Genomic DNA, 288,358 nt, shown 5'->3' with positions numbered 1-288,358 from the left:
AAGTACCCTGTGAGTAAACTCATTTCCAGAACGATTTTTTAAATTATCTTTTCACCACTAAAACGCATGAGACTTGTAGTCTTCAAAAATGTTTTCATTTTTGATGAGACGTGGAATAAAAGAAGTTTAATCGCCGGCAAACGAAAACCCGCGATTTCCCGTAAATCCCGGTCTCCGCCCGTATAGTCAAAAGTATACAAAGAAAGTACCCTGCGAGTAAACTCATTTCCAGAACGATTTTTTAAATTATCTTTTCACCACTAAAACGCACGAGACTTGTAGTTTTCAAAAATGTTTTCATTTTTGATGAGACGCTGAATAAAAGAAGTTTAATCGCCGGCAAACGAAAACCCGCGATTTCCCGTAAATCCCGGACTCGGCCCGTATAGTCAAAAGTATACAAAGAAAGTACCCTGCGAGTAAACTAATTTCAAGAACGATTTTTTAAATTATCTTTTCACCACTAAAACGCACGAGACTTGTAGTTTTCAAAAATGTTTTCATTTTTGATGAGACGCTGAATAAAAGAAGTTTAATGCCGGCAAACGAAAACCCGCGAATTCCCGTAAATCCCGCACTCGGCCCGTATAGTCAAAAGTATACAAAGAAGATACCCAGGGAGTAAACTCATTTCCAGAACGATTTTTTAAATTATCTTTTCACCACTAAAACGCATGAGACTTGTAGTTTTCAAAAATGTTTTCATTTTTGATAAGACGCTGAATAAAAGATGTTTAATCGCCGGCAAACGAAAACCCGCGATTTCCCGTAAATCCTGGACTCGGCCCGTATAGTCAAAAGTATACAAAGAAAGTACCCAGGGAGTAAACTCATTTCCCGAACGATTTTTTAAATTATTTTTTCACCACTAAAACGCATGAGACTTGTAGTTTTCAAAAATGTTTTCATTTTTGATAAGACGCAGAATAAAAGATGTTAATCGCCGGCAAACGAAAACCCGCGATTTCCCGTAAATCCCGGGCTTGGCCCGTATAGTCGAATGTATGCAAAGAAAGTACCCTGTGAGTAAACTCATTTCCCGAACGATTTTTTAAATTATTTTTTCACCACTAAAACGCATGAGACTTGTAGTTTTCAAAAATGTTTTCATTTTTGATGAGACGCTGAATGAAAGAAGTTTAATCGCCGGCAAACGAAAACCCGCGACTTCCCGTAAATCCCGTGCTTGGCCCGTATAGTCAAAAGTATACAAAGAAAGTACCCTGCGAGTAAACTCATTTCAAGAACTATTTTTTAAATTATCTTTTCACCACTAAAACGCACGAGACTTGTAGTTTTCAAAAATGTTTTCATTTTTGATGAAACGCTGAATAAAAGATGTTTAATCGCCGGCAAACGAAAACCCGCGATTTCCCGTAAATCCCGGGCTTGGCCCGTATAGTCGGATATAAACAAAGAAATTACCCTGTGAGTAAACTCATTTCCAGAACGATTTTTTAAATTATCTTTCCACCACTAAAACGCATGAGACTTGTAGTTTTCAAAAATGTTTTCATTTTTGATGAGACGCTGAATAAAAGAAGTTTAATCGCCGGCAAACGAAAACCCGCGATTTCCCGTAAATCCCGGACTCGGCCCGTATAGTCAAAAGTATACAAAGAAAGTACCCTGCGAGTAAACTAATTTCAAGAACGATTTTTTAAATTATCTTTTCACCACTAAAACGCACGAGACTTGTAGTTTTCAAAAATGTTTTCATTTTTGATGAGACGCTGAATAAAAGAAGTTTAATGCCGGCAAACGAAAACCCGCGAATTCCCGTAAATCCCGCACTCGGCCCGTATAGTCAAAAGTATACAAAGAAGATACCCAGGGAGTAAACTCATTTCCAGAACGATTTTTTAAATTATCTTTTCACCACTAAAACGCATGAGACTTGTAGTTTTCAAAAATGTTTTCATTTTTGATAAGACGCTGAATAAAAGATGTTTAATCGCCGGCAAACGAAAACCCGCGATTTCCCGTAAATCCTGGACTCGGCCCGTATAGTCAAAAGTATACAAAGAAAGTACCCAGGGAGTAAACTCATTTCCCGAACGATTTTTTAAATTATTTTTTCACCACTAAAACGCATGAGACTTGTAGTTTTCAAAAATGTTTTCATTTTTGATAAGACGCAGAATAAAAGATGTTAATCGCCGGCAAACGAAAACCCGCGATTTCCCGTAAATCCCGGGCTTGGCCCGTATAGTCGAATGTATGCAAAGAAAGTACCCTGTGAGTAAACTCATTTCCCGAACGATTTTTTAAATTATTTTTTCACCACTAAAACGCATGAGACTTGTAGTTTTCAAAAATGTTTTCATTTTTGATGAGACGCTGAATGAAAGAAGTTTAATCGCCGGCAAACGAAAACCCGCGACTTCCCGTAAATCCCGTGCTTGGCCCGTATAGTCAAAAGTATACAAAGAAAGTACCCTGCGAGTAAACTCATTTCAAGAACTATTTTTTAAATTATCTTTTCACCACTAAAACGCACGAGACTTGTAGTTTTCAAAAATGTTTTCATTTTTGATGAAACGCTGAATAAAAGATGTTTAATCGCCGGCAAACGAAAACCCGCGATTTCCCGTAAATCCCGGGCTTGGCCCGTATAGTCGGATATAAACAAAGAAATTACCCTGTGAGTAAACTCATTTCCAGAACGATTTTTTAAATTATCTCTCCACCACTAAAACGCATGAGACTTGTAGTTTTCAAAAATGTTTTCATTTTTGATGAGACGCAAAATAAAAGAAGTTTAATCGCCGGCAAACGAAAACCTGCGATTTCCCGTAAATCCCGGGCTTGGCCCGTATAGTCGAATGTATACAAAGAAAGTACCCTGTGAGTAAACTCATTTCCCGAACGATTTTTTAAATTATTTTTTCACCACTAAAACGCATGAGACTTGTAGTTTTCAAAAATGTTTTCATTTTTGATGAGACGCTGAATGAAAGAAGTTTAATCGCCGGCAAACGAAAACCCGCGATTTCCCGTAAATCCCGTGCTTGGCCGTATAGTCGAGTATATACAAAGAAAGTACCCTGTGAGTAAACTCATTTCCAGAACGATTTTTTAAATTATCTTTTCACCACTAAAACGCATGAGACTTGTAGCCTTTAAAAATGTTTTCATTTTTGATGAGACGCGGAATAGAAGAAGTTTAATCGCCGGCAAACAAAAACCCGCGATTTCCCGTAAATCCCGGTCTCCGCCCGTATAGTCAAAAGTATACAAAGAAAGTACCCTGCGAGTAAACTCATTTCCAGAACGATTTTTTAAATTATCTTTTCACCACTAAAACGCACGAGACTTGTAGTTTTCAAAAATGTTTTCATTCTTGATGAGACGCTGAATAAAAGAAGTTTAATCGCCGGCAAACAAAAACCCGCGATTTCCCGTAAATCCCGGACTCGGCCCGTATAGTCAAAAGTATACAAAGAAAGTACCCTGCGAGTAAACTAATTTCAAGAACGATTTTTTAAATTATCTTTTCACCACTAAAACGCACGAGACTTGTAGTTTTCAAAAATGTTTTCATTTTTGATGAGACGCTGAATAAAAGAAGTTTAATGCCGGCAAACGAAAACCCGCGAATTCCCGTAAATCCCGCACTCGGCCCGTATAGTCAAAAGTATACAAAGAAGATACCCAGGGAGTAAACTCATTTCCAGAACGATTTTTTAAATTATCTTTTCACCACTAAAACGCATGAGACTTGTAGTTTTCAAAAATGTTTTCATTTTTGATAAGACGCTGAATAAAAGATGTTTAATCGCCGGCAAACCAAAACCCGCGATTTCCCGTAAATCCTGGACTCGGCCCGTATAGTCAAAAGTATACAAAGAAAGTACCCAGGGAGTAAACTCATTTCCCGAACGATTTTTTAAATTATTTTTTCACCACTAAAACGCATGAGACTTGTAGTTTTCAAAAATGTTTTCATTTTTGATAAGACGCAGAATAAAAGATGTTAATCGCCGGCAAACGAAAACCCGCGATTTCCCGTAAATCCCGGGCTTGGCCCGTATAGTCGAATGTATGCAAAGAAAGTACCCTGTGAGTAAACTCATTTCCCAAACGATTTTTTAAATTATTTTTTCACCACTAAAACGCATGAGACTTGTAGTTTTCAAAAATGTTTTCATTTTTGATGAGACGCTGAATGAAAGAAGTTTAATCGCCGGCAAACGAAAACCCGCGATTTCCCGTAAATCCCGTGCTTGGCCCGTATAATCGAGTATATACAAAGAAAGTACCCTGTGAGTACACTCATTTCCAGAACGATTTTTTAAATTATCTTTTCACCACTAAAACGCATGAGACTTGTAGTCTTCAAAAATGTTTTCATTTTTGATTAGACGTGGAATAAAAGAAGTTTAATCGCCGGCAAACGAAAACCCGCGACTTCCCGTAAATCCCGGACTCGGCCCGTATAGTCAAAAGTATACAAAGAAGATACCCAGGGAGTAAACTCATTTCCCGAACGATTTTTTAAATTATTTTTTCACCACTAAAACGCATGAGACTTGTAGTTTTCAAAAATGTTTTCATTTTTGATGAGACGCTGAATAAAAGAAGTTTAATTGCCGGCAAACGAAAACCCGCGATTTCCCGTAAATCCCGGACTCGGCCCGTATAGTCAAAAGTATACAAAGAAAGTACCCTGCGAGTAAACTCATTTTCAGAACGATTTTTTAAATTGTCTTTTCACCACTAAAACGCACGAGACTTGTAGTTTTCAAAAATGTTTTCATTCTTGATGAGACGCTGAATAAAAGAAGTTTAATCGCCGGTAAACGAAAACCCGCGATTTGCTGTAAATCCCGGACTCGGCCCGTATAGTCAAAAGTATACAAAGAAAGTACCCAGGGAGTAAACTCATTTCCCGAACGATTTTTTAAATTTTTTTTTCACCACTAAAACACATGAGACTTGTAGTTTTCAGGAATGTTTTCATTTTTGATGAGACGCGTAATGAAAGAAGTTTATTCGCCGGCAAACGAAAACCCGCGATTTTCCGTAAATCCCGGGCTTGGCCCGTATATTCGTATGTATACAAAGAAAGTACCCTGTGAGTAAACTCATTTCCCGAACGATTTTTTAAATTATTTTTTCACCACTAAAACGCATGAGACTTGTAGTTTTCAAAAATGTTTTCATTTTTGATGAGACGCTGAATAAAAGAAGTTTAATGCCGGCAAACGAAAACCCGCGAATTCCCGTAAATCCCGCACTCGGCCCGTATAGTCAAAAGTATACAAAGAAGATACCCAGGGAGTAAACTCATTTCCAGAACGATTTTTTAAATTATCTTTTCACCACTAAAACGCATGAGACTTGTAGTTTTCAAAAATGTTTTCATTTTTGATAAGACGCTGAATAAAAGATGTTTAATCGCCGGCAAACCAAAACCCGCGATTTCCCGTAAATCCTGGACTCGGCCCGTATAGTCAAAAGTATACAAAGAAAGTACCCAGGGAGTAAACTCATTTCCCGAACGATTTTTTAAATTATTTTTTCACCACTAAAACGCATGAGACTTGTAGTTTTCAAAAATGTTTTCATTTTTGATAAGACGCAGAATAAAAGATGTTAATCGCCGGCAAACGAAAACCCGCGATTTCCCGTAAATCCCGGGCTTGGCCCGTATAGTCGAATGTATGCAAAGAAAGTACCCTGTGAGTAAACTCATTTCCCAAACGATTTTTTAAATTATTTTTTCACCACTAAAACGCATGAGACTTGTAGTTTTCAAAAATGTTTTCATTTTTGATGAGACGCTGAATGAAAGAAGTTTAATCGCCGGCAAACGAAAACCCGCGATTTCCCGTAAATCCCGTGCTTGGCCCGTATAGTCGAGTATATACAAAGAAAGTACCCTGTGAGTACACTCATTTCCAGAACGATTTTTTAAATTATCTTTTCACCACTAAAACGCATGAGACTTGTAGTCTTCAAAAATGTTTTCATTTTTGATTAGACGTGGAATAAAAGAAGTTTAATCGCCGGCAAACGAAAACCCGCGACTTCCCGTAAATCCCGGACTCGGCCCGTATAGTCAAAAGTATACAAAGAAAGTACCCTGCGAGTAAACTCATTTTCAGAACGATTTTTTAAATTGTCTTTTCACCACTAAAACGCACGAGACTTGTAGTTTTCAAAAATGTTTTCATTCTTGATGAGACGCTGAATAAAAGAAGTTTAATCGCCGGTAAACGAAAACCCGCGATTTCCCGTAAATCCCGGACTCGGCCCGTATAGTCAAAAGTATACAAAGAAAGTACCCAGGGAGTAAACTCATTTCCCGAACGATTTTTTAAATTTTTTTTTCACCACTAAAACACATGAGACTTGTAGTTTTCAGGAATGTTTTCATTTTTGATGAGACGCGTAATGAAAGAAGTTTATTCGCCGGCAAACGAAAACCCGCGATTTTCCGTAAATCCCGGGCTTGGCCCGTATATTCGTATGTATACAAAGAAAGTACCCTGTGAGTAAACTCATTTCCCGAACGATTTTTTAAATTATTTTTTCACCACTAAAACGCATGAGACTTGTAGTTTTCAAAAAGGTTTTCATTTTTGATGAGACGCTGAATAAAAGAATTTTAATCGCCGGCAAACGAAAACCCGCAATTTCCCGTAAATTCCGTGCTTGGCTCGTATAGTCGAGTATATACAAAGAAAGTACCCTGTCAGTAAACTCCTTTCCAGAACGATTTTTTATATTATCTTTTCACCACTAAAAACGCATGAGACTTGTAGTTTTCAAAAATGTCTTCATTTTTGATGAGACGCCGAATAAAGGAAGTTTAATCGCCGGCAAACGAAAACCCGCGATTTCCCGTAAACCCCGGACTCGGCCCGTATAGTCAAAAGTATACAAAGAAAGTACCCTGCGAGTAAACCCATTTCCAGAACGATTTTTTAAATTATCTTTTCACCACTAAAACGCACGAGACTTGTAGTTTTCAAAAATGTTTTCATTTTTAATGGGACGCTGAATAAAAGAAGTTTAATCGCCGGCAAACGAAAACCCGCGAATTCCCGTAAATCTCGAACTCGGCCCGTATAGTCAAAAGTATACAAAGAAAATACCCAGGGAGTAAACTCATTTCCAGAACGATTTTTTAAATTTTCTTTTCACCACTAAAACGCATGAGACTTGTAGTTTTCAAAAATGTTTTCATTTTTGATAAGACGCTGAATAAAAGATGTTTAATCGCCGGCAAACGAAAACCCGCGATTTCCCGTAAATCCTGGACTCGGCCCGTATAGTCAAAAGTATACAAAGAAAGTACCCAGGGAGTAAACGCATTGCCCGAACGATTTTTTAAATTATTTTTTCACCACTAAAACGCATGAGACTTGTAGTTTTCAAAAATGTTTTCATTTTTGATAAGACGCAGAATAAAAGATGTTAATCGCCGGCAAACGAAAACCCGCGATTTTCCGTAAATCCCGGGCTTGGCCCGTATAGTCGAGTATATACAAAGAAAGTACCCTGTGAGTACACTCATTTCCAGAACGATTTTTTAAATTATCTTTTCACCACTAAAACGCATGAGACTTGTAGTCTTCAAAAATGTTTTCATTTTTGATGAGACGCGGAATAAAAGAAGTTTAATCGCCGGCAAACGAAAACCCGCGATTTCCCGTAAATCCCGGACTCGGCCCGTATAGTCAAAAGTATACAAAGAAGATACCCAGGGAGTAAACTCATTTCCAGAACGATTTTTTAAATTATCTTTTCACCACTAAAACGCATGAAAATGTTTTCTTTTTTGATAAGACGTTGGATAAAAGATGTTTAATCGCCGGAAAACGAAAACCCGCGATTTCCCGTAAATCCTGGAGTTGGCCCGTATAGTCAAAAGTATACAAAGAAAGTACCCAGGGAGTAAACTCATTTCCCGAACGATTTTTTAAATTATTTTTTTACCACTAAAACGCATGAGACTTGTAGTTTTCAAAAATGTTTTCATTTTTGATGAGACGCGAAATAAAAGAAGTTTAATCGCCGGCAAACGAAAACCTGCGATTTCCCGTAAATCCCGGGCTTGGCCCGTATAGTCGAATGTATACAAAAAAAGTACCCTGTGAGTAAACTCATTTCCCGAACGATTTTTTAAATTATTTTTTCACCACTAAAACGCATGAGACTTGTAGTTTTCAAAAATGTTTTCATTTTTGATGAGACGGTGAATGAAAGAAGTTTAATCGCCGGCAAACGAAAACCCGCGATTTCCCGTAAATCCCGTGCTTGGCCGTATAGTCGAGTATATACAAAGAAAGTACCCTGTGAGTAAACTCATTTCCAGAACGATTTTTTAAATTATCTTTTCACCACTAAAACGCATGAGACTTGTAGTCTTCAAAAATGTTTTCATTTTTGATGAGACGCGGAATAAAAGAAGTTTAATCGCCGGCAAACTAAAACCCGCGATTTCCCGTAAATCCCGGTCTCCGCCCGTATAGTCAAAAGTATACAAAGAAAGTACCCTGCGAATAAACTCATTTCCAGAACGATTTTTTAAATTATCTTTTCACCACTAAAACGCACGAGACTTGTAGTTTTCAAAAATGTTTTCATTTTTGATGAGACGCTGAATAAAAGAAGTTTAATCGCCGGCAAACGAAAACCCGCGATTTCCCGTAAATCCCGGACTCGGCCCGTATAGTCAAAAGTATACAAAGAAAGTACCCTGCGAGTAAACTAATTTCAAGAACGATTTTTTAAATTATCTTTTCACCACTAAAACGCACGAGACTTGTAGTTTTCAAAAATGTTTTCATTTTTGATGAGACGCTGAATAAAAGAAGTTTAATGCCGGCAAACGAAAACCCGCGAATTCCCGTAAATCCCGCACTCGGCCCGTATAGTCAAAAGTATACAAAGAAAATACCCAGGGAGTAAACTCATTTCCAGAACGATTTTTTAAATTATCTTTTCACCACTAAAACGCATGACACTTGTAGTTTTCAAAAATGTTTTCATTTTTGATGAGGCGCTGAATAAAAGATGTTTAATCGCCGGCAAACGAAAACCCGCGATTTCCCGTAAATCCCGGACTCGGCCCGTATAGTCAAAAGTATACAAAGAAAGTACCCAGGGAGTAAACTCATTTCCCGAACGATTTTTTAAATTATTTTTTCACCACTAAAACGCAAGAGACTTGTAGTTTTCAAAAATGTTTTCATTTTTGATGAGACGCTGAATAAAAGAAGTTTAATCGCCGGCAAACGAAAACCCGCAATTTCCTGTAAATCCCGGGCTTGGCCCGTATAGTCAAAAGTATACAAAGAAAATACCCAGGTAGTAAACTCATTTAAAGAACGATTTTTTAAATTATTTTTACACCACTAAAACGCATGAGACTTGTAGTTTTCAAAAATGTTTTCATTTTTGATGAGACGCTGAATAAAAGAAGTTTAATCGCCGGCAAACGAATACCCGCGATTTCCCGTAAATCCCGGTCTCGGCCCGTATAGTCAAAAGTATACAAAGAAAATACCCAGGGAGTAAACTCATTTCCCGAACGATTTTTTAAATTATTTTTTCACCACTAAAACGCAAGAGACTTGTAGTTTTTAAAAATGTTTTCATTTTTGATGAGACGCTGAATAAAAGAAGTTTAATCGCCGGCAAACGAAAACCCGCACTTTCCTATAAATCCCGGTCTCGGCCGTATAGTCAAAGTATACAAAGAAAATACCCAGGGAGTAAACTCATTTCCCGAACGATTTTTTAAATTATTTTTTCACCACTAAAACGCAAGAGACTTGTAGTTTTTAAAAATGTTTTCATTTTTGATGAGACGCTGAATAAAAGAAGTTTAATCGCCGGCAAACGAAAACCCGCGATTTCCTGTAAATCCCGGGCTTGGCCCGTATAGTCAAAAGTATACAAAGAAAATACCCAGGTAGTAAACTCATTTCCAGAACGATTTTTTAAATTATTTTTACACCACTAAAACGCATGAGACTTGTAGTTTTCAAAAATGTTTTCATTTTTGATGAGACGCTGAATAAAAGAAGTTTAATCGCCGGCAAACGAAAACCCGCGATTTCCCGTAAATCCCGGTCTCGGCCCGTATAGTCAAAAGTATACAAAGCAAATACCCAGGAAGTAAACTCATTTCCCGAACGATTTTTTATATTATTTTTCACCACTAAAACGTATGAGACTCGTAGTTTTCAAAAATGTTTTCATTTTTGATGAGACGCTGAATAAAAGAAGTTTAATCGCCGGCAAACGAAAACCCGCAATTTCCCGTAAATCCCGGACTCGGCCCGTATAGTCAAAAGTATACAAAGAAAGTACCCTGCGAGTAAACTCATTTCAAGAACGATTTTTTAAATTATCTTTTCACCACTAAAACGCATGAGACTTGTAGTTTTCAAAAATGTTTTCATTTTTGATGAGACGCTGAATAAAAGAAGTTTAATCGCCGGCAAACGAAAACCCGCGAATTCCCGTAAATCCCGGACTCGGCCCGTATAGTCAAAAGTATACAAAGAAAATACCCAGGGAGTAAACTCATTTCCCGAACGATATTTTAAATTATTTTTTCACCACTAAAACGCATGAGACTTGTAGTTTTCAAAAATGTTTTCATTTTTGATGAGACGCGGAATAAAAGAAGTTTAATCGCCGGCAAACGAAAACCCGCGTTTTCCCGTAAATCCCGGACTCGGCCCGTATAGTCAAAAGTATACAAAGAAAATACCCAGGGAGTAAACTCATTTCCCGAACGATTTTTTAAATTATTTTTTCACCACTAAAACGCATGAGACTTGTAGTTTTCAAAAATGTTTTCATTTTTGATGAGACGCTGATTAAAAGAAGTTTAATCGCCGGCAAACGAAAACCCGCGATTTCCCGTAAATCCCGTGCTTGGCCCGTATAGTCGAGTATATACAAAAAAAGTACCCTGTGAGTAAACGCATTTCCAGAACGATTTTTTAAATTATCTTTTCACCACTAAAACGCATGGGACTTGTAGTTTTCAAAAATGTTTTCATTTTTGATGAGACGCTGAATAGAAGAAGTTTAATCGCCGGCAAACGAAAACCCGCCATTTCCCGTAAATCCCGTGCTTCGCCCGTATAGTCGAGTATATACAAAGAAAGTACCCTGTCAGTAAACTCATTTCCAGAACGATTTTTTAAATTATCTTTTCACCACTAAAACGCATGAGACTTGTAGTTTTCAAAAATGTTTTCATTTTTGATGAGACGCGGAATAAAAGAAGTTTAATCGCCGGCAAACGAAAACCCGCGATTTCCCGTAAATCCCGGACTCGGCCCATATAGTCAAAAGTATACAAAGAAAGTACCCAGGGAGTAAACTCATTTCCCGAACGATTTTTTAAATTATTTTTTCACCACTAAAACGCAAGAGACTTGTAGTTTTCAAAAATGTTTTCATTTTTGATGAGACGCTGAATAAAAGAAGTTTAATCGCCGGCAAACGAAAACCCGCGATTTCCTGTAAATCCCGGGTTTGGCCCGTATAGTCAAAAGTATACAAAGAAAATACCCAGGTAGTAAACTCATTTCCCGAACGATTTTTTAAATTATTTTTTCACCACTAAAACGCATGAGACTTGTAGTTTTCAAAAATGTTTTCATTTTTGATGAGACGGTGAATGAAAGAAGTTTAATCGCCGGCAAACGAAAACCCGCGATTTCCCGTAAATCCCGTGCTTGGCCGTATAGTCGAGTATATACAAAGAAAGTACCCTGTGAGTAAACTCATTTCCAGAACGATTTTTTAAATTATCTTTTCACCACTAAAACGCATGAGACTTGTAGTCTTCAAAAATGTTTTCATTTTTGATGAGACGCGGAATAAAAGAAGTTTAATCGCCGGCAAACTAAAACCCGCGATTTCCCGTAAATCCCGGTCTCCGCCCGTATAGTCAAAAGTATACAAAGAAAGTACCCTGCGAATAAACTCATTTCCAGAACGATTTTTTAAATTATCTTTTCACCACTAAAACGCACGAGACTTGTAGTTTTCAAAAATGTTTTCATTTTTGATGAGACGCTGAATAAAAGAAGTTTAATCGCCGGCAAACGAAAACCCGCGATTTCCCGTAAATCCCGGACTCGGCCCGTATAGTCAAAAGTATACAAAGAAAGTACCCTGCGAGTAAACTAATTTCAAGAACGATTTTTTAAATTATCTTTTCACCACTAAAACGCACGAGACTTGTAGTTTTCAAAAATGTTTTCATTTTTGATGAGACGCTGAATAAAAGAAGTTTAATGCCGGCAAACGAAAACCCGCGAATTCCCGTAAATCCCGCACTCGGCCCGTATAGTCAAAAGTATACAAAGAAAATACCCAGGGAGTAAACTCATTTCCAGAACGATTTTTTAAATTATCTTTTCACCACTAAAACGCATGACACTTGTAGTTTTCAAAAATGTTTTCATTTTTGATGAGGCGCTGAATAAAAGATGTTTAATCGCCGGCAAACGAAAACCCGCGATTTCCCGTAAATCCCGGACTCGGCCCGTATAGTCAAAAGTATACAAAGAAAGTACCCAGGGAGTAAACTCATTTCCCGAACGATTTTTTAAATTATTTTTTCACCACTAAAACGCAAGAGACTTGTAGTTTTCAAAAATGTTTTCATTTTTGATGAGACGCTGAATAAAAGAAGTTTAATCGCCGGCAAACGAAAACCCGCAATTTCCTGTAAATCCCGGGCTTGGCCCGTATAGTCAAAAGTATACAAAGAAAATACCCAGGTAGTAAACTCATTTAAAGAACGATTTTTTAAATTATTTTTACACCACTAAAACGCATGAGACTTGTAGTTTTCCAAAATGTTTTCATTTTTGATGAGACGCTGAATAAAAGAAGTTTAATCGCCGGCAAACGAATACCCGCGATTTCCCGTAAATCCCGGTCTCGGCCCGTATAGTCAAAATTATACAAAGAAAATACCCAGGGAGTAAACTCATTTCCCGAACGATTTTTTAAATTATTTTTTCACCACTAAAACGCAAGAGACTTGTAGTTTTTAAAAATGTTTTCATTTTTGATGAGACGCTGAATAAAAGAAGTTTAATCGCCGGCAAACGAAAACCCGCACTTTCCTATAAATCCCGGTCTCGGCCGTATAGTCAAAGTATACAAAGAAAATACCCAGGGAGTAAACTCATTTCCCGAACGATTTTTTAAATTATTTTTTCACCACTAAAACGCAAGAGACTTGTAGTTTTTAAAAATGTTTTCATTTTTGATGAGACGCTGAATAAAAGAAGTTTAATCGCCGGCAAACGAAAACCCGCGATTTCCTGTAAATCCCGGGCTTGGCCCGTATAGTCAAAAGTATACAAAGAAAATACCCAGGTAGTAAACTCATTTCCAGAACGATTTTTTAAATTATTTTTACACCACTAAAACGCATGAGACTTGTAGTTTTCAAAAATGTTTTCATTTTTGATGAGACGCTGAATAAAAGAAGTTTAATCGCCGGCAAACGAAAACCCGCGATTTCCCGTAAATCCCGGTCTCGGCCCGTATAGTCAAAAGTATACAAAGCAAATACCCAGGAAGTAAACTCATTTCCCGAACGATTTTTTATATTATTTTTCACCACTAAAACGTATGAGACTCGTAGTTTTCAAAAATGTTTTCATTTTTGATGAGACGCTGAATAAAAGAAGTTTAATCGCCGGCAAACGAAAACCCGCAATTTCCCGTAAATCCCGGACTCGGCCCGTATAGTCAAAAGTATACAAAGAAAGTACCCTGCGAGTAAACTCATTTCAAGAACGATTTTTTAAATTATCTTTTCACCACTAAAACGCATGAGACTTGTAGTTTTCAAAAATGTTTTCATTTTTGATGAGACGCTGAATAAAAGAAGTTTAATCGCCGGCAAACGAAAACCCGCGAATTCCCGTAAATCCCGGACTCGGCCCGTATAGTCAAAAGTATACAAAGAAAATACCCAGGGAGTAAACTCATTTCCCGAACGATATTTTAAATTATTTTTTCACCACTAAAACGCATGAGACTTGTAGTTTTCAAAAATGTTTTCATTTTTGATGAGACGCGGAATAAAAGAAGTTTAATCGCCGGCAAACGAAAACCCGCGTTTTCCCGTAAATCCCGGACTCGGCCCGTATAGTCAAAAGTATACAAAGAAAATACCCAGGGAGTAAACTCATTTCCCGAACGATTTTTTAAATTATTTTTTCACCACTAAAACGCATGAGACTTGTAGTTTTCAAAAATGTTTTCATTTTTGATGAGACGCTGATTAAAAGAAGTTTAATCGCCGGCAAACGAAAACCCGCGATTTCCCGTAAATCCCGTGCTTGGCCCGTATAGTCGAGTATATACAAAAAAAGTACCCTGTGAGTAAACGCATTTCCAGAACGATTTTTTAAGTTATTTTTTCACCACTAAAACGCATGAGGCTTGTAGTTTTCAAAAATGTTTTCATTTTTGATAAGACGCTGAATAAAAAAAGTTTAATCGCCGGCAAACGAAAACCCGCAATTTCCCGTAAATCCCGTGCTTGGCCCGTATAGTCGAGTATATACAAAGAAAGTATCCTGTGAGTAAACTCATTTCCAGAACGATTTTTTAAATTATCTTTTCACCACTAAAACGCATGGGACTTGTAGTTTTCAAAAATGTTTTCATTTTTGATGAGACGCTGAATAGAAGAAGTTTAATCGCCGGCAAACGAAAACCCGCCATTTCCCGTAAATCCCGTGCTTCGCCCGTATAGTCGAGTATATACAAAGAAAGTACCCTGTCAGTAAACTCATTTCCAGAACGATTTTTTAAATTATCTTTTCACCACTAAAACGCATGAGACTTGTAGTTTTCAAAAATGTTTTCATTTTTGATGAGACGCGGAATAAAAGAAGTTTAATCGCCGGCAAACGAAAACCCGCGATTTCCCGTAAATCCCGGACTCGGCCCATATAGTCAAAAGTATACAAAGAAAGTACCCAGGGAGTAAACTCATTTCCCGAACGATTTTTTAAATTATTTTTTCACCACTAAAACGCAAGAGACTTGTAGTTTTCAAAAATGTTTTCGTTTTTGATGAGACGCTGAATAAAAGAAGTTTAATCGCCGGCAAACGAAAACCCGCGATTTCCTGTAAATCCCGGGTTTGGCCCGTATAGTCAAAAGTATACAAAGAAAATACCCAGGTAGTAAACTCATTTCCAGAACGATTTTTTAAATTATTTTTACACCACTAAAACGCATGAGACTTGTAGTTTTCAAAAATGTTTTCATTTTTGATGAGACGCTGAATAAAAGAAGTTTAATCGCCGGCAAAAGAAAACCCGCAATTTCCCGTAAATCCCGTTCTTGGCTCGTATAGTCGAGTATATACAAAGAAGGTACCCTGTGAGTAAAGACCTTTCCAGAACGATTTTTTATATTATCTTTTCAGCACTAAAACGCATGAGACTTGTAGTTTTCAAAAATGTTTTCATTTTTGATGAGACGCGAAATAAAAGAAGTTTAATCGCCGGCAAACGAAAACCTGCGATTTCCCGTAAATCCCGGGCTTGGCCCGTATAGTCGAGTATATACAAAGAAAGTACCCTGTGAGTAAACTCATTTCCAGAACGATTTTTTAAATTATCTTTTCACCACTAAAACGCATGAGACTTGTAGTCTTTAAAAATGTTTTCATTTTTGATGAGACGCGGAATAAAAGAAGTTTAATCGCCGGCAAACGAAAACCCGCGATTTCCCGTAAATCCCGGTCTCGGCCCGTATAGTCAAAAGTATACAAAGAAAATACCCAGGGAGTAAACTCATTTCCCGAACGATTTTTTAAATTATTTTTTCACCATTAAAACGTATGAGACTCGTAGTTTTCAAAAATGTTTTCATTTTTGATGAGACGCTGAATGAAAGAAGTTTAATCGCCGGCAAACTAAAACCCGCGATTTCCCGTAAATCCCGGATTCGGCCCGTATAGTCAAAAGTATACAAAGAAAGTACCCTGCGAGTAAACTCATTTCAAGAACGATTTTTTAAATTATCTTTTCACCACTAAAACGCACGAGACTTGTAGTTTTCAAAAATGTTTTCATTTTTGATGAGACGCTGAATAAAAGAAGTTTAATCGCCGGCAAACGAAAACCCGCGAATTCCCGTAAATCCCGGACTCGGCCCGTATAGTCAAAAGTATACAAAGAAAATACCCAGGGAGTAAACTCATTTCCAGAACGATTTTTTAAATTATCTTTTCACCACTAAAACGCATGACACTTGTAGTTTTCAGGAATGTTTTCATTTTTAATGAGACGCTTAATGAAAGAAGTTTAATCGCCGGCAAACGAAAACCCGCGATTTCCCATAAATCCCGGGCTTGGCCCGTATAGTCGAATGTATACAAAGAAAGTACCCTGTGAGTAAACTCATTTCTCGAACGATTTTTTGAATTATTTTTTCACCACTAAAACGCATGAGACTTGTAGTTTTCAAATATGTTTTCATTTTTGATGAGACGCGAAATAAAAGAAGTTTAATCGCCGGCAAACGAAAACCCGCGATTTCCCGTAAATCCCGGACTCGGCCCGTATAGTCAAAAGTAGACAAAGAAAGTACCCTGCAAGTAAACTCATTTCCAGAACGGTTTTTTAAATTATCTTTTCACCACTAAAACGCACGAGACTTGTAGTTTTTAAAAATGTTTTCATTTTTGATGAGACGCTGAATAAAAGAAGTTTAATCGCCGGCAAACGAAAACCCGCGAATTCCCGTAAATCCCGGACTCGGCCCGTATAGTCAAATGTATACAAAGAAAATACCCAGGGAGTAAACTCATTTCCAGAACGATTTTTTAAATTATCTTTTCACCACTAAAACGCATGAGACTTGTAGTTTTCAAAAATGTTTTCATTTTTGATGAGACGCCGAATAAAAGATGTTTAATTGCCGGCAAACGAAAACCCGCGATTTCCCGTAAATCCTGGACTCGGCCCGTATAGTCAAAAGTATACAAATAAAGTACCCAGGGAGTAAACTCAATTCCCGAACGATTTTTTAAATTATTTTTTCACCACTAAAACGCATCAGACTTGTAGTTTTCAGGAATGTTTTCATTTTTGATGAGACGTTTAATGAAAGAAGTTTAATCGCCGTCAAACGAAAAACCGCGATTTCCCGTAAATCCCGGGCTTGGCCCGTATAGTCGAATGTATACAAAGAAAATACCCAGGGAGTAAACTCATTTCCAGAACGATTTTTTAAATTATCTTTTCACCACTAAAACGCATGACACTTGTAGTTTTCAAAAATGTTTTCATTTTTGATGAGACGCTGAATAAAAGATGTTTAATCGCCGGCAAACGAAAACCCGCGATTTCCCGTAAATCCCGGACTCGGCCCGTATAGTCAAAAGTATACTAAGAAAGTACCCAGGGAGTAAACTCATTTCCCGAACGATTTTTTAAATTATTTTTTCACCACTAAAACGCAAGAGACTTGTAGTTTTCAAAAATGTTTTTATTTTTGATGAGACGCTGAATAAAAGCAGTTTAATCGCCGGCAAACGAAAACCCGCAATTTCCTGTAAATCCCGGGTTTGGCCCGTATAGTCAAAAGTATACAAAGAAAATACCCAGGTAGTAAACTCATTTCCAGAACGATTTTTTAAATTATTTTTTTACCACTAAAACGCATGAGACTTGTAGTTTTCAAAAATGTTTTCATTTTTGATGAGACGCTGAATAAAAGAAGTTTAATCGCCGGCAAACGAAAACCCGCAATTTCCCGTAAATCCCGTGCTTGGCTCGTATAGTCGAGTATATACAAAGAAGGTACCCTGTGAGTAAAATCCTTACCAGAACAATTTTTTATATTATCTTTTCACCACTAAAACGCATGACACTTGTAGTTTTCAAAAATGTTTTCATTTTTGATGAGACGCTGAATAAAAGATGTTTAATCGCCGGCAAACGAAAACCCGCGATTTCCCGTAAATCCCGGACTCGGCCCGTATAGTCAAAAGTATACTAAGAAAGTACCCAGGGAGTAAACTCATTTCCCGAACGATTTTTTAAATTATTTTTTCACCACTAAAACGCAAGAGACTTGTAGTTTTCAAAAATGTTTTTATTTTTGATGAGACGCTGAATAAAAGAAGTTTAATCGCCGGCAAACGAAAACCCGCGATTTCCTGTAAATCCCGGGTTTGGCCCGTATAGTCAAAAGTATACAAAGAAAATACCCAGGTAGTAAACTCATTTCCAGAACGATTTTTTAAATTATTTTTACACCACTAAAACGCATGAGACTTGTAGTTTTCAAAAATGTTTTCATTTTTGATGAGACGCTGAATAAAAGAAGTTTAATCGCCGGCAAACGAAAACCCGCAATTTCCCGTAAATCCCGTGCTAGGCTCGTATATTCGAGTATATACAAAGAAGGTACCCTGTGAGTAAAGTCCTTTCCAGAACGATTTTTTATATTATCTTTTCAGCACTAAAACGCATGAGACTTGTAGTTTTCAAAAATGTTTTCATTTTTGATGAGACGCGAAATAAAAGAAGTTTAATCGCCGGCAAACGAAAACCTGCGATTTCCCGTAAATCCCGGGATTGGCCCGTATAGTCAAATGTATACAAAGAAAGTACCCTGTGAGTAAACTCATTTCCCGAACGATTTTTTAAATTATTTTTTCACCACTAAAACGCATGAGACTTGTAATTTTCAAAAATGTTTTCATTTTTGATAAGACGCTGAATAAAAAAAGTTTAATCGCCGGCAAACGAAAACCCGCAATTTCCCGTAAATCCCGTGCTTGGCCCGTATAGTCGAGTATATACAAAGAAAGTATCCTGTGAGTAAACTCATTTCCAGAACGATTTTTTAAATTATCTTTTCACCACTAAAACGCATGGGACTTGTAGTTTTCAAAAATGTTTTCATTTTTGATGAGACGCTGAATAGAAGAAGTTTAATCGCTGGCAAACGAAAACCCGCCATTTCCCGTAAATCCCGTGCTTGGATCGTATAGTCGAGTATATACAAAGAAAGTACCCTGTCAGTAAACTCATTTCCAGAACGATTTTTTAAATTATCTTTTCACCACTAAAACGCATGAGACTTGTAGTTTTCAAAAATGTTTTCATTTTTGATGAGACGCGGAATAAAAGAAGTTTAATCGCCGGCAAACGAAAAACCGCGATTTCCCGTAAATCCCGGACTCGGCCCATATAGTCAAAAGTATACAAAGAAAGTACCCAGGGAGTAAACTCATTTCCCGAACGATTTTTTAAATTATCTTTTCACCACTAAAACGCATGACACTTGTAGTTTTCAAAAATGTTTTCATTTTTGATGAGACGCTGAATAAAAGATGTTTAATCGCCGGCAAACGAAAACCCGCGATTTCCCGTAAATCCCGGACTCGGCCCGTATAGTCAAAAGTATACTAAGAAAGTACCCAGGGAGTAAACTCATTTCCCGAACGATTTTTTAAATTATTTTTTCACCACTAAAACGCAAGAGACTTGTAGTTTTCAAAAATGTTTTTATTTTTGATGAGACGCTGAATAAAAGCAGTTTAATCGCCGGCAAACGAAAACCCGCAATTTCCTGTAAATCCCGGGTTTGGCCCGTATAGTCAAAAGTATACAAAGAAAATACCCAGGTAGTAAACTCATTTCCAGAACGATTTTTTAAATTATTTTTACACCACTAAAACGCATGAGACTTGTAGTTTTCAAAAATGTTTTCATTTTTGATGAGACGCTGAATAAAAGAAGTTTAATCGCCGGGAAACGAAAACCCGCAATTTCCCGTAAATCCCGTGCTTGGCTCGTATAGTCGAGTATATACAAAGAAGGTACCCTGTGAGTAAAATCCTTACCAGAACAATTTTTTATATTATCTTTTCACCACTAAAACGCATGACACTTGTAGTTTTCAAAAATGTTTTCATTTTTGATGAGACGCTGAATAAAAGATGTTTAATCGCCGGCAAACGAAAACCCGCGATTTCCCGTAAATCCCGGACTCGGCCCGTATAGTCAAAAGTATACTAAGAAAGTACCCAGGGAGTAAACTCATTTCCCGAACGATTTTTTAAATTATTTTTTCACCACTAAAACGCAAGAGACTTGTAGTTTTCAAAAATGTTTTTATTTTTGATGAGACGCTGAATAAAAGAAGTTTAATCGCCGGCAAACGAAAACCCGCGATTTCCTGTAAATCCCGGGTTTGGCCCGTATAGTCAAAAGTATACAAAGAAAATACCCAGGTAGTAAACTCATTTCCAGAACGATTTTTTAAATTATTTTTACACCACTAAAACGCATGAGACTTGTAGTTTTCAAAAATGTTTTCATTTTTGATGAGACGCTGAATAAAAGAAGTTTAATCGCCGGCAAACGAAAACCCGCAATTTCCCGGAAATCCCGTGCTTGGCTCGTATAGTCGAGTATATACAAAGAAGGTACCCTGTGAGTAAAGTCCTTTCCAGAACGATTTTTTATATTATCTTTTCAGCACTAAAACGCATGAGACTTGCAGTTTTCAAAAATGTTTTCATTTTTGATGAGACGCGAAATAAAAGAAGTTTAATCGCCGGCAAACGAAAACCTGCGATTTCCCGTAAATCCCGGGATTGGCCCGTATAGTCAAATGTATACAAAGAAAGTACCCTGTGAGTAAACTCATTTCCCGAACGATTTTTTAAATTATTTTTTCACCACTAAAACGCATGAGACTTGTAATTTTCAAAAATGTTTTCATTTTTGATAAGACGCTGAATAAAAAAAGTTTAATCGCCGGCAAACGAAAACCCGCAATTTCCCGTAAATCCCGTGCTTGGCCCGTATAGTCGAGTATATACAAAGAAAGTATCCTGTGAGTAAACTCATTTCCAGAACGATTTTTTAAATTATCTTTTCACCACTAAAACGCATGGGACTTGTAGTTTTCAAAAATGTTTTCATTTTTGATGAGACGCTGAATAGAAGAAGTTTAATCGCCGGCAAACGAAAACCCGCCATTTCCCGTAAATCCCGTGCTTGGATCGTATAGTCGAGTATATACAAAGAAAGTACCCTGTCAGTAAACTCATTTCCAGAACGATTTTTTAAATTATCTTTTCACCACTAAAACGCATGAGACTTGTAGTTTTCAAAAATGTTTTCATTTTTGATGAGACGCGGAATAAAAGAAGTTTAATCGCCGGCAAACGAAAAACCGCGATTTCCCGTAAATCCCGGACTCGGCCCATATAGTCAAAAGTATACAAAGAAAGTACCCAGGGAGTAAACTCATTTCCCGAACGATTTTTTAAATTATCTTTTCACCACTAAAACGCATGACACTTGTAGTTTTCAAAAATGTTTTCATTTTTGATGAGACGCTGAATAAAAGATGTTTAATCGCCGGCAAACGAAAACCCGCGATTTCCCGTAAATCCCGGACTCGGCCCGTATAGTCAAAAGTATACTAAGAAAGTACCCAGGGAGTAAACTCATTTCCCGAACGATTTTTTAAATTATTTTTTCACCACTAAAACGCAAGAGACTTGTAGTTTTCAAAAATGTTTTTATTTTTGATGAGACGCTGAATAAAAGCAGTTTAATCGCCGGCAAACGAAAACCCGCAATTTCCTGTAAATCCCGGGTTTGGCCCGTATAGTCAAAAGTATACAAAGAAAATACCCAGGTAGTAAACTCATTTCCAGAACGATTTTTTAAATTATTTTTACACCACTAAAACGCATGAGACTTGTAGTTTTCAAAAATGTTTTCATTTTTGATGAGACGCTGAATAAAAGAAGTTTAATCGCCGGGAAACGAAAACCCGCAATTTCCCGTAAATCCCGTGCTTGGCTCGTATAGTCGAGTATATACAAAGAAGGTACCCTGTGAGTAAAATCCTTACCAGAACAATTTTTTATATTATCTTTTCACCACTAAAACGCATGACACTTGTAGTTTTCAAAAATGTTTTCATTTTTGATGAGACGCTGAATAAAAGATGTTTAATCGCCGGCAAACGAAAACCCGCGATTTCCCGTAAATCCCGGACTCGGCCCGTATAGTCAAAAGTATACTAAGAAAGTACCCAGGGAGTAAACTCATTTCCCGAACGATTTTTTAAATTATTTTTTCACCACTAAAACGCAAGAGACTTGTAGTTTTCAAAAATGTTTTTATTTTTGATGAGACGCTGAATAAAAGAAGTTTAATCGCCGGCAAACGAAAACCCGCGATTTCCTGTAAATCCCGGGTTTGGCCCGTATAGTCAAAAGTATACAAAGAAAATACCCAGGTAGTAAACTCATTTCCAGAACGATTTTTTAAATTATTTTTACACCACTAAAACGCATGAGACTTGTAGTTTTCAAAAATGTTTTCATTTTTGATGAGACGCTGAATAAAAGAAGTTTAATCGCCGGCAAACGAAAACCCGCAATTTCCCGGAAATCCCGTGCTTGGCTCGTATAGTCGAGTATATACAAAGAAGGTACCCTGTGAGTAAAGTCCTTTCCAGAACGATTTTTTATATTATCTTTTCAGCACTAAAACGCATGAGACTTGCAGTTTTCAAAAATGTTTTCATTTTTGATGAGACGCGAAATAAAAGAAGTTTAATCGCCGGCAAACGAAAACCTGCGATTTCCCGTAAATCCCGGGATTGGCCCGTATAGTCAAATGTATACAAAGAAAGTACCCTGTGAGTAAACTCATTTCCCGAACGATTTTTTAAATTATTTTTTCACCACTAAAACGCATGAGACTTGTAGTTTTCAAAAATGTTTTCATTTTTGATAAGACGCTGAATAAAAAAAGTTTAATCGCCGGCAAACGAAAACCCGCAATTTCCCGTAAATCCCGTGCTTGGCCCGTATAGTCGAGTATATACAAAGAAAGTATCCTGTGAGTAAACTCATTTCCAGAACGATTTTTTAAATTATCTTTTCACCACTAAAACGCATGGGACTTGTAGTTTTCAAAAATGTTTTCATTTTTGATGAGACGCTGAATAGAAGAAGTTTAATCGCCGGCAAACGAAAACCCGCCATTTCCCGTAAATCCCGTGCTTGGCCCGTATAGTCGAGTATATACAAAGAAAGTACCCTGTCAGTAAACTCATTTCCAGAACGATTTTTTAAATTATCTTTTCACCACTAAAACGCATGAGACTTGTAGTTTTCAAAAATGTTTTCATTTTTGATGAGACGCGGAATAAAAGAAGTTTAATCGCCGGCAAACGAAAAACCGCGATTTCCCGTAAATCCCGGACTCGGCCCATATAGTCAAAAGTATACAAAGAAAGTACCCAGGGAGTAAACTCATTTCCCGAACGATTTTTTAAATTATTTTTTCACCACTAAAACGCAAGAGACTTGTAGTTTTCAAAAATGTTTTCATTTTTGATGAGACGCTGAATAAAAGAAGTTTAATCGCCGGCAAACGAAAACCAGCGATTTCCTGTAAATCCCGGGTTTGGCCCGTATAGTCAAAAGTATACAAAGAAAATACCCAGGTAGTAAACTCATTTCCAGAACGATTTTTTAAATTATTTTTACACCACTAAAACGCATGAGACTTGTAGTTTTCAAAAATGTTTTCATTTTTGATGAGACGCTGAATAAAAGAAGTTTAATCGCCGGCAAACGAAAAACCGCAACTTCCCGTAAATCCCGTGCTTGGCTCGTATAGTCGAGTATATACAAAGAAGGTACCCTGTGAGTAAAGTCCTTTCCAGAACGATTTTTTATATTATCTTTTCAGCACTAAAACGCATGAGACTTGTAGTTTTCAAAAATGTTTTCATTTTTGATGAGACGCGAAATAAAAGAAGTTTAATCGCCGGCAAACGAAAACCTGCGATTTCCCGTAAATCCCGAGCTTGGCCCGTATAGTCAAATGTATACAAAGAAAGTACCCTGTGAGTAAACTCATTTCCCGAACGATTTTTTAAATTATTTTTTCACCACTAAAACGCATGAGACTTGTAGTTTTCAAAAATGTTTTCATTTTTGATGAGACGCTGAATGAAAGAAGTTTAATCGCCGGCAAACGAAAACCCGCGATTTCCCGTAAATCCCGTGCTTGGCCCGTATAGTCGAGTATATACAAAGAAAGTACCCTGTGAGTAAACTCATTTCCAGAACGATTTTTTAAATTATCTTTTCACCACTAAAACGCATGAGACTTGTAGTCTTCAAAAAAGTTTTCATTTTTGATGAGACGCGGAATAAAAGAAGTTTAATCGCCGGCAAACGAAAACCCGCGATTTCCCGTAAATCCCGGTCTCGGCCCGTATAGTCAAAAGTATACAAAGAAAATACCCAGGGAGTAAACTCATTTCCCGAACGATTTTTTAAATTATTTTTTCACCATTAAAACGTATGAGACCCGTAGTTTTCAAAAATGTTTTCATTTTTGATGAGACGCTGAATGAAAGAAGTTTAATCGCCGGCAAACGAAAACCCGCGATTTCCCGTAAATCCCGGATTCGGCCCGTATAGTCAAAAGTATACAAAGAAAGTACCCTGCGAGTAAACTCATTTCAAGAACGATTTTTTAAATTATCTCTTCACCACTAAAACGCACGAGACTTGTAGTTTTCAAAAATGTTTACATTTTTGATGAGACGCTGAATAAAAGAAGTTTAATCGCCGGCAAACGAAAACCCGCGAATTCCCGTAAATCCCGGACTCGGCCCGTATAGTCAAAAGTATACAAAGAAAATACCCAGGGAGTAAACTCATTTCCAGAACGATTTTTTAAATTATCTTTTCACCACTAAAACGCATGACACTTGTAGTTTTCAGGAATGTTTTCATTTTTAATGAGACGCTTAATGAAAGAAGTTTAATCACCGGCAAACGAAAACCCGCGATTTCCCATAAATCCCGGGCTTGGCCCGTATAGTCGAATGTATACAAAGAAAGTACCCTGTGAGTAAACTCATTTCTCGAACGATTTTTTGAATTATTTTTTCACCACTAAAACGCATGAGACTTGTAGTTTTCAAATATGTTTTCATTTTTGATGAGACGCGAAATAAAAGAAGTTTAATCGCCGGCAAACGAAAACCCGCGATTTCCCGTAAATCCCGGACTCGGCCCGTATAGTCAAAAGTAGACAAAGAAAGTACCCTGCGAGTAAACTCATTTCCAGAACGGTTTTTTAAATTATCTTTTCACCACTAAAACGCACGAGACATGTAGTTTTTAAAAATGTTTTCATTTTTGATGAGACGCTGAATAAAAGAAGTTTAATCGCCGGCAAACGAAAACCCGCGAATTCCCGTAAATCCCGGACTCGGCCCGTATAGTCAAATGTATACAAAGAAAATACCCAGGGAGTAAACTCATTTCCAGAACGATTTTTTAAATTATCTTTTCACCACTAAAACGCATGAGACTTGTAGTTTTCAAAAATGTTTTCATTTTTGATGAGACGCCGAATAAAAGATGTTTAATTGCCGGCAAACGAAAACCCGCGATTTCCCGTAAATCCCGGACTCGGCCCGTATAGTCAAAAGTATACAAATAAAGTACCCAGGGAGTAAACTCATTTCCCGAACGATTTTTTAAATTATTTTTTCACCACTAAAACGCATCAGACTTGTAGTTTTCAGGAATGTTTTCATTTTTGATGAGACGTTTAATGAAAGAAGTTTAATCGCCGTCAAACGAAAAACCGCGATTTCCCGTAAATCCCGGGCTTGGCCCGTATAGTCGAATGTATACAAAGAAAGTACCCTGTGAGTAAACTCATTTCCCGAACGATTTTTTAAATTATTTTTTCACCACTAAAACGCGCGAGACTTGTAGTTTTTAAAAATGTTTTCATTTTTGATGAGACGTTGAATAAAAGAAGTTTAATCGCCGGCAAACGAAAACCCGCGATTTCCCGTAAATCCCGGACTCGGCCCGTATAGTCAAAAGTATACAAAGAAAATACCCAGGGAGTAAACTCATTTCCAGAACGATTTTTTAAATTATCTTTTTACCACTAAAACGCATGACACTTGTAGTTTTCAAAAATGCTTTCATTTTTGATGAGACGCTGAATAAAAGATGTTTAATCGCCGGCAAACGAAAACCCGCGATTTCCCGTAAATCGCGGACTCGGCCCGTATAGTCAAAAGTATACTAAGAAAGCACCCAGGGAGTAAACTCATTTCCCGAACGATTTTTTAAATTATTTTTTCACCACTAAAACGCAAGAGACTTGTAGTTTTCAAAAATGTTTTTATTTTTGATGAGACGCTGAATAAAAGAAGTTTAATCGCCGGCAAACGAAAACCCGCAATTTCCTGTAAATCCCGGGTTTGGCCCGTATAGTCAAAAGTATACAAAGAAAATACCCAGGTAGTAAACTCATTTCCAGAACGATTTTTTAAATTATTTTTACACCACTAAAACGCATGAGACTTGTAGTTTTCAAAAATGTTTTCATTTTTGATGAGACGCTGAATAAAAGAAGTTTAATCGCCGGCAAACGAAAACCCGCAATTTCCCGTAAATCCCGTGCTTGGCTCGTATAGTCGAGTATATACAAAGAAGGTACCCTGTGAGTAAAGTCCTTTCCAGAACGATTTTTTATATTATCTTTTCACCACTAAAACGCATGACACTTGTAGTTTTCAAAAATGTTTTCATTTTTGATGAGACGCTGAATAAAAGATGTTTAATCGCCGGCAAACGAAAACCCGAGATTTCCCGTAAATCCCGGACTCGGCCCGTATAGTCAAAAGTATACTAAGAAAGTACCCAGGGAGTAAACTCATTTCCCGAACGATTTTTTAAATTATTTTTTCACCACTAAAACGCAAGAGACTTGTAGTTTTCAAAAATGTTTTTATTTTTGATGAGACGCTGAATAAAAGAAGTTTAATCGCCGGCAAACGAAAAGCCGCGATTTCCTGTAAATCCTGGGTTTGGCCCGTATAGTCAAAAGTATACAAAGAAAATACCCAGGTAGTAAACTCATTTCCAGAACGATTTTTTAAATTATTTTTACACCACTAAAACGCATGACACTTGTAGTTTTCAAAAATGCTTTCATTTTTGATGAGACGCTGAATAAAAGATGTTTAATCGCCGGCAAACGAAAACCCGCGATTTCCCGTAAATCCCGGACTCGGCCCGTATAGTCAAAAGTATACTAAGAAAGTACCCAGGGAGTAAACTCATTTCCCGAACGATTTTTTAAATTATTTTTTCACCACTAAAACGCAAGAGACTTGTAGTTTTCAAAAATGTTTTTATTTTTGATGAGACGCTGAATAAAAGAAGTTTAATCGCCGGCAAACGAAAACCCGCAATTTCCTGTAAATCCCGGGTTTGGCCCGTATAGTCAAAAGTATACAAAGAAAATACCCAGTCCGTAAATCCCGGACTCGGCCCGTATAGTCAAAAGTAGACAAAGAAAGTACCCTGCGAGTAAACTCATTTCCAGAACGGTTTTTTAAATTATCTTTTCACCACTAAAACGCACGAGACATGTAGTTTTTAAAAATGTTTTCATTTTTGATGAGACGCTGAATAAAAGAAGTTTAATCGCCGGCAAACGAAAACCCGCGAATTCCCGTAAATCCCGGACTCGGCCCGTATAGTCAAATGTATACAAAGAAAATACCCAGGGAGTAAACTCATTTCCAGAACGATTTTTTAAATTATCTTTTCACCACTAAAACGCATGAGACTTGTAGTTTTCAAAAATGTTTTCATTTTTGATGAGACGCCGAATAAAAGATGTTTAATTGCCGGCAAACGAAAACCCGCGATTTCCCGTAAATCCCGGACTCGGCCCGTATAGTCAAAAGTATACAAATAAAGTACCCAGGGAGTAAACTCATTTCCCGAACGATTTTTTAAATTATTTTTTCACCACTAAAACGCATCAGACTTGTAGTTTTCAGGAATGTTTTCATTTTTGATGAGACGTTTAATGAAAGAAGTTTAATCGCCGTCAAACGAAAAACCGCGATTTCCCGTAAATCCCGGGCTTGGCCCGTATAGTCGAATGTATACAAAGAAAGTACCCTGTGAGTAAACTCATTTCCCGAACGATTTTTTAAATTATTTTTTCACCACTAAAACGCGCGAGACTTGTAGTTTTTAAAAATGTTTTCATTTTTGATGAGACGTTGAATAAAAGAAGTTTAATCGCCGGCAAACGAAAACCCGCGATTTCCCGTAAATCCCGGACTCGGCCCGTATAGTCAAAAGTATACAAAGAAAATACCCAGGGAGTAAACTCATTTCCAGAACGATTTTTTAAATTATCTTTTTACCACTAAAACGCATGACACTTGTAGTTTTCAAAAATGCTTTCATTTTTGATGAGACGCTGAATAAAAGATGTTTAATCGCCGGCAAACGAAAACCCGCGATTTCCCGTAAATCGCGGACTCGGCCCGTATAGTCAAAAGTATACTAAGAAAGTACCCAGGGAGTAAACTCATTTCCCGAACGATTTTTTAAATTATTTTTTCACCACTAAAACGCAAGAGACTTGTAGTTTTCAAAAATGTTTTTATTTTTGATGAGACGCTGAATAAAAGAAGTTTAATCGCCGGCAAACGAAAACCCGCAATTTCCTGTAAATCCCGGGTTTGGCCCGTATAGTCAAAAGTATACAAAGAAAATACCCAGGTAGTAAACTCATTTCCAGAACGATTTTTTAAATTATTTTTACACCACTAAAACGCATGAGACTTGTAGTTTTCAAAAATGTTTTCATTTTTGATGAGACGCTGAATAAAAGAAGTTTAATCGCCGGCAAACGAAAACCCGCAATTTCCCGTAAATCCCGTGCTTGGCTCGTATAGTCGAGTATATACAAAGAAGGTACCCTGTGAGTAAAGTCCTTTCCAGAACGATTTTTTATATTATCTTTTCACCACTAAAACGCATGACACTTGTAGTTTTCAAAAATGTTTTCATTTTTGATGAGACGCTGAATAAAAGATGTTTAATCGCCGGCAAACGAAAACCCGAGATTTCCCGTAAATCCCGGACTCGGCCCGTATAGTCAAAAGTATACTAAGAAAGTACCCAGGGAGTAAACTCATTTCCCGAACGATTTTTTAAATTATTTTTTCACCACTAAAACGCAAGAGACTTGTAGTTTTCAAAAATGTTTTTATTTTTGATGAGACGCTGAATAAAAGAAGTTTAATCGCCGGCAAACGAAAAGCCGCGATTTCCTGTAAATCCTGGGTTTGGCCCGTATAGTCAAAAGTATACAAAGAAAATACCCAGGTAGTAAACTCATTTCCAGAACGATTTTTTAAATTATTTTTACACCACTAAAACGCATGACACTTGTAGTTTTCAAAAATGCTTTCATTTTTGATGAGACGCTGAATAAAAGATGTTTAATCGCCGGCAAACGAAAACCCGCGATTTCCCGTAAATCCCGGACTCGGCCCGTATAGTCAAAAGTATACTAAGAAAGTACCCAGGGAGTAAACTCATTTCCCGAACGATTTTTTAAATTATTTTTTCACCACTAAAACGCAAGAGACTTGTAGTTTTCAAAAATGTTTTTATTTTTGATGAGACGCTGAATAAAAGAAGTTTAATCGCCGGCAAACGAAAACCCGCAATTTCCTGTAAATCCCGGGTTTGGCCCGTATAGTCAAAAGTATACAAAGAAAATACCCAGGTAGTAAACTCATTTCCAGAACGATTTTTTAAATTATTTTTACACCACTAAAACGCATGAGACTTGTAGTTTTCAAAAATGTTTTCATTTTTGATGAGACGCTGAATAAAAGAAGTTTAATCGCCGGCAAACGAAAACCCGCAATTTCCCGTAAATCCCGTGCTTGGCTCGTATAGTCGAGTATATACAAAGAAGGTACCCTGTGAGTAAAGTCCTTTCCAGAACGATTTTTTATATTATCTTTTCACCACTAAAACGCATGACACTTGTAGTTTTCAAAAATGTTTTCATTTTTGATGAGACGCTGAATAAAAGATGTTTAATCGCCGGCAAACGAAAACCCGAGATTTCCCGTAAATCCCGGACTCGGCCCGTATAGTCAAAAGTATACTAAGAAAGTACCCAGGGAGTAAACTCATTTCCCGAACGATTTTTTAAATTATTTTTTCACCACTAAAACGCAAGAGACTTGTAGTTTTCAAAAATGTTTTTATTTTTGATGAGACGCTGAATAAAAGAAGTTTAATCGCCGGCAAACGAAAAGCCGCGATTTCCTGTAAATCCTGGGTTTGGCCCGTATAGTCAAAAGTATACAAAGAAAATACCCAGGTAGTAAACTCATTTCCAGAACGATTTTTTAAATTATTTTTACACCACTAAAACGCATGAGACTTGTAGTTTTCAAAAATGTTTTCATTTTTGATGAGACGCTGAATAAAAGAAGTTTAATCGCCGGCAAACGAAAACCCGCAATTTCCCGTAAATCCCGTGCTTGGCTCGTATAGTCGAGTATATACAAAGAAGGTACCCTGTGAGTAAAGTCCTTTCCAGAACGATTTTTTATATTATCTTTTCAGCACTAAAACGCATGAGACTTGTAGTTTTCAAAAATGTTTTCATTTTTGATGAGACGCGAAATAAAAGAAGTTTAATCGCCGGCAAACGAAAACCTGCGATTTCCCGTAAATCACGGGCTTGGCCCGTATAGTCAAATGAATACAAAGAAAGTACCCTGTGAGTAAACTCATTTCCCGAACGATTTTTTAAATTATTTTTTCACCACTAAAACGCATGAGACTTGTAGTTTTCAAAAATGTTTTCATTTTTGATGAGACGCTGAATGAAAGAAGTTTAATCGCCGGCAAACGAAAACCCACGATTTCCCGTAAATCCCGTGCTTGGCCCGTATAGTCGAGTATATACAAAGAAAGTACCCTGTGAGTAAACTCATTTCCAGAACGATTTTTTAAATTATCTTTTCACCACTAAAACGCATGAGACTTGTAGTCTTCAAAAATGTTTTCATTTTTGATGAGACGCGGAATAAAAGAAGTTTAATCGCCGGCAAACGAAAACCCGCGATTTCCCGTAAATCCCGGTCTCGGCCCGTATAGTCAAAAGTATACAAAGAAAATACCCAGGGAGTAAACTCATTTCAAGAACGATTTTTTAAATTATCTTTTCACCACTAAAACGCACGAGACTTGTAGTTTTCAAAAATGTTTTCATTTTTGATGAGACGCTAAATAAAAGAAGTTTAATCGCCGGCAAACGAAAACCCGCGAATTCCCGTAAATCCCGGACTCGGCCCGTATAGTCAAAAGTATACAAAGAAAATACCCAGGGAGTAAACTCATTTCCAGAACGATTTTTTAAATTATCTTTTCACCACTAAAACGCATCACACTTGTAGTTTTCAAAAATGTTTTCATTTTTGATGAGACGCTGTATAAAAGATGTTTAAACGCCGGCAAACGAAAACCCGCGATTTCCTGTAAATCCCGGACTCGGCCCGTATAGTCAAAAGTATACAAAGAAAGTACCCAGGAAGTAAACTCATTTCCCGAACGATTTTTTATATTATTTTTTCACCACTAAAACGCACGAGACTTGTAGTTTTCAGGAATGTTTTCATTTTTAATAAGACGCTTAATGAAAGAAGTTTAATCGCCGGCAAACGAAAACCCGCGATTTCCCATAAATCCCGGGCTTGGCCCGTATAGTCGAATGTATACAAAGAAAGTACCCTGTAAGTAAACTCATTTCTCGAACGATTTTTTAAATTATTTTTTCACCACTAAAACGCATGAGACTTGTAGTTTTCAAATATGTTTTCATTTTTGATGAGACGCGAAATAAAAGAAGTTTAATCGCCGGCAAACGAAAACCCGCGATTTCCCGTAAATCCCGGACTCGGCCCGTATAGTCAAAAGTAGACAAAGAAAGTACCCTGCGAGTAAACTCATTTCCAGAACGGTTTTTTAAATTATCTTTTCACCACTAAAACGCACGAGACTTGTAGTTTTCAAAAATGTTTTCATTTTTGATGAGACGCTGAATAAAAAAAGTTTAAGCGCCGGCAAACGAAAACCCGCGAATTCCCGTAAATCCCGGACTCGGCCCGTATAGTCAAATGTATACAAAGAAAATACCCAGGGAGTAAACTCATTTCCCGAACGATTTTTTAAATTATTTTTTCACCCCTAAAACGCATAAGACTTGTAGTCTTCAAAAATGTTTTCATTTTTGATGAGACGCCGAATAAAAGATGTTTAATTGCCGGCAAACGAAAACCCGCGATTTCCCGTAAATCCCGGACTCGGCCCGTATAGTCAAAAGTATACAAATAAAGTACCCAGGGAGTAAACTCATTTCCCGAACGATTTTTTAAATTATTTTTTCACCACTAAAACGCATAAGACTTGTAGTTTTTAAAAATGTTTTCATTTTTGATGAGACGCTGAATGAAAGAAGTTTAATCGCCGGCAAACGCAAACCCGCGATTTCCTGTAAATCCCGGGTTTGGCCCGTATAGTCAAAAGCATACAAAGAAAATACCCAGGTAGTAAACTCATTTCCAGAACGATTTTTTAAATTATTTTTACACCACTAAAACGCATGAGACTTGTAGTTTTTAAAAATGTTTTCATTTTTGATGAGACGCTTAATGAAAGAAGTTTAATCGCCGGCAAACGAAAACCCGCGATTTCCCATAAATCCCGGGCTTGGCCCGTATAGTCGAATGTATACAAAGAAAGTACCCTGTAAGTAAACTCATTTCTCGAACGATTTTTTAAATTATTTTTTCACCACTAAAACGCATGAGACTTGTAGTTTTCAAATATGTTTTCATTTTTGATGAGACGCGAAATAAAAGAAGTTTAATCGCCGGCAAACGAAAACCCGCGATTTCCCGTAAATCCCGGACTCGGCCCGTATAGTCAAAAGTAGACAAAGAAAGTACCCTGCGAGTAAACTCATTTCCAGAACGGTTTTTTAAATTATCTTTTCACCACTAAAACGCACGAGACTTGTAGTTTTCAAAAATGTTTTCATTTTTGATGAGACGCTGAATAAAAAAAGTTTAAGCGCCGGCAAACGAAAACCCGCGAATTCCCGTAAATCCCGGACTCGGCCCGTATAGTCAAATGTATACAAAGAAAATACCCAGGGAGTAAACTCATTTCCCGAACGATTTTTTAAATTATTTTTTCACCCCTAAAACGCATAAGACTTGTAGTCTTCAAAAATGTTTTCATTTTTGATGAGACGCCGAATAAAAGATGTTTAATTGCCGGCAAACGAAAACCCGCGATTTCCCGTAAATCCCGGACTCGGCCCGTATAGTCAAAAGTATACAAATAAAGTACCCAGGGAGTAAACTCATTTCCCGAACGATTTTTTAAATTATTTTTTCACCACTAAAACGCATAAGACTTGTAGTTTTTAAAAATGTTTTCATTTTTGATGAGACGCTGAATGAAAGAAGTTTAATCGCCGGCAAACGCAAACCCGCGATTTCCTGTAAATCCCGGGTTTGGCCCGTATAGTCAAAAGCATACAAAGAAAATACCCAGGTAGTAAACTCATTTCCAGAACGATTTTTTAAATTATTTTTACACCACTAAAACGCATGAGACTTGTAGTTTTCAAAAATGTTTTCATTTTTGATGAGACGCTGAATAAAAGAAGTTTAATCGCCGGCAAACGAAAACCCGCAATTTCCCGTAAATCCCGTGCTTGGCTTGTATAGTCGAGTATATACAAAGAAGGTACCCTGTGAGTAAAGTCCTTTCCAGAACGATTTTTTATATTATCTTTTCAGCACTAAAACGCATGAGACTTGTAGTTTTCAAAAATGTTTTCATTTTTGATGAGACGCGAAATAAAAGAAGTTTAATCGCCGGCAAACGAAAACCTGCGATTTCCCGTAAATCCCGGGCTTGGCCCGTATAGTCAAATGTATACAAAGAAAGTACCCTGTGAGTAAACTCATTTCCCGAACGATTTTTTAAATTATTTTTTCACCACTAAAACGCATGAGACTTGTAGTTTTCAAAAATGTTTTCATTTTTGATGAGACGGTGAATGAAAGAAGTTTAATCGCCGGCAAACGAAAACCCGCGATTTCCCGTAAATCCCGGATTCGGCCCGTATAGTCAAAAGTATACAAAGAAAGTACCCTGCGAGTAAACTCATTTCAAGAACGATTTTTTAAATTATCTTTTCACCACTAAAACGCACGAGACTTGTAGTTTTCAAAAATGTTTTCATTTTTGATGAGACGCTGAATAAAAGAAGTTTAATCGCCGGCAAACGAAAACCCGCGAATTCCCGTAAATCCCGGACTCGGCCCGTATAGTGAAAAGTATACAAAGAAAATACCCAGGGAGTAAACTCATTTCCAGAACGATTTTTTAAATTATCTTTTCACCACTAAAACGCATCACACTTGTAGTTTTCAAAAATGTTTTCATTTTTGATGAGACGCTGTATAAAAGATGTTTAATCGCCGGCAAACGAAAACCCGCGATTTCCTGTAAATCCCGGACTCGGCCAGTATAGTCAAAAGTATACAAAGAAAGTACCAAGGGAGTAAACTCATTTCCCGAACGATTTTATAAATTATTTTTTCACCACTAAAACGCAAGAGACTTGTAGTTTTCAAAAATGTTTTCATTTTTGATGAGACGCTGAATAGAAGAAGTTTAATCGCCGGCAAACGAAAACCCGCGAATTCCCGTAAATCCCGGACTCGGCCCGTATAGTCAAAAGTATACAAAGAAAATACACAGGGAGTAAACTCATTTCCCGAACGAATTTTTAAATTATTTTTTCACCACTAAAACGCATGAGACTTGTAGTTTTCAGGAATGTTTTCATTTTTAATAAGACGCTTAATGAAAGAAGTTTAATCGCCGGCAAACGAAAACCCGCGAGTTCCCATAAATCCCGGGCTTGGCCCGTATAGTCGAATGTATACAAAGAAAGTACCCTGTGAGTAAACTCATTTCTCGAACGATTTTTTAAATTATTTTTTCACCACTAAAACGCATGAGACTTGTAGTTTTCAAATATGTTTTCATTTTTGATGAGACGCGAAATAAAAGAAGTTTAATCGCCGGCAAACGAAAACCCGCGAATTCCCGTAAATCCCGGACTCGGCCCGTATAGTCAAAAGTATACAAAGAAAATACACAGGGAGTAAACTCATTTCCCGAAATCCCGTGCTTGGCTTGTATAGTCGAGTATATACAAAGAAGGTACCCTGTGAGTAAAGTCCTTTCCAGAACGATTTTTTATATTATCTTTTCAGCACTAAAACGCATGAGTCTTGTAGTTTTCAAAAATGTTTTCATTTTTGATGAGACGCTGAATAAAAGAAGTTTAATCGCCGGCAAACGAAAACCCGGGAATTCCCGTAAATCCCGGACTCGGCCCGTATAGTCAAAAGTATACAAAGAAAATACCCAGGGAGTAAACTAATTTCCAGAACGATTTTTTAAATTATCTTTTCACCACTAAAACGCATCACACTTGTAGTTTTCAAAAATGTTTTCATTTTTGATGAGACGCTGTATAAAAGATGTTTAATCGCCGGCAAACGAAAACCCGCGATTTCCTGTAAATCCCGGACTCGGCCAGTATAGTCAAAAGTATACAAAGAAAGTACCAAGGGAGTAAACTCATTTCCCGAACGATTTTATAAATTATTTTTTCACCACTAAAACGCAAGAGACTTGTAGTTTTCAAAAATGTTTTCATTTTTGATGAGACGCTGAATAGAAGAAGTTTAATCGGCGGCAAACGAGAACCCGCGAATTCCCGTAAATCCCGGACTCGGCCCGTATAGTCAAAAGTATACAAAGAAAATACACAGGGAGTAAACTCATTTCCCGAACGAATTTTTAAATTATTTTTTCACCACTAAAACGCATGAGACTTGTAGTTTTCAGGAATGTTTTCATTTTTAATAAGACGCTTAATGAAAGAAGTTTAATCGCCGGCAAACGAAAACCCGCGATTTCCCATAAATCCCGGGCTTGGCCCGTATAGTCGAATGTATACAAAGAAAGTACCCTGTGAGTAAACTCATTTCTCGAACGATTTTTTAAATTATTTTTTCACCACTAAAACGCATGAGACTTGTAGTTTTCAAATATGTTTTCATTTTTGATGAGACGCGAAATAAAAGAAGTTTAATCGCCGGCAAACGAAAACCCGCGAATTCCCGTAAATCCCGGACTCGGCCCGTATAGTCAAAAGTATACAAAGAAAATACACAGGGAGTAAACTCATTTCCCGAACGATTTTTTTAAATTATTTTTTCATCACTAAAACGCATGAGACTTGTAGTTTTCAGGAATGTTTTCATTTTTAATAAGACGCTTAATGAAAGAAGTTTAATCGCCGGCAAACGAAAACCCGCGATTTCCCATAAATCCCGGGCTTGGCCCGTATAGTCAAATGTATACAAAGAAAGTACCCTGTGAGTAAACTCATTTCTCGAACGATTTTTTAAATTATTTTTTCACCACTAAAACGCATGAGACTTGTAGTTTTCAAATATGTTTTCATTTTTGATGAGACGCGAAATAAAAGAAGTTTAATCGCCGGCAAACGAAAACCCGCGATTTCCCGTAAATCCCGGACTCGGCCCGTATAGTCAAAAGTAGACAAAGAAAGTACCCTGCGAGTAAACTCATTTCCAGAACGGTTTTTTAAATTATCTTTTCACCACTAAAACGCACGAGACTTGTAGTTTTCAAAAATGTTTTCATTTTTGATGAGACGCTGAATAGAAGAAGTTTAATCGCCGGCAAACGAAAACCCGCGAATTCCCGTAAATCCCGGACTCGGCCCGTATAGTCAAAAGTATACAAAGAAAATACACAGGGAGTAAACTCATTTCCCGAACGAATTTTTAAATTATTTTTTCACCACTAAAACGCATGAGACTTGTAGTTTTCAGGAATGTTTTCATTTTTAATAAGACGCTTAATGAAAGAAGTTTAATCGCCGGCAAACGAAAACCCGCGATTTCCCATAAATCCCGGGCTTGGCCCGTATAGTCGAATGTATACAAAGAAAGTACCCTGTGAGTAAACTCATTTCTCGAACGATTTTTTAAATTATTTTTTCACCACTAAAACGCATGAGACTTGTAGTTTTCAAATATGTTTTCATTTTTGATGAGACGCGAAATAAAAGAAGTTTAATCGCCGGCAAACGAAAACCCGCGAATTCCCCTAAATCCCGGACTCGGCCCGTATAGTCAAAAGTATACAAAGAAAATACACAGGGAGTAAACTCATTTCCCGAACGATTTTTTTAAATTATTTTTTCATCACTAAAACGCATGAGACTTGTAGTTTTCAGGAATGTTTTCATTTTTAATAAGACGCTTAATGAAAGAAGTTTAATCGCCGGCAAACGAAAACCCGCGATTTCCCATAAATCCCGGGCTTGGCCCGTATAGTCAAATGTATACAAAGAAAGTACCCTGTGAGTAAACTCATTTCTCGAACGATTTTTTAAATTATTTTTTCACCACTAAAACGCATGAGACTTGTAGTTTTCAAATATGTTTTCATTTTTGATGAGACGCGAAATAAAAGAAGTTTAATCGCCGGCAAACGAAAACCCGCCATTTCCCGTAAATCCCGGACTCGGCCCGTATAGTCAAAAGTAGACAAAGAAAGTAGCCTGCGAGTAAACTCATTTCCAGAACGGTTTTTTAAATTATCTTTTCACCACTAAAACGCACGAGACTTGTAGTTTTCAAAAATGTTTTCATTTTTGATGAGACGCTGAATAAAAGAAGTTTGATCGCCGGCAAACGAAAACCTGCGAATTCCCGTAAATCCCGGACTCGGCCCGTATAGTCAAATGTATACAAAGAAAATACCCAGGGAGTAAACTCATTTCCAGAACGATTTTTTAAATTATCTTTTCACCACTGAAACGCATGAGACTTGTAGTTTTCAAAAATGTTTTCATTTTTGATGAGACGCCGAATAAAAGATGTTTAATTGCCGGCAAACGAAAACCCGCGATTTCCCGTAAATCCCGGACTCGGCCCGTATATTCAAAAGTATACAAATAAAGTACCCTGTGAGTAAACTCATTTCCAGAACCATTTTTTAAGTTATCTTTTCACCACTAAAACGCATGAGACTTGTAGTTTTCAAAAATGTTTTCATTTTTGATGACACCCTGAATAGAAGAAGTTTAATCGCCGGCAAACGAAAACCCGCGAATTCCCGTAAATCCCGGACTCGGCCCGTATAGTCAAAAGTATAAAAAGAAAATACCCAGGGAGTAAACTCATTTCCAGAACGATTTTTTAAATTATCTTTTCACCACTAAAACGCATGACACTTGTAGTTTTCAAAAATGTTTTTATTTTTGATGAGACGCTGAAAAAAAGATGTTTAATCGCCGGCAAACGAAAACCCGCGATTTCCCGTAAATCCCGGACTCGGCCCGTATAGTCAAAAGTATACAAACAAAGTACCCAGGGAGTAAACTCATTTCCCGAACGATTTTTTAAATTATCTTTTCACCACTAAAACGCAAGAGACTTGTAGTTTTCAAAAATGTTTTTATTTTTGATGAGACGCTGAATAAAAGAAGTTTAATCGCCGGCAAACGAAAACCAGCGATTTCCTGTAAATCCCGGGCTTGGCCCGTATAGTCGAATGTATACAAAGAAAGTACCCTGTGAGTAAACTCATTTCCCGAACGATTTTTTAAATTATTTTTTCACCACTAAAACGCAAGAGACTTGTAGTTTTCAAAAATGTTTTCATTTTTGATGAGACGCTGAATAAAAGAAGTTTAATCGCCGGCAAACGAAAACCCGGGATTTCCCGTAAATCCCGGACTCGGCCCGTATAGTCAAAAGTATACAAAGAAAATACCCAGGTAGTAAACTCATTTCCAGAACGATTTTTTAAATTATTTTTTCACCACTAAAACGCATGAGACTTGTAGTTTTCAAAAATGTTTTCATTTTTGATGAGACGCTGAATAAAAGAAGTTTAATCGCCTGCAAACGAAAACCCGCAATTTCCCGTAAATCCCGTGCTTGGCTCGTATAGTCGAGTATATACAAAGAAAGTACCCTGTGAGTAAAGTCCTTTCCAGAACGATTTTTTATATTATCTTTTTACCACTAAAACGCATGAGACTTGTAGTTTTCAAAAATGTTTTCACTTTTGATGAGACGCTGAATAAAAGATGTTTAATCGCCGGCAAACGAAAATCCGCGATTTCCCGTAAATCTCGGACTCGGCCCGTATAGTCAAAAGTATACAAACAAAGTACCCAGGGAGTAAACTCATTTCCCGAACGATTTTTTAAATTATCTTTTCACCACTAAAACGCAAGAGACTTGTAGTTTTCAAAAATGTTTTCATTTTTGATGAGACGCTAAATAAAAGAAGTTTAATCGCCGGCAAACGAAAACCCGCGATTTCCTGTAAATCCCGGGCTTAGCCCGTATAGTCGAATGTATACAAAGAAAGTACCCTGTGAGTAAACTCATTTCCCGAACGATTTTTTAAATTATTTTTTCACCACTAAAACGCAAGAGACTTGTAGTTTTCAAATATGTTTTCATTTTTGATGAGACGCGAAATAAAAGAAGTTTAATCGCCGGCAAACGAAAACCCGCGATTTCCCGTAAATCCCGGACTCGGCCCGTATAGTCAAAAGTAGACAAAGAAAGTACCCTGCGAGTAAACTCATTTCCAGAACGGTTTTTTAAATTATCTTTTCACCACTAAAACGCACGAGACTTGTAGTTTTCAAAAATGTTTTCATTTTTGATGAGACGCTGAATAAAAGAAGTTTGATCGCCGGCAAACGAAAACCTGCGAATTCCCGTAAATCCCGGACTCGGCCCGTATAGTCAAATGTATACAAAGAAAATACCCAGGGAGTAAACTCATTTCCAGAACGATTTTTTAAATTATCTTTTCACCACTGAAACGCATGAGACTTGTAGTTTTCAAAAATGTTTTCATTTTTGATGAGACGCCGAATAAAAGATGTTTAATTGCCGGCAAACGAAAACCCGCGATTTCCCGTAAATCCCGGACTCGGCCCGTATATTCAAAAGTATACAAATAAAGTACCCTGTGAGTAAACTCATTTCCAGAACCATTTTTTAAGTTATCTTTTCACCACTAAAACGCATGAGACTTGTAGTTTTCAAAAATGTTTTCATTTTTGATGACACCCTGAATAGAAGAAGTTTAATCGCCGGCAAACGAAAACCCGCGAATTCCCGTAAATCCCGGACTCGGCCCGTATAGTCAAAAGTATAAAAAGAAAATACCCAGGGAGTAAACTCATTTCCAGAACGATTTTTTAAATTATCTTTTCACCACTAAAACGCATGACACTTGTAGTTTTCAAAAATGTTTTCATTTTTGATGAGACGCTGAAAAAAAGATGTTTAATCGCCGGCAAACGAAAACCCGCGATTTCCCGTAAATCCCGGACTCGGCCCGTATAGTCAAAAGTATACAAACAAAGTACCCAGGGAGTAAACTCATTTCCCGAACGATTTTTTAAATTATCTTTTCACCACTAAAACGCAAGAGACTTGTAGTTTTCAAAAATGTTTTTATTTTTGATGAGACGCTGAATAAAAGAAGTTTAATCGCCGGCAAACGAAAACCAGCGATTTCCTGTAAATCCCGGGCTTGGCCCGTATAGTCGAATGTATACAAAGAAAGTACCCTGTGAGTAAACTCATTTCCCGAACGATTTTTTAAATTATTTTTTCACCACTAAAACGCAAGAGACTTGTAGTTTTCAAAAATGTTTTCATTTTTGATGAGACGCTGAATAAAAGAAGTTTAATCGCCGGCAAACGAAAACCCGGGATTTCCCGTAAATCCCGGACTCGGCCCGTATAGTCAAAAGTATACAAAGAAAATACCCAGGTAGTAAACTCATTTCCAGAACGATTTTTTAAATTATTTTTTCACCACTAAAACGCATGAGACTTGTAGTTTTCAAAAATGTTTTCATTTTTGATGAGACGCTGAATAAAAGAAGTTTAATCGCCTGCAAACGAAAACCCGCAATTTCCCGTAAATCCCGTGCTTGGCTCGTATAGTCGAGTATATACAAAGAAAGTACCCTGTGAGTAAAGTCCTTTCCAGAACGATTTTTTATATTATCTTTTTACCACTAAAACGCATGAGACTTGTAGTTTTCAAAAATGTTTTCACTTTTGATGAGACGCTGAATAAAAGATGTTTAATCGCCGGCAAACGAAAACCCGCGATTTCCCGTAAATCTCGGACTCGGCCCGTATAGTCAAAAGTATACAAACAAAGTACCCAGGGAGTAAACTCATTTCCCGAACGATTTTTTAAATTATCTTTTCACCACTAAAACGCAAGAGACTTGTAGTTTTCAAAAATGTTTTCATTTTTGATGAGACGCTAAATAAAAGAAGTTTAATCGCCGGCAAACGAAAACCCGCGATTTCCTGTAAATCCCGGGCTTAGCCCGTATAGTCGAATGTATACAAAGAAAGTACCCTGTGAGTAAACTCATTTCCCGAACGATTTTTTAAATTATTTTTTCACCACTAAAACGCAAGAGACTTGTAGTTTTCAAAAATGTTTTCATTTTTGATGAGACGCTGAATAAAAGAAGTTTAATCGCCGGCAAACGAAAAACCGGGATTTCCCGTAAATCCCGGACTCGGCCCGTATAGTCAAAAGTATACCAAGAAAACACCCAGGTAGTAAACTCATTTCCAGAACGATTTTTTAAATTATTTTTTCACCACTAAAACGCATGAGACTTGTAGTTTTCAAAAATGTTTTCATTTTTGATGAGACGCTGAATAAAAGAAGTTTAATCGCCGGCAAACGAAAACCCGCAATTTCCCGTAAATCCCGTGCTTGGCTCGTATAGTCGAGTATATACAAAGAAAGTACCCTGTGAGTAAAGTCCTTTCCAGAACGATTTTTTACATTATCTTTTAACCACTAAAACGCATGAGACTTGTAGTTTTCAAAAATGTTTTCATTTTTGATGAGACGCGAAATAAAAGAAGTTTAATCGCCGGCAAACGAAAACCCGCGATTTCCCGTAAATCCCGGGCTTTGCCCGTATAGTCAAATGTATACAAAGAAAGTACCCTGTGAGTAAACTCTTTTCCCGAACGATTTTTTGAATTATTTTTTCACCACTAAAACGCATGAGACTTGTAGTTTTCAAAAATGTTTTCATTTTTGATGAGACGCTGAATGAAAGAAGTTTAATCGCCGGCAAACGAAAACCCGCGATTTCCCGTAAATCCCGTGCTTGGCCCGTATAGTCGAGTATATACAAAAAAGTACCCTGTGAGTAAACTCATTTCCAGAACGATTTTTTAAATTATCTTTTCACCACTAAAACGCATGAGACTTGTAGTCTTCAAAAATGTTTTCATTTTTGATGAGACGCGGAATAAAAGAAGTTTAATCGCCGGCAAACGAAAACCTGCGATTTCCCGTAAATCCCGGTCTCGGCCCGTATAGTCAAAAGTATACAAAGAAAATACCCAGGGAGTAAACTCATTTCCCGAACGATTTTTTAAATTATTTTTTCACCACTAAAACGTATGAGACTCGTAGTTTTCAAAAAAGTTTTCATTTTTGATGAGACGCTGAATAAAAGAAGTTTAATCGCCGGCAAACGAAAACCTGCGATTTCCCGTAAATCCCGGTCTCGGCCCGTATAGTCAAAAGTATACAAAGAAAATACCCAGGGAGTAAACTCATTTCCCGAACGATTTTTTAAATTATTTTTTCACCACTAAAACGTATGAGACTCGTAGTTTTCAAAAAAGTTTTCATTTTTGATGAGACGCTGAATAAAAGAAGTTTAATCGCCGGCAAACGAAAACCCGCGATTTCCCGTAAATCCCGGACTCGGCCCGTATAGTCAAAAGTATACAAAGAAAGTACCCTGCGAGTAAACTCATTTCAAGAACGATTTTTTAAATTATCTTTTCACCACTAAAACGCACGAGACTTGTAGTTTTCAAAAATGTTTTCATTTTTGATGAGACGCTGAATAAAAGAAGTTTAATCGCCGGCAAACGAAAACCCGCGATTTCCCGTAAATCCCGGACTCGGCCCGTATAGTCAAAAGTATACAAAGAAAGTACCCAGGGAATAAACTCATTTCCCGAACGATTTTTTAAATTATTTTTTTACCACTAAAACGCAAGAGACTTGTAGTTTTCAAAAATATTTTCATTTTTGATGAGACGCTGAATAAAAGAAGTTTAATCGCCGGCAAACGAAAACCCGCGATTTCCCGTAAATCCCGTGCTTGGCCCGTATAGTCGAGTATATACAAAGAAAGTACCCTGTGAGTAAACTCATTTCCAGAACGATTTTTTAAATTATTTTTTCACCACTAAAACGCATGAGGCTTGTAGTTTTCAGGAATGTTTTCATTTTTAATGAGACGCTTAATGAAAGAAGTTTAATCGCCGGCAAACGAAAACCCGCGATTTCCCGTAATTCCCGGGCTTGGCCCGTATAGTCGAATGTATACAAAGAAAGTACCCTGTGAGTAAACTCATTTCTCGAACTATTTTTTAAATTATCTTTTCACCACTAAAACGCATGAGACTTGTAGTTTTCAAATATGTTTTCATTTTTGATGAGACGCGAAATAAAAGAAGTTTAATCGCCGGCAAACGAAAACCCGCAAATTCCTGTAAATCCCGGACTCGGCCCGTATAGTCGAGTATATACAAAGAAAGTACCCTGCGAGTAAACTCATTTCCAGAACCATTTTTTAAGTTATCTTTTCACCACTAAAAGGCATGAGACTTGTAGTTTTCAAAAATGTTTTCATTTTTGATGAGACGCGGAATAAAAGAAGTTTAATCGCCGGCAAACGAAAACCCGCGAATTCCCGTAAATCCCGGACTCGAACCGTATAGTCAAATGTATACAACGAAAATACCCAGGGAGTAAACTCATTTCCAGAACGATTTTTTAAATTATCTTTTCACCACAAAAACGCATGAGACTTGTAGTTTTCAAAAATGTTTTCATTTTTGATGAGACGCCGAATAAAAGATGTTTAATTGCCGGCAAACGAAAACCCGCGATTTCCCGTAAATCCCGGATTCGGCCCGTATAGTCGAGTATATACAAAGAAAGTACCCTGTGAGTAAACTCATTTCCAGAACGATTTCTTAAATTATCTTTTCACCACTAAAACGCATGAGACTTGTACTTTTCAAAAATGTTTTCATTTTTGATGACACACTGAATAGAAGAAGTTTAATCGCCGGCAAACGAAAACCCGCGATTTCCCGTAAATCCCGTGCTTGGCCCGTATAGTCGAAGGTATACAAAGAAAGTACCCTGTGAGTAAACTCATTTTCCGAACGATTTTTTAAATTATTTTTTCACCACTAAAACACATAAGACTTGTAGTTTTCAAAAATGTTTTCATTTTTGATGAGACGCTGAATAAAAGAAGTTTAATCTCCGGCAAACGAAAACCCGCGATTTCCCGTAAATCCCGTGCTTGGCCCGTATAGTCGAGTATATACAAAGAAAGTACCCTGTGAGTAAACTCATTTCCAGAACGATTTCTTAAATTATCTTTTCACCACTAAAACGCATGAGACTTGTAGTTTTCAAAAATGTTTTCATTTTTGATGAGACGCGGAATAAAAGAAGTTTAACCGCCGGCAAACGAAAACCTGCAATTTTCCGTAAATCCCGTGCTTTGCCCGTATAGTCGAGTATATACAAAGAAAGTATCCTGTGAGTAAACTCATTTCCAGAACGATTTTTTAAATTATCTTTTCACCACTAAAACGCATGAGACTTGCAGTTTTCAAAAATGTTTTCATTTTTGATGAGACGCTAAATAAAAGAAGTTTAATCGCCGGCAAACGAAAACCCGCGATTTCCCGTAAATCCCGTGCTTGGCCCGTATAGTCGAGTATATACAAAGAAAGTACCCTGTGAGTAAACTCATTTCCAGAACGATTTTTTAAATTATCTTTTCACCACTAAAACGCATGAGACTTGTAGTTTTCAAAAATGCTTTCATTTTTGATGAGACGCTGAATAAAAGAAGTTTAATCGCCGGCAAACAAAAACCCGCGAATTCCCGTAAATCCCGGACTCGGCCCGTATAGTCAAAAGTATACAAAGAAATAACACAGGGAGTAAACTCATTTCCCGAACGATTTTTTAAATTATTTTTTCACCACTAAAACGCATGAGACTTGTAGTTTTCAGGAATGTTTTCATTTTTAATGAGACGCTTAATGAAAGAAGTTTAATCGCCGGCAAACGAAAACCCGCGATTTCCCGTAATTCCCGGGCTTGGCCCGTATAGTCGAATGTATACAAAGAAAGTACCCTGTGAGTAAACTAATTTCTCGAACGATTTTTTAAATTATCTTTTCACCACTAAAACGCATGAGACTTGTAGTTTTTAAATATGTTTTCATTTTTGATGAGACGCGAAATAAAAGAAGTTTAATCGCCGGCAAACGAAAACCCGCGATTTCCCGTAAATCCCGGACTCGGCCCGTATAGTCGAGTATATACAAAGAAAGTACCCTGCGAGTAAACTCATTTCCAGAACCATTTTTTAAGTTATCTTTTCACCACTAAAACGCATGAGACTTGTAGTTTTCAAAAATGTTTTCATTTTTGATGAGACGCGATATAAAAGAAGTTTAATCGCCGGCAAACGAAAACCCGCGAATTCCCGTAAATCCCGGACTCGGCCAGTATAGTCAAATGTATACAACGAAAATACCCAGGGAGTAAACTCATTTCCAGAACGATTTTTTAAATTATCTTTTCACCACTAAAACGCATAAGACTTGTAGTTTTCAAAAATGTTTTCATTTTTGATGAGACGCTGAATAAAAGAAGTTTAATCTCCGGCAAACGAAAACCCGCGATTTCCCGTAAATCCCGTGCTTGACCCGTACAGTCGAGTATATACAAAGAAAGTACCCTGTGAGTAAACTCATTTCCAGAACGATTTCTTAAATTATCTTTTCACCACTAAAACGCATGAGACTTGTAGTTTTCAAAAATGTTTTCATTTTTGATGAGACGCGGAATAAAAGAAGTTTAACCGCCGGCAAACGAAAACCTGCGATTTCCCGTAAATCCCGTGCTTGGCCCGTATAGTTGAGTATATACAAAGAAAGTATCCTGTGAGTAAACTCATTTCCAGAACGATTTTTTAAATTATCTTTTCACCACTAAAACGCATGAGACTTGCAGTTTTCAAAAATGTTTTCATTTTTGATGAGACGCTAAATAAAAGAAGTTTAATCGCCGGCAAACGAAAACCCGCGATTTCCCGTAAATCCCGTGCTTGGCCCGTATAGTCGAGTATATACAAAGAAAGTACCCTGTGAGTAAACTCATTTCCAGAACGATTTTTTAAATTATCTTTTCACCACTTAAACGCATGAGACTTGTAGTTTTCAAAAATGCTTTCATTTTTGATGAGACGCTGAATAAAAGAAGTTTAATCGCCGGCAAACAAAAACCCGCGAATTCCCGTAAATCCCGGACTCGGCCCGTATAGTCAAAAGTATACAAAGAAATAACACAGGGAGTAAACTCATTTCCCGAACGATTTTTTAAATTATTTTTTCGCCACTAAAACGCATGAGACTTGTAGTTTTCAGGAATGTTTTCATTTTTAATGAGACGCTTAATGAAAGAAGTTTAATCGCCGGCAAACGAAAACCCGCGATTTCCCGTAATTCCCGGGCTTGGCCCGTATAGTCGAATGTATACAAAGAAAGTACCCTGTGAGTAAACTAATTTCTCGAACGATTTTTTAAATTATCTTTTCACCACTAAAACGCATGAGACTTGTAGTTTTCAAATATGTTTTCATTTTTGATGAGACGCGAAATAAAAGAAGTTTAATCGCCGGCAAACGAAAACCCGCGATTTCCCGTAAATCCCGGACTCGGCCCGTATAGTCGAGTATATACAAAGAAAGTACCCTGCGAGTAAACTCATTTCCAGAACCATTTTTTAAGTTATCTTTTCACCACTAAAACGCATGAGACTTGTAGTTTTCAAAAATGTTTTCATTTTTGATGAGACGCGGAATAAAAAAAGTTTAATCGCCGGCAAACGAAAACCCGCGAATTCCCGTAAATCCCGGACTCGGCCAGTATAGTCAAATGTATACAACGAAAATACCCAGGGAGTAAACTCATTTCCAGAACGATTTTTTAAATTATCTTTTCACCACTAAAACGCATGAGACTTGTAGTTTTCAAAAATGTTTTCATTTTTGATGAGACGCCGAATAAAAGATGTTTAATTGCCGGCAAACAAAAACCCGCGATTTCCCGTAAATCCCGGATTCGGCCCGTATAGTCAAAAGTATACAAATAAAGTACCCAGGGAGTAAACTCATTTCCCGAATGATTTTTTAAATTATCTTTTCACCACTAAAACGCATGGGACTTGTAGTTTTCAAAAATGTTTTCATTTTTGATGACACGCTGAATAGAAGAAGTTTAATCGCCGGCAAATGAAAACCCGCGATTTCCCGTAAATCCCGTGCTTGGCCCGTATAGTCGAAGGTATACAAAGAAAGTACCCTGTGAGTAAACTCATTTCCCGAACGATTTATTAAATTATTTTTTCACCACTATAACGCATAAGACTTGTAGTTTTCAAAAATGTTTTCATTTTTGATGAGACGCTGAATAAAAGAAGTTTAATCTCCGGCAAACGAAAACTCGCGATTTCCCGTAAATCCCGTGCTTGGCCCGTATAGTCGAGTATATACAAAGAAAGTACCCTGTGAGTAAACTCATTTCCAGAACGATTTCTTAAATTATCTTTTCACCACTAAAACGCATGAGACTTGTAGTTTTCAAAAATGTTTTCATTTTTGATGAGACGCGGAATAAAAGAAGTTTAATCGCCGGCAAACGAAAACCTGCGATTTTCCGTAAATCCCGTGCTTGGCCCGTATAGTCGAGTATATACAAAGAAAGTATCCTGTGAGTAAACTCATTTCCAGAACGATTTTTTAAATTATCTTTTTACCACTAAAACGCATGAGACTTGCAGTTTTCAAAAATGTTTTCATTTTTGATGAGACGCTAAATAAAAGAAGTTTAAACGCCGGCAAACGAAAACCCGCGATTTCCCGTAAATCCCGTGCTTGGCCCGTATAGTCAAAAGTATACAAAGAAAATACCCAGGGAGTAAACTCATTTCCAGAACGATTTTTTAAATTATCTTTTCACCACTTAAACGCATGAGACTTGTAGTTTTCAAAAATGCTTTCATTTTTGATGAGACGCTGAATAAAAGAAGTTTAATCGCCGGCAAACAAAAACCCGCGAATTCCCGTAAATCCCGGACTCGGCCCGTATAGTCAAAAGTATACAAAGAAATAACACAGGGAGTAAACTCATTTCCCGAACGATTTTTTAAATTATTTTTTCGCCACTAAAACGCATGAGACTTGTAGTTTTCAGGAATGTTTTCATTTTTAATGAGACGCTTAATGAAAGAAGTTTAATCGCCGGCAAACGAAAACCCGCGATTTCCCGTAATTCCCGGGCTTGGCCCGTATAGTCGAATGTATACAAAGAAAGTACCCTGTGAGTAAACTAATTTCTCGAACGATTTTTTAAATTATCTTTTCACCACTAAAACGCATGAGACTTGTAGTTTTCAAATATGTTTTCATTTTTGATGAGACGCGAAATAAAAGAAGTTTAATCGCCGGCAAACGAAAACCCGCGATTTCCCGTAAATCCCGGACTCGGCCCGTATAGTCGAGTATATACAAAGAAAGTACCCTGCGAGTAAACTCATTTCCAGAACCATTTTTTAAGTTATCTTTTCACCACTAAAACGCATGAGACTTGTAGTTTTCAAAAATGTTTTCATTTTTGATGAGACGCGGAATAAAAAAAGTTTAATCGCCGGCAAACGAAAACCCGCGAATTCCCGTAAATCCCGGACTCGGCCAGTATAGTCAAATGTATACAACGAAAATACCCAGGGAGTAAACTCATTTCCAGAACGATTTTTTAAATTATCTTTTCACCACTAAAACGCATGAGACTTGTAGTTTTCAAAAATGTTTTCATTTTTGATGAGACGCCGAATAAAAGATGTTTAATTGCCGGCAAACAAAAACCCGCGATTTCCCGTAAATCCCGGATTCGGCCCGTATAGTCAAAAGTATACAAATAAAGTACCCAGGGAGTAAACTCATTTCCCGAATGATTTTTTAAATTATCTTTTCACCACTAAAACGCATGGGACTTGTAGTTTTCAAAAATGTTTTCATTTTTGATGACACGCTGAATAGAAGAAGTTTAATCGCCGGCAAACGAAAACCCGCGATTTCCCGTAAATCCCGTGCTTGGCCCGTATAGTCGAAGGTATACAAAGAAAGTACCCTGTGAGTAAACTCATTTCCCGAACGATTTATTAAATTATTTTTTCACCACTATAACGCATAAGACTTGTAGTTTTCAAAAATGTTTTCATTTTTGATGAGACGCTGAATAAAAGAAGTTTAATCTCCGGCAAACGAAAACTCGCGATTTCCCGTAAATCCCGTGCTTGGCCCGTATAGTCGAGTATATACAAAGAAAGTACCCTGTGAGTAAACTCATTTCCAGAACGATTTCTTAAAATATCTTTTCACCACTAAAACGCATGAGACTTGTAGTTTTCAAAAATGTTTTCATTTTTGATGAGACGCGGAATAAAAGAAGTTTAATCGCCGGCAAACGAAAACCTGCGATTTTCCGTAAATCCCGTGCTTGGCCCGTATAGTCGAGTATATACAAAGAAAGTATCCTGTGAGTAAACTCATTTCCAGAACGATTTTTTAAATTATCTTTTTACCACTAAAACGCATGAGACTTGCAGTTTTCAAAAATGTTTTCATTTTTGATGAGACGCTAAATAAAAGAAGTTTAAACGCCGGCAAACGAAAACCCGCGATTTCCCGTAAATCCCGTGCTTGGCCCGTATAGTCAAAAGTATACAAAGAAAATACCCAGGGAGTAAACTCATTTCCCCAACGATATTTTAAATTATCTTTTCACCACTAAAACGCATGAGACTTGTTGGTTTCAAAAATGCTTTCATTTTTGATGAGACGCTGAATAAAAGAAGTTTAATCGCCGGCAAACGAAAACCCGCGAATTCCCGTAAATCCCGGACTCGGCCCGTATAGTCAAAAGTATACAAAGAAAATACACAGGGAGTAAACTCATTTCCCGAACGATTTTTTAAATTATTTTTTCACCACTAAAACGCATTAGACTTGTAGTTTTCAAAAATGTTTTCATTTTTGATGAGACGCGGAATAAAAGAAGTTTAATCTCCGGCAAACGAAAACCCGCGATTTCCCGTAAATCCTGTGCTTGGCCCGTATAGTCGAGTATATACAAAGAAAGTACCCTGTGAGTAAACTCATTTCCAGAACGATTTTTTAAATTATCTTTTCACCACTAAAACGCATGAGACTTGTAGGTTTCAAAAATGCTTTCATTTTTGATGAGACGCTGAATAAAAGAAGTTTAATCGCCGGCTAACGAAAACCCGCGAATTCCCGTAAATCCCGGACTCGGCCCGTATAGTCAAAAGTATACAAAGAAAATACACAGGGAGTAAACTCATTTCCCGAACGATTTTTTAAATTATTTTTTCACCACTAAAACGCATTAGACTTGTAGTTTTCAAAAATGTTTTCATTTTTGATGAGACGCGGAATAAAAGAAGTTTAATCGCCGGCAAACGAAAACCTGCGATTTCCCGTAAATCCCGTGCCTGGCCCGTATAGTAGAGTATATACAAAGAAAGTATCCTGTGAGTAAACTCATTTCCAGAACGATTTTTTAAATTATCTTTTCACCACTAAAACGCATGAGACTTGCAGTTTTCAAAAATGTTTTCATTTTTGATGAAACGCTGAATAAAAGAAGTTTAATCGCCGGCAAACGAAAACCCGCGGTTTCCCGTAAATCCCGTGCTTGGCCCGTATAATCGAGTATATACAAAGAAAGTATCCTGTGAGTAAACTCATTTCCAGAACGATTTTTTAAATTATCTTTTCACCACTAAAACGCATGAGACTTGTAGTTTTCAAAAATGTTTTCATTTTTGATGAGACGCGGAATAAAAGAAGTTTATTCGTCGGCAAACGAAAACCCGCGAATTCCCGTGAATCCCGGACTCGGCCCGTATAGTCAAAAGTATACAAAGAAAATACCCAGGGAGTAAACTCATTTCCCGAACGATATTTTAAATTATTTTTGCACCACTAAAACACACAAGACTTGTAGTTTTCAAAAATGTTTCCATTTTTGATGAGACGCTGAATAAAAGAAGTTTAATCGCCGGCAAACGAAAACCCGCGATTTCCCGTAAATCCCGTGCTTGGCCCGTATAGTCAAGTATATACAAAGAAAGTACCCTGTGAGTAAACTCATTTCCAGAACCATTTTTTAAGTTATCTTTTCACCACTAAAACGCATGAGACTTGTAGTTTTCAAAAATGTTTTCATTTTTGATGAGACGCTGAATAAAAGAAGTTTAATCTCCGGCAAACGAAAACTCGCGATTTCCCGTAAATCCCGTGCTTGGCCCGTATAGTCGAGTATATACAAAGAAAGTACCCTGTGAGTAAACTCATTTCCAGAACGATTTCTTAAATTATCTTTTCACCACTAAAACGCATGAGACTTGCAGTTTTCAAAAATGTTTTCATTTTTGATGAGACGCTAAATAAAAGAAGTTTAAACGCCGGCAAACGAAAACCCGCGATTTCCCGTAAATCCCGTGCTTGGCCCGTATAGTCAAAAGTATACAAAGAAAATACCCAGGGAGTAAACTCATTTCCCGAACGATATTTTAAATTACTTTTTCACCACTAAAACGCAAGAGACTTGTAGTTTTCAAAAATATTTTCATTTTTGATGAGACGCCGAATAAAAGATGTTTAATTGCCGGCAAACAAAAACCCGCGATTTCCCGTAAATCCCGGATTCGGCCCGTATAGTCAAAAGTATACAAATAAAGTACCCAGGGAGTAAACTCATTTCCCGAATGATTTTTTAAATTATCTTTTCACCACTAAAACGCATGGGACTTGTAGTTTTCAAAAATGTTTTCATTTTTGATGACACGCTGAATAGAAGAAGTTTAATCGCCGGCAAACGAAAACCCGCGATTTCCCGTAAATCCCGTGCTTGGCCCGTATAGTCGAAGGTATACAAAGAAAGTACCCTGTGAGTAAACTCATTTCCCGAACGATTTATTAAATTATTTTTTCACCACTATAACGCATAAGACTTGTAGTTTTCAAAAATGTTTTCATTTTTGATGAGACGCTGAATAAAAGAAGTTTAATCTCCGGCAAACGAAAACTCGCGATTTCCCGTAAATCCCGTGCTTGGCCCGTATAGTCGAGTATATACAAAGAAAGTACCCTGTGAGTAAACTCATTTCCAGAACGATTTCTTAAATTATCTTTTCACCACTAAAACGCATGAGACTTGTAGTTTTCAAAAATGTTTTCATTTTTGATGAGACGCGGAATAAAAGAAGTTTAATCGCCGGCAAACGAAAACCCGCGATTTCCCGTAAATCCCGTGCTTGGCCCGTATAGTCAAAAGTATACAAAGAAAATACCCAGGGAGTAAACTCATTTCCCGAACGATATTTTAAATTACTTTTTCACCACTAAAACGCAAGAGACTTGTAGTTTTCAAAAATATTTTCATTTTTGATGAGACGCTGAATAAAAGAAGTTTAATCGCGGGCAAACGAAAACCCGCGATTTCCCGTAAATCCCGTGCTTGGCCCGTATAGTCGAGTATATACAAAGAAAGTACCCTGTGAGTAAACTCATTTCCAGAACGATTTTTTAAATTATCTTTTCACCACTAAAACGCATGAGACTTGTTGGTTTCAAAAATGCTTTCATTTTTGATGAGACGCTGAATAAAAGAAGTTTAATCGCCGGCAAACGAAAACCCGCGAATTCCCGTAAATCCCGGACTCGGCCCGTATAGTCAAAAGTATACAAAGAAAATACACAGGGAGTAAACTCATTTCCCGAACGATTTTTTAAATTATTTTTTCACCACTAAAACGCATTAGACTTGTAGTTTTCAAAAATGTTTTCATTTTTGATGAGACGCGGAATAAAAGAAGTTTAATCTCCGGCAAACGAAAACCCGCGATTTCCCGTAAATCCTGTGCTTGGCCCGTATAGTCGAGTATATACAAAGAAAGTACCCTGTGAGTAAACTCATTTCCAGAACGATTTTTTAAATTATCTTTTCACCACTAAAACGCATGAGACTTGTAGGTTTCAAAAATGCTTTCATTTTTGATGAGACGCTGAATAAAAGAAGTTTAATCGCCGGCTAACGAAAACCCGCGAATTCCCGTAAATCCCGGACTCGGCCCGTATAGTCAAAAGTATACAAAGAAAATACACAGGGAGTAAACTCATTTCCCGAACGATTTTTTAAATTATTTTTTCACCACTAAAACGCATTAGACTTGTAGTTTTCAAAAATGTTTTCATTTTTGATGAGACGCGGAATAAAAGAAGTTTAATCGCCGGCAAACGAAAACCTGCGATTTCCCGTAAATCCCGTGCCTGGCCCGTATAGTAGAGTATATACAAAGAAAGTATCCTGTGAGTAAACTCATTTCCAGAACGATTTTTTAAATTATCTTTTCACCACTAAAACGCATGAGACTTGCAGTTTTCAAAAATGTTTTCATTTTTGATGAAACGCTGAATAAAAGAAGTTTAATCGCTGGCAAACGAAAACCCGCGGTTTCCCGTAAATCCCGTGCTTGGCCCGTATAATCGAGTATATACAAAGAAAGTATCCTGTGAGTAAACTCATTTCCAGAACGATTTTTTAAATTATCTTTTCACCACTAAAACGCATGAGACTTGTAGTTTTCAAAAATGTTTTCATTTTTGATGAGACGCGGAATAAAAGAAGTTTATTCGTCGGCAAACGAAAACCCGCGAATTCCCGTGAATCCCGGACTCGGCCCGTATAGTCAAAAGTATACAAAGAAAATACCCAGGGAGTAAACTCATTTCCCGAACGATATTTTAAATTATTTTTGCACCACTAAAACACACGAGACTTGTAGTTTTCAAAAATGTTTCCATTTTTGATGAGACGCTGAATAAAAGAAGTTTAATCGCCGGCAAACGAAAACCCGCGATTTCCCGTAAATCCCGTGCTTGGCCCGTATAGTCAAGTATATACAAAGAAAGTACCCTGTGAGTAAACTCATTTCCAGAACCATTTTTTAAGTTATCTTTTCACCACTAAAACGCATGAGACTTGTAGTTTTCAAAAATGTTTTCATTTTTGATGAGACGCTGAATAAAAGAAGTTTAATCTCCGGCAAACGAAAACTCGCGATTTCCCGTAAATCCCGTGCTTGGCCCGTATAGTCGAGTATATACAAAGAAAGTACCCTGTGAGTAAACTCATTTCCAGAACGATTTCTTAAATTATCTTTTCACCACTAAAACGCATGAGACTTGTAGTTTTCAAAAATGTTTTCATTTTTGATGAGACGCGGAATAAAAGAAGTTTAATCGCCGGCAAACGAAAACCTGCGATTTTCCGTAAATCCCGTGCTTGGCCCGTATAGTCGAGTATATACAAAGAAAGTATCCTGTGAGTAAACTCATTTCCAGAACGATTTTTTAAATTATCTTTTTACCACTAAAACGCATGAGACTTGCAGTTTTCAAAAATGTTTTCATTTTTGATGAGACGCTAAATAAAAGAAGTTTAAACGCCGGCAAACGAAAACCCGCGATTTCCCGTAAATCCCGTGCTTGGCCCGTATAGTCAAAAGTATACAAAGAAAATACCCAGGGAGTAAACTCATTTCCCGAACGATATTTTAAATTACTTTTTCACCACTAAAACGCAAGAGACTTGTAGTTTTCAAAAATATTTTCATTTTTGATGAGACGCTGAATAAAAGAAGTTTAATCGCGGGCAAACGAAAACCCGCGATTTCCCGTAAATCCCGTGCTTGGCCCGTATAGTCGAGTATATACAAAGAAAGTACCCTGTGAGTAAACTCATTTCCAGAACGATTTTTTAAATTATCTTTTCACCACTAAAACGCATGAGACTTGTTGGTTTCAAAAATGCTTTCATTTTTGATCAGACGCTGAATAAAAGAAGTTTAATCGCCGGCAAACGAAAACCCGCGAATTCCCGTAAATCCCGGACTCGGCCCGTATAGTCAAAAGTATACAAAGAAAATACACAGGGAGTAAACTCATTTCCCGAACGATTTTTTAAATTATTTTTTCACCACTAAAACGCATTAGACTTGTAGTTTTCAAAAATGTTTTCATTTTTGATGAGACGCGGAATAAAAGAAGTTTAATCTCCGGCAAACGAAAACCCGCGATTTCCCGTAAATCCTGTGCTTGGCCCGTATAGTCGAGTATATACAAAGAAAGTACCCTGTGAGTAAACTCATTTCCAGAACGATTTTTTAAATTATCTTTTCACCACTAAAACGCATGAGACTTGTAGGTTTCAAAAATGCTTTCATTTTTGATGAGACGCTGAATAAAAGAAGTTTAATCGCCGGCTAACGAAAACCCGCGAATTCCCGTAAATCCCGGACTCGGCCCGTATAGTCAAAAGTATACAAAGAAAATACACAGGGAGTAAACTCATTTCCCGAACGATTTTTTAAATTATTTTTTCACCACTAAAACGCATTAGACTTGTAGTTTTCAAAAATGTTTTCATTTTTGATGAGACGCGGAATAAAAGAAGTTTAATCGCCGGCAAACGAAAACCTGCGATTTCCCGTAAATCCCGTGCCTGGCCCGTATAGTAGAGTATATACAAAGAAAGTATCCTGTGAGTAAACTCATTTCCAGAACGATTTTTTAAATTATCTTTTCACCACTAAAACGCATGAGACTTGCAGTTTTCAAAAATGTTTTCATTTTTGATGAAACGCTGAATAAAAGAAGTTTAATCGCCGGCAAACGAAAACCCGCGGTTTCCCGTAAATCCCGTGCTTGGCCCGTATAATCGAGTATATACAAAGAAAGTATCCTGTGAGTAAACTCATTTCCAGAACGATTTTTTAAATTATCTTTTCACCACTAAAACGCATGAGACTTGTAGTTTTCAAAAATGTTTTCATTTTTGATGAGACGCGGAATAAAAGAAGTTTAATCGTCGGCAAACGAAAACCCGCGAATTCCCGTGAATCCCGGACTCGGCCCGTATAGTCAAAAGTATACAAAGAAAATACCCAGGGAGTAAACTCATTTCCCGAACGATATTTTAAATTATTTTTGCACCACTAAAACACACGAGACTTGTAGTTTTCAAAAATGTTTCCATTTTTGACGAGACGCTGAATAAAAGAAGTTTAATCGCCGGCAAACGAAAACCCGCGATTTCCCGTAAATCCCGTGCTTGGCCCGTATAGTCAAGTATATACAAAGAAAGTACCCTGTGAGTAAACTCATTTCCAGAACCATTTTTTAAGTTATCTTTTCACCACTAAAACGCATGAGACTTGTAGTTTTCAAAAATGTTTTCATTTTTGATGAGACGCCGAATAAAAGATGTTTAATTGCCGGCAAACGAAAACCCGCGATTTCCCGTAAATCCCGGATTCGGCCCGTATAGTCGAATGTATACAAAGAAAGTACCCTGTGAGTAAACTCATTTCCCGAACGATATTTTAAATTACTTTTTCACCACTAAAACGCAAGAGACTTGTAGTTTTCAAAAATATTTTCATTTTTGATGAGACGCTGAATAAAAGAAGTTTAATCGCCGGCAAACGAAAACCCGCGATTTCCCGTAAATCCCGTGCTTGGCCCGTATAGTCGAGTATATACAAAGAAAGTACCCTGTGAGTAAACTCATTTCCAGAACGATTTTTTAAATTATCTTTTCACCACTAAAACGCATGAGACTTGTAGGTTTCAAAAATGCTTTCATTTTTGATGAGACGCTGAATAAAAGAAGTTTAATCGCCGGCAAACGAAAACCCGCGAATTCCCGTAAATCCAGGACTCGGCCCGTATAGTCAAAAGTATACAAAGAAAATACACAGGGAGTAAACTCATTTCCCGAACGATTTTTTAAATTATTTTTTTACCACTAAAACGCATTAGACTTGTAGTTTTCAAAAATGTTTACATTTTTGATGAGACGCGGAATAAAAGAAGTTTAATCGCCGGCAAACGAAAACCCGCGATTTCCCGTAAATCCCGTGCTTGGCCCGTATAGTCGAGTATATACAAAGAAAGTACCCTGTGAGTAAACTCATTTCCAGAACGATTTTTTAAATTATCTTTTCACCACTAAAACGCATGAGACTTGTAGGTTTCAAAAATGCTTTCATTTTTGATGAGACGCTGAATAAAAGAAGTTTAATCGCCGGCAAACGAAAACCCGCAAAATCCTGTAAATCCCGGACTCGGCCCGTATAGTCAAAAGTATACAAAGAAAATACACAGGGAGTAAACTCATTTCCCGAACCATTTTTTAAATTATTTTTTCACCACTAAAACGTATTAGACTTGTAGTTTTCAAAAATGTTTTCATTTTTGATGAGACGCGGAATAAAAGAAGTTTAATCGCCGGCAAACGAAAACCTGCGATTTCCCGTAAATCCCGTGCCTGGTCCGTATAGTAGAGTATATACAAAGAAAGTATCCTGTGATTAAACTCATTTCCAGAACGATTTTTTAAATTATCTTTTCACCACTAAAACGCATGAGACTTGCAGTTTTCAAAAATGTTTTCATTTTTGATGAAACGCTGAATAAAAGAAGTTTAATCGCCGGCAAACGAAAACCCGCGGTTTCCCGTAAATCCCGTGCTTGGCCCGTATAATCGAGTATATACAAAGAAAGTATCCTGTGAGTAAACTCATTTCCAGAACGATTTTTTAAATTATCTTTTCACCACTAAAACGCATGAGACTTGTAGTTTTCAAAAATGTTTTCATTTTTGATGAGACGCTAAATAAAAGAAGTTTAATCGCCGGCAAACGAAAACCTGCGATTTCCCGTAAATCCCGTGCTTGGCCTGTATAGTCAAAAGTATACAAAGAAAATACCCAGGGAGTAAACTCATTTGCCGAACGATATTTTAAATTATTTTTTCACCACTAAAACGCACGAGACTTGTAGTTTTCAAAAATGTTTCCATTTTTGATGAGACGCTGAATAAAAGAAGTTTAATCGCCGGCAAACGAAAACCCGCGATTTCCCGTAAATCCCGTGCTTGGCCCGTATTGTCAAGTATATACAAAGAAAGTACCCTGTGAGTAAACTCATTTCCAGAACCATTTTTTAAGTTATCTTTTCACCACTAAAACGCATGAGACTTGTAGTTTTCAAAAATGTTTTCATTTTTGATGAGACGCGGAATAAAAGAAGTTTAATCGCCGGCCAACGAAAACCTGCGATTTCCCGTAAATCCTGTGCTTGGCCCGTATAGTCGAGTATATACAAAGAAAGTATCCTGTGAGTAAACTCATTTCCAGAACGATTTTTTAAATTATCTTTTCACCACTAAAACGCATGAGACTTGCAGTTTTCAAAAATGTTTTCATTTTTGATGAGGCGCTGAATAAAAGAAGTTTAATCGCCGGCAAACGAAATCCCGCGGTTTCCCGTAAATTCCGTGCTTGGCCCGTATAATCGAGTATATACAAAGAAAGTATCCTGTGAGTAAACTCATTTTCAGAACGATTTTTTAAATTATCTTTTCACCACTAAAACGCATGAGACTTGTAGTTTTCAAAAATGTTTTCATTTTTGATGAGACGCGGAATAAAAGAAATTTAATCGTCGGCAAACGAAAACCCGCGAATTCCCGTGAATCCCAAAATCGGCCCGTATAGTCAAATATATACAAAGAAAAAACCCAGGGAGTAAACTCATTTCCAGAACGATTTTTTAAATTATCTTTTCACCACTAAAACGCATGAGACTTGTAGTTTTCAAAAATGTTTTCATTTTTGATGAGACGCCGTATAAAAGATGTTTAATTGCCGGCAAACGAAAACCCGCGATTTCCCGTAAATCCCGGATTCGGCTCGTATAGTCGAATGTATACAAAGAAAGTACCCTGTGAGTAAACTCATTTACCGAACGCTTTTTTAAATTACATTTTCACCACTAAAACGCATAAGACTTGTAGTTTTTAAAAATGTTTTCATTTTTGATGAGACGCTGAATAAAAGAAGTTTAATCTCCGGCAAACGAAAACCCGCGATTTCCCGTAAATCCCGTGCTTGGCCAGTATAGTCGAGTATATACAAAGAAAGTACCCTGTGAGTAAACTCATTTCCAGAACGATTTTTTAAATTATCTTTTCACCACTAAAACGCATGAGACTTGTAGTTTTCAAAAATGTTTTCATTTTTGATGAGACGCGGAATAAAAGAAGTTTAATCGCCGGCAAACGAAAACCTGCGATTTCCCGTAAATCCTGTGCTTGGCCCGTATAGTCGAGTATATACAAAGAAAGTATCCTGTGAGTAAACTCATTTCCAGAACGATTTTTTAAATTATCTCTTCACCACTAAAACGCATGAGACTTGCAGTTTTCAAAAATGTTTTCATTTTTGATGAGACGCTGAATAAAAGAAGTTTAATCGCCGGCAAACGAAATCCCGCGGTTTCCCGTAAATTCCGTGCTTGGCCCGTATAATCGAGTATATACAAAGAAAGTATCCTGTGAGTAAACTCATTTTCAGAACGATTTTTTAAATTATCTTTTCACCACTAAAACGCATGAGACTTGTAGTTTTCAAAAATGTTTTCATTTTTGATGAGACGCGGAATAAAAGAAATTTAATCGTCCGCAAACGAAAACCCGCGAATTCACATGAATCCCGAAATCGGCCCGTATAGTCAAATGTATACAAAGAAAAAACCCAGGGAGTAAACTCATTTCCAGAACGATTTTTTAAATTATTTTTTCACCACTAAAACGCATGAGACTTGTAGTTTTCAAAAATGTTTTCATTTTTGATGAGACGCCGTATAAAAGATGTTTAATTGCCGGCAAACGAAAACCTGCGATTTCCCGTAAATCCTGTGCTTGGCCCGTATAGTCGAGTATATACAAAGAAAGTATCCTGTGAGTAAACACATTTCCAGAACGATTTTTTAAATTATCTTTTCACCACTAAAACGCATGAGACTTGCAGTTTTCAAAAATGTTTTCATTTTTGATGAGACGCTGAATAAAAGAAGTTTAATCGCCGGCAAACGAAAACCCGCGGTTTCCCGTAAATCCCGTGCTTGGCCCGTATAATCGAGTATATACAAAGAAAGTATCCTGTGAGTAAACTCATTTTCAGAACGATTTTTTAAATTATCTTTTCACCACTAAAACGCATGAGACTTGCAGTTTTTAAAAGTGTTTCCATTTTTGATGAGACGCTGAATAAAAGAAGTTTAATATCCGGCAAACGAAAACCCGCGATTTCCCGTAAATCCCGGACTCGGCCCGTATAGTCAAAAGTATAAAAAGAAAATACCCAGGGAGTAAACTCATTTCCAGAACGATTTTTTAAATTATTTTTTCACCACTAAAACGCATGAGACTTGCAGTTTTTAAAAGTGTTTCCATTTTTGATGAGACGCTGAATAAAAGAAGTTTAATATCCGGCAACCCTAACGAAAACCCGCGATTTCCCGTAAATCCCGGACTCGGCCCGTATAGTCAAAAGTATAAAAAGAAAATACCCAGGGAGTAAACTCATTTTCAGAACGATTTTTTAAATTATCTTTTCACCACTAAAACGCATGAGACTTGTAGTTTTCAAAAATGTTTTCATTTTTGATGAGACGCGGAATAAAAGAAATTTAATCGTCGGCAAACGAAAACCCGCGAATTCCCGTGAATCCCAAAATCGGCCCGTATAGTCAAATATATACAAAGAAAAAACCCAGGGAGTAAACTCATTTCCAGAACGATTTTTTAAATTATCTTTTCACCACTAAAACGCATGAGACTTGTAGTTTTCAAAAATGTTTTCATTTTTGATGAGACGCCGTATAAAAGATGTTTAATTGCCGGCAAACGAAAACCCGCGATTTCCCGTAAATCCCGGATTCGGCTCGTATAGTCGAATGTATACAAAGAAAGTACCCTGTGAGTAAACTCATTTACCGAACGCTTTTTTAAATTACATTTTCACCACTAAAACGCATAAGACTTGTAGTTTTTAAAAATGTTTTCATTTTTGATGAGACGCTGAATAAAAGAAGTTTAATCTCCGGCAAACGAAAACCCGCGATTTCCCGTAAATCCCGTGCTTGGCCAGTATAGTCGAGTATATACAAAGAAAGTACCCTGTGAGTAAACTCATTTCCAGAACGATTTTTTAAATTATCTTTTCACCACTAAAACGCATGAGACTTGTAGTTTTCAAAAATGTTTTCATTTTTGATGAGACGCGGAATAAAAGAAGTTTAATCGCCGGCAAACGAAAACCTGCGATTTCCCGTAAATCCTGTGCTTGGCCCGTATAGTCGAGTATATACAAAGAAAGTATCCTGTGAGTAAACTCATTTCCAGAACGATTTTTTAAATTATCTCTTCACCACTAAAACGCATGAGACTTGCAGTTTTCAAAAATGTTTTCATTTTTGATGAGACGCTGAATAAAAGAAGTTTAATCGCCGGCAAACGAAATCCCGCGGTTTCCCGTAAATTCCGTGCTTGGCCCGTATAATCGAGTATATACAAAGAAAGTATCCTGTGAGTAAACTCATTTTCAGAACGATTTTTTAAATTATCTTTTCACCACTAAAACGCATGAGACTTGTAGTTTTCAAAAATGTTTTCATTTTTGATGAGACGCGGAATAAAAGAAATTTAATCGTCCGCAAACGAAAACCCGCGAATTCCCGTGAATCCCGAAATCGGCCCGTATAGTCAAATGTATACAAAGAAAAAACCCAGGGAGTAAACTCATTTCCAGAACGATTTTTTAAATTATTTTTTCACCACTAAAACGCATGAGACTTGTAGTTTTCAAAAATGTTTTCATTTTTGATGAGACGCCGTATAAAAGATGTTTAATTGCCGGCAAACGAAAACCTGCGATTTCCCGTAAATCCTGTGCTTGGCCCGTATAGTCGAGTATATACAAAGAAAGTATCCTGTGAGTAAACACATTTCCAGAACGATTTTTTAAATTATCTTTTCACCACTAAAACGCATGAGACTTGCAAATTTCAAAAATGTTTTCATTTTTGATGAGACGCTGAATAAAAGAAGTTTAATCGCCGGCAAACGAAAACCCGCGGTTTCCCGTAAATCCCGTGCTTGGCCCGTATAATCGAGTATATACAAAGAAAGTATCCTGTGAGTAAACTCATTTTCAGAACGATTTTTTAAATTATCTTTTCACCACTAAAACGCATGAGACTTGCAGTTTTTAAAAGTGTTTCCATTTTTGATGAGACGCTGAATAAAAGAAGTTTAATATCCGGCAAACGAAAACCCGCGATTTCCCGTAAATCCCGGACTCGGCCCGTATAGTCAAAAGTATAAAAAGAAAATACCCAGGGAGTAAACTCATTTCCAGAACGATTTTTTAAATTATTTTTTCACCACTAAAACGCATGAGACTTGCAGTTTTTAAAAGTGTTTCCATTTTTGATGAGACGCTGAATAAAAGAAGTTTAATATCCGGCAAACGAAAACCCGCGATTTCCCGTAAATCCCGGACTCGGCCCGTATAGTCAAAAGTATAAAAAGAAAATACCCAGGGAGTAAACTCATTTCCAGAACGATTTTTTAAATTATTTTTTCACCACTAAAACGCATAAGACTTGTAGTTTTTAAAAGTGTTTTCATTTTTGATGAGACGCTGAATAAAAGAAGTTTAATATCCGGCAAACGAAAACCCGCGATTTCCCGTAAATCCCGTGCTTGGCCCGTATAGTCGAGTATATACAAAGAAAGTACCCTGTGAGTAAACTCATTTCCAGAACGATTTTTTAAATTATCTTTTCACCACTAAAACGCATGAGACTTGTAGTTTTCAAAAATGTTTTCATTTTTGATGAGACGCGGAATAAAAGAAGTTTAATCGCCGGCAAACGAAAACCTGCGATTTCCCGTAAATCCTGTGCTTGGCCCGTATAGTCGAGTATATACAAAGAAAGTATCCTGTGAGTAAACTCATTTCCAGAACGATTTTTTAAATTATCTTTTCACCACTAAAACGCATGAGACTTGCAGTTTTCAAAAATGTTTTCATTTTTGATGAGACGCAGAATAAAAGAAGTTTAATCGCCGGCAAACGAAAACCTGCGACTTCCCGTAAATCCTGTGCTTGGCCCGTATAGTCGAGTATATACAAAGAAAGTATCCTGTGAGTAAACTCATTTCTAGAACGATTTTTTATATTATCTTTTCACCACTAAAACGCATGAGACTTGCAGTTTTCAAAAATGTTTTCATTTTTGATGAGACACTAAATAAAAGAAGTTTAATCGCCGGCAAACGAAAACCCGCGATTTCCCGTAAATCCCGTGCTTGGCCCGTATAGTCAAAAGTATACAAAGAAAATGCCCAGGGAGTAAACTCATTTCCCGAACGATATTTTAAATTATTTTTCACCACTAAAACGCACGAGACTTGTAGTTTTCAAAAATGTTTTCATTTTTGATGAGACGCTGAATAAAAGAAGTTTAATCGCCGGCAAACGAAAACCCGCGATTTCCCGTAAATCCCGTGCTTGGCCCGTATAGTCGAGTATATATAAAGAAAGTATCCTGTGAGTAAACTCATTTCCAAAACGATTTTTTAAATTATCTTTTCACCACTAAAACGCATGGGACTTGTAGTTTTCAAAAATGTTTTTATTTTTGATGACACGCTGAATAGAAGAAGTTTAATCGCCGGCAAACGAAAACCCGCGAATTCCCGTAAATCCCAGACTCGGCCCGTATAGTCAAAAGTATAAAAAGAAAATACCCAGGGAGTAAACTCATTTCCAGAACGATTTTTTAAATTATCTTTTCACCACTGAAACGCATGACACTTGTAGTTTTCAAAAATGTTTTCATTTTTGATGAGACGCTGAATAAAAGATGTTTAATCGCCGGCAAACGAAAACCCGCGATTTCCCGTAAATCCCGGACTCGGCCCGTATAGTCAAAAGTATACAAAGAAAGTACCCAGGGAGTAAACTCATTTCCCGAACGATTTTTTAAATTATTTTCTCACCACTAAAACGCAAGAGACTTGTAGTTTTCAAAAATGTTTTCATTTTTGATGAGACGCTGAATAAAAGAAGTTTAATCGCCGGCAAACGAAAACCCGCGATTTCCTGTAAATTCCGGGCTTGGCCCGTATAGTCGAATGTATACAAAGAAAGTACCCTGTGAGTAAACTCATTTCCCGAACGATTTTTTAAATTATTTTTTCACCACTAAAACGCAAGAGACTTGTAGTTTTTAAAAATGTTTTCATTTTTGATGTGACGCTGAATAAAAGAAGTTTAATCGCCGGCAAACGAAAACCCGGGATTTCCCGTAAATCCCGGACTCGGCCCGTATAGTCAAAAGTATACAAAGAAAATACCCACGTAGTAAACTCATTTCCAGAACGATTTTTTAAATTATTTTCTCACCACTAAAACGCATGAGACTTGTAGTTTTCAAAAATGTTTTCATTTTTGATGAGCCGCTGAATAAAAGAAGTTTAATCGCCGGCAAACGAAAACCCGCAATTTCCCGTAAATCCCGTGCTTGGCTCGTATAGTCGAGTATATACAAAGAAAGTACCCTGTGAGTAAAGTCCTTTCCAGAACGATTTTTTATATTATCTTTTCACCACTAAAACGCATGAGACTTGTAGTTTTCAAAAATGTTTTCATTTTTGATGAGACGCGAAATAAAAGAAGTTTAATCGCCGGCAAACGAAAACCTGCAATTTCCCGTAAATCCCGTGCTTGGCCCGTATAGTCAAAAGTATACAAAGAAAATGCCCAGGGAGTAAACTCATTTCCCGAACGATATTTTAAATTATTTTTCACCACTAAAACGCACGAGACTTGTAGTTTTCAAAAATGTTTTCATTTTTGATGAGACGCTGAATAAAAGAAGTTTAATCGCCGAATGTATACAAAAAAGTACCCTGTGAGTAAACTCATTTCCCGAACGATTTTTTAAATTATTTTTTCACCACTAAAACGCATGAGACTTGTAGTTTTCAAAAATGTTTTCATTTTTGATGAGACGCTGAATGAAAGAAGTTTAATCGCCGGCAAACGAAAACCCGCCATTTCCCGTAAATCCCGTGCTTGGCTCGTATAGTCGAGTATATACAAAGAAAGTACCCTGTGAGTAAAGTCCTTTCCAGAACGATTTTTTATATTATCTTTTCACCACTAAAACGCATGAGACTTGTAGTTTTCAAAAATGTTTTCATTTTTGATGAGACGCGAAATAAAAGAAGTTTAATCGCCGGCAAACGAAAACCCGCGATTTCCCGTAAATCCAGGGCTTGGCCCGTATAGTCGAATGTATACAAAGAAAATACCCAGGTAGTAAACTCATTTCCAGAACGATTTTTTAAATTATTTTCTCACCACTAAAACGCATGAGACTTGTAGTTTTCAAAAATGATTTCATTTTTGATGAGCCGCTGAATAAAAGAAGTTTAATCGCCGGCAAACGAAAACCCGCAATTTCCCGTAAATCCCGTGCTTGGCTCGTATAGTCGAGTATATACAAAGAAAGTACCCTGTGAGTAAAGTCCTTTCCAGAACGATTTTTTATATTATCTTTTCACCACTAAAACGCATGAGACTTGTAGTTTTTAAAAATGTTTTCACTTTTGATGAGACGCGAAATAAAAGAAGTTTAATCGCCGGCAAACGAAAACCCGCGATTTCCCGTAAATCCAGGGCTTGGCCCGTATAGTCGAATGTATACAAAGAAAGTACCCTGTGAGTAAATTCATTTCCCGAACGATTTTTTAAATTATTTTTTCACCACTAAAACGCATGAGACTTGTAGTTTTCAAAAATGTTTTCATTTTGGATGAGACGCTGAATAAAAGAAGTTTAATCGCCGGCAAACGAAAACCCGCGATTTCCTGTAAATTCGGGCTTGGCCCGTATAGTCGAATGAATACAAAGAAAGTACCCTGTGAGTAAACTCATTTCCCGAACGATTTTTTAAATTATTTTTTCACCACTAAAACGCAAGAGACTTGTAGTTTTCAAAAATGTTTTCATTTTTGATGAGACGCTGAATAAGAGAAGTTTAATCGCCGGCAAACGAAAACCCGGGATTTCCCGTAAATCCCGGACTCGGCCCGTATAGTCAAAAGTATACAAAGAAAATACCCAGGTAGTAAACTCATTTCCAGAACGATTTTTTAAATTATTTTCTCACCCCTAAAACGCATGAGACTTGTAGTTTTCAAAAATGTTTTCATTTTTGATGAGACGCTGAATAAAAGAAGTTTAATCGCCGGCAAACGAAAACCCGCAATTTCCCGTAAATCCCGTGCTTGGCTCGTATAGTCGAGTATATACAAAGAAAGTACCCTGTGAGTAAAGTCCTTTCCAGAACGATTTTTTATATTGTCTTTTCACCACTAAAACGCATGAGACTTGTAGTTTTCAAAAATGTTTTCATTTTTGATGAGACGCGAAATAAAAGAAGTTTAATCGCCGGCAAACGAAAACCCGCGATTTCCCGTAAATCCCGGGCTTGGCCCGTATATTCGAATGTATACAAAAAAAGTACCCTGTGAGTAAACTCATTTCCCGAACGATTTTTTAAATTATTTTTTCACCACTAAAACGCATGAGACTAGTAGTTTTCAAAAATGTTTTCATTTTTGATGAGACGCTGAATGAAAGAAGTTTAATCGCCGGCAAACGAAAACCCGCCATTTCCCGTAAATCCCGTGCTTGGCTCGTATAGTCGAGTATATACAAAGAAAGTACCCTGTGAGTAAAGTCCTTTCCAGAACGATTTTTTATATTATCTTTTCACCACTAAAACGCATGAGACTTGTAGTTTTCAAAAATGTTTTCATTTTTGATGAGACGCGAAATAAAAGAAGTTTAATCGCCGGCAAACGAAAACCCGCGATTTCCCGTAAATCCAGGGCTTGGCCCGTATAGTCGAATGTATACAAAGAAAGTACCCTGTGAGTAAATTCATTTCCCGAACGATTTTTTAAATTATTTTTTCACCACTAAAACGCATGAGACTTGTAGTTTTCAAAAATGTTTTCATTTTTGATGAGACGCTGAATGAAAGAAGTTTAATCGCCGGCAAACGAAAACCCGCCATTTCCCGTAAATCCCGTGCTTGGCCCGTATAGTCGAGTATATACAAAGAAAGTACCCTGTGAGTAAACTCATTTCCAGAACGATTTTTTAAATTATCTTTTCACCACTAAAACGCATGAGACTTGTAGTCTTCAAAAATGTTTTCATTTTTGATGAGACGCGGAATAAAAGAAGTTTAATCGCCGGCAAACGAAAACCCGCGATTTCCCGTAAATCCCGGTCTCGGCCCGTATAGTCAAAAGTATACAAAGAAAATACCCAGGGAGTAAACTCATTTCCCGAACGATTTTTTAAATTATTTTTTCACCACTAAAACGCATGAGACTCGTAGTTTTCAAAAATGTTTTCATTTTTGATGAGACGCTGAATAAATGATGTTTAATTGCCGGCAAACGAAAACCCGCGATTTCCCGTAAATCCCGGATTCGGCCCGTATAGTCGAATGTATACAAAGAAAGTACCCTGTGAGTAAACTCATTTCCCGAACGCTTTTTTAAATTACTTTTTCACCACTAAAATGCATAAGACTTGTAGTTTTTCAAAAATGTTTTCATTTTTGATGAGACGCTGAATAAAAGAAGTTTAATCTCCGGCAAACGAAAACCCGCGATTTCCCGTAAATCCCGTGCTTGGCCAGTATAGTCGAGTATATACAAAGAAAGTACCCTGTGAGTAAACTCATTTCCAGAACGATTTTTTAAATTATCTTTTCACCACTAAAACGCATGAGACTTGTAGTTTTCAAAAATGTTTTCATTTTTGATGAGACGCTGAATAAAAGAAGTTTAATCGCCGGCAAACGAAAACCCGCGGTTTCCCGTAAATCCCGTGCTTGGCCTGTATAATCGAGTATATACAAAGAAAGTATCCTGTGAGTAAACTCATTTTCAGAACGATTTTTTAAATTATCTTTTCACCACTAAAACGCATGAGACTTGCAGTTTTTAAAAGTGTTTCCATTTTTGATGAGACGCTGAATAAAAGAAGTTTAATATCCGGCAAACGAAAACCCGCGATTTCCCGTAAATCCCGGACTCGGCCCGTATAGTCAAAAGTATAAAAAGAAAATACCCAGGGAGTAAACTCATTTCCAGAACGATTTTTTAAATTATTTTTTCACCACTAAAACGCATAAGACTTGTAGTTTTTAAAAGTGTTTTCATTTTTGATGAGACGCTGAATAAAAGAAGTTTAATATCCGGCAAACGAAAACCTACGATTTCCCGTAAATCCCGCGCTCTGCCCGTATAGTCGAGTATATACAAAGAAAGTACCCTGTGAGTAAACTCATTTCCAGAACGATTTTTTAAATTATCTTTTCACCACTAAAACGCATGAGACTTGTAGTTTTCAAAAATGTTTTCATTTTTGATGAGACGCGGAATAAAAGAAGTTTAATCGCCGGCAAACGAAAACCTGCGATTTCCCGTAAATCCTGTGCTTGGCCCGTATAGTCGAGTATATACAAAGAAAGTATCCTGTGAGTAAACTCATTTCCAGAACGATTTTTAAAATTATCTTTTCACCACTAAAACGCATGAGACTTGCAGTTTTCAAAAATGTTTTCATTTTTGATGAGACGCAGAATAAAAGAAGTTTAATCGCCGGCAAACGAAAACCTGCGATTTCCCGTAAATCCTGTGCTTGGCCCGTATAGTCGAGTATATACAAAGAAAGTATCCTGTGAGTAAACTCATTTCCAGAACGATTTTTTATATTATCTTTTCACCACTAAAACGCACGAGACTTGCAGTTTTCAAAAATGTTTTCATTTTTGATGAGACGCTGAATAAAAGAAGTTTAATCGCCGGCAAACGAAAACCCGCGATTTCCCGTAAATCCCGTGCTTGGCCCGTATAATCGAGTATATACAAAGAAAGTATCCTGTGAGTAAACTCATTTCCAGAACGATTTTTCAAATTATCTTTTCACCACTAAAACGGATGAGACTTGCAGTTTTCAAAAATGTTTTCATTTTTGGTGAGACACTAAATAAAAGAAGTTTAATCGCCGGCAAACGAAAACCCGCGATTTCCCGTAAATCCCGTGCTTGGCCCGTATAGTCAAAAGTATACAAAGAAAATGCCCAGGGAGTAAACTCATTTCCGAACGATATTTTAAATTATATTTCACCACTAAAACGCACGAGACTTGCAGTTTTCAAAAATGTTTTCATTTTTGATGAGACGCTGAATAAAAGAAGTTTAATTGCCGGCAAACGAAAACCCGCGATTTCCCGTAAATCCCGTGCTTGGCCCGTATAGTCGAGTATATACAAAGAAAGTATCCTGTGAGTAAACTCATTTCCAAAACGATTTTTTAAATTATCTTTTCACCACTAAAACGCATGGGACTTGTAGTTTTCAAAAATGTTTTTATTTTTGATGACACGCTGAATAGAAGAAGTTTAATCGCCGGCAAACGAAAACCCGCGAATTCCCGTAAATCCCGGACTCGGCCCGTATAGTCAAAAGTATAAAAAGAAAATACCCAGGGAGTAAACTCATTTCCAGAACGATTTTTTAAATTATCTTTTCACCACTAAAACGCATGACACTTGTAGTTTTCAAAAATGTTTTCATTTTTGATGAGACGCTGAATAAAAGATGTTTAATCGCCGGCAAACGAAAACCCGCGATCTCCCGTAAATCCCGGACTCGGCCCGTATAGTCAAAAGTATACAAAGAAAGTACCCAGGGAGTAAACTCATTTCCCGAACGATTTTTTAAATTATTTTCTCACCACTAAAACGCAAGAGACTTGTAGTTTTTAAAAATGTTTTCATTTTTGATGAGACGCTGAATAAAAGAAGTTTAATCGCCGGCAAACGAAAACCCGCGATTTCCTGTAAATTCCGGGCTTGGCCCGTATAGTCGAATGTATACAAAGAAAGTACCCAGTGAGTAAACTCATTTCCCGAACGATTTTTTAAATTATTTTTTCACCACTAAAACGCAAGAGACTTGTAGTTTTCAAAAATGTTTTCATTTTTGATGAGACGTTGAATAAAAGAAGTTTAATCGCCGGCAAACGAAAACCCGGGATTTCCCGTAAATTCCGGGCTTGGCCCGTATAGTCGAGTATATACAAAGAAAGTACCCTGTGAGTAAAGTGCTTTCCAGAACGATTTTTTATATTGTCTTTTCACCACTAAAACGCATGAGACTTGTAGTTTTCAAAAATGTTTTCATTTTTGATGAGACGCGAAATAAAAGAAGTTTCATCGCCGGCAAACGAAAACCTGCGATTTCCCGTAAATCCTGTGCTTGGCCCGTATAGTCGAGTATATACAAAGAAAGTATCCTGTGAGTAAACTCATTTCCAGAACGATTTTTTAAATTATCTTTTCACCACTAAAACGCATGAGACTTGCAGTTTTCAAAAATGTTTTCATTTTTGATGAGACGCTGAATAAAAGAAGTTTAATCGCCGGCAAACGAAAACCCGGGAATTCCCGTAAATCCCGGACTCGGCCCGTATAGTCAAAAGTATACAAAGAAAATACCCAGGTAGTAAACTCATTTCCCGAACGATTTTTTAAATTATTTTCTCACCACTAAAACGCAAGAGACTTGTAGTTTTCAAAAATGTTTTCATTTTTGATGAGACGCTGAATAAAAGAAGTTTAATCGCCGGCAAACGAAAACCCGCAATTTCCCGTAAATCCCGTGCTTGGCTCGTATAGTCGAGTATATACAAAGAAAGTACCCTGTGAGTAAAGTCCTTTCCAGAACGATTTTTTATATTATCTTTTCACCACTAAAACGCATGAGACTTGTAGTTTTCAAAAATGTTTTCATTTTTGATGAGACGCGAAATAAAAGAAGTTTAATCGCCGGCAAACGAAAACCCGCGATTTCCCGTAAATCCAGGGCTTGGCCCGTATAGTCGAATGTATACAAAGAAAGTACCCTGTGAGTAAATTCATTTCCCGAACGATTTTTTAAATTATTTTTTCACCACTAAAACGCATGAGACTTGTAGTTTTCAAAAATGTTTTCATTTTGGTTGACACGCTGAATAAAAGAAGTTTAATCGCCGGCAAACGAAAACCCGCGATTTCCTGTAAATTCCGGGCTTGGCCCGTATAGTCGAATGAATACAAAGAAAGTACCCTGTGAGTAAACTCATTTCCCGAACGATTTTTTAAATTATTTTTTCACCACTAAAACGCAAGAGACTTGTAGTTTTCAAAAATGTTTTTATTTTTGATGAGACGCTGAATAAAAGAAGTTTAATCGCCGGCAAACGAAAACCCGGGATTTCCCGTAAATCCCGGACTCGGCCCGTATAGTCAAAAGTATACAAAGAAAATACCCAGGTAGTAAACTCATTTCCAGAACGATTTTTAAATTATTTTCTCACCACTACAAACGCATGAGACTTGTAGTTTTCAAAAATGTTTTCATTTTTGATGAGACGCTGAATAAAAGAAGTTTAATCTCCGGCAAACGAAAACCCGCAATTTCCCGTAAATCCCGTGCTTGGCTCGTATAGTCGAGTATATACAAAGAAAGTACCCTGTGAGTAAAGTCCTTTCCAGAACGATTTTTTATATTGTCTTTTCACCACTAAAACGCATGAGACTTGTAGTTTTCAAAAATGTTTTCATTTTTGATGAGACGCGAAATAAAAGAAGTTTCATCGCCGGCAAACGAAAACCTGCGATTTCCCGTAAATCTTGTGCTTGGCCCGTATAGTCGAGTATATACAAAGAAAGTATCCTGTGAGTAAACTCATTTCCAGAACGATTTTTTAAATTATCTTTTCACCACTAAAACGCATGAGACTTGCAGTTTTCAAAAATGTTTTCATTTTTGATGAGATGCAGAATAAAAGAAGTTTAATCGCCGGCAAACGAAAACCTGCGATTTCCCGTAAATCCTGTGCTTGGCCCGTATAGTCGAGTATATACAAAGAAAGTATCCTGTGAGTAAACTCATTTCCAGAACGATTTTTTATATTATCTTTTCACCACTAAAACGCACGATACTTGTAGTTTTCAAAAATGTTTTCATTTTTGATGAGACGCTGAATAAAAATGTTTAATCGCCGGCAAACGAAAACCCGCGATTTCCCGTAAATCCCGTGCTTGGCCCGTATAATCGAGTATATACAAAGAAAGTATCCTGTGAGTAAACTCATTTCCAGAACGATTTTTCAAATTATCTTTTCACCACTAAAACGGATGAGACTTGCAGTTTTCAAAAATGTTTTCATTTTTGGTGAGACACTAAATAAAAGAAGTTTAATCGCCGGCAAACGAAAACCCGCGATTTCCCGTAAATCCCGTGCTTGGCCCGTATAGTCAAAAGTATACAAAGAAAATGCCCAGGGAGTAAACTCATTTCCGAACGATATTTTAAATTATATTTCACCACTAAAACGCACGAGACTTGCAGTTTTCAAAAATGTTTTCATTTTTGATGAGACGCTGAATAAAAGAAGTTTAATTGCCGGCAAACGAAAACCCGCGATTTCCCGTAAATCCCGTGCTTGGCCCGTATAGTCGAGTATATACAAAGAAAGTATCCTGTGAGTAAACTCATTTCCAAAACGATTTTTTAAATTATCTTTTCACCACTAAAACGCATGGGACTTGTAGTTTTCAAAAATGTTTTTATTTTTGATGACACGCTGAATAGAAGAAGTTTAATCGCCGGCAAACGAAAACCCGCGAATTCCCGTAAATCCCGGACTCGGCCCGTATAGTCAAAAGTATAAAAAGAAAATACCCAGGGAGTAAACTCATTTCCAGAACGATTTTTTAAATTATCTTTTCACCACTAAAACGCATGACACTTGTAGTTTTCAAAAATGTTTTCATTTTTGATGAGACGCTGAATAAAAGATGTTTAATCGCCGGCAAACGAAAACCCGCGATCTCCCGTAAATCCCGGACTCGGCCCGTATAGTCAAAAGTATACAAAGAAAGTACCCAGGGAGTAAACTCATTTCCCGAACGATTTTTTAAATTATTTTCTCACCACTAAAACGCAAGAGACTTGTAGTTTTTAAAAATGTTTTCATTTTTGATGAGACGCTGAATAAAAGAAGTTTAATCGCCGGCAAACGAAAACCCGCGATTTCCTGTAAATTCCGGGCTTGGCCCGTATAGTCGAATGTATACAAAGAAAGTACCCAGTGAGTAAACTCATTTCCCGAACGATTTTTTAAATTATTTTTTCACCACTAAAACGCAAGAGACTTGTAGTTTTCAAAAATGTTTTCATTTTTGATGAGACGTTGAATAAAAGAAGTTTAATCGCCGGCAAACGAAAACCCGGGATTTCCCGTAAATTCCGGGCTTGGCCCGTATAGTCGAGTATATACAAAGAAAGTACCCTGTGAGTAAAGTGCTTTCCAGAACGATTTTTTATATTGTCTTTTCACCACTAAAACGCATGAGACTTGTAGTTTTCAAAAATGTTTTCATTTTTGATGAGACGCGAAATAAAAGAAGTTTCATCGCCGGCAAACGAAAACCTGCGATTTCCCGTAAATCCTGTGCTTGGCCCGTATAGTCGAGTATATACAAAGAAAGTATCCTGTGAGTAAACTCATTTCCAGAACGATTTTTTAAATTATCTTTTCACCACTAAAACGCATGAGACTTGCAGTTTTCAAAAATGTTTTCATTTTTGATGAGACGCTGAATAAAAGAAGTTTAATCGCCGGCAAACGAAAACCCGGGAATTCCCGTAAATCCCGGACTCGGCCCGTATAGTCAAAAGTATACAAAGAAAATACCCAGGTAGTAAACTCATTTCCCGAACGATTTTTTAAATTATTTTCTCACCACTAAAACGCAAGAGACTTGTAGTTTTCAAAAATGTTTTCATTTTTGATGAGACGCTGAATAAAAGAAGTTTAATCGCCGGCAAACGAAAACCCGCAATTTCCCGTAAATCCCGTGCTTGGCTCGTATAGTCGAGTATATACAAAGAAAGTACCCTGTGAGTAAAGTCCTTTCCAGAACGATTTTTTATATTATCTTTTCACCACTAAAACGCATGAGACTTGTAGTTTTCAAAAATGTTTTCATTTTTGATGAGACGCGAAATAAAAGAAGTTTAATCGCCGGCAAACGAAAACCCGCGATTTCCCGTAAATCCAGGGCTTGGCCCGTATAGTCGAATGTATACAAAGAAAGTACCCTGTGAGTAAATTCATTTCCCGAACGATTTTTTAAATTATTTTTTCACCACTAAAACGCATGAGACTTGTAGTTTTCAAAAATGTTTTCATTTTGGTTGACACGCTGAATAAAAGAAGTTTAATCGCCGGCAAACGAAAACCCGCGATTTCCTGTAAATTCCGGGCTTGGCCCGTATAGTCGAATGAATACAAAGAAAGTACCCTGTGAGTAAACTCATTTCCCGAACGATTTTTTAAATTATTTTTTCACCACTAAAACGCAAGAGACTTGTAGTTTTCAAAAATGTTTTTATTTTTGATGAGACGCTGAATAAAAGAAGTTTAATCGCCGGCAAACGAAAACCCGGGATTTCCCGTAAATCCCGGACTCGGCCCGTATAGTCAAAAGTATACAAAGAAAATACCCAGGTAGTAAACTCATTTCCAGAACGATTTTTAAATTATTTTCTCACCACTACAAACGCATGAGACTTGTAGTTTTCAAAAATGTTTTCATTTTTGATGAGACGCTGAATAAAAGAAGTTTAATCTCCGGCAAACGAAAACCCGCAATTTCCCGTAAATCCCGTGCTTGGCTCGTATAGTCGAGTATATACAAAGAAAGTACCCTGTGAGTAAAGTCCTTTCCAGAACGATTTTTTATATTGTCTTTTCACCACTAAAACGCATGAGACTTGTAGTTTTCAAAAATGTTTTCATTTTTGATGAGACGCGAAATAAAAGAAGTTTCATCGCCGGCAAACGAAAACCTGCGATTTCCCGTAAATCTTGTGCTTGGCCCGTATAGTCGAGTATATACAAAGAAAGTATCCTGTGAGTAAACTCATTTCCAGAACGATTTTTTAAATTATCTTTTCACCACTAAAACGCATGAGACTTGCAGTTTTCAAAAATGTTTTCATTTTTGATGAGATGCAGAATAAAAGAAGTTTAATCGCCGGCAAACGAAAACCTGCGATTTCCCGTAAATCCTGTGCTTGGCCCGTATAGTCGAGTATATACAAAGAAAGTATCCTGTGAGTAAACTCATTTCCAGAACGATTTTTTATATTATCTTTTCACCACTAAAACGCACGATACTTGTAGTTTTCAAAAATGTTTTCATTTTTGATGAGACGCTGAATAAAAATGTTTAATCGCCGGCAAACGAAAACCCGCGATTTCCCGTAAATCCCGGACTCGGCCCGTATAGTCAAAAGTATACAAAGAAAGTACCCAGGGAGTAAACTCATTTCCCGAACGATTTTTTAAATTATTTTCTCACCACTAAAACGCAAGAGACTTGTAGTTTTCAAAAATGTTTTCATTTTTGATGAGACGCTGAATAAAAGAAGTTTAATCGCCGGCAAACGAAAACCCGCGATTTCCTGTAAATTCCGTGCTTGGCCCGTATAGTCGAATGTATACAAAGAAAGTACCCTGTGAGTAAACTCATTTCCCGAACAATTTTTTAAATTATTTTTTCACCACTAAAACGCAAGAGACATGTAGTTTTCAAAAATGTTTTCATTTTTGATGAGACGCTGAATAAAAGAAGTTTAATCGCCGGCAAACAAAAACCCGGGATTTCCCGTAAATCCCGGACTCGGCCCGTATAGTCAAAAGTATACAAAGAAAATACCCAGGTAGTAAACTCATTTCCAAAACGATTTTTTAAATTATTTTCTCACCACTAAAACGCATGAGACTTGTAGTTTTCAAAAATGTTTTCATTTTTGATGAGCCGCTGAATAAAAGAAGTTTAATCGCCGGCAAACGAAAACCCGCAATTTCCCGTAAATCCCGTGCTTGGCTCGTATAGTCGATAATATACAAAGAAAGTATCCTGTGAGTAAACTCATTTCCAAAACGATTTTTTAAATTATCTTTTCACCACTAAAACGCATGGGACTTGTAGTTTTCAAAAATGTTTTTATTTTTGATGACACGCTGAATAGAAGAAGTTTAATCGCCGGCAAACGAAAACCCGCGAATTCCCGTAAATCCCGGACTCGGCCCGTATAGTCAAAAGTATAAAAAGAAAATACCCAGGGAGTAAACTCATTTCCAGAACGATTTTTTAAATTATCTTTTCACCACTAAAACGCATGACACTTGTAGTTTTCAAAAATGTTTTCATTTTTGATGAGACGCTGAATAAAAGATGTTTAATCGCCGGCAAACGAAAACCCGCGATTTCCCGTAAATCCCGGACTCGGCCCGTATAGTCAAAAGTATACAAAGAAAGTACCCAGGGAGTAAACTCATTTCCCGAACGATTTTTTAAATTATTTTCTCACCACGAAAACGCAAGAGACTTGTAGTTTTCAAAAATGTTTTCATTTTTGATGAGACGCTGAATAAAAGAAGTTTAATCGCCGGCAAACGAAAACCCGCGATTTCCTGTAAATTCCAGGCTTGGCCCGTATAGTCGAATGTATACAAAGAAAGTACCCTGTGAGTAAACTCATTTCCCGAACGATTTTTTAAATTATTTTTTCACCACTAAAACGCAAGAGACTTGTAGTTTTCAAAAATGCTTTCATTTTTGATGAGACGCTGAATAAAAGAAGTTTAATCGCCGGCAAACGAAAACCCGGGATTTCCCGTAAATCCCGGACTCGGCCCGTATAGTCAAAAGTATACAAAGAAAATACCCAGGTAGTAAACTCATTTCCAGAACGATTTTTTAAATTATTTTCTCACCACTAAAACGCATGAGACTTGTAGTTTTCAAAAATGTTTTCATTTTTGATGAGACGCTGAATAAAAGAAGTTTAATCGCCGGCAAACGAAAACCCGCAATTTCCCGTAAATCCCGTGCTTGGCTCGTATAGTCGAGTATATACAAAGAAAGTACCCTGTGAGTAAAGTCCTTTCCAGAACGATTTTTTATATTGTCTTTTCACCACTAAAACGCATGAGACTTGTAGTTTTCAAAAATGTTTTCATTTTTGATGAGACGCGAAATAAAAGAAGTTTAATCGCCGGCAAACGAAAACCCGCGATTTCCCGTAAATCCCGGGCTTGGCCCGTATATTCGAATGTATACAAAAAAAGTACCCTGTGAGTAAACTCATTTCCCGAACGATTTTTTAAATTATTTTTTCACCACTAAAACGCATGAGACTTGTAGTTTTCAAAAATGTTTTCATTTTTGATGAGACGCTAAATGAAAGAAGTTTAATCGCCGGCAAACGAAAACCCGCGATTTCCCGTAAATCCCGTGCTTGGCCCGTATAGTCGAGTATATACAAAGAAAGTATCCTGTGAGTAAACTCATTTCCAGAACGATTTTTTAAATTATCTTTTCACCACTAAAACGCATGAGACTTGCAGTTTTCAAAAATGTTTTCATTTTTGATGAGATGCAGAATAAAAGAAGTTTAATCGCCGGCAAACGAAAACCTGCGATTTCCCGTAAATCCTGTGCTTGGCCCGTATAGTCGAGTATATACAAAGAAAGTATCCTGTGAGTAAACTCATTTCCAGAACGATTTTTTATATTATCTTTTCACCACTAAAACGCACGATACTTGTAGTTTTCAAAAATGTTTTCATTTTTGATGAGACGCTGAATAAAAATGTTTAATCGCCGGCAAACGAAAACCCGCGATTTCCCGTAAATCCCGGACTCGGCCCGTATAGTCAAAAGTATACAAAGAAAGTACCCAGGGAGTAAACTCATTTCCCGAACGATTTTTTAAATTATTTTCTCACCACTAAAACGCAAGAGACTTGTAGTTTTCAAAAATGTTTTCATTTTTGATGAGACGCTGAATAAAAGAAGTTTAATCGCCGGCAAACGAAAACCCGCGATTTCCTGTAAATTCCGGGCTTGGCCCGTATAGTCGAATGTATACAAAGAAAGTACCCTGTGAGTAAACTCATTTCCCGAACAATTTTTTAAATTATTTTTTCACCACTAAAACGCAAGAGACATGTAGTTTTCAAAAATGTTTTCATTTTTGATGAGACGCTGAATAAAAGAAGTTTAATCGCCGGCAAACAAAAACCCGGGATTTCCCGTAAATCCCGGACTCGGCCCGTATAGTCAAAAGTATACAAAGAAAATACCCAGGTAGTAAACTCATTTCCAAAACGATTTTTTAAATTATTTTCTCACCACTAAAACGCATGAGACTTGTAGTTTTCAAAAATGTTTTCATTTTTGATGAGCCGCTGAATAAAAGAAGTTTAATCGCCGGCAAACGAAAACCCGCAATTTCCCGTAAATCCCGTGCTTGGCTCGTATAGTCGATAATATACAAAGAAAGTATCCTGTGAGTAAACTCATTTCCAAAACGATTTTTTAAATTATCTTTTCACCACTAAAACGCATGGGACTTGTAGTTTTCAAAAATGTTTTTATTTTTGATGACACGCTGAATAGAAGAAGTTTAATCGCCGGCAAACGAAAACCCGCGAATTCCCGTAAATCCCGGACTCGGCCCGTATAGTCAAAAGTATAAAAAGAAAATACCCAGGGAGTAAACTCATTTCCAGAACGATTTTTTAAATTATCTTTTCACCACTAAAACGCATGACACTTGTAGTTTTCAAAAATGTTTTCATTTTTGATGAGACGCTGAATAAAAGATGTTTAATCGCCGGCAAACGAAAACCCGCGATTTCCCGTAAATCCCGGACTCGGCCCGTATAGTCAAAAGTATACAAAGAAAGTACCCAGGGAGTAAACTCATTTCCCGAACGATTTTTTAAATTATTTTCTCACCACGAAAACGCAAGAGACTTGTAGTTTTCAAAAATGTTTTCATTTTTGATGAGACGCTGAATAAAAGAAGTTTAATCGCCGGCAAACGAAAACCCGCGATTTCCTGTAAATTCCGGGCTTGGCCCGTATAGTCGAATGTATACAAAGAAAGTACCCTGTGAGTAAACTCATTTCCCGAACGATTTTTTAAATTATTTTTTCACCACTAAAACGCAAGAGACTTGTAGTTTTCAAAAATGCTTTCATTTTTGATGAGACGCTGAATAAAAGAAGTTTAATCGCCGGCAAACGAAAACCCGGGATTTCCCGTAAATCCCGGACTCGGCCCGTATAGTCAAAAGTATACAAAGAAAATACCCAGGTAGTAAACTCATTTCCAGAACGATTTTTTAAATTATTTTCTCACCACTAAAACGCATGAGACTTGTAGTTTTCAAAAATGTTTTCATTTTTGATGAGACGCTGAATAAAAGAAGTTTAATCGCCGGCAAACGAAAACCTGCAATTTCCCGTAAATCCCGTGCTTGGCTCGTATAGTCGAGTATATACAAAGAAAGTACCCTGTGAGTAAAGTCCTTTCCAGAACGATTTTTTATATTGTCTTTTCACCACTAAAACGCATGAGACTTGTAGTTTTCAAAAATGTTTTCATTTTTGATGAGACGCGAAATAAAAGAAGTTTAATCGCCGGCAAACGAAAACCCGCGATTTCCCGTAAATCCCGGGCTTGGCCCGTATATTCGAATGTATATAAAAAAAGTACCCTGTGAGTAAACTCATTTCCCGAACGATTTTTTAAATTATTTTTTCACCACTAAAACGCATGAGACTTGTAGTTTTCAAAAATGTTTTCATTTTTGATGAGACGCTAAATGAAAGAAGTTTAATCGCCGGCAAACGAAAACCCGCGATTTCCCGTAAATCCCGTGCTTGGCCCGTATAGTCGAGTATATACAAAGAAAGTACCCTGTGAGTAAACTCATTTCCAGAACGATTTTTTAAATTATCTTTTCACCACTAAAACGCATGAGACTTGTAGTCTTCAAAAATGTTTTCATTTTTGATGAGACGCGGAATAAAAGAAGTTTAATCGCCGGCAAACGAAAACCCGCGATTTCCCGTAAATCCCGGTCTCGGCCCGTATAGTCAAAAGTATACAAAGAAAATACCCAGGGAGTAAACTCATTTCCCGAACGATTTTTTAAATTATTTTTTCACCACTAAAACGTATGAGACTCGTAGTTTTCAAAAATGTTTTCATTTTTGATGAGACGCTGAATAAAAGAAGTTTAATCGCCGGCAAACGAAAACCCCCGATTTCCCATAAATCCCGGACTCGGCCCGTATAGTCAAAAGTATACAAAGAAAGTACCCTGCGAGTAAACTCATTTCCAGAACGATTTTTTAAATTATTTTTTCACCACTAAAACGCAAGAGACTTGTAGTTTTCAAAAATGTTTTCATTTTTGATGAGACGCTGAATAAAAGAAGTTTAATCGCCGGCAAACGAAAACCCGGGATTTCCCGTAAATCCCGGACTCGGCCCGTATAGTCAAAAGTATACAAAGAAAATACCCAGGTAGTAAACTCATTTCCAGAACGATTTTTTAAATTATTTTCTCACCACTAAAACGCATGAGACTTGTAGTTTTCAAAAATGTTTTCATTTTTGATGAGACGCTGAATAAAAGAAGTTTAATCGCCGGCAAACGAAAACCCGCAATTTCCCGTAAATCCCGTGCTTGGCTCGTATAGTCGAGTATATACAAAGAAAGTACCCTGTGAGTAAAGTCCTTTCCAGAACGATTTTTTATATTGTCTTTTCACCACTAAAACGCATGAGACTTGTAGTTTTCAAAAATGTTTTCATTTTTGATGAGACGCGAAATAAAAGAAGTTTAATCGCCGGCAAACGAAAACCCGCGATTTCCCGTAAATCCCGGGCTTGGTCCGTATATTCGAATGTATACAAAAAAAGTACCCTGTGAGTAAACTCATTTCCCGAACGATTTTTTAAATTATTTTTTCACCACTAAAACGCATGAGACTTGTAGTTTTCAAAAATGTTTTTATTTTTGATGAGACGCTGAATGAAAGAAGTTTAATCGCCGGCAAACGAAAACCCGCGATTTCCCGTAAATCCCGTGCTTGGCCTGTATAGTCGAGTATATATAAAGAAAGTACCCTGTGAGTAAACTCATTTCCAGAACGATTTTTTAAATTATCTTTTCACCACTAAAACGCATGAGACTTGTAGTCTTCAAAAATGTTTTCATTTTTGATGAGACGCGGAATAAAAGAAGTTTAATCGCCGGCAAACGAAAACCCGCGATTTCCCGTAAATCACGGTCTCGGCCCGTATAGTCAAAAGTATACAAAGAAAATACCCAGGGAGTAAACTCATTTCCCGAACGATTTTTTAAATTATTTTTTCACCACTAAAACGTATGAGACTCGTAGTTTTCAAAAATGTTTTCATTTTTGATGAGACGCTGAATAAAAGAAGTTTAATCGCCGGCAAACGAAAACCCCCGATTTCCCGTAAATCCCGGACTCGGCCCGTATAGTCAAAAGTATACAAAGAAAGTACCCTGCGAGTAAACTCATTTCAAGAACGATTTTTTAAATTATCTTTTCACCACTAAAACGCACGAGACTTGTAGTTTTCAAAAATGTTTTCATTTTTGATGAGACGCTGAATAAAAGAAGTTTAATCGCCGGCAAACGAAAACCCGCGAATTCCCGTAAATCCCGGACTCGGCCCGTATAGTGAAAAGTATACAAAGAAAATACCCAGGGAGTAAACTCATTTCCAGAATGATTTTTTAAATTATCTTTTCACCACTAAAACGCATGAGACTTGTAGTTTTCAAAAATGTTTTCACTTTTGATGAGACGCAGAATAAAAGATGTTTAATCGCCGGCAAACGAAAACCCGCGATTTCCCGTAAATCCCGGACTCGGCCCGTATAGTCAAAAGTATACAAAGAAAGTACCCAGGGAATAAACTCATTTCCCGAACGATTTTTTAAATTATTTTTTTACCACTAAAACGCAAGAGACTTGTAGTTTTCAAAAATGTTTTCACTTTTGATGAGACGCTGAATAAAAGAAGTTTAATCGCCAGCAAACGAAAACCCGCGATTTCCTGTAAATCCCGGGCTTGGCCCGTATAGTCGAATGTATACAAAGAAAGTACCCTGAGAGTAAACTCATTTCCCGAACGATTTTTAAATTATCTTTTCACCACTAAAACGCATGAGACTTGTAGTTTTCAAAAATGCTTTCATTTTTGATGAGACGCTGAATAAAAGAAGTTTAATCGCCGGCAAACGAAAACCCGCGAATTCCCGTAAATCCCGGACTCGGCCCGTATAGTCAAAAGTATACAAAGAAAATACACAGGGAGTAAACTCATTTCCCGAACGATTTTTTAAATTATTTTTTCACCACTAAAACGCATGAGACTTGTAGTTTTCAAAAATGTTTTCATTTTTAATGAGACGCTTAATAAAAGAAGTTTAATCGCCGGCAAACAAAAACCCGCGATTTCCCGTAAATCCCGGGCTTGGCCCGTATAGTCGAATGTATACAAAGAAAGTACCCTGTGAGTAAACTCATTTCTCGAACGATTTTTTAAATTATTTTTTCACCACTAAAACGCATGAGACTTGTAGTTTTCAAATATGTTTTCATTTTTGATGAGACGCGAAATAAAAGAAGTTTAATCGCCGGCAAACGAAAACCCGCGATTTCCCGTAAATCCCGGACTCGGCCCGTATAGTCAAAAGTATACAAATAAAGTACCCATGGAGTAAACTCATTTCCCGAACGATTTTTTAAATTATCTTTTCACCACTAAAACGCATGGGACTTGTAGTCTTCAAAAATGTTTTCATTTTTGATGACACGCTGAATAGAAGAAGTTTAATCGCCGGCAAACGAAAACCCGCGATTTCCCGTAAATCCCGTGCTTGGCCCGTATAGTCGAAGGTATACAAAGAAAGTACCCTGTGAGTAAACTCATTTCCCGAACGATTTTTTAAATTATTTTTTCACCACTAAAACGCATGAGACTTGTAGTTTTCAAAAATGTTTTCATTTTTGATGAGACGCGGAATAAAAGAAGTTTAATCGCCGGCAAACGAAAACCTGCTATTTTCCGTAAATCCCGTGCTTGGCCCGTATAGTCAAAAGTATACAAAGAAAATACCCAGGGAGTAAACTCATTTCCCGAACGATTTTTTAAATTATTTTTTCACCACTAAAACGTATGAGACTCGTAGTTTTCAAAAATGTTTTCATTTTTGATGAGACGCTGAATAAAAGAAGTTTAATCGCCGGCAAACGAAAACCCCCGATTTCCCGTAAATCCCGGACTCGGCCCGTATAGTCAAAAGTATACAAAGAAAGTACCCTGCGAGTAAACTCATTTCAAGAACGATTTTTTAAATTATCTTTTCACCACTAAAACGCACGAGACTTGTAGTTTTCAAAAATGTTTTCATTTTTGATGAGACGCTGAATAAAAGAAGTTTAATCGCCGGCAAACGAAAACCCGCGAATTCCCGTAAATCCCGGACTCGGCCCGTATAGTGAAAAGTATACAAAGAAAATACCCAGGGAGTAAACTCATTTCCAGAATGATTTTTTAAATTATCTTTTCACCACTAAAACGCATGAGACTTGTAGTTTTCAAAAATGTTTTCACTTTTGATGAGACGCAGAATAAAAGATGTTTAATCGCCGGCAAACGAAAACCCGCGATTTCCCGTAAATCCCGGACTCGGCCCGTATAGTCAAAAGTATACAAAGAAAGTACCCAGGGAATAAACTCATTTCCCGAACGATTTTTTAAATTATTTTTTTACCACTAAAACGCAAGAGACTTGTAGTTTTCAAAAATGTTTTCACTTTTGATGAGACGCTGAATAAAAGAAGTTTAATCGCCAGCAAACGAAAACCCGCGATTTCCTGTAAATCCCGGGCTTGGCCCGTATAGTCGAATGTATACAAAGAAAGTACCCTGAGAGTAAACTCATTTCCCGAACGATTTTTAAATTATCTTTTCACCACTAAAACGCATTAGACTTGTAGTTTTCAAAAATGCTTTCATTTTTGATGAGACGCTGAATAAAAGAAGTTTAATCGCCGGCAAACGAAAACCCGCGAATTCCCGTAAATCCCGGACTCGGCCCGTATAGTCAAAAGTATACAAAGAAAATACACAGGGAGTAAACTCATTTCCCGAACGATTTTTTAAATTATTTTTTCACCACTAAAACGCATGAGACTTGTAGTTTTCAAAAATGTTTTCATTTTTAATGAGACGCTTAATAAAAGAAGTTTAATCGCCGGCAAACAAAAACCCGCGATTTCCCGTAAATCCCGGGCTTGGCCCGTATAGTCGAATGTATACAAAGAAAGTACCCTGTGAGTAAACTCATTTCTCGAACGATTTTTTAAATTTTTTTTTCACCACTAAAACGCATGAGACTTGTAGTTTTCAAATATGTTTTCATTTTTGATGAGACGCGAAATAAAAGAAGTTTAATCGCCGGCAAACGAAAACCCGCGATTTCCCGTAAATCCCGGACTCGGCCCGTATAGTCGAGTATATACAAAGAAAGTACCCTGCGAGTAAACTCATTTACAGAACGATTTTTTAAATTATCTTTTCACCACTAAAACGCATGAGACTTGTAGTTTTCAAAAATGTTTTCATTTTTGATGAGACGCGGAATAAAAGAAGTTTAATCGCCGGCAAACGAAAACCCGCGAAATCCCGTAAATCCCGGACTCGGCCCGTATAGTCAAATGTATACAAAGAAAATACCCAGGGAGTAAACTCATTTACAGAACGATTTTTTAAATTATCTTTTCACCACTAAAACGCATGAGACTTGTAGTTTTCAAAAATGTTTTCATTTTTGATGAGACGCCGAATAAAAGATGTTTAATTGCCGGCAAACGAAAACCCGCGATTTCCCGGAAATCCCGGATTCGGCCCGTATAGTCAAAAGTATACAAATAAAGTACCCAGGGAGTAAACTCATTTCCCGAACGATTTTTTAAATTATCTTTTCACCACTAAAACGCATGGGACTTGTAGTCTTCAAAAATGTTTTCATTTTTGATGACACGCTGAATAGAAGAAGTTTAATCGCCGGCAAACGAAAACCCGCGATTTCCCGTAAATCCCGTGCTTGGCCCGTATAGTCGAAGGTATACAAAGAAAGTACCCTGTGAGTAAACTCATTTCCCGAACGATTTTTTAAATTATTTTTTCACCACTAAAACGCATGAGACTTGTAGTTTTCAAAAATGTTTTCATTTTTGATGAGACGCGGAATAAAAGAAGTTTAATCGCCGGCAAACGAAAACCTGCTATTTTCCGTAAATCCCGTGCTTGGCCCGTATAGTCGAGTATATACAAAGAAAGTATCCTGTGAGTAAACTCATTTCCAGAACGATTTTTTAAATTATCTTTTCACCACTAAAACGCATGAGACTTGCAATTTTCAAAAATTTTTTCATTTTTGATGAAACGCTGAATAAAAGAAGTTTAATCGCCGGCAAACGAAAACCCGCGATTTCCCGTAAATCCCGTGCTTGGCCCGTATAATCGAGTATATACAAAGAAAGTATTCTGTGAGTAAACTCATTTCCAGAACGATTTTTTAAATTATCTTTTCACCACTAAAACGCATGAGACTTGCAGTTTTCAAAAATGTTTTCATTTTTGATGAGACGCTGAATAAAAGATGTTTAATCGCCGGCAAACGAAAACCTGCTATTTTCCGTAAATCCCGTGCTTGGCCCGTATAGTCGAGTATATACAAAGAAAGTATCCTGTGAGTAAACTCATTTCCAGAACGATTTTTTAAATTATCTTTTCACCACTAAAACGCATGAGACTTGTAGTCTTCAAAAATGTTTTCATTTTTGATGAGACGCGGAATAAAAGAAGTTTAATCGCCGGCAAACGAAAACCCGCGATTTCCCGTAAATCACGGTCTCGGCCCGTATAGTCAAAAGTATACAAAGAAAATACCCAGGGAGTAAACTCATTTCCCGAACGATTTTTTAAATTATTTTTTCACCACTAAAACGTATGAGACTCGTAGTTTTCAAAAATGTTTTCATTTTTGATGAGACGCTGAATAAAAGAAGTTTAATCGCCGGCAAACGAAAACCTGCTATTTTCCGTAAATCCCGTGCTTGGCCCGTATAGTCGAGTATATACAAAGAAAGTATCCTGTGAGTAAACTCATTTCCAGAACGATTTTTTAAATTATCTTTTCACCACTAAAACGCATGAGACTTGCAATTTTCAAAAATTTTTTCATTTTTGATGAAACGCTGAATAAAAGAAGTTTAATCGCCGGCAAACGAAAACCCGCGATTTCCCGTAAATCCCGTGCTTGGCCCGTATAATCGAGTATATACAAAGAAAGTATTCTGTGAGTAAACTCATTTCCAGAACGATTTTTTAAATTATCTTTTCACCACTAAAACGCATGAGACTTGCAGTTTTCAAAAATGTTTTCATTTTTGATGAGACGCTGAATAAAAGATGTTTAATCGCCGGCAAACGAAAACCTGCTATTTTCCGTAAATCCCGTGCTTGGCCCGTATAGTCGAGTATATACAAAGAAAGTATCCTGTGAGTAAACTCATTTCCAGAACGATTTTTTAAATTATCTTTTCACCACTAAAACGCATGAGACTTGTAGTCTTCAAAAATGTTTTCATTTTTGATGAGACGCGGAATAAAAGAAGTTTAATCGCCGGCAAACGAAAACCCGCGATTTCCCGTAAATCACGGTCTCGGCCCGTATAGTCAAAAGTATACAAAGAAAATACCCAGGGAGTAAACTCATTTCCCGAACGATTTTTTAAATTATTTTTTCACCACTAAAACGTATGAGACTCGTAGTTTTCAAAAATGTTTTCATTTTTGATGAGACGCTGAATAAAAGAAGTTTAATCGCCGGCAAACGAAAACCCCCGATTTCCCGTAAATCCCGGACTCGGCCCGTATAGTCAAAAGTATACAAAGAAAGTACCCTGCGAGTAAACTCATTTCAAGAACGATTTTTTAAATTATCTTTTCACCACTAAAACGCACGAGACTTGTAGTTTTTAAAAATGTTTTCATTTTTGATGAGACGCTGAATAAAAGAAGTTTAATCGCCGGCAAACGAAAACCCGCGAATTCCCGTAAATCCCGGACTCGGCCCGTATAGTGAAAAGTATACAAAGAAAATACCCAGGGAGTAAACTCATTTCCAGAATGATTTTTTAAATTATCTTTTCACCACTAAAACGCATGAGACTTGTAGTTTTCAAAAATGTTTTCACTTTTGATGAGACGCAGAATAAAAGATGTTTAATCGCCGGCAAACGAAAACCCGCGATTTCCCGTAAATCCCGGACTCGGCCCGTATAGTCAAAAGTATACAAAGAAAGTACCCAGGGAATAAACTCATTTCCCGAACGATTTTTTAAATTATTTTTTTACCACTAAAACGCAAGAGACTTGTAGTTTTCAAAAATGTTTTCACTTTTGATGAGACGCTGAATAAAAGAAGTTTAATCGCCAGCAAACGAAAACCCGCGATTTCCTGTAAATCCCGGGCTTGGCCCGTATAGTCGAATGTATACAAAGAAAGTACCCTGAGAGTAAACTCATTTCCCGAACGATTTTTAAATTATCTTTTCACCACTAAAACGCATGAGACTTGTAGTTTTCAAAAATGCTTTCATTTTTGATGAGACGCTGAATAAAAGAAGTTTAATCGCCGGCAAACGAAAACCCGCGAATTCCCGTAAATCCCGGACTCGGCCCGTATAGTCAAAAGTATACAAAGAAAATACACAGGGAGTAAACTCATTTCCCGAACGATTTTTTAAATTATTTTTTCACCACTAAAACGCATGAGACTTGTAGTTTTCAAAAATGTTTTCATTTTTAATGAGACGCTTAATAAAAGAAGTTTAATCGCCGGCAAACAAAAACCCGCGATTTCCCGTAAATCCCGGGCTTGGCCCGTATAGTCGAATGTATACAAAGAAAGTACCCTGTGAGTAAACTCATTTCTCGAACGATTTTTTAAATTATTTTTTCACCACTAAAACGCATGAGACTTGTAGTTTTCAAATATGTTTTCATTTTTGATGAGACGCAAAATAAAAGAAGTTTAATCGCCGGCAAACGAAAACCCGCGATTTCCCGTAAATCCCGGACTCGGCCCGTATAGTCGAGTATATACAAAGAAAGTACCCTGCGAGTAAACTCATTTCCAGAACCATTTTTTAAGTTATCTTTTCACCACTAAAACGCATGAGACTTGTAGTTTTCAAAAATGTTTTCAATTTTGATGAGACGCGGAATAAAAGAAGTTTAATCGCCGGCAAACGAAAACCCGCGAAATCCCGTAAATCCCGGACTCGGCCCGTATAGTCAAATGTATACAAAGAAAATACCCAGGGAGTAAACTCATTTCCAGAACCATTTTTTAAGTTATCTTTTCACCACTAAAACGCATGAGACTTGTAGTTTTCAAAAATGTTTTCATTTTTGATGAGACGCGGAATAAAAGAAGTTTAATCGCCGGCAAACGAAAACCCGCGAAATCCCGTAAATCCCGGACTCGGCCCGTATAGTCAAATGTATACAAAGAAAATACCCAGGGAGTAAACTCATTTCCAGAACGATTTTTTAAATTATCTTTTCACCACTAAAACGCATGGGACTTGTAGTCTTCAAAAATGTTTTCATTTTTGATGAGACGCGGAATAAAAGAAGTTTAATCGCCGGCAAACGAAAACCTGCTATTTTCCGTAAATCCCGTGCTTGGCCCGTATAGTCGAGTATATACAAAGAAAGTATCCTGTGAGTAAACTCATTTCCAGAACGATTTTTTAGATTATCTTTTCACCACTAAAACGCATGAGACTTGCAATTTTCAAAAATTTTTTCATTTTTGATGAAACGCTGAATAAAAGAAGTTTAATCGCCGGCAAACGAAAACCCGCGATTTCCCGTAAATCCCGTGCTTGGCCCGTATAATCGAGTATATACAAAGAAAGTATTCTGTGAGTAAACTCATTTCCAGAACGATTTTTTAAATTATCTTTTCACCACTAAAACGCATGAGACTTGCAGTTTTCAAAAATGTTTTCATTTTTGATGAGACGCTGAATAAAAGATGTTTAATCGCCGGCAAACGAAAACCTGCTATTTTCCGTAAATCCCGTGCTTGGCCCGTATAGTCGAGTATATACAAAGAAAGTATCCTGTGAGTAAACTCATTTCCAGAACGATTTTTTAAATTATCTTTTCACCACTAAAACGCATGAGACTTGCAATTTTCAAAATTTTTTTCATTTTTGATGAAACGCTGAATAAAAGAAGTTTAATCGCCGGCAAACGAAAACCCGCGATTTCCCGTAAATCCCGTGCTTGGCCCGTATAGTCAAAAGTATACAAAGAAAGTACCCAGGGAATAAACTCATTTCCCGAACGATTTTTTAAATTATTTTTTTACCACTAAAACGCAAGAGACTTGTAGTTTTCAAAAATGTTTTCATTTTTGATGAGACGCTGAATAAAAGATGTTTAATCGCCGGCAAACGAAAACCCGCGATTTCCCGTAAATCCCGGACTCGGCCCGTATAGTCAAAAGTATACAAAGAAAGTACCCAGGGAGTAAACTCATTTCCCGAACGATTTTTTAAATTATTTTCTCACCACGAAAACGCAAGAGACTTGTAGTTTTCAAAAATGTTTTCATTTTTGATGAGACGCTGAATAAAAGAAGTTTAAGCGCCGGCAAACGAAAACCCGCGATTTCCTGTAAATTCCGGGCTTGGCCCGTATAGTCGAATGTATACAAAGAAAGTACCCTGTGAGTAAACTCATTTCCCGAACGATTTTTTAAATTATTTTTTCACCACTAAAACGCAAGAGACTTGTAGTTTTCAAAAATGCTTTCATTTTTGATGAGACGCTGAATAAAAGAAGTTTAATCGCCGGCAAACGAAAACCCGGGATTTCCCGTAAATCCCGGACTCGGCCCGTATAGTCAAAAGTATACAAAGAAAATACCCAGGTAGTAAACTCATTTCCAGAACGATTTTTTAAATTATTTTCTCACCACTAAAACGCATGAGACTTGTAGTTTTCAAAAATGTTTTCATTTTTGATGAGACGCTGAATAAAAGAAGTTTAATCGCCGGCAAACGAAAACCCGCAATTTCCCGTAAATCCCGTGCTTGGCTCGTATAGTCGAGTATATACAAAGAAAGTACCCTGTGAGTAAAGTCCTTTCCAGAACGATTTTTTATATTGTCTTTTCACCACTAAAACGCATGAGACTTGTAGTTTTCAAAAATGTTTTCATTTTTGATGAGACGCGAAATAAAAGAAGTTTAATCGCCGGCAAACGAAAACCCGCGATTTCCCGTAAATCCCGGGCTTGGCCCGTATATTCGAATGTATACAAAAAAAGTACCCTGTGAGTAAACTCATTTCCCGAACGATTTTTTAAATTATTTTTTCACCACTAAAACGCATGAGACTTGTAGTTTTCAAAAATGTTTTCATTTTTGATGAGACGCTAAATGAAAGAAGTTTAATCGCCGGCAAACGAAAACCCGCGATTTCCCGTAAATCCCGTGCTTGGCCCGTATAGTCGAGTATATACAAAGAAAGTACCCTGTGAGTAAACTCATTTCCAGAACGATTTTTTAAATTATCTTTTCACCACTAAAACGCATGAGACTTGTAGTCTTCAAAAATGTTTTCATTTTTGATGAGACGCGGAATAAAAGAAGTTTAATCGCCGGCAAACGAAAACCTGCGATTTCCCGTAAATCCCGGTCTCGGCCCGTATAGTCAAAAGTATACAAAGAAAATACCCAGGGAGTAAACTCATTTCCCGAACGATTTTTTAAATTATTTTTTCACCACTAAAACGTATGAGACTCGTAGTTTTCAAAAATGTTTTCATTTTTGATGAGACGCTGAATAAAAGAAGTTTAATCGCCGGCAAACGAAAACCCCCGATTTCCCGTAAATCCCGGACTCGGCCCGTATAGTCAAAAGTATACAAAGAAAGTACCCTGCGAGTAAACTCATTTCCAGAACGATTTTTTAAATTATTTTTTCACCACTAAAACGCAAGAGACTTGTAGTTTTCAAAAATGTTTTCATTTTTGATGAGACGCTGAATAAAAGAAGTTTAATCGCCGGCAAACGAAAACCCGCGATTTCCCGTAAATCCCGGGCTTGGTCCGTATATTCGAATGTATACAAAAAAAGTACCCTGTGAGTAAACTCATTTCCCGAACGATTTTTTAAATTATTTTTTCACCACTAAAACGCATGAGACTTGTAGTTTTCAAAAATGTTTTTATTTTTGATGAGACGCTGAATGAAAGAAGTTTAATCGCCGGCAAACGAAAACCCGCGATTTCCCGTAAATCCCGTGCTTGGCCTGTATAGTCGAGTATATACAAAGAAAGTACCCTGTGAGTAAACTCATTTCCAGAACGATTTTTTAAATTATCTTTTCACCACTAAAACGCACGAGACTTGTAGTTTTCAAAAATGTTTTCATTTTTGATGAGACGCTGAATAAAAGAAGTTTAATCGCCGGCAAACGAAAACCCGCGAATTCCCGTAAATCCCGGACTCGGCCCGTATAGTGAAAAGTATACAAAGAAAATACCCAGGGAGTAAACTCATTTCCAGAATGATTTTTTAAATTATCTTTTCACCACTAAAACGCATGAGACTTGTAGTTTTCAAAAATGTTTTCACTTTTGATGAGACGCAGAATAAAAGATGTTTAATCGCCGGCAAACGAAAACCCGCGATTTCCCGTAAATCCCGGACTCGGCCCGTATAGTCAAAAGTATACAAAGAAAGTACCCAGGGAATAAACTCATTTCCCGACCGATTTTTTAAATTATTTTTTTACCACTAAAACGCAAGAGACTTGTAGTTTTTAAAAATGTTTTCACTTTTGATGAGACGCTGAATAAAAGAAGTTTAATCGCCAGCAAACGAAAACCCGCGATTTCCTGTAAATCCCGGGCTTGGCCCGTATAGTCGAATGTATACAAAGAAAGTACCCTGAGAGTAAACTCATTTCCCGAACGATTTTTAAATTATCTTTTCACCACTAAAACGCATGAGACTTGTAGTTTTCAAAAATGCTTTCATTTTTGATGAGACGCTGAATAAAAGAAGTTTAATCGCCGGCAAACGAAAACCCGCGAATTCCCGTAAATCCCGGACTCGGCCCGTATAGTCAAAAGTATACAAAGAAAATACACAGGGAGTAAACTCATTTCCCGAAAGATTTTTTAAATTATTTTTTCACCACTAAAACGCATGAGACTTGTAGTTTTCAAAAATGTTTTCATTTTTAATGAGACGCTTAATAAAAGAAGTTTAATCGCCGGCAAACAAAAACCCGCGATTTCCCGTAAATCCCGGGCTTGGCCCGTATAGTCGAATGTATACAAAGAAAGTACCCTGTGAGTAAACTCATTTCTCGAACGATTTTTTAAATTATTTTTTCACCACTAAAACGCATGAGACTTGTAGTTTTCAAATATGTTTTCATTTTTGATGAGACGCGAAATAAAAGAAGTTTAATCGCCGGCAAACGAAAACCCGCGATTTCCCGTAAATCCCGGACTCGGCCCGTATAGTCGAGTATATACAAAGAAAGTACCCTGCGAGTAAACTCATTTCCAGAACCATTTTTTAAGTTATCTTTTCACCACTAAAACGCATGAGACTTGTAGTTTTCAAAAATGTTTTCATTTTTGATGAGACGCGGAATAAAAGAAGTTTAATCGCCGGCAAACGAAAACCCGCGAAATCCCGTAAATCCCGGACTCGGCCCGTATAGTCAAATGTATACAAAGAAAATACCCAGGGAGTAAACTCATTTCCAGAACGATTTTTTAAATTATCTTTTCACCACTAAAACGCATGAGACTTGTAGTTTTCAAAAATGTTTTCATTTTTGATGAGACGCCGAATAAAAGATGTTTAATTGCCGGCAAACGAAAACCCGCGATTTCCCGGAAATCCCGGATTCGGCCCGTATAGTCAAAAGTATACAAATAAAGTACCCATGGAGTAAACTCATTTCCCGAACGATTTTTTAAATTATCTTTTCACCACTAAAACGCATGAGACTTGTAGTTTTCAAAAATGTTTTCATTTTTAATGAGACGCTTAATAAAAGAAGTTTAATCGCCGGCAAACAAAAACCCGCGATTTCCCGTAAATCCCGGGCTTGGCCCGTATAGTCGAATGTATACAAAGAAAGTACCCTGTGAGTAAACTCATTTCTCGAACGATTTTTTAAATTATTTTTTCACCACTAAAACGCATGAGACTTGTAGTTTTCAAATATGTTTTCATTTTTGATGAGACGCGAAATAAAAGAAGTTTAATCGCCGGCAAACGAAAACCCGCGAATTCCCGTAAATCCCGGACTCGGCCCGTATAGTGAAAAGTATACAAAGAAAATACCCAGGGAGTAAACTCATTTCCAGAATGATTTTTTAAATTATCTTTTCACCACTAAAACGCATGAGACTTGTAGTTTTCAAAAATGTTTTCACTTTTGATGAGACGCAGAATAAAAGATGTTTAATCGCCGGCAAACGAAAACCCGCGATTTCCCGTAAATCCCGGACTCGGCCCGTATAGTCAAAAGTATACAAAGAAAGTACCCAGGGAATAAACTCATTTCCCGACCGATTTTTTAAATTATTTTTTTACCACTAAAACGCAAGAGACTTGTAGTTTTTAAAAATGTTTTCACTTTTGATGAGACGCTGAATAAAAGAAGTTTAATCGCCAGCAAACGAAAACCCGCGATTTCCTGTAAATCCCGGGCTTGGCCCGTATAGTCGAATGTATACAAAGAAAGTACCCTGAGAGTAAACTCATTTCCCGAACGATTTTTAAATTATCTTTTCACCACTAAAACGCATGAGACTTGTAGTTTTCAAAAATGCTTTCATTTTTGATGAGACGCTGAATAAAAGAAGTTTAATCGCCGGCAAACGAAAACCCGCGAATTCCCGTAAATCCCGGACTCGGCCCGTATAGTCAAAAGTATACAAAGAAAATACACAGGGAGTAAACTCATTTCCCGAAAGATTTTTTAAATTATTTTTTCACCACTAAAACGCATGAGACTTGTAGTTTTCAAAAATGTTTTCATTTTTAATGAGACGCTTAATAAAAGAAGTTTAATCGCCGGCAAACAAAAACCCGCGATTTCCCGTAAATCCCGGGCTTGGCCCGTATAGTCGAATGTATACAAAGAAAGTACCCTGTGAGTAAACTCATTTCTCGAACGATTTTTTAAATTATTTTTTCACCACTAAAACGCATGAGACTTGTAGTTTTCAAATATGTTTTCATTTTTGATGAGACGCGAAATAAAAGAAGTTTAATCGCCGGCAAACGAAAACCCGCGATTTCCCGTAAATCCCGGACTCGGCCCGTATAGTCGAGTATATACAAAGAAAGTACCCTGCGAGTAAACTCATTTCCAGAACCATTTTTTAAGTTATCTTTTCACCACTAAAACGCATGAGACTTGTAGTTTTCAAAAATGTTTTCATTTTTGATGAGACGCGGAATAAAAGAAGTTTAATCGCCGGCAAACGAAAACCCGCGAAATCCCGTAAATCCCGGACTCGGCCCGTATAGTCAAATGTATACAAAGAAAATACCCAGGGAGTAAACTCATTTCCAGAACGATTTTTTAAATTATCTTTTCACCACTAAAACGCATGAGACTTGTAGTTTTCAAAAATGTTTTCATTTTTGATGAGACGCCGAATAAAAGATGTTTAATTGCCGGCAAACGAAAACCCGCGATTTCCCGGAAATCCCGGATTCGGCCCGTATAGTCAAAAGTATACAAATAAAGTACCCATGGAGTAAACTCATTTCCCGAACGATTTTTTAAATTATCTTTTCACCACTAAAACGCATGGGACTTGTAGTCTTCAAAAATGTTTTCATTTTTGATGACACGCTGAATAGAAGAAGTTTAATCGCCGGCAAACGAAAACCCGCGATTTCCCGTAAATCCCGTGCTTGGCCCGTATAGTCGAAGGTATACAAAGAAAGTACCCTGTGAGTAAACTCATTTCCCGAACGATTTTTTAAATTATTTTTTCACCACTAAAACGCATGAGACTTGTAGTTTTCAAAAATGTTTTCATTTTTGATGAGACGCGGAATAAAAGAAGTTTAATCGCCGGCAAACGAAAACCTGCTATTTTCCGTAAATCCCGTGCTTGGCCCGTATAGTCGAGTATATACAAAGAAAGTATCCTGTGAGTAAACTCATTTCCAGAACGATTTTTTAAATTATCTTTTCACCACTAAAACGCATGAGACTTGCAATTTTCAAAAATTTTTTCATTTTTGATGAAACGCTGAATAAAAGAAGTTTAATCGCCGGCAAACGAAAACCCGCGATTTCCCGTAAATGCCGTGCTTGGCCCGTATAATCGAGTATATACAAAGAAAGTATTCTGTGAGTAAACTCATTTCCAGAACGATTTTTTAAATTATCTTTTCACCACTAAAACGCATGAGACTTGCAGTTTTCAAAAATGTTTTCATTTTTGATGAGACGCTAAATAAAAGAAGTTTAATCGCCGGCAAACGAAAACCCGCGATTTCCCGTAAATCCCGTGCTTGGCCCGTATAGTCGAAGGTATACAAAGAAAGTACCCTGTGAGTAAACTCATTTCCCAAACGATTTTTTAAATTATTTTTTCACCACTAAAACGCATGAGACTTGTAGTTTTCAAAAATGTTTTCATTTTTGATGAGACGCGGAATAAAAGAAGTTTAATCGCCGGCAAACGAAAACCTGCGATTTCCCGTAAATCCCGGTCTCGGCCCGTATAGTCAAAAGTATACAAAGAAAATACCCAGGGAGTAAACTCATTTCCCGAACGATTTTTTAAATTATTTTTTCACCACTAAAACGTATGAGACTCGTAGTTTTCAAAAATGTTTTCATTTTTGATGAGACGCTGAATAAAAGAAGTTTAATCGCCGGCAAACGAAAACCCCCGATTTCCCGTAAATCCCGGACTCGGCCCGTATAGTCAAAAGTATACAAAGAAAGTACCCTGCGAGTAAACTCATTTCCAGAACGATTTTTTAAATTATTTTTTCACCACTAAAACGCAAGAGACTTGTAGTTTTCAAAAATGTTTTCATTTTTGATGAGACGCTGAATAAAAGAAGTTTAATCGCCGGCAAACAAAAACCCGGGATTTCCCGTAAATCCCGGACTCGGCCCGTATAGTCAAAAGTATACAAAGAAAATACCCAGGTAGTAAACTCATTTCCAGAACGATTTTTTAAATTATTTTCTCACCACTAAAACGCATGAGACTTGTAGTTTTCAAAAATGTTTTCATTTTTGATGAGACGCTGAATAAAAGAAGTTTAATCGCCGGCAAACGAAAACCCGCAATTTCCCGTAAATCCCGTGCTTGGCTCGTATAGTCGAGTATATACAAAGAAAGTACCCTGTGAGTAAAGTCCTTTCCAGAACGATTTTTTATATTGTCTTTTCACCACTAAAACGCATGAGACTTGTAGTTTTCAAAAATGTTTTCATTTTTGATGAGACGCGAAATAAAAGAAGTTTAATCGCCGGCAAACGAAAACCCGCGATTTCCCGTAAATCCCGGGCTTGGTCCGTATATTCGAATGTATACAAAAAAAGTACCCTGTGAGTAAACTCATTCCCCGAACGATTTTTTAAATTATTTTTTCACCACTAAAACGCAAGAGACTTGTAGTTTTCAAAAATGTTTTTATTTTTGATGAGACGCTGAATGAAAGAAGTTTAATCGCCGGCAAACGAAAACCCGCGATTTCCCGTAAATCCCGTGCTTGGCCTGTATAGTCGAGTATATACAAAGAAAGTACCCTGTGAGTAAACTCATTTCCAGAACGATTTTTTAAATTATCTTTTCACCACTAAAACGCACGAGACTTGTAGTTTTCAAAAATGTTTTCATTTTTGATGAGACGCTGAATAAAAGAAGTTTAATCGCCGGCAAACGAAAACCCGCGAATTCCCGTAAATCCCGGACTCGGCCCGTATAGTGAAAAGTATACAAAGAAAATACCCAGGGAGTAAACTCATTTCCAGAATGATTTTTTAAATTATCTTTTCACCACTAAAACGCATGAGACTTGTAGTTTTCAAAAATGTTTTCACTTTTGATGAGACGCAGAATAAAAGATGTTTAATCGCCGGCAAACGAAAACCCGCGATTTCCCGTAAATCCCGGACTCGGCCCGTATAGTCAAAAGTATACAAAGAAAGTACCCAGGGAATAAACTCATTTCCCGAACGATTTTTTAAATTATTTTTTTACCACTAAAACGCAAGAGACTTGTAGTTTTCAAAAATGTTTTCACTTTTGATGAGACGCTGAATAAAAGAAGTTTAATCGCCAGCAAACGAAAACCCGCGATTTCCTGTAAATCCCGGGCTTGGCCCGTATAGTCGAATGTATACAAAGAAAGTACCCTGAGAGTAAACTCATTTCCCGAACGATTTTTAAATTATCTTTTCACCACTAAAACGCATGAGACTTGTAGTTTTCAAAAATGCTTTCATTTTTGATGAGACGCTGAATAAAAGAAGTTTAATCGCCGGCAAACGAAAACCCGCGAATTCCCGTAAATCCCGGACTCGGCCCGTATAGTCAAAAGTATACAAAGAAAATACACAGGGAGTAAACTCATTTCCCGAACGATTTTTTAAATTATTTTTTCACCACTAAAACGCATGAGACTTGTAGTTTTCAAAAATGTTTTCATTTTTAATGAGACGCTTAATAAAAGAAGTTTAATCGCCGGCAAACAAAAACCCGCGATTTCCCGTAAATCCCGGGCTTGGCCCGTATAGTCGAATGTATACAAAGAAAGTACCCTGTGAGTAAACTCATTTCTCGAACGATTTTTTAAATTATTTTTTCACCACTAAAACGCATGAGACTTGTAGTTTTCAAATATGTTTTCATTTTTGATGAGACGCGAAATAAAAGAAGTTTAATCGCCGGCAAACGAAAACCCGCGATTTCCCGTAAATCCCGGACTCGGCCCGTATAGTCGAGTATATACAAAGAAAGTACCCTGCGAGTAAACTCATTTCCCGAACGATTTTTTAAATTATTTTTTCACCACTAAAACGTATGAGACTCGTAGTTTTCAAAAATGTTTTCATTTTTGATGAGACGCTGAATAAAAGAAGTTTAATCGCCGGCAAACGAAAACCCCCGATTTCCCGTAAATCCCGGACTCGGCCCGTATAGTCAAAAGTATACAAAGAAAGTACCCTGCGAGTAAACTCATTTCCAGAACGATTTTTTAAATTATTTTTTCACCACTAAAACGCAAGAGACTTGTAGTTTTCAAAAATGTTTTCATTTTTGATGAGACGCTGAATAAAAGAAGTTTAATCGCCGGCAAACAAAAACCCGAGATTTCCCGTAAATCCCGGACTCGGCCCGTATAGTCAAAAGTATACAAAGAAAATACCCAGGTAGTAAACTCATTTCCAGAACGATTTTTTAAATTATTTTCTCACCACTAAAACGCATGAGACTTGTAGTTTTCAAAAATGTTTTCATTTTTGATGAGACGCTGAATAAAAGAAGTTTAATCGCCGGCAAACGAAAACCCGCAATTTCCCGTAAATCCCGTGCTTGGCTTGTATAGTCGAGTATATACAAAGAAAGTACCCTGTGAGTAAAGTCCTTTCCAGAACGATTTTTTATATTGTCTTTTCACCACTAAAACGCATGAGACTTGTAGTTTTCAAAAATGTTTTCATTTTTGATGAGACGCGAAATAAAAGAAGTTTAATCGCCGGCAAACGAAAACCCGCGATTTCCCGTAAATCCCGGGCTTGGTCCGTATATTCGAATGTATACAAAAAAAGTACCCTGTGAGTAAACTCATTTCCCGAACGATTTTTTAAATTATTTTTTCACCACTAAAACGCATGAGACTTGTAGTTTTCAAAAATGTTTTTATTTTTGATGAGACGCTGAATGAAAGAAGTTTAATCGCCGGCAAACGAAAACCCGCGATTTCCCGTAAATCCCGTGCTTGGCCTGTATAGTCGAGTATATACAAAGAAAGTACCCTGTGAGTAAACTCATTTCCAGAACGATTTTTTAAATTATCTTTTCACCACTAAAACGCACGAGACTTGTAGTTTTCAAAAATGTTTTCATTTTTGATGAGACGCTGAATAAAAGAAGTTTAATCGCCGGCAAACGAAAACCCGCGAATTCCCGTAAATCCCGGACTCGGCCCGTATAGTGAAAAGTATACAAAGAAAATACCCAGGGAGTAAACTCATTTCCAGAATGATTTTTTAAATTATCTTTTCACCACTAAAACGCATGAGACTTGTAGTTTTCAAAAATGTTTTCACTTTTGATGAGACGCAGAATAAAAGATGTTTAATCGCCGGCAAACGAAAACCCGCGATTTCCCGTAAATCCCGGACTCGGCCCGTATAGTCAAAAGTATACAAAGAAAGTACCCAGGGAATAAACTCATTTCCCGAACGATTTTTTAAATTATTTTTTTACCACTAAAACGCAAGAGACTTGTAGTTTTCAAAAATGTTTTCACTTTTGATGAGACGCTGAATAAAAGAAGTTTAATCGCCAGCAAACGAAAACCCGCGATTTCCTGTAAATCCCGGGCTTGGCCCGTATAGTCGAATGTATACAAAGAAAGTACCCTGAGAGTAAACTCATTTCCCGAACGATTTTTAAATTATCTTTTCACCACTAAAACGCATGAGACTTGTAGTTTTCAAAAATGCTTTCATTTTTGATGAGACGCTGAATAAAAGAAGTTTAATCGCCGGCAAACGAAAACCCGCGAATTCCCGTAAATCCCGGACTCGGCCCGTATAGTCAAAAGTATACAAAGAAAATACACAGGGAGTAAACTCATTTCCCGAACGATTTTTTAAATTATTTTTTCACCACTAAAACGCATGAGACTTGTAGTTTTCAAAAATGTTTTCATTTTTAATGAGACGCTTAATAAAAGAAGTTTAATCGCCGGCAAACAAAAACCCGCGATTTCCCGTAAATCCCGGGCTTGGCCCGTATAGTCGAATGTATACAAAGAAAGTACCCTGTGAGTAAACTCATTTCTCGAACGATTTTTTAAATTATTTTTTCACCACTAAAACGCATGAGACTTGTAGTTTTCAAATATGTTTTCATTTTTGATGAGACGCGAAATAAAAGAAGTTTAATCGCCGGCAAACGAAAACCCGCGATTTCCCGTAAATCCCGGACTCGGCCCGTATAGTCGAGTATATACAAAGAAAGTACCCTGCGAGTAAACTCATTTCCAGAACCATTTTTTAAGTTATCTTTTCACCACTAAAACGCATGAGACTTGTAGTTTTCAAAAATGTTTTCATTTTTGATGAGACGCGGAATAAAAGAAGTTTAATCGCCGGCAAACGAAAACCCGCGAAATCCCGTAAATCCCGGACTCGGCCCGTATAGTCAAATGTATACAAAGAAAATACCCAGGGAGTAAACTCATTTCCAGAACGATTTTTTAAATTATCTTTTCACCACTAAAACGCATGAGACTTGTAGTTTTCAAAAATGTTTTCATTTTTGATGAGACGCCGAATAAAAGATGTTTAATTGCCGGCAAACGAAAACCCGCGATTTCCCGGAAATCCCGGATTCGGCCCGTATAGTCAAAAGTATACAAATAAAGTACCCATGGAGTAAACTCATTTCCCGAACGATTTTTTAAATTATCTTTTCACCACTAAAACGCATGGGACTTGTAGTCTTCAAAAATGTTTTCATTTTTGATGACACGCTGAATAGAAGAAGTTTAATCGCCGGCAAACGAAAACCCGCGATTTCCCGTAAATCCCGTGCTTGGCCCGTATAGTCGAAGGTATACAAAGAAAGTACCCTGTGAGTAAACTCATTTCCCGAACGATTTTTTAAATTATTTTTTCACCACTAAAACGCATGAGACTTGTAGTTTTCAAAAATGTTTTCATTTTTGATGAGACGCGGAATAAAAGAAGTTTAATCGCCGGCAAACGAAAACCTGCTATTTTCCGTAAATCCCGTGCTTGGCCCGTATAGTCGAGTATATACAAAGAAAGTATCCTGTGAGTAAACTCATTTCCAGAACGATTTTTTAAATTATCTTTTCACCACTAAAACGCATGAGACTTGCAATTTTCAAAAATTTTTTCATTTTTGATGAAACGCTGAATAAAAGAAGTTTAATCGCCGGCAAACGAAAACCCGCGATTTCCCGTAAATCCCGTGCTTGGCCCGTATAATCGAGTATATACAAAGAAAGTATTCTGTGAGTAAACTCATTTCCAGAACGATTTTTTAAATTATCTTTTCACCACTAAAACGTATGAGACTTGCAGTTTTCAAAAATGTTTTCATTTTTGATGAGACGCTAAATAAAAGAAGTTTAATCGCCGGCAAACGAAAACCCGCGATTTCCCGTAAATCCCGTGCTTGGCCCGTATAGTCGAAGGTATACAAAGAAAGTACCCTGTGAGTAAACTCATTTCCCAAACGATTTTTTAAATTATTTTTTCACCACTAAAACGCATGAGACTTGTAGTTTTCAAAAATGTTTTCATTTTTGATGAGACGCGGAATAAAAGAAGTTTAATCGCCGGCAAACGAAAACCTGCGATTTCCCGTAAATCCCGGTCTCGGCCCGTATAGTCAAAAGTATACAAAGAAAATACCCAGGGAGTAAACTCATTTCCCGAACGATTTTTTAAATTATTTTTTCACCACTAAAACGTATGAGACTCGTAGTTTTCAAAAATGTTTTCATTTTTGATGAGACGCTGAATAAAAGAAGTTTAATCGCCGGCAAACGAAAACCCCCGATTTCCCGTAAATCCCGGACTCGGCCCGTATAGTCAAAAGTATACAAAGAAAGTACCCTGCGAGTAAACTCATTTCCAGAACGATTTTTTAAATTATTTTTTCACCACTAAAACGCAAGAGACTTGTAGTTTTCAAAAATGTTTTCATTTTTGATGAGACGCTGAATAAAAGAAGTTTAATCGCCGGCAAACAAAAACCCGGGATTTCCCGTAAATCCCGGACTCGGCCCGTATAGTCAAAAGTATACAAAGAAAATACCCAGGTAGTAAACTCATTTCCAGAACGATTTTTTAAATTATTTTCTCACCACTAAAACGCATGAGACTTGTAGTTTTCAAAAATGTTTTCATTTTTGATGAGACGCTGAATAAAAGAAGTTTAATCGCCGGCAAACGAAAACCCGCAATTTCCCGTAAATCCCGTGCTTGGCTCGTATAGTCGAGTATATACAAAGAAAGTACCCTGTGAGTAAAGTCCTTTCCAGAACGATTTTTTATATTGTCTTTTCACCACTAAAACGCATGAGACTTGTAGTTTTCAAAAATGTTTTCATTTTTGATGAGACGCGAAATAAAAGAAGTTTAATCGCCGGCAAACGAAAACCCGCGATTTCCCGTAAATCCCGGGCTTGGTCCGTATATTCGAATGTATACAAAAAAAGTACCCTGTGAGTAAACTCATTTCCCGAACGATTTTTTAAATTATTTTTTCACCACTAAAACGCATGAGACTTGTAGTTTTCAAAAATGTTTTTATTTTTGATGAGACGCTGAATGAAAGAAGTTTAATCGCCGGCAAACGAAAACCCGCGAATTCCCGTAAATCCCGGACTCGGCCCGTATAGTGAAAAGTATACAAAGAAAATACCCAGGGAGTAAACTCATTTCCCGAACGATTTTTTAAATTATCTTTTCACCACTAAAACGCATGAGACTTGCAGTTTTCAAAAATGTTTTCATTTTTGATGAGACGCTAAATAAAAGAAGTTTAATCGCCGGCAAACGAAAACCCGCGATTTCCCGTAAATCCCGTGCTTGGCCCGTATAGTCGAAGGTATACAAAGAAAGTACCCTGTGAGTAAACTCATTTCCCAAACGATTTTTTAAATTATTTTTTCACCACTAAAACGCATGAGACTTGTAGTTTTCAAAAATGTTTTCATTTTTGATGAGACGCGGAATAAAAGAAGTTTAATCGCCGGCAAACGAAAACCTGCGATTTCCCGTAAATCCCGGTCTCGGCCCGTATAGTCAAAAGTATACAAAGAAAATACCCAGGGAGTAAACTCATTTCCCGAACGATTTTTTAAATTATTTTTTCACCACTAAAACGTATGAGACTCGTAGTTTTCAAAAATGTTTTCATTTTTGATGAGACGCTGAATAAAAGAAGTTTAATCGCCGGCAAACGAAAACCCCCGATTTCCCGTAAATCCCGGACTCGGCCCGTATAGTCAAAAGTATACAAAGAAAGTACCCTGCGAGTAAACTCATTTCCAGAACGATTTTTTAAATTATTTTTTCACCACTAAAACGCAAGAGACTTGTAGTTTTCAAAAATGTTTTCATTTTTGATGAGACGCTGAATAAAAGAAGTTTAATCGCCGGCAAACAAAAACCCGGGATTTCCCGTAAATCCCGGACTCGGCCCGTATAGTCAAAAGTATACAAAGAAAATACCCAGGTAGTAAACTCATTTCCAGAACGATTTTTTAAATTATTTTCTCACCACTAAAACGCATGAGACTTGTAGTTTTCAAAAATGTTTTCATTTTTGATGAGACGCTGAATAAAAGAAGTTTAATCGCCGGCAAACGAAAACCCGCAATTTCCCGTAAATCCCGTGCTTGGCTCGTATAGTCGAGTATATACAAAGAAAGTACCCTGTGAGTAAAGTCCTTTCCAGAACGATTTTTTATATTGTCTTTTCACCACTAAAACGCATGAGACTTGTAGTTTTCAAAAATGTTTTCATTTTTGATGAGACGCGAAATAAAAGAAGTTTAATCGCCGGCAAACGAAAACCCGCGATTTCCCGTAAATCCCGGGCTTGGTCCGTATATTCGAATGTATACAAAAAAAGTACCCTGTGAGTAAACTCATTTCCCGAACGATTTTTTAAATTATTTTTTCACCACTAAAACGCATGAGACTTGTAGTTTTCAAAAATGTTTTTATTTTTGATGAGACGCTGAATGAAAGAAGTTTAATCGCCGGCAAACGAAAACCCGCGAATTCCCGTAAATCCCGGACTCGGCCCGTATAGTGAAAAGTATACAAAGAAAATACCCAGGGAGTAAACTCATTTCCAGAATGATTTTTTAAATTATCTTTTCACCACTAAAACGCATGAGACTTGTAGTTTTCAAAAATGTTTTCACTTTTGATGAGACGCAGAATAAAAGATGTTTAATCGCCGGCAAACGAAAACCCGCGATTTCCCGTAAATCCCGGACTCGGCCCGTATAGTGAAAAGTATACAAAGAAAATACCCAGGGAGTAAACTCATTTCCAGAATGATTTTTTAAATTATCTTTTCACCACTAAAACGCATGAGACTTGTAGTTTTCAAAAATGTTTTCATTTTTGATGAGACGCGGAATAAAAGAAGTTTAATCGCCGGCAAACGAAAACCCGCGAAATCCCGTAAATCCCGGACTCGGCCCGTATAGTCAAATGTATACAAAGAAAATACCCAGGGAGTAAACTCATTTCCAGAACGATTTTTTAAATTATCTTTTCACCACTAAAACGCATGAGACTTGTAGTTTTCAAAAATGTTTCCATTTTTGATGAGACGCCGAATAAAAGATGTTTAATTGCCGGCAAACGAAAACCCGCGATTTCCCGGAAATCCCGGATTCGGCCCGTATAGTCAAAAGTATACAAATAAAGTACCCATGGAGTAAACTCATTTCCCGAACGATTTTTTAAATTATCTTTTCACCACTAAAACGCATGGGACTTGTAGTCTTCAAAAATGTTTTCATTTTTGATGACACGCTGAATAGAAGAAGTTTAATCGCCGGCAAACGAAAACCCGCGATTTCCCGTAAATCCCGTGCTTGGCCCGTATAGTCGAAGGTATACAAAGAAAGTACCCTGTGAGTAAACTCATTTCCCGAACGATTTTTTAAATTATTTTTTCACCACTAAAACGCATGAGACTTGTAGTTTTCAAAAATGTTTTCATTTTTGATGAGACGCGGAATAAAAGAAGTTTAATCGCCGGCAAACGAAAACCTGCTATTTTCCGTAAATCCCGTGCTTGGCCCGTATAGTCGAGTATATACAAAGAAAGTATCCTGTGAGTAAACTCATTTCCAGAACGATTTTTTAAATTATCTTTTCACCACTAAAACGCATGAGACTTGCAATTTTCAAAAATTTTTTCATTTTTGATGAAACGCTGAATAAAAGAAGTTTAATCGCCGGCAAACGAAAACCCGCGATTTCCCGTAAATCCCGTGCTTGGCCCGTATAATCGAGTATATACAAAGAAAGTATTCTGTGAGTAAACTCATTTCCAGAACGATTTTTTAAATTATCTTTTCACCACTAAAACGCATGAGACTTGCAGTTTTCAAAAATGTTTTCATTTTTGATGAGACGCTAAATAAAATAAGTTTAATCGCCGGCAAACGAAAACCCGCGATTTCCAGTAAATCCCGTGCTTGGCCCGTATAGTCGAAGGTATACAAAGAAAGTACCCTGTGAGTAAACTCATTTCCCAAACGATTTTTTAAATTATTTTTTCACCACTAAAACGCATGAGACTTGTAGTTTTCAAAAATGTTTTCATTTTTGATGAGACGCGGAATAAAAGAAGTTTAATCGCCGGCAAACGAAAACCTGCTATTTTCCGTAAATCCCGTGCTTGGCCCGTATAGTCGAGTATATACAAAGAAAGTATCCTGTGAGTAAACTCATTTCCAGAACGATTTTTTAAATTATCTTTTCACCACTAAAACGCATGAGACTTGCAATTTTCAAAAATTTTTTCATTTTTGATGAAACGCTGAATAAAAGAAGTTTAATCGCCGGCAAACGAAAACCCGCGATTTCCCGTAAATCCCGTGCTTGGCCCGTATAATCGAGTATATACAAAGAAAGTATTCTGTGAGTAAACTCATTTCCAGAACGATTTTTTAAATTATCTTTTCACCACTAAAACGCATGAGACTTGCAGTTTTCAAAAATGTTTTCATTTTTGATGAGACGCTAAATAAAAGAAGTTTAATCGCCGGCAAACGAAAACCCGCGATTTCCCGTAAATCCCGTACTTGGCCCGTATAATCGAGTATATACAAAGAAAGTATCCTCTGAGTAAACTCATTTCCAGAACGATTTTTTAAATTATCTTTTCACCACTAAAACGCATGAGACTTGTAGTTTTCAAAAATGTTTTCACTTTTGATGAGACGCAGAATAAAAGATGTTTAATCGCCGGCAAACGAAAACCCGCGATTTCCCGTAAATCCCGGACTTGGCCCGTATAGTCAAAAGTATACAAAGAAAATACCCAGGGAGTAAACTCATTTCAAGAACGATTTTTTAAATTATCTTTTCACCACTAAAACGCACGAGACTTGTAGTTTTCAAAAATGTTTTCATTTTTGATGAGACGCTGAATAAAAGAAGTTTAATCGCCGACAAACGAAAACCCGCGAATTCCCGTAAATCCCGGACTCGGCCCGTATAGTGAAAAGTATACAAAGAAAATACCCAGGGAGTAAACTCATTTCCAGAACGATTTTTTAAATTATCTTTTCACCACTAAAACGCATGAGACTTGCAGTTTTCAAAAATGTTTTCATTTTTGATGAGACGCTAAATAAAAGAAGTTTAATCGCCGGCAAACGAAAACCCGCGATTTCCCGTAAATCCCGTGCTTGGCCCGTATAGTCGAAGGTATACAAAGAAAGTACCCTGTGAGTAAACTCATTTCCCGAACGATTTTTTAAATTATTTTTTCACCACTAAAACGCATGAGACTTGTAGTTTTCAAAAATGTTTTCATTTTTGATGAGACGCGGAATAAAAGAAGTTTAATCGCCGGCAAACGAAAACCTGCTATTTTCCGTAAATCCCGTGCTTGGCCCGTATAGTCGAGTATATACAAAGAAAGTATCCTGTGAGTAAACTCATTTCCAGAACGATTTTTTAAATTATCTTTTCACCACTAAAACGCATGAGACTTGCAATTTTCAAAAATTTTTTCATTTTTGATGAAACGCTGAATAAAAGAAGTTTAATCGCCGGCAAACGAAAACCCGCGATTTCCCGTAAATCCCGTGCTTGGCCCGTATAATCGAGTATATACAAAGAAAGTACCCAGGGAATAAACTCATTTCCCAAACGATTTTTTAAATTATTTTTTTACCACTAAAACGCAAGAGACTTGTAGTTTTCAAAAATGTTTTCACTTTTGATGAGACGCTAAATAAAAGAAGTTTAATCGCCGGCAAACGAAAACCCGCGATTTCCCGTAAATCCCGTACTTGGCCCGTATAATCGAGTATATACAAAGAAAGTATCCTCTGAGTAAACTCATTTCCAGAACGATTTTTTAAATTATCTTTTCACCACTAAAACGCATGAGACTTGTAGTTTTCAAAAATGTTTTCACTTTTGATGAGACGCAGAATAAAAGATGTTTAATCGCCGGCAAACGAAAACCCGCGATTTCCCGTAAATCCCGGACTCGGCCCGTATAGTCAAAAGTATACAAAGAAAATACCCAGGGAGTAAACTCATTTCAAGAACGATTTTTTAAATTATCTTTTCACTACTAAAACGCACGAGACTTGTAGTTTTCAAAAATGTTTTCATTTTTGATGAGACGCTGAATAAAAGAAGTTTAATCGCCGACAAACGAAAACCCGCGAATTCCCGTAAATCCCGGACTCGGCCCGTATAGTGAAAAGTATACAAAGAAAATACCCAGGGAGTAAACTCATTTCCAGAACGATTTTTTAAATTATCTTTTCACCACTAAAACGCATGAGACTTGTAGTTTTCAAAAATGTTTTCACTTTTGATGAGACGCAGAATAAAAGATGTTTAATCGCCGGCAAACGAAAACCCGCGATTTCCCGTAAATCCCGGACTCGGCCCGTATAGTCAAAAGTATACAAAGAAAGTACCCAGGGAATAAACTCATTTCCCAAACGATTTTTTAAATTATTTTTTTACCACTAAAACGCAAGAGACTTGTAGTTTTCAAAAATGTTTTCACTTTTGATGAGACGCTGAATAAAAGAAGTTTAATCGCCAGCAAACGAAAACCCGCGATTTCCTGTAAATCCCGGGCTTGGCCCGTATAGTCGAATGTATACAAAGAAAGTACCCTGAGAGTAAACTCATTTCCCGAACGATTTTTAAATTATCTTTTCACCACTAAAACGCATGAGACTTGTAGTTTTCAAAAATGCTTTCATTTTTGATGAGACGCTGAATAAAAGAAGTTTAATCGCCGGCAAACGAAAACCCGCGAATTCCCGTAAATCCCGGACTCGGCCCGTATAGTCAAAAGTATACAAAGAAAATACACAGGGAGTAAACTCATTTCCCGAACGATTTTTTAAATTATTTTTTCACCACTAAAACGCATGAGACTTGTAGTTTTCAGGAATGTTTTCATTTTTAATGAGACGCTTAATAAAAGACGTTTAATCGCCGGCAAACGAAAACCCGCGATTTCCCGTAAATCCCGGGCTTGGCCCGTATAGTCGAATGTATACAAAGAAAGTACCCTGTGAGTAAACTCATTTCTCGAACGATTTTTTAAATTATTTTTTCACCACTAAAACGCATGAGACTTGTAGTTTTTAAATATGTTTTCATTTTTGATGAGACGCTAAATAAAATAAGTTTAATCGCCGGCAAACGAAAACCCGCGATTTCCAGTAAATCCCGTGCTTGGCCCGTATAGTCGAAGGTATACAAAGAAAGTACCCTGTGAGTAAACTCATTTCCCAAACGATTTTTTAAATTATTTTTTCACCACTAAAACGCATGAGACTTGTAGTTTTCAAAAATGTTTTCATTTTTGATGAGACGCGGAATAAAAGAAGTTTAATCGCCGGCAAACGAAAACCTGCTATTTTCCGTAAATCCCGTGCTTGGCCCGTATAGTCGAGTATATACAAAGAAAGTATCCTGTGAGTAAACTCATTTCCAGAACGATTTTTTAAATTATCTTTTCACCACTAAAACGCATGAGACTTGCAATTTTCAAAAATTTTTTCATTTTTGATGAAACGCTGAATAAAAGAAGTTTAATCGCCGGCAAACGAAAACCCGCGATTTCCCGTAAATCCCGTGCTTGGCCCGTATAATCGAGTATATACAAAGAAAGTATTCTGTGAGTAAACTCATTTCCAGAACGATTTTTTAAATTATCTTTTCACCACTAAAACGCATGAGACTTGCAGTTTTCAAAAATGTTTTCATTTTTGATGAGACGCTAAATAAAAGAAGTTTAATCGCCGGCAAACGAAAACCCGCGATTTCCCGTAAATCCCGTACTTGGCCCGTATAATCGAGTATATACAAAGAAAGTATCCTCTGAGTAAACTCATTTCCAGAACGATTTTTTAAATTATCTTTTCACCACTAAAACGCATGAGACTTGTAGTTTTCAAAAATGTTTTCACTTTTGATGAGACGCAGAATAAAAGATGTTTAATCGCCGGCAAACGAAAACCCGCGATTTCCCGTAAATCCCGGACTTGGCCCGTATAGTCAAAAGTATACAAAGAAAATACCCAGGGAGTAAACTCATTTCAAGAACGATTTTTTAAATTATCTTTTCACCACTAAAACGCACGAGACTTGTAGTTTTCAAAAATGTTTTCATTTTTGATGAGACGCTGAATAAAAGAAGTTTAATCGCCGACAAACGAAAACCCGCGAATTCCCGTAAATCCCGGACTCGGCCCGTATAGTGAAAAGTATACAAAGAAAATACCCAGGGAGTAAACTCATTTCCAGAACGATTTTTTAAATTATCTTTTCACCACTAAAACGCATGAGACTTGCAGTTTTCAAAAATGTTTTCATTTTTGATGAGACGCTAAATAAAAGAAGTTTAATCGCCGGCAAACGAAAACCCGCGATTTCCCGTAAATCCCGTGCTTGGCCCGTATAGTCGAAGGTATACAAAGAAAGTACCCTGTGAGTAAACTCATTTCCCGAACGATTTTTTAAATTATTTTTTCACCACTAAAACGCATGAGACTTGTAGTTTTCAAAAATGTTTTCATTTTTGATGAGACGCGGAATAAAAGAAGTTTAATCGCCGGCAAACGAAAACCTGCTATTTTCCGTAAATCCCGTGCTTGGCCCGTATAGTCGAGTATATACAAAGAAAGTATCCTGTGAGTAAACTCATTTCCAGAACGATTTTTTAAATTATCTTTTCACCACTAAAACGCATGAGACTTGCAATTTTCAAAAATTTTTTCATTTTTGATGAAACGCTGAATAAAAGAAGTTTAATCGCCGGCAAACGAAAACCCGCGATTTCCCGTAAATCCCGTGCTTGGCCCGTATAATCGAGTATATACAAAGAAAGTACCCAGGGAATAAACTCATTTCCCAAACGATTTTTTAAATTATTTTTTTACCACTAAAACGCAAGAGACTTGTAGTTTTCAAAAATGTTTTCACTTTTGATGAGACGCTAAATAAAAGAAGTTTAATCGCCGGCAAACGAAAACCCGCGATTTCCCGTAAATCCCGTACTTGGCCCGTATAATCGAGTATATACAAAGAAAGTATCCTCTGAGTAAACTCATTTCCAGAACGATTTTTTAAATTATCTTTTCACCACTAAAACGCATGAGACTTGTAGTTTTCAAAAATGTTTTCACTTTTGATGAGACGCAGAATAAAAGATGTTTAATCGCCGGCAAACGAAAACCCGCGATTTCCCGTAAATCCCGGACTCGGCCCGTATAGTCAAAAGTATACAAAGAAAATACCCAGGGAGTAAACTCATTTCAAGAACGATTTTTTAAATTATCTTTTCACTACTAAAACGCACGAGACTTGTAGTTTTCAAAAATGTTTTCATTTTTGATGAGACGCTGAATAAAAGAAGTTTAATCGCCGACAAACGAAAACCCGCGAATTCCCGTAAATCCCGGACTCGGCCCGTATAGTGAAAAGTATACAAAGAAAATACCCAGGGAGTAAACTCATTTCCAGAACGATTTTTTAAATTATCTTTTCACCACTAAAACGCATGAGACTTGTAGTTTTCAAAAATGTTTTCACTTTTGATGAGACGCAGAATAAAAGATGTTTAATCGCCGGCAAACGAAAACCCGCGATTTCCCGTAAATCCCGGACTCGGCCCGTATAGTCAAAAGTATACAAAGAAAGTACCCAGGGAATAAACTCATTTCCCAAACGATTTTTTAAATTATTTTTTTACCACTAAAACGCAAGAGACTTGTAGTTTTCAAAAATGTTTTCACTTTTGATGAGACGCTGAATAAAAGAAGTTTAATCGCCAGCAAACGAAAACCCGCGATTTCCTGTAAATCCCGGGCTTGGCCCGTATAGTCGAATGTATACAAAGAAAGTACCCTGAGAGTAAACTCATTTCCCGAACGATTTTTAAATTATCTTTTCACCACTAAAACGCATGAGACTTGTAGTTTTCAAAAATGCTTTCATTTTTGATGAGACGCTGAATAAAAGAAGTTTAATCGCCGGCAAACGAAAACCCGCGAATTCCCGTAAATCCCGGACTCGGCCCGTATAGTCAAAAGTATACAAAGAAAATACACAGGGAGTAAACTCATTTCCCGAACGATTTTTTAAATTATTTTTTCACCACTAAAACGCATGAGACTTGTAGTTTTCAGGAATGTTTTCATTTTTAATGAGACGCTTAATAAAAGACGTTTAATCGCCGGCAAACGAAAACCCGCGATTTCCCGTAAATCCCGGGCTTGGCCCGTATAGTCGAATGTATACAAAGAAAGTACCCTGTGAGTAAACTCATTTCTCGAACGATTTTTTAAATTATTTTTTCACCACTAAAACGCATGAGACTTGTAGTTTTTAAATATGTTTTCATTTTTGATGAGACGCGAAATAAAAGAAGTTTAATCGCCAGCAAACGAAAACCCGCGATTTCCTGTAAATCCCGGGCTTGGCCCGTATAGTCGAATGTATACAAAGAAAGTACCCTGAGAGTAAACTCATTTCCCGAACGATTTTTAAATTATCTTTTCACCACTAAAACGCATGAGACTTGTAGTTTTCAAAAATGCTTTCATTTTTGATGAGACGCTGAATAAAAAAGTTTAATCGCCGGCAAACGAAAACCCGCGAATTCCCGTAAATCCCGGACTCGGCCCGTATAGTCAAAAGTATACAAAGAAAATACACAGGGAGTAAACTCATTTCCCGAACGATTTTTTAAATTATTTTTTCACCACTAAAACGCATGAGACTTGTAGTTTTCAGGAATGTTTTCATTTTTAATGAGACGCTTAATAAAAGAAGTTTAATCGCCGGCAAACGAAAACCCGCGATTTCCCGTAAATCCCGGGCTTGGCCCGTATAGTCGAATGTATACAAAGAAAGTACCCTGTGAGTAAACTCATTTCTCGAACGATTTTTTATATTATTTTTTCACCACTAAAACGCATGAGACTTGTAGTTTTTAAATATGTTTTCATTTTTGATGAGACGCGAAATAAAAGAAGTTTAATCGCCGGCAAACGAAAACCCGCGATTTCCCGTAAATCCCGGACTCGGCCCGTATAGTCGAGTATATACAAAGAAAGTACCCTGCGAGTAAACTCATTTCCAGAACCATTTTTTAAGTTATCTTTTCACCACTAAAACGCATGAGACTTGTAGTTTTCAAAAATGTTTTCATTTTTGATGAGACGCGTAATAAAAGAAGTTTAATCGCCGGCAAACGAAAACCCGCGAAATCCCGTAAATCCCGGACTCGGCCCGTATAGTCAAATGTATACAAAGAAAATACCCAGGGAGTAAACTCATTTCCAGAACGATTTTTTAAATTATCTTTTTACCACTAAAACGCATGAGACTTGTAGTTTTCAAAAATGTTTTCATTTATGATGAGACGCCGCATAAAAGATGTTTAATTGCCGGCAAACGAAAACCCGCGATTTCCCTGAAATCCCGGATTCGGCCCTTATAGTCAAAAGTATACAAATAAAGTACCCATGGAGTAAACTCATTTCCTGAACGATTTGTTAAATTATCTTTTCACCACTAAAACGCATGGGACTTGTAGTCTTCAAAAATGTTTTCATTTTTGATGACACGCTGAATAGAAGAAGTTTAATCGCCGGCAAACGAAAACCCGCGATTTCCCGTAAATCCCGTGCTTGGCTCGTATAGTCGAAGGTATACAAAGAAAGTACCCTGTGAGTAAACTCATTTCCCGAACGATTTTTTAAATTATTTTTTCACCACTAAAACGCATAAGACTTGTAGTTTTCAAAAATGTTTTCATTTTTGATGAGACGCTGAATAAAAGAAGTTTAATCTCCGGCAAACGAAAACCCGCGATTTCCCGTAAATCCCGTGCTTGGCCCGTATAATCGAGTATATACAAAAAAAGTACCCTGTGAGTAAACTCATTTCCAGAACGATTTTTTAAATTATCTTTTCACCACTAAAACGCATGGGACTTGTAGTTTTCAAAAATGTTTTCATTTTTGATGAAACGCGAAATAAAAGAAGTTTAATCGCCGGCAAACGAAAACCTGCTATTTTCCGTAAATCCCGTGCTTGGCCCGTATAGTCGAGTATATACAAAGAAAGTATCCTGTGAGTAAACTCATTTCCAGAACGATTTTTTAAATTATCTTTTCACCACTAAAACGCATGAGACTTGCAGTTTTCAAAAAATTTTTCATTCTTGATGAAACGCTGAATAAAAGAAGTTTAATCGCCGGCAAACGAAAACCCGCGATTTCCCGTTAATCCCGTGCTTGGCCCGTATAATCGAGTATATACAAAGAAAGTATTCTGTGAGTAAACTCATTTCCAGAACGATTTTTTAAATTATCTTTTCACCACTAAAACGCATGAGACTTGCAGTTTTCAAAAATGTTTTCATTTTTGATGAGACGCTAAATAAAAGAAGTTTAATCGCCGGCAAACGAAAACCCGCGATTTCCCGTAAATCCCGTACTTGGCCCGTATAATCGAGTATATACAAAGAAAGTATCCTCTGAGTAAACTCATTTCCAGAACGATTTTTTAAATTATCTTTTCACCACTAAAACGCATGAGACTTGCAGTTTTCAAAAATGTTTTCATTTTTGATGAGACGCTAAATAAAAGAAGTTTAATCGCCGGCAAACGAAAAACCGCGATTTCCCGTAAATCCCGTGCTTGGCCCGTATAGTCAAAAGTATACAAAGAAAATACCCAGGGAGTAAACTCATTTCCCGAACGATATTTTAAATTATTTTTTCACCACTAAAACGCAAGAGACTTGTAGTTTTCAAAAATATTTTCATTTTTGATGAGACGCTGAATAAAAGAAGTTTAATCGCCGGCAAACGAAAACCCGCGATTTCCCGTAAATCCCGTGCTTGGCCCGTATAGTCGAGTATATACAAAGAAAGTACCCTGTGAGTAAACTCATTTCCAGAACGATTTTTTAAATTATCTTTTTACCACTAAAACGCATGAGACATGTAGTTTTCAAAAATGCTTTCATTTTTGATGAGACGCTGAATAAAAGAAGTTTAATCGCCGGCAAACAAAAACCCGCGAATTCCCGTAAATCCCGGACTCGGCCCGTATAGTCAAAAGTATACAAAGAAAATAAACAGGGAGTAAACTCATTTCCCGAACGATTTTTTAAATTATTTTTTCACTACTAAAACGCATGAGACTTGTAGTTTTCAGGAATGTTTTCAGTTTTAATGAGACGCTTAATGAAAGAAGTTTAATCGCCGGCAAACGACAACCCGCGATTTCCCGTACATCCCGGGCTTGGCCCTTATAGTCGAATGTATACAAAGAAAGTACCCTGTGAGTAAACTCATTTCTCGAACGATTTTTTAAATTATTTTTTCACCACTAAAACGCATGAGACTTGAAGTTTTCAAAAATGTTTTCATTTTTGATGAGACGCTAAATAAAAGAAGTTTAATCGCCGGCAAACGAAAACCCGCGATTTCCCGTAAATCCTGTGCTTGGCCCGTATAGTCAAAAGTATACAAAGAAAATACCCAGGGAGTAAACTCATTTCCCGAACGATATTTTAAATTATTTTTTCACCACTAAAACGCATGAGACTTGCAGTTTTCAAAAATGTTTTCATTTTTGATGAGACGCTAAATAAAAGAAGTTTAATCGCCGGCAAACGAAAACCCGCGATTTCCCGTAAATCCCGTGCTTGGCCCGTATAGTCAAAAGTATACAAAGAAAATACCCAGGGAGTAAACTCATTTCCCGAACGATATTTTAAATTATTTTTTCACCACTAAAACGCAAGAGACTTGTAGTTTTCAAAAATATTTTCATTTTTGATGAGACGCTGAATAAAAGAAGTTTAATCGCCGGCAAACGAAAACCCGCGATTTCCCGTAAATCCCGTGCTTGGCCCGTATAGTCGAGTATATACAAAGAAAGTACCCTGTGAGTAAACTCATTTCCAGAACGATTTTTTAAATTATCTTTTCACCACTAAAACGCATGAGACATGTAGTTTTCAAAAATGCTTTCATTTTTGATGAGACGCTGAAGAAAAGAAGTTTAAACGCCGGCAAACGAAAACCCGCGAATTCCCGTAAATCCCGGACTCGGCCCGTATAGTCAAAAGTATACAAAGAAAATACACAGGGAGTAAACTCATTTCCCGAACGATTTTTTAAATTATTTTTTCACTACTAAAACGCATGAGACTTGTAGTTTTCAGGAATGTTTTCAGTTTTAATGAGACGCTTAATGAAAGAAGTTTAATCGCCGGCAAACGAAAACCCGCGATTTCCCGTAAATCCCGGGCTTGGCCCTTATAGTCGAATGTATACAAAGAAAGTACCCTGTGAGTAAACTCATTTCTCGAACGATTTTTTAAATTATTTTTTCACTACTAAAACGATTGAGACTTGCAGTTTTCAAAAATGTTTTCATTTTTGATGAGACGCTAAATAAAAGAAGTTTAATCGCCGGCAAACGAAAACCCGCGATTTCCCGTAAATCCCGTGCTTGGCCCGTATAGTCAAAAGTATACAAAGAAAATACCCAGGGAGTAAACTCATTTCCCGAACGATATTTTAAATTATTTTTTCACCACTAAAACGCAAGAGACTTGTAGTTTTCAAAAATATTTTCATTTTTGATGAGACGCTGAATAAAAGAAGTTTAATCGCCGGCAAACGAAAACCCGCGATTTTCCGTAAATCCCGTGCTTGGCCCGTATAGTCGAGTATATACAAAGAAAGTACCCTGTGAGTAAACTCATTTCCAGAACGATTTTTTAAATTATCTTTTCACCACTAAAACGCATGAGACATGTAGTTTTCAAAAATGCTTTCATTTTTGATGAGACGCTGAATAAAAGAAGTTTAATCGCCGGCAAACGAAAACCCGCGAATTCCCGTAAATCCCGGACTCGGCCCGTATAGTCAAAAGTATACAAAGAAAATACACAGGGAGTAAACTCATTTCCCGAACGATTTTTTAAATTATTTTTTCACTACTAAAACGCATGAGACTTGTAGTTTTCAGGAATGTTTTCAGTTTTAATGAGACGCTTAATGAAAGAAGTTTAATCGCCGGCAAACGAAAACCCGCGATTTCCCGTAAATCCCGGGCTTGGCCCTTATAGTCGAATGTATACAAAGAAAGTACCCTGTGAGTAAACTCATTTCTCGAACGATTTTTTAAATTATTTTTTCACCACTAAAACGCATGAGACTTGCAGTTTTCAAAAATGTTTTCATTTTTGATGAGACGCTAAATAAAAGAAGTTTAATCGCCGGCAAACGAAAACCCGCGATTTCCCGTAAATCCCGTGCTTGGCCCGTATATTCAAAAGTATACAAAGAAAATACCCAGGGAGTAAACTCATTTCCCGAACGATATTTTAAATTATTTTTTCACCACTAAAACGCAAGAGACTTGTAGTTTTCAAAAATATTTTCATTTTTGATGAGACGCTGAATAAAAGAAGTTTAATCGCCGGCAAACGAAAACCCGCGATTTCCCGTAAATCCCGTGCTTGGCCCGTATAGTCGAGTATATACAAAGAAAGTACCCTGTGAGTAAACTCATTTCCAGAACGATTTTTTAAATTATCTTTTCACCACTAAAACGCATGAGACATGTAGTTTTCAAAAATGCTTTCATTTTTGATGAGACGCTGAATAAAAGAAGTTTAATCGCCGGCAAACGAAAACCCGCGAATTCCCGTAAATCCCGGGCTTGACCCTTATAGTCGAATGTATACAAAGAAAGTACCCTGTGAGTAAACTCATTTCTCGAACGATTTTTTAAATTATTTTTTCACCACTAAAACGCATGAGACTTGTAGTTTTCAAAAATGTTTTCATTTTTGATGAGACGCTGAATAAAAGAAGTTTAATCTCCGGCAAACGAAAACCCGCGATTTCCCGTAAATCCCGTGCTTGGCCCGTATAATCGAGTATATACAAAGAAAGTACCCTGTGAGTAAACTCATTTCCAGAACGATTTTTTAAATTATCTTTTCACCACTAAAACGCATGAGACTTGTAGTTTTCAAAAATGTTTTCATTTTTGATGAGACGCGGAATAAAAGAAGTTTAATCGCCGGCAAACGAAAACCTGCGATTTTCCGTAAATCCCGTGCTTGGCCCGTATAGTCGAGTATATACAAAGAAAGTATCCTGTGAGTAAACTCATTTCCAGAACGATTTTTTAAATTATCTTTTCACCACTAAAACGCATGAGACTTGCAGTTTTCAAAAATGTTTTCATTTTTGATGAGACGCTGAATAAAAGAAGTTTAATCGCCGGCAAACGAAAACCCGCGATTTCCCGTAAATCCCGTGCTTGGCCCGTATAATCGAGTATATACAAAGAAAGTATCCTGTGAGTAAACTCATTTCCAGAACGATTTTTTAAATTATCTTTTCACCACTAAAACGCATGAGACTTGCAGTTTTCAAAAATGTTTTCATTTTTGATGAGACGCTAAATAAAAGAAGTTTAATCGCCGGCAAACGAAAACCCGCGATTTCCCGTAAATCCCGTGCTTGGCCCGTATAGTCAAAAGTATACAAAGAAAATACCCAGGGAGTAAACTCATTTCCCGAACGATATTTTAAATTATTTTTTCACCACTAAAACGCAAGAGACTTGCAGTTTGCAAAAATATTTTCATTTTTGATGAGACGCTGAATAAAAGAAGTTTAATCGCCGGCAAACGAAAACCCGCGATTTCCCGTAAATCCCGTGCTTGGCCCGTATAGTCAAAAGTATACAAAGAAAATACACAGGGAGTGAACTCATTTCCCGAACGATTTTTTAAATGATTTTTTCACCACTAAAACGCAAGAGACTTGTAGTTTTCAGGAATGTTTTCAGTTTTAATGAGATGCTTAATGAAAGAAGTTTAATCGCCGGCAAACGAAAACCCGCGATTTCCCGTAAATCCCCGGCTTGGCCCTTATAGTCGAATGTATACAAAGAAAGTACCCTGTGAGTAAACTCATTTCTCGAACGATTTCTTAAATTATTTTTTCACCACTAAAACGCATGAGACTTGTAGTTTTCAAATATGTTTTCATTTTTGATGAGACGCGAAATAAAAGAAGTTTAATCGCCGGCAAACGAAAACCCGCGATTTCCCGTAAATCCCGGATTCGGCCCGTATAGTCAAAAGTATACAAATAAAGTACCCAGGGAGTAAACTCATTTCCCGAACGATTTTTTAAATTATCTTTTCACCACTAAAACGCATGGGACTTTTAGTTTTTAAAAATGTTTTCATTTTTGATGACACGCTGAATAGAAGAAGTTTAATGGCCGGCAAACGAAAACCTGCGATTTCCCGTAAATCCCGTGCTTGGCCCGTATAGTCGAATGTATACAAAGAAAGTACCCTGTGAGTAAACTCATTTCTTGAACGATTTTTTAAATTATTTTTTCACCACTAAAACGCATAAGACTTGTAGTTTTCAAAAATGTTTTCATTTTTGTTGAGACGCTGAATAAAAGAAGTTTAATCTCCGGCAAACGAAAACCCGCGATTTCCCGTAAATCCCGTGCTTGGCCCGTATAGTCGAGTATATACAAAGAAAGTACCCTGTGAGTAAACTCATTTCCAGAACGATTTTTTAAATTATCTTTTCACCACTAAAACGCATGAGACTTGCAGTTTTCAAAAATGTTTTCATTTTTGATGAGACGCTGAATAAAAGAAGTTTAATCGCCGGTAAATGAAAACCTGCAATTTCCCGTAAATCCCGCGATTGGCCCGTATAGTCGAGTATATACAAAGAAAGTAACCTGTGAGTAAACTCCTTTCCAGAACGATTTTTTATATTATCTTTTCACCACTAAAACGCATGAGACTTGTAGTTTTCAAAAATGTTTTCATTTTTGATGAGACGCTGAATAAAAGAAGTTTAATCGCCGGTAAATGAAAACCTGCGATTTCCCGTAAATCCCGCGATTGGCCCGTATTGTCGAGTATATACAAAGAAAGTACCCTGTGAGTAAACTCCTTTCCAGAACGATTTTTTATATTATCTTTTCACCACTAAAACGCATGAGACTTGTAGTTTTCAAAAATGTTTTCATTTTTGATGAGATGCGGAATAAAAGAAGTTTAATCGCCGGCAAACGAACACCTGCGATTTCCCGTAAATCCCGGACTCGGCCCGTATAGTCAAAAGTATACAAAGAAAATACCCAGGGGGGAAACTCATTTCCCGAACGATTTTTTAAATTATTTTTTCACCACTAAAACGTATGAGACTTGTAGTTTTCAAAAATGTTTTCATTTTTGATGAGACGCTGAATAAAAGAAGTTTAATCGCCGGCAAACGAAAACCCGCGATTTTCCGTAAATCCCGGGCTCGGCCCGTATAGTCAAAAGTATACAAAGAAAGTACCCTGCGAGTAAACTCATTTCCAGAACGATTTTTTAAATTATCTTTTCACCACTAAAACGCACGAGACTTGTAGTTTTCAAAAATGTTTCCATTTTTGATAAGACGCTGAATAAAGGAAGTTTAATCGCCGGCAAGCGAAAACCCGCGATTTCCCGTAAATCCCGGACTCGGCCCGTATAGTCAAAAGTATACAAAGAAAGTACCCTGCGAATAAACTCATTTCCAGAACGATTTTTTAAATTATCTTTTTACCACTAAAACGCATGAGACTTGTAGTTTTCAAAAATGTTTTCATTTTTGATGAGACGCTGAATAAAAGATGTTTAATCGCCGGCAAACGAAAACCCGCAATTTCCCGTAAATCCCGGACTCGGCCCGTATAGTCAAAAGTATACAAAGAAAGTACCCAGCGAGTAAACTCATTTCCAGAACGATTTTTTAAATTATCTTTTCACCACTAAAACGCACGAGACTTGTAGTTTTCAAAAATGTTTTCATTTTTGATGAGACGCTGAATAAAAGAAGTTTAATCGCCGGCAAACGAAAACCCGCGAATTCCCTTAATTCCCGGACTCGGCCCGTATAGTCAAATGTATACAAAGAAAATACCCAGGGAGTAAACTCATTTCCAGAACGATTTTTTAAATTATCTTTTCACCACTAAAACGCATGAGACTTGTAGTTTTAAAAAATGTTTTCATTTTTGATGAGACGCTGAATAAAAGATGTTTAATCGCCAGCAAACGAAAACCCGCGATTTCCCGTAAATCCCGGGCTTGGCCCGTATAGTCGAATATATACGAAGAAATTACCCTGTGAGTAAACTCATTTCCAGAACGATTTTTTAAATTATCTTTTCACCACTAAAACGCATGAGACTTGTAGTTTTCAAAAATGTTTTCATTTTTGATGAGACGCTGAATAAAAGAAGTTTAATCGCCGGCAAACGAAAACCCGCGAATTCCCGTAATTCCCGGACTCGGCCCGTATAGTCAAAAGTATACAAAGAAAATACCCAGGGAGTAAACTCATTTCCAGAACGATTTTTTAAATTATCTTTTGACCACTAAAACGCATGAGACTTGTAGTTTTTAAAAATGTTTTCATTTTTGATGAGACGCTGAATAAAAGATGTTTAATCGCCGGCAAACGAAAACCCGCGATTTCCCGTAAATCCCGGACTCGGCCCGTATAGTCAAAAGTATACAAAGAAAGTACCCTGCGAGTAAACTCATTTCCAGAACGATTTTTTAAATTATCTTTTCACCACTAAAACGCACGAGACTTGTAGTTTTCAAAAATGTTTTCATTTTTGATGAGACGCTGAATAAAAGAAGTTTAATCGCCGGCAAACGAAAACCCGCGAATTCCCGTAATTCCCGGACTCGGCCCGTATAGTCAAAAGTATACAAAGAAAATACCCAGGGAGTAAACTCATTTCCAAAACGATTTTTTAAATTATCTTTTCACCACTAAAACGCATGAGACTTGTAGTTTTCAAAAATGTTTTCATTTTTGATGAGACGCTGAATAAAAGATGTTTAATCGCCAGCAAACGAAAACCCGCGATTTCCCGTAAATCCCGGGCTTGGCCCGTATAGTCGAATATATACGAAGAAATTACCCTGTGAGTAAACTCATTTCCAGAACGATTTTTTAAATTATCTTTTCACCACTAAAACGCATGAGACTTGTAGTTTTCAAAAATGTTTTCATTTTTGATGAGACGCTGAATAAAAGAAGTTTAATCGCCGGCAAACGAAAACCCGCGAATTCCCGTAATTCCCGGACTCGGCCCGTATAGTCAAAAGTATACAAAGAAAATACCCAGGGAGTAAACTCATTTCCAGAACGATTTTTTAAATTATCTTTTGACCACTAAAACGCATGAGACTTGTAGTTTTCAAAAATGTTTTCATTTTTGATGAGACGCTGAATAAAAGATGTTTAATCGCCGGCAAACGAAAACCCGCGATTTCCCGTAAATCCCGGACTCGGCCCGTATAGTCAAAAGTATACAAAGAAAGTACCCTGCGAGTAAACTCATTTCCAGAACGATTTTTTAAATTATCTTTTCACCACTAAAACGCACGAGACTTGTAGTTTTCAAAAATGTTTTCATTTTTGATGAGACGCTGAATAATAGAAGTTTAATCGCCGGCAAACGAAAACCCGCGAATTCCCGTAATTCCCGGACTCGGCCCGTATAGTCAAAAGTATACAAAGAAAATACCCAGGGAGTAAACTCATTTCCAGAACGATTTTTTAAATTATCTTTTCACCACTAAAACGCATGAGACTTGTAGTTTTCAAAAATGTTTTCATTTTTGATGAGACGCTGAATAAAAGAAGTTTAATCGCCGGCAAACGAAAATCCGAGATTTCCCGTAAATCCTAGACTCGGCCCGTATAGTCGAAAGTATACAGAGAAAGTACCCAGGGAGTAAACTCATTTCCCGAACGATTTTTTAAATTATTTTTTCGCCACTACAACGCATGAGACTTGTAGTTTTCAAAAATGTTTTCATTTTTGATGAGACGCTGAATAAAAGAAGTTTAATCGCCGGCAAACGAAAACCCGCGATTTCCCGTAAATCCCGGGCTCGGCCCGTATAGTCAAAAGTATACAAAGAAAGTACCCTGCGAGTAAACTCATTTCCAGAACGATTTTTTAAATTATCTTTTCACCACTAAAACGCAGGAGACTTGTACTTTTCAAAAATGTTTTCATTTTTGATGAGACGCTGAATAAAGGAAGTTTAATCGCCGGCAAACGAAAACCCGCGAAATCCCGTAAATCTCGGACTCCGCCCGTATATTCAAAAGTATACAAAGAAAATACCCAGGGAGTAAACTCATTTCCAGAACGATTTTTTAAATTATCTTTTCACCACTAAAACGCATGAGACTTGTAGTTTTCAAAAATGTTTTCATTTTTGATGAGACGCTGAATAAAAGAAGTTTAATCGCCGGCAAACGAAAACCCGCGATTTTCCGTAAATCCCGTGCTTGGCCCGTATAGTCGAGTATATACAAAGAAAGTACCCTGTGAGTAAACTCCTTTCCAGAACGATTTTTTATATTATCTTTTCACCACTAAAACGCATGAGACTTGTAGTTTTCAAAAATGTTTTCATTTTTGATGAGATGCGGAATAAAAGAAGTTTAATCGCCGGCAAACGAACACCCGCGATTTCCCGTAAATCCCGGACTCGGCCCGTATAGTCAAAAGTATACAAAGAAAATACCCAGGGGGGAAACTCATTTCCCGAACGATTTTTTAAATTATTTTTTCACCACTAAAACGTATGAGACTTGTAGTTTTCTAAAATGTTTTCATTTTTGATGAGACGCTGAATAAAAGAAGTTTAATCGCCGGCAAACGAAAACCCGCGATTTCCCGTAAATCCCGGGCTCGGCCCGTATAGTCAAAAGTATACAAAGAAAGTACCCTGCGAGTAAACTCATTTCCAGAACGATTTTTTAAATTATCTTTTCACCACTAAAACGCAGGAGACTTGTAGTTTTCAAAAATGTTTTCATTTTTGATGAGACGCTGAATAAAGGAAGTTTAATCGCCGGCAAACGAAAACCCGGGAATTCCCGTAAATCCCGGACTCCGCCCGTATAGTCAAAAGTATATAAAGAAAATACCAAGGGAGTAAACTCATTTCCAGAACGATTTTTTAAATTATCTTTTCACCACTAAAACGCATGAGACTTGTAGTTTTCAAAAATGTTTTCATTTTTGATGAGACGCTGAATAAAAAAAGGTTAATCGCCGGCAAGCGAAAACCCGCGATTTCCTGTAAATCCCGGACTCGGCCCGTATAGTCAAAAGCATACAAAGAAAGTACCCTGCGAGTAAACTCATTTCCATAACGATTTTTTAAATTATCTTTTCACCACTAAAACGCATGAGACTTGTAGTTTTCAAAAATGTTTTCATTTTTGATGAGACGCTGAATAAAAGATGTTTAATCGCTGGCAAAGGAAAACCCGCGATTTCCCGTAAATCCCGGACTCGGCCCGTATAGTCAAAAGTATACAAAGAAAGTACCCAGCGAGTAAACTCATTTCCAGAACGATTTTTTAAATTATCTTTTCACCACTAAAACGCACGAGACTTGTAGTTTTCAAAAATGTTTTCATTTTTGATGAGACGCTGAATAAAAGAAGTTTAATCGCCGGCAAACGAAAACCCGCGAATTCCCGTAAATCCCGTGCTTGGCCCGTATAGTCGAGTATATACAAAGAAAGTACCCTGTGAGTAAACTCCTTTCCAGAACGATTTTTTATATTATCTTTTCACCACTAAAACGCATGAGACTTGTAGTTTTCAAAAATGTTTTTATTTTTGATGAGATGCGGAATAAAAGAAGTTTAATGGCCGGCAAACGAACACCCGCGATTTCCCGTAAATCCCGGACTCGGCCCGTATAGTCAAAAGTATACAAAGAAAATACCCAGGGGGGAAACTCATTTCCCGAACGATTTTTTAAATTATTTTTTCACCACTAAAACGTATGAGACTTGTAGTTTTCAAAAATGTTTTCATTTTTGATGAGACGCTGAATAAAAGAAGTTTAATCGCCGGCAAACGAAAACCCGCGATTTCCCGTAAATCCCGGGCTCGGCCCGTATAGTCAAAAGTATACAAAGAAAGTACCCTGCGAGTAAACTCATTTCCAGAACGATTTTTTAAATTATCTTTTCACCACTAAAACGCAGGAGACTTGTAGTTTTCAAAAATGTTTTCATTTTTGATGAGACGCTGAATAAAGGAAGTTTAATCGCCGGCAAACGAAAACCCGGGAATTCCCGTAAATCCCGGACTCCGCCCGTATAGTCAAAAGTATACAAAGAAAATACCAAGGGAGTAAACTCATTTCCAGAACGATTTTTTAAATTATCTTTTAACCACTAAAACGCATGAGACTTGTAGTTTTCAAAAATGTTTTCATTTTTGATGAGACGCTGAATAAAAAAAGGTTAATCGCCGGCAAGCGAAAACCCGCGATTTCCCGTAAATCCCGGACTCGGCCCGTATAGTCAAAAGTATACAAAGAAAGTACCCTGCGAGTAAACTCATTTCCATAACGATTTTTTAAATTATCTTTTCACCACTAAAACGCATGAGACTTGTAGTTTTCAAAAATGTTTTCATTTTTGATGAGACGCTGAATAAAAGATGTTTAATCGCTGGCAAAGGAAAACCCGCGATTTCCCGTAAATCCCGGACTCGGCCCGTATAGTCAAAAGTATACAAAGAAAGTACCCTGCGAGTAAACTCATTTCCAGAACGATTTTTTAAATTATCTTTTCACCACTAAAACGCAGGAGACTTGTAGTTTTCAAAAATGTTTTCATTTTTGATGAGACGCTGAATAAAGGAAGTTTAATCGCCGGCAAACGAAAACCCGGGAATTCCCGTAAATCCCGGACTCCGCCCGTATAGTCAAAAGTATACAAAGAAAATACCAAGGGAGTAAACTCATTTCCAGAACGATTTTTTAAATTATCTTTTAACCACTAAAACGCATGAGACTTGTAGTTTTCAAAAATGTTTTCATTTTTGATGAGACGCTGAATAAAAAAAGGTTAATCGCCGGCAAGCGAAAACCCGCGATTTCCCGTAAATCCCGGACTCGGCCCGTATAGTCAAAAGTATACAAAGAAAGTACCCTGCGAGTAAACTCATTTCCATAACGATTTTTTAAATTATCTTTTCACCACTAAAACGCATGAGACTTGTAGTTTTCAAAAATGTTTTCATTTTTGATGAGACGCTGAATAAAAGATGTTTAATCGCTGGCAAAGGAAAACCCGCGATTTCCCGTAAATCCCGGACTCGGCCCGTATAGTCAAAAGTATACAAAGAAAGTACCCAGCGAGTAAACTCATTTCCAGAACGATTTTTTAAATTATCTTTTCACCACTAAAACGCACGAGACTTGTAGTTTTCAAAAATGTTTTCATTTTTGATGAGACGCTGAATAAAAGAAGTTTAATCGCCGGCAAACGAAAACCCGCGAATTCCCGTAATTCCCGGACTCGGCCCGTATAGTCAAAAGTATACAAAGAAAATACCCGGGGAGTAAATTCATTTCCAGAACGATTTTTTAAATTATCTTTTCACCACTAAAACGCATGAGACTTGTAGTTTTCAAAAATGTTTTCATTTTTGATGAGACGCTGAATAAAAGATGTTTAATCGCCAGCAAACGAAAACCCGCGATTTCCCGTAAATCCCGGGCTTGGCCCGTATAGTCGAATATATACGAAGAAATTACCCTGTGAGTAAACTCATTTCCAGAACGATTTTTTAAATTATCTTTTCACCACTAAAACGCATGAGACTTGTAGTTTTCAAAAATGTTTTCATTTTTGATGAGACGCTGAATAAAAGAAGTTTAATCGCCGGCAAACGAAAACCCGCGAATTCCCGTAATTCCCGGACTCGGCCCGTATAGTCAAAAGTATACAAAGAAAATACCCAGGGAGTAAACTCATTTCCAGAACGATTTTTTAAATTATCTTTTCACCACTAAAACGCATGAGACTTGTAGTTTTCAAAAATGTTTTCATTTTTGATGAGACGCTGAATAAAAGATGTTTAATCGCCGGCAAACGAAAACCTGCGATTTCCCGTAAATCCCGGACTCGGCCCGTATAGTCAAAAGTATACAAAGAAAGTACCCTGCGAGTAAACTCATTTCCAGAACGATTTTTTAAATTATCTTTTCACCACTAAAACGCACGAGACTTGTAGTTTTCAAAAATGTTTTCATTTTTGATGAGACGCTGAATAAAAGAAGTTTAATCGCCGGCAAACGAAAACCCGCGAATTCCCGTAATTCCCGGACTCGGCCCGTATAGTCAAAAGTATACAAAGAAAATACCCAGGGAGTAAACTCATTTCCAGAACGATTTTTTAAATTATCTTTTCACCACTAAAACGCATGAGACTTGTAGTTTTTAAAAATATTTTCATTTTTGATGAGACGCTGAATAAAAGAAGTTTAATCGCCGGCAAACGAAAATCCGAGATTTCCCGTAAATCCTAGACTCGGCCCGTATAGTCGAAAGTATACAGAGAAAGTACCCAGGGAGTAAACTCATTTCCCGAACGATTTTTTAAATTATTTTTTCGCCACTACAACGCATGAGACTTGTAGTTTTCAAAAATGTTTTCATTTTTGATGAGACGCTGAATAAAAGAAGTTTAATCGCCGGCAAACGAAAACCCGCGATTTCCCGTAAATCCCGGGCTCGGCCCGTATAGTCAAAAGTATACAAAGAAAGTACCCTGCGAGTAAACTCATTTCCAGAATGATTTTTTAAATTATCTTTTCACCACTAAAACGCAGGAGACTTGTAGTTTTCAAAAATGTTTTCATTTTTGATGAGACGCTGAATAAAGGAAGTTTAATCGCCGGCAAACGAAAACCCGCGAAATCCCGTAAATCCCGGACTCCGCCCGTATAGTCAAAAGTATACAAAGAAAATACCCAGGGAGTAAACTCATTTCCAGAACGATTTTTTAAATTATCTTTTCACCACTAAAACGCATGAGACTTGTAGTTTTCAAAAATGTTTTCATTTTTGATGAGACGCTGAATAAAAGAAGTTTAATCGCCGGCAAACGAAAATCCGAGATTTCCCGTAAATCTTAAACTCGGCCCGTATAGTCAAAAGTATACAAAGAAAATACCCAGGGAGTAAACTCATTTCCAGAACGATTTTTTAAATTATCTTTTCACCACTAAAACGCATGAGACTTGTAGTTTTCAAAAATGTTTTCATTTTTGATGAGACGCTGAATAAAAGATGTTTAATCGCCGGCAAACGAAAACCTGCGATTTCCCGTAAATCCCGGACTCGGCCCGTATAGTCAAAAGTATACAAAGAAAGCACCCTGCGAGTAAACTCATTTCCAGAACGATTTTTTAAATTATCTTTTCACCACTAAAACGCACGAGACTTGTAGTTTTCAAAAATGTTTTCATTTTTGATGAGACGCTGAATAAAAGAAGTTTAATCGTTGGCAAACGAAAACCCGCGAATTCCCGTAATTCCCGGACTCGGCCCGTATAGTCAAAAGTATACAAAGAAAATACCCAGGGAGTAAACTCATTTCCAGAACGATTTTTTAAATTATCTTTTCACCACTAAAACGCATGAGACTTGTAGTTTTTAAAAATATTTTCATTTTTGATGAGACGCTGAATAAAAGAAGTTTATTCGCCGGCAAACGAAAATCCGAGATTTCCCGTAAATCCTAGACTCGGCCCGTATAGTCGAAAGTATACAGAGAAAATACCCGGGGAGTAAACTCATTTCCAGAACGATTTTTTAAATTATCTTTTCACCACTAAAACGCATGAGACTTGTAGTTTTCAAAAATGTTTTCATTTTTGATGAGACGCTGAATAAAAGATGTTTAATCGCCGGCAAACGAAAACCCGCGATTTCCCGTAAATCCCGGGCTTGGCCCGTATAGTCGAATATATACGAAGAAATTACCCTGTGAGTAAACTCATTTCCAGAACGATTTTTTAAATTATCTTTTCACCACTAAAACGCATGAGACTTGTAGTTTTCAAAAATGTTTTCATTTTTGATGAGACGCTGAATAAAAGAAGTTTAATCGCCGGCAAACGAAAACCCGCGAATTCCCGTAATTCCCGGACTCGGCCCGTATAGTCAAAAGTATACAAAGAAAATACCCAGGGAGTAAACTCATTTCCAGAACGATTTTTTAAATTATCTTTTCACCACTAAAACGCATGAGACTTGTAGTTTTCAAAAATGTTTTCATTTTTGATGAGACGCTGAATAAAAGATGTTTAATCGCCGGCAAACGAAAACCCGCGATTTCCCGTAAATCCCGGACTCGGCCCGTATAGTCAAAAGTATACAAAGAAAGTACCCTGCGAGTAAACTCATTTCCAGAACGATTTTTTAAATTATCTTTTCACCACTAAAACGCACGAGACTTGTAGTTTTCAAAAATGTTTTCATTTTTGATGAGACGCTGAATAAAAGAAGTTTAATCGCCGGCAAACGAAAACCCGCGAATTCCCGTAATTCCCGGACTCGGCCCGTATAGTCAAAAGTATACAAAGAAAATACCCAGGGAGTAAACTCATTTCCAGAACGATTTTTTAAATTATCTTTTCACCACTAAAACGCATGAGACTTGTAGTTTTCAAAAATGTTTTCATTTTTGATGAGACGCTGAATAAAAGATGTTTAATCGCCGGCAAACGAAAACCCGCGATTTCCCGTAAATCCCGGACTCGGCCCGTATAGTCAAAAGTATACAAAGAAAGTACCCTGCGAGTAAACTCATTTCCAGAACGATTTTTTAAATTATCTTTTCACCACTAAAACGCACGAGACTTGTAGTTTTCAAAAATGTTTTCATTTTTGATGAGACGCTGAATAAAAGAAGTTTAATCGCCGGCAAACGAAAACCCGCGAATTCCCGTAATTCCCGGACTCGGCCCGTATAGTCAAAAGTATACAAAGAAAATACCCAGGGAGTAAACTCATTTCCAGAACGATTTTTTAAATTATCTTTTCACCACTAAAACGTATGAGACTTGTAGTTTTTAAAAATATTTTCATTTTTGATGAGACGCTGAATAAAAGAAGTTTAATCGCCGGCAAACGAAAATCCGAGATTTCCCGTAAATCCTAGACTCGGCCCGTATAGTCGAAAGTATACAGAGAAAGTACCCAGGGAGTAAACTCATTTCCCGAACGATTTTTTAAATTATTTTTTCGCCACTACAACGCATGAGACTTGTAGTTTTCAAAAATGTTTTCATTTTTGATGAGACGCTGAATAAAAGAAGTTTAATCGCCGGCAAACGAAAACCCGCGATTTCCCGTAAATCCCGGGCTCGGCCCGTATAGTCGAATATATACGAAGAAATTACCCTGTGAGTAAACTCATTTCCAGAACGATTTTTTAAATTATCTTTTCACCACTAAAACGCATGAGACTTGTAGTTTTCAAAAATGTTTTCATTTTTGATGAGACGCTGAATAAAAGAAGTTTAATCGCCGGCAAACGAAAACCCGCGAATTCCCGTAATTCCCGGACTCGGCCCGTATAGTCAAAAGTATACAAAGAAAATACCCAGGGAGTAAACTCATTTCCAGAACGATTTTTTAAATTATCTTTTCACCACTAAAACACATGAGACTTGTAGTTTTCAAAAATGTTTTCATTTTTGATGAGACGCGATTTCCCGCGATTTCCCGTAAATCCCGGGCTTGGCCCGTATAGTCGAATATATACGAAGAAATTACCCTGTGAGTAAACTCATTTCCAGAACGATTTTTTAAATTATCTTTTCACCACTAAAACGCATGAGACTTGTAGTTTTCAAAAATGTTTTCATTTTTGATGAGACGCTGAATAAAAGAAGTTTAATCGCCGGCAAACGAAAACCCGCGAATTCCCGTAATTCCCGGACTCGGCCCGTATAGTCAAAAGTATACAAAGAAAATACCCAGGGAGTAAACTCATTTCCAGAACGATTTTTTAAATTATCTTTTCACCACTAAAACGCATGAGACTTGTAGTTTTCAAAAATGTTTTCATTTTTGATGAGACGCTGAATAAAAGATGTTTAATCGCCGGCAAACGAAAACCCGCGATTTCCCGTAAATCCCGGACTCGGCCCGTATAGTCAAAAGTATACAAAGAAAGTACCCTGCGAGTAAACTCATTTCCAGAACGATTTTTTAAATTATCTTTTCACCACTAAAACGCACGAGACTTGTAGTTTTCAAAAATGTTTTCATTTTTGATGAGACGCTGAATAAAAGAAGTTTAATCGCCGGCAAACGAAAACCCGCGAATTCCCGTAATTCCCGGACTCGGCCCGTATAGTCAAAAGTATACAAAGAAAATACCCAGGGAGTAAACTCATTTCCAGAACGATTTTTTAAATTATCTTTTCACCACTAAAACGCATGAGACTTGTAGTTTTCAAAAATGTTTTCATTTTTGATGAGACGCTGAATAAAAGATGTTTAATCGCCGGCAAACGAAAACCCGCGATTTCCCGTAAATCCCGGACTCGGCCCGTATAGTCAAAAGTATACAAAGAAAGTACCCTGCGAGTAAACTCATTTCCAGAACGATTTTTTAAATTATCTTTTCACCACTAAAACGCACGAGACTTGTAGTTTTCAAAAATGTTTTCATTTTTGATGAGACGCTGAATAAAAGAAGTTTAATCGCCGGCAAACGAAAACCCGCGAATTCCCGTAATTCCCGGACTCGGCCCGTATAGTCAAAAGTATACAAAGAAAATACCCAGGGAGTAAACTCATTTCCAGAACGATTTTTTAAATTATCTTTTCACCACTAAAACGTATGAGACTTGTAGTTTTTAAAAATATTTTCATTTTTGATGAGACGCTGAATAAAAGAAGTTTAATCGCCGGCAAACGAAAATCCGAGATTTCCCGTAAATCCTAGACTCGGCCCGTATAGTCGAAAGTATACAGAGAAAGTACCCAGGGAGTAAACTCATTTCCCGAACGATTTTTTAAATTATTTTTTCGCCACTACAACGCATGAGACTTGTAGTTTTCAAAAATGTTTTCATTTTTGATGAGACGCTGAATAAAAGAAGTTTAATCGCCGGCAAACGAAAACCCGCGATTTCCCGTAAATCCCGGGCTCGGCCCGTATAGTCGAATATATACGAAGAAATTACCCTGTGAGTAAACTCATTTCCAGAACGATTTTTTAAATTATCTTTTCACCACTAAAACGCATGAGACTTGTAGTTTTCAAAAATGTTTTCATTTTTGATGAGACGCTGAATAAAAGAAGTTTAATCGCCGGCAAACGAAAACCCGCGAATTCCCGTAATTCCCGGACTCGGCCCGTATAGTCAAAAGTATACAAAGAAAATACCCAGGGAGTAAACTCATTTCCAGAACGATTTTTTAAATTATCTTTTCACCACTAAAACACATGAGACTTGTAGTTTTCAAAAATGTTTTCATTTTTGATGAGACGCTGAATAAAAGATGTTTAATCGCCGGCAAACGAAAACCTGCGATTTCCCGTAAATCCCGGACTCGGCCCGTATAGTCAAAAGTATACAAAGAAAGTACCCTGCGAGTAAACTCATTTCCAGAACGATTTTTTAAATTATCTTTTCACCACTAAAACGCACGAGACTTGTAGTTTTCAAAAATGTTTTCATTTTTGATGAGACGCTGAATAAAAGAAGTTTAATCGCCGGCAAACGAAAACCCGCGAATTCCCGTAATTCCCGGACTCGGCCCGTATAGTCAAAAGTATACAAAGAAAATACCCAGGGAGTAAACTCATTTCCAGAACGATTTTTTAAATTATCTTTTCACCACTAAAACGCATGAGACTTGTAGTTTTTAAAAATATTTTCATTTTTGATGAGACGCTGAATAAAAGAAGTTTAATCGCCGGCAAACGAAAATCCGAGATTTCCCGTAAATCCTAGACTCGGCCCGTATAGTCGAAAGTATACAGAGAAAGTACCCAGGGAGTAAACTCATTTCCCGAACGATTTTTTAAATTATTTTTTCGCCACTACAACGCATGAGACTTGTAGTTTTCAAAAATGTTTTCATTTTTGATGAGACGCTGAATAAAAGAAGTTTAATCGCCGGCAAACGAAAAACCGCGATTTCCCGTAAATCCCGGGCTCGGCCCGTATAGTCAAAAGTATACAAAGAAAGTACCCTGCGAGTAAACTCATTTCCAGAATGATTTTTTAAATTATCTTTTCACCACTAAAACGCAGGAGACTTGTAGTTTTCAAAAATGTTTTCATTTTTGATGAGACGCTGAATAAAGGAAGTTTAATCGCCGGCAAACGAAAACCCGCGAAATCCCGTAAATCCCGGACTCCGCCCGTATAGTCAAAAGTATACAAAGAAAATACCCAGGGAGTAAACTCATTTCCAGAACGATTTTTTAAATTATCTTTTCACCACTAAAACGCATGAGACTTGTAGTTTTCAAAAATGTTTTCATTTTTGATGAGACGCTGAATAAAAGAAGTTTAATCGCCGGCAAACGAAAATCCGAGATTTCCCGTAAATCTTAAACTCGGCCCGTATAGTCAAAAGTATACAAAGAAAATACCCAGGGAGTAAACTCATTTCCAGAACGATTTTTTAAATTATCTTTTCACCACTAAAACGCATGAGACTTGTAGTTTTCAAAAATGTTTTCATTTTTGATGAGACGCTGAATAAAAGATGTTTAATCGCCGGCAAACGAAAACCTGCGATTTCCCGTAAATCCCGGACTCGGCCCGTATAGTCAAAAGTATACAAAGAAAGCACCCTGCGAGTAAACTCATTTCCAGAACGATTTTTTAAATTATCTTTTCACCACTAAAACGCACGAGACTTGTAGTTTTCAAAAATGTTTTCATTTTTGATGAGACGCTGAATAAAAGAAGTTTAATCGTTGGCAAACGAAAACCCGCGAATTCCCGTAATTCCCGGACTCGGCCCGTATAGTCAAAAGTATACAAAGAAAATACCCAGGGAGTAAACTCATTTCCAGAACGATTTTTTAAATTATCTTTTCACCACTAAAACGCATGAGACTTGTAGTTTTTAAAAATATTTTCATTTTTGATGAGACGCTGAATAAAAGAAGTTTATTCGCCGGCAAACGAAAATCCGAGATTTCCCGTAAATCCTAGACTCGGCCCGTATAGTCGAAAGTATACAGAGAAAATACCCGGGGAGTAAACTCATTTCCAGAACGATTTTTTAAATTATCTTTTCACCACTAAAACGCATGAGACTTGTAGTTTTCAAAAATGTTTTCATTTTTGATGAGACGCTGAATAAAAGATGTTTAATCGCCGGCAAACGAAAACCCGCGATTTCCCGTAAATCCCGGGCTTGGCCCGTATAGTCGAATATATACGAAGAAATTACCCTGTGAGTAAACTCATTTCCAGAACGATTTTTTAAATTATCTTTTCACCACTAAAACGCATGAGACTTGTAGTTTTCAAAAATGTTTTCATTTTTGATGAGACGCTGAATAAAAGAAGTTTAATCGCCGGCAAACGAAAACCCGCGAATTCCCGTAATTCCCGGACTCGGCCCGTATAGTCAAAAGTATACAAAGAAAATACCCAGGGAGTAAACTCATTTCCAGAACGATTTTTTAAATTATCTTTTCACCACTAAAACGCATGAGACTTGTAGTTTTCAAAAATGTTTTCATTTTTGATGAGACGCTGAATAAAAGATGTTTAATCGCCGGCAAACGAAAACCCGCGATTTCCCGTAAATCCCGGACTCGGCCCGTATAGTCAAAAGTATACAAAGAAAGTACCCTGCGAGTAAACTCATTTCCAGAACGATTTTTTAAATTATCTTTTCACCACTAAAACGCACGAGACTTGTAGTTTTCAAAAATGTTTTCATTTTTGATGAGACGCTGAATAAAAGAAGTTTAATCGCCGGCAAACGAAAACCCGCGAATTCCCGTAATTCCCGGACTCGGCCCGTATAGTCAAAAGTATACAAAGAAAATACCCAGGGAGTAAACTCATTTCCAGAACGATTTTTTAAATTATCTTTTCACCACTAAAACGTATGAGACTTGTAGTTTTTAAAAATATTTTCATTTTTGATGAGACGCTGAATAAAAGAAGTTTAATCGCCGGCAAACGAAAATCCGAGATTTCCCGTAAATCCTAGACTCGGCCCGTATAGTCGAAAGTATACAGAGAAAGTACCCAGGGAGTAAACTCATTTCCCGAACGATTTTTTAAATTATTTTTTCGCCACTACAACGCATGAGACTTGTAGTTTTCAAAAATGTTTTCATTTTTGATGAGACGCTGAATAAAAGAAGTTTAATCGCCGGCAAACGAAAACCCGCGATTTCCCGTAAATCCCGGGCTCGGCCCGTATAGTCAAAAGTATACAAAGAAAGTACCCTGCGAGTAAACTCATTTCCAGAACGATTTTTTAAATTATCTTTTCACCACTAAAACGCACGAGACTTGTAGTTTTCAAAAATGTTTTCATTTTTGATGAGACGCTGAATAAAAGAAGTTTAATCGCCGGCAAACGAAAACCCGCGAATTCCCGTAATTCCCGGACTCGGCCCGTATAGTCAAAAGTATACAAAGAAAATACCCAGGGAGTAAACTCATTTCCAGAACGATTTTTTAAATTATCTTTTCACCACTAAAACGCATGAGACTTGTAGTTTTCAAAAATGTTTTCATTTTTGATGAGACGCTGAATAAAAGATGTTTAATCGCCGGCAAACGAAAACCCGCGATTTCCCGTAAATCCCGGACTCGGCCCGTATAGTCAAAAGTATACAAAGAAAGTACCCTGCGAGTAAACTCATTTCCAGAACGATTTTTTAAATTATCTTTTCACCACTAAAACGCACGAGACTTGTAGTTTTCAAAAATGTTTTCATTTTTGATGAGACGCTGAATAAAAGAAGTTTAATCGCCGGCAAACGAAAACCCGCGAATTCCCGTAATTCCCGGACTCGGCCCGTATAGTCAAAAGTATACAAAGAAAATACCCAGGGAGTAAACTCATTTCCAGAACGATTTTTTAAATTATCTTTTCACCACTAAAACGTATGAGACTTGTAGTTTTTAAAAATATTTTCATTTTTGATGAGACGCTGAATAAAAGAAGTTTAATCGCCGGCAAACGAAAATCCGAGATTTCCCGTAAATCCTAGACTCGGCCCGTATAGTCGAAAGTATACAGAGAAAGTACCCAGGGAGTAAACTCATTTCCCGAACGATTTTTTAAATTATTTTTTCGCCACTACAACGCATGAGACTTGTAGTTTTCAAAAATGTTTTCATTTTTGATGAGACGCTGAATAAAAGAAGTTTAATCGCCGGCAAACGAAAACCCGCGATTTCCCGTAAATCCCGGGCTCGGCCCGTATAGTCGAATATATACGAAGAAATTACCCTGTGAGTAAACTCATTTCCAGAACGATTTTTTAAATTATCTTTTCACCACTAAAACGCATGAGACTTGTAGTTTTCAAAAATGTTTTCATTTTTGATGAGACGCTGAATAAAAGAAGTTTAATCGCCGGCAAACGAAAACCCGCGAATTCCCGTAATTCCCGGACTCGGCCCGTATAGTCAAAAGTATACAAAGAAAATACCCAGGGAGTAAACTCATTTCCAGAACGATTTTTTAAATTATCTTTTCACCACTAAAACACATGAGACTTGTAGTTTTCAAAAATGTTTTCATTTTTGATGAGACGCTGAATAAAAGATGTTTAATCGCCGGCAAACGAAAACCTGCGATTTCCCGTAAATCCCGGACTCGGCCCGTATAGTCAAAAGTATACAAAGAAAGTACCCTGCGAGTAAACTCATTTCCAGAACGATTTTTTAAATTATCTTTTCACCACTAAAACGCACGAGACTTGTAGTTTTCAAAAATGTTTTCATTTTTGATGAGACGCTGAATAAAAGAAGTTTAATCGCCGGCAAACGAAAACCCGCGAATTCCCGTAATTCCCGGACTCGGCCCGTATAGTCAAAAGTATACAAAGAAAATACCCAGGGAGTAAACTCATTTCCAGAACGATTTTTTAAATTATCTTTTCACCACTAAAACGCATGAGACTTGTAGTTTTTAAAAATATTTTCATTTTTGATGAGACGCTGAATAAAAGAAGTTTAATCGCCGGCAAACGAAAATCCGAGATTTCCCGTAAATCCTAGACTCGGCCCGTATAGTCGAAAGTATACAGAGAAAGTACCCAGGGAGTAAACTCATTTCCCGAACGATTTTTTAAATTATTTTTTCGCCACTACAACGCATGAGACTTGTAGTTTTCAAAAATGTTTTCATTTTTGATGAGACGCTGAATAAAAGAAGTTTAATCGCCGGCAAACGAAAAACCGCGATTTCCCGTAAATCCCGGGCTCGGCCCGTATAGTCAAAAGTATACAAAGAAAGTACCCTGCGAGTAAACTCATTTCCAGAATGATTTTTTAAATTATCTTTTCACCACTAAAACGCAGGAGACTTGTAGTTTTCAAAAATGTTTTCATTTTTGATGAGACGCTGAATAAAGGAAGTTTAATCGCCGGCAAACGAAAACCCGCGAAATCCCGTAAATCCCGGACTCCGCCCGTATAGTCAAAAGTATACAAAGAAAATACCCAGGGAGTAAACTCATTTCCAGAACGATTTTTTAAATTATCTTTTCACCACTAAAACGCATGAGACTTGTAGTTTTCAAAAATGTTTTCATTTTTGATGAAACGCTGAATAAAAGAAGTTTAATCGCCGGCAAACGAAAATCCGAGATTTCCCGTAAATCTTAAACTCGGCCCGTATAGTCAAAAGTATACAAAGAAAATACCCAGGGAGTAAACTCATTTCCAGAACGATTTTTTAAATTATCTTTTCACCACTAAAACGCATGAGACTTGTAGTTTTCAAAAATGTTTTCATTTTTGATGAGACGCTGAATAAAAGATGTTTAATCGCCGGCAAACGAAAACCTGCGATTTCCCGTAAATCCCGGACTCGGCCCGTATAGTCAAAAGTATACAAAGAAAGCACCCTGCGAGTAAACTCATTTCCAGAACGATTTTTTAAATTATCTTTTCACCACTAAAACGCACGAGACTTGTAGTTTTCAAAAATGTTTTCATTTTTGATGAGACGCTGAATAAAAGAAGTTTAATCGTTGGCAAACGAAAACCCGCGAATTCCCGTAATTCCCGGACTCGGCCCGTATAGTCAAAAGTATACAAAGAAAATACCCAGGGAGTAAACTCATTTCCAGAACGATTTTTTAAATTATCTTTTCACCACTAAAACGCATGAGACTTGTAGTTTTTAAAAATATTTTCATTTTTGATGAGACGCTGAATAAAAGAAGTTTATTCGCCGGCAAACGAAAATCCGAGATTTCCCGTAAATCCTAGACTCGGCCCGTATAGTCGAAAGTATACAGAGAAAATACCCGGGGAGTAAACTCATTTCCAGAACGATTTTTTAAATTATCTTTTCACCACTAAAACGCATGAGACTTGTAGTTTTCAAAAATGTTTTCATTTTTGATGAGACGCTGAATAAAAGATGTTTAATCGCCGGCAAACGAAAACCCGCGATTTCCCGTAAATCCCGGGCTTGGCCCGTATAGTCGAATATATACGAAGAAATTACCCTGTGAGTAAACTCATTTCCAGAACGATTTTTTAAATTATCTTTTCACCACTAAAACGCATGAGACTTGTAGTTTTCAAAAATGTTTTCATTTTTGATGAGACGCTGAATAAAAGAAGTTTAATCGCCGGCAAACGAAAACCCGCGAATTCCCGTAATTCCCGGACTCGGCCCGTATAGTCAAAAGTATACAAAGAAAATACCCAGGGAGTAAACTCATTTCCAGAACGATTTTTTAAATTATCTTTTCACCACTAAAACGCATGAGACTTGTAGTTTTCAAAAATGTTTTCATTTTTGATGAGACGCTGAATAAAAGATGTTTAATCGCCGGCAAACGAAAACCCGCGATTTCCCGTAAATCCCGGACTCGGCCCGTATAGTCAAAAGTATACAAAGAAAGTACCCTGCGAGTAAACTCATTTCCAGAACGATTTTTTAAATTATCTTTTCACCACTAAAACGCACGAGACTTGTAGTTTTCAAAAATGTTTTCATTTTTGATGAGACGCTGAATAAAAGAAGTTTAATCGCCGGCAAACGAAAACCCGCGAATTCCCGTAATTCCCGGACTCTGCCCGTATAGTCAAAAGTATACAAAGAAAATACCCAGGGAGTAAACTCATTTCCAGAACGATTTTTTAAATTATCTTTTCACCACTAAAACGTATGAGACTTGTAGTTTTTAAAAATATTTTCATTTTTGATGAGACGCTGAATAAAAGAAGTTTAATCGCCGGCAAACGAAAATCCGAGATTTCCCGTAAATCCTAGACTCGGCCCGTATAGTCGAAAGTATACAGAGAAAGTACCCAGGGAGTAAACTCATTTCCCGAACGATTTTTTAAATTATTTTTTCGCCACTACAACGCATGAGACTTGTAGTTTTCAAAAATGTTTTCATTTTTGATGAGACGCTGAATAAAAGAAGTTTAATCGCCGGCAAACGAAAACCCGCGATTTCCCGTAAATCCCGGGCTCGGCCCGTATAGTCAAAAGTATACAAAGAAAGTACCCTGCGAGTAAACTCATTTCCAGAACGATTTTTTAAATTATCTTTTCACCACTAAAACGCAGGAGACTTGTAGTTTTCAAAAATGTTTTCATTTTTGATGAGACGCTGAATAAAGGAAGTTTAATCGCCGGCAAACGAAAACCCGCGAAATCCCGTAAATCCCGGACTCCGCCCGTATAGTCAAAAGTATACAAAGAAAATACCCAGGGAGTAAACTCATTTCCAGAACGATTTTTTAAATTATCTTTTCACCACTAAAACGCATGAGACTTGTAGTTTTCAAAAATGTTTTCATTTTTGATGAGACGCTGAATAAAAGAAGTTTAATCGCCGGCAAACGAAAATCCGAGATTTCCCGTAAATCCTAAACTCGGCCCGTATAGTCAAAAGTATACAAAGAAAATACCCAGGGAGTAAACTCATTTCCAGAACGATTTTTTAAATTATCTTTTCACCACTAAAACGCATGAGACTTGTAGTTTTCAAAAATGTTTTCATTTTTGATGAGACGCTGAATAAAAGATGTTTAATCGCCGGCAAACGAAAACCTGCGATTTTCCGTAAATCCCGGACTCGGCCCGTATAGTCAAAAGTATACAAAGAAAGTACCCTGCGAGTAAACTCATTTCCAGAACGATTTTTTAAATTATCTTTTCACCACTAAAACGCATGAGACTTGTAGTTTTCAAAAATGTTTTCATTTTTGATGAGACGCTGAATAAAAGATGTTTAATCGCCGGCAAACGAAAACCTGCAATTTCCCGTAAATCCCGGACTCGGCCCGTATAGTCAAAAGTATACAAAGAAAATACCCAGGGAGTAAACTCATTTCCAGAACGATTTTTTAAATTATCTTTTCACCACTAAAACGCATGAGACTTGTAGTTTTTAAAAATATTTTCATTTTTGATGAGACGCTGAATAAAAGAAGTTTAATCGCCGGCAAACGAAAATCCGAGATTTCCCGTAAATCCTGGACTTGGCCCGTATAGTCGAAAGTATACAGAGAATATACCCAGGGAGTAAACTCATTTCCCGAACGATTTTTTAAATTATTTTTTCGCCACTACAACGCATGAGACTTGTAGTTTTCAAAAATGTTTTCATTTTTGATGAGACGCTGAATAAAAGAAGTTTAATCGCCGGCAAACGAAAACCCGCGATTTCCCGTAAATCCCGGGCTCGGCCCGTATAGTCAAAAGTATACAAAGAAAGTACCCTGCGAGTAAACTCATTTCCAGAACGATTTTTTAAATTATCTTTTCACCACTAAAACGCAGGAGACTTGTAGTTTTCAAAAATGTTTTCATTTTTGATGAGACGCTGAATAAAGGAAGTTTAATCGCCGGCAAACGAAAACCCGCGAAATCCCGTAAATCCCGGACTCCGCCCGTATAGTCAAAAGTATACAAAGAAAATACCCAGGTAGTAAACTCATTTCCAGAACGATTTTTTAAATTATCTTTTCACCACTAAAACGCATGAGACTTGTAGTTTTCAAAAATGTTTTCATTTTTGATGAGACGCTGAATAAAAGAAGTTTAATCGCCGGCAAACGAAAATCCGAGATTTCCCGTAAATCCTAAACTCGGCCCGTATAGTCAAAAGTATACAAAGAAAATACCCAGGGAGTAAACTCATTTCCAGAACGATTTTTTAAATTATCTTTTCACCACTAAAACGCATGAGACTTGTAGTTTTCAAAAATGTTTTCATTTTTGATGAGACGCTGAATAAAAGATGTTTAATCGCCGGCAAACGAAAGCCTGCGATTTCCCGTAAATCCCGGACTCGGCCCGTATAGCCAAAAGTATACAAAGAAAATACCCAGGGAGTAAACTCATTTCCAGAACGATTTTTTAAATTATCTTTTCACCACTAAAACGCATGAGACTTGTAGTTTTTAAAAATATTTTCATTTTTGATGAGACGCTGAATAAAAGAAGTTTAATCGCCGGCAAACGAAAATCCGAGATTTCCCGTAAATCCTAGACTAGGCCCGTATAGTCGAAAGTATACAGAGAAAGTACCCAGGGAGTAAACTCATTTCCCGAACGATTTTTTAAATTATTTTTTCGCCACTACAACGCATGAGACTTGTAGTTTTCAAAAATGTTTTCATTTTTGATGAGACGCTGAATAAAAGAAGTTTAATCGCCGGCAAACGAAAATCCGAGATTTCCCGTAAATCCTAAACTCGGCCCGTATAGTCAAAAGTATACAAAGAAAATACCCAGGGAGTAAACTCATTTCCAGAACGATTTTTTAAATTATCTTTTCACCACTAAAACGCATGAGACTTGTAGTTTTCAAAAATGTTTTCATTTTTGATGAGACGCTGAATAAAAGATGTTTAATCGCCGGCAAACGAAAGCCTGCGATTTCCCGTAAATCCCGGACTCGGCCCGTATAGTCAAAAGTATACAAAGAAAATACCCAGGGAGTAAACTCATTTCCAGAACGATTTTTTAAATTATCTTTTCACCACTAAAACGCATGAGACTTGTAGTTTTTAAAAATATTTTCATTTTTGATGAGACGCTGAATAAAAGAAGTTTAATCGCCGGCAAACGAAAATCCGAGATTTCCCGTAAATCCTAGACTAGGCCCGTATAGTCGAAAGTATACAGAGAAAGTACCCAGGGAGTAAACTCATTTCCCGAACGATTTTTTAAATTATTTTTTCGCCACTACAACGCATGAGACTTGTAGTTTTCAAAAATGTTTTCATTTTTGATGAGACGCTGAATAAAAGAAGTTTAATCGCCGGCAAACGAAAACCCGCGATTTCCCGTAAATCCCGGGCTCGGCCCGTATAGTCAAAAGTATACAAAGAAAGTACCCTGCGAGTAAACTCATTTCCAGAACGATTTTTTAAATTATCTTTTCACCACTAAAACGCAGGAGACTTGTAGTTTTCAAAAATGTTTTCATTTTTGATTAGACGCTGAATAAAGGAAGTTTAATCGCCGGCAAACGAAAACCCGCGAAATCCCGTAAATCCCGGACTCCGCCCGTATAGTCAAAAGTATACAAAGAAAATACCCAGGGAGTAAACTCATTTCCAGAACGATTTTTTAAATTATCTTTTCACCACTAAAACGCATGAGACTTGTAGTTTTCAAAAATGTTTTCATTTTTGATGAGACGCTGAATAAAAGAAGTTTAATCGCCGGCAAACGAAAATCCGAGATTTCCCGTAAATCCTAGACTCGGCCCGTATAGTCGAAAGTATACAGAGAAAGTACCCAGGGAGTAAACTCATTTCCCAAACGATTTTTTAAATTATTTTTTCGCCACTAAAACGCATGAGACTTGTAGTTTTCAAAATTGTTTTCATTTTTGATGAGACGCTGAATAAAAGAAGTTTAATCGCCGGCAAACGAAAACCCGCGATTTCCCGTAAATCCCGGGCTCGGCCCGTATAGTCAAAAGTATACAAAGAAAGTACCCTGCGAGTAAACTCATTTCCAGAACGATTTTTTAAATTATCTTTTCACCACTAAAACGCAGGAGACTTGTAGTTTTCAAAAATGTTTTCATTTTTGATGAGACGCTGAATAAAGGAAGTTTAATCGCCGGCAAACGAAAACCCGCGAAATCCCGTAAATCCCGGACTCCGCCCGTATAGTCAAAAGTATACAAAGAAAATACCCAGGGAGTAAACTCATTTCCAGAACGATTTTTTAAATTATCTTTTCACCACTAAAACGCTTTCAAAAATGTTTTCATTTTTGATGAGACGCTGAATAAAAGATGTTTAATCGCCGGCAAACGAAAACCTGCGATTTCCCGTAAATCCCGGACTCGGCCCGTATAGTCAAAAGTATACAAAGAAAGTACCCTGCGAGTAAACTCATTTCCAGAACGATTTTTTAAATTATCTTTTCACCACTAAAACGCATGAGACTTGTAGTTTTTAAAAATGTTTTCATTTTTGATGAGACGCTGAATAAAAGATGTTTAATCGCCGGCAAACGAAAACCTGCGATTTCCCGTAAATCCCGGACTCGGCCCGTATAGTCAAAAGTATACAAAGAAAATACCCAGGGAGTAAACTCATTTCCAGAACAATTTTTTAAATTATCTTTTCACCACTAAAACGCATGAGACTTGTAGTTTTTAAAAATATTTTCATTTTTGATGAGACGCTGAATAAAAGAAGTTTAATCGCCGGCAAACGAAAATCCGAGATTTCCCGTAAATCCTAGACTTGGCCCGTATAGTCGAAAGTATACAGAGAAAGTACCCAGGGAGTAAACTCATTTCCCGAACGATTTTTTAAATTATTTTTTCGCCACTACAACGCATGAGACTTGTAGTTTTCAAAAATGTTTTCATTTTTGATGAGACGCTGAATAAAAGAAGTTTAATCGCCGGCAAACGAAAACCCGCGATTTCCCGTAAATCCCGGGCTCGGCCCGTATAGTCAAAAGTATACAAAGAAAGTACCCTGCGAGTAAACTCATTTCCAGAACGATTTTTTAAATTATCTTTTCACCACTAAAACGCAGGAGACTTGTAGTTTTCAAAAATGTTTTCATTTTTGATGAGACGCTGAATAAAGGAAGTTTAATCGCCGGCAAGTGAAAACCCGCGAAATCCCGTAAATCCCGGACTCCGCCCGTATAGTCAAAAGTATACAAAGAAAATACCCAGGTAGTAAACTCATTTCCAGAACGATTTTTTAAATTATCTTTTCACCACTAAAACGCATGAGACTTGTAGTTTTCAAAAATGTTTTCATTTTTGATGAGACGCTGAATAAAAGAAGTTTAATCGCCGGCAAACGAAAATCCGAGATTTCCCGTAAATCTTAAACTCGGCCCGTATAGTCAAAAGTATACAAAGAAAATACCCAGGGAGTAAACTCATTTCCAGAACGATTTTTTAAATTATCTTTTCACCACTAAAACGCATGAGACTTGTAGTTTTCAAAAATGTTTTCATTTTTGATGAGACGCTGAATAAAAGATGTTTAATCGCCGGCAAACGAAAACCTGCGATTTCCCGTAAATCCCGGACTCGGCCCGTATAGTCAAAAGTATACAAAGAAAATACCCAGGGAGTAAACTCATTTCCAGAACGATTTTTTAAATTATCTTTTCACCACTAAAACGCATGAGACTTGTAGTTTTTAAAAATATTTTCATTTTTGATGAGACGCTGAATAAAAGAAGTTTAATCGCCGGCAAACGAAAATCCGAGATTTCCCGTAAATCCTAGACTAGGCCCGTATAGTCGAAAGTATACAGAGAAAGTACCCAGGGAGTAAACTCATTTCCCGAACGATTTTTTAAATTATTTTTTCGCCACTACAACGCATGAGACTTGTAGTTTTCAAAAATGTTTTCATTTTTGATGAGACGCTGAATAAAAGAAGTTTAATCGCCGGCAAACGAAAACCCGCGATTTCCCGTAAATCCCGGGCTCGGCCCGTATAGTCAAAAGTATACAAAGAAAGTACCCTGCGAGTAAACTCATTTCCAGAACGATTTTTTAAATTATCTTTTCACCACTAAAACGCAGGAGACTTGTAGTTTTCAAAAATGTTTTCATTTTTGATTAGACGCTGAATAAAGGAAGTTTAATCGCCGGCAAACGAAAACCCGCGAAATCCCGTAAATCCCGGACTCCGCCCGTATAGTCAAAAGTATACAAAGAAAATACCCAGGGAGTAAACTCATTTCCAGAACGATTTTTTAAATTATCTTTTCACCACTAAAACGCATGAGACTTGTAGTTTTCAAAAATGTTTTCATTTTTGATGAGACGCTGAATAAAAGAAGTTTAATCGCCGGCAAACGAAAATCCGAGATTTCCCGTAAATCCTAGACTCGGCCCGTATAGTCGAAAGTATACAGACAAAGTACCCAGGGAGTAAACTCATTTCCCAAACGATTTTTTAAATTATTTTTTCGCCACTAAAACGCATGAGACTTGTAGTTTTCAAAATTGTTTTCATTTTTGATGAGACGCTGAATAAAAGAAGTTTAATCGCCGGCAAACGAAAACCCGCGATTTCCCGTAAATCCCGGGCTCGGCCCGTATAGTCAAAAGTATACAAAGAAAGTACCCTGCGAGTAAACTCATTTCCAGAACGATTTTTTAAATTATCTTTTCACCACTAAAACGCAGGAGACTTGTAGTTTTCAAAAATGTTTTCATTTTTGATGAGACGCTGAATAAAGGAAGTTTAATCGCCGGCAAACGAAAACCCGCGAAATCCCGTAAATCCCGGACTCCGCCCGTATAGTCAAAAGTATACAAAGAAAATACCCAGGGAGTAAACTCATTTCCAGAACGATTTTTTAAATTATCTTTTCACCACTAAAACGCATGAGACTTGTAGTTTTCAAAAATGTTTTCATTTTTGATGAGACGCTGAATAAAAGAAGTTTAATCGCCGGCAAACGAAAATCCGAGATTTCCCGTAAATCCTAGACTCGGCCCGTATAGTCGAAAGTATACAGACAAAGTACCCAGGGAGTAAACTCATTTCCCAAACGATTTTTTAAATTATTTTTTCGCCACTAAAACGCATGAGACTTGTAGTTTTCAAAATTGTTTTCATTTTTGATGAGACGCTGAATAAAAGAAGTTTAATCGCCGGCAAACGAAAACCCGCGATTTCCCGTAAATCCCGGGCTCGGCCCGTATAGTCAAAAGTATACAAAGAAAGTACCCTGCGAGTAAACTCATTTCCAGAACGATTTTTTAAATTATCTTTTCACCACTAAAACGCAGGAGACTTGTAGTTTTCAAAAATGTTTTCATTTTTGATGAGACGCTGAATAAAGGAAGTTTAATCGCCGGCAAACGAAAACCCGCGAAATCCCGTAAATCCCGGACTCCGCCCGTATAGTCAAAAGTATACAAAGAAAATACCCAGGGAGTAAACTCATTTCCAGAACGATTTTTTAAATTATCTTTTCACCACTAAAACGCATGAGACTTGTAGTTTTCAAAAATGTTTTCATTTTTGATGAGACGCTGAATAAAAGAAGTTTAATCGCCGGCAAACGAAAACCCGCGAATTCCCGTAATTCCCGGACTCGGCCCGTATAGTCAAAAGTATACAAAGAAAATACCCAGGGAGTAAACTCATTTCCAGAACGATTTTTTAAATTATCTTTTCACCACTAAAACGCATGAGACTTGTAGTTTTTAATAAGGTTTTCATTTTTGATGAGACGCTGAATAAAAGATGTTTAATCGCCGGCAAAGGAAAACCCGCGATTTCCCGTAAATCCCGGACTCGGCCCGTATAGTCAAAAGTATACAAAGAAAGTACCTTGCGTGTAAACTCATTTCCAGAACGATTTTTTAAATTATCTTTTCACCACTAAAGCGCACGAGACTTGTAGTTTTCAAAAATGTTTTTATTTTTGATGAGACGCTGAATAAAGGAAGTTTAATCGCCGGCAAACGAAAACCCGCGAAATCCCGTAAATCCCGGACTCGGCCCGTATAGTCAAAAGTATACAAAGAAAATACCCCAGAAGTAAACTCATTTCCAGAACGATTTTTTAAATTAGCTTTTCACCACTAAAACGCATGAGACTTGTAGTTTTCAAAAATGTTTTCATTTTTGATGAGACGCTGAATAAAAGAAGTTTAATCGCCGGCAAACGAAAACCCGCGAATTCCCGTAATTCCCGGACTCGGCCCGTATAGTCAAAAGTATACAAAGAAAATACCCAGGGAGTAAACTCATTTCCAGAACGATTTTTTAAATTATCTTTTCACCACTAAAACGCATGAGACTTGTAGTTTTTAAAAATGTTTTCATTTTTGATGAGACGCTGAATAAAAGATGTTTAAGCGCCGGCAAAGGAAAACCCGCGATTTCCCGTAAATCCCGGACTCGGCCCGTATAGTCAAAAGTATACAAAGAAAGTACCTTGCGAGTAAACTCATTTCCAGAACGATTTTTTAAATTATCTTTTCACCACTAAAACGCACGAGACTTGTAGTTTTCAAAAATGTTTTCATTTTTGATGAGACGCTGAATAAAAGAAGTTTAATCGCCGACAAACGAAAACCCGCGAATTCCCGTAATTCCCGGACTCGGCCCGTATAGTCAAAAGTATACAAAGAAAATACCCAGGGAGTAAACTCATTTCCAGAACGATTTTTTAAATTATCTTTTCACCACTAAAACGCATGAGACTTGTAGTTTTCAAAAATGTTTTCATTTTTGATGAGACGCTGAATAAAAGAAGTTTAATCGCCGGCAAACGAAAATCCGCGAATTCCCGTAAATCCCGGACACTGCCCGTATAGTCAATTATATACGAAGAAATTACCCTGTGAGTAAACTCATTTCCAGAACGATTTTTTAAATTATCTTTTCACCACTAAAACGCACGAGACTTGTAGTTTTCAAAAATGTTTTCATTTTTGATGAGACGCTGAATAAAAGAAGTTTAATTGCCGGCAATCGAAAATCCGAGATTTCCCGTAAATCCCGGACTCGGCCCGTATAGTCAAAAGTATACAAAGAAAGTACCCAGGGAGTAAACTCATTTCCCGAACGATTTTTTAAATTATTTTTTCGCCACTAAAACGCATGAGACTTGTACTTTTCAAAAATGTTTTCATTTTTGATGAGACGCTTAATGAGAGAGGTTTAATCTCCGGCAAACGAAAACCCGCGATTTCACGTAAATCCCGGGCTTGGCCCGTATAGTCGAATGTATACAAAGAAAGTACCCAGGGAGTAAACTCATTTCCCGAACGATTTTTTAAATTATTTTTTCACCACTAAGACGCATGAGACTTGTAGTTTTCAGGAATGTTTTTATTTTTGATGAGACGCTTAATGAAAGAAGTTTAATCGCCGGCAAACGAAAACTTGCGTTTTCCCGTAAATCCCGGGCTTGGCCCGTATAGTCGAGTATATACAAAGAAAGTACCCTGTCTGTAAACTCATTTCCAGAACGTTTTTTTAAATTATCTTTTCACCACTAAAACGCATGAGACTTGTAGTTTTCAAAAATGTTTTCATTTTTGATAAGACGCTGAATAAAAGATGTTTAATCGCCGGAAAACGAAAATCCGCGATTTCCCGTAAATCCCGGACTTGGCCCGTATAGTCAAAAGTATACAAAGAAAACACCCAGGGAGTAAACTCATTTCCAGAACGATTTTTTAAATTATCTTTTCACCACTAAAACGCATGAGACTTGTAGTTTTCAAAAATGTTTTCATTTTTGATGAGACGCTGAATAAAAGATGTTTAATCGCCGGCAAACGAAAACCCGCGACTTCCCGTAAATCCCGGGCTTGGCCCGTATAGTCGAATATATACGAAGAAATTACCCTGTGAGTAAACTCATTTCCAGAACGATTTTTTAAATTATCATTTCACCACTAAAACGCATGAGACTTGTAGTTTTCAAAAATGTTTTCATTTTTGATGAGACGCTGAATAAAAGAAGTTTAATCGCCGGCAAACGAAAACCCGCGAATTCCCGTAATTCCCAGACTCGGCCAGTATAGTCAAAAGTATACAAAGAAAATACCCAGGGAGTAAACTCATTTCCAGAACGATTTTTTAAATTACCTTTTCACCACTAAAACGCATGAGACTTTTAGTTTTCAAAAATGTTTTCATTTTTGATGAGACGCTGAATAAAAGAAGTTTAATCGCCGGCAAACGAAAATCCGAGATTTCCCGTAAATCCCGGACTCGGCCCGTATAGTCAAAAGTATACAAAGAAAGTACCCAGGGAGTAAACTCATTTCCCGAACGATTTTTTAAATTATATTTTCGCCACTAAAACGCATGAGACTTGTAGTTTTCAAAAATGTTTTCATTTTTGATGAGACGCTGAATAAAAGAAGTTTAATCGCCGGCAAACGAAAACCCGCGAATTCCCGTAATTCCCAGACTCGGCCCGTATAGTCAAAAGTATACAAAGAAAATACCCAGGGAGTAAACTCATTTCCAGAACGATTTTTTAAATTACCTTTTCACCACTAAAACGCATGAGACTTTTAGTTTTCAAAAATGTTTTCATTTTTGATGAGACGCTGAATAAAAGAAGTTTAATCGCCGGCAAACGAAAATCCGAGATTTCCCGTAAATCCCGGACTCGGCCCGTATAGTCAAAAGTATACAAAGAAAGTACCCAGGGAGTAAACTCATTTCCCTAACGGTTTTTTAAATTATATTTTCGCCACTAAAACGCATGAGACTTGTAGTTTTCAAAAATGTTTTAATTTTTGATGAGACGCTTAATGAGAGAGGTTTAATCTCCGGCAAACGAAAACCCGCGATTTCACGTAAATCCCGGGCTTGGCCCGTATAGTCGAATGTATACAAAGAAAGTACCCAGGGAGTAAACGCATTTCCCGAACGATTTTTTAAGTTATTGTTTCACCACTAAAACGCATGAGACTTGTAGTTTTCAAAAATGTTTTCATTTTTGATGAGACGCTGAATAAAAGAAGTTTAATCGCCGGCAAACGAAAATCCGCGAATTCCCGTAAATCCCGGACACTGCCCGTATAGCCAGAAGTATACAAAGAAAGTACCGAGGAAGTAAACTCATTTCCCGAACGATTTTTTAAATTATCTTTTCACCACTAAAACGCACGAGACTTGTAGTTTTCAAAATTGTTTTCATTTTTGATGAGACGCTGAATAAAAGAAGTTTAATCGCCGGCAAACGAAAACCCGCGAATTCCCGTAATTCCCAGACTCGGCCCGTATAGTCAAAAGTATACAAAGAAAATACCCAGGGAGTAAACTCATTTCCAAAACGATTTTTTAAATTATCTTTTCACCACTAAAACGCATGAGACTTTTAGTTTTCAAAAATGTTTTCATTTTTGATGAGACGCTGAATAAAAGAAGTTTAATCGCCGGCAAACAAAAATCCGAGATTTCCCGTACATCCCGGACTCGGCCCGTATAGTCAAAAGTATACAAAGAAAGTACCCTGCGAGTAAACTCATTTCTAGAACGATTTTTTAAATTATCTTTTCACCACTAAAACGCACGAGACTTGTAGTTTTCAAAAATGTTTTCATTTTTGATGAGACGCTGAATAAAAGAAGTTTAATCGCCGGCAAACGAAAACCCGCGAATTCCCGTAATTCCCAGACTCGGCCCGTATAGTCAAAAGTATACAAAGAAAATACCCAGGGAGTAAACTCATTTCCAGAACGATTTTTTAAATTACCTTTTCACCACTAAAACGCATGAGACTTTTAGTTTTCAAAAATGTTTTCATTTTTGATGAGACGCTGAATAAAAGAAGTTTAATCGCCGGCAAACGAAAATCCGAGATTTCCCGTAAATCCCAGACTCGGCCCGTATAGTCAAAAGTATACAAAGAAAATACCCAGGGAGTAAACTCATTTCCAGAACGATTTTTTAAATTACCTTTTCACCACTAAAACGCATGAGACTTTTAGTTTTCAAAAATGTTTTCATTTTTGATGAGACGCTGAATAAAAGAAGTTTAATCGCCGGCAAACGAAAATCCGAGATTTCCCGTAAATCCCGGACTCGGCCCGTATAGTCAAAAGTATACAAAAAAGTACCCAGGGAGTAAACTCATTTCCCCAACGATTTTTTAAATTATATTTTCGCCACTAAAACGCATGAGACTTGTAGTTTTCAAAAATGTTTTAATTTTTGATGAGAAGCTTAATGAGAGAGGTTCAATCTCCGGCAAACGAAAACCCGCGATTTCACGTAAATCCCGGGCTTGGCCCGTATAGTCGAATGTATACAAAGAAAGTACCCAGGGAGTAAACGCATTTCCCGAACGATTTTTTAAGTTATTGTTTCACCACTAAAACGCATGAGACTTGTAGTTTTCAAAAATGTTTTCATTTTTGATGAGACGCTTAATGAAAGAGGTTTAATCGCCGGCAAACGAAAACCCGCGATTTCCCGTAAATCCCGGACTTGGCCCGTATAGTCAAAAGTATACAAAGAAAGTACCCAGAGAGTAAACTCATTTCCCGAACGATTTTTTAAATTATTTTTTCACCACTAAGACGCATGAGACTTGTAGTTTTCAGGAATGTTTTTATTTTTGATGAGACGCTTAATGAAAGAAGTTTAATCGCCGGCAAACGAAAACCCGCGTTTTCCCGTAAATCCCGGGCTTGGCCCGTATAGTCGAGTATATACAAAGAAAGTACCCTGTCTGTAAACTCATTTCCAGAACGATTTTTTAAATTATCTTTTCACCACTAAAACGCATGATACTTTTAGTTTTCAAAAATGTTTTCATTTTTGATGAGACGCTGAATAAAAGAAGTTTAATCGCCTGCAAACAAAAATCCGAGATTTCCCGTACATCCCGGACTCGGCCCGTATAGTCAAAAGTATACAAAGAAAGTACCTTTCGAGTAAACTCATTTCTAGAACGATTTTTTAAATTATCTTTTCACCACTAAAACGCACGAGACTTGTAGTTTTCAAAAATGTTTTCATTTTTGATGAGACGCTGAATAAAAGAAGTTTAATCGCCGGCAAACGAAAACCCGCGAATTCCCGTAATTCCCAGACTCGGCCCGTATAGTCAAAAGTATACAAAGAAAATACCCAGGGAGTAAACTCATTTCCAGAACGATTTTTTAAATTACCTTTTCACCACTAAAACGCATGAGACTTTTAGTTTTCAAAAATGTTTTCATTTTTGATGAGACGCTGAATAAAAGAAGTTTAATCGCCGGCAAACGAAAATCCGAGATTTCCCGTAAATCCCGGACTCGGCCCGTATAGTCAAAAGTATACAAAGAAAGTACCCAGGGAGTAAACTCATTTCCCGAACGATTTTTTAATATATATTTTCGCCACTAAAACGCATGTGACTTGTAGTTTTCAAAAATGTTTTAATTTTTGATGAGACGCTTAATGAAAGAGGTTTAATCTCCGGCAAACGAAAACCCGCGATTTCACGTAAATCCCGGGCTTGGCCCGTATAGTCGAATGTATACAAAGAAAGTACCCAGGGAGTAAACGCATTTCCCGAACGATTTTTTAAGTTATTGTTTCACCACTAAAACGCATGAGACTTGTAGTTTTCAAAAATGTTTTCATTTTTGATGAGACGCTTAATGAAAGAGGTTTAATCGCCGGCAAACGAAAACCCGCGATTTCCCGTAAATCCCGGACTTGGCCCGTATAGTCAAAAGTATACAAAGAAAGTACCCAGAGAGTAAACTCATTTCCCGAACGATTTTTTAAATTATTTTTTCACCACTAAAACGTATGAGACTTGTAGTTTTCGAAAATGTTTTCATTTTTGATGAGACGCTGAATAAAAGAAGTTTAATCGCCGGCAAACGAAAATCCGCGAATTCCCGTAAATCCCGGACACTGCCCGTATAGCCAGAAGTATACAAAGAAAGTACCCAGGAAGTAAACTCATTTCCCGAACGATTTTTTAAATTATTTTTTCACCACTAAAACGCATGAGACTTGTAGTTTTCAAAAATGTTTTCATTTTTGATGAGACGCTGAATAAAAGAAGTTCAATCGCCGGCAAACGAAAACCCGCGATTTCCCGTAAATCCCGGACTCGGCCCGTATAGTACAAAGTATACAAAGAAAGTACGCAGGAAGTAAACTCATTTCTCGAACGATTTTTTAAGTTATTTTTTCACCACTAAAACGCATGAGACTTGTAGTTTTCAAAAATGTTTTCATTTTTGATGAGACGCTTAATGAAAGAGGTTTAATCGCCGGCAAACGAAAACCCGCGATTTCCCGTAAATCCTGGACTTGGCCCGTATAGTCAAAAGTATACAAAGAAAGTACCCAGGGAGTAAACTCATTTCCCGAACGATTTTTTAAATTATTTTTTCACCACTAAGACACATGAGACTTGTAGTTTTCAGGAATGTTTTTATTTTTGATGAGACGCCTAATGAAAGAAGTTTAATCGCCGGCAAACGAAAACCCGCGTTTTCCCGTAAATCCCGGGCTTGGCCCGTATAGTTGAGTATATACAAAGAAAGTACCCTGTCTGTAAACTCATTTCCAGAACGATTTTTTAAATTATCTTTTCACCACTAAAACACATGAGACTTGTAGTTTTCAAAAATGTTTTCATTTTTGATGAGTCGCGGAAGAAAAGAAGTTTAATCGCCGGCAAACGAAAACCCGCGATTTCCCGTAACCCCCGGACTCGGCCCGTATAGTCAAAAGTTTACAAAGAAAATACCCAGGGAGTAAACTCATTTCCCGAACGATTTTTTAAATTATTTTATCACCACTAAAACGTATGAGACTTGTAGTTTTCAAAAATGTTTTCATTTTTGATGAGACGCTGAATAAAAGAAGTTTAATTGCCGGCAAACGAAAACCCACGATTTCCCGTAAATCCCGGACTCGGCCCGTATAGTCAAAAGTATACAAAGAAGGTACCCTGCGAGTAAATTCATTTCCAAAACGATTTTTTAAATTATTTTTTCACCACTAAGACGCATGAGACTTGTAGTTTTCAGGAATGTTTTTATTTTTGATGAGACGCTTAATGAAAGAAGTTTAATCGCCGGCAAACGAAAACCCGCGTTTTCCCGTAAATCCCGGACTCGGCCCGTATAGTCAAAAGTATACAAAGAAAGTACCCAGAGAGTAAACTCATTTCCCGAACGATTTTTTAAATTATTTTTTCACCACTAAGACGCATGAGACTTGTAGTTTTCAGGAATGTTTTTATTTTTGATGAGACGCTTAATGAAAGAAGTTTAATCGCCGGCAAACGAAAACCCGCGTTTTCCCGTAAATCCCGGGCTTGGCCCGTATAGTCGAGTATATACAAAGAAAGTACCCTGTCTGTAAACTCATTTCCAGAACGATTTTTTAAATTATCTTTTCACCACTAAAACGCATGAGACTTGTAGTTTTCAAAAATGTTTTCATTTTTGATGAGACGCGGAATAAAAGAAGTTTAATCGCCGGCAAACGAAAACCCGCGATTTCCCGTAAATCCCGGACTCGGCCCGTATAGTCAAAAGTAAACAAAGAAAATACCCAGGGAGTAAACTCATTTCCCGAACGATTTTTTAAATTATTTTTTCACCACTAAAACGTATGAGACTTGTAGTTTTCGAAAATGTTTTCATTTTTGATGAGACGCTGAATAAAAGAAGTTTAATCGCCGGCAAACGAAAATCCGCGAATTCCCGTAAATCCCGGCCACTGCCCGTATAGCCAGAAGTATACAAAGAAAGTACCCAGGAAGTAAACTCATTTCCCGAACAATTTTTTAAATTATTTTTTCACCACTAAAACGCATGAGACTTGTAGTTTTCAAAAATGTTTTCATTTTTGATGAGACGCTGAATAAAAGAAGTTTAATCGCCGGCAAACGAAAACCCGCGTATAGTACAAAGTATACAAAGAAAGTACTCAGGAAGTAAACTCATTTCCCGAACGATTTTTTAAATTATATTTTCGCCACTAAAACGCATGTGACTTGTAGTTTTCAAAAATGTTTTAATTTTTGATGAGACGCTTAATGAAAGAGGTTTAATCTCCGGCAAACGAAAACCCGCGATTTCACGTAAATCCCGGGCTTGGCCCGTATAGTCGAATGTATACAAAGAAAGTACCCAGGGAGTAAACGCATTTCCCGAACGATTTTTTAAGTTATTGTTTCACCACTAAAACGCATGAGACTTGTAGTTTTCAAAAATGTTTTCATTTTTGATGAGACGCTTAATGAAAGAGGTTTAATCGCCGGCAAACGAAAACCCGCGATTTCCCGTAAATCCCGGACTTGGCCCGTATAGTCAAAAGTATACAAAGAAAGTACCCAGAGAGTAAACTCATTTCCCGAACGATTTTTTAAATTATTTTTGCACCACTAAGACGCATGAGACTTGTAGTTTTCAGGAATGTTTTTATTTTTGATGTGACGCTTAATGAAAGAAGTTTAATCGCCGGCAAACGAAAACCTGCGTTTTCCCGTAAATCCCGGGCTTGGCCCGTATAGTCGAGTATATACAAACAAAGTACCCTGTCTGTAAACTCATTTCCAGAACGATTTTTTAAATTATCTTTTCACCACTAAAACGCATGAGACTTGTAGTTTTCAAAAATGTTTTCATTTTTGATGAGAGGCGGAATAAAAGAAGTTTAATCGCCGGCAAACGAAAACCCGCGATTTCCCGTAAATCCCGGACTCGGCCCGTATAGTCAAAAGTAAACAAAGAAAATACCCAGGGAGTAAACTCATTTCCCGAACGATTTTTTAAATTATTTTTTCACCACTAAAACGTATGAGACTTGTAGTTTTCGAAAATGTTTTCATTTTTGATGAGACGCTGAATAAAAGAAGTTTAATCGCCGGCAAACGAAAATCCGCGAATTCCCGTAAATCCCGGACACTGCCCGTATAGCCAGAAGTATACAAAGAAAGTACCCAGGAAGTAAACTCATTTCCCGAACGATTTTTTAAATTATTTTTTCACCACTAAAACGCATGAGACTTGTAGTTTTCAAAAATGTTTTCATTTTTGATGAGACGCTGAATAAAAGAAGTTTAATCGCCGGCAAACGAAAACCCGCGATTTCCCGTAAATCCCGGACTCGGCCCGTATAGTACAAAGTATACAAAGAAAGTACTCAGGAAGTAAACTCATTTCTCGAACGATTTTTTAAGTTATTTTTTCACCACTAAAACGCATGAGACTTGTAGTTTTCAAAAATGTTTTCATTTTTGATGAGACGCTTAATGAAAGAGGTTTAATCGCCGGCAAACGAAAACCCGCGATTTCCCGTAAATCCTGGACTTGGCCCGTATAGTCAAAAGTATACAAAGAAAGTACCCAGGGAGTAAACTCATTTCCCGAACGATTTTTTAAATTATTTTTTCACCACTAAGACGCATGAGACTTGTAGTTTTCAGGAATGTTTTTATTTTTGATGAGACGCCTAATGAAAGAAGTTTAATCGCCGGCAAACGAAAACCCGCGTTTTCCCGTAAATCCCGGGCTTGGCCCGTATAGTTGAGTATATACAAAGAAAGTACCCTGTCTGTAAACTCATTTCCAGAACGATTTTTTAAATTATCTTTTCACCACTAAAACACATGAGACTTGTAGTTTTCAAAAATGTTTTCATTTTTGATGAGTCGCGGAAGAAAAGAAGTTTAATCGCCGGCAAACGAAAACCCGCGATTTCCCGTAACCCCCGGACTCGGCCCGTATAGTCAAAAGTTTACAAAGAAAATACCCAGGGAGTAAACTCATTTCCCGAACGATTTTTTAAATTATTTTATCACCACTAAAACGTATGAGACTTGTAGTTTTCAAAAATGTTTTCATTTTCGATGAGACGCTGAATAAAAGAAGTTTAATTGCCGGCAAACGAAAACCCACGATTTCCCGTAAATCCCGGACTCGGCCCGTATAGTCAAAAGTATACAAAGAAGGTACCCTGCGAGTAAATTCATTTCCAAAACGATTTTTTAAATTATTTTTTCACCACTAAGACGCATGAGACTTGTAGTTTTCAGGAATGTTTTTATTTTTGATGAGACGCTTAATGAAAGAAGTTTAATCGCCGGCAAACGAAAACCCGCGTTTTTCCGTAAATCCCGGACTCGGCCCGTATAGTCAAAAGTATACAAAGAAAGTACCCAGAGAGTAAACTCATTTCCCGAACGATTTTTTAAATTATTTTTTCACCACTAAGACGCATGAGACTTGTAGTTTTCAGGAATGTTTTTATTTTTGATGAGACGCTTAATGAAAGAAGTTTAATCGCCGGCAAACGAAAACCCGCGTTTTCCCGTAAATCCCGGGCTTGGCCCGTATAGTCGAGTATATACAAAGAAAGTACCCTGTCTGTAAACTCATTTCCAGAACGATTTTTTAAATTATCTTTTCACCACTAAAACGCATGAGACTTGTAGTTTTCAAAAATGTTTTCATTTTTGATGAGACGCGGAATAAAAGAAGTTTAATCGCCGGCAAACGAAAACCCGCGATTTCCCGTAAATCCCGGACTCGGCCCGTATAGTCAAAAGTAAACAAAGAAAATACCCAGGGAGTAAACTCATTTCCCGAACGATTTTTTAAATTATTTTTTCACCACTAAAACGTATGAGACTTGTAGTTTTCGAAAATGTTTTCATTTTTGATGAGACGCTGAATAAAAGAAGTTTAATCGCCGGCAAACGAAAATCCGCGAATTCCCGTAAATCCCGGACACTGCCCGTATAGCCAGAAGTATACAAAGAAAGTACCCAGGAAGTAAACTCATTTCCCGAACGATTTTTTAAATTATTTTTTCACCACTAAAACGCATGAGACTTGTAGTTTTCAAAAATGTTTTTATTTTTGATGAGACGCTGAATAAAAGAAGTTTAATCGCCGGCAAACGAAAACCCGCGATTTCCCGTAAATCCCGGACTCGGCCCGTATAGTACAAAGTATACAAAGAAAGTACTCAGGAAGTAAACTCATTTCCCGAACGATTTTTTAAGTTATTTTTTCACCACTAAAACGCATGAGACTTGTAGTTTTCAAAAATGTTTTCATTTTTGATGAGACGCTTAATGAAAGAGGTTTAATCGCCGGCAAACGAAAACCCGCGATTTCCCGTAAATCCCGGACTTGGCCCGTATAGTCAAAAGTATACAAAGAAAGTACCCAGGGAGTAAACTCATTTCCCGAACGATTTTTTAAATTATTTTTTCACCACTAAGACGCATGAGACTTGTAGTTTTCAGGAATGTTTTTATTTTTGATGAGACGCCTAATGAAAGAAGTTTAATCGCCGGCAAACGAAAACCCGCGTTTTCCCGTAAATCCCGGGCTTGGCCCGTATAGTTGAGTATATACAAAGAAAGTACCCTGTCTGTAAACTCATTTCCAGAACGATTTTTTAAATTATCTTTTCACCACTAAAACGCATGAGACTTGTAGTTTTCAAAAATGTTTTCATTTTTGATGAGTCGCGGAAGAAAAGAAGTTTAATCGCCGGCAAACGAAAACCCGCGATTTCCCGTAAATCCCGGACTTGGCCCGTATAGTCAAAAGTATACAAAGAAAGTACCCAGGGAGTAAACTCATTTCCCGAACGATTTTTTAAATTATTTTTTCACCACTAAGACGCATGAGACTTGTAGTTTTCAGGAATGTTTTTATTTTTGATGAGACGCCTAATGAAAGAAGTTTAATCGCCGGCAAACGAAAACCCGCGTTTTCCCGTAAATCCCGGGCTTGGCCCGTATAGTTGAGTATATACAAAGAAAGTACCCTGTCTGTAAACTCATTTCCAGAACGATTTTTTAAATTATCTTTTCACCACTAAAACGCATGAGACTTGTAGTTTTCAAAAATGTTTTCATTTTTGATGAGTCGCGGAAGAAAAGAAGTTTAATCGCCGGCAAACGAAAACCCGCGATTTCCCGTAAATCCCGGGCTTGGCCCGTATAGTTGAGTATATACAAAGAAAGTACCCTGTCTGTAAACTCATTTCCAGAACGATTTTTTAAATTATCTTTTCACCACTAAAACGCATGAGACTTGTAGTTTTCAAAAATGTTTTCATTTTTGATGAGTCGCGGAAGAAAAGAAGTTTAATCGCCGGCAAACGAAAACCCGCGATTTCCCGTAACTCCCGGACTCGGCCCGTATAGTCAAAAGTTTACAAAGAAAATACCCAGGGAGTAAACTCATTTCCGGAACGATTTTTTAAATTATTTTTTCACCACTAAAACGTATGAGACTTGTAGTTTTCAAAAATGTTTTCATTTTTGATGAGACGCTGAATAAAAGAAGTTTAATTGCCGGCAAACGAAAACCCACGATTTCCCGTAAATCCCGGACTCGGCCCGTATAGTCAAAAGTATACAAAGAAGGTACCCTGCGAGTAAATTCATTTCCAAAACGATTTTTTAAATTATCTTTTCACCACTAAAACGCACGAGACTTGTAGTTTTCAAAAATGTTTTCATTTTTTATGAGACGCTGAATAAAAGAAGTTTAATCGCCGGCAAACGAAAACCCACGAATTCACGTAAATCCCGGACTCGGCCCGTATAGTCAAAAGTATAAAAAGAAAGTACCCAGGGAGTAAACTCATTTCCCGAACGATTTTTTAAATTATTTTTTCACCACTAAGACGCATGAGACTTGTAGTTTTCGAAAATGTTTTCATTTTTGATGAGACGCTGAATAAAAGAAGTTTAATCGCCGGCAAACGAAAATCCGCGAATTCCCGTAAATCCCGGACACTGCCCGTATAGCCAGAAGTATACAAAGAAAGTACCCAGGAAGTAAACTCATTTCCCGAACGATTTTTTAAATTATTTTTTCACCACTAAAACGCATGAGACTTGTAGTTTTCAAAAATGTTTTTATTTTTGATGAGACGCTGAATAAAAGAAGTTTAATCGCCGGCAAACGAAAACCCGCGATTTCCCGTAAATCCCGGACTCGGCCCGTATAGTACAAAGTATACAAAGAAAGTACTCAGGAAGTAAACTCATTTCCCGAACGATTTTTTAAGTTATTTTTTCACCACTAAAACGCATGAGACTTGTAGTTTTCAAAAATGTTTTCATTTTTGATGAGACGCTTAATGAAAGAGGTTTAATCGCCGGCAAACGAAAACCCGCGATTTCCCGTAAATCCCGGACTTGGCCCGTATAGTCAAAAGTATACAAAGAAAGTACCCAGGGAGTAAACTCATTTCCCGAACGATTTTTTAAATTATTTTTTCACCACTAAGACGCATGAGACTTGTAGTTTTCAGGAATGTTTTTATTTTTGATGAGACGCCTAATGAAAGAAGTTTAATCGCCGGCAAACGAAAACCCGCGTTTTCCCGTAAATCCCGGGCTTGGCCCGTATAGTTGAGTATATACAAAGAAAGTACCCTGTCTGTAAACTCATTTCCAGAACGATTTTTTAAATTATCTTTTCACCACTAAAACGCATGAGACTTGTAGTTTTCAAAAATGTTTTCATTTTTGATGAGTCGCGGAAGAAAAGAAGTTTAATCGCCGGCAAACGAAAACCCGCGATTTCCCGTAAATCCCGGGCTTGGCCCGTATAGTTGAGTATATACAAAGAAAGTACCCTGTCTGTAAACTCATTTCCAGAACGATTTTTTAAATTATCTTTTCACCACTAAAACGCATGAGACTTGTAGTTTTCAAAAATGTTTTCATTTTTGATGAGTCGCGGAAGAAAAGAAGTTTAATCGCCGGCAAACGAAAACCCGCGATTTCCCGTAACTCCCGGACTCGGCCCGTATAGTCAAAAGTTTACAAAGAAAATACCCAGGGAGTAAACTCATTTCCGGAACGATTTTTTAAATTATTTTTTCACCACTAAAACGTATGAGACTTGTAGTTTTCAAAAATGTTTTCATTTTTGATGAGACGCTGAATAAAAGAAGTTTAATTGCCGGCAAACGAAAACCCACGATTTCCCGTAAATCCCGGACTCGGCCCGTATAGTCAAAAGTATACAAAGAAGGTACCCTGCGAGTAAATTCATTTCCAAAACGATTTTTTAAATTATCTTTTCACCACTAAAACGCACGAGACTTGTAGTTTTCAAAAATGTTTTCATTTTTTATGAGACGCTGAATAAAAGAAGTTTAATCGCCGGCAAACGAAAACCCACGAATTCACGTAAATCCCGGACTCGGCCCGTATAGTCAAAAGTATAAAAAGAAAGTACCCAGGGAGTAAACTCATTTCCCGAACGATTTTTTAAATTATTTTTTCACCACTAAGACGCATGAGACTTGTAGTTTTCAGGAATGTTTTTATTTTTGATGAGACGCCTAATGAAAGAAGTTTAATCGCCGGCAAACGAAAACCCACGTTTTCCCGTAAATCCCGGGCTTGGCCCGTATAGTTGAGTATATACAAAAAAGTACCCTGTCTGTAAACTCATTTCCAGAACGATTTTTTAAATTATCTTTTCACCACTAAAACGCATGAGACTTGTAGTTTTCAAAAATGTTTTCATTTTTGATGAGACGCGGAATAAAAGAAGTTTAATCGCCGGCAAACGAAAACCCGCGATTTCACGTAAATCCCGGACTCGGCCCGTATAGTCAAAAGTATACAAAGAAAATACCCAGGGAGTAAACTGATTTCTCGAACGATTTTTTAAATTATCTTTTCACCACTAAAACGTATGAGACTTGTAGTTTTCAAAAATGTTTTCATTTTTGATGAGACGCTGAATAAAAGAAGTTTAATCGCCGGCAAACGAAAACCCGCGATTTCCCGTAAATCCCGGACTCGGCCCGTATAGTCAAAAGTATACAAAGAAGGTACCCTGCGAGTAAATTCATTTCCAAAACGATTTTTTAAATTATCTTTTCACCACTAAAACGCACGAGACTTGTAGTTTTTAAAAATGTTTTCATTTTTGATGAGACGCGGAATAAAAGACGTTTAATCGCCGGCAAACGAAAACCCGCGAATTCACGTAAATCCCGGACTCGGCCCGTATAGTCAAAAGTATACAAAGAAAATACGCAGGGAGTAAACTCATTTCCAGAACGATTTTTTAAATTATCTTTTCACCACTAAAACGCACGAGACTTGTAGTTTTCAAAAATGTTTTCATTTTTGATGAGACGCTGAATAAAAGATGTTTAATCGCCGGAAAACGAAAACCCGCGATTTCCCGTAAATCCCGGAGTTGGCCCGTATAGTCAAAAGTATACAAAGAAAGTACCCAGGGAGTAAACTCATTTCCCGAACGATTTTTTAAATTATTTTTTCACCACTAAGACGCATGAGACTTGTAGTTTTCAGGAATGTTTTCATTTTTGATGAGACGCTTAATGAAAGAAGTTTAATCGCCGGCAAACGAAAACCCGCGTTTTCCCGTAAATCCCGGGCTTGGCCCGTATAGTCGAGTATATACAAAGAAAGTACCCTGTCTGTAAAGTCATTTCCAGAACGATTTTTTAAATTATCTTTTCACCACTAAAACGCATGAGACTTGTAGTTTTCAAAAATGTTTTCATTTTTTATGAGACGCTGAATAAAAGAAGTTTAATCGCCGGCAAACGAAAACCCACGAATTCACGTAAATCCCGGACTCGGCCCGTATAGTCAAAAGTATAAAAAGAAAGTACCCAGGGAGTAAACTCATTTCCCGAACGATTTTTTAAATTATTTTTTCACCACTAAGACGCATGAGACTTGTAGTTTTCAGGAATGTTTTTATTTTTGATGAGACGCCTAATGAAAGAAGTTTAATCGCCGGCAAACGAAAACCCACGTTTTCCCGTAAATCCCGGGCTTGGCCCGTATAGTTGAGTATATACAAAAAAGTACCCTGTCTGTAAACTCATTTCCAGAACGATTTTTTAAATTATCTTTTCACCACTAAAACGCATGAGACTTGTAGTTTTCAAAAATGTTTTCATTTTTGATGAGACGCGGAATAAAAGAAGTTTAATCGCCGGCAAACGAAAACCCGCGATTTCACGTAAATCCCGGACTCGGCCCGTATAGTCAAAAGTATACAAAGAAAATACCCAGGGAGTAAACTGATTTCTCGAACGATTTTTTAAATTATCTTTTCACCACTAAAACGTATGAGACTTGTAGTTTTCAAAAATGTTTTCATTTTTGATGAGACGCTGAATAAAAGAAGTTTAATCGCCGGCAAACGAAAACCCGCGATTTCCCGTAAATCCCGGACTCGGCCCGTATAGTCAAAAGTATACAAAGAAGGTACCCTGCGAGTAAATTCATTTCCAAAACGATTTTTTAAATTATCTTTTCACCACTAAAACGCACGAGACTTGTAGTTTTTAAAAATGTTTTCATTTTTGATGAGACGCGGAATAAAAGACGTTTAATCGCCGGCAAACGAAAACCCGCGAATTCACGTAAATCCCGGACTCGGCCCGTATAGTCAAAAGTATACAAAGAAAATACGCAGGGAGTAAACTCATTTCCAGAACGATTTTTTAAATTATCTTTTCACCACTAAAACGCATGAGACTTGTAGTTTTCAGGAATGTTTTTATTTTTGATGAGACGCCTAATGAAAGAAGTTTAATCGCCGGCAAACGAAAACCCGCGTTTTCCCGTAAATCCCGGGCTTGGCCCGTATAGTTGAGTATATACAAAGAAAGTACCCTGTCTGTAAACTCATTTCCAGAACGATTTTTTAAATTATCTTTTCACCACTAAAACGCATGAGACTTGTAGTTTTCAAAAATGTTTTCATTTTTGATGAGTCGCGGAAGAAAAGAAGTTTAATCGCCGGCAAACGAAAACCCGCGATTTCCCGTAAATCCCGGGCTTGGCCCGTATAGTTGAGTATATACAAAGAAAGTACCCTGTCTGTAAACTCATTTCCAGAACGATTTTTTAAATTATCTTTTCACCACTAAAACGCATGAGACTTGTAGTTTTCAAAAATGTTTTCATTTTTGATGAGTCGCGGAAGAAAAGAAGTTTAATCGCCGGCAAACGAAAACCCGCGATTTCCCGTAACTCCCGGACTCGGCCCGTATAGTCAAAAGTTTACAAAGAAAATACCCAGGGAGTAAACTCATTTCCGGAACGATTTTTTAAATTATTTTTTCACCACTAAAACGTATGAGACTTGTAGTTTTCAAAAATGTTTTCATTTTTGATGAGACGCTGAATAAAAGAAGTTTAATTGCCGGCAAACGAAAACCCACGATTTCCCGTAAATCCCGGACTCGGCCCGTATAGTCAAAAGTATACAAAGAAGGTACCCTGCGAGTAAATTCATTTCCAAAACGATTTTTTAAATTATCTTTTCACCACTAAAACGCACGAGACTTGTAGTTTTCAAAAATGTTTTCATTTTTTATGAGACGCTGAATAAAAGAAGTTTAATCGCCGGCAAACGAAAACCCACGAATTCACGTAAATCCCGGACTCGGCCCGTATAGTCAAAAGTATAAAAAGAAAGTACCCAGGGAGTAAACTCATTTCCCGAACGATTTTTTAAATTATTTTTTCACCACTAAGACGCATGAGACTTGTAGTTTTCAGGAATGTTTTTATTTTTGATGAGACGCCTAATGAAAGAAGTTTAATCGCCGGCAAACGAAAACCCACGTTTTCCCGTAAATCCCGGGCTTGGCCCGTATAGTTGAGTATATACAAAAAAGTACCCTGTCTGTAAACTCATTTCCAGAACGATTTTTTAAATTATCTTTTCACCACTAAAACGCATGAGACTTGTAGTTTTCAAAAATGTTTTCATTTTTGATGAGACGCGGAATAAAAGAAGTTTAATCGCCGGCAAACGAAAACCCGCGATTTCACGTAAATCCCGGACTCGGCCCGTATAGTCAAAAGTATACAAAGAAAATACCCAGGGAGTAAACTGATTTCTCGAACGATTTTTTAAATTATCTTTTCACCACTAAAACGTATGAGACTTGTAGTTTTCAAAAATGTTTTCATTTTTGATGAGACGCTGAATAAAAGAAGTTTAATCGCCGGCAAACGAAAACCCGCGATTTCCCGTAAATCCCGGACTCGGCCCGTATAGTCAAAAGTATACAAAGAAGGTACCCTGCGAGTAAATTCATTTCCAAAACGATTTTTTAAATTATCTTTTCACCACTAAAACGCACGAGACTTGTAGTTTTTAAAAATGTTTTCATTTTTGATGAGACGCGGAATAAAAGACGTTTAATCGCCGGCAAACGAAAACCCGCGAATTCACGTAAATCCCGGACTCGGCCCGTATAGTCAAAAGTATACAAAGAAAATACGCAGGGAGTAAACTCATTTCCAGAACGATTTTTTAAATTATCTTTTCACCACTAAAACGCACGAGACTTGTAGTTTTCAAAAATGTTTTCATTTTTGATGAGACGCTGAATAAAAGATGTTTAATCGCCGGAAAACGAAAACCCGCGATTTCCCGTAAATCCCGGAGTTGGCCCGTATAGTCAAAAGTATACAAAGAAAGTACCCAGGGAGTAAACTCATTTCCCGAACGATTTTTTAAATTATTTTTTCACCACTAAGACGCATGAGACTTGTAGTTTTCAGGAATGTTTTCATTTTTGATGAGACGCTTAATGAAAGAAGTTTAATCGCCGGCAAACGAAAACCCGCGTTTTCCCGTAAATCCCGGGCTTGGCCCGTATAGTCGAGTATATACAAAGAAAGTACCCTGTCTGTAAAGTCATTTCCAGAACGATTTTTTAAATTATCTTTTCACCACTAAAACGCATGAGACTTGTAGTTTTCAAAAATGTTTTCATTTTTTATGAGACGCTGAATAAAAGAAGTTTAATCGCCGGCAAACGAAAACCCACGAATTCACGTAAATCCCGGACTCGGCCCGTATAGTCAAAAGTATACAAAGAAAATACCCAGGGAGTAAACTGATTTCTCGAACGATTTTTTAAATTATCTTTTCACCACTAAAACGTATGAGACTTGTAGTTTTCAAAAATGTTTTCATTTTTGATGAGACGCTGAATAAAAGAAGTTTAATCGCCGGCAAACGAAAACCCGCGATTTCCCGTAAATCCCGGACTCGGCCCGTATAGTCAAAAGTATACAAAGAAGGTACCCTGCGAGTAAATTCATTTCCAAAACGATTTTTTAAATTATCTTTTCACCACTAAAACGCACGAGACTTGTAGTTTTTAAAAATGTTTTCATTTTTGATGAGACGCGGAATAAAAGACGTTTAATCGCCGGCAAACGAAAACCCGCGAATTCACGTAAATCCCGGACTCGGCCCGTATAGTCAAAAGTATACAAAGAAAATACGCAGGGAGTAAACTCATTTCCAGAACGATTTTTTAAATTATCTTTTCACCACTAAAACGCACGAGACTTGTAGTTTTCAAAAATGTTTTCATTTTTGATGAGACGCTGAATAAAAGATGTTTAATCGCCGGAAAACGAAAACCCGCGATTTCCCGTAAATCCCGGAGTTGGCCCGTATAGTCAAAAGTATACAAAGAAAGTACCCAGGGAGTAAACTCATTTCCCGAACGATTTTTTAAATTATTTTTTCACCACTAAGACGCATGAGACTTGTAGTTTTCAGGAATGTTTTCATTTTTGATGAGACGCTTAATGAAAGAAGTTTAATCGCCGGCAAACGAAAACCCGCGTTTTCCCGTAAATCCCGGGCTTGGCCCGTATAGTCGAGTATATACAAAGAAAGTACCCTGTCTGTAAAGTCATTTCCAGAACGATTTTTTAAATTATCTTTTCACCACTAAAACGCATGAGACTTGTAGTTTTCAAAAATGTTTTCATTTTTTATGAGACGCTGAATAAAAGAAGTTTAATCGCCGGCAAACGAAAACCCACGAATTCACGTAAATCCCGGACTCGGCCCGTATAGTCAAAAGTATAAAAAGAAAGTACCCAGGGAGTAAACTCATTTCCCGAACGATTTTTTAAATTATTTTTTCACCACTAAGACGCATGAGACTTGTAGTTTTCAGGAATGTTTTTATTTTTGATGAGACGCCTAATGAAAGAAGTTTAATCGCCGGCAAACGAAAACCCACGTTTTCCCGTAAATCCCGGGCTTGGCCCGTATAGTTGAGTATATACAAAAAAGTACCCTGTCTGTAAACTCATTTCCAGAACGATTTTTTAAATTATCTTTTCACCACTAAAACGCATGAGACTTGTAGTTTTCAAAAATGTTTTCATTTTTGATGAGACGCGGAATAAAAGAAGTTTAATCGCCGGCAAACGAAAACCCGCGATTTCACGTAAATCCCGGACTCGGCCCGTATAGTCAAAAGTATACAAAGAAAATACCCAGGGAGTAAACTGATTTCTCGAACGATTTTTTAAATTATCTTTTCACCACTAAAACGTATGAGACTTGTAGTTTTCAAAAATGTTTTCATTTTTGATGAGACGCTGAATAAAAGAAGTTTAATCGCCGGCAAACGAAAACCCGCGATTTCCCGTAAATCCCGGACTCGGCCCGTATAGTCAAAAGTATACAAAGAAGGTACCCTGCGAGTAAATTCATTTCCAAAACGATTTTTTAAATTATCTTTTCACCACTAAAACGCACGAGACTTGTAGTTTTTAAAAATGTTTTCATTTTTGATGAGACGCGGAATAAAAGACGTTTAATCGCCGGCAAACGAAAACCCGCGAATTCACGTAAATCCCGGACTCGGCCCGTATAGTCAAAAGTATACAAAGAAAATACGCAGGGAGTAAACTCATTTCCAGAACGATTTTTTAAATTATCTTTTCACCACTAAAACGCACGAGACTTGTAGTTTTCAAAAATGTTTTCATTTTTGATGAGACGCTGAATAAAAGATGTTTAATCGCCGGAAAACGAAAACCCGCGATTTCCCGTAAATCCCGGAGTTGGCCCGTATAGTCAAAAGTATACAAAGAAAGTACCCAGGGAGTAAACTCATTTCCCGAACGATTTTTTAAATTATTTTTTCACCACTAAGACGCATGAGACTTGTAGTTTTCAGGAATGTTTTCATTTTTGATGAGACGCTTAATGAAAGAAGTTTAATCGCCGGCAAACGAAAACCCGCGTTTTCCCGTAAATCCCGGGCTTGGCCCGTATAGTCGAGTATATACAAAGAAAGTACCCTGTCTGTAAAGTCATTTCCAGAACGATTTTTTAAATTATCTTTTCACCACTAAAACGCATGAGACTTGTAGTTTTTAAAAATGTTTTCATTTTTGATGAGACGCGGAATAAAAGAAGTTTAATCGCCGGCAAACGAAAACCCGCGATTTCCCGTAAATCCCGGACTCGGCCCGTATAGTCAAAAGTATACAAAGAAAATACCCAGGGAGTAAACTCATTTCCCGAACGATTTTTTAAATTATTTTTTCACCACTAAAACGTATGAGACTTGTAGTTTTCAAAAATGTTTTCATTTTTGATGAGACGCTGAATAAAAGAAGTTTAATCGCCGGCAAACGAAAACCCGCGAATTCACGTAAATCCCGGACTCGGCCCGTATAGTCAAAAGTATACAAAGAAAATACGCAGGGAGTAAACTCATTTCCAGAACGATTTTTTAAATTATCTTTTCACCACTAAAACGCATCAGACTTGTAGTTTTCAAAAATGTTTTCATTTTTGATGAGACGCTGAATAAAAGATGTTTAATCGCCGGAAAACGAAAACCCGCGATTTCCCGTAAATCCCGGACTTGGCCCGTATAGTCAAAAGTATACAAAGAAAGTACCCAGGGAGTAAACTCATTTCCCGAACGATTTTTTAAATTATTTTTTCACCACTAAGACGCATGAGACTTGTAGTTTTCAGGAATGTTTTCATTTTTGATGAGACGCTTAATGAAAGAAGTTTAATCGCCGGCAAACGAAAACCCGCGTTTTCCCGTAAATCCCGGGCTTGGCCCGTATAGTTGAGTATATACAAAGAAAGTACCCTGTCTGTAAACTTATTTCCAGAACGATTTTTTAAATTATCTTTTCACCACTAAAACGCATGAGACTTGTAGTTTTCAAAAATGTTTTCATTTTTGATGAGTCGCGGAAGAAAAGAAGTTTAATCGCCGGCAAACGAAAACCCGCGATTTCCCGTAACTCCCGGACTCGGCCCGTATAGTCAAAAGTTTACAAAGAAAATACCCAGGGAGTAAACTCATTTCCCGAACGATTTTTTAAATTATCTTTTCACCACTAAAACGCACGAGACTTGTAGTTTTCAAAAATGTTTTCATTTTTGATGAGACGCTGAATAAAAGAAGTTTAATCGCCGGCAAATGAAAACCCACGAATTCACGTAAATCCCGGACTCGGCCCGTATAGTCAAAAGTATACAAAGAAAATACCCAGGGAGTAAACTGATTTCTCGAACGATTTTTTAAATTATTTTTTCACCACTAAAACGTATGAGACTTGTAGTTTTCAAAAATGTTTTCATTTTTGATGAGACGCTGAATAAAAGAAGTTTAATCGCCGGCAAACGAAAACCCGCGATTTCCCGTAAATCCCGGACTCGCCCGTATAGTCAAAAGTATACAAAGAAGGTACCCTGCGAGTAAATTCATTTCCAAAACGATTTTTTAAATTATCTTTTCACCACTAAAACGCACGAGACTTGTAGTTTTCAAAAATGTTTTCATTTTTGATGAGACGCGGAATAAAAGAAGTTTAATCGCCGGCAAACGAAAACCCGCGAATTCACGTAAATCCCGGACTCGGCCCGTATAGTCAAAAGTATACAAAGAAAATACGCAGGGAGTAAACTCATTTCCAGAACGATTTTTTAAATTATCTTTTCACCACTAAAACGCACGAGACTTGTAGTTTTCAAAAATGTTTTCATTTTTGATGAGACGCTGAATAAAAGATGTTTAATCGCCGGAAAACGAAAACCCGCGATTTCCCGTAAATCCCGGAGTTGGCCCGTATAGTCAAAAGTATACAAAGAAAGTACCCAGGGAGTAAACTCATTTCCCGAACGATTTTTTAAATTATTTTTTCACCACTAAGACGCATGAGACTTGTAGTTTTCAGGAATGTTTTCATTTTTGATGAGACGCTTAATGAAAGAAGTTTAATCGCCGGTAAACGAAAACCCGCGTTTTCCCGTAAATCCCGGGCTTGGCCCGTATAGTCGAGTATATACAAAGAAAGTACCCTGTCTGTAAACTCATTTCCAGAACGATTTTTTAAATTATCTTTTCACCACTAAAACGCATGAGACTTGTAGTTTTTAAAAATGTTTTCATTTTTGATGAGACGCGGAATAAAAGAAGTTTAATCGCCGGCAAACGAAAACCCGCGATTTCCCGTAAATCCCGGACTCGGCCCGTATAGTCAAAAGTATACAAAGAAAATACCCAGGGAGTAAACTCATTTCCCGAACGATTTTTTAATATATTTTTTCACCACTAAAACGTATGAGACTTGTAGTTTTCAAAAATGTTTTCATTTTTGATGAGACGCTGAATAAAAGAAGTTTAACCGCCGGCAAACGAAAACCCGCGATTTCCCGTAAACCCCGGACTCGGCCCGTATAGTCAAAAGTATACAAAGAAGGTACCCTGCGAGTAAACTCATTTCCAAAACGATTTTTTAAATTTTCTTTTCACCACTAAAACGCATGAGACTTGTAGTTTTCAAAAATGTTTTCATTTTTGATGAGACGCTGAATAAAAGAAGTTGAATCGCCGGCAAACGAAAACCCGCGAAATCACGTAAATCCCGGACTCGGCCCGTATAGTCAAAAGTATACAAAGAAAATACGCAGGGAGTAAACTCATTTCCAGAACGATTTTTTAAATTATCTTTTCACCACTAAAACGCATCAGACTTGTAGTTTTCAAAAATGTTTTCATTTTTGATGAGACGCTGAATAAAAGATGTTTAATCGCCGGAAAACGAAAACCCGCGATTTCCCGTAAATCCCGGACTTGGCCCGTATAGTCAAAAGTATACAAAGAAAGTACCCAGGGAGTAAACTCATTTCCCGAACGATTTTTTAAATTATTTTTTCACCACTAAGACGCATGAGACTTGTAGTTTTCAGGAATGTTTTCATTTTTGATGAGACGCTTAATGAAAGAAGTTTAATCGCCGGCAAACGAAAACCCGCCTTTTCCCGTAAATCCCGGGCTTGGCCCGTATAGTCGAGTATATACAAAGAAAGTACCCTGTCTGTAAACTCATTTCCAGAACGATTTTTTAAATTATCTTTTCACCACTAAAACGCACGAGACTTGTAGTTTTCAAAAATGTTTTCATTTTTGATGAGACGCTGAATAAAAGAAGTTTAATCGCCGGCAAACGAAAACCCGCGAATTCACGTAAATCCCGGACTCGGCCCGTATAGTCAAAAGTATACAAAGAAAATACGCAGGGAGTAAACTCATTTCCAGAACGATTTTTTAAATTATCTTTTCACCACTAAAACGTATGAGACTTGTAGTTTTCAAAAATGTTTTCATTTTTGATGAGACGCTGGATAAAAGATGTTTAATCGCCGGCAAACCAACACCCGCGATTTTCTGTAAATCCCGGACTCGGCCTGTATAGTCAAAAGTATACAAAGAAAGTACCCAGGGAGTAAACTCGTTTCCCGAACGATTTTTTAAATTATTTTTTCACCACTAGAACGCATGAGACTTGTAGTTTTCAGGAATGTTTTCATTTTTGATGAGACGCTTAATGAAAGAAGTTTAATCGCCGGGAAACGAAAACCTGCGATTTCCCGTAAATCCCGGGCTTGGCCCGTATAGTCGAATGTATACAAAGAAAATACCCAGGGAGTAAACTCATTTCCCGAACGATTTTTTGAATTATTTTTTCACCACTAAAACGTATGAGACTTGTAGTTTTCAAAAATGTTTTCATTTTGATGAGACGCGGAATAAAAGCAGTTTAATCGCCGGCAAACGAAAACCCGCGATTTCCCGTAAATCCCGGACTCGGCCCGTATAGTCAAAAGTATACAAAGAAAATACCCAGGGAGTAAACTCATTTCCCGAACGATTTTTTAAATTATTTTTTCACCACTAAAACGTATGAGACTTGTAGTTTTCAAAAATGTTTTCATTTTTGATAAGACGCTGCATAAAAGTAGTTTAATCGCCGGCAAACGAAAACCCGCGATTTCCCGTAAATCACGGACTCGGCCCGTATAGTCAAAAGTATACAAAGAAAGTACCCTGCGAGTAAACTCATTTCCAGAGCGATTTTTTAAATTATCTTTACACCACTAAAACGCACGAGACTTGTAGTTTTCAAAAATGTTTTCATTCTTGATGAGACGCTGAATAAAAGAAGTTTAATCGCCGGCAAACGAAAACCCGCGATTTCCCGTAAATCCTGGACTCGGCCCGTATAGTCAAAAGTATACAAGTAAAGTACCCTGCGAGTAAACTCATTTCCAGAACGATTTTTTAAATTATCTTTTCACCACTAAAACGCACGAGACTTGTAGTTTTCAAAAATGTTTTCATTTTTGATGAGACGCGGAATAAAAGAAGTTTAATCGCCGGCAAACGAAAACCCGCGATTTCCCGTAAATCCCGGACTTGGCCCGTATAGTCAAAAGTATACAAAGAAAGTACCCAGGGAGTAAACTCATTTCCCGAACGATTTTTTAAATTATTTTTTCACCACTAAGACGCATGAGACTTGTAGTTTTCAGGAATGTTTTCATTTTTGATGAGACGCTTAATGAAAGAAGTTTAATCGCCGGCAAACGAAAACCCGCCTTTTCCCGTAAATCCCGGGCTTGGCCCGTATAGTCGAGTATATACAAAGAAAGTACCCTGTCTGTAAACTCATTTCCAGAACGATTTTTTAAATTATCTTTTCACCACTAAAACGCACGAGACTTGTAGTTTTCAAAAATGTTTTCATTTTTGATGAGACGCTGAATAAAAGAAGTTTAATCGCCGGCAAACGAAAACCCGCGAATTCACGTAAATCCCGGACTCGGCCCGTATAGTCAAAAGTATACAAAGAAAATACGCAGGGAGTAAACTCATTTCCAGAACGATTTTTTAAATTATCTTTTCACCACTAAAACGTATGAGACTTGTAGTTTTCAAAAATGTTTTCATTTTTGATGAGACGCTGGATAAAAGATGTTTAATCGCCGGCAAACCAACACCCGCGATTTTCTGTAAATCCCGGACTCGGCCTGTATAGTCAAAAGTATACAAAGAAAGTACCCAGGGAGTAAACTCGTTTCCCGAACGATTTTTTAAATTATTTTTTCACCACTAGAACGCATGAGACTTGTAGTTTTCAGGAATGTTTTCATTTTTGATGAGACGCTTAATGAAAGAAGTTTAATCGCCGGGAAACGAAAACCTGCGATTTCCCGTAAATCCCGGGCTTGGCCCGTATAGTCGAATGTATACAAAGAAAATACCCAGGGAGTAAACTCATTTCCCGAACGATTTTTTGAATTATTTTTTCACCACTAAAACGTATGAGACTTGTAGTTTTCAAAAATGTTTTCATTTTGATGAGACGCGGAATAAAAGCAGTTTAATCGCCGGCAAACGAAAACCCGCGATTTCCCGCAAATCCCGGACTCGGCCCGTATAGTCAAAAGTATACAAAGAAAATACCCAGGGAGTAAACTCATTTCCCGAACGATTTTTTAAATTATTTTTTCACCACTAAAACGTATGAGACTTGTAGTTTTCAAAAATGTTTTCATTTTTGATAAGACGCTGCATAAAAGTAGTTTAATCGCCGGCAAACGAAAACCCGCGATTTCCCGTAAATCACGGACTCGGCCCGTATAGTCAAAAGTATACAAAGAAAGTACCCTGCGAGTAAACTCATTTCCAGAGCGATTTTTTAAATTATCTTTACACCACTAAAACGCACGAGAATTGTAGTTTTCAAAAATGTTTTCATTCTTGATGAGACGCTGAATAAAAGAAGTTTAATCGCCGGCAAACGAAAACCCGCGATTTCCCGTAAATCCTGGACTCGGCCCGTATAGTCAAAAGTATACAAGTAAAGTACCCTGCGAGTAAACTCATTTCCAGAACGATTTTTTAAATTATCTTTTCACCACTAAAACGCACGAGACTTGTAGTTTTCAAAAATGTTTTCATTTTTGATGAGACGCTGAATAAAAGAAGTTTAATCGCCAGCAAACGAAAACCCGCGAATTCCCGTAATTCCCGGACTTGGCCCGTATAGTCAAAAGTATACAAAGAAAATACCCAAGGAGTAAACTCATTTCCCGAACGATTTTTTAAATTATTTTTTCACCACTAAAACGTATGAGACTTGTAGTCATCAAAAATGTTTTCATTTTTGATAAGACGCTAAATAAAAGATGTTTAATCGCCGGCAAACGAAAACCCGCGATTTCCCGTAAATCCCGGACTCGGCCCGTATAGTCAAAAGTATACAAAGAAAGTACCCAGGGAGTAAACTCATTTCTTGAACGATTTTTTAAAGTATTTTTTCACCACTAAAACGGATGAGACCTGTAGTTTTCAAAAATGTTTTCATTTTTGATAAGACGCAGAATAAAAGATGTTTAATCGCCGGCAAACGAAAACCCTCGATTTCCCGTAAATCCCGGGCTTGGCCCGTAAAGTCGAATGTATACAAAGAAAGTACCCTGTGAGTAAACTCATTTCCCGAACGATTTTTTAAATTATTTTTTCACCACTAAAACGCATGAGATTTGTAGTCTCCAAAAATGTTTTAATTTTTGATGAGACGCGGAATAAAAGAAGTTTAATCGCCGGCAAACGAAAACCCGCAATTTCCCGTAAATCCCGGACTCGGCCCGTATAGTCAAAAGCATACAAAGAAAATACCCAGGGAGTAAACTCATTTCCCGAACGATTTTTTAAAGTATTTTTTCATCACTAAAACGCATGAGACTTGTAGTTTTCAAAAATGTTTTGATTTTTGATGGGACGCCTAATGAAAGAGTTTTAATCGCCGGCAAACGAAAACCCGCGATTTCCCGTAAATCCCGGACTCGGCCCGTATAGTCAAAAGTATACAAAGAAGGTACCCTGCGAGTAAATTTGTTTCAAAAACGATTTTTTAAATTATCTTTTCACCACTAAAACGCACGAGACTTGTAGTTTTCAAAAATGTTTTCATTTTTGATGAGACGCTGAATAAAAGATGTTTAATCGCCGGAAAAAAAAACCCGCGATTTCCCGTAAATCCCGGACTTGGCCCGTATAGTCAAAAGTATACAAAGAAAGTACCCAGGGAGTAAACTCATTTCTCGAACGATTTTTTAAATTATTTTTTCACCACTAAGACGCATGAGACTTTTAGTTTTCAGGAATGTTTTCATTTTTGATGAGACGCTTAATGAAAGAAGTTTAATCGCCGGCAAACGAAAACCCGCGTTTTCCCGTAAATCCCGGGCTTGGCCCGTATAGTCGAGTATATACAAAGAAAGTACCCTGTCTGTAAACTCATTTCCAGAACGATTTTTTAAATTATCTTTTCACCACTAAAACGCATGAGACTTGTAGTTTTTAAAAATGTTTTCATTTTTGATGAGACGCGGAATAAAAGAAGTTTAATCGCCGGCAAACGAAAACCCGCGATTTCCCGTAATTCCCGGACTCGGCCCGTATAGTCAAAAGTATACAAAGAAAATACCCAGGGAGTAAACTCATTTCCCGAACGATTTTTTAAATTATTTTTTCACCTCTAAAACGTATGAGACTTGTAGTTTTCAAAAATGTTTTCATTTTTGATGAGACGCTGAATAAAAGAAGTTTAATCGCCGGCAAACGAAAACCCGCGATTTCCCGTAAAGCCCGGACTCGGCCCGTATAGTCAAAAGTATACAAAGAAGGTACCCTGCGAGTAAACTCATTTCCAAAACGATTTTTTAAATTATCTTTTCACCACTAAAACGCACGAGACTTGTAGTTTTCAAAAATGTTTTCATTTTTGATGAGACGCTGAATAAAAGAAGTTGAATCGCCGGCAAACGAAAACCCGCGAATTCACGTAAATCCCGGACTCGGCCCGTATAGTCAAAAGTATACAAAGAAAATACGCAGGGAGTAAACTCATTTCCAGAACGATTTTTTAAATTATCTTTTCACCACTAAAACGCATCAGACTTGCAGTTTTCAAAAATGTTTTCATTTTTGATGAGACGCTGAATAAAAGATGTTTAATCGCCGGAAAACGAAAACCCGCGATTTCCCGTAAATCCCGGACTTGGCCCGTATAGTCAAAAGTAAACAAAGGAAGTACCCAGGGAGTAAACTCATTTCCCGAACGATTTTTTAAATTATTTTTTCACCACTAAGACGCATGAGACTTGTAGTTTTCAGGAATGTTTTCATTTTTGATGAGACGCTTAATGAAAGAAGTTTAATCGCCGGCAAACGAAAACCCGCGTTTTCCCGTAAATCCCGGGCTTGGCCCGTATAGTCGAGTATATACAAAGAAAGTACCCTGTCTGTAAACCCATTTCCAGAACGATTTTTTAAATTATCTTTTCACCACTAAAACGCACGAGACTTGTAGTTTTCAAAAATGTTTTCATTTTTGATGAGACGCTGAATAAAAGAAGTTTAATCGCCGGCAAACGAAAACCCGCGAATTCACGTAAATCCCGGACTCGGCCCGTATAGTCAAAAGTATACAAAGAAAATACGCAGGGAGTAAACTCATTTCCAGAACGATTTTTTAAATTACCTTTTTACCACTAAAACGTATGAGACTTGTAGTTTTCAAAAATGTTTTCATTTTTGATGAGACGCTGAATAAAAGATGTTTAATCGCCGGCAAACCAAAACCCGCGATTTCCTGTAAATCCCGGACTCGGCCTGTATAGTCAAAAGTATACAAAGAAAGTACCCAGGGAGTAAACTCGTTTCCCGAACGATTTTTTAAATTATTTTTTCACCACTAGAACGCATGAGACTTGTAGTTTTCAGGAATGTTTTCATTTTTGATGAGACGCTTAATGAAAGAAGTTTAATCGCCGGGAAACGAAAACCTGCGATTTTCCGTAAATCCCGGGCTTGGCCCGTATAGTCGAATGTATACAAAGAAAATACCCAGGGAGTAAACTCATTTCCCGAACGATTTTTTGAATTATTTTTTCACCACTAAAACGTATGAGACTTGTAGTTTTCAAAAATGTTTTCATTTTTGATAAGACGCTGAATAAAAGTAGTTTAATCGCCGGCAAACGAAAACCCGCGATTTGCCGTAAATCACGGACTCGGCCCGTATAGTCAAAAGTATACAAAGAAAGTACCCTGCGAGTAAACTCATTTCCAGAACGATTTTTTAAATTATCTTTTCACCACTAAAACGCACGAGACTTGTAGTTTTCAAAAATGTTTTCATTTTTGATGAGACGCTGAATAAAAGAAGTTTAATCGCCGGCAAACGAAAACCCGCGATTTCCCGTAAATCCCGGACTCGGCCCGTATAGTCAAAAGTATACAAAGAAAGTACCCTGCGAGTAAACTAATTTCCAGAACGATTTTTTAAATTATCTTTTCACCACTAAAACGCACGAGACTTGTAGTTATAAAAAATGTTTTCATTTTTGATGAGACGCTGAATAAAAGAAGTTTAATCGCCGGCAAACGAAAACCGCGAATTCCCGTAATTCCCGGACTTGGCCCGTATAGTCAAAAGTATACAAAGAAAATACCCAAGGAGTAAACTCATTTCCCGAACGATTTTTTAAATTATTTTTTCACCACTAAAACGTATGAGACTTGTAGTTATCAAAAATGTTTTCATTTTTGATGAGACGCTGAATAAAAGAAGTTTAATCGCCGGCAAACGAAAACCCGCGAATTCCCGTAATTCCCGGACTTGGCCCGTATAGTCAAAAACATACAAAGAAAATACCCAAGGAGTAAACTTATTTCCCGAACGATTTTTTAAATTATTTTTTCACCACTAACACGCATGAGACTTGTAGTTTTCAAAAATGTTTTCATTTTTGATGAGACGCTGAATAAAAGAAGTTTAATCGCCGGCAAACGAAAACCCGCGATTTCCCGTAAATCCCGGGCTTGGCCCGTATAGTCAAAAGCATACAAAGAAAATACCCTGCGAGTAAACTCATTTCCAGAACGATTTTTTAAATTATCTTTTCACCACTAAAACGCACGAGACTTGTAGTTTTCAAAAATGTTTTCATTTTTGATGAGACGCTGAATAAAAGAAGTTTAATCGCCGGCAAACGAAAACCCGCGAGTTCCCGTAAATCCCGGTCTCGGCCCGTATAGTCAAAGGTATACAAAGAAAATACTCAGGGAGTAAACTCATTTCCAGTCCGATTTTTTAAATTATTTTTTCACCACTAAAACGGATGAGACCTGTAGTTTCCAAAAATGTTTTCATTTTTGATAAGACGCAGAATAAAAGATGTTTAATCGCCGGCAAACGAAAACCCGCGATTTTCCGTAAATCCCGGGCTTGGCCCGTATAGTTGAATGTATACAAAGAAAGTACCCTGTGAGTAAACTCATTTCCCGAACGATTTTTTAAATTATTTTTTCACCACTAAAACGCATGAGACTTGTAGTCTTCAAAAATGTTTTAATTTTTGATGAGACGCGGAATAAAAGAAGTTTAATCGCCGGCAAACGAAAACCCGCAATTTCCCGTAAATCCCGGACTCGGCCCGTATAGTCAAAAGCATACAAAGAAAATACCCAGGGAGTAAACTCATTTCCCGAACGATTTTTTAAAGTATTTTTTCATCACTAAAACGCATGAGACTTGTAGTTTTCAAAAATGTTTTGATTTTTGGTGAGACGCTTAATGAAAGAGTTTTAATCGCCGGCAAACAAAAAACCCGCGATTTCCCGTAAATCCCGGGCTTGGCCCGTATAGACGAATGTATACAAAGAAAGTACCCTGTGAGTAAACTTATTTCCAGAACGAATTTTTAAATTATCTTTTCACCACTAAAACGCATGAGACTTGTAATTTTCAAAAATGTTTTCATTTTTGATGAGACGCGGAATAAAAGAAGTTTAAACGCCGGCAAACGAAAACCCGCGATTTCCCGTAAATCCCGGACTCGGACCGTATAGTCGAGTATATACAAAGAAAATACCCAGGGAGTAAACTCATTTCCCGAACGATTTTTTAAATTATTTTTTCACCACTAAAACGTATGAGACTTGTAGTTTTCAAAAATGTTTTCATTTTTGATGAGACGCTGAAAAAAAGAAGTTTAATCGCCGGCAAACGAAAACCCGCGATTTCCCGTAAATCCCGGGCTTGGCCCGTATAGTCGAATGTATACAAAGAAAATACCCAGGGAGTAAACTCATTTCCCGCACGATTTTTTGAATTATTTTTTCACCACTAAAACGTATGAGACTTGTAGTTTTAAAAAATGTTTTCATTTTGATGAGACGCGGAATAAAAGAAGTTTAATCGCCGGCAAACGAAAACCCGCGATTTCCCGTAAATCCCGGACTCGGCCTGTATAGTCAAAAGTATACAAAGAAAGTACCCTGCGAGTAAACTCATTTCCAGAACGATTTTTTAAATTATCTTTTCACCACTAAAACGCACGAGACTTGTAGTTTTCAAAAATGTTTTCATTTTTGATGAGACGCTGAATAAAAGAAGTTTAATCGCCGGCAAACGAAAACCCGCGATTTCCCGTAAATCCCGGACTCGGCCCGTATAGTCAAAAGTATACAAAGAAAGTACCCTTCGAGTAAACTCATTTCCAGAACGATTTTTCAAATTATCTTTTCACCACTAAAACGCACGAGACTTGTAGTTTTTAAAAATGTTTTCATTTTTGATGAGACGCTGAATAAAAGAAGTTTAATCGCCGGCAAACGAAAACCCGCGAATTCCCGTAATTCCCGGACTTGGCCCGTATAGTCAAAAGTATACAAAGAAAATACCCAAGGAGTAAACTCATTTCCCGAACGATTTTTTAAATTATTTTTTCACCACTAAAACGTATGAGACTTGTAGTTATCAAAAATGTTTTGATTTTTGGTGAGACGCTTAATGAAAGAGTTTTAATCGCCGGCAAACAAAAAACCCGCGATTTCCCGTAAATCCCGGGCTTGGCCCGTATAGACGAATGTATACAAAGAAAGTACCCTGTGAGTAAACTTATTTCCAGAACGAATTTTTAAAGTATCTTTTCACCACTAAAACGCATGAGACTTGTAATTTTCAAAAATGTTTTCATTTTTGATGAGACGCGGAATAAAAGAAGTTTAATCGCCGGCAAACGAAAACCCGCAATTTCCCGTAAATCCCGGACTCGGCCCGTATAGTCAAAAGCATACAAAGAAAATACCCAGGGAGTAAACTCATTTCCCGAACGATTTTTTAAAGTATTTTTTCATCACTAAAACGCATGAGACTTGTAGTTTTCAAAAATGTTTTCATTTTTGATGAGACGCTTAATGAAAGAGGTTTAATCGCCGGCAAACAAAAAACCCGCGATTTCCCGTAAATCCCGGGCTTGGCCCGTATAGACGAATGTATACAAAGAAAGTACCCTGTGAGTAAACTCATTTCCAGAACGAATTTTTAAATTATCTTTTCATCACTAAAACGCATGAGACTTGTAATTTTCAAAAATGTTTTCATTTTTGATGAGACGCGGAAAAAAAGAAGTTTAATCGCCGGCAAACGAAAACCCGCGATTTCCCGTAAATCCCGGACTCGGCCCGTATAGTCGAGTATATACAAAGAAAATACCCAGGGAGTAAACTCATTTCCCGAACGATTTTTTAAATTATTTTTTCACCACTAAAACGTATGAGACTTGTAGTTTTCAAAAATGTTTTCATTTTTGATGAGACGCTGAAAAAAAGAAGTTTAATCGCCGGCAAACGAAAACCCGCGATTTCCCGTAAATCCCGGGCTTGGCCCGTATAGTCAAAAGTATACAAAGAAAATACTCAGGGAGTAAACTCATTTCAAGACCGATTTTTTAAATTATCTTTTCACCACTAAAACGCATGAGACTTGTAGTTTTCAAAAATGTTTTCATTTTTGATAAGACGCTAAATAAAAGATGTTTATTCGCCGGCAAACGAAAACCCGCGATTTCCCGTAAATCCCGGGCTTGGCCCTTATAGTCGAGTATATACAAAGAAAGTACCCTGTCTGTAAACTCATTTCCAGAACGATTTTTTAAATTATCTTTTCACCACTAAAACGCATGAGACTTGTAGTTTTCAAAAATGTTTTCAATTTTGATGAGACGCGGAATAAAAGAAGTTTAATCGCCGGCAAACGAAAACCCGCGATTTCCCGTGAATCCCGGACTCGGCCCGTATAGTCAAAAGTATACAAAGAAAATACCCCGGGAGTAAACTCATTTCTCGAACGATTTTTTAAATTATTTTCTCACCACTAAAACGCATGAGACTTGTAGTTTTCAAAAAGGTTTTCATTTTTGATGAGACGCGGAATAAAAGAAGTTTAATCGCCGGCAAACGAAAACCCGCGATTTCCCGTAAATCCCGGACTCGGCCCGTATAGTCAAAAGTATACAAAGAAAATACCCCGGGAGTAAACTCATTTCTCGAACGATTTTTTAAATTATTTTCTCACCACTAAAACGCATGAGACTTGTAGTTTTCAAAAAGGTTTTCATTTTTGATGAGACGCGGAATAAAAGAAGTTTAATCGCCGGCAAACGAAAACCCGCGATTTCCCGTAAATCCCGGACTCGGCCCGTATAGTCAAAAGTATACAAAGAAGGTACCCTGCGAGTAAACTCATTTCCAAAACGATTTTTTAAATTATCTTTTCACCACTAAAACGTACGAGACTTGTAGTTTTCAAAAATGTTTTCATTTTTGATGAGACGCTGAATAAAAGAAGTTTAATCGCCGGCAAACGAAAACCCGCGATTTCCCGTAAATCCAGGGCTTGGCCCGTATAGTCAAAAGTATACAAAGAAAATACTCAGGGAGTAAACTCATTTCAAGACCGATTTTTTAAATTATCTTTTCACCACTAAAACGCATGAGACTTGTAGTTTTCAAAAATGTTTTCATTTTTGATAAGACGCTAAATAAAAGATGTTTAATCGCCGGCAAACGAAAACCCGCGATTTCCCGTAAATCCCGGGCTTGGCCCTTATAGTCGAGTATATACAAAGAAAGTACCCTGTCTGTAAACTCATTTCCAGAACGATTTTTTAAATTATCTTTTCACCACTAAAACGCATGAGACTTGTAGTTTTCAAAAATGTTTTCAATTTTGATGAGACGCGGAATAAAAGAAGTTTAATCGCCGGCAAACGAAAACCCGCGATTTCCCGTAAATCCCGGACTCGGCCCGTATAGTCAAAAGTATACAAAGAAAATACCCCGGGAGTAAACTCATTTCTCGAACGATTTTTTAAATTATTTTTTCACCACTAAAACGCATGAGACTTGTAGTTTTTAGGAATGTTTTTATTTTTGATGAGACGCTTAATGAAAGAAGTTTAATCGCCGGCAAACGAAAACCCTCGTTTTCCCGTAAATACCGGGCTTGGCCCGTATAGTCGAGTATATACAAAGAAAGTACCCTGTCTGTAAACTCATTTCCAGAACGATTTTTTAAATTATCTTTTCACCACTAAAACGCATGAGACTTGTAGTTTTCAAAAAGGTTTTCATTTTTGATGAGACGCGGAATAAAAGAAGTTTAATCGCCGGCAAACGAAAACCCGCGATTTCCCGTAAATCCCGGACTCGGCCCGTATAGTCAAAAGTATACAAAGAAGGTACCCTGCGAGTAAAATCATTTCCAAAACGATTTTTTAATCTATCTTTTCACCACTAAAACGCACGAGACTTGTAGTTTTCAAAAATGTTTTCATTTTTGATGAGACGCTGAATAAAAGAAGTTGAATCGCCGGCAAACGAAAACCCGCGAATTCACGTAAATCCCGGACTCGGCCCGTATAGTCAAAAGTATACAAAGAAAGTACGCAGGGAGTAAACTCATTTCCAGAATGATTTTTTAAATTATCTTTTCACCACTAAAACGCATGAGACTTGTAGTTTTCAAAAATGTTTTCATTTTTGATGAGACGCTGAATAAAAGATGTTTAATCGCCGGAAATCGAAAACCCGCGTTTTCCCGTAAATCCCGGACTTGGCCCGTATAGTCAAAAGTATACAAAGAAAGCACCCAGGGAGTAAACTCATTTCCCGAACGATTTTTTAAATTATTTTTTCACCACTAAGACGCATGAGACTTGTAGTTTTCAGGAATGTTTTCATTTTTGATGAGACGCTTAATGAAAGAAGTTTAATCGCCGGCAAACGAAAACCCGCGTTTTCCCGTAAATCCCGGGCTTGGCCCGTATAGTCGAGTATATACAAAAAAAAGTACCCTGTCTGTAAACTCATTTTCAGAACGATTTTTTAAATTATCTTTTCACCACTAAAACGCACGAGACTTGTAGTTTTGAAAAATGTTTTCATTTTTGATGAGACGCTGAATAAAAGAAGTTTAATCGTCGGCAAACGAAAACCCGCGAATTCACGTAAATCCCGGACTCGGCCCGTATAGTCAAAAGTATACAAAGAAAATACGCAGGGAGTAAACTCATTTCCAGAACGATTTTTTAAATTATCTTTTCACCACTAAAACGTATGAGACTTGTAGTTTTTAAAAATGTTTTCATTTTTGATGAGACGCTGAATAAAAGAAGTTTAATCGCCGGCAAACGAAAACCCGCGATTTCCTGTAAATCCCGGACTTGGCCCGTATAGTCAAAAGTATACAAAGAAAATACCCAAGGAGTAAACTCATTTCCCGAACGATTTTTTAAATTATTTTTTCACCACTAAAACGTATGAGACTTGTAGTTATCAAAAATGTTTTCATTTTTGATGAGACGCTGAATAAAAGAAGTTTAATCGCCGGCAAACGAAAACCCGCGATTTCCCGTAAATCCCGGGCTTGGCCCGTATAGTCGAATGTATACAAAGAAAATACCCAGGGAGTAAACTCATTTCCCGAACGATTTTTTAAATTATCTTTTCACCACTAAAACGCATGAGACTTGTAGTTTTCAAAAATGTTTTCAATTTTGATGAGACGCGGAATAAAAGAAGTTTAATCGCCGGCAAACGAAAACCCGCGATTTCCCGTGAATCCCGGACTCGGCCCGTATAGTCAAAAGTATACAAAGAAAATACCCCGGGAGTAAACTCATTTCTCGAACGATTTTTTAAATTATTTTTTTCACCACTAAAACGCATGAGACTTGTAGTTTTCAGGAATGTTTTTATTTTTGATGAGACGCTTAATGAAAGAAGTTTAATCGCCGGCAAACGAAAACCCGCGTTTTCCCGTAAATCCCGGGCTTGGCCCGTATAGTCGAGTATATACAAAGAAAGTACCCTGTCTGTAAACTCATTTCCAGTACGATTTTTTAAATTATCTTTTCACCACTAAAACGCATGAGACTTGTAGTTTTCAAAAAGGTTTTCATTTTTGATGAGACGCGGAATAAAAGAAGTTTAATCGCCGGCAAACGAAAACCCGCGATTTCGCGTAAATCCCGGACTCGGCCCGTATAGTCAAAAGTATACAAAGAAGGTACCCTGCGAGTAAAGTCATTTACAAAACGATTTTTTAAATTATCTTTTCACCACTAAAACGCACGAGACTTGTAGTTTTCAAAAATGTTTTCATTTTTGATGAGACGCTGAATAAAAGAAGTTGAATCGCCGGCAAACGAGAACCCGCGAATTCACGTAAATCCCGGACTCGGCCCGTATAGTCAAAAGTATACAAAGAAAATACGCAGGGAGTAAACTCATTTCCAGAACGATTTTTTAAATTATCTTTTCACCACTAAAACGCATGAGACTTGTAGTTTTCAAAAAGGTTTTCATTTTTGATGAGACGCGGAATAAAAGAAGTTTAATCGCCGGCAAACGAAAACCCGCGATTTCCCGTAAATCCCGGACTCGGCCCGTATAGTCAAAAGTATACAAAGAAGGTACCCTGCGAGTAAAGTCATTTCCAAAACGATTTTTTAAATTATCTTTTCACCACTAAAACGCATGAGACTTGTAGTTTTGAAAAATGTTTTCATTTTTGATGAGACGCTGAATAAAAGATGTTTAATCGCCGGAAATCGAAAACCCGCGTTTTCCCGTAAATCCCGGACTTGGCCCGTATAGTCAAAAGTATACAAAGAAAGTACCCAGGGAGTAAACTCATTTCCCGAACGATTTTTTAAATTATTTTTTCACCACTAAGACGCATGAGACTTGTAGTTTTCAGGAATGTTTTCATTTTTGATGAGACGCTTAATGAAAGAAGTTTAATCGCCGGCAAACGAAAACCCGCGTTTTCCCGTAAATCCCGGGCTTGGCCCGTATAGTCGAGTATATACAAAAAAAAGTACCCTGTCTGTAAACTCATTTCCAGAACGATTTTTTAAATTATCTTTTCACCACTAAAACGTATGAGACTTGTAGTTTTCAAAAATGTTTTCATTTTTGATGAGACGCTGAATAAAAGAAGTTTAATCGCTGGCAAACGAAAACCCGCGATTTCCTGTAAATCGCGGACTTGGCCCGTATAGTCAAAAGTATACAAACAAAATACCCAAGGAGTAAACTCATTTCCCGAACGATTTTTTAAATTATTTTTTCACCACTAAAACGTATGAGACTTGTAGTTATCAAAAATGTTTTCATTTTTGATGAGACGAAGAATAAAAGAAGTTTAATCGCCGGCAAACGAAAACCCGCGATTTCCCGTAAATCCCGGGCTTGGCCCGTATAGTCGAATGTATACAAAGAAAATACCCAGGGAGTAAACTCATTTCCCGAACGATTTTTTGAATTATTTTTTCACCACTAAAACGTATGAGACTTGTAGTTTTCAAAAATGTTTTCATTTTGATGAGACGCGGAATAAAAGAAGTTTAATCGCCGGCAAACGAAAACCCGCGATTTCCCGTAAATCCCGGACTCGGCCCGTATAGTCAAAAGTATACAAAGAAAATACGCAGGGAGTAAACTCATTTCCCGAACGATTTTTTAAATTATCTTTTCACCACTAAAACGTATGAGACTTGTAGTTTTCAAAAATGTTTTCATTTTTGATGAGACGCTGAATAAAAGAAGTTTAATCGCTGGCAAACGAAAACCCGCGATTTCCTGTAAATCGCGGACTTGGCCCGTATAGTCAAAAGTATACAAAGAAAATACCCAAGGAGTAAACTCATTTCCCGAACGATTTTTTAAATTATTTTTTCACCACTAAAACGTATGAGACTTGTAGTTATCAAAAATGTTTTCATTTTTGATGAGACGCTGAATAAAAGAAGTTTAATCGCCGGCAAACGAAAACCCGCGATTTCCCGTAAATCCCGGGCTTGGCCCGTATAGTCGAATGTATACAAAGAAAATACCCAGGGAGTAAACTCATTTCCCGAACGATTTTTTGAATTATTTTTTCACCACTAAAACGTATGAGACTTGTAGTTTTCAAAAATGTTTTCATTTTGATGAGACGCGGAATAAAAGAAGTTTAATCGCCGGCAAACGAAAACCCGCGATTTCCCGTAAATCCCGGACTCGGCCCGTATAGTCAAAAGTATACAAAGAAAATACCCAGGCAGTAAACTCATTTCCCGAACGATTTTTTAAATTATTTTTTCACCACTAAAACGTATGAGACTTGTAGTTTTGAAAAATGTTTTCATTTTTGATGAGACGCTGAATAAAAGAAGTTTAATCGTCGGCAAACGAAAACCCGCGAATTCACGTAAATCCCGGACTCGGCCCGTATAGTCAAAAGTATACAAAGAAAATACGCAGGGAGTAAACTCATTTCCAGAACGATTTTTTAAATTATCTTTTCACCACTAAAACGTATGAGACTTGTAGTTTTTAAAAATGTTTTCATTTTTGATGAGACGCTGAATAAAAGAAGTTTAATCGCCGGCAAACGAAAACCCGCGATTTCCTGTAAATCCCGGACTTGGCCCGTATAGTCAAAAGTATACAAAGAAAATACCCAAGGAGTAAACTCATTTCCCGAACGATTTTTTAAATTATTTTTTCACCACTAAAACGTATGAGACTTGTAGTTATCAAAAATGTTTTCATTTTTGATGAGACGCTGAATAAAAGAAGTTTAATCGCCGGCAAACGAAAACCCGCGATTTCCCGTAAATCCCGGGCTTGGCCCGTATAGTCTAATGTATACAAAGAAAATACCCAGGGAGTAAACTCATTTCCCGAACGATTTTTTAAATTATCTTTTCACCACTAAAACGCATGAGACTTGTAGTTTTCAAAAATGTTTTCAATTTTGATGAGACGCGGAATAAAAGAAGTTTAATCGCCGGCAAACGAAAACCCGCGATTTCCCGTGAATCCCGGACTCGGCCCGTATAGTCAAAAGTATACAAAGAAAATACCCCGGGAGTAAACTCATTTCTCGAACGATTTTTTAAATTATTTTTTTCACCACTAAAACGCATGAGATTTGTAGTTTTCAGGAATGTTTTTATTTTTGATGAGACGCTTAATGAAAGAAGTTTAATCGCCGGCAAACGAAAACCCGCGTTTTCCCGTAAATCCCGGGCTTGGCCCGTATAGTCGAGTATATACAAAGAAAGTACCCTGTCTGTAAACTCATTTCCAGTACGATTTTTTAAATTATCTTTTCACCACTAAAACGCATGAGACTTGTAGTTTTCAAAAAGGTTTTCATTTTTGATGAGACGCGGAATAAAAGAAGTTTAATCGCCGGCAAACGAAAACCCGCGATTTCGCGTAAATCCCGGACTCGGCCCGTATAGTCAAAAGTATACAAAGAAGGTACCCTGCGAGTAAAGTCATTTACAAAACGATTTTTTAAATTATCTTTTCACCACTAAAACGCACGAGACTTGTAGTTTTCAAAAATGTTTTCATTTTTGATGAGACGCTGAATAAAAGAAGTTGAATCGCCGGCAAACGAGAACCCGCGAATTCACGTAAATCCCGGACTCGGCCCGTATAGTCAAAAGTATACAAAGAAAATACGCAGGGAGTAAACTCATTTCCAGAACGATTTTTTAAATTATCTTTTCACCACTAAAACGCATGAGACTTGTAGTTTTCAAAAAGGTTTTCATTTTTGATGAGACGCGGAATAAAAGAAGTTTAATCGCCGGCAAACGAAAACCCGCGATTTCCCGTAAATCCCGGACTCGGCCCGTATAGTCAAAAGTATACAAAGAAGGTACCCTGCGAGTAAAGTCATTTCCAAAACGATTTTTTAAATTATCTTTTCACCACTAAAACGCACGAGACTTGTAGTTTTCAAAAATGTTTTCATTTTTGATGAGACGCTGAATAAAAGAAGTTGAATCGCCGGCAAACGAAAACCCGCGAATTCACGTAAATCCCGGACTCGGCCCGCATAGTCAAAAGTATACAAAGAAAATACGCAGGGAGTAAACTCATTTCCAGAACGATTTTTAAAATTATCTTTTCACCACTAAAACGCATGAGACTTGTAGTTTTGAAAAATGTTTTCATTTTTGATGAGACGCTGAATAAAAGATGTTTAATCGCCGGAAATCGAAAACCCGCGTTTTCCCGTAAATCCCGGACTTGGCCCGTATAGTCAAAAGTATACAAAGAAAGTACCCAGGGAGTAAACTCATTTCCCGAACGATTTTTTAAATTATTTTTTCACCACTAAGACGCATGAGACTTGTAGTTTTCAGGAATGTTTTCATTTTTGATGAGACGCTTAATGAAAGAAGTTTAATCGCCGGCAAACGAAAACCCGCGTTTTCCCGTAAATCCCGGGCTTGGCCCGTATAGTCGAGTATATACAAAAAAAAGTACCCTGTCTGTAAACTCATTTCCAGAACGATTTTTTAAATTATCTTTTCACCACTAAAACGTATGAGACTTGTAGTTTTCAAAAATGTTTTCATTTTTGATGAGACGCTGAATAAAAGAAGTTTAATCGCTGGCAAACGAAAACCCGCGATTTCCTGTAAATCGCGGACTTGGCCCGTATAGTCAAAAGTATACAAACAAAATACCCAAGGAGTAAACTCATTTCCCGAACGATTTTTTAAATTATTTTTTCACCACTAAAACGTATGAGACTTGTAGTTATCAAAAATGTTTTCATTTTTGATGAGACGAAGAATAAAAGAAGTTTAATCGCCGGCAAACGAAAACCCGCGATTTCCCGTAAATCCCGGGCTTGGCCCGTATAGTCGAATGTATACAAAGAAAATACCCAGGGAGTAAACTCATTTCCCGAACGATTTTTTGAATTATTTTTTCACCACTAAAACGTATGAGACTTGTAGTTTTCAAAAATGTTTTCATTTTGATGAGACGCGGAATAAAAGAAGTTTAATCGCCGGCAAACGAAAACCCGCGATTTCCCGTAAATCCCGGACTCGGCCCGTATAGTCAAAAGTATACAAAGAAAATACGCAGGGAGTAAACTCATTTCCCGAACGATTTTTTAAATTATCTTTTCACCACTAAAACGTATGAGACTTGTAGTTTTCAAAAATGTTTTCATTTTTGATGAGACGCTGAATAAAAGAAGTTTAATCGCTGGCAAACGAAAACCCGCGATTTCCTGTAAATCGCGGACTTGGCCCGTATAGTCAAAAGTATACAAAGAAAATACCCAAGGAGTAAACTCATTTCCCGAACGATTTTTTAAATTATTTTTTCACCACTAAAACGTATGAGACTTGTAGTTATCAAAAATGTTTTCATTTTTGATGAGACGCTGAATAAAAGAAGTTTAATCGCCGGCAAACGAAAACCCGCGATTTCCCGTAAATCCCGGGCTTGGCCCGTATAGTCGAATGTATACAAAGAAAATACCCAGGGAGTAAACTCATTTCCCGAACGATTTTTTGAATTATTTTTTCACCACTAAAACGTATGAGACTTGTAGTTTTCAAAAATGTTTTCATTTTGATGAGACGCGGAATAAAAGAAGTTTAATCGCCGGCAAACGAAAACCCGCGATTTCCCGTAAATCCCGGACTCGGCCCGTATAGTCAAAAGTATACAAAGAAAATACCCAGGCAGTAAACTCATTTCCCGAACGATTTTTTAAATTATTTTTTCACCACTAAAACGTATGAGACTTGTAGTTTTCAAAAATGTTTTCATTTTTGATAAGACGCTGAATAAAAGAAGTTTAATCGCCGGCAAACGAAAACCCGCGATTTCCCGTAAATCCCGGACTCGGCCCGTATAGTCAAAAGTATACAAAGAAAGTACCCTGCGAGTAAACTCATTTCCAAAACGATTTTTTAAATTATCTTTTCACAACTAAAACGCACGAGACTTGTAGTTTTCAAAAATGTTTTCATTTTTGATGAGACGCTGAATAAAAGAAGTTAATCGCCGGCAAACGAAAACCCGCGATTTCCCGTAAATCCCGGACTCGGCCCGTATAGTCAAAAGTATACAAAGAAAGTACCCTGCGAGTAAACTCATTTCCAGAACGATTTTTTAAATTATCTTTTCACCACTAAAACGCACGAGACTTGTAGTTTTCAAAAATGTTTTCATTTTTGATGAGACGCTGAATAAAAGAAGTTTAATCGCCGGCAAACGAAAACCCGCGAATTCCCGTAAATCCCGGTCTCGGCCCGTATAGTCAAAAGTATACAAAGAAAATACTCAGGGAGTAAACTCATTTCCAGACCGATTTTTTGAATTATCTTTTCACCACTAAAACGCATGAGACTTGTAGTTTTCAAAAATGTTTTCATTTTTGATAAGACGCTAAATAAAAGATGTTTAATCGCCGGCAAACGAAAACCCGCGATTTCCCGTAAATCCCATTCTCGGCCCGTATAGTCAAAAGTATACAAAGAAAGTACCCTGTGAGTAAACTCATTTCCCGAACGATTTTTTAAATTATTTTTTCACCACTAAAACGCATGAGACTTGTAGTCTTCAAAAATGTTTTCATTTTTGATGAGACGCGGAATAAAAGAAGTTTAATCGCCGGCAAACGAAAACCCGCAATTTCCCGTAAATCCCGGATTCGGCCCGTATAGTCAAAAGCATACAAAGAAAATACCCAGGGAGTAAACTCATTTCCCGAACGATTTTTTAAAGTATTTTTTCATCACTAAAACGCATGAGACTTGTAGTTTTCAAAAATGTTTTCATTTTTGAGGAGACGCTTAATGAAAGAGTTTTAATCGCCGGCAAACAAAAAACCCGCGATTTCCCGTAAATCCCGGGCTTGGCCCGTATAGACGAATGTATACAAAGAAAGTACCCTGTGAGTAAACTCATTTCCAGAACGAATTTTTAAATTATCTTTTCACCACTAAAACGCATGAGACTTGTAATTTTCAAAAATGTTTTCATTTTTGATGAGACGCGGAATAATAAACAATGTTATAAAATCCTCGCACTCAACACTACGTGCTCTACGAAAGTTTAGTCGTTTCACACCTTTCCATGTACGCAAAACCTTGGCGGAAACGTTGATCTTATCAAGGATAAGTTACGGTAATGTTGTCTTCTCGCAAATACCTGATTATCTGATATGTCGGCTACAAAAGATCCAAAACATGGCTGCTGGTTACGTTCTTCGCCGTTATGCTAATCTGCAAGAAGTCACGAATCTAAAATGGCTTCCCGTAAAAGAACATATTGAATTCAGTATAAGTAAACTTGTACACAAATCGAGAATTGATAACAACCATCCAAGCTATCTAAACGTAGAGTTTGTTGTACCAACACGAAATTTGAGATCTTCTACGAAGGAGCCTCTTGTTAAAAATGTTGGAAATGGCACTTTTCAAAAGCAAGCACGGTGTTACGATGAAATCCCGGATAGTATAAAAATTATTGAAACTCTAGAAAAATTTACTAAAGAAGCAAAACAATTTTATCTAAATAAGGCAGTCGCTAGAGTCTTGTCTGTTTGAATTCTGTTCGCCGAAGTTTGGGTGCCAATATTCAATCGACCTTTCACAATCTACCCTTACTCATTTTCAGCTTGTGTTTACTTTTGCCTTTTCTCCTTTTGCGACTAGCCCAGTATATATATAAAATATTTCAAGTTTATTTTTAATTTTGCTTTTCATCGCGGTTTTTATAATGTATATATATAAAAAGATAATATTTTTTTGTACAATTATTTATTCTTTATTTATAGTTTATTTATATTTTCCTTACTTTCAAGGCCATTTATCGTTTTCTCTGCTTTTTGTCTAGTTACAATTTAGGTTCATTCCATATATCGTTTCTTAATTTCTCGTCGATTCGAGCGTTTCAATTTCTTTCAAGCCTTTTCAGTTTTTCTCATCGCGGTTTTCTTTTTTATTTAATGTATATAAAAAAATTTATTTTTTGAACACTTATTTATTCTTAATCTATAATTTTTTTCATTTTTATATTTCATTTTAGGGAGAAGAACAATTTTGTACAAAATTGAACCCAAATAAATGTTAATAATAATAATAATAATAATAATAATAATAAAAGAAGTTTAATCGCCGGCAAACGAAAACCCGCGATTTCCCGTAAATCCCGGACTCGGCCCGTATAGTCGAGTATATACAAAGAAAATACCCAGGGAGTAAACTCATTTCCCGAACGATTTTTTAAATTATTTTTTCACCACTAAAACGTATGAGACTTGTAGTTTTCAAAAATGTTTTCATTTTTGATGAGACGCTGAAAAAAAGAAGTTTAATCGCCGGCAAACGAAAACCCGCGATTTCCTGTAAATCCCGGGCTTGGCCCGTATAGTGGAATGTATACAAAGAAAATACCCAGGGAGTAAACTCATTTCCCGAACGATTTTTTGAATTATTTTTTCACCACTAAAACGTATGAGACTTGTAGTTTTCAAAAATGTTTTCATTTTGATGAGACGCGAAATAAAAGAAGTTTAATCGCCGGCAAACGAAAACCCGCGATTTCCCGTAAATCCCGGACTCGGCCCGTATAGTCAAAAGTATACAAAGAAAGTACCCTGCGAGTAAACTCATTTCCAGAACGATTTTTTAAATTATCTTTTCACCACTAAAACGCACGAGACTTGTAGTTTTCAAAAATGTTTTCATTTTTGATGAGACGCTGAATAAAAGAAGTTTAATCGCCGGCAAACGAAAACCCGCGAATTCCCGTAATTCCCGGACTTGGCCCGTATAGTCAAAAGTATACAAAGAAAATACCCAAGGAGTAAACTTATTTCCCGAACGATTTTTTAAGTTATTTTTTCACCACTAAAACGTATGAGACTTGTAGTTATCAAAAATGTTTTCATTTTTGATGAGACGCTGAATAAAAGAAGTTTAATCGCCGGCAAACGAAAACCCGCGATTTCCCGTAAATCCCGGGCTTGGCCCGTATAGTCAAAAGCATACAAAGAAAGTACCCTGCGAGTAAACTCATTTCCAGAACTATTTTTTAAATTATCTTTTCACCACTAAAACGCACGAGACTTGTAGTTTTCAAGAATGTTTTCATTTTTGATGAGACGCTGAATAAAAGAAGTTTAATCGCCGGCAAACGAAAACCCGCGAATTCCCGTAAATCCCGGTCGCGGCCCGTATAGTCAAAAGTATACAAAGAAAATACTCAGGGAGTAAACTCATTTCCAATCCGATTTTTTAAAGTATTTTTTCATCACTAAAACGCATGAGACTTGTAGTTTTCAAAAATATTTTCATTTTTGATGAGACGCTTAATGAAAGAGGTTTAATCGCCGGCAAACAAAAAACCCGCGATTTCCCGTAAATCCCGGGCTTGGCCCGTATAGACGAATGTATACAAAGAAAGTACCCTGTGAGTAAACTCATTTCCAGAACGAATTTTTAAATTATCTTTTCACCACTAAAACGCATGAGACTTGTAATTTTCAAAAATGTTTTCATTTTTGATGAGACGCGGAATAAAAGAAGTTTAATCGCCGGCAAACGAAAACCCGCGATTTCCCGTAAATCCCGGGCTTGGCCCGCATAGTCGAATGTATACAAAGAAAGTACCCTGTGAGTAAACTCATTTCCCGAACGATTTTTTAAATTATTTTTTCACCACTAAAACGCATGTGACTTGTAGTCTTCAAAAATGTTTTCATTTTTGATGAGACGCGGAATAAAAGAAGTTTAATCGCCGGCAAACGAAAACCCGCGATTTCCCGTAAATCCCGGACTCGGCCCGTATAGTCAAAAGCATACAAAGAAAATACCCAGGGAGTAAACTCATTTCCCGAACGATTTTTTAAAGTATTTTTTCATCACTAAAACGCATGAGACTTGTAGTTTTCAAAAATATTTTCATTTTTGATGAGACGCTTAATGAAAGAGGTTTAATCGCCGACAAACAAAAAACCCGCGATTTCCCGTAAATCCCGGGCTTGGCCCGTATAGACGAGTGTATACAAAGAAAGTACCCTGTGAGTAAACTCATTTCCAGAACGAATTTTTAAATTATCTTTTCACCACTAAAACGCATGAGACTTGTAATTTTCAAAAATGTTTTCATTTTTGATGAGACGCGGAATAAAAGAAGTTTAATCGCCGGCAAACAAAAACCCGCGATTTCCCGTAAATCCCGGACTCGGCCCGTATAGTCGAGTATATACAAAGAAAATACCCAGGGAGTAAACTCATTTCCCGAACGATTTTTTAAATTATTTTTTCACCACTAAAACGCATGAGACTTGTAGTTTTCAAAAATGTTTTCATTTTTGATGAGACGCTGAAAAAAAGAAGTTTAATCGCCGGCAAACGAAAACCCGCGATTTCCCGTAAATCCCGGGCTTGGCCCGTATAGTCAAAAGTATACAAAGAAAATACTCAGGAAGTAAACTCATTTCCAGACCGATTTTTTAAATTATCTTTTCACCACTAAAACGCATGAGACTTGTAGTTTTCAAAAATGTTTTCATTTTTGATAAGACGCTAAATAAAAGATGTTTAATCGCCGGCAAACGAAAACCCGCGATTTCCCGTAAATCCCGGACTCGGCCCGTATAGTCAAAAGTATACAAAAAAAGTACCCTGTGAGTAAACTCATTTCCAGAACGAATTTTTAAATTATCTTTTCACCACTAAAACGCATGAGACTTGTAATTTTCAAAAATGTTTTCATTTTTGATGAGACGCGGAATAAAAGAAGTTTAATCGCCAGCAAACGAAAACCCGCGATTTCCCGTAAATCCCGGGCTTGTCCCGCATAGTCGAATGTATACAAAGAAAGTACCCTGTGAGTAAACTCATTTCCCGAACGATTTTTTAAATTATTTTTTCACCACTAAAACGCATGTGACTTGTAGTCTTCAAAAATGTTTTCATTTTTGATGAGACGCGGAATAAAAGAAGTTTAATCGCCGGCAAACGAAAACCCGCGATTTCCCGTAAATCCCGGACTCGGCCCGTATAGTCAAAAGCATACAAAGAAAATACCCAGGGAGTAAACTCATTTCCCGAACGATTTTTTAAAGTATTTTTTCATCACTAAAACGCATGAGACTTGTAGTTTTCAAAAATATTTTCATTTTTGATGAGACGCTTAATGAAAGAGGTTTAATCGCCGACAAACAAAAAACCCGCGATTTCCCGTAAATCCCGGACTCGGCCCGTATAGTCAAAAGTATACAAAGAAAATACCCAAGGAGTAAACTTATTTCCCGAACGATTTTTTAAGTTATTTTTTCACCACTAAAACGTATGAGACTTGTAGTTATCAAAAATGTTTTCATTTTTGATGAGACGCTGAATAAAAGAAGTTTAATCGCCGGCAAACGAAAACCCGCGATTTCCCGTAAATCCCGGGCTTGGCCCGTATAGTCAAAAGCATACAAAGAAAGTACCCTGCGAGTAAACTCATTTCCAGAACTATTTTTTAAATTATCTTTTCACCACTAAAACGCACGAGACTTGTAGTTTTCAAGAATGTTTTCATTTTTGATGAGACGCTGAATAAAAGAAGTTTAATCGCCGGCAAACGAAAACCCGCGAATTCCCGTAAATCCCGGTCGCGGCCCGTATAGTCAAAAGTATACAAAGAAAATACTCAGGGAGTAAACTCATTTCCAATCCGATTTTTTAAAGTATTTTTTCATCACTAAAACGCATGAGACTTGTAGTTTTCAAAAATATTTTCATTTTTGATGAGACGCTTAATGAAAGAGGTTTAATCGCCGGCAAACAAAAAACCCGCGATTTCCCGTAAATCCCGGGCTTGGCCCGTATAGACGAATGTATACAAAGAAAGTACCCTGTGAGTAAACTCATTTCCAGAACGAATTTTTAAATTATCTTTTCACCACTAAAACGCATGAGACTTGTAATTTTCAAAAATGTTTTCATTTTTGATGAGACGCGGAATAAAAGAAGTTTAATCGCCGGCAAACGAAAACCCGCGATTTCCCGTAAATCCCGGGCTTGGCCCGCATAGTCGAATGTATACAAAGAAAGTACCCTGTGAGTAAACTCATTTCCCGAACGATTTTTTAAATTATTTTTTCACCACTAAAACGCATGTGACTTGTAGTCTTCAAAAATGTTTTCATTTTTGATGAGACGCGGAATAAAAGAAGTTTAATCGCCGGCAAACGAAAACCCGCGATTTCCCGTAAATCCCGGACTCGGCCCGTATAGTCAAAAGCATACAAAGAAAATACCCAGGGAGTAAACTCATTTCCCGAACGATTTTTTAAAGTATTTTTTCATCACTAAAACGCATGAGACTTGTAGTTTTCAAAAATATTTTCATTTTTGATGAGACGCTTAATGAAAGAGGTTTAATCGCCGACAAACAAAAAACCCGCGATTTCCCGTAAATCCCGGGCTTGGCCCGTATAGACGAGTGTATACAAAGAAAGTACCCTGTGAGTAAACTCATTTCCAGAACGAATTTTTAAATTATCTTTTCACCACTAAAACGCATGAGACTTGTAATTTTCAAAAATGTTTTCATTTTTGATGAGACGCGGAATAAAAGAAGTTTAATCGCCGGCAAACAAAAACCCGCGATTTCCCGTAAATCCCGGACTCGGCCCGTATAGTCGAGTATATACAAAGAAAATACCCAGGGAGTAAACTCATTTCCCGAACGATTTTTTAAATTATTTTTTCACCACTAAAACGCATGAGACTTGTAGTTTTCAAAAATGTTTTCATTTTTGATGAGACGCTGAAAAAAAGAAGTTTAATCGCCGGCAAACGAAAACCCGCGATTTCCCGTAAATCCCGGGCTTGGCCCGTATAGTCAAAAGTATACAAAGAAAATACTCAGGAAGTAAACTCATTTCCAGACCGATTTTTTAAATTATCTTTTCACCACTAAAACGCATGAGACTTGTAGTTTTCAAAAATGTTTTCATTTTTGATAAGACGCTAAATAAAAGATGTTTAATCGCCGGCAAACGAAAACCCGCGATTTCCCGTAAATCCCGGACTCGGCCCGTATAGTCAAAAGTATACAAAAAAAGTACCCTGTGAGTAAACTCATTTCCAGAACGAATTTTTAAATTATCTTTTCACCACTAAAACGCATGAGACTTGTAATTTTCAAAAATGTTTTCATTTTTGATGAGACGCGGAATAAAAGAAGTTTAATCGCCAGCAAACGAAAACCCGCGATTTCCCGTAAATCCCGGGCTTGGCCCGCATAGTCGAATGTATACAAAGAAAGTACCCTGTGAGTAAACTCATTTCCCGAACGATTTTTTAAATTATTTTTTCACCACTAAAACGCATGTGACTTGTAGTCTTCAAAAATGTTTTCATTTTTGATGAGACGCGGAATAAAAGAAGTTTAATCGCCGGCAAACGAAAACCCGCGATTTCCCGTAAATCCCGGACTCGGCCCGTATAGTCAAAAGCATACAAAGAAAATACCCAGGGAGTAAACTCATTTCCCGAACGATTTTTTAAAGTATTTTTTCATCACTAAAACGCATGAGACTTGTAGTTTTCAAAAATATTTTCATTTTTGATGAGACGCTTAATGAAAGAGGTTTAATCGCCGACAAACAAAAAACCCGCGATTTCCCGTAAATCCCGGCTTGGCCCGTATAGACGAGTGTATACAAAGAAAGTACCCTGTGAGTAAACTCATTTCCAGAACGAATTTTTAAATTATCTTTTCACCACTAAAACGCATGAGACTTGTAATTTTCAAAAATGTTTTCATTTTTGATGAGACGCTGAATAAAAGTAGTTTAATCGCCGGCAAACGAAAACCCGCGATTTGCCGTAAATCACGGACTCGGCCCGTATAGTCAAAAGTATACAAAGAAAGTACCCTACGAGTAAACTCATTTCCAGAACGATTTTTTAAATTATCTTTTCACCACTAAAACGCACGAGACTTGTAGTTTTCAAAAATGTTTTCATTTTTGATAAGACGCTAAATAAAAGATGTTTAATCGCCGGCAAACGAAAACCCGCGATTTCCCGTAAATCCCGGACTCGGCCCGTATAGTCAAAAGTATACAAAAAAAGTACCCTGTGAGTAAACTCATTTCCAGAACGAATTTTTAAATTATCTTTTCACCACTAAAACGCATGAGACTTGTAATTTTCAAAAATGTTTTCATTTTTGATGAGACGCGGAATAAAAGAAGTTTAATCGCCAGCAAACGAAAACCCGCGATTTCCCGTAAATCCCGGACTCGCCCTGTATAGTCAAAAGTATACAAAGAAAGTACCCTGCGAGTAAACTCATTTCCAGAACGATTTTTTAAATTATCTTTTCACCACTAAAACGCATGAGACTTGTAGTTTTCAAAAATGTTTTCATTTTTGATGAGACGCTGAATAAAAGAAGTTTAATTGCCTGCAAACGAAAACCCGCGATTTCCCGTAAATCCCGGACTCGGCCTGTATAGTCAAAAGTATACAAAGAAAGTACGGTGCGAGTAAACTCATTTCCAGAACGATTTTTTAAATTATCTTTTCACCACTAAAACGCATGAGACTTGTAGTTTTCAAAAATGTTTTCATTTTTGATGAGACGCTGAATAAAAGAAGTTTAATCGCCGGCAAACGATAACCCGCGAATTCCCGTAAATCCCGGACTCGGCTCGTATAGCCAAAAGTGTACAAAGAAAGTACCCAGGGAGTAATCTAAATTCCTGAACGATTTTTTAAATTATCTTTTCACCACTAAAACGCATGAGACTTGTAATTTTCAAAAATGTTTTCATTTTTGATGAGACGCGGAATAAAAGAAGTTTAATCGCCAGCAAACGAAAACCCGCGATTTCCCGTAAATCCCGGACTCGGCCTGTATAGTCAAAAGTATACAAAGAAAGTACCCTGCGAGTAAACTCATTTCCAGAACGATTTTTAAAATTATCTTTTCACCACTAAAACGCATGAGACTTGTAGTTTTCAAAAATGTTTTCATTTTTGATGAGACGCTGAATAAAAGAAGTTTAATCGCCGGCAAACGATAACCCGCGAATTCCCGTAAATCCCGGACTCGGCTCGTATAGCCAAAAGTGTACAAAGAAAGTACCCAGGGAGTAATCTAAATTCCTGAACGATTTTTTAAATTATCTTTTCACCACTAAAACGCATGAGACTTGTAGTTTTCAAAAATGTTTTCATTTTTGATGAGACGCTGAGTAAAAGAAGTTTAATCGCCGGCAAACGAAAACCCGCGATTTCCCGTAAATCCCGGACTCGGCCTGTTTAGTCAAAAGTATATAAAGAAAGTACGGTGCGAGTAAACTCATTTCCAGAACGATTTTTTAAATTATCTTTTCACCACTAAAACGCATGAGACTTGTAGTTTTCAAAAATGTTTTCATTTTTGATGAGACGCTGAATAAAAGAAGTTTAATCGCCGGCAAACGATAACCTGCGAATTCCCGTAAATCCCGGACTCGACTCTTATAGGCAAAAGTGTACAAAGAAAGTACCCAGGGAGTAATCTAAATTCCTGAACGATTTTTTAAATTATCTTTTCACTACTAAAACGCATGAGACTTGTAGTTTTCAAAAATGTTTTCATTTTTGATGAGACGCTTAATGAAAGAGGTTTAATCGCCGGCAAACAAAAAACCCGCGATTTCCCGTAAATCCCGGGCTTGGCCCGTATAGACGAATGTATACAAAGAAAGTACCCTGTGAGTAAACTCATTTCCAGAACGAATTTTTAAATTATCTTTTCACCACTAAAACGCATGAGACTTGTAGTTTTCAAAAATGTTTTCATTTTTGATGAGACGCTGAGTAAAAGAAGTTTAATCGCCGGCAAACGAAAACCCGCGATTTCCCGTAAATCCCGGACTCGGCCTGTATAGTCAAAAGTATACAAAGAAAGTACGGTGCGAGTAAACTCATTTCCAGAACGATTTTTTAAATTATCTTTTCACCACTAAAACGCATGAGACTTGTAGTTTTCAAAAATGTTTTCATTTTTGACGAGACGCTGAATAAAAGAAGTTTAATCGCCGGCAAACGATAACCCGCGAATTCCCGTAAATCCCGGACTCGACTCGTATAGCCAAAAGTGTACAAAGAAAGTAGCCAGGGAGTAATCTAAATTCCTGAACGATTTTTTAAATTATCTTTTCACCACTAAAACGCATGAGACTTGTAGTTTTCAAAAATGTTTTCATTTTTGATGAGACGCTGAATAAAATAAGTTTAATCGCCGGCAAACGAAAACCCGCGATTTTCCGTAAATCCCGGGCTTGGCCCGTATAGTCAAAAGTATACAAAAAAAGTACCCAGGGAGTAAACTCATTTCCCGAACGATTTTTTAAATTATTTTTTCGCCACTAAAACGCATGAGACTTGTAGTTTTCAAAAATGTTTTCATTTTTGATAAGACGCTAAATAAAAGATGTTTAATCGCCGGCAAACGAAAACCCGCGATTTCCCGGACTCGGCCCGTATAGTCAAAAGTATACAAAGAAAGTACCCTGTGAGTAAACTCATTTCCAGAACGAATTTTTAAATTATCTTTTCACCACTAAAACGCATGAGACTTGTAGTTTTCAAAAATGTTTTCATTTTTGGTGAGACGCGGAATAAAAGAAGTTTAATCGCCGGCAAACGAAAACCCGCGATTTCCCGTAAATCCCGGACTCGGCCTGTATAGTCAAAAGTATACAAAGAAAGTACCCTGCGAGTAAACTCATTTCCAGAACGATTTTTTAAATTATCTTTTCACCACTAAAACGCATGAGACTTGTAGTTTTCAAAAATGTTTTCATTTTTGACGAGACGCTGAATAAAAGAAGTTTAATCGCCGGCAAACGATAACCCGCGAATTCCCGTAAATCCCGGACTCGACTCGTATAGCCAAAAGTGTACAAAGAAAGTAGCCAGGGAGTAATCTAAATTCCTGAACGATTTTTTAAATTATCTTTTCACCACTAAAACGCATGAGACTTGTAGTTTTCAAAAATGTTTTCATTTTTGATGAGACGCTGAATAAAAGAAGTTTAATCGCCGGCAAACGAAAACCCGCGATTTCCCGTAAATCCCGGACTCGGCCTGTATAGTCAAAAGTATACAAAGAAAGTACGGTGCGAGTAAACTCATTTCCAGAACGATTTTTTAAATTATCTTTTCACCACTAAAACGCATGAGACTTGTAGTTTTCAAAAATGTTTTCATTTTTGATGAGACGCTGAATAAAAGAAGTTTAATCGCCGGCAAACGATAACCCGCGAATTCCCGTAAATCCCGGACTCGACTCGTATAGCCAAAAGTGTACAAAGAAAGTACCCAGGGAGTAATCTAAATTCCTGAACGATTTTTTAAATTATCTTTTCACCACTAAAACGCATGAGACTTGTAGTTTTCAAAAATGTTTTCATTTTTGATGAGACGCTGAATAAAATAAGTTTAATCGCCGGCAAACGAAAACCCGCGATTTCCCGTAAATCCCGGGCTTGGCCCGTATAGTCGAATATATACGAAGAAATTACCCTGTGAGTAAACTCATTTCAAGAACGATTTTTTAAATTATCTTTTCACCACTAAAACGCATGAGACTTGTAGTTTTCAAAAATGTTTTCATTTTTGATGAGACGCGGAATAAAAGAAGTTTAATCGCCGCCAAACGAAAACCCGCGATTTCCCGTAAATCCCGGACTCGGCCCGTATAGTCAAAAGTATACAAAGAAAGTACCCAGGGAGTAAACTCATTTCCCGAACGATTTTTTAAATTATTTTTTCGCCACTAAAACGCATGAGACTTGTAGTTTTCAAAAATGTTTTCATTTTCGATAAGACGCTAAATAAAAGATGTTTAATCGCCGGCAAACAAAAACCCGCAATTTCCCGTAAATTCCGTGCTTGGCTCGTATAGTCGAGTATATACAAAGAAAGTACCCTGTCAGTAAACTCCTTTCCAGAACGATTTTTTATATTATCTTTTCACCACTAAAACGCATGAGACTTGTAGTTTTCAAAAATGTTTTCATTTTTGATGAGACGTCGAATAAAAGAAGTTTAATCGCCGGCAAACGAAAACCCGCGATTTCCCGTAAACTCCGGACTCGGCCCGTATAGTCAAAAGTATACAAAGAAAGTACCCTGCGAGTAAACCCATTTCCAGAACGATTTTTTAATTTATCTTTTCACCACTAAAACGCACGAGACTTGTAGTTTTCAAAAATGTTTTCATTTTTAATGGGACGCTGAATAAAAGAAGTTTAATCGCCGCCAAACGAAAACCCGCGATTTCCCGTAAATCCCGGACTCGGCCCGTATAGTCAAAAGTATACAAAGAAAGTACCCTGCGAGTAAACCCATTTCCAGAACGATTTTTTAATTTATCTTTTCACCACTAAAACGCACGAGACTTGTAGTTTTCAAAAATGTTTTCATTTTTAATGGGACGCTGAATAAAAGAAGTTTAATCGCCGCCAAACGAAAACCCGCGATTTCCCGTAAATCCCGGACTCGGCCCGTATAGTCAAAAGTATACAAAGAAAGTACCCAGGGAGTAAACTCATTTCCCGAACGATTTTTTAAATTATTTTTTCGCCACTAAAACGCATGAGACTTGTAGTTTTCAAAAATGTTTTCATTTTCGATAAGACGCTAAATAAAAGATGTTTAATCGCCGGCAAACAAAAACCCGCAATTTCCCGTAAATTCCGTGCTTGGCTCGTATAGTCGAGTATATACAAAGAAAGTACCCTGTCAGTAAACTCCTTTCCAGAACGATTTTTTATATTATCTTTTCACCACTAAAACGCATGAGACTTGTAGTTTTCAAAAATGTTTTCATTTTTGATGAGACGTCGAATAAAAGAAGTTTAATCGCCGGCAAACGAAAACCCGCGATTTCCCGTAAACTCCGGACTCGGCCCGTATAGTCAAAAGTATACAAAGAAAGTACCCTGCGAGTAAACCCATTTCCAGAACGATTTTTTAATTTATCTTTTCACCACTAAAACGCATGAGACTTGTAGTTTTCAAAAATGTTTTCATTTTTAATGGGACGCTGAATAAAAGAAGTTTAATCGCCGGCAAACGAAAACCCGCGAATTCCCGTAAATCCCGAACTCGGCCCGTATAGTCAAAAGTATACAAAGAAAATACCCAGGGAGTAAACTCATTTCCAGAACGATTTTTTAAATTATCTTTTCACCACTAAAACGCATGAGACTTGTAGTTTTCAAAAATGTTTTCATTTTTGATAAGACGCTGAATAAAAGATGTTTAATCGCCGGCAAACGAAAACCCGCGATTTCCCGTAAATCTTGGACTCGGCCCGTATAGTCAAAAGTATACAAAGAAAGTATCCAGGGAGTAAACGCATTTCCCGAACGATTTTTTAAATTATTTTTTCACCACTAAAACGCATGAGACTTGTAGTTTTCAAAAATGTTTAAATTTTTGATAAGACGCAGAATAAAAGATGTTAATCGCCGGCAAACGAAAACCCGCCATTTCCTGTAAATCCCGGGCTTGGCCCGTATAGTCGAATGTATGCAAAGAAAGTACCCTGTGAGTAAACTCACTTCCCGAACGATTTTTTAAATTATTTTTTCACCACTAAAACGCATGAGACTTGTAGTTTTCAAAAATGTTTTCATTTTTGATGAGACGCTGAATGAAAGAAGTTTAATCGCCGGCAAACGAAAACCCGCGAATTCCCGTAAATCCCGAACTCGGCCCGTATAGTCAAAAGTATACAAAGAAAATACCCAGGGAGTAAACTCATTTCCAGAACGATTTTTTAAATTATCTTTTCACCACTAAAACGCATGAGACTTGTAGTTTTCAAAAATGTTTTCATTTTTGATGAGACGCTGAATAAAAGAAGTTTAATCGCCGGCAAACGATAACCCGCGAATTCCCGTAAATCCCGGACTCGACTCGTATAGCCAAAAGTGTACAAAGAAAGTACCCAGGGAGTAATCTAAATTCCTGAACGATTTTTTAAATTATCTTTTCACCACTAAAACGCATGAGACTTGTAGTTTTCAAAAATGTTTTCATTTTTGATGAGACGCTGAATAAAATAAGTTTAATCGCCGGCAAACGAAAACCCGCGATTTCCCGTAAATCCCGGGCTTGGCCCGTATAGTCGAATATATACGAAGAAATTACCCTGTGAGTAAACTCATTTCAAGAACGATTTTTTAAATTATCTTTTCACCACTAAAACGCATGAGACTTGTAGTTTTCAAAAATGTTTTCATTTTTGATGAGACGCGGAATAAAAGAAGTTTAATCGCCGCCAAACGAAAACCCGCGATTTCCCGTAAATCCCGGACTCGGCCCGTATAGTCAAAAGTATACAAAGAAAGTACCCAGGGAGTAAACTCATTTCCCGAACGATTTTTTAAATTATTTTTTCGCCACTAAAACGCATGAGACTTGTAGTTTTCAAAAATGTTTTCATTTTCGATAAGACGCTAAATAAAAGATGTTTAATCGCCGGCAAACAAAAACCCGCAATTTCCCGTAAATTCCGTGCTTGGCTCGTATAGTCGAGTATATACAAAGAAAGTACCCTGTCAGTAAACTCCTTTCCAGAACGATTTTTTATATTATCTTTTCACCACTAAAACGCATGAGACTTGTAGTTTTCAAAAATGTTTTCATTTTTGATGAGACGCCGAATAAAAGAAGTTTAATCGCCGGCAAACGAAAACCCGCGATTTCCCGTAAACTCCGGACTCGGCCCGTATAGTCAAAAGTATACAAAGAAAGTACCCTGCGAGTAAACCCATTTCCAGAACGATTTTTTAATTTATCTTTTCACCACTAAAACGCACGAGACTTGTAGTTTTCAAAAATGTTTTCATTTTTAATGGGACGCTGAATAAAAGAAGTTTAATCGCCGGCAAACGAAAACCTGCGAATTCCCGTAAATCCCGAACTCGGCCCGTATAGTCAAAAGTATACAAAGAAAATACCCAGGGAGTAAACTCATTTCCAGAACGATTTTTTAAATTATCTTTTCACCACTAAAACGCATGAGACTTGTAGTTTTCAAAAATGTTTTCATTTTTGATAAGACGCTGAATAAAAGATGTTTAATCGCCGGCAAACGAAAACCCGCGATTTCCCGTAAATCTTGGACTCGGCCCGTATAGTCAAAAGTATACAAAGAAAGTATCCAGGGAGTAAACGCATTTCCCGAACGATTTTTTAAATTATTTTTTCACCACTAAAACGCATGAGACTTGTAGTTTTCAAAAATGTTTAAATTTTTGATAAGACGCAGAATAAAAGATGTTAATCGCCGGCAAACGAAAACCCGCCATTTCCTGTAAATCCCGGGCTTGGCCCGTATAGTCGAATGTATGCAAAGAAAGTACCCTGTGAGTAAACTCACTTCCCGAACGATTTTTTAAATTATTTTTTCACCACTAAAACGCATGAGACTTGTAGTTTTCAAAAATGTTTTCATTTTTGATGAGACGCTGAATGAAAGAAGTTTAATCGCCGGCAAACGAAAACCCGCGAATTCCCGTAAATCCCGAACTCGGCCCGTATAGTCAAAAGTATACAAAGAAAATACCCAGGGAGTAAACTCATTTCCAGAACGATTTTTTAAATTATCTTTTCACCACTAAAACGCATGAGACTTGTAGTTTTCAAAAATGTTTTCATTTTTGATAAGACGCTGAATAAAAGATGTTTAATCGCCGGCAAACAAAAACCCGCGATTTCCCGTAAATCCTGGACTCGGCCCGTATAGTCAAAAGTATACAAAGAAAGTACCCAGGGAGTAAACTCATTTCCCGAACGATTTTTTAAATTAATTTTTCACCACTAAAACGCATGAGACTTGTAGTTTTCAAAAATGTTTTCATTTTTGATAAGACGCAGAATAAAAGATGTTAATCGCCGGCAAACGAAAACCCGCGATTTCCCGTAAATCCCGGGCTTGGCCCGTATAGTCGAGTATATACAAAGAAAGTACCCTGTGAGTACACTCATTTCCAGAACGATTTTTTAAATTAACTTTTCACCACTAAAACGCATGAGACTTGTAGTCTTCAAAAATGTTTTCATTTTTGATGAGACGCGGAATAAAAGAAGTTTAATCGCCGGCAAACGAAAACCCGCGATTTTCCGTAAATCCCGGACTCGGCCCGTATAGTCAAAAGTATACAAAGAAGATACCCAGGGAGTAAACTCATTTCCAGAACGATTTTTTAAATTATTTTTTCACCACTAAAACGCATGAGACTTGTAGTTTTCAAAAATGTTTTCATTTTTGATGAGACGCTGAATGAAAGAAGTTTAATCGCCGGCAAACGAAAACCCGCGATTTCCCGTAAATCCTGGACTCGGCCCGTATAGTCAAAAGTATACAAAGAAAGTACCCAGGGAGTAAACTCATTTCCCGAACGATTTTTTAAATTAATTTTTCACCACTAAAACGCATGAGACTTGTAGTTTTCAAAAATGTTTTCATTTTTGATAAGACGCAGAATAAAAGATGTTAATCGCCGGCAAACGAAAACCCGCGATTTCCCGTAAATCCCGGGCTTGGCCCGTATAGTCGAATGTATGCAAAGAAAGTACCCTGTGAGTAAACTCATTTCCCGAACGATTTTTTAAATTATTTTTTCACCACTAAAACGCATGAGACTTGTAGTTTTCAAAAATGTTTTCATTTTTGATGAGACGCTGAATGAAAGAAGTTTAATCGCCGGCAAACGAAAACCCGCGATTTCCCGTAAATCCCGTGCTTGGCCCGTATAGTCGAGTATATACAAAGAAAGTACCCTGTGAGTACACTCATTTCCAGAACGATTTTTTAAATTAACTTTTCACCACTAAAACGCATGAGACTTGTAGTCTTCAAAAATGTTTTCATTTTTGATGAGACGCGGAATAAAAGAAGTTTAATCGCCGGCAAACGAAAACCCGCGATTTTCCGTAAATCCCGGACTCGGCCCGTATAGTCAAAAGTATACAAAGAAGATACCCAGGGAGTAAACTCATTTCCAGAACGATTTTTTAAATTATTTTTTCACCACTAAAACGCATGAGACTTGTAGTTTTCAAAAATGTTTTCATTTTTGATGAGACGCTGAATGAAAGAAGTTTAATCGCCGGCAAACGAAAACCCGCGATTTCCCGTAAATCCCGTGCTTGGCCCGTATAGTCGAGTATATACAAAGAAAGTACCCTGTGAGTACACTCATTTCCAGAACGATTTTTTAAATTAACTTTTCACCACTAAAACGCATGAGACTTGTAGTCTTCAAAAATGTTTTCATTTTTGATGAGACGCGGAATAAAAGAAGTTTAATCGCCGGCAAACGAAAACCCGCGATTTTCCGTAAATCCCGGACTCGGCCCGTATAGTCAAAAGTATACAAAGAAGATACCCAGGGAGTAAACTCATTTCCAGAACGATTTTTTAAATTATCTTTTCACCACTAAAACGCATGAGACTTGTAGTTTTCAAAAATGTGTTCATTTTTGATAAGACGCTGAATAAAAGATGTTTAATCGCCGGCAAACGAAAACTCGCGATTTCCCGTAAATCCTGGACTCAGCCCGTATAGTCAAAAGTATACAAAAAAAGTACCCAGGGAGTAAACTCATTTCCCGAACGATTTTTTAAATTATTTTTTCACCACTAAAACGCATGAGACTTGTAGTTTTCAAAAATGTTTTCATTTTTGATAAGACGCAGAATAAAAGATGTTAATCGCCGGCAAACGAAAACCCGCGATTTCCCGTAAATCCCGGGCTTGGCCCGTATAGTCGAATGTATGCAACGAAAGTACCCTGTGAGTAAACTCATTTCCCGAACGATTTTTTAAATTATTTTTTCACCACTAAAACGCATGAGACTTGTAGTTTTCAAAAATGTTTTCATTTTTGATAAGACGCAGAATAAAAGATGTTAATCGCCGGCAAACGAAAACCCGCGATTTCCCGTAAATCCCGGGCTTGGCCCGTATAGTCGAATGTATGCAAAGAAAGTACCCTGTGAGTAAACTCATTTCCCGCACGATTTTTTAAATCATTTTTTCACCACTAAAACGCATGAGACTTGTAGTTTTCAAAAATGTTTTCATTTTTGATGAGACGCTGAATGAAAGAAGTTTAATCGCCGGCAAACGAAAACCCGTGATTTCCCGTAAATCCCGTGCTTGGCCCGTATAGTCGAGTATATACAAAGAAAGTACCCTGTGAGTACACTCATTTCCAGAACGATTTTTTAAATTATCTTTTCACCACTAAAACGCATGAGACTTGTAGTCTTCAAAAATGTTTTCATTTTTGATTAGACGCGGAATAAAAGAAGTTTAGTCGCCGGCAAACGAAAACCCGCGATTCCCGTAAATCCCGGACTCGGCCCGTATAGTCAAAAGTATACAAAAAAAGTACCCTGCGAGTAAACTCATTTTCAGAACGATTTTTTAAATTATCTTTTCACCACTAAAACGCACGAGACTTGTAGTTTTCAAAAATGTTTTCATTTTTGATGAGACGCTGAATAAAAGAAGTTTAATCGCCGGCAAACGAAAACCCGCGATTTCCCGTAAATCCCGGACTCGGCCCGTATAGTCAAAAGTATACAAAGAAAGTACCCAGGGAGTAAACTCATTTCCCGAACGATTTTTTAAATTTTTTTTTCACCACTAAAACACATGAGACTTGTAGTTTTCAGGAATGTTTTCATTTTTGATGAGACGCTTAATGAAAGAAGTTTAATCGCCGGCAAACGAAAACCCGCGATTTCCCGTAAATCCCGGGCTTGGCCCGTATATTCGTATGTATACAAAGAAAGTACCCTGTGAGTAAACTCATTTCCCGAACGATTTTTTAAATTATTTTTTCACCACTAAAACGCATGAGACTTGTAGTTTTCAAAAATGTTTTCATTTTTGATGAGACGCCGAATAAAAGAAGTTTAATCGCCGGCAAACAAAAACCCGCGATTTCCCGTAAACCCCGGACTCGGCCCGTATAGTCAAAAGTATACAAAGAAAATACCCAGGGAGTAAACTCATTTCCAGAACGATTTTTTAAATTATCTTTTCACCACTAAAACGCATGAGACTTGTAGTTTTCAAAAATGTTTTCATTTTTGATAAGACGCTGAATAAAAGATGTTTAATCGCCGGCAAACGAAAACCCGCGATTTCCCGTAAATCCTGGACTCAGCCCGTATACTCAAAAGTATACAAAGAAAGTACCCAGGGAGTAAACTCATTTCCCGAACGATTTTTTAAATTATTTTTTCACCACTAAAACGCATGAGACTTGTAGTTTTCAAAAATGTTTTCATTTTTGATAAGACGCAGAATTAAAGATGTTAATCGCTGGCAAACGAAAACCCGCGATTTCCCGTAAATCCCGGGCTTGGCCCGTATAGTCGAATGTATGCAAAGAAAGTACCCTGTGAGTAAACTCATTTCCCGAACGATTTTTTAAATTATTTTTTCACCACTAAAACGCATGAGACTTGTAGTTTTCAAAAATGTTTTCATTTTTGATGAGACGCTGAATGAAAAAAGTTTAATCGCCGGCAAACGAAAACCCGCGATTTCCCGTAAATCCCGTGCTTGGCCCGTATAGTCGAGTATATACAAAGAAAGTACCCTGTGAGTACACTCATTTCCAGAACGATTTTTTAAATTATCTTTTCACCACTAAAACGCATGAGACTTGTAGTCTTCAAAAATGTTTTCATTTTTGATTAGACGCGGAATAAAAGAAGTTTAATCGCCGGCAAACGAAAACCCGCGATTTCCCGTAAATCCCGGACTCGGCCCGTATAGTCAAAAGTATACAAAAAAAGTACCCTGCGAGTAAACTCATTTTCAGAACGATTTTTTAAATTATCTTTTCACCACTAAAACGCACGAGACTTGTAGTTTTCAAAAATGTTTTCATTTTTGATGAGACGCTGAATAAAAGAAGTTTAATCGCCGGCAAACGAAAACCCGCGATTTCCCGTAAATCCCGGACTCGGCCCGTATAGTCAAAAGTATACAAAGAAAGTACCCAGGAAGTAAACTCATTTCCCGAACGATTTTTTAAATTATTTTTTCACCACTAAAACGCATGAGACTTGTAGTTTTCAAAAATGTTTTCATTTTTGATGAGACGCCGAATAAAAGAAGTTTAATCGCCGGCAAACAAAAACCCGCGATTTCCCGTAAACCCCGGACTCGGCCCGTATAGTCAAAAGTATACAAAGAAAATACCCAGGGAGTAAACTCATTTCCAGAACGATTTTTTAAATTATCTTTTCACCACTAAAACGCATGAGACTTGTAGTTTTCAAAAATGTTTTCATTTTTGATAAGACGCTGAATAAAAGATGTTTAATCGCCGGCAAACGAAAACCCGCGATTTCCCGTAAATCCTGGACTCAGCCCGTATACTCAAAAGTATACAAAGAAAGTACCCAGGGAGTAAACTCATTTCCCGAACGATTTTTTAAATTATTTTTTCACCACTAAAACGCATGAGACTTGTAGTTTTCAAAAATGTTTTCATTTTTGATAAGACGCAGAATAAAAGATGTTAATCGCTGGCAAACGAAAACCCGCGATTTCCCGTAAATCCCGGGCTTGGCCCGTATAGTCGAATGTATGCAAAGAAAGTACCCTGTGAGTAAACTCATTTCCCGAACGATTTTTTAAATTATTTTTTCACCACTAAAACGCATGAGACTTGTAGTTTTCAAAAATGTTTTCATTTTTGATGAGACGCTGAATGAAAAAAGTTTAATCGCCGGCAAACGAAAACCCGCGATTTCCCGTAAATCCCGTGCTTGGCCCGTATAGTCGAGTATATACAAAGAAAGTACCCTGTGAGTACACTCATTTCCAGAACGATTTTTTAAATTATCTTTTCACCACTAAAACGCATGAGACTTGTAGTCTTCAAAAATGTTTTCATTTTTGATTAGACGCGGAATAAAAGAAGTTTAATCGCCGGCAAACGAAAACCCGCGATTTCCCGTAAATCCCGGACTCGGCCCGTATAGTCAAAAGTATACAAAAAAAGTACCCTGCGAGTAAACTCATTTTCAGAACGATTTTTTAAATTATCTTTTCACCACTAAAACGCACGAGACTTGTAGTTTTCAAAAATGTTTTCATTTTTGATGAGACGCTGAATAAAAGAAGTTTAATCGCCGGCAAACGAAAACCCGCGATTTCCCGTAAATCCCGGACTCGGCCCGTATAGTCAAAAGTATACAAAGAAAGTACCCAGGAAGTAAACTCATTTCCCGAACGATTTTTTAAATTTTTTTTTCACCACTAAAACACATGAGACTTGTAGTTTTCAGGAATGTTTTCATTTTTGATGAGACGCTTAATGAAAGAAGTTTAATCGCCGGCAAACGAAAACCCGCGATTTCCCGTAAATCACGGGCTTGGCCCGTATATTCGTATGTATACAAAGAAAGTACCCTGTGAGTAAACTCATTTCCCGAACGATTTTTTAAATTATTTTTTCACCACTAAAACGCATGAGACTTGTAGTTTTCAAAAAGGTTTTCATTTTTGATGAGACGCTGAATAAAAGAATTTTAATCGCCGGCAAACGAAAACCCGCAATTTCCCGTAAATTCCGTGCTTGGCTCGTATAGTCGAGTATATACAAAGAAAGTACCCTGTCAGTAAACTCCTTTCCAGAACGATTTTTTATATTATCTTTTCACCACTAAAACGCATGAGACTTGTAGTTTTCAAAAATGTTTTCATTTTTGATGAGACGCCGAATAAAAGAAGTTTAATCGCCGGCAAACAAAAACCCGCGATTTCCCGTAAACCCCGGGTTCGGCCCGTATAGTCAAAAGTATACAAAGAAAGTACCCTGCGAGTAAACCCATTTCCAGAACGATTTTTTAAATTATCTTTTCACCACTAAAACGCACGAGACTTGTAGTTTTCAAAAATGTTTTCATTTTTAATGGGACGCTGAATAAAAGAAGTTAAATCGCCGGCAAACGAAAACCCGCGAATTCCCGTAAATCCCGAACTCGGCCCGTATAGTCAAAAGTATACAAAGAAAATACCCAGGGAGTAAACTCATTTCCAGAACGATTTTTTAAATTATCTTTTCACCACTAAAACGCATGAGACTTGTAGTTTTCAAAAATGTTTTCATTTTTGATAAGACGCTGAATAAAAGATGTTTAATCGCCGGCAAACGAAAACCCGCGATTTCCCGTAAATCCTGGACTCGGCCCGTATAGTCAAAAGTATACAAAGAAAGTACCCAGGGAGTAAACGCATTTCCCGAACGATTTTTTAAATTATTTTTTCACCACTAAAACGCATGAGACTTGTAGTTTTCAAAAATGTTTAAATTTTTGATAAGACGCTGAATAAAAGAAGTTTAATCGCCGGCAAACGAAAACCCGCGATTTCCCGTAAATCCCGGACTCGGCCCGTATAGTCAAAAGTATACAAAGAAAGTACCCAGGGAGTAAACTCATTTCCCGAACGATTTTTTAAATTTTTTTTTCACCACTAAAACACATGAGACTTGTAGTTTTCAGGAATGTTTTCATTTTTGATGAGACGCTTAATGAAAGAAGTTTAATCGCCGGCAAACGAAAACCCGCGATTTCCCGTAAATCCCGGGCTTGGCCCGTATATTCGTATGTATACAAAGAAAGTACCCTGTGAGTAAACTCATTTCCCGAACGATTTTTTAAATTACTTTTTCACCACTAAAACGCATGAGACTTGTAGTTTTCAAAAAGGTTTTCATTTTTGATGAGACGCTGAATAAAAGAATTTTAATCGCCGGCAAACGAAAACCCGCAATTTCCCGTAAATTCCGTGCTTGGCTCGTATAGTCGAGTATATACAAAGAAAGTACCCTGTCAGTAAACTCCTTTCCAGAACGATTTTTTATATTATCTTTTCACCACTAAAACGCATGAGACTTGTAGTTTTCAAAAATGTTTTCATTTTTGATGAGACGCCGAATAAAAGAAGTTTAATCGCCGGCAAACAAAAACCCGCGATTTCCCGTAAACCCCGGACTCGGCCCGTATAGTCAAAAGTATACAAAGAAAGTACCCTGCGAGTAAACCCATTTCCAGAACGATTTTTTAAATTATCTTTTCACCACTAAAACGCACGAGACTTGTAGTTTTCAAAAATGTTTTCATTTTTGATAAGACGCTGAATAAAAGATGTTTAATCGCCGGCAAACGAAAACCCGCGATTTCCCGTAAATCCTGGACTCAGCCCGTATACTCAAAAGTATACAAAGAAAGTACCCAGGGAGTAAACTCATTTCCCGAACGATTTTTTAAATTATTTTTTCACCACTAAAACGCATGAGACTTGTAGTTTTCAAAAATGTTTTCATTTTTGATAAGACGCAGAATAAAAGATGTTAATCGCTGGCAAACGAAAACCCGCGATTTCCCGTAAATCCCGGGCTTGGCCCGTATAGTCGAATGTATGCAAAGAAAGTACCCTGTGAGTAAACTCATTTCCCGAACGATTTTTTAAATTATTTTTTCACCACTAAAACGCATGAGACTTGTAGTTTTCAAAAATGTTTTCATTTTTGATGAGACGCTGAATGAAAGAAGTTTAATCGCCGGCAAACGAAAACCCGCGATTTCCCGTAAATCCCGTGCTTAGCCCGTATAGTCGAGTATATACAAAGAAAGTACCCTGTGAGTACACTCATTTCCAGAACGATTTTTTAAATTATCTTTTCACCACTAAAACGCATGAGACTTGTAGTCTTCAAAAATGTTTTCATTTTTGATTAGACGCGGAATAAAAGAAGTTTAATCGCCGGCAAACGAAAACCCGCGATTTCCCGTAAATCCCGGACTCGGCCCGTATAGTCAAAAATATACAAAAAAAGTACCCTGCGAGTAAACTCATTTTCAGAACGATTTTTTAAATTATCTTTTCACCACTAAAACGCACGAGACTTGTAGTTTTCAAAAATGTTTTCATTTTTGATGAGACGCTGAATAAAAGAAGTTTAATCGCCGGCAAACGAAAACCCGCGATTTCCCGTAAATCCCGGACTCGGCCCGTATAGTCAAAAGTATACAAAGAAAGTACCCAGGAAGTAAACTCATTTCCCGAACGATTTTTTAAATTTTTTTTCCACCACTAAAACACATGAGACTTGTAGTTTTCAGGAATGTTTTCATTTTTGATGAGACGCTTAATGAAAGAAGTTTAATCGCCGGCAAACAAAAACCCGCGATTTCCCGTAAATCACGGGCTTGGCCCGTATATTCGTATGTATACAAAGAAAGTACCCTGTGAGTAAACTCATTTCCCGAACGATTTTTTAAATTATTTTTTCACCACTAAAACGCATGAGACTTGTAGTTTTCAAAAAGGTTTTCATTTTTGATGAGACGCTGAATAAAAGAATTTTAATCGCCGGCAAACGAAAACCCGCAATTTCCCGTAAATTCCGTGCTTGGCTCGTATAGTCGAGTATATACAAAGAAAGTACCCTGTCAGTAAACTCCTTTCCAGAACGATTTTTTATATTATCTTTTCACCACTAAAACGCATGAGACTTGTAGTTTTCAAAAATGTTTTCATTTTTGATGAGACGCCGAATAAAAGAAGTTTAATCGCCGGCAAACAAAAACCCGCGATTTCCCGTAAACCCCGGACTCGGCCCGTATAGTCAAAAGTATACAAAGAAAGTACCCTGCGAGTAAACCCATTTCCAGAACGATTTTTTAAATTATCTTTTCACCACTAAAACGCACGAGACTTGTAGTTTTCAAAAATGTTTTCATTTTTAATGGGACGCTGAATAAAAGATGTTTAATCGCCGGCAAACGAAAACCCGCGATTTCCCGTAAATCCTGGACTCGGCCCGTATAGTCAAAAGTATACAAAGAAAGTACCCAGGGAGTAAACGCATTTCCCGAACGATTTTTTAAATTATTTTTTCACCACTAAAACGCATGAGACTTGTAGTTTTCAAAAATGTTTAAATTTTTGATAAGACGCTGAATAAAAGAAGTTTAATCGCCGGCAAACGAAAACCCGCGATTTCCCGTAAATCCCGGACTCGGCCCGTATAGTCAAAAGTATACAAAGAAAGTACCCAGGGAGTAAACTCATTTCCCGAACGATTTTTTAAATTTTTTTTTCACCACTAAAACACATGAGACTTGTAGTTTTCAGGAATGTTTTCATTTTTGATGAGACGCTTAATGAAAGAAGTTTAATCGCCGGCAAACGAAAACCCGCGATTTCCCGTAAATCCCGGGCTTGGCCCGTATATTCGTATGTATACAAAGAAAGTACCCTGTGAGTAAACTCATTTCCCGAACGATTTTTTAAATTACTTTTTCACCACTAAAACGCATGAGACTTGTAGTTTTCAAAAAGGTTTTCATTTTTGATGAGACGCTGAATAAAAGAATTTTAATCGCCGGCAAACGAAAACCCGCAATTTCCCGTAAATTCCGTGCTTGGCTCGTATAGTCGAGTATATACAAAGAAAGTACCCTGTCAGTAAACTCCTTTCCAGAACGATTTTTTATATTATCTTTTCACCACTAAAACGCATGAGACTTGTAGTTTTCAAAAATGTTTTCATTTTTGATGAGACGCCGAATAAAAGAAGTTTAATCGCCGGCAAACAAAAACCCGCGATTTCCCGTAAACCCCGGACTCGGCCCGTATAGTCAAAAGTATACAAAGAAAGTACCCTGCGAGTAAACCCATTTCCAGAACGATTTTTTAAATTATCTTTTCACCACTAAAACGCACGAGACTTGTAGTTTTCAAAAATGTTTTCATTTTTAATGGGACGCTGAATAAAAGAAGTTAAATCGCCGGCAAACGAAAACCCGCGAATTCCCGTAAATCCCGAACTCGGCCCATATAGTCAAAAGTATACAAAGAAAATACCCAGGGAGTAAACTCATTTCCAGAACGATTTTTTAAATTATCTTTTCACCACTAAAACGCATGAGACTTGTAGTTTTCAAAAATGTTTTCATTTTTGATAAGACGCTGAATAAAAGATGTTTAATCGCCGGCAAACGAAAACCCGCGATTTCCCGTAAATCCTGGACTCGGCCCGTATAGTCAAAAGTATACAAAGAAAGTACCCAGGGAGTAAACGCATTTCCCGAACGATTTTTTAAATTATTTTTTCACCACTAAAACGCATGAGACTTGTAGTTTTCAAAAATGTTTAATTTTTTGATAAGACGCAGAATAAAAGATGTTAATCGCCGGCAAACGAAAACCCGCGATTTCCTGTAAATCCCGGGCTTGGCCCGTATAGTCGAATGTATGCAAAGAAAGTACCCTGTGAGTAAACTCACTTCCCGAACGATTTTTTAAATTATTTTTTCACCACTAAAACGCATGAGACTTGTAGTTTTCAAAAATGTTTTCATTTTTGATGAGACGCTGAATGAAAGAAGTTTAATCGCCGGCAAACGAAAACCCGCGAATTCCCGTAAATCCCGAACTCGGCCCGTATAGTCAAAAGTATACAAAGAAAATACCCAGGGAGTAAACTCATTCCCAGAACGATTTTTCAAATTATCTTTTCACCACTAAAACGCATGAGACTTGTAGTTTTCAAAAATGTTTTCATTTTTGATAAGACGCTGAATAAAAGATGTTTAATCGCCGGCAAACAAAAACCCGCGATTTCCCGTAAATCCTGGACTCGGCCCGTATAGTCAAAAGTATACAAAGAAAGTACCCAGGGAGTAAACTCATTTCCCGAACGATTTTTTAAATTATTTTTTCACCACTAAAACGCATGAGACTTGTAGTTTTCAAAAATGTTTTCATTTTTGATAAGACGCAGAATAAAAGATGTTAATCGCCGGCAAACGAAAACCCGCGATTTCCCGTAAATCCCGGGTTTGGCCCGTATAGTCGAATGTATGCAAACAAAGTACTCTGTGAGTAAACTCATTTCCCGAACGATTTTTTAAATTATTTATTCACCACTAAAACGCATGAGACTTGTAGTTTTCAAAAATGTTTTCATTTTTGATGAGACGCTGAATGGAAGAAGTTTAATCGCCGGCAAACGAAAACCCGCGATTTCCCGTAAATCCCGTGCTTGGCCCGTATAGTCGAGTATATACAAAGAAAGTACCCTGTGAGTACACTCATTTCCAGAACGATTTTTTAAATTATCTTTTCACCACTAAAACGCATGAGACTTGTAGTCTTCAAAAATGTTTTCATTTTTGATGAGACGCGGAATAAAAGAAGTTTAATCGCCGGCAAACGAAAACCCGCGATTTCCCGTAAATCCCGGACTCGGCCCGTATAGTCAAAAGTATACAAAGAAGATACCCAGGGAGTAAACTCATTTCCAGAACGATTTTTTAAATTATCTTTTCACCACTAAAACGCATGAGACTTGTAGTTTTCAAAAATGTTTTCATTTTTGATAAGACGCTGAATAAAAGATGTTTAATCGCCGGCAAACGAAAACCCGCGATTTCCCGTAAATCCTGGACTCGGCCCGTATAGTCAAAAGTATACAAAGAAAGTACCCTGTGAGTACACTCATTTCCAGAACGATTTTTTAAATTATCTTTTCACCACTAAAACGCATGAGACTTGTAGTCTTCAAAAATGTTTTCATTTTTGATTACACGCGGAATAAAAGAAGTTTAATCGCCGGCAAACGAAAACCCGCGATTTCCCGTAAATCCCGGACTCGGCCCGTATAGTCAAAAGTATACAAAGAAGATACCCAGGGAGTAAACTCATTTCCCGAACGATTTTTTAAATTATTTTTTCACCACTAAAACGTATGAGACTCGTAGTTTTCAAAAATGTTTTCATTTTTGATGAGACGCTGAATAAAAGAAGTTTAATCGCCGGCAAACGAAAACCCGCGATTTCCCGTAAATCCCGGACTCGGCCCGTATAGTCAAAAGTATACAAAGAAAGTACCCTGCGAGTAAACTCATTTTCAGAACGATTTTTTTAATTATCTTTTCACCACTAAAACGCACGAGACTTGTAGTTTTCAAAAATGTTTTCATTTTTGATGAGACGCTAAATAAAAGAAGTTTAATCGCCGGCAAACGAAAACCCGCGATTTCCCGTATATCCCGGACTCGGCACGTATAGTCAAAAGTATACAAAGAAAGTACCCTGCGAGTAAACTCATTTCAAGAACGATTTTTTAAATTATCTTTTCACCACTAAAACGCACGAGACTTGTAGTTTTCAAAAATGTTTTCATTTTTGATGAGACGCTGATTAAAAGAAGTTTAATCGCCGGCAAACGAAAACCCGCGAATTCCCGTAAATCCCGGACTCGGCCCGTATAGTCAAAAGTATACAAAGAAAATACCCAGGGAGTAAACTCATTTCCAGAACGATTTTTTAAATTATCTTTTCACCACTAAAACGCATGACACTTGTAGTTTTCAAAAATGTTTTCATTTTTGATGAGACGCTGAATAAAAGATGTTTAATCGCCGGCAAACGAAAACCCGCGATTTCCCGTAAATCCCGGGCTTGGCCCGTATAGTCGGATATAAACAAAGAAATTACCCTGTGAGTAAACTCATTTCCAGAACGATTTTTTAAATTATCTTTCCACCACTAAAACGCATGAGACTTGTAGTTTTTAAAAATGTTTTCATTTTTGATGAGACGCGAAATAAAAGAAGTTTAATCGCCGGCAAACGAAAACCTGCGATTTCCCGTAAATCCCGGGCTTGGCCCGTATAGTCGAATGTATACAAAGAAAGTACCCTGTGAGTAAACTCATTTCCCGAACGATTTTTTAAATTATTTTTTCACCACTAAAACGCATGAGACTTGTAGTTTTCAAAAATGTTTTCATTTTTGATGAGACGCTGAATGAAAGAAGTTTAATCGCCGGCAAACGAAAACCCGCGATTTCCCGTAAATCCCGTGCTTGGCCGTATAGTCGAGTATATACAAAGAAAGTACCCTGTGAGTAAACTCATTTCCAGAACGATTTTTTAAATTATCTTTTCACCACTAAAACGCATGAGACTTGTAGTCTTTAAAAATGTTTTCATTTTTGATGAGACGCGGAATAAAAGAAGTTTAATCGCCGGCAAACGAAAACCCGCGATTTCCCGTAAATCCCGGTCTCCGCCCGTATAGTCAAAAGTATACAAAGAAAGTACCCTGCGAGTAAACTCATTTCCAGAACGATTTTTTAAATTATCTTTTCACCACTAAAACGCACGAGACTTGTAGTTTTCAAAAATGTTTTCATTTTTGATGAGACGCTGAATAAAAGAAGTTTAATCGCCGGCAAACGAAAACCCGCGATTTCCCGTAAATCCCGGACTCGGCCCGTATAGTCAAAAGTATACAAAGAAAGTACCCTGCGAGTAAACTAATTTCAAGAACGATTTTTTAAATTATCTTTTCACCACTAAAACGCACGAGACTTGTAGTTTTCATAAATGTTTTCATTTTTGATGAGACGCTGAATAAAAGAAGTTTAATGCCGGCAAACGAAAACCCGCGAATTCCCGTAAATCCCGCACTCGGCCCGTATAGTCAAAAGTATACAAAGAAGATACCCAGGGAGTAAACTCATTTCCAGAACGATTTTTTAAATTATCTTTTCACCACTAAAACGCATGAGACTTGTAGTTTTCAAAAATGTTTTCATTTTTGATAAGACGCTGAATAAAAGATGTTTAATCGCCGGCAAACGAAAACCCGCGATTTCCCGTAAATCCTGGACTCGGCCCGTATAGTCAAAAGTATACAAAGAAAGTACCCAGGGAGTAAACTCATTTCCCGAACGATTTTTTAAATTATTTTTTCACCACTAAAACGCATGAGACTTGTAGTTTTCAAAAATGTTTTCATTTTTGATAAGACGCAGAATAAAAGATGTTAATCGCCGGCAAACGAAAACCCGCGATTTCCCGTAAATCCCGGGCTTGGCCCGTATAGTCGAATGTATGCAAAGAAAGTACCCTGTGAGTAAACTCATTTCCCGAACGATTTTTTAAATTATTTTTTCACCACTAAAACGCATGAGACTTGTAGTTTTCAAAAATGTTTTCATTTTTGATGAGACGCTGAATGAAAGAAGTTTAATCGCCGGCAAACGAAAACCCGCGACTTCCCGTAAATCCCGTGCTTGGCCCGTATAGTCAAAAGTATACAAAGAAAGTACCCTGCGAGTAAACTCATTTCAAGAACTATTTTTTAAATTATCTTTTCACCACTAAAACGCACGAGACTTGTAGTTTTCAAAAATGTTTTCATTTTTGATGAGACGCTGAATAAAAGAAGTTTAATCGCCGGCAAACAAAAACCCGCGAATTCCCGTAAATCCCGGACTCGGCCCGTATAGTCAAAAGTATACAAAGAAAATACCCAGGGAGTAAACTCATTTCCAGAACGATTTTTTAAATTACCTTTTCACCACTAAAACGCATGACACTTGTAGTTTTCAAAAATGTTTTCATTTTTGATGAGACGCTGAATAAAAGATGTTTAATCGCCGGCAAACGAAAACCCGCGATTTCCCGTAAATCCCGGGCTTGGCCCGTATAGTCGGATATAAACAAAGAAATTACCCTGTGAGGAAACTCATTTCCAGAACGATTTTTTAAATTATCTTTCCACCACTAAAACGCATGAGACTTGTAGTTTTCAAAAATGTTTTCATTTTTGATGAGACGCGAAATAAAAGAAGTTTAATCGCCGGCAAACGAAAACCTGCGATTTCCCGTAAATCCCGGGCTTGGCCCGTATAGTCGAATGTATACAAAGAAAGTACCCTGTGAGTAAACTCATTTCCCGAACGATTTTTTAAATTATTTTTTCACCACTAAAACGCATGAGACTTGTAGTTTTCAAAAATGTTTTCATTTTTGATGAGACGCTGAATGAAAGAAGTTTAATCGCCGGCAAACGAAAACCCGCGATTTCCCGTAAATCCCGTGCTTGGCCGTATAGTCGAGTATATACAAAGAAAGTACCCTGTGAGTAAACTCATTTCCAGAACGATTTTTTAAATTATCTTTTCACCACTAAAACGCATGAGACTTGTAGTCTTTAAAAATGTTTTCATTTTTGATGAGACGCGGAATAAAAGAAGTTTAATCGCCGGCAAACGAAAACCCGCGATTTCCCGTAAATCCCGGTCTCCGCCCGTATAGTCAAAAGTATACAAAGAAAGTACCCTGCGAGTAAACTCATTTCCAGAACGATTTTTTAAATTATCTTTTCACCACTAAAACGCACGAGACTTGTAGTTTTCAAAAATGTTTTCATTCTTGATGAGACGCTGAATAAAAGAAGTTTAATCGCCGGCAAACGAAAACCCGCGATTTCCCGTAAATCCCGGACTCGGCCCGTATAGTCAAAAGTATACAAAGAAAGTACCCTGCGAGTAAACTAATTTCAAGAACGATTTTTTAAATTATCTTTTCACCACTAAAACGCACGAGACTTGTAGTTTTCAAAAATGTTTTCATTTTTGATGAGACGCTGAATAAAAGAAGTTTAATGCCGGCAAACGAAAACCCGCGAATTCCCGTAAATCCCGCACTCGGCCCGTATAGTCAAAAGTATACAAAGAAGATACCCAGGGAGTAAACTCATTTCCAGAACGATTTTTTAAATTATCTTTTCACCACTAAAACGCATGAGACTTGTAGTTTTCAAAAATGTTTTCATTTTTGATAAGACGCTGAATAAAAGATGTTTAATCGCCGGCAAACCAAAACCCGCGATTTCCCGTAAATCCTGGACTCGGCCCGTATAGTCGAATGTATGCAAAGAAAGTACCCTGTGAGTAAACTCATTTCCCGAACGATTTTTTAAATTATTTTTTCACCACTAAAACGCATGAGACTTGTAGTTTTCAAAAATGTTTTCATTTTTGATGAGACGCTGAATAAAAGATGTTTAATCGCCGGCAAACGAAAACCCGCGATTTCCCGTAAATCCCGGGCTTGGCCCGTATAGTCGGATATAAACAAAGAAATTACCCTGTGAGTAAACTCATTTCCAGAACGATTTTTTAAATTATCTTTCCACCACTAAAACGCATGAGACTTGTAGTTTTCAAAAATGTTTTCATTTTTGATGAGACGCGAAATAAAAGAAGTTTAATCGCCGGCAAACGAAAACCTGCGATTTCCCGTAAATCCCGGGCTTGGCCCGTATAGTCGAATGTATACAAAGAAAGTACCCTGTGAGTAAACTCATTTCCCGAACGATTTTTTAAATTATTTTTTCACCACTAAAACGCACGAGACTTGTAGTTTTCAAAAATGTTTTCATTTTTGATGAGACGCTGAATGAAAGAAGTTTAATCGCCGGCAAACGAAAACCCGCGATTTCCCGTAAATCCCGTGCTTGGCCGTATAGTCGAGTATATACAAAGAAAGTACCCTGTGAGTAAACTCATTTCCAGAACGATTTTTTAAATTATCTTTTCACCACTAAAACGCATGAGACTTGTAGTCTTTAAAAATGTTTTCATTTTTGATGAGACGCGGAATAAAAGAAGTTTAATCGCCGGCAAACGAAAACCCGCGATTTCCCGTAAATCCCGGTCTCCGCCCGTATAGTCAAAAGTATACAAAGAAAGTACCCTGCGAGTAAACTCATTTCCAGAACGATTTTTTAAATTATCTTTTCACCACTAAAACGCACGAGACTTGTAGTTTTCAAAAATGTTTTCATTCTTGATAAGACGCTGAATAAAAGAAGTTTAATCGCCGGCAAACGAAAACCCGCGATTTCCCGTAAATCCCGGACTCGGCCCGTATAGTCAAAAGTATACAAAGAAAGTACCCTGCGAGTAAACTAATTTCAAGAACGATTTTTTAAATTATCTTTTCACCACTAAAACGCACGAGACTTGTAGTTTTCAAAAATGTTTTCATTTTTGATGAGACGCTGAATAAAAGAAGTTTAATGCCGGCAAACGAAAACCCGCGAATTCCCGTAAATCCCGCACTCGGCCCGTATAGTCAAAAGTATACAAAGAAGATACCCAGGGAGTAAACTCATTTCCAGAACGATTTTTTAAATTATCTTTTCACCACTAAAACGCATGAGACTTGTAGTTTTCAAAAATGTTTTCATTTTTGATAAGACGCTGAATAAAAGATGTTTAATCGCCGGCAAACCAAAACCCGCGATTTCCCGTAAATCCTGGACTCGGCCCGTATAGTCAAAAGTATACAAAGAAAGTACCCAGGGAGTAAACTCATTTCCCGAACGATTTTTTAAATTATTTTTTCACCACTAAAACGCATGAGACTTGTAGTTTTCAAAAATGTTTTCATTTTTGATAAGACGCAGAATAAAAGATGTTAATCGCCGGCAAACGAAAACCCGCGATTTCCCGTAAATCCCGGGCTTGGCCCGTATAGTCGAATGTATGCAAAGAAAGTACCCTGTGAGTAAACTCATTTCCCAAACGATTTTTTAAATTATTTTTTCACCACTAAAACGCATGAGACTTGTAGTTTTCAAAAATGTTTTCATTTTTGATGAGACGCTGAATGAAAGAAGTTTAATCGTCGGCAAACGAAAACCCGCGATTTCCCGTAAATCCCGTGCTTGGCCCGTATAGTCGAGTATATACAAAGAAAGTACCCTGTGAGTACACTCATTTCCAGAACGATTTTTTAAATTATCTTTTCACCACTAAAACGCATGAGACTTGCAGTCTTCAAAAATGTTTTCATTTTTGATTACACGCGGAATAAAAGACGTTTAATCGCCGGCAAACGAAAACCCGCGATTTCCCGTAAATCCCGGACTCGGCCCGTACAGTCAAAAGTATACAAAGAAGATACCCAGGGAGTAAACTCATTTCCCGAACGATTTTTTAAATTATTTTTTCACCACTAAAACGTATGAGACTCGTAGTTTTCAAAAATGTTTTCATTTTTGATGAGACGCTGAATAAAAGAAGTTTAATCGCCGGCAAACAAAAACCCGCGATTTCCCGTAAATCCCGGACTCGGCCCGTATAGTCAAAAGTATACAAAGAAAGTACCCTGCGAGTAAACTCATTTTCAGAACGATTTTTTTAATTATCTTTTCACCCTTAAAACGCACGAGACTTGTAGTTTTCAAAAATGTTTTCATTTTTGATGAGACGCTGAATAAAAGAAGTTTAATCGCCGGCAAACGAAAACCCGCGATTTCCCGTATATCCCGGACTCGGCCCGTATAGTCAAAAGTATACAAAGAAAGTACCCTGCGAGTAAACTCATTTCAAGAACGATTTTTTAAATTATCTTTTCACCACTAAAACGCACGAGACTTGTAGTTTTCAAAAATGTTTTCATTTTTGATGAGACGCTGATTAAAAGAAGTTTAATCGCCGGCAAACGAAAACCCGCGAATTCCCGTAAATCCCGGACTTGGCCCGTATAGTCAAAAGTATACAAAGAAAATACCCAGGGAGTAAACTCATTTCCAGAACGATTTTTTAAATTATCTTTTCACCACTAAAACGCATGACACTTGTAGTTTTCAAAAATGTTTTCATTTTTGATGAGACGCTGAATAAAAGATGTTTAATCGCCGGCAAACGAAAACCCGCGATTTCCCGTAAATCCCGGGCTTGGCCCGTATAGTCGGATATAAACAAAGAAATTACCCTGTGAGTAAACTCATTTCCAGAACGATTTTTTAAATTATCTTTCCACCACTAAAACGCATGAGACTTGTAGTTTTTAAAAATGTTTTCATTTTTGATGAGACGCGAAATAAAAGAAGTTTAATCGCCGGCAAACGAAAACCTGCGATTTCCCGTAAATCCCGGGCTTGGCCCGTATAGTCGAATGTATACAAAGAAAGTACCCTGTGAGTAAACTCATTTCCCGAACGATTTTTTAAATTATTTTTTCACCACTAAAACGCATGAGACTTGTAGTTTTCAAAAATGTTTTCATTTTTGATGAGACGCTGAATGAAAGAAGTTTAATCGCCGGCAAACGAAAACCCGCGATTTCCCGTAAATCCCGTGCTTGGCCGTATGGTCGAGTATATACAAAGAAAGTACCCTGTGAGTAAACTCATTTCCAGAACGATTTTTTAAATTATCTTTTCACCACTAAAACGCATGAGACTTGTAGTCTTCAAAAATGTTTTCATTTTTGATGAGACGTGGAATAAAAGAAGTTTAATCGCCGGCAAACGAAAACCCGCGATTTCCCGTAAATCCCGGTCTCCGCCCGTATAGTCAAAAGTATACAAAGAAAGTACCCTGCGAGTAAACTCATTTCCAGAACGATTTTTTAAATTATCTTTTCACCACTAAAACGCACGAGACTTGTAGTTTTCAAAAATGTTTTCATTTTTGATGAGACGCTGAATAAAAGAAGTTTAATCGCCGGCAAACGAAAACCCGCGATTTCCCGTAAATCCCGGACTCGGCCCGTATAGTCAAAAGTATACAAAGAAAGTACCCTGCGAGTAAACTAATTTCAAGAACGATTTTTTAAATTATCTTTTCACCACTAAAACGCACGAGACTTGTAGTTTTCAAAAATGTTTTCATTTTTGATAAGACGCAGAATAAAAGATGTTAATCGCCGGCAAACGAAAACCCGCGATTTCCCGTAAATCCCGGGCTTGGCCCGTATAGTCGAATGTATGCAAAGAAAGTACCCTGTGAGTAAACTCATTTCCCGAACGATTTTTTAAATTATTTTTTCACCACTGAAACGCATGAGACTTGTAGTTTTCAAAAATGTTTTCATTTTTGATGAGACGCTGAATGAAAGAAGTTTAATCGCCGGCAAACGAAAACCCGCGACTTCCCGTAAATCCCGTGCTTGGCCCGTATAGTCAAAAGTATACAAAGAAAGTACCCTGCGAGTAAACTCATTTCAAGAACTATTTTTTAAATTATCTTTTCACCACTAAAACGCACGAGACTTGTAGTTTTCAAAAATGTTTTCATTTTTGATGAGACGCTGAATAAAAGAAGTTTAATCGCCGGCAAACAAAAACCCGCGAATTCCCGTAAATCCCGGACTCGGCCCGTATAGTCAAAAGTATACAAAGAAAATACCCAGGGAGTAAACTCATTTCCAGAACGATTTTTTAATTTACCTTTTCACCACTAAAACGCATGACACTTGTAGTTTTCAAAAATGTTTTCATTTTTGATGAAACGCTGAATAAAAGATGTTTAATCGCCGGCAAACGAAAACCCGCGATTTCCCGTAAATCCCGGGCTTGGCCCGTATAGTCGGATATAAACAAAGAAATTACCCTGTGAGTAAACTCATTTCCAGAACGATTTTTTAAATTATCTTTCCACCACTAAAACGCATGAGACTTGTAGTTTTCAAAAATGTTTTCATTTTTGATGAGACGCGAAATAAAAGAAGTTTAATCGCCGGCAAACGAAAACCTGCGATTTCCCGTAAATCCCGGGCTTGGCCCGTATAGTCGAATGTATACAAAGAAAGTACCCTGTGAGTAAACTCATTTCCCGAACGATTTTTTAAATTATTTTTTCACCACTAAAACGCATGAGACTTGTAGTTTTCAAAAATGTTTTCATTTTTGATGAGACGCTGAATGAAAGAGGTTTAATCGCCGGCAAACGAAAACCCGCGATTTCCCGTAAATCCCGTGCTTGGCCGTATAGTCGAGTATATACAAAGAAAGTACCCTGTGAGTAAACTCATTTCCAGAACGATTTTTTAAATTATCTTTTCACCACTAAAACGCATGAGACTTGTAGTCTTTAAAAATGTTTTCATTTTTGATGAGACGCTGAATAAAAGATGTTTAATCGCCGGCAAACGAAAACCCGCGATTTCCCGTAAATCCCGGTCTCCGCCCGTATAGTCAAAAGTATACAAAGAAAGTACCCTGCGAGTAAACTCATTTCCAGAACGATTTTTTAAATTATCTTTTCACCACTAAAACGCACGAGACTTGTAGTTTTCAAAAATGTTTTCATTCTTGATGAGACGCTGAATAAAAGAAGTTTAATCGCCGGCAAACGAAAACCCGCGATTTCCCGTAAATCCCGGACTCGGCCCGTATAGTCAAAAGTATACAAAGAAAGTACCCTGCGAGTAAACTAATTTCAAGAACGATTTTTTAAATTATCTTTTCACCACTAAAACGCACGAGACTTGTAGTTTTCAAAAATGTTTTCATTTTTGATGAGACGCTGAATAAAAGAAGTTTAATGCCGGCAAACGAAAACCCGCGAATTCCCGTAAATCCCGCACTCGGCCCGTATAGTCAAAAGTATACAAAGAAGATACCCAGGGAGTAAACTCATTTCCAGAACGATTTTTTAAATTATCTTTTCACCACTAAAACGCATGAGACTTGTAGTTTTCAAAAATGTTTTCATTTTTGATAAGACGCTGAATAAAAGATGTTTAATCGCCGGCAAACCAAAACCCGCGATTTCCCGTAAATCCTGGACTCGGCCCGTATAATCAAAAGTATACAAAGAAAGTACCCAGGGAGTAAACTCATTTCCCGAACGATTTTTTAAATTATTTTTTCACCACTAAAACGCATGAGACTTGTAGTTTTCAAAAATGTTTTCATTTTTGATAAGACGCAGAATAAAAGATGTTAATCGCCGGCAAACGAAAACCCGCGATTTCCCGTAAATCCCGGGCTTGGCCCGTATAGTCGAATGTATGCAAAGAAAGTACCCTGTGAGTAAACTCATTTCTCAAACGATTTTTTAAATTATTTTTTCACCACTAAAACGCATGAGACTTGTAGTTTTCAAAAATGTTTTCATTTTTGATGAGACGCTGAATGAAAGAAGTTTAATCGCCAGCAAACGAAAACCCGCGATTTCCCGTAAATCCCGTGCTTGGCCCGTATAGTCGAGTATATACAAAGAAAGTACCCTGTGAGTACACTCATTTCCAGAACGATTTTTTAAATTATCTTTTCACCACTAAAACGCATGAGACTTGTAGTCTTCAAAAATGTTTTCATTTTTGATTAGACGTGGAATAAAAGAAGTTTAATCGCCGGCAAACGAAAACCCGCGATTTCCCGTAAATCCCGGACTCGGCCCGTATAGTCAAAAGTATACAAAGAAGATACCCAGGGAGTAAACTCATTTCCCGAACGATTTTTTAAATTATTTTTTCACCACTAAAACGTATGAGACTCGTAGTTTTCAAAAATGTTTTCATTTTTGATGAGACGCTGAATAAAAGAAGTTTAATTGCCGGCAAACGAAAACCCGCGATTTCCCGTAAATCCCGGACTCGGCCCGTATAGTCAAAAGTATACAAAGAAAGTACCCTGCGAGTAAACTCATTTCCAGAACGATTTTTTAAATTATCTTTTCACCACTAAAACGCACGAGACTTGTAGTTTTCAAAAATGTTTTCATTCTTGATGAGACGCTGAATAAAAGAAGTTTAATCGCCGGCAAACGAAAACCCGCGATTTCCCGTAAATCCCGGACTCGGCCCGTATAGTCAAAAGTATACAAAGAAAGTACCCTGCGAGTAAACTAATTTCAAGAACGATTTTTTAAATTATCTTTTCACCACTAAAACGCACGAGACTTGTAGTTTTCAAAAATGTTTTCATTTTTGATGAGACGCTGAATAAAAGAAGTTTAATGCCGGCAAACGAAAACCCGCGAATTCCCGTAAATCCCGCACTCGGCCCGTATAGTCAAAAGTATACAAAGAAGATACCCAGGGAGTAAACTCATTTCCAGAACGATTTTTTAAATTATCTTTTCACCACTAAAACGCATGAGACTTGTAGTTTTCAAAAATGTTTTCATTTTTGATAAGACGCTGAATAAAAGATGTTTAATCGCCGGCAAACCAAAACCCGCGATTTCCCGTAAATCCTGGACTCGGCCCGTATAATCAAAAGTATACAAAGATAGTACCCAGGGAGTAAACTCATTTCCCGAACGATTTTTTAAATTATTTTTTCACCACTAAAACGCATGAGACTTGTAGTTTTCAAAAATGTTTTCATTTTTGATAAGACGCAGAATAAAAGATGTTAATCGCCGGCAAACGAAAACCCGCGATTTCCCGTAAATCCCGGGCTTGGCCCGTATAGTCGAATGTATGCAAAGAAAGTACCCTGTGAGTAAACTCATTTCCCAAACGATTTTTTAAATTATTTTTTCACCACTAAAACGCATGAGACTTGTAGTTTTCAAAAATGTTTTCATTTTTGATGAGACGCTGAATGAAAGAAGTTTAATCGCCAGCAAACGAAAACCCGCGATTTCCCGTAAATCCCGTGCTTGGCCCGTATAGGCGAGTATATACAAAGAAAGTACCCTGTGAGTAAACTCATTTCCAGAACGATTTTTTAATTTACCTTTTCACCACTAAAACGCATGACACTTGTAGTTTTCAAAAATGTTTTCATTTTTGATGAAACTCGGAATAAAAGATGTTTAATCGCCGGCAAACGAAAACCCGCGATTTCCCGTAAATCCCGGGCTTGGCCCGTATAATCCGATATAAACAAAGAAATTACCCTGTGAGTAAACTCATTTCCAGAACGATTTTTTAAATTATCTTTCCACCACTAAAACGCATGAGACTTGTAGTTTTCAAAAATGTTTTCATTTTTGATGAGACGCGAAATAAAAGAAGTTTAATCGCCGGCAAACGAAAACCTGCGATTTCCCGTAAATCCCGGGCTTGGCCCGTATAGTCGAATGTATACAAAGAAAGTACCCTGTGAGTAAACTCATTTCCCGAACGATTTTTTAAATTATTTTTTCACCACTAAAACGCATGAGACTTGTAGTTTTCAAAAATGTTTTCATTTTTGATGAGACGCTGAATGAAAGAGGTTTAATCGCCGGCAAACGAAAACCCGCGATTTCCCGTAAATCCCGTGCTTGGCCGTATAGTCGAGTATATACAAAGAAAGTACCCTGTGAGTAAACTCATTTCCAGAACGATTTTTTAAATTATCTTTTCACCACTAAAACGCATGAGACTTGTAGTCTTTAAAAATGTTTTCATTTTTGATGAGACGCTGAATAAAAGATGTTTAATCGCCGGCAAACGAAAACCCGCGATTTCCCGTAAATCCCGGTCTCCGCCCGTATAGTCAAAAGTATACAAAGAAAGTACCCTGCGAGTAAACTCATTTCCAGAACGATTTTTTAAATTATCTTTTCACCACTAAAACGCACGAGACTTGTAGTTTTCAAAAATGTTTTCATTCTTGATGAGACGCTGAATAAAAGAAGTTTAATCGCCGGCAAACGAAAACCCGCGATTTCCCGTAAATCCCGGACTCGGCCCGTATAGTCAAAAGTATACAAAGAAAGTACCCTGCGAGTAAACTAATTTCAAGAACGATTTTTTAAATTATCTTTTCACCACTAAAACGCACGAGACTTGTAGTTTTCAAAAATGTTTTCATTTTTGATGAGACGCTGAATAAAAGAAGTTTAATGCCGGCAAACGAAAACCCGCGAATTCCCGTAAATCCCGCACTCGGCCCGTATAGTCAAAAGTATACAAAGAAGATACCCAGGGAGTAAACTCATTTACAGAACGATTTTTTAAATTATCTTTTCACCACTAAAACGCATGAGACTTGTAGTTTTCAAAAATGTTTTCATTTTTGATAAGACGCTGAATAAAAGATGTTTAATCGCCGGCAAACCAAAACCCGCGATTTCCCGTAAATCCTGGACTCGGCCCGTATAATCAAAAGTATACAAAGAAAGTACCCAGGGAGTAAACTCATTTCCCGAACGATTTTTTAAATTATTTTTTCACCACTAAAACGCATGAGACTTGTAGTTTTCAAAAATGTTTTCATTTTTGATAAGACGCAGAATAAAAGATGTTAATCGCCGGCAAACGAAAACCCGCGATTTCCCGTAAATCCCGGGCTTGGCCCGTATAGTCGAATGTATGCAAAGAAAGTACCCTGTGAGTAAACTCATTTCTCAAACGATTTTTTAAATTATTTTTTCACCACTAAAACGCATGAGACTTGTAGTTTTCAAAAATGTTTTCATTTTTGATGAGACGCGAAATAAAAGAAGTTTAATCGCCGGCAAACGAAAACCTGCGATTTCCCGTAAATCCCGGGCTTGGCCCGTATAGTCGAATGTATACAAAGAAAGTACCCTGTGAGTAAACTCATTTCCCGAACGATTTTTTAAATTATTTTTTCACCACTAAAACGCATGAGACTTGTAGTTTTCAAAAATGTTTTCATTTTTGATGAGACGCTGAATGAAAGAGGTTTAATCGCCGGCAAACGAAAACCCGCGATTTCCCGTAAATCCCGTGCTTGGCCGTATAGTCGAGTATATACAAAGAAAGTACCCTGTGAGTAAACTCATTTCCAGAACGATTTTTTAAATTATCTTTTCACCACTAAAACGCATGAGACTTGTAGTCTTTAAAAATGTTTTCATTTTTGATGAGACGCTGAATAAAAGATGTTTAATCGCCGGCAAACGAAAACCCGCGATTTCCCGTAAATCCCGGTCTCCGCCCGTATAGTCAAAAGTATACAAAGAAAGTACCCTGCGAGTAAACTCATTTCCAGAACGATTTTTTAAATTATCTTTTCACCACTAAAACGCACGAGACTTGTAGTTTTCAAAAATGTTTTCATTCTTGATGAGACGCTGAATAAAAGAAGTTTAATCGCCGGCAAACGAAAACCCGCGATTTCCCGTAAATCCCGGACTCGGCCCGTATAGTCAAAAGTATACAAAGAAAGTACCCTGCGAGTAAACTAATTTCAAGAACGATTTTTTAAATTATCTTTTCACCACTAAAACGCACGAGACTTGTAGTTTTCAAAAATGTTTTCATTTTTGATGAGACGCTGAATAAAAGAAGTTTAATGCCGGCAAACGAAAACCCGCGAATTCCCGTAAATCCCGCACTCGGCCCGTATAGTCAAAAGTATACAAAGAAGATACCCAGGGAGTAAACTCATTTACAGAACGATTTTTTAAATTATCTTTTCACCACTAAAACGCATGAGACTTGTAGTTTTCAAAAATGTTTTCATTTTTGATAAGACGCTGAATAAAAGATGTTTAATCGCCGGCAAACCAAAACCCGCGATTTCCCGTAAATCCTGGACTCGGCCCGTATAATCAAAAGTATACAAAGAAAGTACCCAGGGAGTAAACTCATTTCCCGAACGATTTTTTAAATTATTTTTTCACCACTAAAACGCATGAGACTTGTAGTTTTCAAAAATGTTTTCATTTTTGATAAGACGCAGAATAAAAGATGTTAATCGCCGGCAAACGAAAACCCGCGATTTCCCGTAAATCCCGGGCTTGGCCCGTATAGTCGAATGTATGCAAAGAAAGTACCCTGTGAGTAAACTCATTTCTCAAACGATTTTTTAAATTATTTTTTCACCACTAAAACGCATGAGACTTGTAGTTTTCAAAAATGTTTTCATTTTTGATGAGACGCTGAATGAAAGAAGTTTAATCGCCAGCAAACGAAAACCCGCGATTTCCCGTAAATCCCGTGCTTGGCCCGTATAGTCGAGTATATACAAAGAAAGTACCCTGTGAGTACACTCATTTCCAGAACGATTTTTTAAATTATCTTTTCACCACTAAAACGCATGAGACTTGTAGTCTTCAAAAATGTTTTCATTTTTGATTAGACGTGGAATAAAAGAAGTTTAATCGCCGGCAAACGAAAACCCGCGATTTCCCGTAAATCCCGGACTCGGCCCGTATAGTCAAAAGTATACAAAGAAGATACCCAGGGAGTAAACTCATTTCCCGAACGATTTTTTAAATTATTTTTTCACCACTAAAACGTATGAGACTCGTAGTTTTCAAAAATGTTTTCATTTTTGATGAGACGCTGAATAAAAGAAGTTTAATTGCCGGCAAACGAAAACCCGCGATTTCCCGTAAATCCCGGACTCGGCCCGTATAGTCAAAAGTATACAAAGAAAGTACCCTGCGAGTAAACTCATTTCCAGAACGATTTTTTAAATTATCTTTTCACCACTAAAACGCACGAGACTTGTAGTTTTCAAAAATGTTTTCATTCTTGATGAGACGCTGAATAAAAGAAGTTTAATCGCCGGCAAACGAAAACCCGCGATTTCCCGTAAATCCCGGACTCGGCCCGTATAGTCAAAAGTATACAAAGAAAGTACCCTGCGAGTAAACTAATTTCAAGAACGATTTTTTAAATTATCTTTTCACCACTAAAACGCACGAGACTTGTAGTTTTCAAAAATGTTTTCATTTTTGATGAGACGCTGAATAAAAGAAGTTTAATGCCGGCAAACGAAAACCCGCGAATTCCCGTAAATCCCGCACTCGGCCCGTATAGTCAAAAGTATACAAAGAAGATACCCAGGGAGTAAACTCATTTCCAGAACGATTTTTTAAATTATCTTTTCACCACTAAAACGCATGAGACTTGTAGTTTTCAAAAATGTTTTCATTTTTGATAAGACGCTGAATAAAAGATGTTTAATCGCCGGCAAACCAAAACCCGCGATTTCCCGTAAATCCTGGACTCGGCCCGTATAATCAAAAGTATACAAAGAAAGTACCCAGGGAGTAAACTTATTTCCCGAACGATTTTTTAAATTATTTTTTCACCACTAAAACGCATGAGACTTGTAGTTTTCAAAAATGTTTTCATTTTTGATAAGACGCAGAATAAAAGATGTTAATCGCCGGCAAACGAAAACCCGCGATTTCCCGTAAATCCCGGGCTTGGCCCGTATAGTCGAATGTATGCAAAGAAAGTACCCTGTGAGTAAACTCATTTCCCAAACGATTTTTTAAATTATTTTTTCACCACTAAAACGCATGAGACTTGTAGTTTTCAAAAATGTTTTCATTTTTGATGAGACGCTGAATGAAAGAAGTTTAATCGCCAGCAAACGAAAACCCGCGATTTCCCGTAAATCCCGTGCTTGGCCCGTATAGGCGAGTATATACAAAGAAAGTACCCTGTGAGTACACTCATTTCCAGAACGATTTTTTAAATTATCTTTTCACCACTAAAACGCATGAGACTTGTAGTCTTCAAAAATGTTTTCATTTTTGATTAGACGTGGAATAAAAGAAGTTTAATCGCCGGCAAACGAAAACCCGCGATTTCCCGTAAATCCCGGACTCGGCCCGTATAGTCAAAAGTATACAAAGAAGATACCCAGGGAGTAAACTCATTTCCCGAACGATTTTTTAAATTATTTTTTCACCACTAAAACGTATGAGACTCGTAGTTTTCAAAAATGTTTTCATTTTTGATGAGACGCTGAATAAAAGAAGTTTAATTGCCGGCAAACGAAAACCCGCGATTTCCCGTAAATCCCGGACTCGGCCCGTATAGTCAAAAGTATACAAAGAAAGTACCCTGCGAGTAAACTCATTTTCAGAACGATTTTTTAAATTGTCTTTTCACCACTAAAACGCACGAGACTTGTAGTTTTCAAAAATGTTTTCATTCTTGATGAGACGCTGAATAAAAGAAGTTTAATCGACGGTAAACGAAAACCCGCGATTTCCCGTAAATCCCGGACTCGGCCCGTATAGTCAAAAGTATACAAAGAAAGTACCCAGGGAGTAAACTCATTTCCCGAACGATTTTTTAAATTTTTTTTTCACCACTAAAACACATGAGACTTGTAGTTTTCAGGAATGTTTTCATTTTTGATGAGACGCGTAATGAAAGAAGTTTAATCGCCGGCAAACGAAAACCCGCGATTTTCCGTAAATCCCGGGCTTGGCCCGTATATTCGTATGTATACAAAGAAAGTACCCTGTGAGTAAACTCATTTCCCGAACGATTTTTTAAATTATTTTTTCACCACTAAAACGCATGAGACTTGTAGTTTTCAAAAAGGATTTCATTTTTGATGAGACGCTGAATAAAAGAATTTTAATCGCCGGCAAACGAAAACCCGCAATTTCCCGTAAATTCCGTGCTTGGCTCGTATAGTCGAGTATATACAAAGAAAGTACCCTGTCAGTAAACTCCTTTCCAGAACGATTTTTTATATTATCTTTTCACCACTAAAAACGCATGAGACTTGTAGTTTTCAAAAATGTTTTCATTTTTGATGAGACGCCGAATAAAGGAAGTTTAATCGCCGGCAAACGAAAACACGCGATTTCCCGTAAACCCCGGACTCGGCCCGTATAGTCAAAAGTATACAAAGAAAGTACCCTGCGAGTAAACCCATTTCCAGAACGATTTTTTAAATTATCTTTTCACCACTAAAACGCACGAGACTTGTAGTTTTCAAAAACGTTTTCATTTTTAATGGGACGCTGAATAAAAGAAGTTTAATCGCCGGCAAACGAAAACCCGCGAATTCCCGTAAATCCCGAACTCGGCCCGTATAGTCAAAAGTATACAAAGAAAATACCCAGGGAGTAAACTCATTTCCAGAACGATTTTTTAAATTTTCTTTTCACCACTAAAACGCATGAGACTTGTAGTTTTCAAAAATGTTTTCATTTTTGATAAGACGCTGAATAAAAGATGTTTAATCGCCGGCAAACGAAAACCCGCGATTTCCCGTAAATCCTGGACTCGGCCCGTATAGTCAAAAGTATACAAAGAAAGTACCCAGGGAGTAAACGCATTGCCCGAACGATTTTTTAAATTATTTTTTCACCACTAAAACGCATGAGACTTGTAGTTTTCAAAAATGTTTTCATTTTTGATAAGACGCAGAATAAAAGATGTTAATCGCCGGCAAACGAAAACCCGCGATTTCCCGTAAATCCCGGGATTGGCCCGTATAGTCGAGTATATACAAAGAAAGTACCCTGTGAGTACACTCATTTCCAGAACGATTTTTTAAATTATCTTTTCACCACTAAAACGCATGAGACTTGTAGTCTTCAAAAATGTTTTCATTTTTGATGAGACGCGGAATAAAAGAAGTTTAATCGCCGGCAAACGAAAACCCGCGATTTCCCGTAAATCCCGGACTCGGCCCGTATAGTCAAAAGTATACAAAGAAGATACCCAGGGAGTAAACTCATTTCCAGAACGATTTTTTAAATTATCTTTTCACCACTAAAACGCATGAGACTTGTAGTTTTCAAAAATGTTTTCTTTTTTGATAAGACGTTGGATAAAAGATGTTTAATCGCCGGAAAACGAAAACCCGCGATTTCCCGTAAATCCTGGACTTGGCCCGTATAGTCAAAAGTATACAAAGAAAGTACCCAGGGAGTAAACTCATTTCCCGAACGATTTTTTAAATTATTTTTTCACCACTAAAACGCATGAGACTTGTAGTTTTCAAAAATGTTTTCATTTTTGATAAGACGCAGAATAAAAGATGTTAATCGCCGGCAAACGAAAACCTGCGATTTCCCGTAAATCCCGGGCTTGGCCCGTATAGTCGAATGTATACAAAAAAAGTACCCTGTGAGTAAACTCATTTCCCGAACGATTTTTTAAATTATTTTTTCACAACTAAAACGCATGAGACTTGTAGTTTTCAAAAATGTTTTCATTTTTGATGAGACGCTGAATGAAAGAAGTTTAATCGCCGGCAAACGAAAACCCGCGATTTCCCGTAAATCCCGTGCTTGGCCGTATAGTCGAGTATATACAAAGAAAGTACCCTGTGAGTAAACTCATTTCCAGAACGATTTTTTAAATTATCTTTTCACCACTAAAACGCATGAGACTTGTAGTCTTCAAAAATGTTTTCATTTTTGATGAGACGCGGAATAAAAGAAGTTTAATCGCCGGCAAACTAAAACCCGCGATTTCCCGTAAATCCCGGTCTCCGCCCGTATAGTCAAAAATATACAAAGAAAGTACCCTGCGAATAAACTCATTTCCAGAACGATTTTTTAAATTATCTTTTCACCACTAAAACGCACGAGACTTGTAGTTTTCAAAAATGTTTTCATTTTTGATGAGACGCTGAATAAAAGAAGTTTAATCGCCGGCAAACGAAAACCCGCGATTTCCCGTAAATCCCGGACTCGGCCCGTATAGTCAAAAGTATACAAAGAAAGTACCCTGCGAGTAAACTAATTTCAAGAACGATTTTTTAAATTATCTTTTCACCACTAAAACGCACGAGACTTGTAGTTTTCAAAAATGTTTTCATTTTTGATGAGACGCTGAATAAAAGAAGTTTAATGCCGGCAAACGAAAACCCGCGAATTCCCGTAAATCCCGCACTCGGCCCGTATAGTCAAAAGTATACAAAGAAAATACCCAGGGAGTAAACTCATTTCCAGAACGATTTTTTAAATTATCTTTTCACCACTAAAACGCATGACACTTGTAGTTTTCAAAAATGTTTTCATTTTTGATGAGGCGCTGAATAAAAGATGTTTAATCGCCGGCAAACGAAAACCCGCGATTTCCCGTAAATCCCGGACTCGGCCCGTATAGTCAAAAGTATACAAAGAAAGTACCCAGGGAGTAAACTCATTTCCCGAACGATTTTTTAAATTATTTTTTCACCACTAAAACGCAAGAGACTTGTAGTTTTCAAAAATGTTTTCATTTTTGATGAGACGCTGAATAAAAGAAGTTTAATCGCCGGCAAACGAAAACCCGCAATTTCCTGTAAATCCCGGGCTTGGCCCGTATAGTCAAAAGTATACAAAGAAAATACCCAGTTAGTAAACTCATTTAAAGAACGATTTTTTAAATTATTTTTACACCACTAAAACGCATGAGACTTGTAGTTTTCAAAAATGTTTTCATTTTTGATGAGACGCTGAATAAAAGAAGTTTAATCGCCGGCAAACGAAAACCCGCGATTTCCCGTAAATCCCGGTCTCGGCCCGTATAGTCAAAAGTATACAAAGAAAATACCCAGGGAGTAAACTCATTTCCCGAACGATTTTTTAAATTATTTTTTCACCACTAAAACGCAAGAGACTTGTAGTTTTTAAAAATGTTTTCATTTTTGATGAGACGCTGAATAAAAGAAGTTTAATCGCCGGCAAACGAAAACCCGCACTTTCCCATAAATCCCGGTCTCGGCCGTATAGTCAAAGTATACAAAGAAAATACCCAGGGAGTAAACTCATTTCCCGAACGATTTTTTAAATTATTTTTTCACCACTAAAACGCAAGAGACTTGTAGTTTTTAAAAATGTTTTCATTTTTGATGAGACGCTGAATAAAAGAAGTTTAATCGCCGGCAAACGAAAACCCGCGATTTCCTGTAAATCCCGGGCTTGGCCCGTATAGTCAAAAGTATACAAAGAAAATACCCAGGTAGTAAACTCATTTCCAGAACGATTTTTTAAATTATTTTTACACCACTAAAACGCATGAGACTTGTAGTTTTCAAAAATGTTTTCATTTTTGATGAGACGCTGAATAAAAGAAGTTTAATCGCCGGCAAACGAAAACCCGCGATTTCCCGTAAATACCGGTCTCGGCCCGTATAGTCAAAAGTATACAAAGCAAATACCCAGGAAGTAAACTCATTTCCCGAACGATTTTTTATATTATTTTTCACCACTAAAACGTATGAGACTCGTAGTTTTCAAAAATGTTTTCATTTTTGATGAGACGCTGAATAAAAGAAGTTTAATCGCCGGCAAACGAAAACCCGCAATTTCCCGTAAATCCCGGACTCGGCCCGTATAGTCAAAAGTATACAAAGAAAGTACCCTGCGAGTAAACTCATTTCAAGAACGATTTTTTAAATTATCTTTTCACCACTAAAACGCATGAGACTTGTAGTTTTCAAAAATGTTTTCATTTTTGATGAGACGCTGAATAAAAGAAGTTTAATCGCCGGCAAACGAAAACCCGCGAATTCCCGTAAATCCCGGACTCGGCCCGTATAGTCAAAAGTATACAAAGAAAATACCCAGGGAGTAAACTCATTTCCCGAACGATATTTTAAATTATTTTTTCACCACTAAAACGCATGAAACTTGTAGTTTTCAAAAATGTTTTCATTTTTGATGAGACGCGGAATAAAAGAAGTTTAATCGCCGGCAAACGAAAACCCGCGTTTTCCCGTAAATCCCGGACTCGGCCCGTATAGTCAAAAGTATACAAAGAAAATACCCAGGGAGTAAACTCATTTCCCGAACGATTTTTTAAATTATTTTTTCACCACTAAAACGCATGAGACTTGTAGTTTTCAAAAATGTTTTCATTTTTGATGAGACGCTGATTAAAAGAAGTTTAATCGCCGGCAAACGAAAACCCGCGATTTCCCGTAAATCCCGTGCTTGGCCCGTATAGTCGAGTATATACAAAAAAAGTACCCTGTGAGTAAACGCATTTCCAGAACGATTTTTTAAGTTATCTTTTCACCACTAAAACGCATGAGACTTGTAGTTTTCAAAAATGTTTTCATTTTTGATGAGACGCTGAATAAAAGAAGTTTAATCGCCGGCAAACGAAAACCCGCGTTTTCCCGTAAATCCCGGACTCGGCCCGTATAGTCAAAAGTATACAAAGAAAATACCCAGGAAGTAAACTCATTTCCCGAACGATTTTTTAAATTATTTTTTCACCACTAAAACGCATGAGACTTGTAGTTTTCAAAAATGTTTTCATTTTTGATAAGACGCTGAATAAAAAAAGTTTAATCGCCGGCAAACGAAAACCCGCAATTTCCCGTAAATCCCGTGCTTGGCCCGTATAGTCGAGTATATACAAAGAAAGTATCCTGTGAGTAAACTCATTTCCAGAACGATTTTTTAAATTATCTTTTCACCACTAAAACGCATGGGACTTGTAGTTTTCAAAAATGTTTTCATTTTTGATGAGACGCTGAATAGAAGAAGTTTAATCGCCGGCAAACGAAAACCCGCCATTTCCCGTAAATCCCGTGCTTCGCCCGTATAGTCGAGTATATACAAAGAAAGTACCCTGTCAGTAAACTCATTTCCAGAACGATTTTTTAAATTATCTTTTCACCACTAAAACGCATGAGACTTGTAGTTTTCAAAAATGTTTTCATTTTTGATGAAACGCGGAATAAAAGAAGTTTAATCGCCGGCAAACGAAAACCCGCGATTTCCCGTAAATCCCGGACTCGGCCCATATAGTCAAAAGTATACAAAGAAAGTACCCAGGGAGTAAACTCATTTCCCGAACGATTTTTTAAATTATTTTTTCACCACTAAAACGCAAGAGACTTGTAGTTTTCAAAAATGTTTTCATTTTTGATGAGACGCTGAATAAAAGAAGTTTAATCGCCGGCAAACGAAAACCCGCGATGTCCTGTAAATCCCGGGTTTGGCCCGTATAGTCAAAAGTATACAAAGAAAATACCCAGGTAGTAAACTCATTTCCAGAACGATTTTTTAAATTATTTTTACACCACTAAAACGCATGAGACTTGTAGTTTTCAAAAATGTTTTCATTTTTGATGAGACGCTGAATAAAAGAAGTTTAATCACCGGCAAACGAAAACCCGCAATTTCCCGTAAATCCCGTGCTTGGCTCGTATAGTCGAGTATATACAAAGAAGGTACCCTGTGAGTAAAGACCTCTCCAGAACGATTTTTTATATTATCTTTTCAGCACTAAAACGCATGAGACTTGTAGTTTTCAAAAATGTTTTCATTTTTGATGAGACGCGAAATAAAAGAAGTTTAATCGCCGGCAAACGAAAACCTGCAATTTCCCGTAAATCCCGGGCTTGGCCCGTATAGTCGAGTATATACAAAGAAAGTACCCTGTGAGTAAACTCATTTCCAGAACGATTTTTTAAATTATCTTTTCACCACTAAAACGCATGAGACTTGTAGTCTTCAAAAATGTTTTCATTTTTGATGAGACGCGGAATAAAAGAAGTTTAATCGCCGGCAAACGAAAACCCGCGATTTCCCGTAAATCCCGGTCTCGGCCCGTATAGTCAAAAGTATACAAAGAAAATACCCAGGGAGTAAACTCATTTCCCGAACGATTTTTTAAATTATTTTTTCACCATTAAAACGTATGAGACTCGTAGTTTTCAAAAATGTTTTCATTTTTGATGAGACGCTGAATGAAAGAAGTTTAATCGCCGGCAAACGAAAACCCGCGATTTCCCGTAAATCCCGGATTCGGCCCGTATAGTCAAAAGTATACCAAGAAAGTACCCTGCGAGTAAACTCATTTCAAGAACGATTTTTTAAATTATCTTTTCACCACTAAAACGCACGAGACTTGTAGTTTTCAAAAATGTTTTCATTTTTGATGAGACGCTGAATAAAAGAAGTTTAATCGCCGGCAAACGAAAACCCGCGAATTCCCGTAAATCCCGGACTCGGCCCGTATAGTCAAAAGTATACAAAGAAAATACCCAGGGAGTAAACTCATTTCCAGAACGATTTTTTAAATTATCTTTTCACCACTAAAACGCATGACACTTGTAGTTTTCAGGAATGTTTTCATTTTTAATGAGACGCTTAATGAAAGAAGTTTAATCGCCGGCAAACGAAAACCCGCGATTTCCCATAAATCCCGGGCTTGGCCCGTATAGTCGAATGTATACAAAGAAAGTACCCTGTGAGTAAACTCATTTCTCGAACGATTTTTTGAATTATTTTTTCACCACTAAAACGCATGAGACTTGTAGTTTTCAAATATGTTTTCATTTTTGATGAGACGCGAAATAAAAGAAGTTTAATCGCCGGCAAACGAAAACCCGCGATTTCCCGTAAATCCCGGACTCGGCCCGTATAGTCAAAAGTAGACAAAGAAAGTACCCTGCAAGTAAACTCATTTCCAGAACGGTTTTTTAAATTATCTTTTCACCACTAAAACGCATGAGACTTGTAGTTTTCAAAAATGTTTTCATTTTTGATGAGACGCGAAATAAAAGAAGTTTAATCGCCGGCAAACGAAAACCTGCGATTTCCCGTAAATCCCGGGATTGGACCGTATAGTCAAATGTATACAAAGAAAGTACCCTGTGAGTAAACTCATTTCCCGAACGATTTTTTAAATTATTTTTTCACCACTAAAACGCATGAGACTTGTAGTTTTCAAAAATGTTTTCATTTTTGATAAGACGCTGAATAAAAAAAGTTTAATCGCCGGCAAACGAAAACCCGCAATTTCCCGTAAATCCCGTGCTTGGCCCGTATAGTCGAGTATATACAAAGAAAGTATCCTGTGAGTAAACTCATTTCCAGAACGATTTTTTAAATTATCTTTTCACCACTAAAACGCATGGGACTTGTAGTTTTCAAAAATGTTTTCATTTTTGATGAGACGCTGAATAGAAGAAGTTTAATCGCCGGCAAACGAAAAACCGCGATTTCCCGTAAATCCCGGACTCGGCCCATATAGTCAAAAGTATACAAAGAAAGTACCCAGGGAGTAAACTCATTTCCCGAACGATTTTTTAAATTATTTTTTCACCACTAAAACGCAAGAGACTTGTAGTTTTCAAAAATGTTTTCATTTTTGATGAGACGCTGAATAAAAGAAGTTTAATCGCCGGCAAACGAAAACCAGCGATTTCCTGTAAATCCCGGGTTTGGCCCGTATAGTCAAAAGTACACAAAGAAAATACCCAGGTAGTAAACTCATTTCCAGAACGATTTTTTAAATTATTTTTACACCACTAAAACGCATGAGACTTGTAGTTTTCAAAAATGTTTTCATTTTTGATGAGACGCTGAATAAAAGAAGTTTAATCGCCGGCAAACGAAAAACCGCAATTTCCCGTAAATCCCGTGCTTGGCTCATATAGTCGAGTATATACAAAGAAGGTACCCTGTGAGTAAACTCATTTCCAGAACGATTTTTTATATTATCTTTTCACCACTAAAACGCATGACACTTGTAGTTTTCAAAAATGTTTTCATTTTTGATGAGACGCTGAATAAAAGATGTTTAATCGCCGGCAAACGAAAACCCGAGATTTCCCGTAAATCCCGGACTCGGCCCGTATAGTCAAAAGTATACTAAGAAAGTACCCAGGGAGTAAACTCATTTCCCGAACGATTTTTTAAATTATTTTTTCACCACTAAAACGCAAGAGACTTGTAGTTTTCAAAAATGTTTTTATTTTTGATGAGACGCTGAATAAAAGAAGTTTAATCGCCGGCAAACGAAAAGCCGCGATTTCCTGTAAATCCCGGGTTTGGCCCGTATAGTCAAAAGTATACGAAGAAAATACCCAGGTAGTAAACTCATTTCCAGAACGATTTTTTAAATTATTTTTACACCACTAAAACGCATGAGACTTGTAGTTTTCAAAAATGTTTTCATTTTTGATGAGACGCTGAATAAAAGAAGTTTAATCGCCGGCAAACGAAAACCCGCAATTTCCCGTAAATCCCGTGCTTGGCTCGTATAGTCGAGTATATACAAAGAAGGTACCCTGTGAGTAAAGTCCTTTCCAGAACGATTTTTTATATTATCTTTTCAGCACTAAAACGCATGAGACTTGTAGTTTTCAAAAATGTTTTCATTTTTGATGAGACGCGAAATAAAAGAAGTTTAATCGCCGGCAAACGAAAACCTGCGATTTCCCGTAAATCCCGGGCTTGGCCCGTATAGTCAAATGTATACAAAAGAAAGTACCCTGTGAGTAAACTCATTTCCCGAACGATTTTTTAAATTATTTTTTCACCACTAAAACGCATGAGACTTGTAGTTTTCAAAAATGTTTTCATTTTTGATGAGACGCTGAATGAAAGAAGTTTAATCGCCGGCAAACGAAAACCCACGATTTCCCGTAAATCCCGTGCTTGGCCCGTATAGTCGAGTATATACAAAGAAAGTACCCTGTGAGTAAACTCATTTCCAGAACGATTTTTTAAATTATCTTTTCACCACTAAAACGCATGAGACTTGTAGTCTTCAAAAATGTTTTCATTTTTGATGAGACGCGGAATAAAAGAAGTTTAATCGCCGGCAAACGAAAACCCGCGATTTCCCGTAAATCCCGGTCTCGGCCCGTATAGTCAAAAGTATACAAAAACAATACCCAGGGAGTAAACTCATTTCAAGAACGATTTTTTAAATTATCTTTTCACCACTAAAACGCACGAGACTTGTAGTTTTCAAAAATGTTTTCATTTTTGATGAGACGCTAAATAAAAGAAGTTTAATCGCCGGCAAACGAAAACCCGCGAATTCCCGTAAATCCCGGACTCGGCCCGTATAGTCAAAAGTATACAAAGAAAATACCCAGGGAGTAAACTCATTTCCAGAACGATTTTTTAAATTATCTTTTCACCACTAAAACGCATCACACTTGTAGTTTTCAAAAATGTTTTCATTTTTGATGAGACGCTGTATAAAAGATGTTTAAACGCCGGCAAACGAAAACCCGCGATTTCCTGTAAATCCCGGACTCGGCCCGTATTGTCAAAAGTATACAAAGAAAGTACCCAGGGAGTAAACTCATTTCCCGAACGATTTTTTATATTATTTTTTCACCACTAAAACGCACGAGACTTGTAGTTTTCAAAAATGTTTTCATTTTTGATGAGACGCTGAATAGAAGAAGTTTAATCGCCGGCAAACGAAAACCCGCGAATTCCCGTAAATCCCGGACTCGGCCCGTATAGTCAAAAGTATACAAAGAAAATACACAGGGAGTAAACTCATTTCCCGAACGATTTTTTAAATTATTTTTTCACCACTAAAACGCATGAGACTTGTAGTTTTCAGGAATGTTTTCATTTTTAATAAGACGCTTAATGAAAGAAGTTTAATCGCCGGCAAACGAAAACCCGCGATTTCCCATAAATCCCGGGCTTGGCCCGTATAGTCGAATGTATACAAAGAAAGTACCCTGTGAGTAAACTCATTTCTCGAACGATTTTTTAAATTATTTTTTCACCACTAAAACGCATGAGACTTGTAGTTTTCAAATATGTTTTCATTTTTGATGAGACGCGAAATAAAAGAAGTTTAATCGCCGGCAAACGAAAACCCGCGATTTCCCGTAAATCCCGGACTCGGCCCGTATAGTCAAAAGTAGACAAAGAAAGTACCCTGCGAGTAAACTCATTTCCAGAACGGTTTTTTAAATTATCTTTTCACCACTAAAACGCACGAGACTTGTAGTTTTCAAAAATGTTTTCATTTTTGATGAGACGCTGAATAAAAAAAGTTTAAGCGCCGGCAAACGAAAACCCGCGAATTCCCGTAAATCCCGGACTCGGCCCGTATAGTCAAATGTATACAAAGAAAATACCCAGGGAGTAAACTCATTTCCCGAACGATTTTTTAAATTATTTTTTCACCACTAAAACGCATAAGACTTGTAGTCTTCAAAAATGTTTTCATTTTTGATGAGACGCCGAATAAAAGATGTTTAATTGCCGGCAAACGAAAACCCGCGATTTCCCGTAAATCCCGGACTCGGCCCGTATAGTCAAAAGTATACAAATAAAGTACCCAGGGAGTAAACTCATTTCCCGAACGATTTTTTAAATTATTTTTTCACCACTAAAACGCATAAGACTTGTAGTTTTTAAAAATGTTTTCATTTTTGATGAGACGCTGAATGAAAGAAGTTTAATCGCCGGCAAACGCAAACCCGCGATTTCCTGTAAATCCCGGGTTTGGCCCGTATAGTCAAAAGCATACAAAGAAAATACCCAGGTAGTAAACTCATTTCCAGAACGATTTTTTAAATTATTTTTACACCACTAAAACGCATGAGACTTGTAGTTTTCAAAAATGTTTTCATTTTTGATGAGACGCTGAATAAAAGAAGTTTAATCGCCGGCAAACGAAAACCCGCAATTTCCCGTAAATCCCGTGCTTGGCTTGTATAGTCGAGTATATACAAAGAAGGTACCCTGTGAGTAAAGTCCTTTCCAGAACGATTTTTTATATTATCTTTTCAGCACTAAAACGCAAGAGACTTGTAGTTTTCAAAAATGTTTTCATTTTTGATGAGACGCTGAATAGAAGAAGTTTAATCGCCGGCAAACGAAAACCTGCGATTTCCCGTAAATCCCGGGCTTGGCCCGTATAGTCAAATGTATACAAAGAAAGTACCCTGTGAGTAAACTCATTTCCCGAACGATTTTTTAAATTATTTTTTCACCACTAAAACGCATGAGACTTGTAGTTTTCAAAAATGTTTTCATTTTTGATGAGACGGTGAATGAAAGAAGTTTAATCGCCGGAACACGAAAACCCGCGATTTCCCGTAAATCCCGGATTCGGCCCGTATAGTCAAAAGTATACAAAGAAAGTACCCTGCGAGTAAACTCATTTCAAGAACGATTTTTTAAATTATCTTTTCACCACTAAAACGCACGAGACTTGTAGTTTTCAAAAATGTTTTCATTTTTGATGAGACGCTGAATAAAAGAAGTTTAATCGCCGGCAAACGAAAACCCGCGAATTCCCGTAAATCCCGGACTCGGCCCGTATAGTCAAAAGTATACAAAGAAAATACCCAGGGAGTAAACTCATTTCAAGAACGATTTTTTAAATTATCTTTTCACCACTAAAACGCATCACACTTGTAGTTTTCAAAAATGTTTTCATTTTTGATGAGACGCTGTATAAAAGATGTTTAATCGCCGGCAAACGAAAACCCGCGATTTCCTGTAAATCCCGGACTCGGCCAGTATAGTCAAAAGTATACAAAGAAAGTACCAAGGGAGTAAACTCATTTCCCGAACGATTTTATAAATTATTTTTTCACCACTAAAACGCAAGAGACTTGTAGTTTTCAAAAATGTTTTCATTTTTGATGAGACGCTGAATAGAAGAAGTTTAATCGCCGGCAAACGAAAACCCGCGAATTCCCGTAAATCCCGGACTCGGCCCGTATAGTCAAAAGTATACAAAGAAAGTACCCAGGGAGTAAACTCATTTCCCGAACGAATTTTTAAATTATTTTTTCACCACTAAAACGCATGAGACTTGTAGTTTTCAGGAATGTTTTCATTTTTAATAAGACGCTTAATGAAAGAAGTTTAATCGCCGGCAAACGAAAACCCGCGATTTCCCATAAATCCCGGGCTTGGCCCGTATAGTCGAATGTATACAAAGAAAGTACCCTGTGAGTAAACTCATTTCTCGAACGATTTTTTAAATTATTTTTTCACCACTTAAACGCATGAGACTTGTAGTTTTCAAATATGTTTTCATTTTTGATGAGACGCGAAATAAAAGAAGTTTAATCGCCGGCAAACGAAAACCCGCGAATTCCCGTAAATCCCGGACTCGGCCCGTATAGTCAAAAGTATACAATGAAAATACACAGGGAGTAAACTCATTTCCCGAAATCCCGTGCTTGGCTTGTATAGTCGAGTATATACAAAGAAGGTACCCTGTGAGTAAAGTCCTTTCCAGAACGATTTTTTATATTATCTTTTCAGCACTAAAACGCATGAGACTTGTAGTTTTCAAAAATGTTTTCATTTTTGATGAGACGCGAAATAAAAGAAGTTTAATCGCCGGCAAACGAAAACCTGCGATTTCCCGTAAATCCCGGGCTTGGCCCGTATAGTCAAATGTATACAAAGAAAGTACCCTGTGAGTAAACTCATTTCCCGAACGATTTTTTAAATTATTTTTTCACCACTAAAACGCATGAGACTTGTAGTTTTCAAAAATGTTTTCATTTTTGATGAGACGGTGAATGAAAGAAGTTTAATCGCCGGCAAACGAAAACCCGCGATTTCCCGTAAATCCCGGATTCGGCCCGTATAGTCAAAAGTATACAAAGAAAGTACCCTGCGAGTAAACTCATTTCAAGAACGATTTTTTAAATTATCTTTTCACCACTAAAACGCACGAGACTTGTAGTTTTCAAAAATGTTTTCATTTTTGATGAGACGCTGAATAAAAGAAGTTTAATCGCCGGCAAACGAAAACCCGCGAATTCCCGTAAATCCCGGACTCGGCCCGTATAGTCAAAAGTATACAAAGAAAATACCCAGGGAGTAAACTCATTTCAAGAACGATTTTTTAAATTATCTTTTCACCACTAAAACGCATCACACTTGTAGTTTTCAAAAATGTTTTCATTTTTGATGAGACGCTGTATAAAAGATGTTTAATCGCCGGCAAACGAAAACCCGCGATTTCCTGTAAATCCCGGACTCGGCCAGTATAGTCAAAAGTATACAAAGAAAGTACCAAGGGAGTAAACTCATTTCCCGAACGATTTTATAAATTATTTTTTCACCACTAAAACGCAAGAGACTTGTAGTTTTCAAAAATGTTTTCATTTTTGATGAGACGCTGAATAGAAGAAGTTTAATCGCCGGCAAACGAAAACCCGCGAATTCCCGTAAATCCCGGACTCGGCCCGTATAGTCAAAAGTATACAAAGAAAATACACAGGGAGTAAACTCATTTCCCGAACGAATTTTTAAATTATTTTTTCACCACTAAAACGCATGAGACTTGTAGTTTTCAGGAATGTTTTCATTTTTAATAAGACGCTTAATGAAAGAAGTTTAATCGCCGGCAAACGAAAACCCGCGATTTCCCATAAATCCCGGGCTTGGCCCGTATAGTCGAATGTATACAAAGAAAGTACCCTGTGAGTAAACTCATTTCTCGAACGATTTTTTAAATTATTTTTTCACCACTTAAACGCATGAGACTTGTAGTTTTCAAATATGTTTTCATTTTTGATGAGACGCGAAATAAAAGAAGTTTAATCGCCGGCAAACGAAAACCCGCGAATTCCCGTAAATCCCGGACTCGGCCCGTATAGTCAAAAGTATACAATGAAAATACACAGGGAGTAAACTCATTTCCCGAAATCCCGTGCTTGGCTTGTATAGTCGAGTATATACAAAGAAGGTACCCTGTGAGTAAAGTCCTTTCCAGAACGATTTTTTATATTATCTTTTCAGCACTAAAACGCATGAGACTTGTAGTTTTCAAAAATGTTTTCATTTTTGATGAGACGCGAAATAAAAGAAGTTTAATCGCCGGCAAACGAAAACCTGCGATTTCCCGTAAATCCCGGGCTTGGCCCGTATAGTCAAATGTATACAAAGAAAGTACCCTGTGAGTAAACTCATTTCCCGAACGATTTTTTAAATTACTTTTTCACCACTAAAACGCATGAGACTTTTAGTTTTCAAAAATGTTTTCATTTTTGATGAGACGGTGAATGAAAGAAGTTTAATCGCCGGCAAACGAAAACCCGCGATTTCCCGTAAATCCCGGATTCGGCCCGTATAGTCAAAAGTATACAAAGAAAGTACCCTGCGAGTAAACTCATTTCAAGAACGATTTTTTAAATTATCTTTTCACCACTAAAACGCACGAGACTTGTAGTTTTCAAAAATGTTTTCATTTTTGATGAGACGCTGAATAAAAGAAGTTTAATCGCCGGCAAACGAAAACCCGCGAATTCCCGTAAATCCCGGACTCGGCCCGTATAGTCAAAAGTATACAAAGAAAATACCCAGGGAGTAAACTCATTTCCAGAACGATTTTTTAAATTATCTTTTCACCACTAAAACGCATCACACTTGTAGTTTTCAAAAATGTTTTCATTTTTGATGAGACGCTGAATAGAAGAAGTTTAATCGCCGGCAAACGAAAACCCGCGAATTCCCGTAAATCCCAGACTCGGCCCGTATAGTCAAAAGTATACAAAGAAAATACACAGGGAGTAAACTCATTTCCCGAACGAATTTTTAAATTATTTTTTCACCACTAAAACGCATGAGACTTGTAGTTTTCAGGAATGTTTTCATTTTTAATAAGACGCTTAATGAAAGAAGTTTAATCGCCGGCAAACGAAAACCCGCGATTTCCCATAAATCCCGGGCTTGGCCCGTATAGTCGAATGTATACAAAGAAAGTACCCTGTGAGTAAACTCATTTCTCGAACGATTTTTTAAATTATTTTTTCACCACTAAAACGCATGAGACTTGTAGTTTTCAAATATGTTTTCATTTTTGATGAGACGCGAAATAAAAGAAGTTTAATCGCCGGCAAACGAAAACCCGCGAATTCCCGTAAATCCCGGACTCGGCCCGTATAGTCAAAAGTATACAAAGAAAATACACAGGGAGTAAACTCATTTCCCGAACGATTTTTTTAAATTATTTTTTCTTCACTAAAACGCATGAGACTTGTAGTTTTCAGGAATGTTTTCATTTTTAATAAGACGCTTAATGAAAGAAGTTTAATCGCCGGCAAACGAAAACCCGCGATTTCCCATAAATCCCGGGCTTGGCCCGTATAGTCAAATGTATACAAAGAAAGTACCCTGTGAGTAAACTCATTTCTCGAACGATTTTTTAAATTATTTTTTCACCACTAAAACGCATGAGACTTGTAGTTTTCAAATATGTTTTCATTTTTGATGAGACGCGAAATAAAAGAAGTTTAATCGCCGGCAAACGAAAACCCGCGATTTCCCGTAAATCCCGGACTCGGCCCGTATAGTCAAAAGTAGACAAAGAAAGTACCCTGCGAGTAAACTCATTTCCAGAACGGTTTTTTAAATTATCTTTTCACCACTAAAACGCACGAGACTTGTAGTTTTCAAAAATGTTTTCATTTTTGATGAGAGACGCTGAATAAAAGAAGTTTAATCGCCGGCAAACGAAAACCCGCGAATTCCCGTAAATCCCGGACTCGGCCCGTATAGTCAAATGTATACAAAGAAAATACCCAGGGAGTAAACTCATTTCCAGAACGATTTTTTAAATTATCTTTTCACCACTAAAACGCATGAGACTTGTAGTTTTCAAAAATGTTTTCATTTTTGATGAGACGCCGAATAAAAGATGTTTAATTGCCGGCAAACGAAAACCCGCGATTTCCCGTAAATCCCGGACTCGGCCCGTATAGTCAAAAGTATACAAATAAAGTACCCTGTGAGTAAACTCATTTCCAGAACCATTTTTTAAGTTATCTTTTCACCACTAAAACGCATGAGACTTGTAGTTTTCAAAAATGTTTTCATTTTTGATGACACCCTGAATAGAAGAAGTTTAATCGCCGGCAAACGAAAACCGGCGAATTCCCGTAAATCCCGGACTCGGCCCGTATAGTCAAAAGTATAAAAAGAAAATACCCAGGGAGTAAACTCATTTCCAGAACGATTTTTTAAATTATCTTTTCACCACTAAAACGCATGACACTTGTAGTTTTCAAAAATGTTTTCATTTTTGATGAGACGCTGAAAAAAAGATGTTTAATCGCCGGCAAACGAAAACCCGCGATTTCCCGTAAATCCCGGACTCGGCCCGTATAGTCAAAAGTATACAAACAAAGTACCCAGGGAGTAAACTCATTTCCCGAACGATTTTTTAAATTATCTTTTCACCACTAAAACGCAAGAGACTTGTAGTTTTCAAAAATGTTTTTATTTTTGATGAGACGCTGAATAAAAGAAGTTTAATCGCCGGCAAACGAAAACCAGCGATTTCCTGTAAATGCCGGGCTTGGCATGTATAGTCGAATGTATACAAAGAAAGTACCCTGTGAGTAAACTCATTCCCCGAACGATTTTTTAAATCATTTTTTCACCACTAAAACGCAAGAGACTTGTAGTTTTCAAAAATGTTTTCATTTTTGATGAGACGCTGAATAAAAGAAGTTTAATCGCCGGCAAACGAAAACCCGGGATTTCCCGTAAATCCCGGACTCGGCCCGTATAGTCAAAAGTATACAAAGAAAATACCCAGGTAGTAAACTCATTTCCAGAACGATTTTTTAAATTATTTTTTCACCACTAAAACGCATGAGACTTGTAGTTTTCAAAAATGTTTTCATTTTTGATGAGACGCTGAATAAAAGAAGTTTAATCGCCGGCAAACGAAAACCCGCAATTTCCCGTAAATCCCGTGCTTGGCTCGTATAGTCGAGTATATACAAAGAAAGTACCCTGTGAGTAAAGTCCTTTCCAGAACGATTTTTTATATTATCTTTTCACCACTAAAACGCATGAGACTTGTAGTTTTCAAAAATGTTTTCACTTTTGATGAGACGCTGAATAAAAGATGTTTAATCGCCGGCAAACGAAAACCCGCGATTTCCCGTAAATCTCGGACTCGGCCCGTATAGTCAAAAGTATACAAACAAAGTACCCAGGGAGTAAACTCATTTCCCGAACGATTTTTTAAATTATCTTTTCACCACTAAAACGCAAGAGACTTGTAGTTTTCAAAAATGTTTTCATTTTTGATGAGACGCTAAATAAAAGAAGTTTAATCGCCGGCAAACGAAAACCCGCGATTTCCTGTAAATCCCGGGCTTAGCCCGTATAGTCGAATGTATACAAAGAAAGTACCCTGTGAGTAAACTCATTTCCCGAACGATTTTTTAAATTATTTTTTCACCACTAAAACGCAAGAGACTTGTAGTTTTCAAAAATGTTTTCATTTTTGATGAGACGCTGAATAAAAGAAGTTTAATCGCCGGCAAACGAAAATCCGGGATTTCCCGTAAATCCCGGACTCGGCCCGTATAGTCAAAAGTATACAAAGAAAATACCCAGGTAGTAAACTCATTTCCAGAACGATTTTTTAAATTATTTTTTCACCACTAAAACGCATGAGACTTGTAGTTTTCAAAAATGTTTTCATTTTTGATGAGACGCTGAATAAAAGAAGTTTAATCGCCGGCAAACGAAAACCCGCAATTTCCCGTAAATCCCGTGCTTGGCTCGTATAGTCGAGTATATACAAAGAAAGTACCCTGTGAGTAAAGTCCTTTCCAGAACGATTTTTTAAATTATTTTTTCACCACTAAAACGCATGAGACTTGTAGTTTTCAAAAATGTTTTCATTTTTGATGAGACGCTGAATAAAAGAAGTTTAATCTCCGGCAAACGAAAACCCGCGATTTCCCGTAAATCCCGTGCTTGGCCCGTATAGTCGAGTATATACAAAGAAAGTACCCTGTGAGTAAACTCATTTCCAGAACGATTTCTTAAATTATCTTTTCACCACTAAAACGCATGAGACTTGTAGTTTTCAAAAATGTTTTCATTTTTGATGAGACGCGGAATAAAAGAAGTTTAACCGCCGGCAAACGAAAACCTGCAATTTTCCGTAAATCCCGTGCTTGGCCCGTATAGTCGAGTATATACAAAGAAAGTATCCTGTGAGTAAACTCATTTCCAGAACGATTTTTTAAATTATCTTTTCACCACTAAAACGCATGAGACTTGCAGTTTTCAAAAATGTTTTCATTTTTGATGAGACGCTAAATAAAAGAAGTTTAATCGCCGGCAAACGAAAACCCGCGATTTCCCGTAAATCCCGTGCTTGGCCCGTATAGTCGAGTATATACAAAGAAAGTACCCTGTGAGTAAACTCATTTCCAGAACGATTTTTTAAATTATTTTTTCACCACTAAAACGCATGAGACTTGTAGTTTTCAGGAATGTTTTCATTTTTAATGAGACGCTTAATGAAAGAAGTTTAATCGCCGGCAAACGAAAACCCGCGATTTCCCGTAATTCCCGGGCTTGGCCCGTATAGTCGAATGTATACAAAGAAAGTACCCTGTGAGTAAACTCATTTCTCGAACTATTTTTTAAATTATTTTTTCACCACTAAAACGCATGAGACTTGTAGTTTTCAAAAATGTTTTCATTTTTGATGAGACGCTGAATAAAAGAAGTTTAATCGCCGGCAAACGAAAACCCGCAATTTCCCGTAAATCCCGTGCTTGGCTCGTATAGTCGAGTATATACAAAGAAAGTACCCTGTGAGTAAAGTCCTTTCCAGAACGATTTTTTACATTATCTTTTAACCACTAAAACGCATGAGACTTGTAGTTTTCAAAAATGTTTTCATTTTTGATGAGACGCGAAATAAAAGAAGTTTAATCGCCGGCAAACGAAAACCCGCGATTTCCCGTAAATCCCGGGCTTGGCGCGTATAGTCAAATGTATACAAAGAAAGTACCCTGTGAGTAAACTCTTTTCCCGAACGATTTTTTAAATTATTTTTTCACCACTAAAACGCATGAGACTTGTAGTTTTCAAAAATGTTTTCATTTTTGATGAGACGCTGAATGAAAGAAGTTTAATCGCCGGCAAACGAAAACCCGCGATTTCCCGTAAATCCCGTGCTTGGCCCGTATAGTCGAGTATATACAAAAAAGTACCCTGTGAGTAAACTCATTTCCAGAACGATTTTTTAAATTATCTTTTCACCACTAAAACGCATGAGACTTGTAGTCTTCAAAAATGTTTTCATTTTTGATGAGACGCGGAATAAAAGAAGTTTAATCGCCGGCAAACGAAAACCTGCGATTTCCCGTAAATCCCGGTCTCGGCCCGTATAGTCAAAAGTATACAAAGAAAATACCCAGGGAGTAAACTCATTTCCCGAACGATTTTTTAAATTATTTTTTCACCACTAAAACGTATGAGACTCGTAGTTTTCAAAAAAATTTTCATTTTTGATGAGACGCTGAATAAAAGAAGTTTAATCGCCGGCAAACGAAAACCCGCGATTTCCCGTAAATCCCGGACTCGGCCCGTATGGTCAAAAGTATACAAAGAAAGTACCCTGCGAGTAAACTCATTTCAAGAACGATTTTTTAAATTATCTTTTCACCACTAAAACGCACGAGACTTGTAGTTTTCAAAAATGTTTTCATTTTTGATGAGACGCTGAATAAAAGGAGTTTAATCGCCGGCAAACGAAAACCCGCGATTTCCCGTAAATCCCGTGCTTGGCCCGTATAGTCGAGTATATACAAAGAAAGTACCCTGTGAGTAAACTCATTTCCAGAACGATTTTTTAAATTATTTTTTCACCACTAAAACGCATGAGACTTGTAGTTTTCAGGAATGTTTTCATTTTTAATGAGACGCTTAATGAAAGAAGTTTAATCGCCGGCAAACGAAAACCCGCGATTTCCCGTAATTCCCGGGCTTGGCCCGTATAGTCGAATGTATACAAAGAAAGTACCCTGTGAGTAAACTCATTTCTCGAACTATTTTTTAAATTATCTTTTCACCACTAAAACGCATGAGACTTGTATTTTTCAAATATGTTTTCATTTTTGATGAGACGCGAAATAAAAGAAGTTTAATCGCCGGCAAACGAAAACCCGCAATTTCCTGTAAATCCCGGACTCGGCCCGTATAGTCGAGTATATACAAAGAAAGTACCCTGCGAGTAAACTCATTTCCAGAACCATTTTGTAAGTTATCTTTTCACCACTAAAAGGCATGAGACTTGTAGTTTTCAAAAATGTTTTCATTTTTGATGAGACGCGGAAAAAAAGAAGTTTAATCGCCGGCAAACGAAAACCCGCGAATTCCCGTAAATCCCGGACTCGGCCCGTATAGTCAAATGTATACAACGAAAATACCCAGGGAGTAAACTCATTTCCAGAACGATTTTTTAAATTATCTTTTCACCACTAAAACGCATGAGACTTGTAGTTTTCAAAAATGTTTTCATCTTTGATGAGACGCCGAATAAAAGATGTTTAATTGCCGGCAAACGAAAACCCGCGATTTCCCGTAAATCCAGGATTCGGCCCGTATAGTCGAGTATATACAAAGAGAGTACCCTGTGAGTAAACTCATTTCCAGAACGATTTCTTAAATTATCTTTTCACCACTAAAACGCATGAGACTTGTAGTTTTCAAAAATGTTTTCATTTTTGATGACACACTGAATAGAAGAAGTTTAATCGCCGGCAAACGAAAACCCGCGATTTCCCGTAAATCCCGTGCTTGGCCCGTATAGTCGAAGGTATACAAAGAAAGTACCCTGTGAGTAAACTCATTTTCCGAACGATTTTTTAAATTATTTTTTCACCACTAAAACGCATGAGACTTGTAGTTTTCAAAAATGTTTTCATTTTTGATGAGACGCTGAATAAAAGAAGTTTAATCTCCGGCAAACGAAAACCCGCGATTTCCCGTAAATCCCGTGCTTGGCCCGTATAGTCGAGTATATACAAAGAAAGTACCCTGTGAGTAAACTCATTTCCAGAACGATTTCTTAAATTATCTTTTCACCACTAAAACGCATGAGACTTGTAGTTTTCAAAAATGTTTTCATTTTTGATGAGACGCGGAATAAAAGAAGTTTAACCGCCGGCAAACGAAAACCTGCAATTTTCCGTAAATCCCGTGCTTGGCCCGTATAGTCGAGTATATACAAAGAAAGTATCCTGTGAGTAAACTCATTTCCAGAACGATTTTTTAAATTATCTTTTCACCACTAAAACGCATGAGACTTGCAGTTTTCAAAAATGTTTTCATTTTTGATGAGACGCTAAATAAAAGAAGTTTAATCGCCGGCAAACGAAAACCCGCGATTTCCCGTAAATCCCGTGCTTGGCCCGTATAGTCGAGTATATACAAAGAAAGTACCCTGTGAGTAAACTCATTTCCAGAACGATTTTTTAAATTATCTTTTCACCACTAAAACGCGTGAGACTTGTAGTTTTCAAAAATGCTTTCATTTTTGATGAGACGCTGAATAAAAGAAGTTTAATCGCCGGCAAACAAAAACCCGCGAATTCCCGTAAATCCCGGACTCGGCCCGTATAGTCAAAAGTATACAAAGAAATAACACAGGGATTAAACTCATTTCCCGAACGATTTTTTAAATTATTTTTTCACCACTAAAACGCATGAGACTTGTAGTTTTCAGGAATGTTTTCATTTTTAATGAGACGCTTAATGAAAGAAGTTTAATCGCCGGCAAACGAAAACCCGCGATTTCCCGTAATTCCCGGGCTTGGCCCGTATAGTCGAATGTATACAAAGAAAGTACCCTGTGAGTAAACTAATTTCTCGAACGATTTTTTAAATTATCTTTTCACCACTAAAACGCATGAGACTTGTAGTTTTCAAATATGTTTTCATTTTTGATGAGACGCGAAATAAAAGAAGTTTAATCGCCGGCAAACGAAAACCCGCGATTTCCCGTAAATCCCGGACTCGGCCCGTATAGTCGAGTATATACAAAGAAAGTACCCTGCGAGTAAACTCATTTCCAGAACCATTTTTTAAGTTATCTTTTCACCACTAAAACGCATGAGACTTGTAGTTTTCAAAAATGTTTTCATTTTTGATGAGAAGCAATATAAAAGAAGTTTAATCGCCGGCAAACGAAAACCCGCGAATTCCCGTAAATCCCGGACTCGGCCAGTATAGTCAAATGTATACAACGAAAATACCCAGGGAGTAAACTCACTTCCAGAACGATTTTTTAAATTATCTTTTCACCACTAAAACGCATAAGACTTGTAGTTTTCCAAAATGTTTTCATTTTTGATGAGACGCTGAATAAAAGAAGTTTAATCTCCGGCAAACGAAAACCCGCGATTTCCCGTAAATCCCGTGCTTGACCCGTACAGTCAAGTATATACAAAGAAAGTACCCTGTGAGTAAACTCATTTCCAGAACGATTTCTTAAATTATCTTTTCACCACTAAAACGCATAAGACTTGTAGTTTTCAAAAATGTTTTCATTTTTGATGAGACGCTGAATAAAAGAAGTTTAATCTCCGGCAAACGAAAACCCGCGATTTCCCGTAAATCCCGTGCTTGACCCGTACAGTCAAGTATATACAAAGAAAGTACCCTGTGAGTAAACTCATTTCCAGAACGATTTCTTAAATTATCTTTTCACCACTAAAACGCATGAGACTTGTAGTTTTCAAAAATGTTTTCATTTTTGAGGAGACGCGGAATAAAAGAAGTTTAACCGCCGGCAAACGAAAACCTGCTATTTCCCGTAAATCCCGTGCTTGGCCCGTATAGTTGAGTATATACAAAGAAAGTATCCTGTGAGTAAACTCATTTCCAGAACGATTTTTTAAATTATCTTTTCACCACTAAAACGCATGAGACTTGCAGTTTTCAAAAATGTTTTCATTTTTGATGAGACGCTAAATAAAAGAAGTATAATCGCCGGCAAACGAAAACCCGCGATTTCCCGTAAATCCCGTGCTTGGCCAGTATAGTCGAGTATATACAAAGAAAGTACCCTGTGAGTAAACTCATTTCCAGAACGATTTTTTAAATTATCTTTTCACCACTTAAACGCATGAGACTTGTAGTTTTCAAAAATGCTTTCATTTTTGATGAGACGCTGAATAAAAGAAGTTTAATCGCCGGCAAACAAAAACCCGCGAATTCCCGTAAATCCCGGACTCGGCCCGTATAGTCAAAAGTATACAAAGAAATAACACAGGGAGTAAACTCATTTCCCGAACGATTTTTTAAATTATTTTTTCACCACTAAAACGCATGAGACTTGTAGTTTTCAGGAATGTTTTCATTTTTAATGAGACGCTTAATGAAAGAAGTTTAATCGCCGGCAAACGAAAACCCGCGATTTCCCGTAATTCCCGGGCTTGGCCCGTATAGTCAAATGTATACAAAGAAAGTACCCTGTGAGTAAACTAATTTCTCGAACGATTTTTTAAATTATCTTTTCACCACTAAAACGCATGAGACTTGTAGTTTTCAAATATGTTTTCATTTTTGATGAGACGCGAAATAAAAGAAGTTTAATCGCCGGCAAACGAAAACCGCGATTTCCCGTAAATCCCGGACTCGGCCCGTACAGTCGAGTATATACAAAGAAAGTACCCTGTGAGTAAACTCATTTCCAGAACGATTTCTTAAATTATCTTTTCACCACTAAAACGCATAAGACTTGTAGTTTTCAAAAATGTTTTCATTTTTGATGAGACGCTGAATAAAAGAAGTTTAATCTCCGGCAAACGAAAACCCGCGATTTCCCGTAAATCCCGTGCTTGACCCGTACAGTCAAGTATATACAAAGAAAGTACCCTGTGAGTAAACTCATTTCCAGAACGATTTCTTAAATTATCTTTTCACCACTAAAACGCATGAGACTTGTAGTTTTCAAAAATGTTTTCATTTTTGAGGAGACGCGGAATAAAAGAAGTTTAACCGCCGGCAAACGAAAACCTGCTATTTCCCGTAAATCCCGTGCTTGGCCCGTATAGTTGAGTATATACAAAGAAAGTATCCTGTGAGTAAACTCATTTCCAGAACGATTTTTTAAATTATCTTTTCACCACTAAAACGCATGAGACTTGCAGTTTTCAAAAATGTTTTCATTTTTGATGAGACGCTAAATAAAAGAAGTATAATCGCCGGCAAACGAAAACCCGCGATTTCCCGTAAATCCCGTGCTTGGCCAGTATAGTCGAGTATATACAAAGAAAGTACCCTGTGAGTAAACTCATTTCCAGAACGATTTTTTAAATTATCTTTTCACCACTTAAACGCATGAGACTTGTAGTTTTCAAAAATGCTTTCATTTTTGATGAGACGCTGAATAAAAGAAGTTTAATCGCCGGCAAACAAAAACCCGCGAATTCCCGTAAATCCCGGACTCGGCCCGTATAGTCAAAAGTATACAAAGAAATAACACAGGGAGTAAACTCATTTCCCGAACGATTTTTTAAATTATTTTTTCACCACTAAAACGCATGAGACTTGTAGTTTTCAGGAATGTTTTCATTTTTAATGAGACGCTTAATGAAAGAAGTTTAATCGCCGGCAAACGAAAACCCGCGATTTCCCGTAATTCCCGGGCTTGGCCCGTATAGTCAAATGTATACAAAGAAAGTACCCTGTGAGTAAACTAATTTCTCGAACGATTTTTTAAATTATCTTTTCACCACTAAAACGCATGAGACTTGTAGTTTTCAAATATGTTTTCATTTTTGATGAGACGCGAAATAAAAGAAGTTTAATCGCCGGCAAACGAAAACCCGCGATTTCCCGTAAATCCCGGACTCGGCCCGTATAGTCGAGTATATACAAAGAAAGTACCCTGCGAGTAAACTCATTTCCAGAACCATTTTTTAAGTTATCTTTTCACCACTAAAACGCATGAGACTTGTAGTTTTCAAAAATGTTTTCATTTTTGATGAGACGCGGAATAAAAAAAGTTTAATCGCCGGCAAACGAAAACCCGCGAATTCCCGTAAATCCCGGACTCGGCCAGTGTAGTCAAATGTATACAACGAAAATACCCAGGGAGTAAACTCATTTCCAGAACGATTTTTTAAATTATCTTTTCACCACTAAAACGCATGAGACTTGTAGTTTTCAAAAATGTTTTCATTTTTGATGAGACGCCGAATAAAAGATGTTTAATTGCCGGCAAACGAAAACCCGCGATTTCCCGTAAATCCCGGATTCGGCCCGTATAGTCAAAAGTATACAAATAAAGTACCCAGGGAGTAAACTCATTTCCCGAATGATTTTTTAAATTATCTTTTCACCACTAAAACGCATGGGACTTGTAGTTTTCAAAAATGTTTTCATTTTTGATGACACGCTGAATAGAAGAAGTTTAATCGCCGGCAAACGAAAACCCGCGATTTCCCGTAAATCCCGTGCTTGGCCCGTATAGTCGAAGGTATACAAAGAAAGTACCCTGTGAGTAAACTCATTTCCCGAACGATTTATTAAATTATTTTTTCACCACTAAAACGCATAAGACTTGTAGTTTTCAAAAATGTTTTCATTTTTGATGAGACGCTGAATAAAAGAAGTTTAATCTCCGGCAAACGAAAACTCGCGATTTCCCGTAAATCCCGTGCTTGGCCCGTATAGTCGAGTATATACAAAGAAAGTACCCTGTGAGTAAACTCATTTCCAGAACGATTTCTTAAATTATCTTTTCACCACTAAAACGCATGAGACTTGTAGTTTTCAAAAATGTTTTCATTTTTGATGAGACGCGGAATAAAAGAAGTTTAATCGCCGGCAAACGAAAACCTGCGATTTTCCGTAAATCCCGTGCTTGGCCCGTATAGTCGAGTATATACAAAGAAAGTATCCTGTGAGTAAACTCATTTCCAGAACGATTTTTTAAATTATCTTTTTACCACTAAAACGCATGAGACTTGCAGTTTTCAAAAATGTTTTCATTTTTGATGAGACGCTAAATAAAAGAAGTTTAAACGCCGGCAAACGAAAACCCGCGATTTCCCGTAAATCCCGTGCTTGGCCCGTATAGTCAAAAGTATACAAAGAAAATACCCAGGGAGTAAACTCATTTCCCGAACGATATTTTAAATTACTTTTTCACCACTAAAACGCAAGAGACTTGTAGTTTTCAAAAATATTTTCATTTTTGATGAGACGCTGAATAAAAGAAGTTTAATCGCAGGCAAACGAAAACCCGCGATTTCCCGTAAATCCCGTGCTTGGCCCGTATAGTCGAGTATATACAAAGAAAGTACCCTGTGAGTAAACTCATTTCCAGAACGATTTTTTAAATTATCTTTTCACCACTAAAACGCATGAGACTTGTTGCTTTCAAAAATGCTTTCATTTTTGATGAGACGCTGAATAAAAGAAGTTTAATCGCCGGCAAACGAAAACCCGCGAATTCCCGTAAATCCCGGACTCGGCCCGTATAGTCAAAAGTATACAAAGAAAATACACAGGGAGTAAACTCATTTCCCGAACGATTTTTTAAATTATTTTTTCACCACTAAAACGCATTAGACTTGTAGTTTTCAAAAATGTTTTCATTTTTGATGAGACGCGGAATAAAAGAAGTTTAATCTCCGGCAAACGAAAACCCGCGATTTCCCGTAAATCCTGTGCTTGGCCCGTATAGTCGAGTATATACAAAGAAAGTACCCTGTGAGTAAACTCATTTCCAGAACGATTTTTTAAATTATCTTTTCACCACTAAAACGCATGAGACTTGTAGGTTTCAAAAATGCTTTCATTTTTGATGAGACGCTGAATAAAAGAAGTTTAATCGCCGGCAAACGAAAACCCGCGAATTCCCGTAAATCCCGGACTCGGCCCGTATAGTCAAAAGTATACAAAGAAAATACACAGGGAGTAAACTCATTTCCCGAACGATTTTTTAAATTATTTTTTCACCACTAAAACGCATTAGACTTGTAGTTTTCAAAAATGTTTTCATTTTTGATGAGACGCGGAATAAAAGAAGTTTAATCGCCGGCAAACGAAAACCTGCGATTTCCCGTAAATCCCGTGCCTGGCCCGTATAGTAGAGTATATACAAAGAAAGTATCCTGTGAGTAAACTCATTTCCAGAACGATTTTTTAAATTATCTTTTCACCACTAAAACGCATGAGACTTGTAGTTTTCAAAAATGTTTTCATTTTTGATGAGACGCGGAATAAAAGAAGTTTAATCGTCGGCAAACGAAAACCCGCGAATTCCCGTGAATCCCGGACTCGGCCCGTATAGTCAAAAGTATACAAAGAAAATACCCAGGGAGTAAACTCATTTCCCGAACGATATTTTAAATTATTTTTGCACCACTAAAACGCACGAGACTTGTAGTTTTCAAAAATGTTTCCATTTTTGATGAGACGCTGAATAAAAGAAGTTTAATCGCCGGCAAACGAAAACCCGCGATTTCCCGTAAATCCCGTGCTTGGCCCGTATAGTCAAGTATATACAAAGAAAGTACCCTGTGAGTAAACTCATTTCCAGAACCATTTTTTAAGTTATCTTTTCACCACTAAAACGCATGAGACTTGTAGTTTTCAAAAATGTTTTCATTTTTGATGAGACGCCGAATAAAAGATGTTTAATTGCCGGCAAACGAAAACCCGCGATTTCCCGTAAATCCCGGATTCGGCCCGTATAGTCGAATGTATACAAAGAAAGTACCCTGTGAGTAAACTCATTTCCCGAACGATATTTTAAATTACTTTTTCACCACTAAAACGCAAGAGACTTGTAGTTTTCAAAAATATTTTCATTTTTGATGAGACGCTGAATAAAAGAAGTTTAATCGCCGGCAAACGAAAACCCGCGATTTCCCGTAAATCCCGTGCTTGGCCCGTATAGTCAAGTATATACAAAGAAAGTACCCTGTGAGTAAACTTATTTCCAGAACCATTTTTTAAGTTATCTTTTCACCACTAAAACGCATGAGACTTGTTGTTTTCAAAAATGTTTTCATTTTTGATGAGACGCCGAATAAAAGATGTTTAATTGCCGGCAAACGAAAACCCGCGATTTCCCGTAAATCCCGGATTCGGCCCGTATAGTCGAATGTATACAAAGAAAGTACCCTGTGAGTAAACTCATTTCCCGAACGATATTTTAAATTACTTTTTCACCACTAAAACGCAAGAGACTTGTAGTTTTCAAAAATATTTTCATTTTTGATGAGACGCTGAATAAAAGAAGTTTAATCGCCGGCAAACGAAAATCCGCGATTTCCCGTAAATCCCGTGCTTGGCCCGTATAGTCGAAGGTATACAAAGAAAGTACCCTGTGAGTAAACTCATTTCCCGAACGATTTATTAAATTATTTTTTCACCACTAAAACGCATAAGACTTGTAGTTTTCAAAAATGTTTTCATTTTTGATGAGACGCTGAATAAAAGAAGTTTAATCTCCGGCAAACGAAAACTCGCGATTTCCCGTAAATCCCGTGCTTGGCCCGTATAGTCGAGTATATACAAAGAAAGTACCCTGTGAGTAAACTCATTTCCAGAACGATTTCTTAAATTATCTTTTCACCACTAAAACGCATGAGACTTGTAGTTTTCAAAAATGTTTTCATTTTTGATGAGACGCGGAATAAAAGAAGTTTAATCGCCGGCAAACGAAAACCTGCGATTTTCCGTAAATCCCGTGCTTGGCCCGTATAGTCGAGTATATACAAAGAAAGTATCCTGTGAGTAAACTCATTTCCAGAACGATTTTTTAAATTATCTTTTTACCACTAAAACGCATGAGACTTGCAGTTTTCAAAAATGTTTTCATTTTTGATGAGACGCTAAATAAAAGAAGTTTAAACGCCGGCAAACGAAAACCCGCGATTTCCCGTAAATCCCGTGCTTGGCCCGTATAGTCAAAAGTATACAAAGAAAATACCCAGGGAGTAAACTCATTTCCCGAACGATATTTTAAATTACTTTTTCACCACTAAAACGCAAGAGACTTGTAGTTTTCAAAAATATTTTCATTTTTGATGAGACGCTGAATAAAAGAAGTTTAATCGCAGGCAAACGAAAACCCGCGATTTCCCGTAAATCCCGTGCTTGGCCCGTATAGTCGAGTATATACAAAGAAAGTACCCTGTGAGTAAACTCATTTCCAGAACGATTTTTTAAATTATCTTTTCACCACTAAAACGCATGAGACTTGTTGGTTTCAAAAATGCTTTCATTTTTGATGAGACGCTGAATAAAAGAAGTTTAATCGCCGGCAAACGAAAACCCGCGAATTCCCGTAAATCCCGGACTCGGCCCGTATAGTCAAAAGTATACAAAGAAAATACACAGGGAGTAAACTCATTTCCCGAACGATTTTTTAAATTATTTTTTCACAACTAAAACGCATTAGACTTGTAGTTTTCAAAAATGTTTTCATTTTTGATGAGACGCGGAATAAAAGAAGTTTAATCTCCGGCAAACGAAAACCCGCGATTTCCCGTAAATCCTGTGCTTGGCCCGTATAGTCGAGTATATACAAAGAAAGTACCCTGTGAGTAAACTCATTTCCAGAACGATTTTTTAAATTATCTTTTCACCACTAAAACGCATGAGACTTGTAGGTTTCAAAAATGCTTTCATTTTTGATGAGACGCTGAATAAAAGAAGTTTAATCGCCGGCAAACGAAAACCCGCGAATTCCCGTAAATCCCGGACTCGGCCCGTATAGTCAAAAGTATACAAAGAAAATACACAGGGAGTAAACTCATTTCCCGAACGATTTTTTAAATTATTTTTTCACCACTAAAACGCATTAGACTTGTAGTTTTCAAAAATGTTTTCATTTTTGATGAGACGCGGAATAAAAGAAGTTTAATCGCCGGCAAACGAAAACCTGCGATTTCCCGTAAATCCCGTGGCTGGCCCGTATAGTAGAGTATATACAAAGAAAGTATCCTGTGAGTAAACTCATTTCCAGAACGATTTTTTAAATTATCTTTTCCCCACTAAAACGCATGAGACTTGAAGTTTTCAAAAATGTTTTCATTTTTGATGAAACGCTGAATAAAAGAAGTTTAATCGCCGGCAAACGAAAACCCGCGGTTTCCCGTAAATCCCGTGCTTGGCCCGTATAATCGAGTATATACAAAGAAAGTATCCTGTGAGTAAACTCATTTCCAGAACGATTTTTTAAATTATCTTTTCACCACTAAAACGCATGAGACTTGTAGTTTTCAAAAATGTTTTCATTTTTGATGAGACGCGGAATAAAAGAAGTTTAATCGTCGGCAAACGAAAACCCGCGAATTCCCGTGAATCCCGGACTCGGCCCGTATAGTCAAAAGTATACAAAGAAAATACCCAGGGAGTAAACTCATTTCCCGAACGATATTTTAAATTATTTTTGCACCACTAAAACGCACGAGACTTGTAGTTTTCAAAAATGTTTCCATTTTTGATGAGACGCTGAATAAAAGAAGTTTAATCGCCGGCAAACGAAAACCCGCGATTTCCCGTAAATCCCGTGCTTGGCCCGTATAGTCAAGTATATACAAAGAAAGTACCCTGTGAGTAAACTCATTTCCAGAACCATTTTTTAAGTTATCTTTTCACCACTAAAACGCATGAGACTTGTAGTTTTCAAAAATGTTTTCATTTTTGATGAGACGCCGAATAAAAGATGTTTAATTGCCGGCAAACGAAAACCCGCGATTTCCCGTAAATCCCGGATTCGGCCCGTATAGTCGAGTATATACAAAGAAAGTACCCTGTGAGTAAACTCATTTCCAGAACGATTTTTTAAATTATCTTTTCACCACTAAAACGCATGAGACTTGTAGGTTTCAAAAATGCTTTCATTTTTGATGAGACGCTGAATAAAAGAAGTTTAATCGCCGGCAAACGAAAACCCGCGAATTCCCGTAAATCCCGGACTCGGCCCGTATAGTCAAAAGTATACAAAGAAAATACACAGGGAGTAAACTCATTTCCCGAACGATTTTTTAAATTATTTTTTCACCACTAAAACGCATTAGACTTGTAGTTTTCAAAAATGTTTTCATTTTTGATGAGACGCGGAATAAAAGAAGTTTAATCGCCGGCAAACGAAAACCTGCGATTTCCCGTAAATCCCGTGGCTGGCCCGTATAGTAGAGTATATACAAAGAAAGTATCCTGTGAGTAAACTCATTTCCAGAACGATTTTTTAAATTATCTTTTCACCACTAAAACGCATGAGACTTGTAGGTTTCAAAAATGCTTTCATTTTTGATGAGACGCTGAATAAAAGAAGTTTAATCGCCGGCAAACGAAAACCCGCGAATTCCCGTAAATCCCGGACTCGGCCCGTATAGTCAAAAGTATACAAAGAAAATACACAGGGAGTAAACTCATTTCCCGAACGATTTTTTAAATTATTTTTTCACCACTAAAACGCATTAGACTTGTAGTTTTCAAAAATGTTTTCATTTTTGATGAGACGCGGAATAAAAGAAGTTTAATCGCCGGCAAACGAAAACCTGCGATTTCCCGTAAATCCCGTGGCTGGCCCGTATAGTAGAGTATATACAAAGAAAGTATCCTGTGAGTAAACTCATTTCCAGAACGATTTTTTAAATTATCTTTTCACCACTAAAACGCATGAGACTTGAAGTTTTCAAAAATGTTTTCATTTTTGATGAAACGCTGAATAAAAGAAGTTTAATCGCCGGCAAACGAAAACCCGCGGTTTCCCGTAAATCCCGTGCTTGGCCCGTATAATCGAGTATATACAAAGAAAGTATCCTGTGAGTAAACTCATTTCCAGAACGATTTTTTAAATTATCTTTTCACCACTAAAACGCATGAGACTTGTAGTTTTCAAAAATGTTTTCATTTTTGATGAGACGCGGAATAAAAGAAGTTTAATCGTCGGCAAACGAAAACCCGCGAATTCCCGTGAATCCCGGACTCGGCCCGTATAGTCAAAAGTATACAAAGAAAATACCCAGGGAGTAAACTCATTTCCCGAACGATATTTTAAATTATTTTTGCACCACTAAAACGCACGAGACTTGTAGTTTTCAAAAATGTTTCCATTTTTGATGAGACGCTGAATAAAAGAAGTTTAATCGCCGGCAAACGAAAACCCGCGATTTCCCGTAAATCCCGTGCTTGGCCCGTATAGTCAAGTATATACAAAGAAAGTACCCTGTGAGTAAACTCATTTCCAGAACCATTTTTTAAGTTATCTTTTCACCACTAAAACGCATGAGACTTGTAGTTTTCAAAAATGTTTTCATTTTTGATGAGACGCCGAATAAAAGATGTTTAATTGCCGGCAAACGAAAACCCGCGATTTCCCGTAAATCCCGGATTCGGCCCGTATAGTCGAATGTATACAAAGAAAGTACCCTGTGAGTAAACTCATTTCCCGAACGATATTTTAAATTACTTTTTCACCACTAAAACGCAAGAGACTTGTAGTTTTCAAAAATATTTTCATTTTTGATGAGACGCTGAATAAAAGAAGTTTAATCGCCGGCAAACGAAAACCCGCGATTTCCCGTAAATCCCGTGCTTGGCCCGTATAGTCGAGTATATACAAAGAAAGTACCCTGTGAGTAAACTCATTTCCAGAACGATTTTTTAAATTATCTTTTCACCACTAAAACGCATGAGACTTGTAGGTTTCAAAAATGCTTTCATTTTTGATGAGACGCTGAATAAAAGAAGTTTAATCGCCGGCAAACGAAAACCCGCGAATTCCCGTAAATCCCGGACTCGGCCCGTATAGTCAAAAGTATACAAAGAAAATACACAGGGAGTAAACTCATTTCCCGAACGATTTTTTAAATTATTTTTTTACCACTAAAACGCATTAGACTTGTAGTTTTCAAAAATGTTTACATTTTTGATGAGACGCGGAATAAAAGAAGTTTAATCGCCGGCAAACGAAAACCCGCGATTTCCCGTAAATCCCGTGCTTGGCCCGTATAGTCGAGTATATACAAAGAAAGTACCCTGTGAGTAAACTCATTTCCAGAACGATTTTTTAAATTATCTTTTCACCACTAAAACGCATGAGACTTGTAGGTTTCAAAAATGCTTTCATTTTTGATGAGACGCTGAATAAAAGAAGTTTAATCGCCGGCAAACGAAAACCCGCAAAATCCTGTAAATCCCGGACTCGGCCCGTATAGTCAAAAGTATACAAAGAAAATACACAGGGAGTAAACTCATTTCCCGAACCATTTTTTAAATTATTTTTTCACCACTAAAACGTATTAGACTTGTAGTTTTCAAAAATGTTTTCATTTTTGATGAGACGCGGAATAAAAGAAGTTTAATCGCCGGCAAACGAAAACCTGCGATTTCCCGTAAATCCCGTGCCTGGCCCGTATAGTAGAGTATATACAAAGAAAGTATCCTGTGAGTAAACTCATTTCCAGAACGATTTTTTAAATTATCTTTTCACCACTAAAACGCATGAGACTTGCAGTTTTCAAAAATGTTTTCATTTTTGATGAAACGCTGAATAAAAGAAGTTTAATCGCCGGCAAACGAAAACCCGCGGTTTCCCGTAAATCCCGTGCTTGGCCCGTATAATCGAGTATATACAAAGAAAGTATCCTGTGAGTAAACTCAACTCCAGAACGATTTTTTAAATTATCTTTTCACCACTAAAACGCATGAGACTTGTAGTTTTCAAAAATGTTTTCATTTTTGATGAGACGCTAAATAAAAGAAGTTTAATCGCCGGCAAACGAAAACCCGCGATTTCCCGTAAATCCCGTGCTTGGCCCGTATAGTCGAAGGTATACAAAGAAAGTACCCTGTGAGTAAACTCATTTCCCGAACGATTTATTAAATTATTTTTTCACCACTAAAACGCATAAGACTTGTAGTTTTCAAAAATGTTTTCATTTTTGATGAGACGCTGAATAAAAGAAGTTTAATCTCCGGCAAACGAAAACTCGCGATTTCCCGTAAATCCCGTGCTTGGCCCGTATAGTCGAGTATATACAAAGAAAGTAGCCTGTGAGTAAACTCATTTCCAGAACGATTTCTTAAATTATCTTTTCACCACTAAAACGCATGAGACTTGTAGTTTTCAAAAATGTTTTCATTTTTGATGAGACGCGGAATAAAAGAAGTTTAATCGCCGGCAAACGAAAACCTGCGATTTTCCGTAAATCCCGTGCTTGGCCCGTATAGTCGAGTATATACAAAGAAAGTACCCTGTGAGTAAACTCATTTCCAGAACGATTTTTTAAATTATCTTTTCACCACTAAAACGCATGAGACTTGTTGGTTTCAAAAATGCTTTCATTTTTGATGAGACGCTGAATAAAAGAAGTTTAATCGCCGGCAAACGAAAACCCGCGAATTCCCGTAAATCCCGGACTCGGCCCGTATAGTCAAAAGTATACAAAGAAAATACACAGGGAGTAAACTCATTTCCCGAACGATTTTTTAAATTATTTTTTCACCACTAAAACGCATTAGACTTGTAGTTTTCAAAAATGTTTTCATTTTTGATGAGACGCGGAATAAAAGAAGTTTAATCTCCGGCAAACGAAAACCCGCGATTTCCCGTAAATCCTGTGCTTGGCCCGTATAGTCGAGTATATACAAAGAAAGTACCCTGTGAGTAAACTCATTTCCAGAACGATTTTTTAAATTATCTTTTCACCACTAAAACGCATGAGACTTGTAGGTTTCAAAAATGCTTTCATTTTTGATGAGACGCTGAATAAAAGAAGTTTAATCGCCGGCAAACGAAAACCCGCGAATTCCCGTAAATCCCGGACTCTGCCCGTATAGTCAAAAGTATACAAAGAAAATACACAGGAAGTAAACTCATTTCCCGAACGATTTTTTAAATTATTTTTTCACCACTAAAACGCATTAGACTTGTAGTTTTCAAAAATGTTTTCATTTTTGATGAGACGCGGAATAAAAGAAGTTTAATCGCCGGCAAACGAAAACCTGCGATTTCCCGTAAATCCCGTGCCTGGCCCGTATAGTAGAGTATATACAAAGAAAGTATCCTGTGAGTAAACTCATTTCCAGAACGATTTTTTAAATTATCTTTTCACCACTAAAACGCATGAGACTTGCAGTTTTCAAAAATGTTTTCATTTTTGATGAAACGCTGAATAAAAGAAGTTTAATCGCCGGCAAACGAAAACCCGCGGTTTCCCGTAAATCCCGTGCTTGGCCCGTATAATCGAGTATATACAAAGAAAGTATCCTGTGAGTAAACTCATTTCCAGAACGATTTTTTAAATTATCTTTTCACCACTAAAACGCATGAGACTTGTAGTTTTCAAAAATGTTTTCATTTTTGATGAGACGCGGAATAAAAGAAGTTTAATCGTCGGCAAACGAAAACCCGCGAATTCCCGTGAATCCCGGACTCGGCCCGTATAGTCAAAAGTATACAAAGAAAATACCCAGGGAGTAAACTCATTTCCCGAACGATATTTTAAATTATTTTTGCACCACTAAAACGCACGAGACTTGTAGTTTTCAAAAATGTTTCCATTTTTGATGAGACGCTGAATAAAAGAAGTTTAATCGCCGGCAAACGAAAACCCGCGATTTCCCGTAAATCCCGTGCTTGGCCCGTATAGTCAAGTATATACAAAGAAAGTACCCTGTGAGTAAACTCATTTCCAGAACCATTTTTTAAGTTATCTTTTCACCACTAAAACGCATGAGACTTGTAGTTTTCAAAAATGTTTTCATTTTTGATGAGACGCCGAATAAAAGATGTTTAATTGCCGGCAAACGAAAACCCGCGATTTCCCGTAAATCCCGGATTCGGCCCGTATAGTCGAATGTATACAAAGAAAGTACCCTGTGAGTAAACTCATTTCCCGAACGATATTTTAAATTACTTTTTCACCACTAAAACGCAAGAGACTTGTAGTTTTCAAAAATATTTTCATTTTTGATGAGACGCTGAATAAAAGAAGTTTAATCGCCGGCAAACGAAAACCCGCGATTTCCCGTAAATCCCGTGCTTGGCCCGTATAGTCGAGTATATACAAAGAAAGTACCCTGTGAGTAAACTCATTTCCAGAACGATTTTTTAAATTATCTTTTCACCACTAAAACGCATGAGACTTGTAGGTTTCAAAAATGCTTTCATTTTTGATGAGACGCTGAATAAAAGAAGTTTAATCGCCGGCAAACGAAAACCCGCGAATTCCCGTAAATCCCGGACTCGGCCCGTATAGTCAAAAGTATACAAAGAAAATACACAGGGAGTAAACTCATTTCCCGAACGATTTTTTAAATTATTTTTTTACCACTAAAACGCATTAGACTTGTAGTTTTCAAAAATGTTTACATTTTTGATGAGACGCGGAATAAAAGAAGTTTAATCGCCGGCAAACGAAAACCCGCGATTTCCCGTAAATCCCGTGCTTGGCCCGTATAGTCGAGTATATACAAAGAAAGTACCCTGTGAGTAAACTCATTTCCAGAACGATTTTTTAAATTATCTTTTCACCACTAAAACGCATGAGACTTGTAGGTTTCAAAAATGCTTTCATTTTTGATGAGACGCTGAATAAAAGAAGTTTAATCGCCGGCAAACGAAAACCCGCAAAATCCTGTAAATCCCGGACTCGGCCCGTATAGTCAAAAGTATACAAAGAAAATACACAGGGAGTAAACTCATTTCCCGAACCATTTTTTAAATTATTTTTTCACCACTAAAACGTATTAGACTTGTAGTTTTCAAAAATGTTTTCATTTTTGATGAGACGCGGAATAAAAGAAGTTTAATCGCCGGCAAACGAAAACATGCGATTTCCCGTAAATCCCGTGCCTGGCCCGTATAGTAGAGTATATACAAAGAAAGTATCCTGTGAGTAAACTCATTTCCAGAACGATTTTTTAAATTATCTTTTCACCACTAAAACGCATGAGACTTGCAGTTTTCAAAAATGTTTTCATTTTTGATGAAACGCTGAATAAAAGAAGTTTAATCGCCGGCAAACGAAAACCCGCGGTTTCCCGTAAATCCCGTGCTTGGCCCGTATAATCGAGTATATACAAAGAAAGTATCCTGTGAGTAAACTCATTTCCAGAACGATTTTTTAAATTATCTTTTCACCACTAAAACGCATGAGACTTGTAGTTTTCAAAAATGTTTTCATTTTTGATGAGACGCTAAATAAAAGAAGTTTAATCGCCGGCAAACGAAAACCCGCGATTTCCCGTAAATCCCGTGCTTGGCCTGTATAGTCAAAAGTATACAAAGAAAATACCCAGGGAGTAAACTCATTTGCCGAACGATATTTTAAATTATTTTTTCACCACTAAAACGCACGAGACTTGTAGTTTTCAAAAATGTTTCCATTTTTGATGAGACGCTGAATAAAAGAAGTTTAATCGCCGGCAAACGAAAACCCGCGATTTCCCGTAAATCCCGTGCTTGGCCCGTATTGTCAAGTATATACAAAGAAAGTACCCTGTGAGTAAACTCATTTCCAGAACCATTTTTTAAGTTATCTTTTCACCACTAAAACGCATGAGACTTGTAGTTTTCAAAAATGTTTTCATTTTTGATGAGACGCGGAATAAAAGAAGTTTAATCGCCGGCAAACGAAAACCTGCGATTTCCCGTAAATCCTGTGCTTGGCCCGTATAGTCGAGTATATACAAAGAAAGTATCCTGTGAGTAAACTCATTTCCAGAACGATTTTTTAAATTATCTTTTCACCACTAAAACGCATGAGACTTGCAGTTTTCAAAAATGTTTTCATTTTTGATGAGACGCTGAATAAAAGAAGTTTAATCGCCGGCAAACGAAATCCCGCGGTTTCCCGTAAATTCCGTGCTTGGCCCGTATAATCGAGTATATACAAAGAAAGTATCCTGTGAGTAAACTCAATTTCAGAACGATTTTTTAAATTATCTTTTCACCACTAAAACGCATGAGACTTGTAGTTTTCAAAAATGTTTTCATTTTTGATGAGACGCGGAATAAAAGAAATTTAATCGTCGGCAAACGAAAACCCGCGAATTCCCGTGAATCCCGAAATCGGCCCGTATAGTCAAATGTATACAAAGAAAAAACCCAGGGAGTAAACTCATTTCCAGAACGATTTTTTAAATTATCTTTTCACCACTAAAACGCATGAGACTTGTAGTTTTCAAAAATGTTTTCATTTTTGATGAGAGGCCGTATAAAAGATGTTTAATTGCCGGCAAACGAAAACCCGCGATTTCCCGTAAATCCCGGATTCGGCCCGTATAGTCGAATGTATACAAAGAAAGTACCCTGTGAGTAAACTCATTTCCCGAACGCTTTTTTAAATTACATTTTCACCACTAAAACGCATAAGACTTGTAGTTTTTAAAAATGTTTTCATTTTTGATGAGACGCTGAATAAAAGAAGTTTAATCTCCGGCAAACGAAAACCCGCGATTTCCCGTAAATCCCGTGCTTGGCCAGTATAGTCGAGTATATACAAAGAAAGTACCCTGTGAGTAAACTCATTTCCAGAACGATTTTTTAAATTATCTTTTCACCACTAAAACGCATGAGACTTGTAGTTTTCAAAAATGTTTTCATTTTTGATGAGACGCGGAATAAAAGAAGTTTAATCGCCGGCAAACGAAAACCTGCGATTTCCCGTAAATCCTGTGCTTGGCCCGTATAGTCGAGTATATACAAAGAAAGTATCCTGTGAGTAAACTCATTTCCAGAACGATTTTTTAAATTATCTCTTCACCACTAAAACGCATGAGACTTGCAGTTTTCAAAAATGTTTTCATTTTTGATGAGACGCTGAATAAAAGAAGTTTAATCGCCGGCAAACGAAATCCCGCGGTTTCCCGTAAATTCCGTGCTTGGCCCGTATAATCGAGTATATACAAAGAAACTATCCTGTGAGTAAACTCATTTTCAGAACGATTTTTTAAATTATCTTTTCACCACTAAAACGCATCAGACTTGTAGTTTTCAAAAATGTTTTCATTTTTGATGAGACGCGGAATAAAAGAAATTTAATCGTCCGCAAACGAAAACCCGCGAATTCCCGTGAATCCCGAAATCGGCCCGTATAGTCAAATGTATACAAAGAAAAAACCCAGGGAGTAAACTCATTTCCAGAACGATTTTTTAAATTATCTTTTCACCACTAAAACGCATGAGACTTGTAGTTTTCAAAAATGTTTTCATTTTTGATGAGAGGCCGTATAAAAGATGTTTAATTGCCGGCAAACGAAAACCCGCGATTTCCCGTAAATCCCGGATTCGGCCCGTATAGTCGAATGTATACAAAGAAAGTACCCTGTGAGTAAACTCATTTCCCGAACGCTTTTTTAAATTACATTTTCACCACTAAAACGCATAAGACTTGTAGTTTTTAAAAATGTTTTCATTTTTGATGAGACGCTGAATAAAAGAAGTTTAATCTCCGGCAAACGAAAACCCGCGATTTCCCGTAAATCCCGTGCTTGGCCAGTATAGTCGAGTATATACAAAGAAAGTACCCTGTGAGTAAACTCATTTCCAGAACGATTTTTTAAATTATCTTTTCATTACTAAAACGCATGAGACTTGTAGTTTTCAAAAATGTTTTCATTTTTGATGAGACGCGGAATAAAAGAAGTTTAATCGCCGGCAAACGAAAACCTGCGATTTCCCGTAAATCCTGTGCTTGGCCCGTATAGTCGAGTATATACAAAGAAAGTATCCTGTGAGTAAACTCATTTCCAGAACGATTTTTTAAATTATCTCTTCACCACTAAAACGCATGAGACTTGCAGTTTTCAAAAATGTTTTCATTTTTGATGAGACGCTGAATAAAAGAAGTTTAATCGCCGGCAAACGAAAACCCGCGAATTCCCGTGAATCCCGAAATCGGCCCGTATAGTCAAATGTATACAAAGAAAAAACCCAGGGAGTAAACTCATTTCCAGAACGATTTTTTAAATTATCTTTTCACCACTAAAACGCATGAGACTTGTAGTTTTCAAAAATGTTTTCATTTTTGATGAGACGCCGTATAAAAGATGTTTAATTGCCGGCAAACGAAAACCCGCGATTTCCCGTAAATCCCGGATTCGGCCCGTATAGTCGAATGTATACAAAGAAAGTACCCTGTGAGTAAACTCATTTCCCGAACGCTTTTTTAAATTACATTTTCACCACTAAAACGCATAAGACTTGTAGTTTTTAAAAATGTTTTCATTTTTGATGAGACGCTGAATAAAAGAAGTTTAATCTCCGGCAAACGAAAACCCGCGATTTCCCGTAAATCCCGTGCTTGGCCAGTATAGTCGAGTATATACAAAGAAAGTACCCTGTGAGTAAACTCATTTCCAGAACGATTTTTTAAATTATCTTTTCACCACTAAAACGCATGAGACTTGTAGTTTTCAAAAATGTTTTCATTTTTGATGAGACGCGGAATAAAAGAAGTTTAATCGCCGGCAAACGAAAACCTGCGATTTCCCGTAAATCCTGTGCTTGGCCCGTATAGTCGAGTATATACAAAGAAAGTATCCTGTGAGTAAACTCATTTCCAGAACGATTTTTTAAATTATCTTTTCACCACTAAAACGCATGAGACTTGCAGTTTTCAAAAATGTTTTCATTTTTGATGTGATGCTGAATAAAAGAAGTTTAATCGCCGGCAAACGAAAACCCGCGGTTTCCCGTAAATCCCGTGCTTGGCCCGTATAATCGAGTATATACAAAGAAAGTATCCTGTGAGTAAACTCATTTTCAGAACGATTTTTTAAATTATCTTTTCACCACTAAAACGCATGAGACTTGCAGTTTTTAAAAGTGTTTCCATTTTTGATGAGACGCTGAATAAAAGAAGTTTAATATCCGGCAAACGAAAACCCGCGATTTCCCGTAAATCCCGGACTCGGCCCGTATAGTCAAAAGTATAAAAAGAAAATACCCAGGGAGTAAACTCATTTCCAGAACGATTTTTTAAATTATTTTTTCACCACTAAAACGCATAAGACTTGTAGTTTTTAAAAGTGTTTTCATTTTTGATGAGACGCTGAATAAAAGAAGTTTAATATCCGGCAAACGAAAACCCGCGATTTCCCGTAAATCCCGTGCTTGGCCCGTATAGTCGAGTATATACAAAGAAAGTACCCTGTGAGTAAACTCATTTCCAGAACGATTTTTTAAATTATCTTTTCACCACTAAAACGCATGAGACTTGTAGTTTTCAAAAATGTTTTCATTTTTGATGAGACGCGGAATAAAAGAAGTTTATTCGCCGGCAAACGAAAACCTGCGATTTCCCGTAAATCCTGTGCTTGGCCCGTATAGTCGAGTATATACACAGAAAGTATCCTGTGAGTAAACTCATTTCCAGAACGATTTTTTAAATTATCTTTTCACCACTAAAACGCATGAGACTTGCAGTTTTCAAAAATGTTTTCATTTTTGATGAGACGCAGAATAAAAGAAGTTTAATCGCCGGCAAACGAAAACCTGCGACTTCCCGTAAATCCTGTGCTTGGCCCGTATAGTCGAGTATATACAAAGAAAGTATCCTGTGAGTAAACTCATTTCCAGAACGATTTTTTATATTATCTTTTCACCACTAAAACGCATGAGACTTGCAGTTTTCAAAAATGTTTTCATTTTTGATGAGACACTAAATAAAAGAAGTTTAATCGCCGGCAAACGAAAACCCGCGATTTCCCGTAAATCCCGTGCTTGGCCCGTATAGTCAAAAGTATACAAAGAAAATGCCCAGGGAGTAAACTCATTTCCCGAACGATATTTTAAATTATTTTTCACCACTAAAACGCACGAGACTTGTACTTTTCAAAAATGTTTTCATTTTTGATGAGACGCTGAATAAAAGAAGTTTAATCGCCGGCAAACGAAAACCCGCGATTTCCCGTAAATCCCGTGCTTGGCCCGTATAGTCGAGTATATATAAAGAAAGTATCCTGTGAGTAAACTCATTTCCAAAACGATTTTTTAAATTATCTTTTCACCACTAAAACGCATGGGACTTGTAGTTTTCAAAAATGTTTTTATTTTTGATGACACGCTGAATAGAAGAAGTTTAATCGCCGGCAAACGAAAACCCGCGAATTCCCGTAAATCCCGGACTCGGCCCGTATAGTCAAAAGTATAAAAAGAAAATACCCAGGGAGTAAACTCATTTCCAGAACGATTTTTTAAATTATCTTTTCACCACTGGAACGCATGACACTTGTAGTTTTCAAAAATGTTTTCATTTTTGATGAGACGCTGAATAAAAGATGTTTAATCGCCGGCAAACGAAAACCCGCGATTTCCCGTAAATCCCGGACTCGGCCCGTATAGTCAAAAGTATACAAAGAAAGTACCCAGGGAGTAAACTCATTTCCCGAACGATTTTTTAAATTATTTTCTCACCACTAAAACGCAAGAGACTTGTAGTTTTCAAAAATGTTTTCATTTTTGATGAGACGCTGAATAAAAGAAGTTTAATCGCCGGCAAACGAAAACCCGCGATTTCCTGTAAATTCCGGGCTTGGCCCGTATAGTCGAATGTATACAAAGAAAGTACCCTGTGAGTAAACTCATATCCCGAACGATTTTTTAAATTATTTTTTCACCACTAAAACGCAAGAGACTTGTAGTTTTCAAAAATGTTTTCATTTTTGATGAGACGCTGAATAAAAGAAGTTTAATCGCCGGCAAACGAAAACCCGGGATTTCCCGTAAATCCCGGACTCGGCCCGTATAGTCAAAAGTATACAAAGAAAATACCCACGTAGTAAACTCATTTCCAGAACGATTTTTTAAATTATTTTCTCACCACTAAAACGCATGAGACTTGTAGTTTTTAAAAATGTTTTCATTTTTGATGAGCCGCTGAATAAAAGAAGTTTAATCGCCGGCAAACGAAAACCCGCAATTTCCCGTAAATCCCGTGCTTGGCTCGTATAGTCGAGTATATACAAAGAAAGTACCCTGTGAGTAAAGTCCTTTCCAGAACGATTTTTTATATTATCTTTTCACCACTAAAACGCATGAGACTTGTAGTTTTCAAAAATGTTTTCATTTTTGATGAGACGCGAAATAAAAGAAGTTTAATCGCCGGCAAACGAAAACCTGCAATTTCCCGTAAATCCCGTGCTTGGCCCGTATAGTCAAAAGTATACAAAGAAAATGCCCAGGGAGTAAACTCATTTCCCGAACGATATTTTAAATTATTTTTCACCACTAAAACGCACGAGACTTGTAGTTTTCAAAAATGTTTTCATTTTTGATGAGACGCTGAATAAAAGAAGTTTAATCGCCGGCAAACGAAAACCCGCAATTTCCCGTAAATCCCGTGCTTGGCCCGTATAGTCGAGTATATACAAAGAAAGTATCCTGTGAGTAAACTCATTTCCAAAACGATTTTTTAAATTATCTTTTCACCACTAAAACGCATGGGACTTGTAGTTTTCAAAAATGTTTTTATTTTTGATGACACGCTGAATAGAAGAAGTTTAATCGCCGGCAAACGAAAACCCGCGAATTCCCGTAAATCCCGGACTCGGCCCGTATAGTCAAAAGTATAAAAAGAAAATACCCAGGGAGTAAACTCATTTCCCGAACGATTTTTTAAATTATTTTTTCACCACTAAAACGCAAGAGACTTGTAGTTTTCAAAAATGTTTTCATTTTTGATGAGACGCTGAATAAGAGAAGTTTAATCGCCGGCAAACGAAAACCCGGGATTTCCCGTAAATCCCGGACTCGGCCCGTATAGTCAAAAGTATACAAAGAAAATACCCAGGTAGTAAACTCATTTCCAGAACGATTTTTTAAATTATTTTCTCACCCCTAAAACGCATGAGACTTGTAGTTTTCAAAAATGTTTTCATTTTTGATGAGACGCTGAATAAAAGAAGTTTAATCGCCGGCAAACGAAAACCCGCAATTTCCCGTAAATCCCGTGCTTGGCTCGTATAGTCGAGTATATACAAAGAAAGTACCCTGTGAGTAAAGTCCTTTCCAGAACGATTTTTTATATTGTCTTTTCACCACTAAAACGCATGAGACTTGTAGTTTTCAAAAATGTTTTCATTTTTGATGAGACGCGAAATAAAAGAAGTTTAATTGCCGGCAAACGAAAACCCGCGATTTCCCGTAAATCCCGGGCTTGGCCCGTATATTCGAATGTATACAAAAAAGTACCCTGTGAGTAAACTCATTTCCCGAACGATTTTTTAAATTATTTTTTCACCACTAAAACGCATGAGACTTGTAGTTTTCAAAAATGTTTTCATTTTTGATGAGACGCTGAATGAAAGAAGTTTAATCGCCGGCAAACGAAAACCCGCCATTTCCCGTAAATCCCGTGCTTGGCTCGTATAGTCGAGTATATACAAAGAAAGTACCCTGTGAGTAAAGTCCTTTCCAGAACGATTTTTTATATTATCTTTTCACCACTAAAACGCATGAGACTTGTAGTTTTCAAAAATGTTTTCATTTTTGATGAGACGCGAAATAAAAGAAGTTTAATCGCCGGCAAACGAAAACCCGCGATTTCCCGTAAATCCAGGGCTTGGCCCGTATAGTCGAATGTATACAAAGAAAATACCCAGGTAGTAAACTCATTTCCAGAACGATTTTTTAAATTATTTTCTCACCACTAAAACGCATGAGACTTGTAGTTTTCAAAAATGATTTCATTTTTGATGAGCCGCTGAATAAAAGAAGTTTAATCGCCGGCAAACGAAAACCCGCAATTTCCCGTAAATCCCGTGCTTGGCTCGTATAGTCGAGTATATACAAAGAAAGTACCCTGTGAGTAAAGTCCTTTCCAGAACGATTTTTTATATTATCTTTTCACCACTAAAACGCATGAGACTTGTAGTTTTCAAAAATGTTTTCATTTTTGATGAGACGCGAAATAAAAGAAGTTTAATCGCCGGCAAACGAAAACCCGCGATTTCCCGTAAATCCAGGGCTTGGCCCGTATAGTCGAATGTATACAAAGAAAGTACCCTGTGAGTAAATTCATTTCCCGAACGATTTTTTAAATTATTTTTACACCACTAAAACGCATGAGACTTGTAGTTTTCAAAAATGTTTTCATTTTGGATGAGACGCTGAATAAAAGAAGTTTAATCGCCGGCAAACGAAAACCCGCGATTTCCTGTAAATTCGGGCTTGGCCCGTATAGTCGAATGAATACAAAGAAAGTACCCTGTGAGTAAACTCATTTCCCGAACGATTTTTTAAATTATTTTTTCACCACTAAAACGCAAGAGACTTGTAGTTTTCAAAAATGTTTTCATTTTTGATGAGACGCTGAATAAGAGAAGTTTAATCGCCGGCAAACGAAAACCCGGGATTTCCCGTAAATCCCGGACTCGGCCCGTATAGTCAAAAGTATACAAAGAAAATACCCAGGTAGTAAACTCATTTCCAGAACGATTTTTTAAATTATTTTCTCACCCCTAAAACGCATGAGACTTGTAGTTTTCAAAAATGTTTTCATTTTTGATGAGACGCTGAATAAAAGAAGTTTAATCGCCGGCAAACGAAAACCCGCAATTTCCCGTAAATCCCGTGCTTGGCTCGTATAGTCGAGTATATACAAAGAAAGTACCCTGTGAGTAAAGTCCTTTCCAGAACGATTTTTTATATTGTCTTTTCACCACTAAAACGCATGAGACTTGTAGTTTTCAAAAATGTTTTCATTTTTGATGAGACGCGAAATAAAAGAAGTTTAATCGCCGGCAAACGAAAACCCGCGATTTCCCGTAAATCCCGGGCTTGGCCCGTATATTCGAATGTATACAAAAAAAGTACCCTGTGAGTAAACTCATTTCCCGAACGATTTTTTAAATTATTTTTTCACCACTAAAACGCATGAGACTTGTAGTTTTCAAAAATGTTTTCATTTTTGATGAGACGCTGAATGAAAGAAGTTTAATCGCCGGCAAACGAAAGCCCGCCATTTCCCGTAAATCCCGTGCTTGGCTCGTATAGTCGAGTATATACAAAGAAAGTACCCTGTGAGTAAAGTCCTTTCCAGAACGATTTTTTATATTATCTTTTCACCACTAAAACGCATGAGACTTGTAGTTTTCAAAAATGTTTTCATTTTTGATGAGACGCGAAATAAAAGAAGTTTAATCGCCGGCAAACGAAAACCCGCGATTTCCCGTAAATCCAGGGCTTGGCCCGTATAGTCGAATGTATACAAAGAAAGTACCCTGTGAGTAAATTCATTTCCCGAACGATTTTTTAAATTATTTTTTCACCACTAAAACGCATGAGACTTGTAGTTTTCAAAAATGTTTTCATTTTTGATGAGACGCTGAATGAAAGAAGTTTAATCGCCGGTAAACGAAAACCCGCCATTTCCCGTAAATCCCTTCTTGGCCCGTATAGTCGAGTATATACAAAGAAAGTACCCTGTGAGTAAACTCATTTCCAGAACGATTTTTTAAATTATCTTTTCACCACTAAAACGCATGAGACTTGTAGTCTTCAAAAATGTTTTCATTTTTGATGAGACGCGGAATAAAAGAAGTTTAATCGCCGGCAAACGAAAACCCGCGATTTCCCGTAAATCCCGGTCTCGGCCCGTATAGTCAAAAGTATACAAAGAAAATACCCAGGGAGTAAACTCATTTCCCGAACGATTTTTTAAATTATTTTTTCACCACTAAAACGTATGAGACTCGTAGTTTTCAAAAATGTTTTCATTTTTGATGAGACGCTGAATAAAAGATGTTTAATTGCCGGCAAACGAAAACCCGCGATTTCCCGTAAATCCCGGATTCGGCCCGTATAGTCGAATGTATACAAAGAAAGTACCCTGTGAGTAAACTCATTTCCCGAACGCTTTTTTAAATTACTTTTTCACCACTAAAATGCATAAGACTTGTAGTTTTTCAAAAATGTTTTCATTTTTGATGAGACGCTGAATAAAAGAAGTTTAATCTCCGGCAAACGAAAACCCGCGATTTCCCGTAAATCCCGTGCTTGGCCAGTATAGTCGAGTATATACAAAGAAAGTACCCTGTGAGTAAACTCATTTCCAGAACGATTTTTTAAATTATCTTTTCACCACTAAAACGCATGAGACTTGTAGTTTTCAAAAATGTTTTCATTTTTGATGAGACGCGGAATAAAAGAAGTTTAATCGCCGGCAAACGAAAACCTGCGATTTCCCGTAAATCCTGTGTTTGGCCCGTATAGTCGAGTATATACAAAGAAAGTATCCTGTGAGTAAACTCATTTCCAGAACGATTTTTTAAATTATCTTTTCACCACTAAAACGCATGAGACTTGCAGTTTTCAAAAATGTTTTCATTTTTGATGAGACGCTGAATAAAAGAAGTTTAATCGCCGGCAAACGAAAACCCGCGGTTTCCCGTAAATCCCGTGCTTGGCCTGTATAATCGAGTATATACAAAGAAAGTATCCTGTGAGTAAACTCATTTTCAGAACGATTTTTTAAATTATCTTTTCACCACTAAAACGCATGAGACTTGCAGTTTTTAAAAGTGTTTCCATTTTTGATGAGACGCTGAATAAAAGAAGTTTAATATCCGGCAAACGAAAACCCGCGATTTCCCGTAAATCCCAGACTCGGCCCGTATAGTCAAAAGTATAAAAAGAAAATACCCAGGGAGTAAACTCATTTCCAGAACGATTTTTTAAATTATTTTTTCACCACTAAAACGCATAAGACTTGTAGTTTTTAAAAGTGTTTTCATTTTTGATGAGACGCTGAATAAAAGAAGTTTAATATCCGGCAAACGAAAACCCGCGATTTCCCGTAAATCCCGCGCTTGGCCCGTATAGTCGAGTATATACAAAGAAAGTACCCTGTGAGTAAACTCATTTCCAGAACGATTTTTTAAATTATCTTTTCACCACTAAAACGCATGAGACTTGTAGTTTTCAAAAATGTTTTCATTTTTGATGAGACGCGGAATAAAAGAAGTTTAATCGCCGGCAAACGAAAACCTGCGATTTCCCGTAAATCCTGTGCTTGGCCCGTATAGTCGAGTATATACAAAGAAAGTATCCTGTGAGTAAACTCATTTCCAGAACGATTTTTAAAATTATCTTTTCACCACTAAAACGCATGAGACTTGCAGTTTTCAAAAATGTTTTCATTTTTGATGAGACGCAGAATAAAAGAAGTTTAATCGCCGGCAAACGAAAACCTGCGATTTCCCGTAAATCCTGTGCTTGGCCCGTATAGTCGAGTATATACAAAGAAAGTATCCTGTGAGTAAACTCATTTCCAGAACGATTTTTTATATTATCTTTTCACCACTAAAACGCATGAGACTTGCAGTTTTCAAAAATGTTTTCATTTTTGATGAGACGCTGAATAAAAGAAGTTTAATCGCCGGCAAACGAAAACCCGCGATTTCCCGTAAATCCCGTGCTTGGCCCGTATAATCGAGTATATACAAAGAAAGTATCCTGTGAGTAAACTCATTTCCAGAACGATTTTTCAAATTATCTTTTCACCACTAAAACGGATGAGACTTGCAGTTTTCAAAAATGTTTTCATTTTTGATGAGACACTAAATAAAAGAAGTTTAATCGCCGGCAAACGAAAACCCGCGATTTCCCGTAAATCCCGTGCTTGGCCCGTATAGTCAAAAGTATACAAAGAAAATGCCCAGGGAGTAAACTCATTTCCGAACGATATTTTAAATTATATTTCACCACTAAAACGCACGAGACTTGTAGTTTTCAAAAATGTTTTCATTTTTGATGAGACGCTGAATAAAAGAAGTTTAATTGCCGGCAAACGAAAACCCGCGATTTCCCGTAAATCCCGTGCTTGGCCCGTATAGTCGAGTATATACAAAGAAAGTATCCTGTGAGTAAACTCATTTCCAAAACGATTTTTTAAATTATCTTTTCACCACTAAAACGCATGGGACTTGTAGTTTTCAAAAATGTTTTTATTTTTGATGACACGCTGAATAGAAGAAGTTTAATCGCCGGCAAACGAAAACCCGCGAATTCCCGTAAATCCCGGACTCGGCCCGTATAGTCAAAAGTATAAAAAGAAAATACCCAGGGAGTAAACTCATTTCCAGAACGATTTTTTAAATTATCTTTTCACCACTAAAACGCATGACACTTGTAGTTTTCAAAAATGTTTTCATTTTTGATGAGACGCTGAATAAAAGATGTTTAATCGCCGGCAAACGAAAACCCGCGATATCCCGTAAATCCCGGACTCGGCTCGTATAGTCAAAAGTATACAAAGAAAGTACCCAGGGAGTAAACTCATTTCCCGAACGATTTTTTAAATTATTTTCTCACCACTAAAACGCAAGAGACTTGTAGTTTTCAAAAATGTTTTCATTTTTGATGAGACGCTGAATAAAAGAAGTTTAATCGCCGGCAAACGAAAACCCGCGATTTCCTGTAAATTCCGGGCTTGGCCCGTATAGTCGAATGTATACAAAGAAAGTACCCTGTGAGTAAACTCATTTCCCGAACGATTTTTTAAATTATTTTTTCACCACTAAAACGCAAGAGACTTGTAGTTTTCAAAAATGTTTTCATTTTTGATGAGACGCTGAATAAAAGAAGTTTAATCGCCGGCAAACGAAAACCCGGGATTTCCCGTAAATTCCGGGCTTGACCCGTATAGTCGAATGTATACAAAGAAAGTACCCTGTGAGTAAACTCATTTCCCGAACGATTTTTTAAATTATTTTTTCACCACTAAAACGCAAGAGACTTGTAGTTTTCAAAAATGTTTTCATTTTTGATGAGACGCTGAATAAAAGAAGTTTAATCGCCGGCAAACGAAAACCCGGGAATTCCCGTAAATCCCGGACTCGGCCCGTATAGTCAAAAGTATACAAAGAAAATACCCAGGTAGTAAACTCATTTCCAGAACGATTTTTTAAATTATTTTCTCACCACTAAAACGCATGAGACTTGTAGTTTTCAAAAATGTTTTCATTTTTGATGAGCCGCTGAATAAAAGAAGTTTAATCGCCGGCAAACGAAAACCCACAATTTCCCGTAAATCCCGTGCTTGGCCCGTATAGTCGAGTATATACAAAGAAAGTATCCTGTGAGTAAACTCATTTCCAAAACGATTTTTTAAATTATCTTTTTACCACTACAACGCATGGGACTTGTAGTTTTCGAAAATGTTTTTATTTTTGATGACACGCTGAATAGAAGAAGTTTAATCGCCGGCAAACGAAAACCCGCGAATTCCCGTAAATCCCGGACTCGGCCCGTATAGTCAAAAGTATAAAAAGAAAATACCCAGGGAGTAAACTCATTTCCAGAACGATTTTTTAAATTATCTTTTCACCACTAAAACGCATGACACTTGTAGTTTTCAAAAATGTTTTCATTTTTGATGAGACGCTGAATAAAAGATGTTTAATCGCCGGCAAACGAAAACCCGCGAATTCCCGTAAATCCCGGACTCGGCCCGTATAGTCAAAAGTATAAAAAGAAAATACCCAGGGAGTAAACTCATTTCCAGAACGATTTTTTAAATTATCTTTTCACCACTAAAACGCATGACACTTGTAGTTTTCAAAAATGTTTTCATTTTTGATGAGACGCTGAATAAAAGATGTTTAATCGCCGGCAAACGAAAACCCGCGATATCCCGTAAATCCCGGACTCGGCCCGTATAGTCAAAAGTATACAAAGAAAATACCCAGGTAGTAAACTCATTTCCAGAACGATTTTTTAAATTATTTTCTCACCACTAAAACGCATGAGACTTGTAGTTTTCAGAAATGTTTTCATTTTTGATGAGCCGCTGAATAAAAGAAGTTTAATCGCCGGCAAACGAAAACCCACAATTTCCCGTAAATCCCGTGCTTGGCCCGTATAGTCGAGTATATACAAAGAAAGTATCCTGTGAGTAAACTCATTTCCAAAACGATTTTTTAAATTATCTTTTCACCACTAAAACGCATGGGACTTGTAGTTTTCAAAAATGTTTTTATTTTTGATGACACGCTGAATAGAAGAAGTTTAATCGCCGGCAAACGAAAACCCGCGAATTCCCGTAAATCCCGGACTCGGCCCGTATAGTCAAAAGTATAAAAAGAAAATACCCAGGGAGTAAACTCATTTCCAGAACGATTTTTTAAATTATCTTTTCACCACTAAAACGCATGACACTTGTAGTTTTCAAAAATGTTTTCATTTTTGATGAGACGCTGAATAAAAGATGTTTAATCGCCGGCAAACGAAAACCCGCGATATCCCGTAAATCCCGGACTCGGCCCGTATAGTCAAAAGTATACAAAGAAAGTACCCAGGGAGTAAACTCATTTCCCGAACGATTTTTTAAATTATTTTCTCACCACTAAAACGCAAGAGACTTGTAGTTTTCAAAAATGTTTTCATTTTTGATGAGACGCTGAATAAAAGAAGTTTAATTGCCGGCAAACGAAAACCCGCGATTTCCTGTAAATTCCGGGCTTGGCCCGTATAGTCGAATGTATACAAAGAAAGTACCCTGTGAGTAAACTCATTTCCCGAACGATTTTTTAAGTTATTTTTTCACCACTAAAACGCAAGAGACTTGTAGTTTTTAAAAATGTTTTCATTTTTGATGAGACGCTGAATAAAAGAAGTTTAATCGCCGGCAAACGAAAACCCGGGATTTCCCGTAAAATCCGGGCTTGACCCGTATAGTCGAATGTATACAAAGAAAGTACCCTGTGAGTAAACTCATTTCCCGAACGATTTTTTAAATTATTTTTTCACCACTAAAACGCAAGAGACTTGTAGTTTTCAAAAATGTTTTCATTTTTGATGAGACGCTGAATAAAAGAAGTTTAATCGCCGGCAAACGAAAACCCGGGAATTCCCGTAAATCCCGGACTCGGCCCGTATAGTCAAAAGTATACAAAGAAAATACCCAGGTAGTAAACTCATTTCCAGAACGATTTTTTAAATTATTTTCTCACCACTAAAACGCATGAGACTTGTAGTTTTCAAAAATGTTTTCATTTTTGATGAGCCGCTGAATAAAAGAAGTTTAATCGCCGGCAAACGAAAACCCGCAATTTCCCGTAAATCCCGTGCTTGGCTCGTATAGTCGAGTATATACAAAGAAAGTACCCTGTGAGTAAAGTCCTTTCCAGAACGATTTTTTATATTATCTTTTCACCACTAAAACGCATGAGACTTGTAGTTTTCAAAAATGTTTTCATTTTTGATGAGACGCGAAATAAAAGAAGTTTAATCGCCGGCAAACGAAAACCCGCGATTTCCCGTAAATCCAGGGCTTGGCCCGTATAGTCGAAGTATACAAAGAAAGTACCCTGTGAGTAAATTCATTTCCCGAACGATTTTTTAAATTATTTTTTCACCACTAAAACGCATGAGACTTGCAGTTTTTAAAAGTGTTTCCATTTTTGATGAGACGCTGAATAAAAGAAGTTTAATATCCGGCAAACGAAAACCCGCGATTTCCCGTAAATCCCAGACTCGGCCCGTATAGTCAAAAGTATAAAAAGAAAATACCCAGGGAGTAAACTCATTTCCAGAACGATTTTTTAAATTATTTTTTCACCACTAAAACGCATAAGACTTGTAGTTTTTAAAAGTGTTTTCATTTTTGATGAGACGCTGAATAAAAGAAGTTTAATATCCGGCAACCGAAAACCCGCGATTTCCCGTAAATCCCGCGCTTGGCCCGTATAGTCGAGTATATACAAAGAAAGTACCCTGTGAGTAAACTCATTTCCAGAACGATTTTTTAAATTATCTTTTCACCACTAAAACGCATGAGACTTGTAGTTTTCAAAAATGTTTTCATTTTTGATGAGACGCGGAATAAAAGAAGTTTAATCGCCGGCAAACGAAAACCTGCGATTTCCCGTAAATCCTGTGCTTGGCCCGTATAGTCGAGTATATACAAAGAAAGTATCCTGTGAGTAAACTCATTTCCAGAACGATTTTTTATATTATCTTTTCACCACTAAAACGCATGAGACTTGCAGTTTTCAAAAATGTTTTCATTTTTGATGAGACGCTGAATAAAAGAAGTTTAATCGCCGGCAAACGAAAACCCGCGATTTCCCGTAAATCCCGTGCTTGGCCCG

The sequence above is a fragment of the Hydractinia symbiolongicarpus genome, chromosome 9 (assembly GCF_029227915.1).
Source record: "Hydractinia symbiolongicarpus strain clone_291-10 chromosome 9, HSymV2.1, whole genome shotgun sequence".
Classification (NCBI taxonomy): domain Eukaryota; kingdom Metazoa; phylum Cnidaria; class Hydrozoa; order Anthoathecata; family Hydractiniidae; genus Hydractinia; species Hydractinia symbiolongicarpus.
This window is presented reverse-complemented; position numbering follows the sequence as displayed.